The following is a 288,358-nucleotide window of genomic DNA, read 5'->3' on the forward strand; positions in this document are numbered from 1 at the left end:
TCACAGAGACAGCTTAAGGTCAAGGAATGAAGGTACTTAGGGGGGTTCTAGAGGCTAATTCCATTACTTTCAATGAAAGGCAGGCACTAAATACCTTTAAAAATACAAATGTAGGTCTATTTGGAGTGTGTACTTTAAAACAAGAAACGGACGTATGATTGTGAATGGGACTAGGGCATAAAGCAGGGATTAAGATATATTTTCTTTGGTCTCATTGCATAGAAAAAATATCTAAGAAATATGTCAGTGGCAATTTTGGCTGGTTAAGATCACCTTCTAAATAAAGCTGAGCATTGCTTATAGTATTAAAAATGCCCAAGAGAATGCAGTAAGTTTAAAAAATGAGCATAACCTGTAGCTAGGATAGAAGGCTGCCTCTGCCACTGACTTATCCTGTAACACAAAGCCAGATTGTCCATGCCTCAGTTTTGTTCCTCTGCCAGGCTGTCCTACCTAAATGCTAGCTATAAAGCGTAATTAGGAAGGGCATTACTTATGGCACCACCATGGCCCCTAAAGGCTTAATTGCCTAAATTCAGGGCATAGTTCCTAATTCAGGCCAGACACATGATAAGGAAAACTCCAAATGTACAACTGTGTAGAGTGACCCCTTTCTCCTTTGCACCAAAACCACTGTAATCAGAACAAGAATGGCAGAGCAATTTGCCCACAGCCTGGGGGAAGCACTGGGTGTGCAGGATTCATCTTCTGCCACTGCTGACAGGAGCATGGAAAACAAGCTGGTGCCATTCTCTGTACAGAGGAGAACAGTGGCAGTGGTTCACTGCTGAGTGAAAAAAAAGTGTTAGAAAATGGCTTTCTGAAGAGGAAAAAAATGGAATACAGCTGCATATGAACAGCTTCAGGGCCTGGTGATGTTTCAGTAGACAGTAACTGTACTCCTTTACATCCTTCTGCAGGGTTAATTAAAAAAAATGCATCCTCTGGGATTTTCAGCTTCTTTGGATCATTAGCATCCAGTAAATGAAAACAGAGATTATTTAATGCTATCATTACTTACTTTCCCAACTAACAAGCTATTTCTCTGGTGGCTTCCCAGCATAGCAAACATACAGTATTATGTGAAATGTGCTGATGCCAACAACCCTATAAAGCCTGTCAGGGTCAGAGTTGCTGTGGAGGTTGAACCCAATATTTCACCAGCCAGAGGCTTGTTGTGAGGATAAAATGAAATTGGAGTGATGACAGTTGTTTGGGGATTTTTTGGCCAGTGGATTTCAGCTTACATAGCCATAATGCATCTGTAGCATGAAGTTTTTATGCAGAGGAAAAAGTCATCGCCCCAGTGGAACTGGGCAGTTTCCCCAGGCTTGTGGGAGAATCATGAGGCAGATCCCCGTGCTACTAATTACACCTCTCCCCACTTTTCTAAATTCTTGGTGTCAAAGCCATTTAGGTTAGACACATAACTCATGAGAAGTGCTCCTGTATCTTTTCTGCTCAGTGATCCAAGCAAGATTACACATCCAAAATCTGTTTTCTCTTACCATTGAATCTGCTGTTTGAGGAATTTCTGAACCAGCAAGCTTCCTCAAATATTTACTGTGCATGGCAAGGACCACAGACAAAAGATGTAACGTGAAAAGCATCTCCCACGTGATGCTCTTTTTACAAGTTCTGCCCTCAGCTTTCATTCGGAAGACCATAAAAGTTCAATGTCCCTATCAAAACTCCTGCAATGGCTGTTTCCCAGCAAAGCAGGGCTGCTGAACCATGAAACAAGAGTTACCACAAGCAGCAGCTTACCCAGGGCAGCAAATCAAGAGTTAGCAATAAGCTGATCTGAATGCCAAACCTCTTTAGCTCTTTCAAAAAGCACTTGAACAATCCCTCATTCCAGCTCTAATGAGGTGCTGTGCTGGGCAGCATGGTTATCTCCCACTGAGCACTGCAACAGTCTCCACTGGAGCAGTGGCCGAGGGCGGTTGTTCCCCAAAGGTGGGTGACCAATTGCTCTGCGGGCTCCTGTGACTGCCAGACACAATGAGATGAGAAGGAGCCAAGTACACTGATGCACCTTGGCCTTGGGCATAACCCTCCTTGTCGAAGCACTTTGAAGAAGACCCTGAAACTGTGAGATCCTGAGCCCATGCAGGGGTTTGCAGAGCACCTCCTGCAGAGGGCTCCTCACCCTGAGGAGCCTCTGGGTGCTAATGCTGTATGAACATAAATTAACTGACAGCAGTAGTGCTGTGGGGGCTAGCACTAGAAAAAGCACGCAACAATCTGCATGCTTGCAGAAGAGAAGCTGCTGCTTCTCTTCTGAGAGCAGGTCTTCATGGCACTTAGGATTTCTGCCACGAAGGACTCTAGGAAAGGCTCTAGATGCCCAACACTCAACGCTTAGGTACAGAAGCAGTTACAATCAGCACCTTGACCTAGTATATCCTCAAATTAAGCCCAACCAGTGACCTATGTATTGAAATGTTATGGAAGCTGTTTGTCAGCTCACACCAGTTTCTTGTAAAAGCATCTTTCTTAGAAATATCGGGCTCATCTCCCTCGGTACCTTCTTCTCAGCTGCCTTGGGGAAACAGGTCTCCCACCCAATACTGCTGTGTGGAGCCACCTCAGAGGGCTACTAAAACACATTCTCTGCCAGTAGTTTTCTCCTGGTAGGGCCCTGCATACTGTTCCACACGTCTTTCATAAAAGCACAAACCAACTCCAAGCACTCTGACTGTACAGCAGGTTCCCACAAACAGCTGCATAAATCCAAGACAATGCCAAGTGAGCATCCTAAGGGCTCTGTCCTGTTTCTGTGTAATCGTCAGGCATGGAAATTCTCAGTGATCTGAAGCAACTTCATTCACCTGCAACATGGCATCCAAGTTTTGTATTGAAATTTTTCATTTTGAGTAACAAGCATTGGGAGTACAAGGTACAGGGCTGACATGCAAAAGCAGGAGCATATCCTCTAACAAGAGCAGTTTAATTGTCCATTTTATTACTCTTACAGCTATTCCACTAGAGTCCCAGTGCTGTTCTTAGTGCTGTATGAACCTTGAATACAACAGTTCCCACTGCTCAGATTTTATTCCCTGGTCTTTGCAGTATTTAAGCACCTCTGTCTTGTTCAGGGCTTAAGTCCACCATTCAAGCATCACTGAAGTATTTAAAGCCTCCATTCACCTAACCAACAATGTATCACCTAACTCCACAGGCATTTAAATCCCTGGAGCACCCAAGTGTCCAAGGGCTGATGGCTGCTAAACACAGAGGCTGTCTTGCACCTGACCTGCTGCTCAGAGCCCCACACCGTGGTGCACAGAGGGCCCAGTGCAGGATCTTCAGTCAAGGTGGACAAATACCTATTTTCCAATACCCACCAGCTGGCAGCATCTACCTTGGGTGAGCTGGAGGCCGCTAAGAGGTAAAGGAGTAATTGGCTCTCTGTGCAACAAACTACAATGCTTACAGGGAGGGAAACAAAGAGAGCGGCCAGATTACAAACACACAACACAGTAGAGCTGGCTGATGAAATCTTGCGATTGTTTGGCTCACTGACCTGACAGAAAACACCACGCTTCCCAACTGCCATCACTTCCAATGTCCAAAAGTAAACAAAGCCGAAGAACAGCATGAAAAGTGGAAGACTGCAGAGGCAGGGCTAGCTCTGCTGCCGATTCATTGCCTGGCCTGCAGAGAAACAGAAATATAAATCTTAAGGCCAGAAAAAAGTTAGAAGCATATAAATGTGACCTCTGCAGGCCACAGATTTTGAATGTCAACTTCAGTTTCTTACAGGTCAATATCTCCAAATGAAAAATGCAAATGTTGCTTGGAAGCTTTGCAAAGCTCTCAAAGGCCCTGGGGTAATGGATATTACGCAAATATGAGCTGTTACCACTGTCATTACAACAGCAGTCCCTGCAGCAGAGCCCCAGCTTGCTAAATTGTTAGGGATGAGGGAGCGTGGGTATCACCAGGAAGAAAGGGAATGAAAAAAAGTGAAGCAAAGACATTCTCTCTGGAGAGGGAAAGAGAAACAGAGGGAGAAAGTAAGCAGCAAACTCGTCTGAAAATGAGAAGAGTCCCTGTATCTCAGCCTTCAGAGAGTTCAGTTTCTCTTCCCTCTGCTGCTGTGGCAGGCTGGCATCTCCACACCCCAAAAGGAATTCAAGATGCATTAGACTGTGGATCTTCCTTCCCTCCTCATCCTTCTATATCTTTCCGAGATCCAATTTACAGAGATTCCTACTTTTAATAATAAACCCCTTCAAAAACAGAGGCTAACCTGGAGGCAAGCTTGTTCGTCAGAGCTATATTGCTTTGGGACTAGGCATTTACGTATCAGAGAGTCAGTGAGCTCACTGAAGTTCACTTCTGCTCTCTTTGCTTGGAGCAAAATTATTTCACTTGTTTCCCACATGCTTTGGAGTGAGGTAACAAAGTTAAACTTAGTAAAACACAGCAATTTAAACCATTGGCAAGACCAGACTACTTTACCATCTGTAGGGATGAACCAGCACCCCCAGGAGTCATATAACACTGACCTAAACCTCAGCAGGGGCCAATTCAGAAAGTCAGTTTGAGTTTGACCTTCCTTGATTCTACCTGGAAAATAACAGTGTCAGCCCAGGAAGGACCAATGGTGCAGTTTTTTCTTTTTGGCCCCAGTCAGAGCAATGGGAGTTTGAGCAGGAGCTGAGTTGCATCTTGCCCATTTGCCCACACACAGCAACAAAGGGAGCCCCAGGAGCCTGAGGGCAGCACCTGAGCCAAGGTGGGAGCTCTCACTCTGCCTCCCATGGTGGGGCAGAGGCCAGGCTGTCACTTTTCTTATGAGGACCTTCCCTACCTACAAACCACCCCGTCTGCTTTGCAGTTCCTGACTGTCCTCTCCCCTCTCCCCTCCTTCCATATGCTACCCCAAGCATTGCTCTTCTTCCACATTTCCCAGGACCATATATCTGAAATGACACCCGAACTCCAGCACACAGCTGGAATCACCCAGCAGTTTCCCTTGCTTGGCTTTAAGACTTTTCAAAACAACTTTTTGAAAAGAGAAAGATAAAAGGAAGAATCATCAAATCTTTCTCCCAGATGTCATAACCTGCTGGGAGAGATGCTTGCACCAAGCAACCTCCACCTGGGCACAGTAAAAGCAACCCCTCTACCTAGCTCCTGCCAGACCCCACCGGAGCACCACCTTGCTGAGAAAGCAACAGCGCACGAGACAGGGCTACCCACCAACCTCCTTCACAAACACGTGTGTCCTTCACTTTGGAAATCTAGCTCCATGTTGTTAAGCTTGTAATCTCCCAGGAGCTGTAAAGCCCTGCTGTGGGTTGCCTCCCACAAGGGAACGAGGATTTCTTCTGCTCCAGACCCTGTGTTTCCAAAACTGGAAGCAGGGACGGCCATTTGTCAAGCTGGACGCTTTCTCCAAGAGGACAGCAGGCTCCCCCTTCCAGGTGTACGAGCTCAGCAGGCAAACAGTGTCACATACCAGGAATAAACAAGGCTGCATAGCAACCACTTCTCTGAAGAAATCTTGAGCATGAGATGCAAGGAATATCTTTCGCCTGCTGGGCTGGCAGGCAGCTCCGCAGGTGCTGCAGCCACGAGCACCTGAGGGACCTCAGCAGCCCTCCAGCCTTCAGGCAGGGACACATTCTGAACTGCAACATGCTCCCAGTCCCTCCCTGCCTGCTCACAACCGCTGAGTGAGAATCACCCCTAAAGCTGTGCACAACATGCAAGAAAGCAGCAAAATATGCATCTGCTGGAACCTGATAAAAGGGAGGGGAATGTTTCCACCCCATTTGCTGCAGGGTTTGATGACACCTCTGCATCGTAAATTGCTTAGCTAGGCAGCAGGAGCTTGGACCCCCTCCTGGTTAGATTGGTGTATTCCATACCAGCCCCACAGAAAGCACCGTATTCACTCAAGATTAGGAAAAGAGGAGAGCTAATTCCTTCAGCCTGGCCCTCTCCAACATGGCATGGCCATAGTCACTACACTCTCCACTAAAAGCTGCCAAACTGGAACTCTCCACCACCCCCATTACAAATATTTTATCACTCTCCCCTGTGCTGTGGATAATTATGCAATATGCAACACAAAGCAGAAATTTAGCTTTGCTACTGCATGTGTTTTGTTGTTGTTATGCTCACTCAAAAGCTACTTTCAAATGTAAAAATAACTCTTTTTTTCATCATTTCCATTTCTAGTTTGGAAATCTTCCATAACAAGGTCACTGCTGGCTGTTTTTATAAACACTCATGTACACAAAGAGAAATTTTGTGCAGCAGTGCAAGGGCTCACATGAGGTTCTCTGTTAACCATGAGGAACAGCAGCTCAACCTGTCTTTACAATGATGTGGATGGAGAGTGTCCACATGAGTACTATAAGAAAAGAAATTCAGACACTAAGCAGTGAGTCCTGGGCCACTGTACCCAACCTGCAAGCCAACAGATAAGTGGAAAGGGGCTCTTTAGCTGTAAAAAATGTGCAAAAATTCAGCTCCTACAGGGGAGGAAAAAAAAAAAAATCTGCAGGAGTTAGCAAACCTTCTCCAACTATCAAAGGCAGCACACTCACCCTGTTGTGATTTGGGAAGGTAACTGTCACCTCACTTGGTAAAAGCAGCAGCAAAGCCAAAGGGAAACATCATCTTGTCACTGTTAAGCCACCCCATTGGTACTGGTGCTGTGGGATTACAGGATTCAGCCTTACAATGAGTCATCTTAAACCACAATTCTCTCAGATTCTCCAAGGCTGAGTAATCAGATATGTGAGAAAATAACAACCCTATATATTGCAGAATGGCAGAAATTAGCTGACTGCAGCAAATGGGTCTCCAAATGGGACACCTCCTGCAAGAAACAGGAGAATTCTCCTAAAAGGCCTCTCCTTTTTGCTACAAAAAAAGAGGCAGAGGACTGCCCTCAGACTCCAGCACTGCTTTAGACCTTAGGAGACACAAGGAAAATTCTGCCTCAGCCATGTGTAGACTTCAGGCAAGACTTAATCTGCTCCAGCTCCTGCCTGCAAAGCAAGCTTAGCAGAAATGCTGCTTGTTCACCTTTCTCCCTATTTTCTTTTAAGGCAATAAACCCTTTAAGATAGTGAATTGTCTCTTCCTACACGTGTGTGCAGCGCTGGTCAAGCTGTCAGCTAGGGATGTTACCATAAAATAGTGGTGGCAGTAACTCTTCAAAGGACTTTCCCCAATACAGTGTTTGGTTGTTCCCTTTAATTAAGGGGCCAGCAATGAGCTACCAGCTCAGCTCTAGTGAAAAAGTTAAGCTCTTAGGAGTCTCAAAATGAGCAGTTCCACAGGGAAACAGCAGCTCTGAAAACTGTGATCCTCGTTTAATCACCAAAAGTGACAAAAGTAGAGCAAAGATGATCAGCTGGTCAGGCTAAGACCACCCAGAAGCGTCTAATGTCCAGTCTCTCCCCCAAGCACCTGGTTACACTCTCTTTTCTTTTGGCTTAATAATACTGAAGCTGATGGGACAGATTCAACCAAAGAGAAAGCTGAAAGCCTACACGCTTAGCCTTAAAAACAGCAAGCCAAAGTTTCTTCCTTTCTAAAAGGAAGAAAGAAAATTGCAGCTGTAATCGGGGAAGAGAGTACATTCCCTCCTGACCCTAACTTGTGTCAGACCAGCTTCATCTCCAGCAGCATCACCCACATGGCCATGCTGTTATGTCACCTACACACCCTGTAATGATGTATTACATCATTATATGGGGAAGGGGCAGTGTCCATGTGCTCACATGCATCCTGGAAATGAACCTGGTGATAGCTATCATGCTGTTCCTTGAGACAACCACTGGAAAAACCTTGCCACAAGGTGAAACCCTCTCTCTCGTCCATAGCACCCCAAGCACCCCACCAGCCCCCCCTGACAGAACAGTCCAATCACCCCTTGTAAGTTAACAAATTAAATTGCCTTGAAATCATCCCCTTTCTCTAGACATGAAGCATGGCCTCTCTATTTCAAAACCTCCACACTCTGCTTTGAAGCCACAGGGCACCGCAGGCAGAGGCACAGGGCTGAACAGGGCTTTTCTCCCTATCCACAGCAGGGACGGAAATCATGTCACCTTACATGCTTGTATGCAGAAACCTGATCAGCTGTTGCTCTCAGCACTTTTTCTTTCACACGGCACGCTTGCTGACCAGCACAGCCCTTTGCGGCAGCCTCCTGGCACACAGGCAGCTTCTTTTTTGTTCGCAGGAACCTCTGCCAGATTGCGAGCCCTTGGGCTTTCCCCATGGCTACTTCAACATGCATTAGGCAAGGGCAATCGATACCATGTGGTATCTGAGCCTGCGAGGGAAATGGCCCAAGCACACAGAGTAAATGTTAATTAGAGCCCAGCAGACAGCTCTGAGGCCAGTGAGCTTATACAGACCTTTTTAAAGTGTTCATTTTTATCAATCCTGAATTCACAGTGATAGGAAAAGGGAGAAAAAAAGCTGGACAGACAACAGGAGTTGATCTGTGAAGAGTACAGATACTGCTGTATCTGCCTTTCTCCACCTGCCTCAGTTTTGCCCAGCCCTGGGGTGCATCAGGACCTTCCTGGCTTTTCCTTATTCATTAGACACTGTCCCCTAATCAGCAGCATTCTGAGGGCCTTGAGAGGGATACCACCTTCCACAACCCTTCTTCCACCAAGTGCTGTCATGAAGAATACAGCAAATTATCCAATGAGTGACAAGAGAAGCGTGCAGGGCATGCACCTCAATGCCATGAAAAGAAAGCAAAGAGAAGCTGTTAAGATACAAAAACATGCAAGGTAGAAAAACCTGCAGCTTCAGCATCTACATTTTCAGAAATCTCTGTTGCAGTGGAATACTTCTGCACCACTGCGTGCTGAGGTGAGCCTGAAATAAAAAACTATGAAAAACAGGGCTTCTGTTTCCTTAAAGGAGATGTGTTTTGTGAACAAAGCTCATGAAAGAAAATGGGAAAAGAAATTACAACTTTAAACTTTAAGGCATAAACACAGAGACTTAGAAACTAAACACTAATGTCAAGGAAAATTACGACAGTAATACTTTGGACTCATAATTATATTGCAACTTCTTCCCTCTGATGAGCCCAGAGAAGTTTGCATCCCCACAGGTGGCACTTAGCACCCTTCATGAGGTGACTCAAGCAGTGTTAAAATACACTGGGAACCGAGGGAGGCAAAAGCTTCTCTTGATCTAGCGACAACTCTCTCTGGCAGGGTAACAATTGGGATTGGGTCAGCTGGAGGAGAAAATGCTGAGGTGTTTCAAAAAGAAGTCTAAAACAACAGAGGGTTTAAGGGCACAGTTCTCATTTACAGAGGTACTTTATTAAGAGTTGCTAGCTAAGCATTATTAGAGCTTTACATGTGGGGATCAGGGGTTTTCAGACTGATGGAGAGAGTATCTTGACTATGGCTTGCCAAATTTTTTTGATGGAGAACACAGTGATTCCACAAAATTGATGTGATCTGTGAAAATGTGCTTGTTTCAACTATTTCTGTGAAAAAATAAGCTTTAGACCTGAACATTTTATATTTCTTTCCTTAAATTCTTCCATGAAATTATAAAGTTATCTCCATTCTGAGTAACCCTAATTCTATGCAGTGAAAGCCTACTTACCACCTATCCCAAACATATTTCCAGATCAGACTTTGGTGAGACAAAAGCGTATTTCCAGTGCTTTCTCCATATAGCAGTGGAGCAGAAATTACTGTATGTCTGGGAAGTCATAGAGAATATTTCAACTTCTGTAAGGGTTGAAAAAAGGACCTTAGGATGCATCTTGGACACTCGTGATACAAAGGGATGTGGGCAAATAAACTCCAAGCTGCAAGTGTGCCCTAGAGGACAAACACAAGGTGTCCCAGATAGAATCATAGAATGTCCTCAGTTGGAAGGATCGAGTCCAACTCAAGCACATCACGGTGCCAATCCCCAAAGAGGACCCACAAACTAGAACAGAGACCTCCATGAGGCAGCAGAAAAATAGCCCACCCTCTGGTGATCCAGGGCACTACACACACACCGTGCTTTCCTACCCAATTCATTCAGGATCACGTGGTCCTAAACTAAGGCCACTTGGTTCCCCATGTTGCTAATCTAGTTAACTGCATATTGGCTAATTGCAGGCTTTAACTCTCTGCCAAGTGCAGCATCTCACCGTCTGTTTGCTCTGGCTACCTGAAGAGTCAGTAGCCACATGAAGCCACACCTCATCTGGGGACACAGAGAAACCAGCTGCTAGCACCTGCTGTCCAGCGCAAGTCTGCATTTCATTTGCTTTGCCATAAAACTATTATATAATGTGGTAGGGGGGAGAAACAAAACAAAAAACCAATCGTCGCCTCAGTACATCCTTCACAAACACAAAGTCTGGGGGAAAAAAGAAAAAGACCCTGGTTCTTACATAGGCATGTCAAAAGCAGGGCCAGCAAGCCAGTTTGCTAATCCAGTGTATGCAAATATACCTCTCATATTCCTGAGGGTCAGATATGACTCAAAAGGCCAAAGCCTTCTCCCCACGTTTACCAGAATTTAGCCCAGATAATTTGGAAGACTGAACCCAGCTGCTATGGTTTTTACCGAATGCCCAGTCTCCTGAAGGGCAGCATGGGTACCTGCCTATTGGAGGCAGACCTGGGCTGGGGCATCTCTAAGGGTGTGGGCAAAGTCTATCAGCTCCACCGACACTGCACCATGGACCACTATTACAGAACAACATGCTGTGCTAACTGCTACACCTGCTCTGTTGCCTTCAAGTGCAACTACAGTGGTTACAGGCCCTGATGACTCGCTTTTAAGTGCTTCAGCAAGCTACTGTACAAAGCGAGGCAGCTGCACAAAAAATAAAACACTTTCCCACAACAGCACATTAAAGCCAAGGCAAGAACCATGAATTGAGCCCAGTGATGCAGAATTCAGTCCTCAGACTTTAAAATCCCTCTGCTTCTGCAGAAAGATTAGTTGTACTTGTCCCAAGAGCCCCATTTTTCCCCTCAATACCATTCATCTGGTGAGCAAAAAAATCTGTGGACACAGTTTGGGATGCAGGGCTGAGGCTTCAGGACTGCATTTCTGATTTGAAGGGCTCATGAAGTTTACAAGCAGAGAACACACAACCTCAAAACCTGTAAAGCAACAGGTATGTTCATGCTAACAGAGACAGACCACGATGGAGATGAAGGATGAAAGCGCAGGGTAGGCATGTTTAGAAACCCACATTTTCCCAAGTGTTTGACCAGGTGGCAGCCACCAAACCATGTTTGGGATGCTGGAACTGCTAAGTCCCCTCAGTACCTACCATAGCACAGCACAGGTCAGACAGCTGCCAGCCCTGAATCCACTGGGGGAAAAGTGACACAGAGAAGCAGAGCTGTTTCTTTATTTTAAGTCTTACAAACAGCTGGAAAAAGATCTTGTTTCATTCATTTCTGAAAGAGAAAAAAGTGTGATCATTCAGACGGAAAAATAAAAGTGTTAGGACATTAAAGAATTTATTCAGGCTATTGAACATCCATATAACGAAGGTGATGGAGACTTGGATTAGTGATAGAGACAAGAGAAATTAGGCCTGCAACTCATTTTACCTGCCATCAACTTTGAAGAGGTCCTGAAAAACACTTTCATCTTCCATCAATCCCTGGTTAGAGCTTGGCAAAGCACATACCACGAGCTGAAGGATACCCAGACTCACAAGCAGGTAACAGCCTGTCTCAAACAGGCAGTGATGTAACAACTTCTTCCTCATTCTCCTGTACTGGACAACATCATGACAAAATAAACATGGAGACAAGACATGATGAGGAAGGACCCCATTTGCTTGTTAACTGCTTTCCATTCAAATCCTCTATGGCTCCAGAAATCAGTTGCCTGAGCACTACAGAAAGGAAAAATAGGCACAGGCTGGTGGATTTTTCTCAAAATAAATAAATAAATCTGAGTATTTACAGATCACAATAAATTCATGGAGAAGACTGCAGCAGTATATGGGTATATTCCCCTTCTCACCTTCACTATATTAAAGAAAATTCTGCATCTATGGTAGAAAAAAAGATTCGTATGGCTACCTTGAATGTGAAAGGGGCGGTGGTTTGAGGTTTTTTTTGTTTATATAGCTGGCTTTTGTTTATATAGCTGCTTTTGAAATAAAATTATATAGGATTAAATTCCGCCCCCTTTTCCCTCCATTGAATCTCCTGGGGGCAAGGGAGGATGCCAGACCAAGTCTGACACCACTGAAATCAAACTGCCACCATGCCCAGCCTGAGGACATTTTGAGAAACGGCTCCTCTTCTGAATCGCATTATCCCTGTCAGTCTTAGATAGAGAATTATTTCCAGTCACTAGCCCACAGCAGACGATAATAACAAATGAAAAATAGCCAAGCTATTGTTTATACTAGATGCCAGAAATGAAGTATGGGGGAATTCTGCAGGCACAGCACATCAGTGGGAGAACCAAGGAGGAACAGCATCACCCCTGCCCGCTCCATGGTGGTGGCAGCGCAGTGGGAACAGCTCATATAGCAGACAGCTCTTTTTCATCAAGCTGGTAGCTGTGTGCTGAGCCTTTTGTACACAGTGGAGTTTGCTCACGAAAAGAGGCAAACAAGAAGTGTATTGAAATGCCACAAATCCTGTGTTTGAAGCAATTTGAGCCTCCATGCAAAATTAGGCCTCATGACTGCACTTAGATGCAGGCAGGTAATTGAAACATCAGTACATCTAAAAGAGACCATTTGAGTGCCAAAAAAAGGTAGAATTTGGGGACAGGGACTAAAACTTCAAGTGGAACTAGTGCCTGGGTAGAGGTTACTGATAACCAGTTTGTGGATCCCAAGCCAGCTGCTCCTCAAGGCCCTGCAAAGTAGATCACACACGGCCTCACCAAGAACAAGGGTCAGCTGTTCAATGGGGTGTTCCATTTTGCAGTGCATATCTACCTTCTCATATCCTCTCTGTACTCCGGCTGCAACAGTGTGTTCGTCCCCGTATCTTGTTGACGGTCTTGCCCAGCTACACTGCAAGATTGCTCAGGCTGGAGATCCTTTCTGCAGTGTTTTCCTCAGGAATAAGGGAAGTTCAGCAGCATGCACTTTGCCTCCACCATGCATTCTTCTGCAAGAAATTCTAGGCATTCAGCCACAGATAATAATGCGTTTTGGTAAACTAGGTAAAAGGTTACCCTTTCTTTGCAGATGGGGAAACTGAGGCACAGAACTTGGACACAGAAGTTTTCAGCCTTGATAGTTGCTCAGTCCTGAGCTACTTTGGATACCACTGTGATAGCTTCAGCTGCTGAGGAAACAAGTCTCCTTCCATACACCCTACTCACGCTGCATTATTCAATTCCTCATCTGCGTGAGTGCGATTGTGTTGGTGGTTTCACCATTATCTTAAAGCAAAGCCAGGACTTCACCACCTATCTTGAACATAAAATTCCACCACCTAGTTAAAAACATTTTTCTGAGAATTTGGTAAGGCTTCTTTACAAGGCATGCTGCCCCTCAAGAAATGAGAGGACTAAAAGGTGAGCTTCCCACAGGCAATATCTTTGTGCTCTGCTGTTGGGCATCAAGGGCTGCTCCGTACCAATGTGGGCATGCCTTAATGCTGAATTTGATTGTTTTTGAGCAGTTACTGAAAGACAGTGGAGGTTTGCATTATCTGTACCTAGGAGTAGGTAAAAGCCTGAACAAAGAAGTATCCTTGAAAGTTGGTGCTAATGGCAAGGTTAATATTGTGACAGGTTCTGCTGGAGTCTTACGAAGGGTCATTTCCCACTCTACAGCTGCCAAAGACCTCTGGGTCTGTGGAGCACACATTGACCATGAAATTTTAATAAACCCTAGGGCTGTGGTTGATTTTGGTTGCTCAAGCTTTTTGGTTTTGCATTTGTTTTGGTTCACGGATTTTTGATTCGGTTGGGGTTTTTTTAGTTGGTTGGTTTGGGGGGTTTTGGGGTTATTTGAGGGCAGGGTTGTTGTTGGTTTTGGTTGGTTGGTTTTTTTAAACCATAGAAGCCACAGGAAACCATGAGGAGAGATGACAGTTTAGGTCTTATCTCATTTCCATCGATAGTAACAGCAAACCTGTAATTGATTTTAAATGTCAGGGAAAAACTTTCAACACACAGACTAAAGGATGGAATAAAGCTTCTTTATGTAGCCTGCTGCCTGTGCTTTTTTTAAAAGATTCAATAAAAGACTTCACTAGAAATATATTCTTCAATAAAAATACAAATTTTCCCCAAACACATAGTTTGGTTGTGAGCTTTTATTTTCTACAGAACAGGTAAAAAAGACCAAAACAATTTTCAGCTAAACAGTAGTTGAGATGGTTGGACACATTTGACAAAGCTGTGCAAACATCTGAAACAGCAAAAACTCTCATTTTTATGTCAAATTCTTGCCTTGTTAAGTTTCCCCTAAAAGACATATAGAGAGAGATATATGAGATATATATATAGGCTAATATGCCTAGTGCTTTTGTAGGAAGCCTAAAGTTTTAGAAATTTCCCAGAGAAGCTACAGCTTCTGAGAGGAAGTTCTTTGCCAATTTTTTTCCTAAAACAAAGGAGTTGCCCACTAGGATCTCACTGGTCCCATTGGTCCCCAAAGAAGCCCTAAGGAGAGCCCCAGAGGAGCTGTGGAAGGGACACAGTGCACACAAACTTTCACATGCTCATGCAATCCAGATCAGCACAGCATTCAACAACAGAGCCTTACCTGAGATAGATCAAAATATGCCACCAGTTCAGCCAGCAAAGGAGTACACAGGGAGGCTGGCTGCAGAGCTCTGAAGCCTATTACAGTGGGCATTTAAGGCAAGCCTAACTGTGTGTGATGAAGGAAAACCACAGACCTGTTTCTCTGAGCTCTAATGAAGTCTGCTTGGACTGAACATCTGCTAAGGCTCACCCCAAAAGTTCTGATGGACCCTTGCATGGATGGATCCAGGCACCCTCCTCATACTGGCCAAAAGGCCAACTGCAGTCATTTCAGCATCTGAGTGGCCTTCCCAGTGTGAAGAGACATGCAGTACACTGTTTCTTTGAGGATCAGTGCCACTGGCTACAGGCTTCTTTTTCAGGAGTATCAGAATTTTGTGTACCAGCCCTAACACATAAAAAATATCTGCTACAGAGCCGTTGGTGCATCACCACAAGAGACAGAAGGAGCTAGCATGCACTGAATCTGGTTTTCACATGCATTTTTCTAGGAATAACAAAGGGTATTGTAATCCTGCATTGCAACTGATCCTTTAAAAAAATAATCTTTGAAATTATGACTCAGATGCTAATAAGTAAAATATACTCCCATGCAACTAGCCAAGGAGTTCAAGTTCCTTTGCAAAGGGCATTAACCACAAAGCAAATAACACGTTTGCTGCAAGAATGACAAGAAGGGAAACCTACCTTCAACTCTGGTTTTTGTTTACATGCTTCCATTAGTACCCAGGGAAGTTTAGCTCTGGGCTGGGGGACATGGCATAGTCAAGTCCTCAGGTTTCAGATCTCCTCTGGCCATCCATCACCCTGCAACTTCTCCTCAGCAATTCAGTCCCGAGGCATTAAGCTGTCACAGCTCACTAAGAAATTAGGCCTGATGACACCTAAGCAGATTCATTAATGCATTAAGCAAATGCAATCCAATTGGTTCCTTTTTTTAGGCATTTGGCAAGCAGCGTGCAAACAAACCCGGAGGATGAGGCTCTCAGGCGAGGGCAGGCAGCTTGCCAGCATTCTTGCTTCAACGGAGGGAAGGAAAGTACCAGCTCCACAAAGCCGCACTAGAAGAATTTACAACCTACTTCTTCCTTCAAGACAGTAAAAGACAGAAGGCGGCATCAGTTGCTTCTGCCTTCTGGAGAGGCGATGCAGTTTCCATAAGTGTCATAGCACACAGGGCATTTTAACTGTAAAGGCAATGTGGCACTAATCATCACCAAAACAAATCCTAAGAGACTAACCATCCCTTGCACGTGGACTGAATGACACAAAACACCTCTAGATTAATCTTCAGAACCATACAGGGAATATTCATTCTCATCATCCATAACCACATGGCTGCTGGCTATGCAGCTGCACTGACTTACAACCTTTATTGTTCGCTGCTCTTCCATCCTAATAACACAGCCTAAGCAACAAGGCCACCCAACCAAAGCAGTCCAAAGGGAGGCAGTTGCTGGTGTCAGGCACATATCTTCACTGTTAATTCTGTCACATCCCATAACACCCACCAGCTGGCACCAGTGGTGAGACTCACCCATCTCTCCTCCCCAGAGACTCACGTTTCATTATTGATAAATATAGGCATTGGTCCTGTAATTCAGTACAGCTACAGTTTTGCGTGACACTTGAGTACATTATGATTGGCATATGTTTGACTTGTGCAGACAGCGTCCTCATAGTACTTTCACCTTGGGCTATGATCTCATCAGACCTCACAAATTAAGCAGGACCAGGCAGGAAAGATACTTTGAGGAGCATCCTTAAGTGCAAAAGGACACAGGACATGCAATTCCTTAAGAAACACACTTCTAGGAGATTCTACTATATGAACATTTTGGTAAGACATTTTGTGCGTTTTCTGCAAAATATGCTGCCTTCGGTGGAAGAAGAAATCAGTGAAATCCATACCAGTATGGTCTATACATTGAGTATACCTATACTTAAGTATAGGAATATTATCTATGTGATCTGATCAAATAGGATGTAGCTACTTGTATTCTGCTCATCTAAACTTCCCCCAAGGCAGCCACCACATGCATTGCCATTCTTCACTGCAAGGTGACTGTAAAGCATCTACACAGCAGAGGATAACACAGCAGTTCCCTGCATGGTGCAAGAGTGGCCATACGCTGGGTCAGACTGAGGGTCTGCCTTGCCCACAGCTGTCCTCTGCAGTGGGCTGCAACAGACACCAGATAAAAAGTAAGAACAGGCAGGCACATAGTAGTGCTTAACCTCCTCTCCAGGTTACTTGAATTTACTAGGCTAATGCTCTCCATTATTTTCTATAATAAACACAAATGCCAGCCTCGTGGTTCTGGAGAACCTAGCAAGAACAAAATAACACACATGCAGCTCAGTGCTTATTCTTTCCTCCAATATCCAAGGACTGCACACAGCCTGACACTGCAACTGTCTCACTGTAATAGAGCAATTCTCATTTTTCATCTAGGCTTTGCACTTACGGAAAGTCCTCATGTGCCACTTTTCCAGAAAAAAGCTACCTAGATTGCCACCAAAGGAAGTGAGGTAACCAGCCTTCAGAACCCCTACTGATAATTTCCTCGTTTTGTTTTAAAAATCTTTTGTTCTCTCAACACCTATTTAATTCAACTGCTGAATATTTAAAGAGATAAGATGCTTTGCTCAAGTTTTAACTTAGTTGCTGCTTCAGGTAATGGCTGATAAAGCTCTTGAGTTTTAAGGCAAAACAGTGTCTATTGACACAGATACTTTCGCTGTTTAGAAAAACAAGCTTTGGTTGAAATGCTTGTGAATAAATCAGCTGACAAATATAGCTCATTTTGCTATCTACAAACCAATACTGACTTCTATGCAGAAACTGATTATTAGCAAATATTTTCCAAATAGCTCACAGAAGCAACATTCAGCTGAGTAATTATTCTTGGAACAATTCACCACACGGCTGCCTCTGCACTCATGGTACATGTGCAAGTGGGTGCCCAAGCCATATGGCATTGTTTCTGCTTCCTAAAAAATTGAAGCAGGCAAAAAACAGAAACAAAATGAACCCTAAATTACAGCTGCTTTTCAGTTTGAATTTTGAGCAAGCAATAATATGCACCAAAATTCTCAAATCTTTGTGATTTCTGAATATTTCACTGAACAAACCAGTAGCTAGGCAAAATACCCTCCTGCAATAGCAATCACAATAAAGCTTTTCCTAGAAGATATCACAACATGATCATACATTTTATTCACAAAAATATAGACCAACCTTTCTTTGACATATTCATCCTGCTCTATTAGTTTTTCATCATAGGACTCTTAGTAAGTCTGAAGTTCTGGACAAAGCAGTCATTTGCTAAAAAAAAAAAGTATAATTGTGTCAAAGTATAAGTTTTTGTGAGTGTGTCCTACTAGACAGATATTCAGGGGCTCTGCAAGTGCTTGGCTAACACTGGAGAAAGCCTTTCTATGCCCCCAGTGGCTGGAAGGACACAAGACCACACAGTTCCACATCCCCAGACCCCCACGAGCTTCCCTGGCACCCAGCCCACCCCCTGATACCTCCACAGGGAAACCCTTCTGCTCATAGCCAGGTCAGGGCACACAAGCCCCAAACAGCTGTGTATCTCAGCAGTAGAGCAGTAAGCCAATGTAAATCAATGCCTGTCCATTAGTCTTTATTTCACCCAACAGAAGCATGGCACTTGCCTCTCCTGAAGGACAGCTGTATGAGCGCAAGATGTATGGAGCTGGAAAGCAGCAGTAACAACTTTCAGCCCATCATTGCACTATTTGGGTTTTGCTTTGACACATCAGGAGGGTTAAATGAAGATAGACCAGATCTTGAATAGAAGGCAGCATCACCGTATGACTGATCCTTTAGGTTTTGGGGAAGGAAGTGGGAGAAGAGGAAGAACCATCAGCATGCAGTGTGGTTTGCCAGCTCATCACAAAACCTTTCCAACACATCTGACATATCAGCAGTCTCCTGACCAGCAACTGCAAAACCTCCAGACTCCTGCATGGCACATAAGCAGTTAAATATATTTCAGTGTGAACGCCCCTACCTCCTCTTTACAAGTAGGAGTCAGTGTCTTACCCTGTTTCACATCTGGCCATCACCTCATTTTTTTAAGCTGTGTAATTAAGAGCTTATATAAAGTTGATTTAAAGAGAGTCTGCACTCTGGATGACTCCACTGAGAGCAACGTAAAAGAGCCTTGACAGGTCAGGGTTGGGTTCATTTGCTTTGTTTCCTTGAATAACTGAAGTTTCAAGGAGGGGTCCTAGGGAGTGCAAAGGATCCAAACAGAGGTGTGACTGGAAACCAGATCCCTTGGGGATCTTTAGTTCTTGTCTAATTCATAAATTTCCCAACAGCTCACATAAAGCACTCTGAAGCAGAGATCAGGGCTGGGTTTATGCCCTCCATTAGGATGAAATATTGTATCTGCCCATGGCAGAGCTCTCATGCCTTGCTCTAAAATACCGAGCCTGGGACTGCCAGAGACAGGATTCTGAACAAGACAGGTGACCTAAGCCCCTTCCCACCTCTCAATTCACACATTCATGATTAAGCACACCTTGTCTCTCACCTTTGTGAAACAGGCCAGTTAACTGCAGCTTTATTCCTCTTGCAAACCTCTGCCTAATTTTCAACTAGCTGATTTCACAGCCCTTTGCAGCCACATAATCAATAGCTTATTTATAAATACCTTCTCAAGCTTCATACACAGTGCCAGCAGGTGATTGTCACAGTTCCAAAATCAGGTGCACCCTCCAAAGCCAGATCTGGATGGATACACCTTCATGTCTGTGCCATCATTAGCAAAGCAAATTCAATAATACATAGCCAGGGTGTTTCAGAGTGCTTGGCAAAGCTTTTTGGGTTCGTATGCAATGTTGAGCACCCTGCAGAGGCTATTTGAGGGCTAATTGGGAAGGGAGGAGTGAGAAGAAAACCACAGAGCAAGGTAATGGGTGAGGACCACTGACAAGGAGGCAGTTTCTTATTTTCAGTCAGATCATCAACTCTCAGTTCCAGATGCATCCCCTTTTCTCCTAATACTTTACTCACTATCTGAGAGCAGTTTGGTGCCCACCAGAAAAAGGGAGGTTCTTCATCTCAGTCAGCCTGTTACCTAGGGCAGGCATCTACACCCCAAACCGGCTGTGGGAATCAGCCCTCTGAAACAAGGCTGGAAACAAACTGAAGAGAGATACGAAATAAAACTGAGGCAGTTCCTGAATTTTCCCAAGTCAATAGCACCTGTTTAGCACATACTCTTTGGAGAGGTATTAGGTGCCCGTGGGGAGGCGCTGGGGGTCTCTGTGAGGAGAGGCCAGGGCTGCCCCGCGCCGGTCAGGGCCGGTTGTGGCCGGTCCCGCAGCAGCCCTGCCGCAGGGCACAGCCCGGCCTCTCGGCTGCCATGGTGGTACCCTGGGGAAAATGTGCACAAGGAAGGGCAAAATGCCACAGAGACAGAGAGGTATGAGGAGAAAAGTGAGAGAAACGGCCCTGTGAGCACAGAGGTCAGAGAAGGAAGGAAGGAGCTACTGCAGGCATCGGAGTAGGGATTGCCCTGCAGCCCCCAGAGAGGAGACCATGGCAGAGCAGGAATCCACGCTCGGCCTGTGGAGGACCCCACACCAGGGGAGGTAGATATGTCCTGAAGAAAGCTGTGGCCTGAGGAGGACCTGTTCATCCTGAAAGACTGCAGCCATGGAAAGTACCCTTGCTGGAGCCGGGGAAAAGCATGAGGATGAAGGAGCAGCAGGGAAGAGCTGTTATAGACTGACCGCAGCCCCCATCCCCCTGTGACAGGGGAGGTGGAGGTGTTGGGAATGACGGGGTGAAGTTCAGTCTGGGACAGAGGGGAGCTGTTTTACTTTTGCCTTTGTTTCTCACCGTCCAAATCTCTTTTAACTGGCAATAAATTCATTTTCCCCAAGTCGGGTCTGTTTTGCCCATGATGGTAGTTGGTATGGAATCTCCCTGCCTTTATCTCAGCCCGTGAGCTTTTTTCCCTCCTATTTCTCCCCTGCTGTCCCATTGAGGAGGGAACAGCTAGGTGGGCAGCTGGCAGCTGGCCAAGGTCAACCCACCACAGGTGACATTGCTGCACTGGCACTGTGTGACAAGAGGAGATGAAAAACATAAGGTCTCCATGTAAGCTCCAAGAGAAACATGGGGTGACTGGTCTCCACAAAGCCCACTCTAATTGCTACAAGATGGCTCAGATACAAAGGCAAGAGGTACCAATATAAAACACTATGATAACTCCTAGAGGCCCCCTTTGGCAAGGTCTGGAAAGCAAGGGAAGATATCTGCAGCTGTTTTAAGACTTCTTGTCGCTTGCAGCTGTATTCATATTTCTAAAAGAAAATTACAGGGTGGCACTCAAGTTCTTCCCTTGAGGCACGCATCAGAGGTGAACTTGCACAGTCACTCATTTTTGTTCCCCCCCTGCCTCTAATGAACAAGGATTTCTTGCACACACATACACCTCCCGTTTGCTCCATCAGCCTTTCCTCTCTTCACATACTAAGCCAGAATTGTTCCCCATGAAATCATACCTTAAACGGTTTTAGAGTACAGAGATGTAGAATGCTACAGTTCAGATAGCTGAAGCAGGTGAGGCACCCCTAAGCCTCCCCTCTGTTCAAGCTATTACAGTACTATTATACAAAACAGTGTTAAATGATGTTTTTGAAATGACACTGTTTATTTGGCTCTGGCAAGCACGACGCATTAACCAAAGGAAGGACTGACAAATGGAGGAGTGCCGAGAGGAACAAGAACAGGCACTCTTAGGAGATGCTAATCCAGCAACTGGAAGCATCAAGCTGACCAGGGAGGTTAATGGAAGGAAGATTTGTACAGGAGAATCTACTCTAATCTAATCCTTCAACAGACATATTGTGATGGCACTTGAAGCCCCACTCAGCAAGCCCTATTTTTGACACTCAGGGCATTTCTTAGCAGATACAATTAAGACTCTAATCTTAAATCCTTGGGAGAAAATAAATCTTGGGCCTCAAAGTTAGAGGCCTTGTCTAATCATCCACTCCTAGTGTGGCATCGGCTCCTGCACATGGCCTCAATGTGGTATGCTAAACTCACTCCAGCAGTTTGCTAGCTCCCAACAGCCTCAGCAGATGGCACCTATGACTCTCCTGGGGCTCCGGGACCTTGGCTACTCTCCCCACCAGTTTCTTCTCCCAACACATCAGTGACATCTCAGTATCAGATCCTCTCAGATCAGGCTCTGCAATGTATTTAACCACATACTTCAGTCTAGTGCAGAAGTTTCAACTGTGGCAAATGCCACACTCCAACCATCACTGCCTTCAACAGATCTGTGGAGAGATCAAGGCGGAAATATGGCCTTTACAGAGGAACTAATGGAGGCATTGATTGAGAATAGCTTTTTTGCAGTCACACCTGAGGAACCTAACTGCCCAGAAATACGGCTATGCCTGCCCTAACTCAGCATTTCGGTCTGATCCCCTCCCCTTTCCACACAGGCCTCTACCAGCAGGGAAAGGGCTAAGTGTGGGCAACAAAGCCGCACCACAAGGTTTTAGGACTGGCATGCCAGCCAGCAAAGAATAGGACCTTCCTGTTTCAGACCACCTGTGTATTCAGCCTGTTTACCAATAAATGGTTCTCTTGGGAGGGGCTTTTTGAAGCCATGGGAACTAAAAGTATACTTACAAAAAAAATCGATGAAAGCTGAGATTCTGCGCATACTAGCAAAGATTCATGCACCCAAGAAACACACCGTGCAAATTAATTTGGACACATAGACCATGCTTATTTAACTCCCTTTTCTACAGATATCTTCTCACAAGGACTGGATTGGCATCCTTTATGGTCCCTGAGTGCACTTAAGTTCTGCGTATTTCCAAAAGTGCTATTACTCTTTACTTATAAAGTGATCAAGTTCGTTCTTTTTTTCTGGCATTCCAACATTTTAAGAACATTGCAACAGCCTTCCCCACAGAGAAGACAGACTGATGCAACACAAGACAAAGAGCCAAAAGTCACATGCAAAGGGACACACACTGAGGCTTGCCTGCATGATGGACCACATGGGCCTGGGGACAGATCCCAGGCAGCGCAGAGGGAGGCAGGAGTACTGCAATGGTTTTGTGTTAGCTGCATTTTCCCCACCATTTTGCAAAGCAATCAACAGTTTGGAACTGCAGACTGAAAGACAAGAAGAAAAACCTGCCTCAATGGTTATTTTGTCTCTTCCAATCCCCAAAAATTATATTCCCCCCTCTGAGTGTATTTTAGGCATTTCACTGCCTGGCCCAGCACAGAAGCAATCTGAAATTTGATCCCCTTTCCAAAATAGTTTGGATTACAGCACTGTTATCAACACATCCAGTTTTAAATGCTGGACTGTAACTAGTTCCAGGACCACCACTACTTCCCAGGGAAGTTCTGAAAAAAAAGAACTGAGAGCTTCGTGTCTGGTGAGCAGCTCCGGAATAGGATTTCACTTGCACTGCTGCCCTCTACACCACCCCTCAGCAGCTCTCCTTGCCAGGACTGAGTGGGAAGCAAAATATTCAGGCTGAAACCTGAATTTAAGATGGATAAATTCAATGAACTTGAATTTAAGAACAAAACAAAACAAAAAAAACCACCACCAACAACCAAACAAACCACCAAAAACCTGAAAACTGGCATAATTGGGCATTGTTTTCTTCATACCTAAAGGAGATGAAATGAAAACATTAAAGTCACTTTAATAACAATCAATTCCAAATAAAATGTCAGCAGTTCTGTTAGAATACTACAATAAAATGCTTCAGCCTCTCCCCAGTAAAAACAGCCAAAAAACTTCACATTTCCTCCTCAATTTTTCCCTCCGTCATTCACTTCATCCTCTCCCTTTTTTGTGCATCAAACTATTTGTCTGCTCAAAATTCATTTTTTCTTCTGCAAATGTACCATTTCCAAGTTGAATTGAAATCTCGTTTCAAACTTCAAGCTTCCAGAAAAGCAAAAGTATTCAAGACACCACTTCTGAACTAAAAACAGTCTTGCATCCATTACAACGTACACTTCTCCCAAAAGACAATCAAACTAAAAGGAGATCATCCATGAAGAGCAGTGAGGACCACAGTTCGGGCCCATGGTGTGGCAACAAGGGTGGCCTTGCCCAGGACACAGGAGGTGGATGTTAATCAGCCCACCAGCATGTGCAGCGTGGTTTCCTACTTGCTTTGGAAGCACCAAAAAGGACCTGGATGCCATCTAGTGCTCTTCCACTCAGGCTTTAATTGTATAGAAATGCAAATGCTAATTTTTCCCATCTTTTACAGGCTTAGCACATCTACATCAGGCTGGCTTTTCACGAACGCAGCAGGGCACCTTTGGAAGGTCCAGGGATGTACAGCCAAAGCGTCCGCACACTCACGAGCACGCTGGGTGCCAAGCAGGTGGTTGCATTTCTTCTGCTTGCAGTTTCTGGCCGTGGTCATCATGGCACTAATACATGTTAGAAAAAATAATCTAGAATAAGAAAAGATTGGCAAGCTAAGTTAGACTTTATGGAACTTGGCAGGGGGAGTCAACTCCTGGAAGCACCAACCAAGCTCCAGAATTGTTATCACACCCCTTCACGAAGCAGCAGCAAGCGGAGGTTTAAGTGCCTTGCAAAGGGAATCTTCTGTGGCATTACCTTATAGAGAAATGTATTTATAGATTGACAGAAAAAACCTTCCTATAAACATGAAAATATTTTGCTGGAAATGAGGAGACAGTAGAAAAGGAATTGTCATTTTTGAAACACCCTTTATTTAAAGGTAAAGCTATTCAGTTCGAAGAAACCACCAGAGTTCATATTTTCCAGAACAGCCTTTCCTTCACCCTGTTAGTTTCCTTCACTAAATGTACCCCTTTTCCAAATCTTTCATTGTTTCTACAAACTCCATTTCAGCTATATGCCTTGCTTTGAGGAGCCCAAATGCATGACAAAGGTTCAGAGAACTGCAGGTTTGGAGAAGACCCAAGCTCCTTCCAACCTACAAGTGCTGGAAGCCAGTCAGATGAAACAGCGACTACAAATACCTCTGTTCCTACGTTCCCTGAGGTCACACCATGAGATTTTTTGCATTAGAGATATCACAGCACAACTCCAGCAAAAGCAGATTCTACCAACCTTCGCTGTCAATCCTCCTTCCCAGAAAACCCAGGTTCAGTTGGGGGCAGAAAACATTTCTTTGATCTGATTACAGGAAATTCCAACTCGAAGCAGCTGTTAGGGTCATTGGTTCTGGTACCAGACAGTCTGTGTGATATCATTTCAGTCTGACTTACCTCTACACCACCTTTTTGGGAAGCGTCACAAACGGTCTCACCCAATTCAGAGTGGGAAGGTTTTTAATACTTTAAATGATGTGGACATGAAAAAGATTCTTGTTGGTGCCAGTTTCCCACAGCAACCGTTGCCGTGGTTATAAATCATTTATTGCCCCCCGTTGGCCAATAGCTGAATATAAAGAAAGAGTTTACTATGTGCCGGAGAGCATGACAAACACAAGCCCACTCCTTCTGAAACGTGCCATCAGGCACCGAAACACTGTTGACTGTTTTATTGCAACAGCTTTGGGAAGTCACTAAAATAACCAACAGAAAAGTGCTCTCTAATGTTGATGAAAGCAAACAGTCCTCCAATTCATGGATGCAGAGATCAAGGGGGTCCTATACTTATGTGTGCAGTAGCCATTACAGGACGAACCTAGAGACAACTCCCTCCCCTCCAATCTCCCATGGAGCTTAATGGAAATATTTGCTTCCCAAGGACAAAGTGCACCACTAATTCCTGAAGTTACTCCTAAATAACTTACAGTGCTCATTACTGAGCCAAGATATTTGAAATAACCTAGTTAACCCCATCTCCTTGATTAGAAGAGCTTTGGATAGGCTTCAGGTCTGAGCATGACTTCACTTCCCCTCCTAGATAACATGATATTCACTCACACAAATCTTCATCTCTCATAGCTCCTTGCTGAGCAATTTTGTATCTTCCTGTCGAAACTGAAGCAGAGATGAAGACCCGTAGACAAAGTTTTCCTCATGCAGAGGCCCAGGCTCCTGTCCAAGCACGATTTTCTTTATGATCTTCTTGATTTTGCAAGGGCTGGGTATAAGGTCATTTTGGAGAAAAGACCCAAAAAAGAGACTATGTTTTAGGCAGCAGTTGAGTCAAAACAATGATGCTGGCAACAACCAAACACATTTTGGCAAGTTATTTTCTCTGCTTGAGTTGCAGTGGCTTCCCACACGCTATTTCTGCAAGCCTAACAGGAAGCAACTCTCTCTCTCCTGTTCAAAATAAACCCTTAGAGATGTTTAAATGAACTAAAAACAACCACAGCTGTCACAACATAAGAGCTGAGGCACCCAACACCATAACTTAATATTAATCACTACCTGCTTTAGAATATCATCTCCAAACCACAGCTCCAGCAGCCCTCCAGGTGACTCCAGATGCTGTGCACACCCAGTTAGAGAGCTTAGGGACCTACAGCTGGGAGAAGATGACAAGACTGATCCCAAACTGGCCTCCTGGCAACCAGCCAAAGTAGCAGTCACACATTTTTAGCAGACTGGAAATGTAGGAATAATTTTTCCTTCCAGAGTCAACCATTGCTTTCTAAAGCAAAACTGAAGTTTTAAGCCACCCACCATAACCAAACTCACAAAATATCTGCTTCCCTACAAACCAGGGAAATGGAGAGTTTCCTGGATGGTTCATCAAGGTCCCACAGCTGTAAGTTTGGATACACCTGCAAGGAAACAGAATGGCTGCTACAGTCATCCCTCTCCAACCCCCTCCTTCCAGGGAGCAGAGAACCAACATCCCAAAGGCCACAGATGAGTTTCTAGGAGACTTAATCTTGGTTAACCTCATGCACAGGTTAAAGGGGCAAAGGGCAAAACTGTGCACAGATTGAGTTTTCCTTACCACCAAACAGTTCCCTCCCACCCAAAAATGGTGACTATAGTACCAAGCCCTTGTGCCATCACAAGACAGCCTAAACTGCAACTTGGCTGATGAGCTATATGCCACCTCCTTAATTTTCATGTGCTGTTTTCAAATGTCTGCATACTGATGTTCCCAGTAATCAGGTATTTTCTAAGAAGTAGTTGTGCATCCTAAATTTTTCCTTCTTTTCTCCCCTTCCCCATCCTCCTCCTCTACTCTGTCTCCATAAGGCTGTTTTGCTTTTGTTTGCTTCTTCTTAACTAATGACATTGAGATAGTTGTTTTGGGACCGAGAAGCCATTAGCAAAAGTAATTTAAAGGATAAACAACAAAAAAACCCCTTTCATTTTTAAAAAACCATTTAACTGACTTCCCACAGCATGCAGGGAGACCCAAAGCAGAACATGCATACTCCATGTCCTTACGCAGCATAACCTTTAACAAACACAGGTGCATGTCTCACACGGGGAGCTCTTATTCCCCTACCAAACTTCCAAGAACCAGATGAAACACAAAAATGCTAAACAAGAGAGGCAACAAGCACCTCTTGCACCCAGTCCTGGTGCAGTACTAAGTCCCGTTGGAAGTAGGACCATAGCAAGAGGCATGAACGTGAGCCACACCGCCTAACAGCAGGATGCATTTAGCCACAGTGCGATTATGCCACCCTCAAAGGCACAAGTCACAGGTTGCTCCTGCTACCCGGTAATCCAGGGAATTTTTGTGGAGCTGGTGTGACACCTCCTGGCTATCTCTGGTATTGTACCTTACTACAGCCAAAGTTTGTTTACTTCTGGAACCTGGCAATAAGGCCTCCATCATATAGAAAAACAGCAAACAAAAATGCATTGTGCTGTGCAGTGTGGTGCCTGGACAAACGTTAACTACACACAGTACTAGTTAGGCAAATAAAACCAAAAGTGTGCTTCAGAGTTTCCACCCAGTTGATTTTTTGACTGCTCAGCCACAGAGCCTTGCCCTGGACACACCTTGGACTCTCTACACAAACCCTCACCCAGCCTTTGCAGCTCTAAATGAGCAGCTAGTCTGTCCTCCTTACTCTCTTTGCTACTCCAAAACTAGCAGGATTAGAGGTGCAAGGGAGAGCCTACCCCATTTCCAGCCTCTTTCTCTGGAGAAGGCTGTATCTTTGAAAGATGAAGACACAAACAGCTTAGTCATCAACCAAGTCATGAGACCTTGGTTTTGCAGATAAATAGTCGTACCTATTAGAAAATGCACAGAACTGTCAGTTATAAGCTCTAAGGTGATGGAAAGTTTTGGAACTACCGGCGCAATTGCTTGCAGCTCCATACCCAGTTTCACACAGAACTGCTGCTTGAACATGGTGCAGGCGGAGGGCTCAGAGGACAGCGTGACCTGGCTGTCATACCAGAGCAGGAGACCAGAACTCATATCCCTGCTACCAGCTTGTTGTCTGATACCTAAACAGATTAGCACAATCTTAATGGCCGTGAAACTGAAGAATGAGCAAGACATTCTTGAAATCCCCCTCCTCTTCCCACTGCCAAGTTCTCCCACGGCTCCTCTCCTGCCACAGGTTCCTGGTGCACTGACAGGACAGACACAGGTAATGCCTACCTTACAGGTGCAGTTTCCAGTGCCACCACTCCCCATACCCAAACAGTGCCAACAAGATACTCAGCCTGCTCTGACCCCCACCCAGCACTTCTGCTTTGTCTTCTGGAAAGGCTGGGATACAGATACACGTAAGACCTTGCACAACCAAAACACAGCTGCTCCTTGTGTTACTCCACACCCCAAAAGCTCAGCAGAACAGCACTCACAAGAGATGCAACAAACCCTCACTCACATCCCTCTCTTTTGCCCGATTTGAAGCCTGCCTCCGTGTAGTAACATCAGTACTGGTTAAAAACTTACACATCAGCTCAGCCTAATGTGGTGGCTTGTGCAAGCACAGACAGCGCACAAGTTGGCATTTATTTTCACAGCATCTCAGAAATTAAGTAAAAAAACCCAGCTTTAAAAATTATTAAGACACTAATTTACCGCCAGTTAAAACTCTCCAAAGACTGGAAGCCTTCAACTGCTGCCCTTCAACCTCCAGCTCCCCAAAGACAGAACACATCCCTTCCAGCTTTGTCAGTGACATAATCCCCCACGCCTCCAGGCAGCACTGTGACCCCAACACAATCCCCAAGCAGTGGGCAAACCAACAGAGAGGACTGAAACTTATGGAGCTGAGCAACTGCTAACAATAGATGCTTTGCAGAGCACTGCAACTTTTTATGTTGGCTCCCTCCTCCACTAGAAATCTGCTATCTGCAAACAGCATTTCATCCTTCACCACCACCCTTAGCTACCTAAGGTCTCTCTCGACAAACACCACACGACAGGTATTTGGTAAAGGAGATGTATATTTATTCACTTTACAAAGAGGGTGGTATTTAGTTGCAACAGCTGCATTTATAGACAAATATATTATTGTACATTATAGTGGTGAATGGCTCAAACCTTTACCTTGTTTTGTTCTTAAAAATGTTTGCACCACTTCAGCTTCCATTAGCTGAGCAAATAGCTGTCCTTGTTCCGCCACTGAGAGATTAAAAATCTGTAATAAAGGTATAGCTGTGCGCTACGTATTCACAAGCATTCACCTTCTCATTTCCCTGTGTTACTCCCCTCTCCCCACCCAATTCAACAGTCTATCCCTCTGGGTTAGCATTATACTTATATACAGCCTCCATTAAAACAAAATTAGGAGCCAGTGATAGTTCTAACGTCCTTCTGAAGCACAAGAAAAGTCATTGATTTATACATAGAAAAATCTCGAGTTCAAATTTGTTAAAAAAGAAAAAGCCATTTTTAAGTCAGGTTGGCATTTAGATATTGCCAAGGTATGGCTAATCCAATGGGGGGGTGGGCGAAGAAGAAAAGAAATTCAGTAGAGAATTTAAATATTACAAAAATATCTTTTTTTGTCTTTTTCTGGTTTGTGGTTTTTGTTGTTTTCTTTTTTAAAAAAAATTCAGCAGGATGCCCACTTGCTATTGCTAACTGAAGCATGGAAAGAAGGTATAGACCGGTTGTCCTTGATCCTTGAATATTTGAAACAAATTCAATATAAAGCTGAACCAAGTTTACCACACAAACGGCGGTGGCAGATTTATTTCACTTGAGATACAAATGCATGCCCACATGACAGGCATAATCTGACCATGAGGTGGAAGAAATGTTTCTATAAGTAAGCACAGGGAAATAGGGCGAGAGAAGGCTGGCGTGGTTAAACATTCTGGATTCGGAAATGCACAGTGTCCCACATGTGCCCCTGCACACAGGCCGTGCATGAGTCTGCACTCCCTATATGCAAATATGGCATCTTTCAGCAAGATGATCCAGAATTCGAGTCTGGTGGCCCACATGTTTTAACTGTTATTCTTTCGTGCTGTTATTCTTCTTCGCTTTCGTTTTCTGGTTCCAAATCAGAATCACCGTTGATTTCCTTTTCAACAGTCATTTCTTGTTCATCAGATTGCTCCTCTTTTTCTTCATCTTCATCCCAGTTTTCCTGGGGAAAAAAATAAACACGAATGTTTGAACCTTTGACAGCCGTGTGATTTCTGTTACAAGCAATGGGAGAAGATCCGATCCAATTCCACTTACATCAGAGTCTTTATCTGCAATCATCTCATCATCTGAGCCTTCCTCCTCTGAGGATTCTGCAAAGAGAAAACAATTCCTCAGTCTGGAAAACAGACTTTAAAATGTCATTGTGCAAACAAAGCCCAACCCCACATGCAGCTAAGTCTCCAAACTCTGCTATTTCAATTCCAAAACTAATTCTATCTGAAGATTAGGTTGATCAACATGAATTAGGAACAAGTCACTTCCATTACGATTATACACTATGAAGTTGCAGTAGATAAAAAAGGCCAGATTGGAAGCGTGCAGGCACACACACTGACACCCGCTACCTTCACAACCTGCAGACTTAAACATAAAAGTGCCCTGACTGTACCTACCTCAGCAGAAGGGCAGGTAGTGCTAGGAATTTGAGGTTGCCAGTTAAGCAGCATACTGAACTTCCAAGTAACAGATTTTTAATTTGTGAATCAGAGTTGAGAGGGAATGAAAGGAAATAAAAGGATGGGAGGGAAGGACAGAAGGAAGGACAGACAGAAGGACGCATGGACAAACTACAAGATGCCCACATCATTAACCACTGACTTTCCTGCCATGGGCTTCCCACAAAAACCCTCTACCTGCAGACTGTACACTAACGGATAAGCAGAGGAACATGATGAACAGCCACCAAGTATCTGCAGTCACGTGAATTCAGGAGCCGAGCTACACCTAGCATATGACACCTACCATCCTCATATACCAGCTTTGCAGTCTGATTAACCTCAGGTACATCCTGAACTGATTCCGATGCTGCAACCTGAATGGAATTTGCAGATTAGCCTTAGATGCATCATATATTCCAACCTTAAATGTCAACAAAACTTGTAACAACATAAATGAGGTCCACATCAAGTTTAACACAGATTAGTTAATTTATAGCAGTGGTTTAACAGCCAAACAAGTACAAAGGACAAAGTCAAATTTTAGAATCATGTGCTCTGAAGTGGCCCAGTACCTCCCCTTTATTCCCCTTTAAAACTCTATAGGTCAGTAGACACATTTGGCAGGAAAAAGTGCGTAACATTTCCCATGAGCACAGACCAACTAGAGAGCCAATTAAGTGTGCTGACTTGAATGTTATCAGCATAGCTGTGCAGCAGCTGTATTAAGTTCCCGATGACAGGTCCCATCAGATGTAACCACAACAGGAAATTATGTCTGCAAACACTACTACTTCTACACATCCCATGTTATTTAGTTGGAACTCACCTGGGTGACAAGAATGAAGAGTCTTCCATGCAGACGGGAAAGCTTTTGCAAAGTTTTTACTCTGCTCTCCATTAACTGGTATAGCATCCCCAGCTGAGGAATAAGGTCTGGCAACTGAGACAAGGATGAAGAAAAAGGAAGCTATTGACCAACACATCCTAAATGTTTTTTTTTTAAACTACTTTTGTATGTTTGGGGCAAGCAATCCTTGCTCACATTATTCTCGATAGAAGGGAGAGCTGAGGGTTCACAGAAACCACCTGCAGCCTGATCAATTAACATTTAGCCATGTTTAGAAACATATCTACTTTCAAGACACGGCAATTCTTGTACTACTTTTCCTTTCCACAGTCACAGCCGTAAGCAGGTGTCAAAGCACTGCTTGGAAAGCTGTGTAAATGGGACCTGAATATACACAAGTGTACGAACGCAGCCTCAGCAATGCATGTAAGTTCTGACACGCAGCAATCCTATAATAAATGGGAGAAAGGACTAAGTGCCAGAATGCTTTTTTAACTGAGCAAGAGCGCTTTATCCATCACTTGTAAGGCAAGGCCAGACTTCATCCCAGAAGCTACTACTTTACTTACTAGCCTGACAACTTTGGCATACCCTTACCGTATAAATCTAGCCATGCCCAAGATAGTCTCAAGATGAGCATTACAACAGCAAAGCAAATTTAGTTCTGTAAGATTTAGCGACACAGGCTAGATTACTCTTTGACAGCGGTTTTGTTCCCTAACTCTCACAGGTGTGACATAACTTATCTTGGTTTGACTTTGGGATGACTATAATTATGTCATGAATGCCTAAGACCAACAATTTATAACCAAGGTGCAGCAATATGGCAAAAGTGCCACAAGTACAGCCCCTGTACACTATTTGGGCACTGCCATAGGTGGAGAGCAGAAGGCAGATCCCTGAAGGGAGAACATACATCAGCTTAAGCATTTAAATCTCGTTTCAGTTACACGCATTATCATTAATGCAAGATACTTACTGTGGAAAGGTAGGATGCATGCAGAGTAAAAACTGACTTCAGCCATCGAACCATTAGTGAGGCACTGGAAAATAAAAATAAATTCTGTCAGATATACTGGATGAGAAACACCCATTTCACATCCTAGATGCTAAGCAGATCCACAGGAAGTGCTCCTATTTCTTTACATAATCACATAAATTCAGATGGAAATATTACAGTTTGGATATCCAGATGAGATACCTATGTGAGTTATTTGTTAGGAAAAGAACAGACATTTAAGTGAGGGATTAAAACTAGACATATTATGGGGTCTCTGTTTCTGACGTCTTTTATGAGAGATTTCTGTGAGTAAAAGACCAAAGTATGCTACTTCTTTCTCCACCTACAATGACAGATTTTGTATTTCAAACAAACATACACATACCACAATTAAGGACACCTAGTCTTAGCAAAGCTATCGTTAAAGCAATATAACAAGATGGGCGGAGGGGGGGGGTAGCACAGGGGCAGGAAGAGCTGGTTTTGTTATTTAACGCAACACCAGATGCCTAAATATATTTTATAATTAAACCAAACAAGCTATACATCTGATAGTTATTTTATTTTACATATTCATCAGGTCCACAGCGCCGATATTCTGGGACTTCGTACACTTTCTCAGGGTTTTATGCTTATCTCAGGTATGCTTTTCCCTTTTTTAATTTCACCTCAGCCATCCTGACAAAGCTCTGTCTTCATAAAAGTTGCTCTTTGCACCCACAGTCAGGTAAGAATTTTTACCACAAGATGCTGCAGTTTAATCACAGTTACTATGGAAATCAATCCCACAGGCGGAGGGAGGGACCATATCACACACCCCATAAAATTTTCAGGTAAATTAAACTGTAGCTGAGTTTTCTCTTACCTGTATGGGTTGCCCTGCAATCTCTTCGTAAGCTAAAAGAACAAAAATAGACAGCAATAAGTAACAAACACATAATGAGTTTAAAAACCCAACATTACATCCATGTGACAGCTCTAATATGGGGGCAGAAAGACCTCCAGGCATTTGAAGCATTGCCAGGCTCCAGAATATTACATTGCTGGCTCTACCATCCTATACACAGGCTGGTAACATGCAAAAGCTGCATTTCATTGTTACAATAAAACTGGAACTCTTAACAGGCAATATATCCAGTGAAACTTAAAGCTGGCAGGAATAATTACAAGGAAATCCCTTTGTTTATATGTCTCTGTGTATCTGCTTAGTAGAGCAGCTGTTACAAGGTGGACAAGTTGGAAGAATAAGGTAATAGGATGTAAAGGCTATTTTACAGAACAGATCTCAAGCTCTGGAGAAGAGTTACATGAAGGTCTGTCCATCCATGAAGATTATATAGCCAAACACTTGCACGTAGATTCTCTGACTAAGGTTTGAGAGAAGAAATGCTGCACCTCATTAACCTAAGTCTAAGGAGGTGTCACAACACATGCTTAAAAGTCTAAACATTAAATACCAGGCCATCTACATCGTTCAGTTAAGATTAGCACAACTAAAAATTAAATCTTACTGTGGCCAGCACATTAGAATTCAAGAGATATCTAACCATGAAGTTGTGTTATAGAATGTCAGTCACATAGGAATAGCAACTAATCAACGTTCAGTTTAAACAAAGTAATGTCTAGATAAGGCTAATCATTAAAATATTTCTGTCCAAATACAGATTTTATTTAGTACCACTGAAGAAGCAGTTCAGAAGCCAGATCCCTTTTAAAATTATTACTAAGTGATGTCACAAAGCTTAAACATAGCAACTGGGCTTCTGGGTTATCTTCAAGAGGAAAGAAATTGCCCCTCAATTTCCAAATACTATCTGAACTCACCACTCTAAGTATGTATTCTATTTTTCTTTCTCTCACATGAGTATCTAGCATATTTATGCTCACATAACTTGCTCTGGCTAGCACTGCTATTTTCATATTTCAAATTATCATCCATTTTAATAGTTTAAAAGAAGATGTAATGGTAATTGGATTAAACAAGCTTTAGCTTAACCTCTTCCTTCTCTTTTTCCCACATAATCATTTAAGATAATACTACATGATCTAATGCTCTTCCTAGCTTTGACAGTGGCACTTTGTTCTTTGGTTAAGCCTCAGCCAGAGAAGATAAGAACAATTTCTGTCCTGTAAAACTACCAAACCAATTTCACTGGTACAAAGAGAGAAACATATTCTGGATTCTCCCCAGCTAGAACGCAGACCAAACGTGGCTTGTATGACAGTACAAGGAATGCAGTCTCTCCTACCTCATGCAGCAGTGGAATGACAGCATGTACAGGCATTCTGGCTACTGTGTTCTTTATTACATTTTCCTTTCTTGTGTTAAGCACTCTCTGTTAAAATGGAAAAATATGATCAGAGAGTCATTCAGTTAACATGTGTATGAGCAATGTGCACAATCAAAAATTCCCTGGCTTTAAATCTTTCTACTGCATTACCTTTGTATGCTAAGATGAGGATAATGAGTAAAAGAAGATTTACTATGAAAAGGAGTTCCATTTTTCAAGTCTACCACAATTAACGAAACAAGACACTTGATTAACCCATCTAAAACTAGCCCGCCCACCCCACATTAGAAACACAGCACCACAGGCACATTAAAGTCTCCCTTGCTGTTTTCTGTGCTTCACTTCTGTAAATAAATGCCTTTCACCAGTATCTGCGACAAGTGAGTTCTATTCAGTATTGAATTCTTAAGATTTCTTTTCCCTGCCCCAGAACTATTGTTTCCTCCTAGTCCAAGTGCAACAGTAAGCTTTTTCAAGTGAAACTGTTGTCATCAATGCATTTTTCAAACAGTGTCTACTTGGAAGCCATATACTCAGGAGACTAAGTACAGATCATGCTCCAGCTCAAGCTAAAGGGAAGATGGCTGCATTAGTAACAATGCCTGTAAAACAACTGAACTGTGACATAACAAATTTATCATAAACAGAAGCGCCTCAAAATTCATGGACTGACTCAGAAAGCAAGGTAGATAATAAAAAAAGCAATAATGCTACTATCATTTGTAATACCACTGCCTGGAGCAGCCAAATCAGCAAAAAGCAGCTGGGAGAAACAACGGGTTCTTGACTGTTCAGCCTCCCCAGCTTTCAAGAAGGCTCCCCACAAGTCTCAGTGAATAGACTGAACAGCATACAACAATCTTGTAACACTTACATTTAAGATTTCTGCATCGTTGCTTTCCAAGCCCTGAACCAAAAGTACTGCGAAGCTATCTGTTTGCGGAAGGCCACCTGGAGTTTTTACTTTGCTCACATCGATATCCAATGCCCCTAGGCGCTCTTCAATGCTTTCCTGCAGACGGTAAACAAGGGCAGTGCTGTTTTAGTGCAGTTTTTCAGAAGTATCAGCTGAAAGCAAAGTACCTAACCTACAGCACTCCTTCTGATTCTGCTGGAAAATAACACAAATTTTGCATATTCTTTTAAATGTACTGACAGAGAATAGCCTGAGAAAAGAAGATGAAGTTTCAACTGAAAAGCAGTAATATACCTTAGCACAGAGAGACAGACACAAGCATGTGACAAAGTTCTGCAGGAACATGGTGAAACTACAGGCAAGGCACACAGGACCTGAATGAGGGAAAGGTTCTGAACAGAGGGAAGTCTTCATACAAAAAGATGATATCCTTAACCTTGCTTCCACACCAAACAAAGCAAGTTCAAGTTCACCTGAAGAAGTTATAACAATGGTTTATGATTCTAGTTTCTCCATTATGGCTGCGTTTAGAAGAAGCAGCACTTTACCTCTGTGTCTCCCGGTTTCCTCTTGTTTTTCTTTTTCTGCTTTCCCGAGGATGGAGCTTTGACAGCTGTACTATGTCCTGGAATGCCAGGCACTAGAACTTTGGTGTCCGAGTTCACAACAGGAGTCTTTACCTAGTAGACAGAGATAACCACATTTCCATAAATTGTTAGTATCTTGACCTTCCTTCCAATTTACAACACTGATTTTATTCCGAGACTCTCCCGTACATGGTAAAACCAGCCTGCCACAACCCATTTTCTTGACATACATATTAGGAAGACCAATTAATAACCTCAAGCAACAGTTAGTTTTTACAATTAACTAAAGCAACAGTCTCTCTGGAATCACCTGTGAATGATTTTTCTTACAAGCTCATTCGATAACACTCATCGAACTAAGTGTTTCCATACAACAACAAGTATTTGGATGTTTGCTAGCAATAGGTATCACGTGTACCAACAGTCAGGCCCATAAACCACATGCAGATTAATTCAGCTTCCACTGGAAGGTAAGAACTGATCATGAACAGCAGCACAGTGTAACAGTACAAGGTAGTTGCTATTCACTTCAATCCCACCAATTTTCTTCCAGGGATTCCTCAGGAGCAGAACTCAGTGCTCTGAATTAGGCTATGATCAGGATGACAAACAGAGCAACCTTAGGTTATACCAAACAAGCTATGGTACCCATCTTCAAACAACACAAAGGAGATCGAATTTTAAAGGCTATATATTTAATAACCAGGTGCTCCCCTGACCCGCAGAGGCTGTAAGGGAGTACGCCGCTTCCAGAATATCAAGAATGCTAGCTGCTACTTCCAGAACACTTCTTTAACCACAGTGCTTCTGTGCAGGCCTCTTTTTGAAGGCCTGCCCAAACCCTGCTGGGTGCCCACTGAAGTGGTGCAAATATCATATACTACGGTGAGCAAAGCAACTTACATACATTGTGTGTAAAAGTCAAAGAATTTGATTTTGTGGCTCAAGAATTTCACTGTCGAACAGCAATGGTGTTAAAATACTACCCCCTTTGCTCACCATACTAATCACTGACCTTCTCCCCACAAGGCATGCTCAGACAGCCAAGAGAAATGCGTCTTCACTGGAATTCAGCGAAATGCGAAACCAAGAAGGGTATCATCACCGCATGCCATGGAGTTCCTACACCTCTCACTGCATTTCAGCTCTGCTAGGTACCGGTTACAGGACTAAGGAATCAGCACAAACTCCTGCCTGGCTGATGGAGCACCAGATCCAGCAGCTAACTTGAGGGTTAGAAAAACAGCGCTGTCTGCTCACTGCACTGATGCTGCAAGCATTACAAATTTTTAAGGCCTTGAGTATGCACACTAAGAACTTCACAGCCTGTCTCTAAACCCCCAGGGGATCCTGCATGAAAGAAAAGAGTTTCAAGTGGCCTCAGTGGAGACTATTGCCATCTAAGTGTCAGGCTCACACTCCCAGATGCCACATCCCTGCGAGCAGGCGGAACATGTGAAGGCCAGCTTGAGAAACAGCCAAAAGGACATGCCCTTTAAGGCTCCATTACATTTTATTTAGACTCTAAAACAAAGCCGCCCCAACTTCACCTCAAACCATCGGGCCAAAGAGGCTGTACAAACTGACAGACTCCTAGGGGAAGGCCTGACCTCAGGCAGAAAAGAAACCATCAGCCAGTCCTGTCTGTCAGGCAGACCCACTGAGAACAGGACTTCCTCTGAGCTACAGGAGGGTAACTGTGTGCAAGGGCAAACTAGGACACACAGCAGCCACAAAGCACACTTTACTCACACCTGCTTGAGTGCTATGGACATCTGTAGCTACCAGTTCTGAGCAGGTCCCTCCAGAAATCCAACCTCATTTTAAAAGACAGTGAATTCTACTATTTCCAGAATAAAACAAGAGGCACAACAAAATTGCATTTCACACAAAGCTCACCTTTGTTACAGCAACATCTGTTTTAAGTGACAACACTTTCTGGATATCCCTTATCAAACATATGTGGGATTCAGCGGTGTTCAAAGACTAGAAGGACAGGAACAAAACCAGTTAATATATTTGAGATTCAGCCCTGCGATTCATTACGCTACTGAAAGACGAGAACAAATTACACAGGCATAAAATAGAATTAACTTCTTTTTCCACTCTAGAACAGCAGCTGCTTCGCACATCTGCTTTTTGTTACCAGATCTCTATGCTCTCCAAAGAACCTTACACAGGTAAACTGCAACAGTATTAAAAACAGTTTCAGTGGCCTAACTCAGTAACAGCTGAAATGGCAAGAAACAGCCAGCGATAACATCAAGTTGTATTTTAATTCAAAGAATGGAAGAATAAATATAGCCTTTGGAAACAGCTCGGGGGCAACAGTCATAGCTTCCCCAGAAGGGGGAAGGAGTAAGTTTTGTCTCATCATACAATTTCAAAGAAGTAAAACATAAAAAACACCACCCCACACTCCACACCAACACCTCCAACTGAGAGCAGTATGCAGTCCATGTTACAAAATTCAAAAGCTCTTCAGTAAGCTTTACATACCACTTTCTCCATGATGGGTTGTAAGGTGTTTCCATACACAAGCAGCAGAGACTGTTTGTCTGCACAAAACGCAGCTGCTAGAATAGGGACTGGTGTTGGTGTGGAGTCCCCATCATTTCCAGGCGTTGCTATCTGGATAGTACAGTTTGATGTTAAGGGTTTTTTGCAGTAACTGAAAAAAATGGAATGAAAAAATTCCAAAAGGTTTAGCTTGAACATTTCAATATCTTGCACATCTACGCACCTTTCATTAGAATGCCCTCAGCAAACTCAGCCAGTTTACACCTTTTACAGATGGCTAAGATGACGTACAGACACACAAAATATTGGCTAAAGCAACACTTAATACCAAAGTGCAGCACAGCCCACAGCAAGTAAGTTCTCCAAAAACGTGTCCAGTAACCCAAGACAAAGAGCCACCTGGAACCTGGTTGGCAAACAGACACAAGAGCTTAAAGGAGAGCTTAAAGGCAGCAGCAGGACGAGACTGAACTTGGCCTTACAGTAATGCCAGACCTTTCCCAAAGACACCCTCAAGATGAATACTAACTTACCCATTTAAGATATGTTCAAATAAATGCAACTGCCCATCTCTGCACACAACTGCTAACTTTACAGGCTGAAAGAAGGCACAGAAAGATTTCAATTAGCTCAAAGGACAAACCTCCCGTAACTACAGGACATCAAGAAACAGCTGAATGGTTATGATTTGACTTTTTTCAGTAGCTAAACACATTAAAGATATAACTAAATCCATAAGGGAGATCAAAGACACTCAAGAATATTTAGTGCAACTATTAGGAGACAAAAAGATAACTCCTAACTGTACTTTACTGTATCACTACTAATATATCCAAATTTGAACAGTTTGGACAGTAGTAGACATATGTGATTGTAGCAGCCATGTTCCAAAAATATGGTACCAACATGTCTAGAGGCATAGGTCTACAAAGGCACTGACATTGTAAATACACTTGGAGGCAAGAAATTGAGATGAGTGCTCTGAGCAATTAAACAACAGGTGTACATTACAGAATACTCTTATCCCCAATACATGCAGTAAGAGGGCACAATTTGAAACATTAGAAAATTCAGCATGAAATACTGTTCTTAGAAAGGAATCTAAAAGCAGCAGGAGAAAATTGTTTTAAATAATTACTAAAACAGTTTGTGAACATGTTTCACATGCAGATGCAGACATTTTTCATAAGACAACTACTTTGAAAGACTTGTACTTTCTGAAACTGAGAGACTTGGAGAATGATGCTGCTACTTTAACTCATTAACGGCTAGTTAATTCCAAATGCAGCTACACCGCCAAAGCCACCTGAGATCAGAAAAAACAGAAACATACCCAAACTGCGTTTTTAGAAATTTTTTGTGGTTTTTTTTTTAATGCCAAGTTCTAACAACCATTTTGAGTACTAATTTGTTCTAAATAGGAAACAACTGACATTTCTGCCATCACAAGCAAAATTTCTGAAGAAAACGCTGAATTTGCACTTAACAGCTTTGAAGATTATTATTTCAAATCATCAGCTTTATAAACGCACCTGTAATACATATCCTTACACCCGTGAACTGGCATTCAGATCTCAATTCTGCATAACAGAAGCCAAATACAAGTTTCTTTCTTTACACCTTTAAAAGGAAACTGGTATGACAACTGAAAATTCTTGTGCATATTTGGTTACAAACTATTGGTCCTACCTCTTCTTTGACTTCTGATACAGTCAGGTCAATAAAAGTTGGTTCATCTGTTACTGTGAAAGACATCACGGCATTCTTTTCTTTCCTATCTGATCTGATCTGCCTGGAACACACAAACAGTACACTATACCATAGCACAAACAGCACCCTTGGCACATGAAAAGCATTATAAAGCCCATAAATCATCAGCAACCGTGGTAGTGTCTACCCCACCCAAAAATACTCATGCTCTAATTTCACCTTTCAGCTTAGAAATTCCAAGTACAAAGTAACTCCCAATTTGTCAAAAAATTTGAGCATAAACATGCAAGTACCAAGAACAAGGAAGCCTGTTACACAGTATGTTCTTGGCATACATTAGCGATTCAAACGGCAACTGGAAGTATGCTCAGACACAGCCAAGGAAATTCACATCTTCATTCAATAATCAGTGAGTTGAAAGCACCATTTAAGAGATCATCACTGCATTTCTCCAGTGCCCCCCTCTGCTTAACCTTCTGTTTAATCACAGAAGTTCAGAACATACTCCTTGAGTCTATCCTCAATACTGATCATAATCAAAGTCACAAATTATGTAAGACTTACATACCATACACTCAGTAATCGGTCATGTATAGCTCCAGACAAGAAATAAAGCCCTGTAATTCCATCAAAGGGCTTATTTTCATTCATAGGTTTCACTGTAGTAAACATTAATGATGACACTGATGTAGCATGGCCTGTGAAATGCTAAAAGAAAAAATACAAATCTTTCAACAATTGCCATAAGCAGTCGTATGGCAAAAATTAAAACATTACTTCACAAAGAACATTAGGAAAGATTCAAGTGTTACTAAACAAACAAGGACATTTCAGTGATTATTTTTTTTAACCAGTGATCAGCTTCCTTGCATTCCTGTATTTCAATAAAATTTTTTCTGAGCCTCCAGATATTTATCAGAATTTTAAAAGTTAAATGGGGAATCAAAGACAAACTCACTGGGACTAAGTCCATGCAAAATAAACCACCTTCACCTGTACTGCTGTTACTGTCAGAAAGCGTATTTTTGGGGTTTTTTCCCCACACACAATTTTAAACATCGACTTTTACAATAAAACTAGATTCCTAGTTTCATTCTCAACTGTAAGAGGAATGCACAGGTCTGCTGACACACTAAGGCTGCTCAACCCCACCTCCCCAGAAAAAAAATTAAAAAAAAACCCCGAAACACCAAAACAGTACTTCAATCTACTTCCATAAATAGCAGTTTTGGTCATCATAGGATGCAGACATACATGGTAGGAGCACGTGCCAGCAAGTCCACAGTAACAGCACATGTGTACACACTTACCTGACAGCAAGTACCAGGAGGTTCAGAGACTAGCTGCATCCTATCTGTTAACATGCAAGAGCACATGACTGCATTTACAGAAGAGCTAAAACATGGTAATTTGCTCATGTCTGAGCCCTGCTCAGGGAACAATGAGGGTTTTGCCCCTATGCCTTCCAACTGTTTCAGCAACAAAACCAGTAATGCCACCAGTTACACAAAGTTTAGCAAAGAAACCTGAAACTTTAAGGAGGGACTCATGAAAAAAGTCAGGGAGCTCACGCACAAAGCCATGCCAGCAGTAACTAACACCATGGTGAACTGAGCTCTCCTGCTAGAAGGGTATCAGAAAGGGACTCACTGAAAAAGAACAGCATCCATCTTCTGCTACAGGCTTGAGAGAGGGTGCTGGTAGCATGCTCAGACACAGCCAAGGAATTTAATGTCCTCATTCAACTCTCAGCAAGTTGAAACCACAGTTGCGTGTATCATCATGGCAACAGCTTCCAGCAATCCCAAAACTGCCAACTGTCTCCTCACACCCAATAAATTTTTCAGATGTCCTATCAGGAAACACTAGATACATAATGTCACCAATCAAGGACTTTTTTTTTCACGTCGTTTAGCGAAGTTACTTACTTTGTAGACTTCTTTGGTCTCCAGGTCCCACAGTTTTATAGTTCTACCGGCTGACAGCAGCATTTTCCCATCTGGACTGATGCATAGAGAGGTGACACTGCTATTGTCACCTTTCCACTTGCTAGAATTTGGAAGAAGGGTTTTTGTACAAAGGGAGAAAGATGAAGGTAGAAAAAACAATATTAATTAGCATAATCTCAAAATCTACATCATGGCAAATTTACAGCAAAATTTAAAAACAATTTAAGTAGCCAAAGATGAGGTCAAAGCTCTTCTGTTTCTGCTCCTCTCCTTCAAACTAGTTTACACAAAATACAGCAACTCAAAAATGTAAAGCTATTTAATACTGAATAACTGTTGACACTTCTTTAATACTTCCCTATTCTATTATGAATACCTCTCTCAAAGTTCTCTATTACTCCAAACAGGGTAAGAGGAATCATACCAAGACTTCTCTTTGCACCATAATCCAAAAACCTTACACCAACCCATTCAGCCTTCTGGAGACTAAAATTTGGAGTTTCAATGCCCATTCAGTTCCTGGCCTTCCTCCCAAGTCTGTCAATGACACTGACAATAATAAACTTCGCCTTAAAGGTCTATGGTTCAAAGCACTATTTAATAAATTTTAAAAAGTGCTGTCACAAGAAGCTTGTATCTGCTTTGAAGGAGTCTGATTACTACAGGTTTCTCACAGGACAAAATTGCAAGGAGAGCATTAACACAAACCCTTTACAGATAGGAAGTACCCTGCAACCCACCACATTCTGACTGTAAACAACTGCTCTGGCAATGCCTCCAAATAACTTTCACGTGCCCAAGGAGCACTTCTGTCTTCCAACAGAGCTCATTTACTGTATCAGTTTTCCTATTTCATAGAAGCTGAAAGTTTTACTGCCTACAAACTCGACAAACAACATTACACCTTACGGAGAGTATGACAAGATTCTGTGTTCTCTTCCAAAGAGAAGGTCAGGACTAAGAATTTCAAACTCTTTAAAAATACTTTTTTGGGTCTACATTACTAAATGTACTAAAGAGACTAGCCTAAACTAGACTGCAGAATATAAATCCAGCAAAAACCCATTAGTTTTTACTTTGGATACTCTTCACAGGAAAGAATTTTAAACAGGATATCATGAAGCAAGAAGCTGCCTAAGATGTACAGAACACCTCTAAGTATTCAGAGTATTTAAGATATGAAAAAGCTACAACCAGAGAAACAAGAAGTCATCCAGAATGTTTCATACTACCTCTCTCCAATACCTTGTCTTGCCTCTTCAGAAACTTTCTTCCCCAACTGCTTGTCCCTCTGCCAGAGGTTTCAATGTGTGCTGCACAGACTTCCTGAAGTGGTTCTATGGACTACTTCTACAGTAATTAAGAAAGTGAAGCCTAAACCCATGTGGTTTCAATTCCCTATCTAGCAGTCCATACTTCTATGGGAAAATTCCTAGAAGCCTGCAAATCAGAAGTAGTACTTCTCTACCCCAGGAGCAACCATCCTAAATTCTCTCTGGGATACGCAAGGATTTATTTCCAGGTCCTGATAAGTGTTAAAGAATGCAGGCAATCTCACATGTACATTGGGCATGAGCAATTATTTTAGATAATTTGTTGCTTCTAATCTATTCAATTTAGGTAAAATTTTAGGGAATTCATTTATCCTACTCTTTCCAATGTCATTTATCTTAGGTATGACTCATAATATCACCAGAGAAAATTTTCAACTAAAAAGCATGATATTATATTGCTGGTGTAATGTATACACTTCAGGAGTGATTTTTTTCTTGTTCAAAATTAAACAATACAATGCATCTAATTACCTTTTATAATCACAGCCCCCCAAAAAGTGGTGGTATGGGATGGAGCAGAGGGAACACCCAAGAAAAAGCACAACAAGAAAAATTCTCACATTTCCCAAGAAAGCAGCATGAGTGGGACCCACCTCAAGTACCTGTACATGAACACACACGCTATCACAGAGAAAAAGTGGGATAGTTCGCAGGACAGGAGCGCTGCAATAAATGCACCTTTAGGAAGACACTTCAGCAAGGACACACCAGGAAGGCAAAAAGGAGAGAGGTTTCTCCACATAAAAGGGCAGCATGAATGCACGGAGCTTTCCTCTGAAACAGGCAAAGGGCCAGTAGAAACCTTACAGGTAAGTTATGAGGAGAGACCAACAAGGGTGGTATGGTAGGCATCTGCTACAGATCGTCCAATTTAAAAAGAAATAGATAAATCCTGCTAATCTCATGCCCTGGTTCTTCTAAGGGACTTTAACCACCCCAGCGACTGCTGGAAGGGCAGCATTAGAGGGCTCAAGTAGACCCAGAGATTGCTGGCAAGTGCTGATGACCTTTTCTTCCTGCAAGTGATTTACAAGCAGATTACAAAAGATGCTTTACTGCACCAGCTACTGCAAGAAAAAGAAAAAAAAAAGAACTGGTAAGGGACGTGATGGTTGATAACAACCTCGAACTATAGCAGCCACAAGACAATGAATTTAAAGACCCTAGGAAAAATGAGCAAGATAAACAGCAGAATGACAACCCTGGACTTCAGAAGCACAGACTGCAACTTATTCAAAGAAACTGATTGACAGGATCCCACTGGAGGCTGTCCTGAAGGGCAAAGGGGCCCAGGAAAGCTGGTTGCTCTTCCAAGAGAACCTCCTCAAAGCAAAAGAATGGTCCATTCCAATGAGCAGAAAATCACCAGGTCCTGCAGAAGGCTGACTTAGCCAAGTGGGTAACTTCTGACTCAACTCAAAAACACAAAAAAGAAGTATAGAGGAGGTGAAAGTAGGACAGGCTACAGAAAGGAATATAAAAATATTGTCCAGGCATGCAGGGACAGAATTAGGCAAAGCTCAGCTGCTGTTCAAACCAGCAAGAAATACAAAGGCCAACGAAAGGACACGTACAGACAGCACATCAGCAACAGTCAGAGGATGACTGAGGAAAGTGTGTGGGCCTGCTGCAGAATGGTGTAGGGACCCATTCAGTACATAGAAAAGGGCAAAGCACTGAAGATCGAAGTCCCTCAGGCCTCCCATGTTCCCAAACTTAGAGGCAGAGTCAGAAGGAGCAAAGCACTCCCCATAGTAAAGGGAGATCGAATTAGGAATTACAACAGCAAATACAACACATGCAACTCCTTAAGACTGAATGGGATGCATCCAGAAGGGCTGAGGTCAGTGTAATTGTAAGACCACACTACCATTTTGAATGGCCATGCAGCTCAGGATGAATTTCCCATAAGGTGGGGGGGGGGAGGGGGGGAGGGGGGGAGGGGGGGAAAGAGAGAGACACACACACACACAAGAGAGAGGCACAAGAAGGAGAATCCAGGGAACAAAAGGGAAGGTTATACAACAAATCTACCTGGAAGCCATTTCCAGGCACACAAAGGTCAAAAATGTGACTGGGAACAGCCAGCATAGATTTACAAATGGCAATTCGCACCTAACCAACCTGACTGCCTTCTTAATGGGTCAACTGTCTTGGTGGATGAAAGGAGAGCCATACATGCCGTTTAACCTGACTTTAGCAATGCTTTTGACAACGTCACACATTAAGTATCCTTGCAGACAAACTGATGTAGACTGAATGGATGGACTCTAAGAAGGGGTAAGAACTGGCTGGATCACTGAGCTCCAACAGTTGTGATCACTGGTATGAAGTCCAGCTGGCAGCCAGTTACAGGTGTCGCTCCATATCCCTACTGAGATAAGGATATCTCAATACTATTTAACATCTTCAGTAATTGCCCAGGCCTTCATTAATGACCTCAAAACTGGACAGAATGCAAGAATGTAACAAGTTCACATCCAGTACCAAATTAGGGAGAAGAGTCGATACGCTGGAAGGCAAGGCCGCTATTCAGGGACATCTCAACAGGCTTGAGAAACAGGCTGTCAGAATCTCAAAGCTCAAACAAAAACATGAAGTCCTGCAAGTGGGACAGAAAAATCCCAGTACATGCTGGGGCAAGTGGCTAGAAAACAGCTTTACAGAAAAGGAGCTTGCAGTCCTCATAGCTAAGTTGAATAAGACTGAGTCCTTGTGGCAACGAGGTCAACTGCATACTGATTTGCCTTAGCCAGACTGTGGCCAAGAGGGCAAGGAAAGTGATTCCTCTCCTGTGTGCAATACTTTTGAAACTGCATCTGAGCACTAGGTCCTGTTTGGGACAGGACAAGAAAGTCACTGACACAGTGGAATAAATCCAGTGGAGGGCCACGAAGAAGGCTTAGGGACTAGAGCACAATATAAGAAGAAAAGGTGAGAAGGGAACTGGGCGTGTTCAATACTAAGAAGAGAAGGCTAAAGGGAGATTCTACGGCCATCTTCTGCTACTTTACGTCAGGGTCTCAACACAACGTAGAGGATGCATCTCCTTTCTAGGGAAAACAAAGAGGTTACTGATGATGGGCTGTCTAGAGCGCCCACTCCATCTTTAACAAAACTGGTAGAGCTGCAGTAAGAATGACACGGTGGTGGGAAATGCTACAAAAAAGAAACAACAGCATAAAAGAAGGGTCAAAGTGCTGTCATTCACTAGTCTTTTACTGAAGTAAGATAACCAGGATCGTTAACAGAAATCTTGGTTTCTTCTTTTAAGTTTAAAAACAGTTTGGCTTTATTACAAAAGAAACTAAATGCTTATACTAGACATCTTGTTACCCTGCACTAAGCTGTGTTTTGCTCAATGGTACTTTAAATGGCAGCAGCCTGCTCAGACAGCCAAGTGGAACTGTCCACACCACACATCAGTAGTGAGCGAAACCAACTGGGTATCATCACAGCAAGGCCCGCTGAGCAAAGCCAGGTGCATGTAACAAATTTAACTGGGGTGAGGCGTTCCAATATCTGCTCCCCCATATTTCCAAGGATATCTTCTGGAATTCAGATTTTTCGGCATCACAAATGTGACTAGAAGCCCATGTCCCACTAAAAGTTAGCATGGAGGGACCCAAATCCCTCTCAGCAGTTACTCATTTCATCTAGTCTTTCCAATATATACAGAGGAAGAAACACAGCTGTGAGAGTTACTCTTTCACCCCTTAATAAAACCACTTCCAATATCAGAAAAGTAACAGCCAATTTTGTATGGTGGGCATGAAGCCTGGAGAGCAGAGTGCATCATTTCCAACAGGCCCTCACTAAAACCTGTGAAGGAGGAAATACACAAATGCAAGTGTGAACAAATCTGACCAAAAACCAGCATCACTTACCACTTTACTTTGCAGGTCTGTGCGTTCCATTCCACAATGTGTTTGTCCTCTGAACAGCTATACAAGCAGGAGTTGTCCTGATGCCATCTCACGCAGTTTACTCTACTGTCATGACCACCGTCCTGCAAAAGGTAAAAGAGGGTCAACTCATTAATAAATGAGGAAATTTTGACTACTGAGACTTCCCCACACCAATAATGTGAACAAGTGGCTCTTTCAAGAACTAAATTCAAATCACTGGCAACTTGAAGAGAGGGTGTGGTTTTAAAGACCGATATACATATACAGTTATACACGTTAAAGATATTTCATGTTTTGGTATATACACATAAGTATTTGAATTAATTCTTGTTCTAGCACCTCTGGGTTAACAAAAAAATTGTCCTGCCCACTATTTTTATACACACTGCCAAACAAGGCTGTCTAATAGAATGGAATTTGCTCAAAAGAAAAGCTAGCACAGATATCCGGCCGATAGTCATCTAAGTGCCTGCCTGCTTAAGTACATCCAGAGACGAGTATCCTTCCCTTTGTACTCAGCATACAAGAGTAAGCTATCATCAGATCAGAAGACCCTACAAAGGGTCATCATTCACCTCCCTGAACCACCAAAATCTCTCCAGCCTATACACACACTTCAATAATTTTTGAAAATACTTCTGAAGTTTATAAAATTTCACTACTTGAATTGGCACCAGCTCAGACTACTCCCAAAAGTGTCACTGCAGTGTCACTGCAAATCAGCTTTCAGCAAGACAAAATACATTACAGCAAGATATTCTGTTTAGTAAGAACAGCTAAAAGTTATGGCTTTTATTCTAGCAGGAATAATCTTTTAATTGAACCTATCTGTTAAAAAAAAAAAGTACTCACCAAGTAACATCTGCTATCCTGCTCCTATAGAAGAGCAACCGGTGTTTTTCAAACTGACTGAAACTGTAAAGTTTAACCTGAAGTTCTTTCATTTTGTTCATAGTTTTCAGGCAGAAATACAGCTTTTCCATAAAACAGAGTTTATATTTGTTAGCTAGTGACACATGATTTTAAGAAGTCATTGCTTGTTCTTCATTTGTGAACACTGATCACCTACACACAACTAAGTTTAGAAGCAAAAGCATGCCCAAGTGTCTCAAAGTGTTGCATAGAGTCATTCACAGATTTATTTTGCTTGTTACGCAACCCAAGACTAAACCCAAGGTACTCAGCAGTAACAGGGAAGGTATCAATAAGATGGGCAAACTTTGAAAATCAGCTTTATCTCAGTTGAGAAAGATCACGTACTGAGAGGGCTCAAAAGCTGCCACAAGGGAGGTAAATTTGCATCTGTACAGAAACGTCCATCAACAGGACACCTTCCCAAGAGTCAATGAGTCCTTCAATCCTGCCCTCCTCTCCCACAGTACTGTGCAGGAACTGAGGGTACAACACCCCCATGGAGGACCCAACTCCCCAGTTAGGCATTTCATTATTACTGTTATTTTAAATGCAAAGTAACAAATCCATGCACAATGCTAAGATACTGAATTAACATTGAAACATACAGTGTACATACTGCCAATGACAGAAAAAGCACCACTTGAAGATTCCTAAGCACCTGAATTACTGTACCTCTATTCATATATGCAGCTACTAAGGAAAAAAAAGAAAGTATCTGAATAATTAGTTTATTCCATTTTTGAGTAGCAGAAAGAACAGCATAAACCGACTGAAACCATCAGTATTTGGTAGGATGTGATGGATGTGATGAAGGGTATATTACTTACTAGCTTGCTCTGTAATTCTCCTTTTACTGTGCTGTACAACAAAATGCTACCAACTGCTGTACCAATAGCCAGGATATCTAACTGCTTGTCCACTTCTGCAACTTCAGACTTCCGTTTTTTCCTCTGCGGGCCATCCTGGAAAAATCAAAAAGAGAAAACTTGAAATTAATTAGTCTGACCAGCTACTCTAAGTGTTAATGGAGAGGGGAAAAAGACTTCTAGAAGTTTCAAGACCCAGTCAGCCAGCACAAACTCTGCTAAGACACAAAATGAAGACACTGAAGTGCACAGCAACCTAGAGACTCATCTTGTACATGGAGGTACAAGGTAACAAAGTTGCTATGAGTCACTTGGAAACATGGTAGAGGCCATTTTGCTAGCCTAGCAACCACATCCATGAGGGAAAAACACCACATTTAAGTTTTTCACAGAGTTTGTGTTCCAGAGGCAGAGGTAAAGATTAACACCATCAGAATGCTTCATCCACAAAATGGAAACGTTTGATCAAGAATGACCAGTTTATTTTTTCTCAAAAGCTATTCAGAAGTCTTGCAAATATTAAGTATTCGCAATGCCTCTTAAGAAAGTGCTACCCCACTCAGCAGAGGGAAGCAACCAGGACTCAAAGTTAGTGTTCTGCCCAAGTCCTGGCATCGGTACCCGAGGACCTCCTATGATCAGGCAATTTTTAAGTCTTCACCCTCTTGCTTTGCAAGTGCTACCAACCACTTCAAGGAGAGATTTCACTTCATCTTTCTTAACCAAACACAGGTGAACACAGCACATCACTGGGAAGGGGAAAAGGATAAAACAGGCTCTTGAGCATATGAAACTAAAATAAAGAAGGCAGAAACTACTCCTTTTATTCTCACTGGGTTAATCCTACATAACTACTCACACACACACAAAAAGAAAAAAACTGTTCAAGGATTTCAGAATTAAAAAAACATCCCTAATGCTACTGTTTAGTTTTTTAATTGAACTTTGGTAAGTCTCCTTACACTCATTATGTCACAGCAAAGCATTCTCTCCCATTTAAAAAAAAAATTATACACAAGCTAATGCTTCCTCTACACAACAGATATATTTGCACTGATGAACAGCCAGAAGAAGCCAAAGGAGACTGAGAGAATGTGAACAATCAGCTCTGTGCAAGACCCACGTCGTATAGCTAATCTGTCATACAACAGATATCGCACAACGAACATGTAATTTTTACTCGGGCCCAGAGATACAATGACAGTCAGGATTTGGGAGCTTTCACCACAACTGAGATTTAAAAGTTTAACAGAGCAGGATAAATGCTTCGGTTCTTCGAAGCAGGACTTTCTTTTCCTCTGTATTTAACACAGACAACACCTCATGCAAGGAAAAGTGTTTTGGTTTAGGCCAATAAATACCAAAGTGTTATACAGATACTTTTACATCAAAAGCAGTCTCTTGAGAAAAGAGATTACATTGGGGTTTTTTGCAAGCATTTGTTTAGGCTTCGTCTTTCCTGGGAAAGAAAATCATTTATAAAATATTATGAAAACATAGGTGCTGAGAAACCACCACAGTCACAAAGCACAACCAAGCATACCAATCAGGTTTTAAGACAATATATGAAAAAAGACTCAAATAAGTTTTTAGCAGCAATACCAAGAATGCCATCTTGAAACTGCTGCCTGACGTGCCAAGACAAGGGCAACGTAGCCTGTGGAGACACAAGTACAGTTTATGTGTTTTCTGGTACTTGTAGATCTCTAGGTAGTTTTACTAATTACCAAAAAAAAAAACCCACTCCAAAGCAAAACCACAAATAAGAACAGCTTTTATTCTCTTCCCTTGCATAAATCTTTTAACTGAAATTTGTCCACCCTCCATTGCAGTTTGTTATGACCAATTTCCCTCTGAACAACCCAAAGGTACAACAAAATTCCCACTAAAGTCTACAGTTATTTTCCAGTGTCAAGAATAAAACTAGAGGCAGTGAAGGTTTTTCCAATTATTTTTTTCCTCAGGTATTTCTTTACTGACCACCCTTTATCAGCATTATTAGTGGGGCATTCTGTCAGAAATTTTTGCATGAAAGAAATGCCAGCGGAAAATTAAGACACCTATTAATGTTGGAGATAATATTTGACAAAAAACACTCTGAGAAATAAAAAAAGTTGAAAATTTTTTTAAAAATCAAACTGCTCTACCCTGCATTAGCTTCATACATAGACAGACTGCCAGCTGCAGTAGAGATCCATGTGGGGTCAGGGTCTTAAATATAAGAGGACCCCATTTTCCTGGATGGGGTAGGATAGGACATGGCACCTGAACTACACCAAGTATCAGTTTCCTTCTGATTTTTTTTTCAGACTCAAGCTTATTTAGAAATCATTCAACTTCGCCTGAAAAGGCACAGTGTTTTAATTAGTAGACATGGTTAAAGTTATTTGTAAAGGGACTGTGTGCATATTTTTCCATAATGTTCTTACTTGAGTAGGTCAGCCACTGAGACCTTTTTTTTTAAACTAGAAATCCGATCTCTGCTGCTCACATGTGAAGTAAAGCACTTAAAACACCAAAATGGGGGGAAGCCTAAAGAGTTTTAAGAGTTGAAGATGACAAAGCAGTTGGAGCTTATTAGGAAGAAAGTAGAAGAAGGTATTTTGAAAGTGAGTGGTCCACATACTCTTGCAGAAGGCACCACTTCATGGAGCAGACGATGGCAGTAGGCATCGGCAACGCAAAAGCACATGTGCAGGGAACATCCCAACAAGCCACCGCTGCATCAGCAATTCCAGGGCCTGCAGTTCAAAACTGAATTTCTAATATTCCCCTGTAACACGTGGCCTTTGTTAACATGGCAGCAGCCCAAAACATACTTAGTTTAGGTGTGACTTGGACAAACACCATTTATAGATATCTACTGGCACAGTTTTACTCCTGAACACCAGATACTGGTACTACCCAGACAGATGTCAATTCTCCAGAAAAAAAAAAAAGGAGAAAAAAGACTAAACGTGAGAAAAAACACATTCAATAAAATATATTTGGCAGAACCATCACAGCTTTAGTTCTTCAGTTCAGGCTAGCGACAAACCAATGAATTATAGACGTTCATGGCATAATTATGCTAAGAAACGGTATGTTTTCCAGCTCCACTTGAAAACGTACCAACTTTCAAGCAGCGGACAGCGTTCAAACTACTGGAATAATTAGACAGCACTGAAAGTTAGCCAAATGCCATCTGATTAAGCCCATATTCTGTACAACCCTAAAACAGGTTAAACTGGAGCATCTGTGGGGTTTAGGGGCAGGTCTCTAGAAAAGGGCTAGTTTTTAAAAGCCACTCAGAAACCTCCTGTGCGTGACTTATGGCACCACAGCAGTGCACTGTTAGTTTAAGTTTTATTTCACACAGGATAGATTAACCCCATTTTCACATACAAGTTGAAGAGTGAAGAAGAACCTACACAGCCCTGCAATTAATGCATGTATCCTTTTTTCTTCAAAGTTATGTGACAAATGAACAGGTTAAGGTCAATCTAAAAGTAACCCTTTCTACTGCATTCTCCAAATATTCTGAGAGTTTTCAAAGTTCAGAGACTAAGTTGCTCAACTGAGAAAAATAAGACAATACCATCTTCCTTTATATTGGCAACCTGTGTGTTAAGCATTTTGAAATACGTCTTACAGTATTTCAAATAAACTGTTAATATATCAAAAGGAATTCTAAAAAGCCCTCCCTAATTCTTATCATAAAGGGGGTGGATTTCACACACTTCATCCAAGAGATACTTTTTTTTTTTTTCCAGAAAACGGCATGTTGTAGCTAAAAAAACCAGGATTACTTCAACAAAAAGAGGATGAAAAAGTACCTTACTGTACATACTCCAGTTATTTTCAGGCCGAATGCACACCTGAGATGAAGTTAAATAAAACAAATTCAAGGTGGAGAACATCCGAGCCCTCTGATGCGTGCTCTGAATGAAGTTAGCGAATACCTTCTCGTAGGATTCCTGAGCTCGGGAAGATGCATCACGGACAGCATAGCAGCTTGCATGGAAATACTTCCAAGGGTAAGGAAGCGTGGAGAGATACTGCCTTTACTGGAAAGTGAACTGTACGTAAGCTAAGTGGACACGCAGCAGCCGACCTGCTCTGTGGCATCACCTTTTCGATTGAGGTGGGATGTGCCATGAAGTAACATACCTTGCTCCTTCAAGGAAGGCTTCTTCCACGCAGATGATACGAAAGACAAATTATTTTACACAGTCAGTGCTTCTGCTGATAACCCCATTTTTTGTTTTAAAAAAAAAAAAAATTAAAAGTCTCCACTGTTGCTTCCCCCACCAACACGTGAAATTTGCCTCATAAAAAGCAATCCTGCGATCCTCCTCTGACGGGAGAAGATTCCCCCCACACTCCCACCCCGTGGAACTTCACGCGTGGACATGCCCCAAGCACGGCGGGGGGGGTGGGGAGGGGGGGGTGCAACGCCGTAGCGGAACCCCGCGGAGCTCCGTTCCCCCCCGGGGCACCCTCAGCCCGCTCCCCTCTCCGGCACGAGCGCATCCGCTCCCCCGAGCCCGCCCGGACACGCCGACCCCCGCCACATGGCGCCGGGAGGGCGGGGTGAAGGCGAGCGGGCCTCGGCCACGCGTCGGGGCTGCTTGGGTCGCCGCCGTCCCCATCCCACCGCTTCCTTCTCCCCGCGGTGTCCGTCCCCCCCTCACACCGCCCCGCTCCCTCCCCTCACACGCTGCCCGTACCTTGCTGGGGGGCGGGCGTCCCCCCGGCGGGGCCCAGGCCAGGCAGGTACAGGCAGCGCTGAGGTGGGCGGAGGGCACGTACTCCTGCTGCAAACGGCTGTTCGTCGTCTCCCACACCCGCAGCCGCCCATCCGAACCGGAGATGGCGAAGAAACGACGGTCTCGGGGTGAGAAAGCGCAAACGGCCCGCGCCGCCGCCGCCGTCTCCTCCCCGCCACACGCTGCCGCCGCCATGACGCTCCTCGCCCGACCCTCACAGCGCCGGCGCAGCCGACAGCCTCGTGCTCGCCCCGCGCGCACGGCGCCGCGCGCGCCCCGATGACGCTGTCTTGGCGTCATCGGGGCGCGCGCGGCGCCGTGCGCGCGGGGCCGGCCGTTGAGTGTCGCTTCCTACTTTGTCTCTTCATGAGGGCTTGGCGTGAGCTGCGGCGGTCCGTGTCCTCCGCCCTCTCCTCCGGCGATGGGTCAGGCCCCGGCGGGAGGCCTCGGAGGCGGGCGTGGGAGGTGTCGTTGTCGCCGCTGGAGCGGGTGAGGCGGCTACTGCCGCCGGAGAGAGCGGCGGCGGTAGGGCGGTGCGCGGCCGCCCCTCCGGCTCCCCCTGAGGAGGAGGAGGAGGAGGAGGAGGAGGTGGCGGCCACCGCCCCTCAGGCGCCTTCTGAGGCGTCGGGAGCGTGTCCCGGCCCTTTCCGCGCCGGGGAGTTTGCTCTGGCGGAGATGAAGAGGAAGCACAACACGGTGCTGAGACTGTTGTGCCGGTTGGCGGCGGGTTCGGTGCTGGCCAGCCCCGGCGGCCTTCTGCCCCACGGCAACATCATTGGGCAGCTGCCCGGGCAGGTGCTGCGCACGGCGGCCGGGGCGCGGCTGCTGCTGAGGCGGCCCTCGCTGGAGGACTACGTGCTGCTGATGCCGCGGGGACCCGCTATCGCCTACCCCAAGGTACTGACTGCCCACCGAGCTGGTGGCTGCTGACCTGGGAGGTCACGGGCCCAACCTGACTCTCGGTTTCCAAGACTAGTAACGTGCCGTGTTTTTTTCCCCCGCAGGATGTAAGTGCGATGTTAATGATGATGGACGTCCACCCGGGAGACACCGTTCTGGAAACTGGCAGCGGGTCTGGTGCTATGAGCTTGTTTCTGTCAAGAGCAGGTGAGAACCTGGTTTTAGAAAACATAGAAGCAGCTGCAGTTCCCTTATCATACGTTACTCTTTTTTTGACCAAATACCTATGGTCAGTTCTTACAAAGTTTTGCTGCACTTCACACGTTCATATATAGTTTGTTGTCTTAAAGGAAGATTATATCTGTGCCAGAGCCAGTGCAGTGACCACAAACCATTTTCAGTGTATTTTGAAGGTCATAGTACAAAGGGTTACTGAAGGCCCTGCAGAAAGCTGAGTTTCAGCCATCATTATTGCTGGCTTTGGCTTAATCGTACTAGACTCTTTCACTAATCTCTTGCTTTTCTCAGCTTCCTTTTCCTCATTTCAACAGACCATGTGAATAATCAGATTTCTGGGTACTAGTGAAACTGCTTATGGGGACACACACTATTATTTTTTCATGTTCTAGCTAGCCTGGTTTGATCTAGATCTCAGTGCTCTAAAAGATTGAGAACGGTTGCACTCAGCAATGTGAGTGAGGGGGAAACCTCACCCTTAAACTTCATCTCATCTGTAGGTATCCTGTTAGTGGACCATATTTCAGAGTAATTTGATTTATGGGCTCCTGATAGAACTTCCTGAAGGAAAGAAAAAGCCCAAACCAAAACAAAAATCCCACAATTGTTTGCTGTAACTGCTTTTGCACACTCTTGAAAAATAAAGTACCGTTTGAATTTGGTTTTCAAATTGTTGTGTTTTTTTTAATGTATTTCTGCTATTGCAGAATATGGCCCTTCTCTGCAATATTAAAGGACTTTTGTGGGTAAAGATGGGAACCTCATCATGGATCATCTTGAACTGAGAGCAGAAAAGCAGCAGCTGCATATCCTGACAGCTGATGTGCAAAGACAGGGTTTGTGGGCAGCCCACCACTGGAGCAGCTGAACACCTGAGGGTGCCTGTGGTGGTCGCTGAACCTGAGAAGCACCCCATACCCTCAGCTGCTGTAAAACCTCAGCACTAATTTTGCTCCTTTACTCTTTTCCAGTGTGTGCTATAAAACTTAGTTATAGACCAATGCATATTTGTAAAATGTTTACAGTTTGGGCTGCTTTTGTGGTTGTACACTGTATCGTTCAACATAGATGTTTCAGTACTCCCACTTACAGCCAGCCAGGCATCTGTGGGAGGTGATGCTTCTTCTTACACTCTTTTAAGGGAGATGAACTGAACAAATTGGCTGCTCCTTTTGTTCCAACCCATGAAATAACCTTAGAACTGTAGAGCAGCCAATTAGTTTTCTCTTAGTTTCCCATGTAGCAGTGCTGTATATCTGCTGTCCCTTGGCATGTGCCACAGGATAACAGTACAGGGCTTTTCTGAAGCATGAGTTTTTTCTGAGGAAGTTTAGTATTCAGGAAGTACAATACCAGTGGCATCAATCCACCCCTGCTCTGGGATGCCAGGTCATACTGCTGAGGGTCATGTGAGGAATTGGGAATGTCACACATGGGCCATGGTACAAACTAGAGTGCTGAGATCCATCAGGAGCCTAAAATTGGTGAGGGCACATAAGCAGCAGCAAAGGGGATCTGGGGAGTCCCCTACTGAGATGAACAGAGCAGGTTTTTTTAGTCCTTTGTTTTGGCTGCAGTAATCTCCACCCGGCCTACTAATTCAGTTCAAAATGCTTATTTTAATGATCAGCCATTAAATGCTGCCCAGAGCTCACTAAGCTGCAGGTGGTCTTGATACACATTGGGCCCGGGTTTTGAGGTCAGCAGTTGCACCTCTGCTCCCTCTTCCTCTTTCTGCCTCCTGCTGCTATTCCTTAGTTCCTTCCAATCATCTCTCTGCAATAAACTAGGTTTTTTGTAGTTCCACGATGGGATTTTGAAGGTAGTATGGGACCATCCTCAAAGCAAGCATTGCTGCCATGGGAGCTGGAAGCTGACAAAACATGACAGAAGTCAGCACTTCTGTTTCCAGTGATGCATTTGGAGAGAGGGAAAGTAAGAGTTGTTAGCCCGTCCCACCTTCCCCTACATGTAGACCCTAAATCCAAAGAGAGAGATGGAATACCTGATATCAGCAAAGGCAAAAGTTAGCTTTTGCTAAATATAGCCAATAATTTTCTGCTTTGCGTATGCAGTCCTCTGTGGCCATTTCATACAAACACAGCTGGACTTACTGATCATTCCTCTCCTTTTTCAGTCTTCTGACCACCCAATTTAGCTGTAACTGTGCCAAGTCAGCAAAACCCTTGGCGTCACCAGGCTGTTGACCTGATCCACAGGAAGAGAGCCGTCCTTGTGCCTCAGTTCAGTTCTCTTGAGGAGAGGGAAACTGGTATGGGATTATACTGATATTTTCAAAATTTTTTAATCTAAATCAGCACCAAATACAGACAGTGTTAGTCACAGCTTAACACAATTTGGTGCTGACCCAGAAATAAATAGATTTGACTTGCACTTTCCTAATAGTGGCTAATTCTGCCACCACTTAATACAGTGATACCCAACAAGAAAAATAGCTGCTACACAGGTAGATGCCAGAATTTAAGTCTAGTGGACACATTACCAAGGTCTGTGGAGGTATTTATTTTCTCAAATTCTCATTGATTTAACAGATTTCGCTCATCTCCTCTCTTTGTGTTACTCTGTTTGTTTTATTTTCTGCTCCCTCTTTAATCTTTCCCATAAACTACTGACATGCAACAGGACCAAGTTAAGACTGTGGCATTTGCCATGACTTTAAGGTCTTTGAGAACTGGAAAATATGATATATGCAAACTTGGCATACTGCAGCTTCACAATAATGAAGAGTTTTGACTGGCTATTTTAACTAGTTGTCCTTATTTTTCCAGGAGTCAGTTTCAAAATGTAGGAAGTTTTTGAAATGAGCAGAGGAGGGAGTAAGACTGACCCCAATGAGAAAAATTTTCTTCTTCCAGCATTTCCACACTGTTAATCTTGAGTAATGAGGAGCTGGTGCTGTGATTCTACAGAAGCTTAAGGTGATCAGAGGTAACACTGCTGCAGCCCTCCCTCCTTATGTGCTGGCTTTGGCCTCTGTCTGGCCCAGGCTGAGCTAGGTCCAGGAGAGACTGCCAGGAAACCCACCCTGCTGCTGTTCAGTCTTCTGAACAGATTCACAGTGGGATCATGTAAGTGAGGGAAGGAGCTTGGTGACTCTAACCTAAAATGGCTTAAAAAGTCATGGAACCATGCTGCTGATGGATGAAAGCTGTCTTTGCCCGCTAAGAAGTAGTAAGGAGAAAAGGGAGGTAATGGTGTGATAGGTCTGAGAAATTAGCGTAATACAAGGATAGAAAAGTACAGCAATGCCCATGCTGCTGTCTGTGCCTGGGTGTCCTTGTAACACTTCCTGTGTGAAGCACATTGTGTGTTGGACTCGTACGGTAAATTTCAGGATAGTAAATTTATACTTAAGTAATAAATTATTTTATTACTTGTTACAGACAATATCAGGAAAATAACACAAGCCTGTGTAAATCAAAGAGTACACTTGAAAACTTGTCTCTGGGGCTGAGATAAGTGAGCAGGTGTGGGGGTTTTCTTAGCCCTTCCCGAACCCTACGAAGGGCCAGGTAGAGAAAAACCTAACAAGAAAAACAGCAAACCTTTGGAAAAATGAGGACTGTCAATTTTAAACCAGCAGTTTCAAATCTCACTAACAGAAGCAGCCACAGTCTGTTGGCTTTATAGCATCTGTGAGGAGTGACCCATGCTGCAGTGCTCTTGGCGGGTACCTCTGGTAGCTGCAGGAGGAGAATCACAGATTGATGGGGCCAGAGGTGCTCAGGTCACCTTGTTGCAGGAATTACTTCAGGAGGACATCTTAGGAACAGTTCGTACTGCTATAACTGTGCTTTATTCAGTCTGTTGATTGATGGATTTCAGTCTGTGAAGGAACTAACCCAGCACTTGATCTGCATATATTTGACTTAAATTTAAAGAAAAAAAAAATGGTAATTTCATATGTGATTATTTCCTAAAGTGAAGTTGAGGTTTAAAGGTGTGCTGCTGGCACCTGCTATACTACTTCTTTCTAAATTCTTTATTACGGGGTGGGGGGTGGGGGAAGTAGTAAGTCTAGTATCTTCTGTTTGCTTTCAGTTGGGCCCAAAGGACGTGTTATAAGTTACGAAATCAGAGATGATCATCATAATTTAGCTAAGAAGAATTACAGGCACTGGCGTGCTGCATGGGAAATCGGGCATACGGAAGAGTGGCCGGATAATGTGGATTTCATTCTTAAAGACATTTCAACAGCTGCTGCGGATATGAAATCTATAACACTTGATGCAGTAAGTCCAGAAAAATCCCCCCATTTGACATTTATGTTTTCTGCATAAATTAAAACCTCCAGTGCTCACATTCACAATGGGATTCCTATATCTAGTTTAACAGTAAAAAAAAAAAATCAGATACTCATTAATGAAAGAAACATTGTGATTTTTTTTGTCAGATTACAAGCATTTTCAAGGTTTCAGATGGTTTCCCAAATGAAAAAGCGATATGGCTGTAGCACAGAAATAGCACAATTAATCACCGCTGTCCTGTAAGCAAAGACAAACTTACTTTCTTGCATTTTGGAGAAATTGATATTTTTGTGTCTGACTAAGGCATATATTTCAAACATTAAGAAAAATACATAAGCTTATTGAAAACATAAATATGTAAACATTTTTCTATCAGCTATACAGAACGCACAGTGTAACTGAGGCCTAAGTCAGAGCAAGGAGTGCTCTTGCTTGCTCTCCTGTCCTGCTTTTTATATCCAGATTTTATAAAGGGAGCTGGGGAAAACAGCTAGATGTCAACCACCCTCCCATGTAAAGCAGACAAACTGCTTCCATTAACACTTTAAACAAACGACAATTGTGTTAAACAGTTTGAGCAAAGAAATAAAATATATAGCATAAAAATATAACTTTAAAAACTTTAAATCCACAGTAACAGTCCACAGGAAGGATCAGACATTGCATATCCCATTGTTTTACAGTGTGAATAGTTTTCTAGCAGTGTGAATAGTTTTCTAGGAGGAGGTGGATAAATTGCCAAAGACAGAAGTTTTCTAAATCTCAAAACAAACAGCAAGTTCCACATTGAGACTGTAGTGTGATCTTTTCGTGAGAAAGATGCCCTTGAACATTTGTTTGGTTTCTTTGTTTCAGTTGAAAGCTAGATATCAAAAGGTGTTCATAAATGTAGCCCTCTAGAAGTTTTTCTTAATGTCAGTATTATGGAATTTAATTAGCAGGAGGTTTAACGTTAACACAGGGCTGCTGCGTTAGTGAAACGCTACTTGCTGTTTTAATGGAAATCCATTTGGAAGCAGCGAGGACTTTGTTTTGTAAACATGGGGTCCTCATGTTTCTTTAAGGTTTCGAGGCAGTAATAAAGCTGGTTTGTGATAACATACTGCTGCTGTGTGCATTTGTTTTCTATAGATAAATATTGGTTTTTCAAGCATTGTTATAGAAAAGATTGATACATATGTTTTCCCAGAAAATATTAATATATATCTTTCTCTCGCAGGTAGTTCTGGATATGCTTAACCCACAGTCCGCTCTTTCTGTTGTACACCCAAGTCTGAAACTGGGTGGTGCGTGCGCTGTGTATTTAGCAAAGTAAGTATTTACTTCTGGCATTTATTCAGGTATCCCCTAACATTGTTACAAAGCCAAACATCTTTTAAAATAGACATCCAGCATTAACGAAATATTTTTTCCCCACAAATTTTTTTTTAGGGAGTTGCACAAGTTGTGTTACACTTCTAACACAAGTCACACTTAACTACACCCTTTGGCCTTTACCTTGGGAATGTTCTTGTTATGGTCAGTGGAAGTTTTCACTTAATGACATCTTCAAAATAACCATACTAGTTTTTTTCCACTTCAATAGTCAGGTTGCTAGCTCTACCCTAAAACTAAAGGACTCGTTTAACCTCAAAGGTAAAGAATGTGACAGATGAACTGAGACTAACGGTGTATGATTTGAGTTTTCAAAATACTACTTTATCCTTTGCGTTTCTTCAAAAGCATCACACAGGTTATTGACCTTTTAGACAGAATACGGACCTGCAAGCTCCCGTTTTTGTGTGAGAGGATTATTGAGGTAACTTACAGGAATTGGTTGGTACACCCTGCTAAAATCAAGAACTGCAAATCAAGCCAAATGGTGGAAACTCAAGAAAATATCAAAGAACCATCTCCAAAAGAATACGGAGAAATCCACATTCAGGATCAAGTAGTTCTTAACGGAAGTGAATACAACGGTAAGCACATTATCGCTGATGAGATATCCTGTTACTGCAATTTGATAATCCAAGGATATAATGAAGGCTAAGTTTGTAGGAAGAGGCAGTATTTTTTTCTTAGTTCAGCTGAGATTACTGTGAAGAACAGGCAAGCTTCTGGGCAGCCCAGACCTTGTCAGGTTTGAAAAAGGATATATGAACAGTTATTTAACTTTAAATATCTTATTAAAAATCTAGACTAGGTAGAAAATACATTGCAATCTGCAAATAAAGAATTACTGCCCTTCTACTACTGACTTCAAAATTATTTAAAAATAAAATCTAGTCCCATATACTCATCCCATAGCTTCTTTAGAGGACCCTGATGGGCTTAAGGATGCCATAGAAGAAACGTCACCAGTGTGCTCTGTTTTGTCATCATGCTGTTCTGGCAAATCCAAAAAAGATGCCTCATACCAGCATAGACTTGCAAAACCCATATCAGAGCAGAGGTCTGAATGTCCTGATAGGTGACAGCAAAGTGCTATAATAGAAGCAAAAAGAAAGCATTGGCAACTCTGGTCTGCATGGATGTTCTAAACTTGTTGGGAAGAATTAAAAAAAAATTTACTTCTCACAGAATCACTTCCTGACGATGCTGAAACATATCGCTCGGTGCCTTATGTGGCTAGACCATCTTATTGGCAGGATGGTCATTCAGGTGAGACATTGGGAAATACTTTTTTTTTATCTTAAACATTTAGTGGTATTTTATTTTCAAAAATACTTTTTTTTTTGTACTAGCATTTGACGTGTTACTATATCATGAAATCATAAAACTTACTGTAATAAACTAATCATTGTATATTGAAATACTGAAGTAGTAACTTTTGTTTTTTAATTAGCATTCCTTACCAAGCTGAGAAAGTTCCGGCCACGGCTTTCTTGACCCTGCGGAGATGTTAGCTGCTAATTTGAGTATTGTATCAGAATAAAATAAAATGTTACACAGTAGCTGCTACATTTTGCAAGTTGTGTAACTTTTAAGTAATGACTGCTTTGATTTACACTGCCTATAAAGTTTGAAATCCCACCTACTATTTAAAGAGAAAAGCTTTAACAGAATCATCAGGCTTGGTGTTGCTATGCAACATGAATTTTTCTGCAAAGCAACGCATCTGTTTCCATCTCATTCTTCATTGCTTGTAAACCAGTCCATGGATTTGTCTTGGTTGAAGGTGCTACCTCGTCTCCTTTTGCTGGACAGGCTCTGACAGTCTACCAGAAACAAGGAGAAAAACATGTAGTAAGAAAATAAGGGATCAAAGCCTGCCCTTTGAAATGTAAGCGAAACAGCTTCTGACTGCACTGCCTACTGTCTGGTAGCTATCAGTTTCTTTAAGAACGATGTTCTTAAAGCGCAACTGTAAGAGAAATGGAAATTCACTGAACTTTTTCTCTTGATAAAGCTGTGCCTGTTCAAGAAAAGACCAGTTGTGACATACAGAGTTTCGGTTCACATCCACCAGCCATGCTGAAGGTTGGCTGCCTATTTCTGAGCTTTATACAAAGCATTTTCAAATCGTCAAAATAAACACAATTTGTTCTGACCTTTGTCAGATATGAAAAGCAAGATCTCTCAACTAAAAATAGATTTTAATTGTCTTTTAGAGTCTCACATAAGCACGTGGTGATGTTTAACATGTTACATTTATTAAATGAGGTGTTGTAGCCGCCTGACTTATTCTGTATCTAAAGGAAGATTCAAATGACAAATTTTCAAAGTTGAAGGATCACTTGAGAATCACAGTTGTACTGAAGCTGTCAAAAGCAATTACACAATCCTACTATAATAGTGGAAATTTGGGTATTAGTGAGAACACATGCAAATAAAATATAGAGCTATAAATAACTGTAACCCTGTCATAAATAAGTATACTAAGAACTCTGAAGTGGTTAAGCACATGAAAGTATCTTTGCAGAACTGAGGCCTTGTACAGTCTACCCAGGAGGTTGATGTCTCAAGTGCCTTCCGCTCATATTAAGTAAAACAATGAGCATTTGCCCCATAACTGCTGTATGTCATAGAGGCTTCTCACACAAAGGCTCGGGACCCTGTTTGAAGTAGCTTAATGTGCAAAGACTCAATTACATAAAACAGTTTTCACAATAAACTCTTGTATTGTTTTCTACTCGTACCCCAATCTTAAAAGGAAATCTTGTATAAACTCTGTCAACAACTAAGATACACTTAAAGGAAAATGTGAATTGTGATTTAATGTATGCCCAAACTGATGGCAGCAACTGAGCAGCCTGCCCTTTCTAAAAACAGCTCTCCACAAAAGCACTTTAACTCACACATGCTCTTTTAACTCACATGACCCACACCGGTACTTCTACTGTTTCTTCCAGCCAATCCTACGTGTTTAAAACAGGATTCTCTAATTTATAATGCAAGAATAGTAATAAATGCCTAATAGACTGGAACGCAACCCAGAATCTGACATATTGGATGAAGGTAATTTGAAGAGTCTCAGAATATAAAGCAGTTGGTACCTCCAGGAAGTTATAGAGCCACAGAATGGTTGGAAGGGACCTTAAAGATCATCTAGTTCCAGCCCCCCTGCCATGGGCAGGGACACTTTCCATTAGACCAGACCGCTCAAAGCCCCATCCAGCCTGGCCTTGAATGTTTCCAGGGATGGGGCATCCACAACATCTCTGGGCCACCTGTTCCAGTGCCTCATCACCCTCATAGTGAAGAATTTCTTCCTTAAATCTAATCAACCCTCTTTCAGTTTAAAGCCATTACCCCTTGCCCTGTCACTATATAGTCTTGTAAAAAGTCCCTCTCCGGCTTTCCTGGAGGTCCCCTTGAGGTACTGGAAGGATGCTGTAAGGTCTCCCACAGCCTTCTCTTCTCCAGGCTGAACAACCCCAACTCTCTCAGCCTGTCTTCATAGGAGTGGTGCTCCAGTCCTCAGATCATCTCTGTGGCCCTTCTCTGGACTCACTCCAACAGGTCCATGTCCTTCTTATGTTGGGGGCCCCAGAGCTGGACACAGTACTCCAGGTGGGGTCTCACCAGAGCAAAGTAGACAGGGAGAATCACCTCCCTCAACCTGCTGGCCACGCTTCTTTTGATGCAGCCCAGGATGCAGTTGGCTTTCTGGGCTGCAAGGGTACATTGCTGGGTTATGTTGAGCTTCTCATCAACCAACACCAAGTCCTTCTCCACAGGGCTGCTCTCAATCCATTCTCTGCTCAGCCCGTGTTGGTTCTTGGGATTGCCCTGACCCATGTGCAGGACCTTGCACTTGGACTGGTTGAATTCAGTGAGGTTCGCTCAGGCCCACCCTTCAAGCCTGTTAAGGTCCCTCTGGATGGCATCCCTTCCCTGCAGTGTGTCAACTGCACCACACAGCTTAGTGTGGTCAGCAAACTTACTGAGAGTGCACTGAATTCCACTGTCTGTGTCACTGACAAAGATGTTAAACAGTACCGGTCCCAATACTGACCCCTGAGGAACACCACTCGTCACTGGTCTCCACTTGGACGTTGAGCCATTGACTGCAACTCTGAATGTGACCATCCAGCCAATTCTTTATCCACTGAGTGGTCCATCAAATCCATGTATCTCCAATTTAGAGACAGGGATGTCATGTGGGACAGTGTCAAATGCTTCGCACAAGTCCAGGTAGGTGACATCAGTTGCTTTTCCTTTATCCAGCAACGCTGTAACCGTGTCGTAGAAAGCCACCAAATTTGTCAGGCACAACCTGCCCTTAGTGAAGCCATGTTGGCTGTCACCAACAACCTCCTTATTTTCCATATGCCTTAGCATAGTTTCCAGGAGGATCTGCTCCATGATCTTGCTAGGCACAGAGGTAAGACTGACTGGCCTGTAGTTCCCCAGGTCCTCCTTTTTCCCCTTTTTAAAAATGGGGGTTGTTTCCCCTTTTCCAGTCAGTGGGAACTTCACCAGACTGCCATGACTTCATTGTCCACCGACAAATATGATGGATAGTGGCTTAGCAACTTCATCCACCAGTTCCCTCAGGACTCACCAATGCACCTCATCAGGTCCCATGGACTTGTGCACCTTTAGGTTCCATAGGTGGTCTCAAACCTGATCTCCTACAGTGGGTGATTCTTCATTCTCCCAGCCCCTGCCTTTACCCTCTACGACTTGGGTGGTGTGGCTTGAGCACCTGCCAGTGAAGACTGAAGCAAAAAAATCACTGAGTACCTCAGCCTTCTCCATATCCCAGGAACCAGGCCTCTTGTTTCCTCCAGGAGAGGGCCCAGACTTTCCCTACTCTTCCTTTTATCACCAACATACCTATATAAGCTTTTCTGGTTGCCCTTGACATCCCTGGACAGATTTAATTCTACCAGCCTGATCCCTGGCTGCTTGGACAATTCCTCTGTATTCCTCCCAGGCTCCCTGTCCTTGCTTCTACCCTCTGTAGGCTTCCTTTTTGTGTTTGAGTTTGTCCAGGAGCTCCTTGTATATCCAAAACATCCAAAATGCCTCCTGGTGTTTTTGCCTGACTTCCTTTTTTGCTCCTGAGCTTGGAGGAGGTGATCCTTGAATATTAACCAGCTTCCCAGGGCCCCTCTTCCCTCCAGGGCTTTATCTCATGGTACTCTGCCAACTCTGAGGACAGGGCTTGTGAACGTGAGGCAGCTCTTCTCTGTCTATACAGGGCCTCGTCCACTCAGTCTTCCTGGCTGGGTGGCCTGTAGCAGACCCCCACTATAATGTCACCTGTCCCTGCCCTCCCTTTAATCCTGACCCATAGGCTCTCGGTTGGCTCCTCATCCATGCCCAGGCAGAGCTCCGAGGACTCCAGCTGGTCACTGTCTTAGAGTCAAGGGACAAGATGTGAAAACAAAAATGAAACTATGGCAGTAAAAGCACAGTTCTGAGCTGCATTTGTAACAGGGATTTCTGCTAACACATAGACATCACGTCTTGTCACACCAAGAAGGACACAGTAGTCCCTATGGCAGTCTGAAGGGCAAATATGGCCTTAATTGGCTAAATTAATTCAAAATTATTTGCAATATTAAATCATACCTTGGCCATAATAAAAAGGAGAGTCAATGAGCATTTTTTCAGTTGGAAAGGTGTCCATTGAATTCTGAGATGAATGTAATTCCATCATCTCCAAAGAGCCAGTAGATGAGGAGGAAGATGATGACAATCCTAGTCGTACAATTCTTCCCTTCTTACCACAAAGCAAGCAGTCAGTAGGAGTAGCACTAGGTCCTCGGGGCAGCTGTATGTCATCATCGTTGTAGTTTCTCACGGCTCCGCTGTGGTGCATAGACCGTTCTCGCTGCCATACATAATGTGTTGGAGCAATAGCCATCACCTATCAGAACAGCCATTACATCAGAAACCAGGAAAATAACGGGAAAACATACAGCTGAAAATGAGGGATCCAGTTCACATATGGCAGAGAATGAGTACTACATAGCTGAAATGGGTATCATTTATTACCTCTCTGCTCCTGCCTCGCCAGGAAGTTTGCAACCTTAGGCACAAGTAAGTGAAGTAGTTATCAATCAGATGTGGAAACACAACAGCTTACAGCCTTGTATATTCATGTGAATCATCACAAATGCCAGTTTATGCTTTGTATGTTGGACTGAAGATGGTGTCTTTTAGTAACTACTAAACATCAACTAAATGGACCTTCTGGTTCACAACATCACTGAACCAATGACCTTTGGAAGCTGGGAGAGTATGCTGGGAAAAGCGTTCCCCACTTGCCTTGTCCTCTTGTACTTCCATGAGCACCCAATCCCATCCCCAGAGATGGGATTCCAGAGTAAATGATATTTTCTTTTCCCCGAGCTGTAGCAAACATTATGTTCTTAGAACATGACGGGACTTTGCCAGACAGGTACATTCCACCTGAAAAGTGAGGAGTGACTTTTTTTCCCTCTTAATATGTTCGAAAAATGTAGGTTTTAACACTGCATTAATAGTAGAGAATGTTAAAAGTGTGTCCTTCTGAGTTGTTTTTAAATGCAGTGAAAAACCCTTACCTTAAACAGTCAACTGAAGTTACATTATGAAGGGATTAAAATTTCACCTGAGGTGCTGGGATTTTTATTTGAAGGTTTTACTTGTGTACAAAACTTATAATTTGTAAAGCAAACACACAGACACACATACAAAATTATTTCTAAAGGGAATTAAGTGAAACAACTGATGATAAATTTTAAATAAAAATATTCTGCATAAAGCAGAAATATTCTAGTCAATAAAAACTTCACTTTTAACAGTAGTGCAATGTAAAATATTCTAGTTTACCTTGAAAGCACATTTCAAAGAATGTATTTTAAATGCAGAAGGAAAAAAAAATCATGGAGGGTAAATGGACCATTACATTTCAGCTGCATCTTTTCTTTCCCATGGCTCGTCTATGCACTTTAGGGAAGAATTAACTTGTATAGAGCTAAATTGTCAGCTGGTATTAATTGCTGTAGTTTCAGCACCCACAATATTAAAGCCCTCCCTACCTCTTCACAGCAGCGTCTGCTTACAATAGCCCTGTAGTCAATTCTACTCCATAGCTGATCTCTTAACTTCAAGAAATCAGGGAAGAGCTTTCTCCAGGCTTTTCCCAAAGCCCATGGGAAAATGTCATACTTCGATTCTTCATCATCTTCTTCAACTGTATTTGCCAGATACCTTCAAACATATATATATTTGCATCTGTAAATGTGGTTCAATCTTAAATCACTGTATTAGTATGATTTCTAACATTAAAAGACATCACATTGAAGTAGTTCTTTCTCCTAATGTTGTGAGAAAAACTTCTAACAAAATACAGCCTTCTCTCAGGAGTACAGTATGCTCTTGATCAAAAAGTTCCATGTGTATCCTTTGGGTAAATAAAAACTTCAGCTATTATAAAAATTACTTTACCCTTCAGTCTCCTAAATAACTAGGTATGCAAGAACTAACATATCCTGACAGCTTTCTCCAACCTGGTAAGATATCCTTGCACTAAAATGAAGAGTTTCTGGCTGATTCTCTAAGTAAAGCTTAAAACTATCTTACAAAATTTTAAACTTTACAGTTTTGACTGTTTTTCGACTGGATTTTAGCTATTCTTGAAAAATTATGTCACATTAAATTAGCAGCAAACCAATAAATACAGTTCTATCTTCATGTATAAATGAAAACTTTAAATGACTCTAACATCTATATTTCTCCCTTCCCTCACTATGTGCTACTTTTGGTTCTGGGTCATCTTCTCAGACAACAGGAAAACACCTACTTCCTCTGGATCCCCCTGATACTAAACTCCTGCAAATCATACCTGAAAAAATGATGACTTTTAGTATCCTCCCCAATTTTCTTACTTGCTCCAAAACCCTATATTCCCTCTAGTCCCAGTCTCACCAGACCCTTTGTCCCTTCCTAATCCTCTTGCTCTTCTGACCTGGCTTTTCTCCCTCCAGTGGAGTCAGGCGCCTTCCTCCTCCATGCTCAGTGGATGCTACCCAGATACCATTTACAGTAGAAGAAACAGCCATCTTTCTCCCCCCACCTGTGTGCAAATCAGAGCATCTGAGAAGCCCTATTACGGAAAAAGATGACCTGAGCACCATAACATTATGAAAGAAAATGCTGAATCACTCTGTAGGCAGCCAAATATGGACAGATTATATAGGTTTGGTAAAGAGAGATTATTGATTGCACTCCTGTTTCCAAGTATAAAAAATTTAGACTGTTCAAAAAAGTTCTCAGAAGTTCTCTAGCAACATTTTTACAGTTGACTTAAATCACGCTGACAGAAACTTTAACAAAAACTTATTCCCAAAGTGCTTATCATGATGAAACATTTCAGTACAAATGACTTAAAGGCTGGCAAAGATATAAAATAGGGTCTTACAACAGGACATGTGAGCCACATATACATTGCCACGTGTTGTCCTGTGTGTATTTCTTGTAATGCTTAAAAAGGTTCACAGTCTTAAAGTTTGGTAAGCAGAATGCCACACTATGTATCACAACACCAACGCAAACATTCCCTCACTGCTCAAGCTTGTTCCACACAGGTGGTCATCAGAGGAAGAATGCTCAATTTGCACTATTTATGTATGGTATGTAGATTATGTTTCTATCCTTCATATAGAAACCAAACAATTACACACTCATTAAAGAAGTCTCGCTGTATATCACAAGTATCAGTGGCATAAACAAAGAAATAAAATAAAGCAAAGTTTATCCTCATAAAACCAGATAATTTCAAAGTACTTACAGAGCGACAAAGAAATTGATTCTGGTATGCTCGTTTATGGTGAAGTTAGCCCTCTTGAAATAAACGAAAGTCATTGCCAAGAGATACTGTTTTAAAATGTAAAATGTTACATTCATTATTAAGTATCAATATATTATTTCAGTACATCATTTCCTAAAATGCTTCGCACATTTATTTCACACGAAGATACTCTGGTCATTTTTATCAATGAGGAAAGCATAAATTGTGTTTCTTAAAGCTTCCACACAAACACATCAGAAAAAAAACTTATGATCTGTATTTGCATCACAGACCAAGTGATTAAGAGCAGATTTTTCACTCAATGTATGTTCTGTTAACTAAGAGGGACATACACTTACCTTGTCTGCAATTCTACAGCAACAGTCCATCCAAAGGAAGTCTTGGATTAGATCATCATCTGCAACAAAAGAAAGTTGTAGCATTTCAAACACGAAAATAGTTTTTGTTAGAAAGTATTTGTAAACCAATAACAGATGGTCCTTCTGTTAAACTAAATAAAAAGGAAGAAGCTAGACTCAGCAGTAGAGAACCGAGAAACTGAGGGGAGAAAGAGATGAGGTATGAAAAAACTTAAGTGACAAAAGAAGAAAAACTACCAGAAAGGCAAGGTGGAACAAGGTGGACTATTAACTGCATTTCATTCATTCCCAGTAACAGCAAGTGAAGGTGAAAAATCACTAGTATTTTTTCTATTTATGTAGCTTCTTCCTGTGTTAGGTGGTTCCATCTAATGGCATACCATTACTTCTGATGAACCATACAGCATTGAGATCTCTGCACCTTGATTACCTGACAGCCTCTATAAGGCAATACTTGCTTGATTACTTGTGGTCAGTGCATCACTATCTGTGAACATGTACTATAGGAAGATTACTGCAAACTCTCACTGATTCACTCCTGTATTCAAGGCTCAAATACAAACCAAGTGTAATCTTCCATTATTACTTAATCTCTTCACTAAATTAAATAAATACAAAACTTTATATGAAAGAGACATAAATGCAAAAGAGATGCTACAACTCCTCCAATCTTCTTCCCATTCCACCTCTCCTCCTAAATGTTTATTCCCACAATAAATAACGTGTTTATAAGACTGGGAGTCCAGCCTTTTGTAAGTCTTGTGTAAAACAAGATGTACATTATTTAACATTTATTTGTTGAAATATAAGAGAAAATAGAAAGGAAAGGGAAATTATAATAAAAGGAAGTATCATACCACTTTGGTTTCAATCATAATTTAAGAAGATACTTTTCATCAGTTTGGTAGCATGTTTTGTATTTTTAACTTAAGCATTAAATACTTATTCGCTAAAATATAACAAAATATGTTTTGACAAAGACATAGCCATTGGTATCTATATAAAAAGCACTCCCAAATTACTGAGTTTAGAAAACATACTTGCTTAATAGGTTTCTATTGTTCAGTCAATACATTGATATCTATTATTATTAACTTACCAAATAATTTAAAGAAAGCTGTCATTTCCTGACGCTGAATAACTAGACATGGTCCCTTTGGACACTTGTATTTATGACTAGGAACCTTTTTTTCACTATTTTCTTCATGGTCTTTAAAAGTAGGTTGCTTTAGTCTAATGAGTTTTTTTTGCTGATGTGATCTGGATGCACTTGATTTTACATGAACAGTGACAGTGGGAGGTGTCTGACACACCAGATTGTGTCTCATTTTGGTAAGTGAAGGTTCCTGTTAAAAAAGAAGAAGAAATTAACTACAAAAGTAGTCTGCTTGAGCAATAGTTCTCTGTATGTCTTTTGCTCAGATGAAGCGTTTCAGTAGAGCTTTTGTGCTGGGTGATACAAAAATGTACCAGCACTAATTGTCTAAGTCTTGCACCCTAAGCCAACCATGTAAATTAATTTAGGTCTAATATGATAAAGCTCTTTTTCAGTGGAAAGGGCTTTTCAATCTTTCTTTTTCCATTCAATATTTTGAAAAATGGAAAAAAATCCTTTCCAGAAAAAGTTGCTGTCTGATCCTCATAGCCCTACACACTTAGATCAACCAAAAAATAATCTCCATTCCTCCCCTCTAATTTGTGATTGCATATTTTAAAGAAAAAATAGAATTAATGCAATAGAACCATAATTAAGCCATGTAAGATTAGAATTAAAGTCTTGAGCTCTTAACTTTTATAACATTTGATTATAGGCACTGGGAATAAAAACTTATCCCTCAGGTAGGACATACCCTGAAGGCATAACCAAGGAAACAAAGCTGAGGTGTTTGTAACTGTAAAAATCAAGAAGATAGCAAAAGGAGCATAGGAAAGGTATTTTTAGACAGGAGCAAATGCATTCACTCCTTCAGCAGGTCCCTCCACAGAGCACAGGTCTTTCTGAGGCCAGCTTGCAACAGCCTACCCAGCTCACCAGCTCCTAGTTAGCTGCCACACTATTAAAAAAAAAAAAAAAGAAAAAAGAAAAAAAAAAGAAGAAGAAACCCACCACACACAACCAATACCCAACAGAACCAAAACCCAAGAACCCCTCACGTGTAGACGCGAACGGGGCTCTTCGGGCTCCAGCCAAGACTACCTGCTCACCAGCCCCGCCCCGCTCCCCCTCAGCGCCTTGCCCTCGAGCCGTCGGCTCCCGCCGCACAGCTGCAAATGGCGCCTCTCGCAGCCAATCGGAGCGCGCTCCGCACTCGCCTCAGCCAATCGGATGGCAGGAGCACTCTTACCTCCCGCACCCCCTCCTGCCGCCTGGGGGCGCTGGTGTGCGCGAGGCCCGCCCCGGACCCGCCAGCCAATCAGAGAAGGGCACGGCAGTTGCTAGGTGGGCGGGCGCCGGGTCCCGGGGCTGGCGGGCGGGAGTGGCGGTCACTCTCCTGCCTTTCGCGCCCTTCGGGGTTACCCGGAAAAGCGCGCCCCAAGGCGCGCAAAGCGTGGCACGCTGACTTCGTGCTAACGTAGCTACGCGATGATGCGGCCCTCGTCAGGTGACGTCTCACTGCATCACCTTCCCACGCAAGACGAGGTGAGCCCCGAAACCGGCGCGTGCGGTCGCTCTGGGTGCGCCCACACCGGGACACGCCTCTTTTCCACGGTGCCGCTTCGCCCTCGCGTCCTGAGGGCGCGTTTGGTGTGAGCGGGCGCGCTGCCGCGGCCGCGATGTAGCGTGACGTAAGGGCAAAAGGGAATGTGCTGGACGAGGTGGCTGCCCGCGGCCGGGCGTCCCCCTTCTGCAGGGTTGCGGTTGTGACCGGTGGTCTTTCCTCTGCCATAAACTATTCTGAAAGTTGGCTTTCATCTCTCAGCTGCCCAACAGCACCATAAAAGCTTTCTGAGGACATCTCCCTGAGATGACACAGGACGTGAGGGAGAAGGTGTGCATAACTTTAAAGATGACTGAAAATACAGGTGCAATATACCCTGCTGGTACTTTTCCACAGAAGCACTTAACGCATGTAGCAGTATGCAATTAGTCTAAGGCAGTCTATTGAAATGTAATAACAAGAATTAAAAACTCCATTCTCTAGTAAGATTCAGTGTGAAATTTTATTGTTGTCTTTTGTTATAAGAGCTAAAGATTTATTCTAGGAAGATGGCAAGAAATACCTCCAGTTTCATTCTTTCCCCTTTACAGGCCAATTAAAGTGTAATGGGTCTCATTTGTTATGGTAATGAGAAGAGAGGTCTTTCTACTCCTTCCTCATCTCTTATTAATAATTTGCTAGATAACTTCATTTAGGTGCCCTGAGTTAGCAAGTATATTCAGGGACAGGTCATATCAAGTTTCTGATCATGTACTCTGGAGAGAGAAAAAACATATCAAGTGGTAAATGTATGAACTAACATCATCTCTGTATGGAATGGGCTGAAATTGGGAAACTTGGCAGTGAAGAAAATACCAAATCCATGAGTTGGGCAAAAGACTGAGGTTGTCTCTTAATAAACCTGTATTCAGGTTGCGTCACCCTGCATTAAATTGTTCTTTACCTTTGCATAATACTTTTCATCTAAGGAACTCAAAGCGCTCTTCAATTCATTACCATTCATTTGGTACCTGTGGAAAACAAAGAAAGGCAAAGGTACAGAAACTTCCATATAACCATCTAAACCATTCACACTAGGAAACAAGCTTCTGTCATTTTTTTTCACCTTGCTGCAAAACATAAAACTGCAATGATAATTGTTAAGTGTTTGCATTCTTATTCTTTACATTTTCACATTTGTATTCCTTGGCTTATCAAGACAAAGTGGTTTACAACGTAGGTCTTCATCCACACAGAGCTTTCCAGGGTTTGTATGGGATTTTTCCTGTATTTTTTTGAGCTGGTGGTTATGCAACTAAATATTAAAAGGTTTTTTTTTTTCCTTTTCACTCTCAAAGATCTGATACTGTCAAGTTATTCAACAGGCATTGTGACTCTAACCCCTACCATACTGTCCCCTACCTCCTGGGACCCAGGGCTCTGCTCTGATCCTCACCAGCCGCATAATCTCAGCTCAGACTCTGAGGAAACCAAAGCTGTGAGGAAAAACCTGTGAGAAAGTTTGCAACTTTACCTTTCTTTCCTTGCAGGACTCTACAGACTGAGGTAGGACTGTTGAGATGGGGATGACTCAAGGATTCAACTTGGAAACATCATCAAAAAACATCAATGTGAAATGGTTGATGCCTGAACACAGGGACAATAAGGAAACAGAACTTTACCAGACTCTAAATCCTCTCCATGATAAAGTGGATTTAACTGGTTCTCAACTTTGCATATTATTAACTACAGTTTTTAGAAGGTTGAACAATTCATTCAAGAATATCTGGAAGGATGTAGTTTCCTGATTTCCAGGCAGCTCGGTGGACATCAGGGGGCACTGTTTCACCGCTAGGAATTTAAACGGAGACAATGTGGCATTTGTCCCGGCAAGTACACTGGAGTTAATGTTGTACTTAGTTCCTAATCCTGCCTATAGGTGGACATTAAATCAATTTAGCTACTCTTCATCTTTATGTGTTATCACAGTGTTAACTGATTTATACATATATATAAAAATATATATAAAGTGAATAAGACCTGGGTTTGAAAGACCTGGGATTTTTACAAAATCTTATTCTTGGGGAAAAAAAAAATATTTCTATAAGTGCACTGGAACTCAATTATATGAGATATATAGTTATATAGGTACCCAGTAGCTGGTCCAATAACACAGCTGCAGAGCAGTTTGCTTCCTTTAAATGAAAAGAAGGACCTAACACTTTTCAGTGATTGAGTTGTTTAGAGATAGATTACAAAGCATCACTGAAGAAAAACACAGGGCTGGTATTTTAATAAGTATATACTTCTTAAATCTTTTAATATTTATGAGGTAGGAAAACAAATGCCTTTGGCCTCTGATATCCTTTCCAGTGAACTCTTTTTTTGTTGTTTAAGAAAGATAAAGTACCGTGGGAAGAACACCTGGTATTTATTTTCAAACAAAGTCATTAAGAAGAACCATTGGTTCTCCTAAATACAGATCATTTTTCATAATAAAATACATGTTTTTCAATTATAGACTTTTCCTACTTATTGCAAAGTGTGAAATAGAAGAAAAGAAGTCTCTCTTCCCTGTAGAGATGACTCCTGACCTTCTTGAGGGGAACCCAGCTTCCCAATCAAATATGCTCTAGATGAAATGCACGCAGGCTGAGGGCTCAATTCCTAAAGACCACAACAAAACTGAAACTTTCATCTAAAAACCAAAGTCTGGGCATGCAGTTAACTCTTTCAGCATAGGGTGTAGCAAGTCACACAAGTTTCTGTAAATTAAAAAGGAACAGGTAAACCACCTGAACCCACATCTATCGCCAGAAACCTGTTTTTCACGTGGGAAGTAAGGATTTATATGAGTTGTGTGAAACATTGTTATGGCATCATGGTGTCTGGGCTAGGACTAAGACTGAACATGGCTTACCTGTTTGCTACTTGAGGTAGCAAGTAAGGCCGCTGGAAAGGTGCCTTAGTCAAATCCTTGCTTTTGACAAATGTTGCAGTATGATTAGAACTACAAATGGTCCTGTGCCACCGAAGTATGTGTCATCAATGGATGAATGGACAGGAAAATTGTTTTCAGCTTTGTTTACGTGAAAAGAACTTCTAAGCATACAGCAGGGTTTTCTAATACTTAAGTCCAAGAACAGCTGTAGTTATTCTCAGGTACTGAGAAGTTCAGGCACTAGAAGAAACAAATTATTTTGAAATCATGTAGTGAACAAGAAGTGTACTGACTAGACTCATACAGGAAATGGTAAAAGAATGTGAAGGCTGCCAGCAAACAGTGCATGTTAAAACCTGCTGCTTGTGCATAGTTCGGAACAGCCAAGTGCTCTGCAGCAGAAAGTCTACATAAAGTACTGGGGACATACGTTTGACCTTGCTGTTTGTTTCTACTGTAAGTAGACTGATACATCCTGTATGAACATAACTAATTCAAAGCAGTCAGTGGAAGCCTTTAAGTTTTATTTTTAAGGATTGGCACTTCTGTGCTAGTTGTAAATGAAATTAAGAAGTCTTAGCTGAAGAGTTCCAATTACTTTGTCAAAATAAATAGACGAGATAGACTACGTTAGGTCTTCACCATCATGTCACAAAATGGCAAGCGATGAAAGATGTATCTGTCAACATCAGTAACTCAAAAACTCTGAGTGCATATTTTACTTTAAAGGGAAAGGAGATGAGCTCTACGGTATTCTTTTAAGTGTTTGGGTTTTTTACTTTTGAACCTTCTGACGTCACCCACCATATTCCACCTTTTTAAAGTCACTGGAGACTGTATTTTGTGATGGCGAGTATTTAATAACCATGGTTATTTGTTACCCAGTTATGCCCATTCTGTTTCTTCATACTACATTGTGCAAAGAGCACTAATAAGCAGGACTCCTCTCTACCACCAAGACCCTGGAGCCATTTGTTTCAGCTGCCAAGAGGCAAGGCTTCCTGAGACACAGGTGCAGGAGCAAGGAGCAGGTGTGCATAGGCTGTGCCCGAGGCTGCGTGTGGGCAGAGGGACTGGATTGCCTACATTTGCATTGAAAAATGCAAACTCTTCAGCTTGTATTTTTCTCTTTTTCCCTCTCAGAAACAACTAGCAAACCCTAGGCTTCAAAAATCTTTGCGATGAAAATGTAGCTGAGCCAATAAAACCAATTTTACTTAAAACTTTACTTAAAAATGTGATTTTTTATAAAATCACATTAGCTGAAAGTATTCCATTCACATCTAGTGAATAACACACATGCATAGTCTCATTGATGTAATGTGTCTGTACAGATTAGTAGACAAAACCACAAAAGATCTAAGCAACTTATGCTGGAAATATATCTACATTTTTATCCAGGGAGATGAGAAGTAGAAAAATTTTGGTGCTTTCAAAATAATGTCCTAATTTGTTTCCTGAAGGCAATCGCAGCATTTCTTAAACAATACCTGTTCGAGTGGATAAATAATAGGTGGGAGCCTTCAAACTCTTAGCTAGCTGGTTTCTGATTCTATAACTGAGCAAAACATGTAAATTGCATCAAATCTTTCTCATCTCATTTTCCAATTCCAAAGTTTAGATTTACCTCTCAGTTTACTGGTCACAGAATTCAGATCACAAACTCTTTTGAATACAGGGTATCTATTTACTCTCTGTTTTTACACTGTTGAACACAATTGAATCTTTGTCCACGACCACAGCCCCTGTAATAGGAAACAATAGTGGTAATTAAGACAGGACAATTCCTCTATTGTCAAGAGCCTTACTTTGATGGGATGGTATTCAGAAGACACCCCCCATGAAAGGATTAATCAAGAGTAATGTAGCTATAATTTCTGAAGTAAGGGAAAATTATTTTCATAAGCAAATAGTTTGGCTCCAGTCCCCTCATACTGTTAAGAGGACAGCATCAAGTTCAGTAGTGGGAAGGCAGAACTTCAAAGACAGCCCTCTGGAAACTAAAACCAGACAAGTTAAAATGTGAGCTGGAAAGTGTGGAATTTTTTGTTTCACTCCCATCCGATGGTCCGTGCTCCACACAGTTAAATTAGAGTTGCCAGAGTTTGTTAAACATTGAACGCCTCTCCCAAGAAGCAATGGGCTCCATAATTATTGCATGGCAGGGAAAAAAGGTTTCTTGTTTTTCTGAGTTCAGTAGTCACAAGCTGTAAAAGTTCTCTCAGTCAGAGATTGAAGCAATAAAATGACTAGTACAAGGGCTGTAAATTAAAGTGCAAAGAGAAACAGATGAACTTTGGCAACAGCTATTGCTAACTGAAAAAACTAAGGGGAAGTCATGAACTAGGAAAGTAGTTACAACACAAAAGCAGTTTATTTCACTGAGGTAAAAAGGCATTCTGTGAGCTATGGAACACCTAGCTCTCTTAACCCTACTCTTTGCTGCCTGTTGTGTTACACTTAACTGGTGGTTGTGGGATGTGATTTCTCTGCTCAGCTCATGGCTGTATTCATTCACCTTTGTTTGCAGTATGACTACACAAACAAGTTACGAGTGAGGCAAGAGTGGGTGGGGATTTGCAGCATGTTAGCCGCTCCGTGGAAACTGCCTGTGTGCATGCCATGACCCTGTTTACATTCTGGAATAAATGTCTCTGCTTACTGCTGGGTACAGCTGTGTCCATAGGTTGTTACTGTGGATTACCTGGCATACTGTAAATCCACACCCTAGCTTGCCTTGTAGCAACCTGTATATATAGACGAGTCTGATATGAGCAAATTTAATGGCAGACACCTTCAGGTTGTGAGAAAAGTACTTAATGTGCCTCCTGATATCACCATACTGAGAGACAGGACAACTATCTGTATAACCATCTGCTTTGCTTCTGCCTACAGTGCAGAGACGTTGTCATGCGATAAAACACGTTAAAAACTATTTAGGACTCTCTCAAACAGCAAGTGTTTTGACAAAGTTCCATCTGTATCTTCTTTCACAGAGAATGGCTAAAAGGGCAAAAAAAAAATACCTTAGATACCAGAATTGAAACAATTTTAGTGTAAACAGAGCTTCTCTTACTACAACTTGCAATCTTACGTTTTCCTCCCAGCCCTTTCCAAACCATACTAAACCAGTGAGTGTTCTGAGGGATTGGGCACAGTAAGAAATTAATATGCTTGCCTCTCTGCTATGAAGTAGCGTGGATGAAGAGTTACTAAGTTTTTTACATCTAATGCTGCACATTTTGACAACAGATGTTCTGAAAGAACGCTGTAGCTGTAAGAGCCAAAGAGATGCATTTGCAGGTAAGTACAAAGATGACAAGCCTGTTACTGACTCCACCTGCCACAGCTAAGACTAAGCCCTGGCAGAGAGGTGAAGGATGCACAGTGTATCAGACAGGTTGGTTTCTATAATCCTCAAAGTTGCAAATAGAATCGACATTAATTGCATGAGCATTTCCCTCCTGTGGCTACACCCTGACTAGTTTTATGAACCTCTGAACCAACAGCCCTTTACCTCTTAGTAGATACTCTTACTTTCAGTCAAAGGTCTCCAGCCTGACAGAGAACGAAGCTGTGGGCTTCTGAAGCTGAATACAGCTCTATGAGCGTTTGCCACTGCCTCTGAACTCGTTTCTATCTCCAGCATGCAGGACAATTTCAGCAAAATACACAAACATAGTTATGTTTATAAACTGTGTTATTATTCAAGGGAAAAAAAGTCATGATCTGGAAACAGGCCAAAAATAAACAAAACGTGTAAACTAGCTTTTTTACAGTGTTCAGAAGTAGTTAGGAACTCAGTCTAGCAGAAAGACACAATTGCTCATTTATTTTCTTATTGGCTCCATACTTGACCAGCTCCATATGGCTGAAACATGTAAGCTCTCCATGATTCCAAATGTTCTCATTATTCAAACCAAGATAATACTACTTACCTGCTATGTAGTGTCTTTCGAACCCGCAGGAAAAATAAAATAGAAGCACCAGTTTTCATTGCAATTCTTTGAGCAGCAGCATACATTGGTTTGTGAAGGCATGGAATCTTCAGAAACATATAATGGACAAGATACTCTACATAATTTTTCAATATTGTCCTCTTCCTACAGTCTCCATTCTAGGCTTCATTCTATGGAGATGGTATAGTCTACAAAAGAAGTTGAACACAAACATACTAAAACTGTACTAATAAAAAGTTCCTAAGCAAGTCTAAGATATAGATAATATACAGCAAAGTCTACTGTCCAAAAAAAATGTTGGCACTTTCGAGCATAAGACTGTTTCTGGTTGTTTCTAACTTTGTCAGCCTTAACCAGTTAAAAGTCATCATGAATTTTCAAAAGTCATTACTTTTGTTGGGAAAACACTAGTAAGACTATGTTTTGCAACTTGGTATCATGCATGGCCTATTTTCTAGGGACGAGACTGGTTATCTTGAGAAGGGTACACCCAAAACCCATCAGGTCTGCAGCCTCTGAAGAATCTTGGGTAGAGCTGGATTGCCAAATACTCCAGTGGTACTGATCATGCTCTCTCCACTCATCTCTCTGATCTGCTGACCACAGTGTGTGTCAGAGCCACACCTTGCATCGTTTCCTGATACTTCAGGAGTGACTCATACATCCTTGCAACTTTCCCTGAAAGCTGATTTTGTCCTTTTTCTGTGCCTGGGGAGTATCACAAGCCCACTTACCCAATTTCTAGGGAAGACCTGGAAATGACCTCATAAAGAGCTAGGCCAGATCCTAGTATCGCACTAATTCTTACTGACTTGAGAAAGAGCTGGATTTATCTCCTCAGATCTGATCCACAGTTCACTGAAGTCAACTGAAAATCTCCCACTGGCGTCAGTGGCTCTTGAATAGTTTAGTGAACTGAACTTTATTCTCCAAATAGATCTGGAGCAGATGTAAATTACCGAGCAAAAGTCAAAAAATGCATGAATTTTCCAAATGTAAGGTTACATATTCTCTAGGGCCTGGTGACCAAACTTTTTTTCTTTTTGCTATGCGATAGAGCCAGTAATGTGCTCGTAGCTTTTAATTTGCCTGAGCTGTAATTATGTTTTAATAAGTGTAAACCACAACTAGCCTACACTGCAGTGCCTAATCAGCAGTCACCTATTTGATAAGAGGTATCTCCAACAGATGATAAAATTATCCTGTTTACAACCAATAAGCAAGGCCTTTCTTTTTGAGCTGTATGCTGAGGAAAGTTAATATAGAATAGCCATTGAATAAAGTCACGTATTCCAGCACAAAGTGTTACATATTGCCACAAAAGGTACAAAAAAGACAAACGGGTACAAAGCCTTCTAATCCCCTAGACACCAAAGTATCTGTGTAATGAAGCTACTTTGGTATTTGGGCCCTTTTATCTTTTTAACCATATGCCTGCTCCACCAGCTTTGATTCTACAGAGAGGCTTCCCTCAAAATAACCTGGAAAGAGGGTAAGATAAATGCTATTGTGAATGGTCCTTCGTTTCCATTGCTTTGCTGGAGAATGACATTTTGTAGAGCAACTCTCTCTGCTTCTAAAATACTGAGCAACATTTAAACAAGAATTTCTTCAGATCTGCAAACCTGGGGAGATTCTAGATAACGAGTTCTTTATTAGTTCCTGCAAATTGGAGCCAAATTAAATGCTATGCTACAAAAAGCAACATGATGCACTTATCTTTGCACCATAGTTATGGTATGGCTTTCTATAGGTGATAACCAACAGTTCAGGGAAAACATCATGTATCACAGTAAAAACCCAAAACACACTGTAACAGGCTTCTTTAGTCCACACAAATACCCTAAGACCATTCAACCCTTAGGCACTAAAGGCTCTGGCTATTTTATGTATACTGACAGCAAAGACCTGTCTGGTATCTGGAGGTGATCGAAGAGACAGTGCTACTTTCAGCAGTAGCCACTGCCAGGTTTCAAGACTGTGGACTAAGGTTTGGATTTTAAAAACTAGACACAGAGGTTTACCTTCTCAGAACAAGGGCCAGGAGAACAAAGAGGATTAGTATGTACTCAGCTTCTTCTTTTCTGTTCTTCTATATTTGCATATTTAAAAAAAAAAAAAAAAACGCAAAAGCCAATCATAAAATTTACTGTTCCTTATTATCAAGGCTTACGTAGTTCAGCTTGGCGATTTGATAATGACAGGGTAACTCATCTCAAACAAACAAGTACATTTATGCAGATAATGAGCTTTACAATAAGGCAGGCATTTCTGAGCCTATAGATCCTGCTCATCTTTCTAAAGAACGCCATCATTTGACAGCAGCAATGTGCGAAGTCCATATCTGAGACTTCAAAGTCTTCCCAAGTTCTCACATTGTTAAGATCATGCTCTTATTTTCTGTCTTCAACAAGCATATCAGAGGAGTATTAAGACGCTACACAGAAGCTCAAGAAGAATCAAGATAAATGCTGAAAACACTTAATTCAGGCTGTACCAGGAGCAGGCCCAAAAAACAGTCATTTAACTCGGACCCATCAGAAACAGCACCTACCTGGTATCAGCAAGGCACTGTAGGCAACAGTAAACACAAAACCAAAGATACAACACGCACACAGCTGTGCACAGAGACAAAACCACAAAGATAGATAACCTGCACTTACATTACAGAACATGCAAACGTCTCAAATGCTTTCATTAACTGAGGTCTGCAAATACAGGAGCGGCAACAAGTTTTTATTGTATAGTAAACGTTACCACCGGTGAGGAAATTTAAGTTCTTTGGGAACACTGTTAGTTTCTCATAAATGCAGGAACAGACCTAAAAGGATGTCAGTCTGGTTTTCTAGTCTACTAAAATAACTTGTTTTTCTAGGACACTAATATATCTTTCGGAAATATCTATGCATATTTTAACTGAATAAAACTCAAAAAAAGCTTCAGAAAATATTTTCAATGTACCATACCTATCTTTTGTCTTCCATTTTGGCATCGCTTTTAAGCTTTGGAAAGCCATTTTAAGATGTACAGCAGGCTTCCCTGTGTTTCCTCCTCGTCAACCTTGCAGGGCTGTGTCACTACCTACCATTTTGTAGGTTCCCACAAAGCTCTGCTGCTCAGAGACAAAGCACTGAAGACTACAGTTTTCTGAACAAGGAAGCACAGATACAGCAGCACCAGAAGCAACTCTCTTCAGAGCAGTCCTATGGTAAAGTGACCCTAGTGTGTATTAAATAAACAACCAACAGCAGAAAGATCCTTAAGAAACAGTTTATTCTATACAGAGAGGTGTTGGTTTTGCCCTTAGGTTAACTGCAGGATTGTCAAGATTTATTTTAAACACAAAGTCCTCATGGAATAGCTCAGAAGGCACCACTGTATGTGAACAAAACTAACTATAAAGCGTGAGTATTTATTACTGGCTTGCCGAGGGTGAACTGTGGGAGCTACCCGTGGCCGCACACCCGCCGAGGGGGCAGCCTGCCTCCTGAGGGAAATGTAGCACTGGAGGCACTGGGCCAAGGACCACAAGGCCGGGGCAGGGACCGCGGGGCCAGCTGCCCACGGGGCCGCCGGCGGGGTAGGCCTTCCGCCGCTCCCGGCTCTCCGACAGACACCGGCGTCAGCGGGAAGCCCCGAAGCGGGAGAGAAGCCTCATTCTCTCCCCCGGCCCGTGTGTCACCTCCCCACCCCGCAAAGCAAACACGCCCGGGAGCTTCCCCCGATGACTAAGTCGACGGCGGGGGCAGCCGCCCCTCGGCTCCCCGACAGCGTCCCCGTCCCGCTGCCCCTCCAGCGCGGGCGCGGCGGTTTTACAGACCCTTTACCGGGACCGACCGCACCTTGGGACACCCCTCGCCGCGGCTCCCGCTCCCCAGCCCCAGCCTTGCGGAAGGGGCTGTGTTCAGGCCGGGCCCAAAGACCCGCCCTGCTCCATCCAGTTTCGCTCAGGTGGGGGGGAGGGAGCGGCGGCTTAACTGCGCGCCCGGCCGGCCCGGGAAGGAGGAGTTGTTGCCGCCGCCCCTTCCCTCCCTCCTCGCATCCCAGGTGTAACCCGAGCCAGGAGGGCGCGGCACAGCCACCACCACCTGTGGAACCTGTCGGGCGGCTCACATCGTTTCGCCGCCGCGCACGCACCGCTCCGTCTCCGCGCCTCAAAGGACTTTTCCCCGGCTTCCCCGCGCCCCGCCGCCGGTCCGAGCCATGAAGCCGCTCTGTGGGGCTGCGCTCCTGCTGCTCCTCTCCGCGGTCTCCTACGCCCTGGCGAGCTGTGAGTGCCCGCACCCCTCTGTCTTCCCCGCCACCCCACAACCGGCCTTCCCCCGCCCCATAGCCGGGCGGCCCCGTCCTGCGGCCCCTCTCGCCCTCCGCCGCCCGCGGAGCCGCCCCACTGGGCGCTTCGCCCCGCACTTCGCTCCGCGCGGTGCCACAAAATGGCGCCCCCTCCCCGCTGGGGCCGTCCCGCGAGCGGGAAGGGAGGGGGTAGGGGGCGCCGGGTCTCCGTGTCCCTTTGTTCCCGGCTGGAGGGGCCCGGCAGCTCACGGGAGGGACCCTCGGGGAGCCCGGGCGTCGTGAAGGAGGTTCTCGCCCTTCTCTAGGGAAGGGCGGGTGGTGAGGTGAGAAGCGGGCGGGTGCGAGTACGCTGCCCCCGGCCGGCTCCGGCCGGCGTGGGGCGGCTTTGTCTCGCCTCCCCGAGGAGGAGCGAGTGGCGGTGCCCGGCTACGTGCCCCGGAGTGTCGGCGCTCACAGCCGCCCTTCTCTTCTAGCCTGTATCTGCGAGAAGAACAAACGTGTCACCAACTGCACCCTGGTCGGGGACGTCTGCTGGTGCGACTCGATTGGGTCCCGCGTGTCTGTGAACTGCGGCACTTGTGAGTAAAACACGCGTGTCGGCTGCCGTGTGCTCCCTGGTATGGGGTGGCAAGGAAGAGTGCCAGCTAATCTCATGGGAATATGTGAAAAATTACCATTGAGTTCTTGGCAAGTAATGGTTATAAGGAAGGAAAGCTTCTTCCTGGTCTTCCGGATCAACTAGCAATGGAAGATTAGCGCTTAGGATTTCGCTTGTGTAACTTGTGTGGATATGAGTACGCGTATACTGATGCAGGCTCCCCCATCCTACTTAATATTCTCTCATGGCAAGGGTTTCTCGAAGATTAAATTTTAGCTTCCTTCTGAGCATGTAGCATGACTTTTCCTACAAATCTAGAGGTGAAGGAGCCTTGTCTCAGGACCTTACTCTTGGTTCAAGCTCAGCTAAGCTGTAAATGATCCTCTGGTTGAACGAAAATGAAAGTGGCTGGACTTCTCAGGCATTTGGTTTCAGAAGCCGATGTGTTGCAATTGTGTTGACTTTCTGTACCACCTATGTGTGGGGCACCTGCTCTTCCTTGTGATGGCTTCAAATCTAGTTGCTTCTGATGTAACCTTGCGTTTTTACAGACTAAGGGCTCTGTTTTGAACATGCTGCATAACGTGACTTTCTGGTTACTTTTAGTGACTTCAAAATGCCTGTTGATGAAAGCAGAAATGACAAGCTCGAAATCGGGTCGTCGTGAGAAACCAAAAGATGCATTTGAAGATACTGATGGCCTTTACGATCCCGAGTGTGAAAATACTGGTGTTTTCAAAGCAAAGCAGTGCAATGGAACCACCTGTTGGTGTGTGAATACAGCTGGTGTTAGAAGAACTGACAAACATAATGCAGACTTGAAGTGTAGTCGATTAGTCAGAACGACGTAAGTCTTTCCACAGGGTGTGCTGCAACATGAAAACATTCCTGTATTAGGCTCTGTATTGTAGAGGGTTTATCTCTACTAATGATGCGCTGGGGATGAATGAAGGTGGAGCAATAAATGCTTGATTACTGTTGTGTGGGGTTTTTTTTTGTTGTTGTTCAGAGACAATGAGACATTGAAGGGTTTTGGAGGGGTCATTCTTTTGGTTTTCTCTCACTGCTCTATTTTTTTCCCCAGGGTTAGATTTTTAGTATGTGGTGTTACATGCATGTGCTTTAAGAATATTCATTATATTTACCTATTACTTCAGGTGGATCATCATTGAAATGAAACATGCTGAGAGAAATGCTCCTCTGAATGCTGACTCTTTAGAGAAGTAAGTGACAATAGTAAGATGTCATGGCAATCTCTGCATGCGCTACTAGTTACCTAGTGTGTTTCTAAAAAATTATTTGGAAACATTTTAAAACAACTTTTTAGAAATTTTGTCAAATGTGCCAACTCACTTCTAAGACATCTTAGAAGTGACCTACAGATCCTTCATAGAATTGCTTTAATTTTTATTGGAAATAAATTAACTGCTAATGAGATTTACTTCCATTTAAAATTGGTCTCTACTTTTTTTTTATCAAGTCAATATACTGAAGGAAATGGAAGGTAATAAGGTGAAACTGCCCAAAAAGTAAATTGACAGAGATGATGGAGGGACTGTATAGAAACAGCAGGAAAAAACCAAGAGTTTAGCCATTTTTTGGCTAAAATAAAATCCTACTTTCCTCTGTCAAGAGCCATACAGCAAGAAATAGCTACTAAATCTGCCTCGCCTCCGTATAAAAGCTGCTACTCTTCTGCTCTTCTGAACTCTCAAAACTGTTCAGGCTTTTATCTCTTAACGCTGCAGTAATGCATGTGTTTATTTTTCAGTAAGTGTGCATTCATGGTTAGAAATTGACAGAGCTCTAGTATAATTTAATAATGAGAGTGTACTGGGTTTGGTTGGAATGGTGTTAATTTTCTTGGTAGCAGTCGATATGGTGCTGTGTTTTAGACTGGTGACCAAAACAGTGTCAATAAGTCAGCAGTGTTTTAGCTGTTGCTGAACAGTGAGTGGTTACATAGTGTCCATGCCTTCTCAGACTCTCGCACTGCTGCCCCAGTGAGCAGGCTGCAGGTGGGGAAGAGATTGGGAAGGGGACACAGCAGAGACAGCTGACCTGAATTGACCGAAGAGATATCCCATATTGTATAATGTTATGCCCAGCAATAAATCTGGGGGAAGTTTTTTACACGTAGCCATTTCTTGGAGATTGGCTGGGTGTCGGTCTGCTAGCGGTGAGTGATGGCTTTTACATCACTTGGGGTTTTTTATTTCCCCCACCCAACCCTTTCAGTTATTAGACTGTCTTTATCTTGACCCATGAGGGGTTTTTCTTGCCTTTTTTCCCTTCTGAGTCTCTTCTCAATCCTGCTAGGGGAAAGTGAGTGAGAGACCAGGTGAGGGTTTAGCTGCCAGCTGGGGTTAACCCACCATGGAGAGACTGCAGGAAAAAAAGAAAATTATACTAGTCTTCCTTTATTCTGGAAATAGATGTGTAAGAGAGTACTGTTTTTAACAGCTATGTCTTTAATATTCTTACAGGTTCTTCAGGAAAACAATTACCAGTCGTTATATGCTGGATGGACGCTATATAAGTGGTGTTCTGGTAAGAGGCACATCATTTAGTAAAGTATAAGAATTTTACTTTGTTGTGAATAACTCTGAAAACTTGCCTGACTAATGCAGTACAGCATGAGTCTTATTAGCAGCTCACAAAATCGTGACACTTATTGAGCAGCTAGGAAATAGCTGTACCTGAACTGAAATACTGAGAATTTAATATATTGCTTTCCTCAGTCAGTAGATGAATCCTTACTTTGCCTCACTAAAAAAAGTGGAATTTATATCATGCTGTAAACAATTGTGACATGAGAACAAGTACCATAAACTTGATTCAGGATGTGAGTTCACAGGTTGGATCGTAATATCTTGCTGTGGAGTTGGATTTAAACAAGCTCCTTAATACCATACTATATTTTTTTTGCAGTATGAAAAACCTTACATTACTATCGATTTGAAGCAAAATGTCTCAGATAAATCTTCTGGAGGTGTGGATATAGCTGATGTGGCCTACTACTTTGAAAAAGATGTAAGTGTGTTATGGGTAAAGTCTGCCAAAGACTTAGATGACTTTGCATTTGCTTTCAGCAGTTTTATTGTGTACTGGCTAAAGCAAGATGAATTATTGCAGTGCTTAGATGAATGCCTGTTACAATGCGAAGCAGCAAATCTCTTCTTTCCCTTCTATTCCTAGGTAAAAGGTGACTCCATCTTTTATAATAACAGACTAAACACCAGCATTGATAATGAAGTGCTGCGTTTTGAGAAGACAGTCATCTACTATGTTGATGAAATTGCACCAGAGTTTTCCATGAAGTCTCTGACTCCTGGCCTCATTGCTGTCATTGTAGTAGTAGTAATAGCAATAGTTGCTGGAATTGTTGTTCTGGTAAGTTATAACAAAGCTGCCAAGCAGAAGGGATAGCAGTGTAATTTGGGAAATAGCAACATACCAGGGTAATTGGACACTGATAGAAACAGTCCTTTTCTGTAAACTGGCTTCTGTTTTGAGGCTTGGGAGGTAGAAAAGCAGTGATGGATGTACCATCACTGTTACAGGTTACAAATTAAGGGTGTTGGCGGGGAAGATGAAAGTATTGGGAAAAACTCATTGAGGTGAAGAAAGTACCTATCTTGCCTCCTGGTTTAAAGTAATTGAGACTGCCAGACAGCCTATCGTGTACCTCGCTTGGGAAGGACAAGGAAGGGACAGCTTCAAGTTTGGAGTTTTAAAGTCACAATCAGATAAAGTCACATGTCAGTCCAGACTTAAAGGAAACTTCACAATTTCTCTGTCCTCTTACAGGTCCTCACAAGGAGGAGGAAAGGGAAGTACGTGAAAGCAGAGGTAATTAATTTCTGTTTACGGTGTATGTGCAGGGAGGAGGTTGGTCAGAATCCAGAAACTCCTGTTTGCTGCAGGTTAAAAGCTTGCTTTGGGTGCTTCAGATGTGTTCAAGGAGACTGAAAGAACTCAAATCCTGTAACTAGTTTTCATCCCTGTATAGTTCACCATGTTCTTCAAAGGTGACTGGTGATTTGCTTCATTTCCCAGGGGTGGGGGCAGTGCTGACAGCAAGTACTAATTTTACATATTCATAACAAGGGGTGCACAATCCACAGGAAATACTGTTAGTCTTGTTCTGTCATGAAGACCTTTACTTGAGGTATTTACATAGAGCTTGCAGCTTATATTGAAGAGCTAATTGCCAATGGAATAGTAACAAATGGTACTAGTGTGTGGTGCTTCACCCCAAGTAAGGTGGTATAGCTAAACAGTAAAGTCTGCTCCCTGCACACACCCCAAAGAGTGCTGTGGGGTTTTTTTTGTTGTTTAAATAATACGAAGCTGAAGTGTTGCAGCAGTCTTGGCATGTTTGATTCTGTTAGTGTTACATCAAATCCCTTTGATAATGAAAACCTGTGTTGTTAACTCCTATTGACTTCTTGGGTCTCATGTTGAGAAGTAGCACAAATGTTGTTCTCCCTCTACCTCCTCTCCAGGTAAAGGAAATGAATGAAATGCACAGAGCGCTGAATGGATAATTAAATCAGCTGAAGACAGAGTAAGATTCAAACAAGAAGACAACAGAAACATTGGAGGCATGGATGTTAACTCCTCAAAGATTCCTCCTGAAAGGGAGGCCGTTGTGCTCACTTAATGATTTTTAAAACTTTTTAACAGCCAAGACTGGTAGCCATGATACTACTTTCACTGTTTGAGAGTTAAATCTTAAATGCCCCATCTTACTCAAGTCAAACCTAACTATTCCTCCCTGATTTTTTTTTGTATGATGATGAAATGAGTTGACAACTGCTGTTACTAGGGTTTTGGAGCATACATGCTTAAATGTTATTTTACCCTTGTGGGAGGTTTATTGAAAATAACAATTTTTGTAGCCATGTTGTAATGAGGCTGTCTCCTGTATAACGGAACATGATGTTTTTATGGCTGTTTGTACATATTTTAAGTTGCTGTGACTTTTTTATGAACTGAATTAATAAAACTTTGAAACGGGCTGCTTCTTCTATGTCAAAACGATGATCTGCCAAGTTACTGTGCTTACAAATTCAGCAGCATATTATTTCCTTAAAGCAAGCAACCTCAGCAGAGGTGAAGATATTCTAGAACTCAATTAACAAAGTCTGTATTGGCCATTTAATACCTCAATAGTGTGCTATTTTTTCTTAAAGCTGTGAAAAGTATGCTTTATCCTATTTTCTACTCTTAAAATGGTAAAATATGGATTGTTTGCCGCAATAATAAACATGCTGTGAATGTAGCAATTTCAGGAATGCATAGGCTGCTCCTTCAAATGCTATGTAAGTATTTATAATAAAACAAGCCTCTAATCTAGAACATCTCTGGTGTAGGGCTGGGGGTGGGTAGCCCTGGTAGGCTGAGTGTGGAGCTGGGACAGAGTTATTGCACCATCACTTGCATAGCCATCTGTTGTGAAGTTGCACAGCTAGGATCTGTTCCTGCTGTTATTACTGGTCACTTTTCACTGAGGCTGACCAGGCTTACACAGGCTGGCTGTTGCCTCCCAGAGCTTGGGATAAAGGAGCTTGCTTTGGCAGTCAGTCATCTGTTACATGTATTGGCTAGCAACTCAACAGGTATAGTCCCTCCAGCATAGCTAATTTATAAAGGAAAAGCTGTAACCCCTGTTGCCAGAGAAATTATGAGATACAAGATAAGGAACTGACTGACAAATCTTATTACTAATGTGTTTGTTTTGACCCCCCCCCACAACAGGAAAAGTAGGATAAACTGAGAGGACATTCTACATACTGTGCTCATAAAATTAAATCTGAAATGTATGCCATTAGCTGGTGCACTTCTAACTACAATGTGGCTGTTACTGGACTGCCTTGAATGTACCTCTGGTGTCACAGGTCACCAGTGTACCTTCCATCTCTGAAAAAGGTGGTAGCTGACATGCATATGTTACTGTGTTGAATGTTGAAACATAGGCAGCAACCTTTCCCTTGGGTCTTCCAACATCTGGTGTGAAGAACTCAGGTGCACGTGCTGAGCTGCTGCAGCCCCTAGGTTTTGAAGTAGGGAATTTACCGGAGTGCTTTGCAGCCTTTTAAGGCTCTTTTTCAGTGACTCCATCTGCCAATATATGCTACTCCCTTCCTCCCCAGGTATGCAGGTGGTTTGCTGAGGTATGATGAATTTCATAAAATTCTGTAAGCTGTTAAATGAAGTATAGTTTTCAGTAAGCTTGCCTTTTGCTCACTCATGTCTATTGTTGTCTTCCCCAAATTTTCACTATCTCCATATCCTATGCTTTCTTAAATACCTACAATACAGTATCGTTGCCACTCCTTTCTTCTCCCCACGATAATAATGCTATTGTTTCCTCTCCTCCTCCTCTTCCTGCCCTCCCCATTTCATACGTTATTTTTGGCCTGTGGACTGGAAAGAGATGTCATGTGCTGTGGCTGGGCTGGAGCTACTCATGCGCTGACTTGACTGGCTGGTACGTACTGGCTGAGTGGCCTAGGCCTTGTCCCAGTCGCTTTCTCCCTGCTTTACCCACAATAGAGGAAGACGGATCCTTTTCAAATGTTTTGCCTAATGGAGCTTTTCATATTAGATAATTGTGCAAGCTTTTTGTCTCTAATATGATCTGCTCCCGTGCCAAATTTGACTGGTAGTAGCTAAGGGGTCAGACAACTACAAAGTTCACAGAAATTTGTTAAAAAATAAAAGACAGTTTAACTAAACCCACAATTGAAGAGATTGTACTACATCTGTTTCTAAAGTCAGATACTATGGTACAAACATGATGCTGCTCAGCTCACAAAACGGTGGTCAATAAAAGATTTCTTTCCCAGTTTCTTTTTCTAAATAGTTTTATTGACCTTTATATTGGGTTTTGTTTTGTTCTGTTATCTTTACTAAACACTGCACTTGTGCGAAAGTCCAGCTGCATAGAAGTGTATATATATATGTGGAACTGGAAAAGGATGAAGGGGACAAGAGTTGAGAAACTAGTACATCAGCATCCTGCAGCTTTATTGTGTTTTATAGTTTTTTATAGCTAGAGGAGACTAATGTGCTGAAATTAAAAAAAAAAGCCATTATCAGATAGTGTCAACTCTCCCACATATGCATGTGATGATTCTCCTCATATATAGAGCAGTTTTGAACTGCTGGCAAAAACGATTGCTACTGAAAAATAATACAGTATTAAATAACAAAATACTAAGTGTTCTCTATTTTAATACTTTGAAAGCACTCAGTAAAGTTAAAATGCAAGTTTCCTGTAAAAGAAACAAACCAATAGAACTTAATAAAGGAGTATTAGTCACTGCATCAATTTCTGACAAGGTAAACATTTTGATGCTTCCATTTGCCTAGTTGCCTTCTGTAAAGGAGCACGTTTTTTAAATCTGAAGTTCTGCACAAAGTTGTGATACCATGTTCCCTCTCTTTTAATGTAATGTCGGTTGTGATAGACGATATGAAGGGGTGACTGAAGATTTATTAAATAATTTGAAACTCAATTAGATTGTTACGGGGGGGTGGGCACAAACTGCACAAGAGACCCTAGTAATAATATTTATCTTGGCGCCTGTGTACAACATAGGAAAATAGCGTTTGTATAGGCAAATGCAAATTTGTTACTTCCTTATGAATTATCACACTAGCATATAAATATTAGTTATTATTACTGCTGAGCAAAAATTAAATAAATGCTTACGCAAAGACAATGAGAGACTTTTTAGAAGAGGCCTTCCAAAGACATAAGTAATCCCAAAGCATAGTTTCCACAACTACAAAATGAAAGGTCAGTGGTGCATATGTGGGGCCTGTTGACAGTAGCATGCTCATTACCCTCCTGGACAATCATAGGAAGTTTAGTAAGAGAAATAACATTGTGAACCATGTTTATTCATATCCTCACTTGCTGGACTTTGAGTCCTATAATATACAGTGACTTTGGCTTATAGACTGCTTGAAATAGCCAAAAAAATATTCTAGGAAACTAAAAACGCCAGCAGCTCTGCTGCCCCAACTTTACAACTGCTAGTTACTGGATTCTAGCAACTCCCGGGAAAGGCTGCTGTCTGGTATTACAAAGGTCTGTCACCAGGCCTACAGGCAGTCAGCACTGTAGGGGTGCCTCGTATGCTGGAGGTAGCTGGGCCTATCCTCGCCGAGTTTTATGAACTTTGCTAAAATCTTTGTCCTCCTTCTCTTAGCAGTGACATGCAATGGCAGACATATGCAAGGGAGAGGTTGATAGATAAAAAGGAGGTGCTTATAGCATGTAAAAACTTCACACATGTAAGAAGTAGTTTTTTTCTCTACTAACCCCTAAATGCACCGTGGAATTGTTACACATTCAGGCGCCTGCAAAGTAGTGACATCCCCACCAACTTGAAAGCATTAGAGCTGCCACTGATCACACCTGTATGCTAATTAACCTTTGGTGAAAAATGATTTTTTTTCTTTTTTTTTCTTTTCGGTAGAATGGTTAAAGAACATCCATTTTCCTAACTGAAAAGCTATTGCAACTTTTCTGTATATGCTAGTTATGCATAAGGAGGCAACAAAATAATGTCTAGATTAGCAGCCATTTTCTGTCTGCCATGTGTGTAACAATTACAGCCGTCTCTCTCATTCCGTCCCTCCTGGTAGGCAAGGGAGAAAGCAGGAAGCACTCTGTTACCAACAGCACGGTGAAGTAACCAAGCCTGGCAACAGGGAGATGGTCCCCATTCAGAGTTAGACCTGTGCTGGGATCAGCCCATGTGCTGAGCTGCCCTGTCTTCTTCCAGGGCAAAGAAAACGGCAGAAGCTCAGAGGAAAAGTGGTCACTCCGGTGATGTTTGTGCAAGAGATGTCACAACATAAATGTTTTTCACAGATTGTGAATGCTAAGAGCGTTAGCGGCCAGTTTGGGTGGTGGCTTTCTGTAAATGGGAGCCTGCAGCTCAGCAGAGCTGCCTTGGGCAATCTGCTGAATGAAGAGGTGTAACCAGCCCAGAGCAGAGAGAAGGAAGCACTGCAACATGGAGCAATTACAGCTTAGCAGGCATCATTTTATCTCTTTTGAAGGTCGTAATGAGGTCCACTGAGACCACCTCCTCTTCAGCTGTTTGTACAGGACACTTTTTTCCTTCTTGTCCTATCTTCTGCCTCATCTGTAGTCATCAGTATGTACAAAGACAAGCACTCCCAGCTATTCATAATGTATATTTTGGGATGACCAGGTATTATCACCTCTTGGCAAGGTTGCCTGACATTATGAGTGCTTTCAGAAGGTTATGTATTTGCTAAATAACAATTATTTAGGCTGAATTTCCCTACTTGAGTACTGCTGCAAGCAAACACTTTTGGTGGAGGGAAGTATCAGACCAGATAGTTCAGCCACTTCTGAAAATAAGGTTAGGAAAAGTACACTTATTCATGCTGAAAATAAATCCAACTGCCCTGCCAGAGCGATGTCATTTTTACAGCTGCTATGGAGATAAGAGGATGATTTTGGGCAACCACAAAACCGTCAAAGCTCTAGTGACCTTATGCTTTGCTTCTTCCTTCACAAGTCAAATGAAGGCAGATCAGGCTTTCTCTTCTCCACAAGAACTGCCTGTGGTCCTTCAGCAGGTGCATTTGCAAAAGGGCTTTGAAGGCTTTTTCTGGAAAAGCCGTGTTACTGCAGGGGTACAAGACTGGGGTATGGGTGGGGAAGGATGAGGTGGGGACAGGCAGCCCAAGGTGACACCAGGGAGAAACAGGACAGAGGTGGTGACACCAAAGCGCTCCCTGTGGAGGGACAGCCAGCACATGGCTACACCTTTAGGTGTCAGGATGGCCCCAATGGTAAAAGGATAGGTTAGTGTGAAAACCTGAAGTAGTCCTTATATGGACCTCTGAGCGTCTTTAGGAAAGGACCTATTGAGACCAAGAAATATTAAAGATGAGCACACTGATTCACCAAGTGGAGAGAAGAGAGAAGACAGGTGAGAAATCTAGGGAAAGACATCCCAAAATTGTTCCACAGCTGGGACCAGGGGCCGGCCAGGAGGAAGAAGGGAAAAGTAGCAGATGAGTTTGGAGAAGCTGAGGCAACATAGAAAGGAGAGAGAAAGCAATGGGACACAGGCAAGGGGATGTTCTGAAGCAGCAAGGCAGGGATAGAAGGAAGAAGGGATAAGCACTTAGGCAAGAAATGCTAAGGCATGTAAAATCTCAGATAATCACCTCAGGCTCTAGGTGATAGAGTACTGGCGGCTGAATTGGGGTATGAGAATCATGATTTAGAACTGAATGTAAAAAGGAAAAGTGGTGTGAGACAAAAGGAATTTCGAAGAAGATGTGATTTAGCTGATGAAACCTGGGATTTCCCATTATCTTTAAACCATAATCACTAAATGAAAGATTGTCAGCTATACTGTTTCTATTACTTTGTGTCTTTGCAGCAGAAGAAAAAAGAAAAAATGAAAAATGCTTAGGGCAGTACAAGGAAAAGATAACAAAAAAAAAAACCCCTGAAGCACTCCGGGTGTGAGGACCACCCTGTAGCCAGGGCTCAAGATGCCTCTGAGCAGTGCGGGGGAGTCAATGCCCTTTCTGTCACTTAGCCGGGTGACCCCAGTGTGTAAATGGCGCCGAGTGAGGCCTGCGTGCTTCGGATCTGCGGTGACGTCGCACACAAGCACAGGACTCCCGCCATCGCGCGCGTCTCTGCACTGGGATCAGGGGAGCGCCGAGAACCGGCACTCCGCCCCCGCCCCCCACCGCCCTCCCCGCCCTCCCGTTACCGTGGCAGCGTAGGGCGCGCGGGAACACCCTCTCCTCCCCGCCACTGTGCGCCCGGTGACGTCACGGGGCGGGCGCGCCGCGCCGCGCTAAGCTCCGCAGCGATTGGGTTCCGCCGCTGGCGGTCGTATGCAGGGAGGGGGCGGTGCGAAGCGGTGGGTGCGCGCGCGCGGCGGCCGTTGGCGGGAGGCGGCAGCATGGCGGTGGAGCCGCCGCGGGAGGCGGTGTGGCCGGAAGGCGTGGGGGCCGATGTCGGCTTTGTGCGGGCCGTGCTCTCGCTGCCCGAGAAGCCCCGCACCACCGTGCGCTTCTTCGAACGCGGCGATTACTACACGGTGCACGGCGTGGACTCGCAGCTGGCCGCCCAAGTGGTCTTCCGCACGCGCTCCGTCATCCGCCAGCTGGCGGGGGCACCGGGTAGGTCCGGCGGGGGGCAGGGCGCGGGGGCTTGAGGGGCAGCGGGGCGGGGGCGAGCGGCGCCGGACCCCGGGAGGGAGCGGGAGGTCGCTGGCAGGCGGTGCAGCGGTGGCGCGTTCTCAAGGGCAAGGCCTCCGCGTGTCTCTCGGGTCGGGGCGCTGCGTGTTTCGGCGTTCAGTCGCGGTATTTCGTGGCTGCTTTGGGTTTAAGTTCTCTGTGGCATCATTTTTCCAAGATAGGGACCTTGTCAGGGCGAGGTGCTGCTGCTCTCTCCCCGCTCGAGGTCAGTGTTAGCTGCCGGCTGCTGAAGGTTGCTGAGGGTGAAGGCGGGGATACCTGCTGCTGGTGCTCTCGGCGTTGATGGACGTGGGAAGGGAGATGCTAAGGCCTGTGGGTTTTAATGTCCGCTCTGATTCACTGCGGCCTGGAAGCAAGCGTAGCTGAATGCGAGTCTGTCTGCTTCAGCCTCTCGCAGCTTTGGCATGATAATTAGTAGCTATTCTGAGTAGGATGCGTGTGACAGATGTGGGTGTACGAACGTAGGAAGGTATCAGCAGCAGAAAGCGCGGTTCTGAGTATGTACTTTTCATGACATAAGCTCATGCAACAGGACCGTCAGATGCGGATGGTTAGTTGAGCACGGCATATTGCATACGCTAACAGCAGTTAATAACAGTCTTCCGGCGCATTGTTAGATTTCCATTTGTGAAGACGCTTGCGTGATACTTTCTGTGATAACTGAGGAGGGGGCTCATACAGTTCTATAGTGCAGGTAAAGAGCGGTAACGTCATGCTTGACTGACGATGGCCTGCAGAAGTAAATAACATCTAATTACGTACTGCAGAAGACTTTCTCTTCTGTCCACCCCCCGTTGCTTTTTATTTACCTCTTGGAATAAGACGGCGGATCTTGCAGATGTCAGATATAAGACCATCGAGGCAAACCTTAGTATTATCCTTAATCTCGAGGAACATAGTGTTACAAGGTTATTGGTTGCTACTTCACAAAATAAACCTGTTTGTTATGAATGAATTCTTTTGTGTCTTTGCAATGGCATTAAAGAGTGACATTCTCATATGTTTTTCACTTTCTACTACAAGTGATGAGCTAATATGTAAAAAACAAACAAACAAACCCCACCCCCTCCCCAAAACCACAAAAAAAGCTCACAAAAAACAACTTGTGGAGAAGTTCTACAGAGTAGAATTTGTATGTCTTCAGACTAGAAACATATGTATCAGTATTATTTTCGTGTTCCATTTAAAAATGATCATTTCACAGATGTAAGCCTGTGACTGTCAGGTCCAGTTTGAAAACCTTTGAAGCCTTATCTAGCATATCCAACTAAAAGTCAGCATAAAACTACATTTTTTGCTTTCAGGATGATCTCAAAGCTCACATCAGCTTCAGCTGCCCCCCTCCCCCTGCTAGTGTATTACATAGTATCAGCTGAAAAAAAAGAAAAACTGTGTTTTTGTTGGACGGTTCTGCACTGGGAAAGAGAACCTAATTTTATGTGGAATTATTTTTTTACCTGCTTCTAGAAAAAGTTTTGCTAGAGATTTGAGGAAAGAAAATGAAAAAAAAGCTATTTAAAATAAACCCGTAAGTTCTTATGGGTGCGGGAATCTTATGTTTAACATCTTTCACATAAAGGGAGGAAGAGCCTCAATCGTGATGAAGGCATGCTACTGAAAAGAGGGATGTAATAATCCCTATCTGTTGCTTGTGCTTATTTTATATGTCAGCTAGCTCTCATGTATCTGATACCAGTCTGAGTTAATTCCACTTGAGGATCTGGCAAAAAAATTATTATACCCACCCAAAGCCCCAGTTTGTTTAGTAGTGGAATTATCTTACTCTGTGAGTAGGCTGGTGCCACAGGAGGTGGAGCGGTGGAATGGTATTGCCCCTCTTCACAGCTGTACGGAATTAAATTTGTTCCACTGTATCATCTGCCTGCACTCTTATTGGAACAGAAGCAAGAAGTTTGTCAATTAGGCACTTTCTAAGTTAGGTTTTAATGTAAGCTTTTAAACTTTTTTGAAGAATATGTTATTTTTACAGTATGTACTTTGATAAAAGGGAAGTGTCTTGGCATGTGTGTCTTGCCATCTTCTGAGCGCGACTAGGGTGGCAGTCTGGTCTGTCAACAGAAGTGGCTTATCCAGGAAGGAAAAGATGTAATCCAGAAGGAAAACCTGTAGCAGGCTTCCACAACGCATTAGATTAAAATGTGTGAAATATTAATTAGAAAATAAAATCAAGAATATTGTAAGGAGAAGGGAAGGGTGAGAGGAACAGACCTCTTTCTGTATATGTGTGTATAGATTTTAGTGACATTTGGAAATGAATGTTGTTTTTACTTGGATATGCTTTCTTCATTCTTAATATCAGCCAGTTAAAACCACAACATTCATGTTGTTTCATGGGTTTTACATGTTTATTTCTTCAATATTAGAATAGTGTCCTTCCAGAGGCTGTTCTTGGGGATTTTGATTATAGAAGATAAACTTTATGGACAAATTCAGGTATCTCATAATTTTTTTTCCTGTTTTTGTAGGAACTGAGAAGCTTGAGAGCGTTGTGCTTAGTAAAACGAACTTTGAATCTTTTGTGAGACATCTGCTTCTGGTTCGTCATTACAGAGTTGAAGTTTACAAGAACAAAGCAGGGAGTAAATGTGCCAAAGAAAATGAATGGTATTTAGCATACAAGGTATGATTTTTTTCAAATTTTCTTTACAAGCCCCTCAGCTTGGAGTTTTGGGATTTTCAGGGACTGACATTGGTGGTATGATGGTAAATCAAGTGGTCTGTTATATATCCCTGTATTTTCTACTGCTCTAAGGCTGGAAGAGCTTGTTCCGTACCTTTGCCGTAGCTGCAGTAGTTCACTTTGTGTAGGTGATATGTAAAATTGTAATGGTTAAAAAAATAGAACAGCTGTATGTTTTGTATTAATGGACTGTGCGGTACTTAGTTTTGTCAGTTGTTGTCCTTTTTAAAGAAAAAATATGCATGTATGTACACACTCTTTAAAAGTATTTTTCTTCTCTAAATAGGGTTCTCCAGGAAATCTTGCCCAGTTTGAGGAAGTTCTCTTTGCCAGCAATGATATGTCAACAGCCATTGGGGTGGTGGGGGTTAAGCTGTCTACTGCTGATGGAGAAAGAGTTGTAGGAGTGGGGTATGTCGACACTACGCTGAGAAAATTGAGTGTCTGTGAGTTTCCGGATAATGATCAGTTCTCAAACCTTGAAGCTCTACTGATTCAGCTAGGACCGAAGGAGTGTGTGCTACCAGGAGGAGAGACTGCAGGAGAGATGAGAAAACTACGACAAGTAAGGGAACCTTTGTGGCTTACAGTTAGACAAAACACTATCTAAAAAGCTGTATTCTAGCTTATTAGCTAGGCTCTATGATTTATGGAAAAATGAAGGAGCAATATGTTAACTCAAAGTTATGATTTACACATCCAAAAATGTATTATTTGTCTGTTGACTCATTTGCATTTTAATCAGCAAAAGTTGTTCTAAGGGTAGAATGTTGTCTGTCATTCTTCTCTGTGCAACCTAGCAGTGAATAAATATCTCTTCAGGGTTTGCTTCTATGTGATGAACATCTGTCCCCTGAATATTGGAAGTAATTGATAACTCTGTGTGTTTATGGACAACAGGTCGTTCAGAGGGGAGGAATCCTGGCTACAGACAGGAAGAAGGCGGATTTCACAACGAAAGATATTGTTCAGGATCTCAATCGCTTGTTAAAATCAAAAAAAGAAGAACAAATTAATAGTGCGGCATTGCCGGAGATGGAAAAGCGGGTGAGCACAGAGCAATGTTTAACATGCTCCTGTTTTTCAGAAGCAGAGTGGTGCGTGCACCTGTTGTGAGCAGATCTCCTCTGTCCTCACTGGTCTTGTTTTAGGCTGGATTCCCATACTTCTGGGAAAGTATATTGTACAACCCATGGTATATTAAGCTACATTTTTGCTGACGTGATTAGCATTTCTGCTTAGATTGAGTCTGTGTTAAAGCTAGATTCCAGCGGTCCTGGAAAAATATGAGAAAACCCTTATCTCTTCAAAGTAGTAAACTCTAGTAAGCAGACAGGCTGTGCAAGAGATGCTTCCTATTCATAATCTGTCTAGCCTAAGTACTGAAATACAATACTTCGATTATTTTGCATGACAGGAAAATTGGTATTTGAAAACAAAGTAATGTTTATTACAATATTTTTGTGTTATATCATCTTACGGCTCAAGCATACAATTTAGTGCCTGCAGGTGAACTGAACATGTTTGTTCTTAGCTGCAAACTTGCTTGAGATAAACATGTTTTAAAATGCCCTTCACTGCTGATGCTCACTGCAGGTGTAAGGTACAGAGTTATTCTCCTTTAATGTGTGATTTTTATAACAGGTTAAAATTGTTTGAAGTGTGTTGCAGCTGAAGTTAGTCATGCTGCTGCCTCTCTTTTGTGCTGGCACTAGTGTTTGTAACACCACGCAGTGAGTCAAATCAGGTCCTTGTTTTGGCTGAAAACTAACCCTGAAACCGTGTCCTGAGATGCTTCATGATATCTCATTTATCTGCAATAACTTGTTTGTGTTCCTGAGCCAGAAACATCCTGATAACAGCTTTGGAAAGCTGGCGAGGTGTGCACTTCACATTTTGTTTATCAGATTATGCAAACGTCTGGCTCGTTGTTCTTGCACCTACCTAGAAAGATGCTGTGGTGCCATAGAATGTCCCTATGAAAATGAAGCCTTGTCAAACAGGATGAGTCTCTTGTAGCCCTGCTGGAATTGACATGGCTTAAAGTCTTCCCTGACTGTAATTTTCTAGGGGAATTTATCAAATACTGGTGATTCAGGAGTATTTCTAACTAGAATGTGGTGTGTTTTGTTTTGTTTTGGGTTTTGTTTTTTTTTTTAAACTTCAGGTTGCTGTTTCATCTTTGTCAGCCATCATCAAATTTTTAGAGTTGCTGTCAGATGAGTCTAATTTTGGACAATTTGAACTGACTACTTTTGATCTTAGTCAATATATGGTTCTAGATAACGCAGCTGTTCAAGCCCTCAATCTTTTTCAGGTAAGAATGGTGTTTGCAATATACTTGTTTAGCTGTTTGAGTAGCTTCATGGCCCAATTGTAACTCCCCAGATCCTGATTAATGGCAACTTCTACATTCTAGCTTTGTTTTCAGCTACTCCTGTACAGTGTGTGTTTTAAACACTGTTACCCCCTGTTACCACCTTTCTTCCACTGTTTTTTGTTAGCTTCGAATGTAGAAGAGAAGATTATCAAGGAGGCAGGAAGTGGCCACAAACGAGGGTCTATGTAGAATGCAGATATGGGAAGAACTGTAGAAGTACCTCATGCTTGTAGCTGGCGAGGAGTCTGGCTAAAGGCAGTGAGGGGGATGCTTTGTCTTTCCTTGGCTTTAGTCAGAGGAGTTCACATCTCCAGTGGCAGGAGCAGACTAGAGGTGTGGGAGGGGAGGAGAGTTCTGTAGTTTTGTGGTATGATAAGGAACTCCAAAGCAGGGTTGCTTTATACATTAGTGTTGTTTTTGGGAAAGAGAAGAGAAGCCTGAATTTAGGCAGTATTAAGGGGAACAGGCAGCACATGGCAGGAACACTACTGTTAATAATGGAAAGGGAGGGCTGACTGCAGCAGGCAGGGCAATGAACAGGATGGTACTTGTCCTGAACAAGAACAATCTCCTGAACAATGAACAATTTCAGAACATTCTGAAAGCACTTAGGCATGCCAAATGGCCCGTGCCAGTTTTACTTTTTACACACATTCTCTACAAATCCAAGCAGGTTACCAGTCTCTTCCATACCCCCCACCACGTCTGTTTTTCTGCTTTGCCTCTTTTTATAGTTGTAGGAAAATGTGGACTCAGAGTGGTGTCTTGTATCGGCTTTTCTCTTTTTGTTTTCATGGTAGTAAATCTTGCTTAGTCATCTTTGCTTGGAGCTAATCTGCCTGAGTTTCAAATTTATAGGAAGAAATCACAGATACGGTCCTCTGTTTACCGTAGAGGGATTTCTGGAGGGGAAAAAACCCCACATATTCATCATCTGAGCTGGTTAACCCTGGAGAGAGATGTTCTGACTTTTTAAATTTATTTTTTGATTCTGTGCCACTCTCTAGGGAATGAAGACAAAATTATCTCTTCTCAAGCTTTATGGAGGTGTTTTGGGAAGTTCAACACTGTCTTAGCTACATCCCTTTATAAGTCCTTGCAGGTGATACACATTTTGTGACAGGAAATATATTGCCATGGCCGTCTTAGGGGCTCTTGTGAGATTTGGAACAAGGGGGTTGCCATGTAGCAGGAAGCTGTGTTGTTGCGTGTGTGGCAGACTGTCTGTGGGGAGGTTTTTGGGTAGGCACTGAAGCAAAACATTTTGTAATTTGAGTTGCTTTGAGATATGTAAGTGAAGTTCTCATGGTGCAGCAGATGCAGTTGATCATATGAAATAGTAGCCTTCCAAATTGGATGTGCTGAAGTAGGTTATTTGTTTATATGTGCTCTTCCACTTTATTGGATTCAGAAGTTTTTCATATGTAATACTGTCGAGAACACTGAAAACAGGCACATCCACTTTAGAGATTAGGTTTTCCAGGGTTTAAATGTGTCAGTATACCTTCTCACTGTTGTGATGATGCTAGTTCTACATCCTAGCTGTTCACAGGCATCCAGACCTGCTCCTGGCTGAATGCTTGGCTGCTGTTTTAATTGCAGGTTTTCTTGGGTAGAGAGGGCTGAGATTTTGATCTCCAAGTTATGAGTTGAAATGAGCTTGTTTGCTGTTTTTCAATGTTGAACGAAATTTTTGCTTCCGAGCTGTTTCTGCAGAAAACAAACAAAACCACAGGAAAAACGCCAAAAGGCTGTCGTGAGTCCAGTTTAATATTAAACTTAAATTACAGTAAACTCTAATTTGAACAGAGTAAGTTTAGAGATGCTATAGTACTCCAAAGATGATCTGGGGAAGCTTGAGAGAATTTGGATAACTGTGTCTCTCCCATTGTCTCATTCTGTTGTGTCCCTGGCACCCCTCAGAGATCTCCAGCCAAAACCCTTGAACCCAAGTCTTATTTCTTGCCACTTTTTTTTGACCTTACAAAGGGCAAACTAGCAAATATTGAGGTACATTTCTACTTTTCCTATTAAAAGGGCAGACCACCCAGTGACTAGGTACACTTCTAACTTTCCTGTTCAGTCCACTAGTTTCAAAATGGACAAACCTATTCCTTGTAAACCATGTTCCAGGGACCAGAGAGCAAGTGCTTTAATGTGATGCTGTTTCGTTTGCCTTTTTTGATGGGTGCCAGGTTGAATACAGAAAAATCACTGATCTATTCCTAGGGAGTAGACGGAGTGTCATTCAGTGGGTGTCCCTAAATTTCACTAACTAATTTTTTTTTTTCCCCAGAGTTCTGTGGAAAATGCTAACACTGCACAGTCTCTAGCTGCTCTGCTAAATAAATGCAGAACCCCTCAAGGACAAAGACTAGTTAATCAGTGGATCAAACAACCACTTATGGACAAGAATAGAATTGAAGAAAGGTAACAATTTTACGTGTTTGATAGACTTACACAAGTTAGTAACTATTTTACAGAAGGCACAAGATACTATGACAAAGAAATGATGGTGATTGAAGGTTTTTGTGTGCTATCTTATAACACACTGCAGTTGAACAGAGCAGAAAACACTTTGCTCTGCGATGCAAATTGACAGGCTACTCTTAGTTAAAATGTCGAATTGTAAAAAGCTAAAAGAGGAGGTATGATATATTTAGGTGGTCAAATGATTATGCTACAGGCTAAAGCAGTGTAGTAGCCACTTCCTAACTATTATTCATGCTGCAAATGCTCAGCCTGTGTAATAATATTTTGATGTCACTTCCAGTTTACCAATTAAAAAACAACATCAACAAAATACCCAAACAATTAAGCAGTAGTGACCTCTTCCTATTTCCAGTGAAAAGCTACCGTTGGTTGCGGTGGGGCACTCTTAACATATCTTGCCTAGATATTGTGGTCTGAAAATGAGTGGTCTTTCTCTTCCTTGCTCTTTTATACTGTTGCCTGTCACCATGCTTCTGCCCTGTCGGTAGATAGCAGTATCAGTTGATACAAAGCCTTAGAGAATCTGGCAAATATCTGCTGAGAATGTACAGATTACTCTCAGTCCTTCAGAACGGAAAACTACAATGGCCATATTCCTACAGAGTGTGTGTGTATATGTTTATCTCTTATTATGTTCACCATGCAAACAAAAGTTACGCTTTTTTAAGAATATAGCTATATTTAGCATGAGTTTATAATCTAAAACCAAACTTCATGCAATTCAAGTGAACAGCAGGTTAATGCATTGCAAAATGTATGTTAATGTGTATCTCGACAAAGCAGAAGCCAAAAAACTAAACTTAACTTAGATACCTTCTCTAAGGCTCATGCTTCAGATAAGGTGTGACGAATATGTCTGTATATGCTGTTGGGCTTTAGCACAGATCACTACTACCAAAAAAGAAATTTTGGCTTGGTCACCATTAATGTTTAAAGAAGTTATGTAAGGAGTAGTTTTCTCTCTAGATTTGTGGAGGCTGAGTTACTCTGCTTGTCTTCAACAAATTTTTCTACTTTCTCCAATCATTTGCAGAATGGTACCTAGTAACTTGATCAGAGCACACCTAGAAATGTTATTTATGTGACTCTGAAATAGTGGTCCCCAGGTTTATCGAATACTGTATCTTATTTGTAGGTGTGATACAAGAGCTTTCATCATTACTTCTTGATTATGTGCCCAGGATCATCTGTTTCTGTCAGTTTTGGATCCCAAGTTCTAAGCCAACTTTAATTTTATGGTTGTGTTCATTTTAAGGATTTGAAAGTTATTACTCCCATTTGTAGTGTTCCTAAGTCAAAGTAAACACTGGAGATTTTACCTTTTGTATCAAACTGGTTTGCTTGTTACTGTAATATCAGAAGTCCTGCAAGTTTGGAAGAGAGACGGTATTTTCTTTATAAAGCTGGGGTTAAATTAGGGGCAGAAAATGTAACTTGACCTGTTTTGTAGAGGTTATGATCATCTCCACATTTTGTGTTGCGATTCTGTATGGCTAATGTTGACTGCATTTAGGAAAAGCTGTATTTAAAGGAGGAGGGGAGTAATTCAATGGAGTTAAGGGTTAGTGTATCCAAGTGTTACGAGGCTGAAAGAAGTTCATTGATAACCTTCCTTATCTTGCCCAGCCACAGAATCATTGGGGCTGCAATTCGTTAGAAGTAGTTTGTTTTACTCTGTCCTTATGGACACTGAAATACTATATTATGACTACAGTCATGCTTTTCAGTTTATTCTGCATAGCTAAGCCTCTCTAATGCATCTTGCTTTCAAGTACAACTTTGGTGAATGTAATTCTTTGGCTTTGGGATAAAAGCAATGTATTTGAGTTGTAAACTGCTTGTGTGCCATCTTCCCAATCTTAATGGTGCTCAAAGCGTGTAGGATTGTTCTTTTTTTAATCCAAAGGAACAAGCATAATAAGAAAAGCTGTTAGTGGGACTAATGAGATGTACTGACAGATTCAAATATCTTTGGAAAGATTGGCAGTCGTCAAGTTGTTTTCTACAGATTATAGTTTAGAGCATATTGATAGTTTGAGAAGGAAATATCTGGACTTCTGTTCCTTTACTGTTTACAGAAAAGCAGTGCTTCCTTTGTTTGCAAGATGAGTTACTGATTATTCCTTAGCTTGAAGTGTGCAACATTACAGCACCCCATTTGATGCTAACCAGTGCAAACCTCTCATCAAACTAGGCTAAACTACCTAGGTTGGACTGATGTTACATGATACTGTTTTGGAATAAGCGTGTTTGCTTACTCAGGAGGTATTTTGACTTAATTTTTACTCCAGTAGTGTAGAATGGATGCCTAACTGTAAAGGTAAAAAACTTGTTAGACTCTTGCAACCCTCTTCGAAGACCTGTAGGTGGTGCAAGTCAGCTTTTGGAGCTAAATGGATCATCTTTCAGTAGTTTGCAACCTCCAATGTGGCGTTAACATTTTGTTCTATTTGTCCATAAATGTTATGTCACTAGTCTATTAACTATAGATACAGTGACAACACAAATTACTGTATATGCTTCAGGTATAATAATGTTTATCTACTGGAACAGCTCCTAATGACAACTAAAAAACCAGGGGTTCCTGGTACTTGTCTGTCTTGAAAGACAGGGGGTTCTGCCCATGTCTGGCTGGTTTTCCATGATTAAAAAAATAATTATCAGTCATAAGCATACAAGATACAGCCCTACTTCTCCCACATGGTGTTTTCAGAAGGCAAGTATGTGTGGTTCTTTCTCCTTGCCTTATAGTCAGCATATTTCTGAAATGTAGTTGCAGGGACAGGAAGTGCCAATAGATCTCTTAATTGTGTAACATGATTGACTGTAATACAGTGAGCAACTTCAGTATGTAATGTTTGTTTTTCAGATACTGGAAAGTCTGAAAAATGTGGCAGAATGTAAAATAGTGCTTGTTATGCCCTGAGAAGGGAACTCCTGCTGAATATATATTTTTTCTGTTTTATTGGGGGGCAACTCCATCGGACGTTTGTACACAACACAGATGTGAAATTCCAGCTGACTTCTTTAGTTCTTTATGCATACTGTGACCAAACCTCTTATACATCTATGTCCTCTAGTAGAAAAGGTGCGAGGATCTCAGTTCCAGAGGAGTTACAGGCTGTGCTCTAGTATCACTTGTTCTGATTCAAGCCTATTCTGAGCTTTTCTCTTGCATTCCGAAATACTATGCTGCATGGGGACCAAATTGTAGAAACCAGTTCTATCTCTAGCAGAGTCGGAAAGTAATAGATTTAGGAAGCTTGAGGTGAATCAACAGCTAGCAGGGTAAAATTTCCAAGTTTGTAGAACATTCTCATGAATCAGTCTTGAAAGACAATTAAAGTAGCAGCTTGTTTAAAAACGGGGGAGGGCGGAAGCAACTCGCTGCTAGCTCTTGTAGGCAGGCTTGAATGCCTTCACAGGGCTTTATTTAGTAATAAGTTAACCTAACACATGCTTTCTCTAGCAGATTAATGGAGGGACAGAGTGGGGTAGTGCATATGGGATAACTCAGAAGCTGTGTGACTGGAGGCTCATCTCAGGTGCACACAAATACACAGCATGAATGAGAAATGGCAAGATAAAATGATAAGTCTGCATGCGTTGCAGGCCTGTGATCTTCCTTGGATCTCAGAAATGTGATCAAGCAACTGGAGAGCTGTAGTTCATGCTCTTTATGAAGGCTGGGCAGGGAAGATGGAGGGGTTGCGTTTCTGCAGGGGTATGGCCTGAATGCGTGGAGCTCTGCTGTGGGGGGCAGTGGGCCTAGCAAGAGTTTATGGGTCAGGATTACAGGACAGTAAGGGGGGGGGGGCATTACAGTTAGCATCTGCAGCATACCTGCCTTGTCAAGACAAACGAAGGTGGACAAAGCCACCTTGAGACAACAGGAAGAAACACGATAGTAGGCCCTGGCTCTCTTGGAGGACTTGAGCCACCCCAGCACTTGCTGGAGTGAAGCGTGATACTTTCATCTTTGCACATGGTGGCAGACAAGTCAGCAGTGTGCCCTTGCAGCAGTGAAGGGTGACCGTGCACTGGGCTCCACTAGTAAGAGCAGGTTGAGGAACGCAGTTCACATCTGCTTGGTAGCTGTGAGACAGTACTCTAGATGCAGCATCCAGGGTGGGGTTTTGCAGTACAGGTAGATGGACAAACAAGAGCTGGTCCAGCAGAAAGGCACTGAGCCAGGATTGTGGGCTGCAGCACATGGTGTATAGGGAGAAGCTGAGGGAGCTGGGTTTGTAGCCTGGAGAAGAGAAGACTAAGGGGCAGACCAAACTGAAGGTTTTGGTGGGAGTCATAGAGAAGGTGAAGCCAGATGCTTCTTGCAAGGGCAAAACCACAAGACAAAACAGACACCAACTTCATCAAAGGGACCTCCAGCTGGATTTAAAGAAGAAAATATTCTCTACGAGGATATCTGGAGTGTGTGCTCAGGGAGATGGAGGGATCTCTGTTCTTGTTCAGTGTTCAACTGAAATTAGTCACCTTTAGAGCAAGGGCAGGAATTAGAGGCCTTGGGTTCCCCTTCAATGTAAATTGTTCTGAAATAAGTTTTCAGTACTTTTGTGTTCTTTTCTAAGCTTCTGTCATTGTGGTTAGCAGCTCTGGAAACACCTTCAGTACTTTACTGAGTACAGGTCGTTACTTCTCCACAGCAGCAGACTGATTTCAGGCAGTTAAATTAGTAGGTGGTGTCCTGCGTCCTCAGTAAGGGAGGGGAGAATGTGACCAACTTGGAGGTTTGTCTAAATGGCTTAATTAAAATGCACTTTAAATGCTGGGAGTGTCACTAATACTTGTAAAGAAGCTTCTGAAATACAGGTGTAATCTGAGCTAGTTGGAAGACAAATGTGATATGTTATTGTCATGCAGATTATGATGCAACAAATATTTTGCATGAAAGATGTCATCGCAGTTCCATGAAAACGGTGTTGGCTTTCCAGTAAGGCTGCAGAAATGTTAGAAAAGTGTCACCTTTGTCATTCCAAAAGTTATAATCTCTAAGGCCCCTAGGGAAATGTTTGGAGCTGAAGCTCTCAATGCATCTTTTTTAATCCTCTCCCCTGCCTTCACCTATGTTTACTGTTTCCAAAACTATTAGATAATCTCTATTTTCTTTTGGGTTTGCTTGTAAAACTGAGGTTGACAGGGAGTGCTGTCTAGAAACATAGTCAAGCACATGTCAGACAGGCCACGTCTTTAGGAAGGAATTTCCATCAAAATCCCAGGCACTTGAAGCCTATTAAAAAGCTTAGATTCTTGTGTTGCAAGATGCTTATTTTTAGTTCTCTTGTCTGAGGAGGAAACAGGGTGATGTAAATAAAAGCCGAAAAAAATACTCTTTTCGTGACACCTTCAGGTGTGGGAAAGGCAGTAGTGCTGTTTGAGCTGGAGGAGTACCTAAAAGCTGTTTGTATTCTGCATGTTATCAAAATCATTTGTCTTCTAGGTCAAGGATCAGCAATCAGCATCGCAAATCTGTAAATTATAGGTGGCATTCAGTGGTGCAGGATTGGAGAAGGTAGTCAGAGTATCTCCTAGTTGATACTTCCAGCTCACCCACTTGGAGCAAAATAAATACAAGGATAAAGCATTTAGTCAGTTTCTTTTGCATCTGAATTTGGAGGTTCAAGGGAAATAAAAATTAAACTAAAATTTGCTTGAAACCTCAAATTGGTTTTCAGATTTTTAAGAAGTAATCAAATTACTATTTATTTAGGGATATGTGAATCTGTAGATGCCATAATGTTCTTTTGCTCTCAGTGTGCCAAAAAGAGGTGGATGGTAATTACTGTGGTAGTTATATTTTACTTAGAATCTGTGTTTAATTACTCAGGATTTTTTTTTTATCACAGCTGTAAGTTAATTAAGTTTCCAGTTAAAAAGTGTGAATGTACGTGTGCAAAACTCCCTGGTTTGTCACGGTATCCTTGGTGATCACTAATTTGAACACTGTATACAGGAATATGGTATATTCTCCATGAAAGAAGAATGAACATATTATTGTTCTGCTCTGTTTAATTTATATCCACAAACATTAGAAAGGTGGCATGTTAGCAAACTGCAACAGAAGCTCTTGGCAAGGTAATTTTGTCTTGACTTGTAATTTAATTTGATTTATCATGTATAAGGATTGTAAAAGTCTTTAATGTTCTATTTACATACCAGTTTGAGTTTCTTCTCTGTACAGAATACATGCAAATGAAGAAATATGTTTTTTACAGCAAAGAAATAGAACTTGTTCAGTATGCACTTAGTCTGCATTTGTTTAAGGAATTGTGCAGGTTAGCAATTTAAGAGTATTGGTGTTGGAGCGTAATAAACTTAACCTCTTAATTTTAATAATGTGTGGAAGCTTGAAAGAAATAAAATACTTACAGAAAATAATAATGGAAATACCTTTCCTCAGCTGTCTCTAGTCTTTGAAGACCGTGCAGTAATATCATATTATCACTGGATTCCAAAATGCTATATTTAATTAAAAAGGAAGACTGGCACAAAACCTCCGCAGTGTGAAGCATTATGCTGAGAAGCTGCCTTAGCTGCTTTCCATCTTTGGTTTCTCTGGGAGGTTTTGGGTGGGGTAGTTTCACTATACAGAGTTTGCGAACTTGCCCATGACTGTACAGTAGTTGATGAGTTCTTGTTCTTCCGGCTCTGTTGTTCTTTGTTATCCTATAAGAAATGGAGGTTTATTAGTAATTCTTAAAAGATGGTAACTTGTTTTCCAGAAACCTGAATACTATGTTGGTGGAATGGCAATGTTTTAAAAAAAAAAAAAAGTCTTGTGAAAAGTTCTTGTCTGTATTTGAATTAGGGTATTTTTGCCTTCATGTCCTTGACACTTGCTCATGCTAGCTGTTCTGTATGTAAGATTTCCTTGGTCTTCAGTGGGCAGAATTCAGTGTGAAGGCTTTTTATTTGTTTTTGACTTTTACACATTGTGCAGCAACCTGTGTCACTAAGTTGTTCCATAGCTGGCTGACACTGCCTGTAAATCAAAAAGTGTAGTCATGCTTCCCTGGCAGTAGATTGTCACCAGTTCCCTTGTTACTGGCACTGGCACAAGTGTTCATGTAGCTGTTTGGCTCATCTTTTGATGAGGAACTTAGCATGCTAAAATAATCAAGGGTGTTATGTCGTATAGCATCTAATCCAGTAAAACTAGGCAGTTGCCAAAAGGGGGGAATCTCAGTTCCCCTTTCTGGCCTTCAGCTCCTGCTACTCCCTTTTTTTTGGTCTCGTAGCTGCAGAATAATTTGGTTGGGCATGTTCACCTGATGGAAACCAGTCCATGAAGAAGTTTCCTTTTGCTCCTCTGCAGCTGGTCCATGACCTGCTATCATCGTAAACATGAGAAGATTAACATCACCTTAAAGGCAGATCAAGCAATGCCAAAAGCCTATTCTTCAGATTTATGACTTCAGATTTCAGACTTGTAAGTGTTTGCTTTCTCTTGGTATCTTGACTTCTTTTAGAGCTTACGCTAATCAATTTATACTATGATTTGGGTTACCAAACTTGTTACAGGAGGATAAATTGGATATCTGCCTATCCTCAAATTGGAAAAGTCTGAATCTGTGGAATGGAGCTGTTGACTACCGTTGCTCAATAAACCTGCTGCCATTCTGACATATGCACTATGAAGACGCTACTTGAGTATTTTTTAGCTCCTACAGAAGACAGACTGGAAATTTTATGAAAAATAATGTATGCGTGGAAATTAATAAATCAAGTCTCTTGTAACATTGTGAAGACAGAAAACTTCTCTGCCAAAGTGTTCAGGAGATACTTAAAGAATCTTGTTTTATGAAATAGTCTCTAACCACTTCTGTCTGTAAAGCTCCTTGAGGGTAAGAGACTGTTTAGTCCAGGAAGATTGTGCTGGGCTTTTGAGGTGGGAAAGGATTTGCTGTGTAAAACATCTCATAGTCAAAATTCACCTTTGCTGATGGATCTTCTGTATTTTTTTGCTTCAATAAGCATGCATGTTTAAAAGTTGGGAACAGTGTTAGTCATTCTGTGAAGTAGCAGGTTGCTATAAGGTGAGAATTTTCCCTTTTTATCCCAGCTTCTCTTCTGTGAAGCTGTTTAATTCTTTAAGGGTAATAATTCTGTTATTTTTTAACTGAGAATGAGAAGGAGCGGTGAATCAAATCTAAGTGGTGCTGTTACATAAAACTCTAGTCTGAATGGCAGTTCTCAGTAATAATTAAAAAATAAACTTTACTCTTATTTGGGAAACATAACTTTTGAGAAACATAAGTGAAGGTTTATTTTCCTTTTTCAGTAACTTGGGTAGCTGACTGCTACTGTAAGTAATATAACCAGGCTGTGGAATGGAAAATAAAAGACAGTTTTGGTTTTAACTGTGATTGGGGTGATCATGTAGGTTGGTTGCACAGGTGTATGAAAGTTTCTTTAGAACATAGACAGGAACAATACTTTTTACTTCAAATGTTTTAACATTTTCAGGACCACAGTCTCATAGAGCAGGGCTGGTCTGCCATGGGAGCATGGAGGAGTCCCAACCGCAGAGTGAACCATCAGCGAGAGATGGTGAGAGGGAGGTGCTGGTAGGCCTCTTTGGGTCCCTGCTGCAGGGCATTGGTGGCCTTCTGCCTGATGTGGAGAGAAACAGTGGGGCTCTTGACAAGCTGTGGTTATCACCTGTCTGTAGAAATGTAGAAACACTTCTGAAGATCCCTCTGCTTATTGCTCTGAAACACAGCTTGCAGCCTGGGGCTCTTGGTCATGTGAAGAGATAGTTGTGTGATAGGACTATCAGGAGTGCTGCCAGCCTTGTCTTATAAATGCAGAAAAAAATGTTTCCTTTCTGCTTATCGTACTTTTTGTTGTAGGGAATTTGTGTGCTTGCCTCAGAGCCCTGCAGTTCTTTGCTTTGACATGCTTTCTGGCTAGAGGAGGTAAAGCGAGCTCTGTTTGTGTGCTGCTGCTTTATTTGTGTATGCTTCAGAATGATGCCAGGCATTCCCTTCCCTCCAGGTCTAAAAATATTGCTGTTGCAGCAGTCTCCTTCAGCAGCAAGATTTTAATTGCATCAAGTGGTACCTTGCTGGCAAGGATAAGACCCAAGATTTTATTTTTCTGCTGAAGAATTGTTTTCTTCCTTACCTTGCCAAATCTGCTGGGGTCAGAAACTGTTCAAATGCTTCTGCAAAAATAGCGACTTATTGGTAACCTATTTCAGAATAAATAAGACTGCAATAAGTATCTTTGGGGAAGAAAGCATTATATTGGAGTTAATGATTATTCTTCTGAGAGTTCTGGGTTTTCTTTGTTTTGGGGTTGTTGGTTTTTTGTTTTTTTTTTTTATTCTGAGCTTATCAGCTTGCAACCTTGCAGTCAATATATAAGTTTCCAAAGCTTTGCTTGATTGGATCGGGGTACCAGGCACAAAACAACTATTTTCTGTAACAATCTCAGGGCTTTAATTTACTACCTCTATGCTTTGTAATACACATGGTGTATGCAGGAATTCACGTGGGGTAGGAAAGAATCTGTTGGTTTCCTGATAGGTATTAATTTTATGTTTTGTAAATGTAACTGATGTAGAGGAGTGAACTGTGATTGTTTGGAAGAATGAATGCATTTATTGAATTAAAGTTATCTGTAAGTGGACCATTCTGAGGTTGCAAATATCCAGTATTGTTTTCATGGTAGGATGGTTTGGGAACTAATTAACAAAATTAGGAAAGGCAGGAGACTGATGTTTGGATGTGGCTTTCTCTTACGTTGCTTAATCTTTCAGGTTAAACAGCAGGGAGCCTGATGTGGAGCACTTCTGTCCAGCTGCTCAGTAGCACAGTTTGTGTACCCAGTGCTCTGGAAGTGTGTGCAATATGATTTCTGTGGCCCCTCTAGGGTCTAAAGCTGCCCTTCAAACCTTGGACTCTACATTATCAGGGACTACTTCAATAGAGCTGCAAGAAATAGCCAGCATATTCATGATTGCTTCAAGTGATACATTTGAGAGTAAAAGACAGTAGTAGTGAGGTCAATCCAAAGACCTACCCTGTAATAGTGGAATGAATGGCAATTTCTAGTACTAAACACATCCTGAGGGCATCAGATACTTGCCTGGAGATCCCTTGATTGAGTTCACTTCTGACTTGATTGAGAAAGTATGGCAGGGTGGAGAAGAGCAGCAGGTAGCAGTACTACCTCACACTTTGTGGTGGCAGTGCTGGTTTCTGTCAGCTTATAAATGTTTGTGGGACTGTAACTTGAGGGTATAATTTCCTAGCCAGCTTAAGCGAGCATCAAGATACAATGGGGCCTGTCTACAGTTGGCAGAGCCACCCCAGACCAAGCTGGTTCAGGGGAGCCTCACTGGTGGAAAGCCAACACAGCCACAGCAAATGGAAGATGTATGTTTAAGGAGGGAGCTGCTACTGGGAGCATTACCTTTAGTGTCAGCCTGGGGTGTCTTGCAGCTGCCTTTACCAGACTACCAGTTTTTCTTCTCCCATGCTATGTGGCTTGCCAGTGTAAGGAGCAAGACAGCTTTCAAACTGTACTGCTAAGCCAGGTTATGCTTCGTCTCTGACTTTCTTGTTTCTGCAGAGAAGTTTTGAAATGCTCTGGGTCTAGGATGGGGAATCACTGCAAAATCTTTTAAAAAGCTGGGAAGGTCATCAGAGTACAAGGATCGCTATAATTTTACTGGGTTGATGGCATTGTCTTTAAGAACGCAAACCTTACAGGTAAATTTTAAGATGTATCACTGTTTACTCCAGGACTGTTTACTCCTGGTTTGTCGTTTCTGTTAATCTACCCTATTATACAATATCCCTTCATTGCTAGAAGCCTGTAATTTCACATGCCGCCTATAAAACAGTAATGTACTTTAAATTCTGAATTGAGGATGTGTATACACTGTTGTACTCCTCGAGTGTTGTCTTGAAAGTTTTGCTTTTTAGGCAAGCTGTATCTTTTAGTTCAGCTCTTTTTTTTTTTTTGGGTTGTAACAGTGGTTTTGACAGGGGGTAAGCTGTGAAGTCATTTGATATTTCAGAAGCATTTACTGAGGAAACAAAACCAACTTTGTGCTAGCATGCTAAGAAGAAATGATAACAGGTCACACTGGGCAAGAACAGGTGGGAAACAGGAGAACTTGAGCTGTTTAGCGTGGAGGGGAATGCATGTGAAGGTGCAGGCTGCTTTTTTGGCAGACAGAGTAGGAAGAAGCCTTGCTTACCTGGGCACAAGCCTGTTGGAATTGGCTGTGTTGTTTGTTTCTGAACTACAGGCCTTTGTATGTGTATGCATATTTGGGAGAGCTGAAAGAGAGCTTACTCAGATGAACAACTTAGACTCTCACTCAAACATAAGATTTTGGACCCTAATGATATTGAAGGGCCAAAACATACCAATTTCATTAAAATAACAGTAAGATTTTGACCTTTTGCTTGAGATATTCTCTCTCATGTGTAAGAGGTGCTGGAGGGGTATGCATACAACTCTGAGTTGTTGATGAAACAAAAACCTGGATTCCAATCTTGTGTTTTCAAAGTGCAGGAGGAACTGGTGCTTATGGTGAATCCTCTGCAAGGCTGCTCCTGCTGCCTGGGTAAATATTGCCACCAGCTGGAGGCTTGCTGCCAGAAATCAGGGCAACTTCTGTCTGTGTACAGTCTCCAGAAATCGTTTGGTGTGAGCTGAGTGTGCAAGCTGAGTGGGGGATTGAGAATATCAGTGACACTCAGCCCGTGGTGTATGAGTAAAATAAAATGGCTTTTGATGGTGTTAGTCTCTCTAAAGCTGCTGGTTGCTTATTCCTCAGGTTTTGTGGTATTTTTATTTCAATTTGTTTACAAATATTGCTCCAGTTTCATAACAAAGTCTTTTGTGCATAACTAAGCACTTGCAAAAGTGTGTGTGGTTTGTCTAGATCTTTTGTTATTTCTTTGTGCTTGTCTGAGAAATTTTGAATGTTATTTTTATAAAGGCATGTAACAACTCTGTACTCAGCAAAATGCCCTGGGATGGTCAATGTGTGTGTTATGCTGTGAAGATGTGTGCTGCAGTAAAGTCATTCTCAATATCAGGCTCCAGATCATCTGATTTAGGTGGCTCGGTGCCCATCTTAGGTTTCTGTCTTAATAGTTCAAAGGCTGTAAAGCATACTGGGGTTCTTTGTCATGAAAAGAGCGTTGCAAGTTCAAGGTGGTATTTCCTGCTTTACCCCAGGTGGTGACAACTGGATTTTGGCTGATTTTTTTGAGAGATGTTTGTCTAAGGAACGGGTCACCAGGAGAAATTTATAAAGGGAACTAAGGACAGTGCCTTGCTATTTTCTGGCTGGAAAACACAAATGCTGGTATTAATCAACTACAGCAATGTGCTCTAGTGCGGACTTCCTCCAGGGTGTTAAAATCCCAAGTGCTTTGTGTGGAAAAGAAAACCCAATTAGAACAGGTAAGATGGTGGCTTGGCTTTGCTCTGCCCTCCTATTGAAGGTGCAGTACCTGAGACTGTAGTTTGAAATTACCAAAATAAAATAACAATAGGATTAGAAAAGAAGAATTTATCAGTTTTATGAGTCTGGGTTAAGTGTGTGCAGGGAGGGTTTACATCAGCTATATTGGATTAAGAAGAGATCTGAGTTTGAAAGACACCTGAGGAAAACCAAAATAATGGTACATTAAGTGTTTTCACTTTCCTTTGTGTAAAGGAAATAGGAAATCAAACTGGTATAACTGCATATTCTGAAACTTGTGTGGCAAGATGAAAGTCTTAGTGTATCTTAACGCAGTCCTTAATATGCTGCTTTTGTAAGTGGTGTTTCTCTGTTAAGTTCTCTATAATCAAGTTGGACAGAAAGCTGATCTTATTCTGCAGCCATAGAAAACCATTAGCAGGCAGAGAATACAAATATATGCTCTTCAGAAGTCTTGGCTGTTGTATAGCTGGTGGAATTACAAACTTTAAGATCTTCCTAAAAGTCAGCCAGCTTCTCCTGTAAAAGAGTGCATTCTTAATTTTATTTCAGTTTTAACACTTTTTTCCTTGTGTCATGTGGAATCGTTAAGAGTTTTCCCCATGAAAACAGCAGAAGTTAGGATTTTAAGGTACTACTCTGTAGTAGTACTAGTAATTAAATATATATATTACTCATTATTAAATATATTTATTACTGATTATATATGGATCCAAGTTTCATAATATGATAAAGAACCAGAGTGTCCTTTATCTGAGCAGAAGTGCTTGAAGGAAGCATTCTCCTTCCTGCATGCATAGAGAGGGGTGGAACTGCCCAGGGTTTTGCAGGTGGTTGGTGGAAGCAAGATTAAAACCTAGGTGCTTTATTACTCAGCTGGTTGTACAGCTTGCTGGTTTGTTAGGGGTTTTTTTTGTGCTGGCTGATCCTGTTTAGGCATTAAAAAAATTCATTCTAACTCTGGTCTTTTATTTTAATCTGTTGCTTTAGTTATAATTGCTACAGACGGAATTATTTTCATCCTTCTATGAAACCTGTAAACAAATCAGGCTTGACTGATGTTTTCCTGTTAACTTTTATATTTAGCTCTGTAAAAGCCTAGAAATATCATTAAACCCTCCTGACAACCTCTGTGTTGTGGCAGTATTGAGTGCAATAACCTTAAAATTGTGATGAAAAACGCTGCATAGATGTATCAAAGGAAGAAGCCATCTTTACTGATGTCAAATGAGATGTAAACCTCAGTGGAACAGAAGCATTGTGATGAGACTTGGGAAAGTGTGTGCCATTTATTAGATTGAAAACAGGTTTTTGTTGTCGTCTTTTGGTGTGGAGTGTTTAAGAGGTGTCACTTGGACCTGCTATTATCAACAATAAAACACAGGAAGGGGTGAAGTGCTTTCAGTTGGATTCCAGAATATCCAACAGGAACTTGGAGAAACTCTCTTGAAGAGCACATTAAGCCTAATGTTACTTTTTACTGCACTCCAAAGCTGATAAATAGCCATGGTTTTGAAAGCAGGGGTTATAATTTCCAAGTTCAAGAAAAGTACTTGTGTTAGTTTTCAGTTATATTAGCTGAAACTTTCATTGCTGTTTTTTGGTTTAATTTGCAGATTTAATTAACCGTCTTGAAACAAAGATTTCATTTCTGTTCCAGTGTGTTTTCAATAGTTGTAATTGTTACCTTGACCGTGCTGCCTTAATGTGTGGTGGACAGTTTTGCCTTATTTTCATTTCCCTTTCAGCTGTGAAGCAGAAACAAGTTATCCAATGTTGTCAGCTGTTGATTGATTACACTTTCTTGGATTTTTTTATTTGTTTCTTTTTGTATTTTCTATTTTTCTTTCCTCAGTCAAGCTTTATATTAAAAACAACCTGTCATTTGATTTCATTATTACTTGTGAGCATTAGGCATGGTTTATAGTTGCATTGTCTTAATATAGCCCTTTCTATTCAGCTACCTTGTATGTGTTCTTACCATAGAGGAAATTGTTATGCAAAATGTGGCATGAACACAAACCAGTCAGCCTTATATTTGTGGTTGGCAAATATAGTGGGGGGGAAGATAGAACAATACTAGGAAGGTCAAGAGATGTCAGTCTAATTAGCATAGCTGTGGCAGAAGAAAATTGTATCACGCTGATCTGAGAACTCTTTGAACTTGTCCTTCTTGTGGACTAAGGAGGGGAGAAAAAAATTAGGGCTTTCAAAAGGCCTTTGACAAGTTCTTATTCAAGAGGCTGTTGAACAAGCTGAGGGAGTCGTGGGGTGAAAGTGATGGGTTTGTCTGTGTAAAAGGCACACGCAAAAAAAGTTTTAATCTTGGCAAAGGTAAGCTCAAGAGACTAGAAGCTGCGCTTAAGATATTCTCTAATGATCAGGATAGTAGCTGGCTAGTAAGGTACTAACTTTTTTATAGGTGACACAAATAAGGACCAAACTTTCAATGAAAACCAAAACAGCCTGACTGATTGGACAGAACAGGGATGGTTTGCATTTTAATGAGAATAACTATAAAGCAATGTGTATAGAAAGAAAGAAAGAATGTAATCTGCTCTGTGTCTTACAGAGCTTTACATGGAGCCAGAAAGGGTACTGGGCATCTGTGTGTCACACTGAAGGCAAGTCTCTGTGGGGTTGGGCTTTAAAGGTACTGTGGCGTTACAGAATCTGTTGCTGCTGGTCTTCCCCAAAAGCAAAATTTAGTAAGTTACAAGAAGTGATTCAATGCATATATGACTGCCAGGATTATTGATTGTTTAAGGACCTCTTGGAAGAGCAACTAAATGGTCTGGCTTGAAACATAAGCTATCGGAGGGTGAGACGGGATGTAATATAGAAGACAGACTTGAATTTTACATGTTCTTACATGTCTGAGATTGGTCATCAAAATCACAGAAAATAGTTTTTATACTGGAAATTTTAATGTGGAAATCATGGAGTAGTCTGTAGCTTAACCAGGTTGGATGAAACCACCAAACCGTGGTTTCCTACCCCAGGCAAGACTAGTATTGTTCTAGATTAAGATTCACTTTTATAATTAAACCCTCCAAATGTGTTTTGCTTTCTTCCTAGTACTCTTATGAAGTGAAGAAAGGGTATTTTAAATAGAACTTCATGCAGTGTTGTAGGTAAGAAAATATGAAGTATTTGTGACTAATGCCTATTCATGGATTGATGTGTGGTGTGGTGATATTTAGATAATTGAGAAGTATTAAATAGGTTTACAAATCCTGCATATCACCTGGGAAGTGGGAGGATGTAACATCAGAGTAGCGCAACCTTTTGTTTGTGTTTGCCGTGACCATAACTTCTAAAGACCAAGCAGAGTAAAAGTAAGAACATATGGCTATGCTTTACTGTAAGTTTTCAGTGAATCCTGTCTTTTTTTTTTTTTTTGCCAAAGGAATTGTTTCCAGATTACAGGACTGAAAATGACCAAGTTGCTTGCTGTTATGAAGAGGAAAAATTTGGCAGATACTGCCCCTAGTTTCAGTAAGCTCTAACAGGGCTTAGGGAAAGCTCTGCAGGTGGGGTTTGTTCCTTCTGTAATCCCCTCGGGAAAGTTGGCAGGCGTTTGGTTAGTAGGCTTATATTTAGGCTGTTAAGCAGTTATATCGGGTGTCTTTGGGTTGTTTTGGGTTTTGTTCGTTTGTGTGTTTTTTTTTCTTTAAATTAAAAAAAATCTGGTCTTTACAAAGTATGTTTGGTCACCAGCTACTGCTGGTGCTTCTGAGAAAAGCTTGTGATGTGAATCTTAAGTCAGGTCTGCTAGGTAAATTGTGGGGATTTTTAATAAAGATAGCAATGTGTCTGCTATGGTGATATATCTACAGAATCATGTAATTCTTATTATTCCTCCAAAGCATTTGACAGAAGCCTGAAAGCTAGAAATTGTGCGCAGAAACGCCAACGGGGATCAGAATTAGAAATTATTTAGCTATTATGATGTTATTTATACAAATCTTGTTCTGCATTCTTGCAGTAGGTATCTTAAGTATATTCCTGTCTACTTCTCACAAGCTCTGTATACATGCTGAAACTTTAATGCATCTTTCAGAGATTCCCATGTTTCCTATCCTTTTTGGAAATAAAGCACCATTATGGGGCAGCAATGTCACTCTTATTTATTAAGGCAATAGTTGAATGGATAAATGTAGGGGTAGGATTCTTCTCGTCTTCTTCATTGATTTTGTTTGGTATAATACAGAAGGTTCACTGGAGTGGCATGGGTAGAACACTTTGTGCAGCAGCATGGTGTTCATCTTTATATGCGGAAATATACTTCTGCCTGTCCAGGGGTCTCTATCTTGTGTTTATTTAGACAAAGCCTTTGTTTCTTGAGTGACTGTCTTTACTAATTAGCTGAGGCAGCATACCATGTTAACCTCTCTGTACTATTTCAAGTGCCTAGCTGTCCCAGCAGAACACTGCATGGTGTAATGCAGAGATTACTGCTTTCAAAATGACAAAAAAAACCCCAACCAATTATCATTCTCAATACTGTTTGCAAATGCAAACGTTCCTCTTATTTACACTGATGCGTTTTCCTGTCAGTAAGCAAAACAGTAGAAATAATGTGGTGAAAGCTGTCCTTTCTCTGCTTGCATGTCTCTAAATGGAATTAACTTCCCTGCTGAAGCCAAGATGTTGACCAGAAATCAACACAGTGTATCATGTGCGGAGGTCTCTGAAGGGCAGAGTCCTTCCTTCATATTCCTAAAGTGTAACCAAAACGCTGAAGCCTCTGGCATTCCAAAATGAATAATATCTGACTTTCTTTGTTTAACTGCAAAGGCAAAGTAATGCAAAATATGTAAAGATGACAATGTTAACTGGTGCAAAAAAGAACGCAAGAAATTTCTCTTACATTCTAGTGGGGAAAATATAATTTAATGTTCTGTCACTTCTCATTGAGATTTGTGCTTGCTTTCAGCACTTAAAGAATATTTATTTCACTTTAAAACCAAACCAAACAAACAAAAACCCACCAAACAAACAAACAACAAAAAACCCAAACCCAGAATGTCAGGGAGCAGCAGCAAGGGCAGGCTGAATGGAAGGCAAGCTGGGAGTCAATGGTAGAGATAGTACCCTCATTGATAAGGACGCAGTCCTCCAATACCTGCATGAGGCCAACGGTATATCTGGTGACAGTAACCAGGTTTAGTCACAGTCTGGGTCTCCAGACAAGTCAATAGTGATGATCTGAGGTGAAGCAAGGAAGTCCAGTCAGTGGGTGGTCATTGGGATCAGTGGGGTGCATGGCCAGGCACAGGCAAGGCTGCAGCATAGCTCAGGTGAGAACCAAGGACAAGTGCCTTAGTTTGAATGCAGCTCTTGAGTGAAGGAGAGGAGGCCCCAGACAAGGCTCCTCAGACCTGTTTCGTGCACAACTCTTCACAATGGTCTTTACTGGTAAGATTTGCCTTCAGGAATCCCAAGCACCTGAAACCAGTGGCGCAGTCTGGAGCAAAGACACAACCTCATTAGAGGAGGAGCAAAGACAGACACAACCTCATTAGAGGAGGAGCAAAGACAGACACAACCTCATTAGAGGAGGAGCAAAGACAGACACAACCTCATTAGAGGAGGATCAGTTTAGCAAACATTTAAACAAATTGGACACATGGGACCCAAGGAATACAACCACAAATGCTGAGGTAGCTGGTCAAAGTCATTGTGGGATCAGTCTTGATTTTCTCAGAAAGGTCATGATGGTTGGAGGAGGCTTCTGAAGACGAGTGACGTTTGCTTTCTTCCAGTCAACAAGAAGGGCAAAAAGGATTATCCAGGGAATTACAGGTTGGTCTGTAATCATCTTCATCCTTGGGAAGGTGATTGAGCAAAAAATCCTGTTAAGCATTGCTAAATGTACTAAGGGCAGGATGGTGATTAGAAGCATTTGGCATGGATTTACTAAGGGAAGAATCAAGCCTGACCAACCTGATAGCCTTCTACAACAAATTGACTAGGTTGTTGGATAAGGGAAGAACAGTGAATATTGTTTATCTTGACTTCAGCAGGCTTTTGTTACTGTCTTCTATTATGTCTGATGAAGTATGGACTAGGTAAGTAGGCAGCGTGGTGGACCAAAAAGTAGCTGAACTGCCAGGCTCAAAAGACTGTGATAAGGGGGATGAAGACGAGCCTGGGGGCCAGTCACACACTAGTGGTGTATCCCAGGGGTTGATACTGTGGCTATCTTTGGAGATACCCGGTATGTGGCTGGACACAGTCCTGGACAGCTGGTTCTAGCTGACCCTACTTTGAGCAAAGGGGTTGGAGTGGTCAATGTCTAGAGGTGCCTTCCAACCATGAGGATTGTGATTCTGTGATCCAGGGTGCACAGCTGCATGGTGTCAATGTTGGCCTTGACCACAGGCAGCTAAACTCAGCCAAGAGTGGGTTTTTCCTACACTGTGGGTTTTTCCTGCTTAACCTCTGTCCTTTCGTAGACTACTGGATGACTTTTTTATGGTACAGGGAAAGGATTTATCTCAAAGTAGATTTTGAGCTTTGACATACTTGCAGAACAGATGCTGGCATTTGTGGCTGAAACAGGTTCACTCCAATGCTGCTAGATTAGGTGACTCAACGGTTAACAACTACAGAAGTATACTTGCTTTCTCAGCTCACGCGTTGTCCTAGTTTAATTAGTTCTTTGATTAGGAAAGTTGACCTATGGGTACAGCCATAGAGAAAGGACAGATAGAAACTGCCAGATAAATATTTTCATTCTAATTAGTGACATAAAAGAATTATAGACAATGCCATGCTAATCATTGTTATGAACTTCCTATTCAGGTTGAATTTGGTTGAAGCTTTTGTGGTGGATCCAGAACTACGTCAGTGCCTTCAAGAAGATCTCCTACGTCGCTTCCCAGATCTTAACCGTCTGGCAAAGAAATTTCAGAGACAAGTAGCAAACTTACAGGACTGTTACCGGATGTACCAGGCTATTAATCAACTGCCTAATGCTGTACAGGCACTAGAAAAATATGATGGTAATGCTACCCCCATCTATTTTCAATGCTTTATAATACACTGATGATGCAAAGAAATAGTGTGTAGATTTGCAAAGGTTACTTTTTTTCCTGTGTACTTTTGCTGCAGGAATAAAGCTTAAAGACATTTGAATATGAAATGAGCTGAAATTCTGAAATGCAAATCAGATACTTAAAAACAAACATATCCAAATCTTTATATCAAAAAGCGTTCCAACTAGCATGTAGCTGAAATACTTGAACTGTTGGGTGATGGTCCAGTAATCTTTGATATTGACTTGTCTCTAAGAATTCTTGAACAATTTTGTGTGTATTATGATCTTACAAACACGATACCATTCATACAATATTGTTATGTCCCTTTTGAAGACACTTTGCACTTTGGGTTGTAATTAAACACAAAAAAAACCCCCCACAGTTTAAGCGTTATCAGTATAATTTAAGTGGCGCTTTTTAAAATCGTAATGCTGCTGTATTTGATAAGAGTAACATGACAGGGTTTCTTCTGATCTTCGTTAGCAGGAAGCTCAATGCTATGACAAGCAAGTCTAGAAAATGTAAAGGTTGCTATTTCTTTTCCTTTTCTATGCGTTACCAAGAAAATGTAGAATAAGATAGTGTCAGCATAACAGGGAGGTGATTCAGTACAGCAATAGCAGTCTTAGCCTGTCAGAAAGCATATTTTTGTAGAAGCCCATTAATTTGTTTGAAAATATCTTTGCATAAAGCAAGCACCAAAGCCTTAAAGAGAAATAATTTTTGAAATGGTACGGTTACAAAACTTTCTTTCCTGTATTTGAGTATACAGTGATATTTCCCAGTATTTTATACTTTTCTGTACTACATTTTTATGACTTCCAAGTAATGAAATTTATCTTCTAAAATACTAATATTAAAATAAATTAACTTTTGGTTGCTGGCTGTGCTATTTCCAAAAGCAGTTAAGATCTAAAACTGGGAAGAAACTTTCATCTTAAACTGAGGTATTTATTCAAAATGCTCGCTTCTCGTCTTTATTTCTTTTTCTATTAGTTGACATTTGGATCAACAGAGTTTCTCTGTCATAACTTTGGGGTAGGTAAACAATGCCATTTTTAGAAGTTTTGAGGAGCAGGCTGTGTAAGGCAAACTTAAGTTCACCGTATGGGAAAAATTTCTGTTTTACACGTGAATCAGTTGGCCTTAGTAGGACAATCATCATCAGTATATAATTTAAGATAGGTAAAATGTATTTTTATTTTTCTTTGTACTTGTATGCCCTTGCTTAGAGTACAAGAATGGTCTGGTAATTTTGAATGTATGTGACTGATTCAGACTGGATGTGATTGTTGTTTAAGACTGTACAAAATCTTTTAACTCATCAAGAGATGGATAGTCAGAAAGATTTTTGGCAGTTCTGAGTATCTGCCAGTTTAAAAACTTGTTTTCTCATGAATGGCTATGGGAGATAGAGCAACTACACCATGAAGTGATCAGCAGTGATTGCCTTTTCCTTACTATGAAGAATTGCTTTGTTGAGATGCTTGTTCTTATGGATGGTGAAAGCTGAGGTGGGGGTAAAGAGTGAAGATGACTTTTTATTTTTGAGACATAAGAAACCTGCATAAGATGGGAAAGGACTCTGAGTCATCAAATCATTTTGCTATTGCTGGCAAAAGGGAGCAGTTGTTCATTACTCAAATTGCTGGGGCATAAAATCTAGGTACTTACAAGATCTCTGTCTTCATGAAGCTGCTGAAGCATCCTCCTTCCCAACTCAGACTGACACTATTTTAATCCTGTAGATATGCAGGATACAGGAACTGTATGCTGGGTTCCAGGTATATTTTGCCATATTGGATGCAGTGGCTTGAATACCCCCTTACTGCTTTTGAAAATACCTCTTAATGCATGTTCCAGTACTGGTCTTTCCATGACTGCTGCACTGGTGTGTTATAACCATGTTGTGATCGAACTTGGCCTGTTTCCCGCCAATTATTCCCCTACTCAGAGTGGAAATTCGTTTATCTATCAATATGTCATCTTACTCACTATTAAATCTTACTTAATTTCTGTTAGCCCAGATTTCAAGGTCAATTAGTTAAGCTCCTGATTTATATGTTTCAATTTCATCTACTGATATCTTCCACATTGTATATATTAGTGAATTTTATAGGCAGCCTTCTTTTGTGCATTAATATTAATTCACACATCTTAAAAAGATAAATGCTTGTATGAGCCCTGGAGGAACTGTATTGCTGATGTCCCTCCAGCTCATTCATCTTTTGTAAGGCGGTGATGCCCTCTTTATCTGCCTTCTGATCATTGTATCAATCATGAATCTTGCTTCTTCACATCCTATGTGACACTGTATTGAATGTTTTAGAAGAGCCCAGATCAGGTCTACAAATTTCTCTTTGTCTTAGGCAGTCAGTTATCTCAGACATTGCGCTATACAGGTATGATCCGTCTCTAGGAAACCCATACTGTATTTTGTCCCAATTTCCATTTTGCTCTTGCTCTTTCCAAGACTCTTTGTACCATGAAAATTACTGGGTTAAGTGCATTTAGATGTTGAGATTTGTCTGTTTTCCTGTGATAGAATAGTGTCAGTTATCATACTTATGTTTGCTGCCGAACTAACTGTATAAATGTTTCAAGTTTGAAGATTAGTGCTTGATTTTAATGTCTATACAACATTTTAAAACATAATAATAATAAAGCCTTTAATGCATTGTAAGAAACACTTATCTGTGCTTCAGTAAGTTAATTATGGTTTAAATTAAAAACTACCTGGGAGCAGATAGGCTTTGTGATCAGTATGCATCTCTGCTTTTGACAGTACAAAAGTCTATTCTTTCTCTCAATGGTTAGCTTACCTGCTAATCATGTTGAGTAGATGCAAAAGTGTTGTTTTTTTACTGTGCATCATGAGTTTATGAATGCAGGTGCAAGACAGGTTGGAGCTTAATTTAGAATTTTTCAATGGTGTTTCTTTCTCATAGTCTCTTAATAACAAGTGTTATGCCTTTAAGAAAAGCCTATACATACAGCTTTTATAAATTCTCAGTGTTCACTGACTCCACTATTTTACTTCCTTCAAATGTTGGATCCTGAATATGAAGTTGGACTGAAAGTGTAAATTAATTTTGCAGTGTGTTTGAACCATATCATAAACATATGTAAATATGTTAGTATTTTATTTACTTAATTTATTAATGTTTTCTGCTTTTTGAATGTGACATCTTTCTATGGTGTCTGAAGATACACTCTTCAAACTTAAATAATGAAATGGTATTATGAAACTTTCCTACTTACTCATTTCAAGAAAAGAAATTTTAATTGCTACTTTAAGTCCAAGCGCAATAATTTTTCATTAGTTCAAGAACAGTGAAGATCATTGTGTGTGCCGTGCACTCTGTCAGCTGGTGCACTGGAAACTGCTGAGTCCATTCTGAAAAAAAGAGACATGAAACTTTTCTGTTCTTCAGTCTCTTCCTTCTTTTCTGTCTCCTTTTATTTTCTAGGTTGGTTTAAGTGTGTCTTCTTACAGAAGGGGGGGGAAAAATAGATGTGACGGAGAGCAAGAAAGAGATTTGGAATAAAAAACAATCTGTACTATATTTCAGATCTCTCTGTTTTGAATGCTTTTAGTCAGCAGAAGACTCAAGTTATACAAGTTCAAGAATCTCTCAACAACATGTAATTCTTTAGTAGCTACTGATCAGTTAAGAACTTGAAAAGCTTGGGGGAGTGGGGAAGCAAAAAGGCACAGGAGGAAAAGGAAACAAACCAACCTTTTTCTTTCTACTTGAGTTAGAGCTGGGATAGAAGAGACATTCCCTTGGGTAAACATGTCCTAACTGTGTGACTTTTATAAATTTGTATGGAAATTTTTCTTAGGAAAGATTAGGACTTTCTCCTTAGTCTGTTAAGAAACTGGGAGGCTTTGCAATAGCCAGAGCTTGAATCTGCTTTTCCCTGTTAATGTGCAAAGCCTTGCCTGTAAACATTGGAGGCAGATATAATCATTCTGTACATAATTGAACAACTACAAGCTCATACTATTGGGGTCTCTTTGAGGCATTTTGTGTAAATCATATAGTTAATGTGCAAAGCCTTGCCTGTAAACATCGGAGGCAGATATAATCATTCTGTACATAATTGAACAGCTACAAGCTCGTACTATTGGGGTCTCTTTGAGGCATTTTGTGTAAATCATATAGTCAGTAATGTTAATCTTACTGTGATAAATCATAACTTGAAGTGGCTACAAAAATGCCAACTTTTATTACCGACAGAGCGTTTTCACAGATGGCTGCTGGATAGGTGCTTATTTGTAGGCCTGAAGAAAATACTTGTTTCACAAAATTAGTAATATCTGTGCATGCTGAGTTAACTGTGAACAGCATTTTGCATTCAATGCTTACAGTGTTCTGTGGACTTCCAAACAATCTGTGCACTATGCAGTTATACTTGGTGCTACAGAATATCTGTGCTAACAAAATATGTTGGAAAAGACTAATTTAGTTTTGATGACTTCCTGTTTAGTGGAAAGATCAGTGACTATAAAGATCTGGTTACAGTAGATGGTCTTTTTTTAAGGAAAACAAAACCAAACCCCATACATCTCAATTTCTATTTATGTCCGTATTGTAACCTACCAAATATTACCAATTTCTGGTAATTTCTAATTAAGAAAAAATGAACTCCGAGTGTGGATGATGAGACTTCCACTTTATATCTGCAAAATTGGTTGCTGTAGAATACAGTTTTTACTAAAGCCATTTCAACTTTTTATATGCAGAATAGGTAATGTTCAGACAGCAGGTTTGCTTTCAAATTGTTGTTTGTCTGTAGTTTTACTCATAGTAGAAGGGAATTAATACCACCAGATATTAACAAAAATGATAGGTACAAGCTTAATCAGAATAAATTGGATAATGCAAATTTTAGGAAAAGATATGCATGTGTCAATAAAATTATCATAACCAATCTTAATAAAAATTAACCAGCTATATAGTTGTGCTGTTTATCTTGGGTGAATCAATTCTGGTAAAGTTGTGGGGTTTTGTGAATGATAATTTTTCTTGTTTGCTCTTAACAGGAGCTCACCAGATGTTGTTGTTGGCAGTGTTTATAACACCTCTTAATGATATCTACTATGACTTCTCAAAGTTTGTGGAGATGATAGAAACAACATTGGACATGGATAAGGTATGGGCTGGTGTGTGGGAGGGGGTTTACTTAGCAATTAAAGTTTCTTATTGAACTTTGCAATCTGCTCTACACTGACTAAATTTAATTGATCATCTATATTAAGTAGTTAGTGATAGTTTAGCTGTGGAATATACAAAGACTGTTATTAGTATAGCAGTTGAATATCAAGAGGATATTCACCCACTGTCTGAAATTATCTAGCCAATGGAAAACTGCTTTGGGTACATGGATGCTGCAGATGTGAAACTTTTTTGGTTGTTTTTATCTATATTTTATGTATCTATGATATATAAAATACATATACCATCAATATACTATTTATTAATATTTTATATGTATTATATTATTACATATATAATTACGCATTATTACAACCATATATTAGATATATATAAAATGTGTACCTACTTCTATTTCTAAAAACTAAACTTTTTTAAGACCTCATCAGTATTAAGAGTGGGGAGGTTATTTTGTCACTTTTCTGCTTCTTTGTATTTTCAAAGTTACTGTGATATGTCTGAAATCTAGAATGTAGCCAGAATGTTTATTAAATATTTCTCTGCTTCTATGAAGTTCATTAGACTTGGTTCTGTTTGGTGGGATTAAGTCTTCATAACTAAGAGTTTGCCCCTCTGAAAAATGATTGACCTAGGTATAAAGAATGACTTTACTTTCCAGTGTGAGGACATTTCTTACTAGAGAGAAAGCTATTATCTTAGCCTTGCATCTACACTTGCTTATAAAATATTACTGATGATAGGACTATGCTTGCAAGGGACAACAGGCACTTTTTTCAGAGGCAAAATTGGCCAAAAAAAGTGGAAAGGAACATTGCTGTTTCTTAAATATGTAGCTGAAAGGAGGAGGGATGAGTATAAATGACTGATTTATCGTTGTTTAACATCAAACATTTAGGTCATAGGCAAAAACATGAACTGTTGCTTTACTAGGTGAAACAATGCAAAGTTTTTAGTGAGTTTTGTACATCATATTTTCTAATTGTATTTGTTAGAGACTTGGTGAGGTGCATTTTGAAATGTACATGCACAGTTAGAACTGTATTTAATGTTCCTTTTTCAATAAGATGTTTCAGTCATTTTGGAAAACTTGGGAGGCTTTTAGGATTGTTGTAAGTGTCAATCTCAGCTGACTGTAGAAGTTACATCTACCTAACCATGTGCCAGGCATGGTAGTAAGGCCAAGGTGTTGAACTTCTGAAAACTGCAGTGGCTTTAAAATTTTGAATATGCATATTTTTCTCCAAAGGCAGAAGCACAGCTTTTTCTTTGTATTGTGCATGCATTCATCAACTGCCTTTTACTGTTTAAGGAAAGACTGTTTGATTGACATGTTGCTGTAATTTGTGATATATGCTAATGAAGAAATTTATAGCTTTATACTAGTTACAGACCATCTGTTGATGCAGTTTGTATGCCCTGGGACTCTGGTTTCTTTAAAACTAACAGCTGTTCTAAGCCTTCACCCTTCATAGTCCAGCTCTTCCAATTTCTTTTCAGCTTCTACTTTAAAAATGTTTTGTTGTCCTTCTAAACAGATTAACAAGTCAGTTATTTTTAATCAAGTCACATAGAATCTGGTGTGTTGGATTTAGGGTTCCCCCCCCCCCCCCCCCCCCTTCAAGGCACTGAAAAATGGCTATAGATAAGCCAACACTGGTTTTACTAGAAGACTAAACCTTGTCCGTGTGAATGGTAAAACTTGAACTTCGACTTGAAATTCCTCTTAAGTTATTAGGGAGTTCAAACAAAATACCCAGCTCTGTTTTGAGTGTGATTGAAGGGCAGGTTGTCATAGCAACTAAATTATGTCAATAATCCATTCTAATATAAAAAGAAACATCTAAGTTCAAAAAGTGTGGGATGTGGTTATTCATTTACCTAGCTGCAATAAAAGTTGAGACACTGTCACTTCCATTTCTGTCTTTCACAGAACCATAAGGAGCCTTTGAAAAACTATCTACTCCAACCTCCTCCTCAAGTCAGGGCAACTTCAATGTTTGTTAGCGCTTGTGGTATATAGTGTTTTGGCTTGAGTATTAAGACCACAGCCCTTTACAGAAGGGCTTGTTTTTCAGATTAGCTAGCTAGCTCAACGTAGTCCCAGAGTCTGCAAATTATTTGCTGTCACCTCATTCATTTGAGCATCCCTTGGAAATGTGACTCGCTGGGGTCTTACTTCACTCAAGTAAGCGTATGCAGGTATGAAGGTGTTGTCAATGCTGTGATGTTAGCCTGCTACTTACCACCTTAAATATTTTATACTTCGAACATTCATTTCAGAGGAGCTCTGAGCAAAAACTTACACTAAAAAATGCAGTGTGTTTAGCTGAGCAAAAGGAAATGTCTAGCTGCTTCTTATCCCTATTGCGATAAGGGATTTGCTTTCATTATAACCCTTTACGTGACTCTTGCCAGTAAAAGGTTATATATAGAGTGAAGGTGCCAGCAAGAGTGTTCAGACCAATCTGTTGCATGTCTGTTATATTTCTTAATCTCTGAAGCAAATTTAATGTTTGTATTTAATGCAGTACTGAGTTGTAATTTAGACTTAAGTGCATTTCAGTGATGAATACATTGGTGAAATGTCACAATGATGTTGAGTATTTTTATTCTTCTTTTGGGGAGATGAGAGGGGAGTGAATTGGGTTCACCGATATTTCATTTCATTTTTCTGGTGAGGTGTAGCCTTACTGTACCATAACTGATGGTAGATTCACAAAGCACCAAGACCTGAAATACTACATTCCTGTTAATATGTGTCCTGTCAGGTTATTGGCCATGTTCACACTGCAGGCTGTAGAAGAGAAAAGCCAGAAGCTTGCTTTAAGTAACTTACATAATTATATCTGAGATACTGCTGAAGGAGGAGCACAGCTTGAGAAGAACATTAGAGGGTAATGTAGTTGTGGGTGCCTGGTGTTTTTATATATGAATTAGTAGCACCAGTTTTCAATATTCTTAGTAAACTATAATAATTTTATTTCCTTAGTAGTTTAGCTGAACTTCTGATTTAATTTTGAAGTTCTCTGTTTGTTCGATAGCTCTTGGCTTTCACTTGGATAGAGTGGTCAGATGGAGCAGTTCTGTTTGTCATCTGCTAAGGGTTACTTCGTGAGGCCTGAATGAGTAATGAGCTGCCCTACAATAGTTGGGGTGGGTCATGCAATATATTAGAAGCTGTCTTCAAACCTGGATCTTAACACATTTTAAAAATCAGATTTTTGGGCTGAGGTAATGGGATATAAGCTGCTAGATGTAAGACTTGATATCTACACCTGGAAAAGCCACTGGGAACTTACATGGGGCTGGAGTGCCTGGTCAGCTGTGAACTGGTTCTGGAACTGTTGCAGTCCCTAACCCAGACTATTAACGTAGACAGAACCCTGAAGTAATTTTACTTTAATGCTCCTGTCCCAAAACTTCACAGCAGTTTAGGATTTACTTCTTGAACACTAGTAGCCTCTGGGTTCATTTGTCATCACAGGTCTGTTGGAGCTGTAATGGAGTTAGCAACAAGCACATGAAAACTACCTCCACTCCCATGACTGTTGGACTGAGCAATGGGTGAGGCAGTAACATAGCTTTTTTGCGCATTTTGAGCTCTAGGCACATACAGATCTTTGCAGTGGAATGAAAGCTTGCCTGCAGCGAGGAGGCCCCCAAGGGTGGAAGTGCAGGGCACGGCTCCAGTTTGGCTCAGCCTCTCTGACATGGCAGCCTGGGTGAAGGCTGGAACCAGTAACCAGACTGGGTGCCCTGCTGGAGCGTTATGGGTCCTTGAGGATGTTACCTTCCTTCTCCTGAGATCACGGGATTTCTGCAGTTTGTTCCAGGCTTCAAATAATTGCTTGAATCTCTGAAACAAAATTACTTTTCACTTGGCTGTTGGCCTTGTGTGTCTGATGAAGCCAGCTGTGACAAGGGCTGGCATGTGTGGCTCTTACATACCAGGCTTTTCCAGTTTCTGTTTCAGATCCAGGATCTGACCTACAAAACCAGGAATGGTCTTTTCTCCTGTATGCTCTGTCATAAATGTTCATTGCTGTTCTTTTAGCAGAATTATTAAGGGAATGGGAGGAACAGGCCTATCAACAGGGAATAAATTTGTTCATACCCCTTTCTTAACGCCTCCAAGTTTTGAGATGGTTCTCTAAAATCTTGTAATACATTATTCTGTGGAGTGCACATCTCTGGTTAAGCAACTGGAGAACTTTGCCACTGCAGTGTCTTTGCATACAACACAACTGGAACCAAAATGGCAGGCTGAGTGTAATGCCTGGTAGTGCTTGCTGGTAATTGTACAGAGGAAATAAGCACCAACAGTTCAGTCTTCCATGATGCAACTTCTGTGGAAGATCACATTATCTGCTGGGAGAAGATAATTCTCCGAATAAAGTAGCAATCCTTTGAATATACAGTATGCTATGTATTTCATATGATAATTTACTTGTCCCCCCATTCCAAATTCAAAATGTGTGAGCCCTGTGGCTTTCATGTCCAGGTTGTATTCCCAGGTTCCAAGTTGCTAGAAAACCTCAGAGTCACCAGTCTAATGCTTTTACAATTGTTTTGTTGCGCTGCAGATCTGAAGTGCTTTTTGTGCTTAGAAGAACCAGATGTATGTGGTGGTTCTTGCACTTACAGTTCTTGTTGCTCACTGCTCTCTGGAGTGGAACTTTTATTGTCTGGGAAGGAGTAAAGGAATTGTGAACCTCCCTTTGATCTTCTCCTTCCTCCTTTTACTAACATATACTTGTGAGTAAAAGTGAAATTGTACGTAAACCACCATCTTGTGTCAGTGTGTTTTGCAAAATATTTGCACCTGCTTTATGTACAGCTTTGCAGATAATTCCCAGCTACCAGAAGCTTCATGGAATTGTAGTTTTCATTTGTTTGGTTTTTTAAACTTAATTAGATAAAATCTATTACTAACAGGAAAGCCAGTTTCTGTGTTGGACAACAGTGCCAACATTTTGTTGACTGTAAAAGTTTGTATATTAAAAATTGAGCTTCTTTTATTTAGCAGTTACATGTTGTGCTTGTAAATTAAACTGGAGGCTTGTAAGCTCATCAGAAAAACACACCTGACAGTGGAAGCATGGGTAAGAGAGAGGAAAAAGATGAAATACAGCTTATTTTGTCTGTGCTCCTGAAAATATTTAGCTTGGAAGGAAATGCGCAGGCTTTTCAACTCAAAATGACAGGGTTGAAATTGGGTAGGATTTTTGGTGATATTATGTAGGCTCCTTCCGTAACCTCTTGAGTGTGTTTTGGGCAGGAGTTACTGTTTCAGAAATTTCTATTTCCAAGGACGACTTCTGAAACACCCCATCCTTTTGCAGTCTGTCTTGATTAGTTGCGTAAGTCCAGGCTAGCATATAGATTACATACATAACAATTTCATTTCCTCTGACTTCCCTTTTTTCCTGCCTAATGCTCAGTTATTTGTATGCAAATAAACATGCAGGTGACTTTAGAAGTAAAGGAGTCTGTTAAATTGGTGTATTTTGCTTGTATAAAGCAGGTTATTTGAGAAAATAAGTGAGGTGTATTTGTTTTGTAGTTGAGTTGGACACCAATTATCACAAACAGCATTGCATTACAAAATTATATATATATATTTAAATAATTTGTAGAGATGATTAAGTAAACTCACTATGTATGACCAGGAAGGTGATTTTTTTTTTAATTGCCTATTTTCATAGTAATTTTTTCTTGGCCCCCCCCCCCCCCCCCCCCCCCAGGTGGAGAATCACGAATTTCTTGTCAAGGCTTCTTTTGATCCTAATTTGGCAGAATTGAGAGAAAAGATGAACAAACTGGAAGAAAAAATGCTGTCCTTGCTAAACAGTGCAGCCAACGAACTAGGTAGGATACGAAACTGCCTTTGATTCTTACCTCCTTTGTAAAATGTTTTGAAATCAAGTGATGAAAACTGGTATAGAGGAGTTAAGGGATGTTTGTAGTATTTTATAATTAGTTTGGCGTGACTTTAGTTGTCACAATGCAATCTGTTGAAAACTGAGTGATTTTTGGTTTATAATTTGGCCCTTTTTTAAAGGGTGGCATTCCCGAGTATTTCAGACATTATCATGTATGTTGCAAGATAGCATAGAATTCATTTGGTAGAACTGTAACTCATCTAACTTGTAGCTAAGCCTAGTTCTATTTTACATCCTTTGAGGACATGCGCTGAAACTTTCTTTTCCCCCTCTGCATTCTCCTTAGCGTCCGTTCAGGATATGCTAGTTTTCTTCTGAAGTTCTTTGCAAAATGTAGTGTATAAGCAAATGAGACATTTAAAGAATTGATTATCCTATGCAAAAAAATCCACACGCAGCTGATGAATTGGGCATTCAAAGAGCAACCTTTAAAAAATCCATTTTTAATGCAAATATGGCAAGGCAGACTGGCAACCATAGTTATTTTAGGTTACGCCTCTAAGGGCTTGCATATTTTTTTAGTCTTTTTTTTTTGCTGTAAACAAGATACCTGGATGAAAAGGAAGAAAGACCAAGATTGTGTAGGGATGGAATAAGAAGTCTCATCAGCAGAAGTATATGTTAATAAAAGGATCACAGGACTACAGGTGCTGTGCTTATAGCAGCAATATAGAATGTCCTTGCAGTGTGCTATGAACATTTTTCATATTTCTGGAAGTTATGTAGTAATACAATAATTGTGAACTTGATTTGAATATGCCGTTTGAGAGCTTATTAAAGTAAGAGCAGAGAATGAATCAGTAAATTTCTGTTAGGTCTGCGTATTTCTCATACCTGTACAGAACCAAATCAAGTATACTGAATAGTGTATCTTGTGAAGCTACGTTGTACAAACTAGGGATTAGTGTGCAGAAATAACACAGGCTGCAGGATTTTGATAATACAGTTGTTTTCTTTTTTCTTTTTCTTTTCACCTAAAAGGTCTGGAAGCTGGCAAAAGTATCAAACTGGAGACAAACTCACAGTTTGGACATCACTTTCGAATAACTTGCAAGGAGGAAAAAGTTCTCCGTAACAATTCAGAATATGGAATAGTTGATACACAGAAGAATGGTGTGAAATTCACGAACAGGTATGAGATCATTTTGGCAATTTTTCAAGCCTGTTGTGAAAGATACAAAATAGATCCTTTCTTTATGCCTATAAACTGATTTCCCCTACATCTTGAATGGCTGAATTTTCACCTTTTTAATTGGCTCACAGATTGAGATATTGAGTAATACTGGCATGAGGGAGGAGTAGTCATGCAGTTTCTGTTAAAAGCTGCATTCCCCATTTACTTTGCCAACTGTTAGCTATTTTTGGTCCTTTGACTTGGGCTAATTTCTGTGTTTTAGCTGCAGCTAGTAGCATAACTGCATTCACCGTGAGTGTTTATACAGACACTTTCACAAGCTGCAATGGGAAAAGAGCTATTTATATTTATCGCCAAATATGACATGCAGCAGTTTTGTTGGTGACTTCTTTTTTTTCCTGTTCCAAACCACGCTGTATTCTCTGTTGGTCCTATGTATTGGATTTCAATTCTGTGGCTCTACAGATTAAGCTATTTAAAAATGTCAGTCTTCAGGCTAATTGTGTTGATGCTGTTTCAGTGTCTCCTTGTCTGGACGGCAGTTCTGTCACAGATCAGCCAAGCAAAAAGTCTATACTTTTTGTTGAATTTTTAGCTCTTCTAGAGCATTTTAGAAGGAGCAAGGGCTACCTTGGTCATCAGATACATCTCTTTCTGTACATCATTATTTTTACACAGAGCAAACAAAGTAGAAAGTTGCTTATGCAGAATGAGGTAGTAACTTAGGCTGAAGGCAATCTCTTGAGGTTAACTGGTCTAACCCCTCAGCCAAAGCAGAGCCACCTTGGAAGTTAGATCCTATCTCAAAGTTGGATAACGTTGCTGAAGGCCTTGTCCAGGTGCCCATCCTCCACAACCTGGTGGGGCACAAGTTCCAGTGCTGAATCACTCTTTGAAAACCTCCTTAATCAGATCTAATGAGAATTTTCCTTGCAGAAGCTTGGGTTTTTAGTATCCTATTCTTTTGCTGTGTACTTCCAAGAAGAGTCTGGTGCTTCTCCTTTCCAGGCTGACTTCAGATTATCTCAGCCTGGGCAGCCATCTCTCTCAGCCTGTCCTTGATGCCATGTGCCCCAGCTTCAAGTCTTTGCGGTGGCCATCTGCTCCAGGTTCGGTGTCTCTCTACACTGGGAAGAAAGACAAAACCTGAAACAGCACTGCAGGTGTGGTCTCACAAAGTACTGAATAGGGGGGAAGAATCACTTCCTTTGACATGCTGGCTACACTCTTGCTAGTGCAGCCAGTATGGACTTGGCCTTCTCTGCCTCAGGGGCGTACTGCTGGCTTGTGTTCAGCTTATTGTCCACAGGGTCCCCTAACTCTTTTATGAATAGCTGTTTTATAGCCATTTAGACCTCAGTCTGTACTGTTGCATGGAGTTATTTCATCCCAGGTGCAGGACTTTCATTTGCCTGTGTTGAAATTTTTGTCCACCCGTTTCTCTAGTCTGGAGATATCCCAATGAATGGCTGCCCTGTCCACCAGCACACTGGCAGCTCCCCTTAATGTGGTATTGTTCACAACCTTGCCGAGAGTGCATTCAGTCCCATCATTCGGGTTGTTAATCAAGGCATAAGTAGTGTCAGCCCCAGTATCAATCCTAAGGAATGCTGTTAATAATCAGTCACCAATTGGACTTCAACCTCCTGACAAGTTCCTTCTTGTCTGTCAGTGGCAGGTCTGGGAGAAAACTAGTCTTTAAGTCTCCTGCATGTGTTACATACGGAAGGGTAAAAATAGCAGAGATTAATACATCATACAGTCTGTTGCAGACAAACTATGCTGCTATCTCTTTATGTATAACAGTTCCTGCTGGAGTTAGCATCAGAGAAGTGAGTTTATTGAGAGAGATCTTGATTGACAAATATGTTTGATGAGCACTGCCTAAGAGCAAGGTTATTTTCAAGCCAGTGCTATTACTAATAGTGACTGTTTCTGTTAATCACTCACTTTCAAAGTAAGAAATCCTTTGTTTTGAAAAGGAGGGCAAACTTATTGGTTCACACTAACCAATATGTTGGTGTATTTCGCACCAATTTACTTAAATGAACAAAGTATAAACCTTAATTGCGTTTTGTTTTAACATTTACTCAGAGGATATTTTAATTTTTTTATTTAAAACAGCTTTTTTGGTTCTAAATATGTTATGAATCTAAATGTAATGGTGAAGTTAGGCTCTTTCTGTAACTGAGAAGATGGTACCTAGAACATCTACTGTAAGTGTCATCTGTTACTTTCCCTTAGGGAAGAAACCCATGGATCACTAATAAAACTTAACTAAGCACAGAGAAATCTGTTATAGTTGCTTCTGTAGATGGTACAAGAAGCGTAAGGCTGACTTCTGCTTATAGTGTGGGTGTACTACTTAGGTGTGTTTCATACTCAGTCCTGCAGACTCTGCTCCATGTTCAGAGATGAGCTTGAAAAAGAATAAACACTTCTTTAAATTCTCTCTTGGTTTCAACTCACCTTATTTTGAAGACTAGAACCTGTTCTTAGTGACAGTAGTTCACTGAGGTCTTTAGACAATGAAAGAAGTCAATGCCTTCAGCTCTGATAAGCCTGTTGTAGGACTCTGGACTAATTAGACAGTTGCTTAGCAGCAGTTCTCCTCTGCCAGTTCTATAAAGTGCCACATCTTGTTGCAGAATGGCCAGAAATTCAGCTTTAAGAGCAATTCCTTATCACATAGCATGTCTATAACAAATAGCTACGGTAAGATTTTTAAGAATGCTGTATTCAGAGATGCTAGAATTGCTGGTTGGGCCCTTGTGGGTGATCTTCAACTTGGAATTAATCTCACTGATGTCCTGGTGTGTATGAATCACAGATTAGTTGCTTTGTGGTCCTTGTGCTGAACCTTGCTGTTAAAACAGGTAGGGACAACTGGTATTGACTCAATAGATGAGACCAGAAGTTTGGCATTGTTGCAGTGAAGACAGGACATCAGTTTCTAAATGTTGTGGTTTTGTTCACAGCCAACTGAGTTCTGTCAATGACGAATATATAAGGACCAGAGAAGAGTATGAAGAGGCTCAGGATGCAATTGTCAAGGAAATCGTTAACATTGCTTCAGGTGAATATGTCAATGTTGATGTGTATCACGTCCTCCCAGCATTGCAGACTTTCCACTTACTTTGTAGGCCCTTCTGTACAGAACCACCATAACACTTCCCAAAGAATTAGTGTGAAGAATTAGGTTTGGCTTTTAGACAGTTATTGAAAGTTTGAAATACATTGTCTTCTCTGGTCATACCCTTTCCTGGCATTGCAACAAACGTGCAGTGATGGGGTGTGTGCAAATGCTAATCCCATAAAAGGAACAAAAATATGCCCATAAATGCCACGTCTATCTTCCACCGACCTCCCTGATTCTGGTCATCACCACCCAAACAGCAGACTAAGTAGAAGGCAGAAGAGGTAAAGGACAACAGAAAACTGAGGGGGTGGGACCTGAGCTCTGTGAAGGATGGTGAAGAAGGAATGTTGGTGTGCAATATAAGATCAAGCTAGTCACTGCTTATATGATACAATAAAAATTGTTTTCCTAATTAATTTCTGTGTATTTTGCTCCAAGACTGCCAACTTAAAGGGCATTCTTTACTATCCTTCACCAAAAGGAGAAGAGATTTTGGGTAATTTGAGCTGGAGGATTCTGTAAATACTGCCTCTCCCAGAGGCACTGGTTCCAGCCGAACAAGTCTTAATTCTTTGAAAGAGAAATGAAAAGTGAAAGGACTAATGAATATTAAGCTAAGGGTAAACGTATTAAAGATAAAACCCCACTTTTTAAGCTGATGTATTAATATATTTGAGTGTGTATTAAGTTACAGTGAAAATCTTCATCAGTTTTGACCTGTTGTCTTATAAGGAATTTGCCAGTATATTGCAAAATCAATAGCTTGTTAGATTTTTTTTTTGTACTTCAGTAATTTGCAAATGGTCTTTTTTTTGTGTGTAGCACATTAAGTTTTGTATATTTATGTGGAAAGCTACTTGGGTGTTATATAGTGGGATTAGCTTCAATAGATAATCTATAAATACCTAGTACATTTAATAGCCTTTTGCTCCTGCTTAAAGCTTCTGTAGTGTGTAGTCATAGACATAGAAGTGTATATGTGTATTTAAAAAGTATTTTTCTTCCCAAGTGGAGGCAGTTTGTTGAAAAAGACTGGATTATGTGTGTAATTCTTGAATGAGAGTGACTTGAAGTCCTCTTAATAATCTATACCTAGCCAGTTCAAGAGACAATGTCAGAACAGCAAAAGTACTTTGTACAGGTAGGACTCATTCTGCAGGTTACCCCTCACCTCTTCTGATGCATGCATCCCATTTGCAGGTGTTAGATGGTTTACTTCTGCAGACTCCTGTCCCTCATCCCTTTCACTAAAAAAAAAACAAACACCAAAACTTAAAACTGGTACTGGGGATGCTGGGCCGTCTAGTCTAGTTGCCTGGTATCACAGGCACCGTATCTTATAGACTTCTCTGTACCATCATTCACATAAACATAAATGGTTGCTCTAACTGAATTTTCAGTTCTGTGTCTCTATTGTCTTTGCTTGCATGAGCATCAAAATGCAGTGTATTACTGAGGAAGGAAACTTACTTGATTTCCAGCCATCTTGCCATTGTGAGCATTTGCCTTCCTGTACTAAGATAAGGTGTTTCTTGTTGGCTAGTGTTAAGGCTAAAACAATAAACATGGTGTCACTTCTTCCTTTTCATAGTCTGAAGAAGTCCCCTTTGTAGACAAAGCATGGAAACTTTAGGATCACATCTTAGATTCTCACAGAAGGTGATTGCTGTTTTGAACAAAATTGACTTAATGCAGATAAATTAATTTTATGGGCTCAATATAGGCTTTAAGATACCTTTCCAGCAAGAATAAAAAATTTCTGAACTTGTTTAACATGTATATCTCTCTAATAAAAAACAGGTTATGCAGAACCAATACAGACAATGAATGATGTGATAGCTCAATTAGATGCAGTTGTCAGTTTTGCTCATGTGTCAAACGGAGCACCAGTGCCGTATGTCCGTCCTGTCATCCTGGAAAAGGGACAAGGAAGGATTGTGCTGAAAGGTGCCAGGCATCCTTGCATCGAAGTACAAGATGAGGTGGTCTTCATCCCCAATGACATTATTTTTGAGAAGGGCAAGCAGATGTTCCACATTGTTACTGGTAAATGTTTCTGTTCTCTTGTTCATTTGTTATTTATGTTTTAAATGTCTGGAGTATTTCCAATAATAATGTCTTTGAAAAAAACAAACCAACAACAAGCAAACAAACCAACAACCCAGTAAAACTCTGTCATGTTCTCTAATCAACAAAGGGTGAACAGCTAGCAAGTTACTCATCTTTCTGTATGTGGGATAAGATTTAGCTCTGGAAAAGAAGGGAGGATATTTATAAGCTATTGTTGTTTATTATATTAAAAAAAAGTTCCCACAATGTTCTTGTGAAATGTTTCCTTTGATAGTAGGTATTCTACATGTTTATGCACATACAGACATTTCTCATCATCCAAACTAATAGTCATGGAATTAGTTGTTATGATTATAGTTATAGTGCACTGTTTGGAGAAGGTGATCACTAATTTAGAAATTGTCATGTGAGAAGAAGAGAGAGGCTGCTAGGACAGTAGAAAATAAGAAATTACTCCTTCCTTAATATACGTATTCTTTGCCTTAGTGAATGTAACTCCTACAAGCCAGGCAACCTCAGGAGCTGGAGAACCTGAACCTGCTTAAGTGATTTGGAAAATTCCACTAGGCATCAACTGTTCAGTAGCCACGTAGGCACCTTCTGTAGGCAAGATTTTAACCAGCCTCTTTGTTAATGTTTTCTTCGTTTAGTATTAAAGTCGATCTTAAATGCAAAACATGTTTCAATGACTGTACCCTTCCCTTCCCCCACCCCCCCCAACCCCCCCAATTCTCTGGTGTAATTAAGATAATTTTACTACACAGGAAAACATGTTTAGTGTTTATACATTTAACTGAATTTTAATTTCCATCCAGATGTCCTTGACATACATTCTGAATAGCAAAGATTTAAAATTGGAGAATGATTAATGAACACTTCTAACATAATCAGAAAGAAAAACTAAAGTCTGAATAAATGCATGGTAACAGGCTTGTTTTTCTGGTTAGCAAAACCATAAAATTAGTTTTAATGATCAGTTTTCTGGAAAATACTTTTTATTTCATTTGTGCTTCAGTTAAAATTAAGTTACTAATATCTCCTTCTGCTGATTCAGAATCCCTTTAGATTGTAATTAGTCACCTTTTAGCTTGTACCCAGTCTGTAACTAAGCTATTTCATTTGTACAGACAAATTGTAATTGTTGCTTGAGGTGAAAACAAATTATTTTCATTCTTAAGCAGCAGTACAGATTACTTTTAATTTAAAGCTTATTAGTTTTAGGTATGGACATGTGTTTTAGATAAATGCTTATACTCCTGACAAGTCCCAAAACTTAAAAAGGTCCCTAATACTCTCCAATCACTTTTCTTTTGAAAAAGCAGCATTCAGTGAGATGTACAAGCAAGCGTTAGTAATAGTGGAACTACTTGTTGCACCTGTTAGACAAGTCTGCTACTCTTTTCTGGCAAGAGAGTAGTAAGTTTAAATGTTCTTTGTCTTGATTTGGAGCCTGATCTCCTTTAAAAGAACTGCTGAATTGTAGAAGATGATGTCTTTTTAATTCATCTGCAAAATTTCTTCTTTAGGCCCTAACATGGGAGGAAAATCAACCTATATCCGACAGACAGGGGTGATTGTTCTTATGGCCCAAATTGGGTGTTTTGTACCATGTGAATCTGCAGAAGTAACCATTGTGGATTGTATCCTGGCTCGGGTGGGAGCTGGAGACAGTCAGCTGAAAGGTGTGTCTACTTTCATGTCTGAAATGGTAGAAACTGCTGCAATCCTTAGGTAAGTCCTATGCTTATTTGGTTTTGTTGGTTGGGGTTGATGGGAAAGGAGGTGCTCTAAGAAAGGTGCATTTAAGATTTCCTTTTACATAGGATCTCAGTGGAGGATCTCAAGTCCTTTTTAGCAGGCTTGTAAGTCCTTGAAGTAGTCTTCTGTTTATTTCAGTGGTCACATAGAGCTGCTATCAGGATGCCAAAGTCTAAATGGGACAAAAACTAATTTGGAATAATCCGTGTGACACACTGTGTGCACTTTATTCATATGTTGCTATGGAACTAGGGAAGGTCTTCTGCCTCTTTTATTCAATGCCTTTACAACGTAACGTAATATCCAGAGTTCATGATGTTCTCAAATGTTGTAAAATGCTCTTGTGTTTTTAGGACTGCATCTGAAAACTCTCTGATAATCATTGATGAGCTGGGAAGAGGAACTTCTACCTTCGATGGCTTTGGCTTAGCATGGGCTATTTCAGAATACATTGCTACCAAAATCTGTGCTTTCTGTATGTTTGCTACACATTTTCATGAACTGACAACCCTTGCTGGCCAAGTGTCAACAGTAGATAACCTACATGTTACTGCTCTGACCAGTGATGGCACACTGACGATGCTTTATCGTGTCAAGGAAGGTAAGACTGTATAAATGATGAAAAGAGAAAACTTTATTTCGCCCTGAGAGAGGAAGAAATCTTAAAGAAAAAAAACAACAACAAAAAAACCATAAACCATCTCATGTCGTACTCCAGGCTTAGGGTTTATAATAGACATGTTCATCTCTATCCGTAGAGAGTGTGTATGGCAGGAGCTCTGTCCATGTGTGAACACAGTTGATGGTGATGTTAATGATTATTTGTTAAGACTTTTATGTTATTTCTGCCACTCAAGTTGATGCTTTTGAGGTCGGTCCCTTTTTTTTTTAAAGAGCAGAGAGAAGGGATCCAACAGGTTATTTTCTGTTTTTCTAAATCAGCCATTTTAACCTGCTGGTAGAAAAGATTTCTGTTCCTTAAACTGCTCTTTTAAAAGAAATGAGTGCAACTTTTATGTGCTGAGAGTGTTGGTTTTTTTAATAATTCCTATTTCATTGTAATAAGACTTGGTCATTGAAGAAAGATGTTGCCAAATTTATGCAGTAGTTTGATACAGGAAAAAAATCATACATTTAGTTTTTAGCAAATGGCATCATAGTAAAACATCAAGTAGCCTATTTTGTTAGTATAAGTCAGATATATTTAATTAAAATCCTTTAGTGGATCCAGTTATTCCTTTTGGTATTAAATTAGGCAATTTTCAATTGGGCATAAATTTAATCTGTTAACCGCAATAAGTGGTTTCTCCTGCTTCTCTGTATCCCCAATCATATGTTCTTGCTCCCTTCAGCAGGAGGGTCTGTAATAAAGCAGGGCTGTGTAACTATGGCTTGCAAGGTGTGGTCATTTATGACATTCTAATTTAGTTGTAAACTCTACAGGGATTCTGTTGTTCCCATGAGAGCATTTCAGTCAGGTTGCCAGCCTCTGGACTGAGATTTTGATTTAAAATGTGGACAGAGTACTGCTACACTGTGTTTTCACTTTAAAATACCTCTTAATTTTCCTTTTCTGAGTTCCACAATGAAGGAATGAGTTAAATGACACTCAGATGGATAGAACATGGTTACTACTGGATCTGATCAACAGCTTACCTTGTGGAGTGGTTTTGTCTCAAATAAGGAATAACTATTTGAGGAGTTAGGCTATTATCTTTACTAAAACAATTACAAAGTATCACCCATCCGTGTTAAGACGAAGGAGCTAGTCCTTATCTCGTATCTCAAGTCCTGGAGACTGATGTTTACTTATATCTTTTTAGTTTAGGATTTAATCTTACAAGCACAATTGCTGAACTTCATTACTCATTTTAAGAGCTGTTTTGTCATGTTGACACAATACCAAATACTTGCTTTCCCTTGCCTAGTTCATCCTAATAACTCTGCTTTTCATGATCAGTGCATGTTCAGTATGTGTTATCCTAGAACATTTCTTTGCCTTTGATTACTTGTATAACCACTTCTGATTTTTGCATTTCCTTATGGTTATAGTCTTGCAATTAGGTTTCAGGTACTTTCTGTAAAGCTAGGAGACTACTCTGAACAAGCAGAATCGAAGCATGACCAGAAGTACTGCTCTCCTCTAGCTTTACTGAGAGTCTGTTTAAAGCTGGTTTGAATATCTCTGGCTGCCAGTGTCTTTTTTTGTTTTAACTCTGTGTCCTTGTCTTTTGAGATCTGTATTTCTTAGAAATGGCCTCTGTTCTGCCCTCTGTTCCATGCACTTTTTTCCTAGGCAATGCCTAGGCTTTGCTTCTGAGTATTAGTCCAAAGTGCTGTGGCCTGTTCCAGCGGAGAGGCAGTATGTGGTTCTTTCGTAATTTGCCGTTTCCTGTCTTCTCAGGACATGTTGAGCTCCTTCCAGCAAGTGAGGGTTTAGAGCCCTCTGAATGCCTCGCTCAAATCAATGCTTAAAATATGACTTAGTGTGGCATGGGAACTGAAGAGAAATATAGTAATAAATTGCTGCAAGCATGCATTGAAACTGTTTTCAGTGCAGCGAGAGCAGTTGATGTACAGTATATTCAAACAAGCCATCTTTATTTAGATGCCTTATTTCAAGTACTTAGGTTGGGGAGGGAAGTAGTATACACTAAATCTAAACCTTCTACCTTCTAAATCCTTTGGAATAGCAACTCTTACAATAAAACTGCCTAATATTCCCCAGTTGGGTGAATTTTCTTTCTTCAACACCTGCCCCAACCCCTTTTCTTTAACCTTTATTAATTCACCCATTCTGGCCCTGGTGAGAACTCTAGAAGCCTGTTTTCTTATTTTTATTCAGTCAGTTTTGCCATTTTTAGTCATATTCGTCTTTTCTTTGCACATGCAGTGTCTTTTAATTTCATCCATTTTCTTAAGAGTGGTGTTGAGCATAGAGGCACGATAGTTTGTTTCTATCTGCTTAAAATTCTGTCAGATGAGATACAAAAATATGAAATCTTCGTCTTAAAGTACCTGGTCTCAAATTGAAGATCTTCTACATAAGATTTTGCATTTAGTGTTGTGCAGTTCCCCTTTTGGAAGAGTTACGTTGTTCAGGCAAGGGTGTGAGTATAGGCCGCTTGGATACAGTTGTGTTTTGAAACAAACAGGTTCATGTCATTTGAAATGTATAACTAGATCTGAAATGCATGACAAGGAACTTTCATATATGCAGGATTTTCATCCCTGTCTTCATGCTTCAAAAGTGTGACAGAATGGCTGAAGACAGAACACAGAAAGTACTGTTCTCCAGACAGCTAGCTTTGTGTCTGGGGAGATGTGTGTTTTTAATATAAAATCAGAAAGACTAATTTCTGCTTTAAAACATTAATTTCCTTTAAGAAACCTGAGAGATTACAAGGTTAATAAAACAGGAAAAAATCTAAATGCTAAGCTCTCCTTTACCTATTCTTCAGTTACTCAGGATTTAATAGATAATTTGTTAAGCATCATTTTACATGTGTAATTGATTTATTTATAACTCCTTGTTAGAGACCAGAATTAAATGGATATAGTAATATTTGAGGGTGGCCAATTGGAATTATGGTAATGTAAACAAATGGAGTTGACAGGTTGTACCAGAGGGCTTTTGATACTGAAGTGAAAATTATTTTATGTAAGCATGTATAATTGACATATTTTGAGCCATTATCACAATTTTTCTTTCACAACCAAATGTTATAAACAGTGTATTAAATGAAGTAAGTAAAGGTAGTCAAAAGGTTTTGATATAATTAAAGTTGACTCCTGGAGACTGAAGAGTTATATGGTACTGATATGGAGGAAGAGGATTGAGAATGCAATGTTTTTAATGTTGTGGGGTGGTTTTTTATATATATATGTTTGTATTCATATAAATATAGAAAAATGTTAGAGATATATAATAAAAAATGATGCAAATTACTACATTCTACAGACTGTGCTGAAATACTTTAATAAAAACCATTATTCAGTTTCATTCAAATACTAGAGGGAAATTCTTTCTGCCTGAAGAGCTTTCATTTTCTTTCTGAAGTACTTCTGGAGCTCTGCAATTACTGCTTTATGAGGGCTTAATTAAATAACAGCATATTCTTTAGTCTGTGTTACTGTGTGTAGTCTAAAAGGTAAATCAGAAAATGTTGGAGAATTAAATGATGTCATGCATACTTAATTATTCAGAACAGAGAACTATTACAAGTTTGTTCATGTAATCTCTGTGTAGCCATATGATCTTGTGAGAATTCTTTACTGTTTTTTTTTAATTCTCTCTGTATCCAGGTGTTTGTGACCAGAGTTTTGGAATACATGTAGCGGAGTTGGCTGCTTTCCCAGAACATGTGATAGAAAGTGCAAGAGAGAAAGCATTGGAGCTGGAGGAGTTTCAAAACATGGGCAAGTCCAAGGAATCCAAAGGAGAGCCACCAGCCAAGAAATGCTACAGTGAAAGACAGGTTTCCTATCAGGAATGCTTTTTATAATTTGTTTAGCTGGAATAGCCCAAGCAAAATAGATTAAGGATTCAGATTCCTCCAAAGCTTGAGGATAACTAACTATAATCTCATTTTTCCATAAGAAAATGTTTTAGCTATGAAGTTCATTGGGAGTTGGAGATGTTCAAGGATAGTGGGTTTTGATTTAGATTAATTTCAAGTTAACGTAGGCAAGAATTTTATCTAGGACATAGTCATGAGAATGAAACTAATTTTTTTTCTTAAAGATTAATGATCAGCAGTTAGTATGATTGGCATACAACATACAAGGGATGTACAAGTCATACAAGGGACCATGTCTCTGGCTGCCTGTGGGCTTTTCTTTATGCCATGAACCAAGCCAGAATTTTGTGTTCATCGCTTTTGTTGGCTGCTTAGTTTGGTTGCAGTGTTTCTTAGGACTTAAGTTGTAGCTTCTGTTTAATTATTGTTCAGTTTATTCTTGGCTCTGCAGGTGGGTTGCACCTACCTAGTTTTGTTCCCCCTGATTTGAGGGCTCAGTAGTACTGATTTTTTCGAAGCTTAACATTAACATATTCAGATCAGAGAAAAGCTGAGTACATAGCTTTCTTCTTTGTGCCTTTCCCTGTCCCATCAGTACAAACACGTCTCACAAGCTGATCATATTGAAGGATATGGCAATTTGGACCTGGAATGTCTGATTTACAGATGTCAAAGTTCTTTGCATTTCACATGCGAGAATTTTAGCTCCCTCCTCAAGTGAGAAGTAAAATGCTGTTGCCTTTGCACAGGCTTCAAGCTTCAAGCACGAGTTGAGGAAATGCACATCCTGGCATAGATCTGATCATGTCTATCTTGCATAATACACTTGTGTAAAGCCATTTGAGTGAACTGTATTTTTTCTCTTCTCCCTTCACTTTCTCTTAAAAGAAACTTTATTAGCAGGTAGCGTAAAGGAAAACAATAGCTTGCAGGAAGCTTTTCCAGAATAGCCTGTGTGGTCTTGTTGCTGGATTAAGAGTCCTTACAGCAATAACTGTTGCAGCTTCCTAGGAAATCCACATGCTGCCTTACTTGCATTGTTTTTTGCCAGTAGTCGGGTCCTCCTTGCTGCATGCATATAAATCTGCTTACAGATCTTAGTTCTGTGTCCCAGAAGTTGGCCTGAAACTTTACAGCCATGTAACTCATTTATCTCCTCCTAAACATCAGTGGTAATCTTGGCAATACTCCAGCATATGGAAGCGTTGAAGTGTTAGTCCATATCCAGAGCACTTTCTACATTCAAAAAGCCTTTGCTGTGGACAGAGGCTGTTACTTGTTATTTTATTTTCAGTTTCAGTGGTCTACTGCATTTGTTTCTGGCTCAGTAGGTAGATCTGATGTTGTGGATGAATGATCTCTGGTTTGTCCTACCTTTTAGTGCCAGGATGTTCCCCCTCCAACTGCCACAGTTGTTCCACTATTACCTTTCCTTTGGCAGCTTGGTAGGTATCGTGGTGAGGTATTTTCCAGATCAGTTGAATGTGGCTATGCAGTGTTAAGTTGGTGTAAATTAAACTGATGTAGCAAACACTTCTAACAAATACAGCATCATGTTTTATTCTTGGATAATTCAGCAATACATAATATTTCGTAAAATCTCTAGGCAGTAGAATGTTATAGCTTTAGATGTCTCGCCCAGGCAATTTGTTTGCCTTTGTTTACATCATGTTTAGAGGGTAAAGCATGTTTTACATTTCCAAGTCTTTTGGGGGCTTCAGCACTGAGAGCACACTGCATTAGTCCTAAAGAATAAAACAAAGCTAAGAAAACTTTGTGGTAGAGTTCTAAAATGCAGAGCACTAGACAAAATTCTGTATTCTGGGCAAATTGTTTCTAATACAGGGATCCTGAATACTGTTCATTGAAATGTTTGTTCGTCCTATTCAATTCAGATTGTTTAGAAGTTCTACTTTGCCTGTTTGTGTAAAAGCATATGCATAAAGCTTAATTATCATCTGTTCTCCTTGGTGACGGCCACTCTCCAGTTGCTTGGTTACAATTTGTTCTTCCCTTTTGCATATTGAAACATTAGTTTTGATTTGCAATTCCTCCAAAAAGTAACTAGTTTGGGTAATATAGCCACTCTGAACCTGCTATTGCTAGAAATCCTCACCTAATGTGGTTGCACACTGGAATTAAATGTGGAACACATCTAGGAGCAATTAGTGTTAAATACTGTATTTCTGCTGACCAACTGATGCTTTTTGCTCATGGATTGAAAGGGTAAAGAACTCCTGATACCAGTATAACTAGATTGTTCTGGTGTTGAGAACACAATAGCAAGTGCAAAAATAATGGTGATTTTTGCCTGCAAAAAGTTTCTTGTGCTGAATAATATTTTGTATCTTTGGCAGATTTTGGAAATATCCTGCTTGCAATCTAAACTTTCTGTTTTCTCTTTCTTCTCCTCCCTCCATTTCAGGAAGGTGAAAGGATAATTCAGGATTTTCTTTGTCAAGTGAAAGCATTGCCCCTGACAGATATGTCAGAAGATGACATCAAAATCAAGCTGAAACAGCTGAGAAATGATCTGTTGGCAAAGAACAACAGTTTTGTGAATGATATAATTTTCCAAACGGAAGTTACATCATGAAAGGTGTGAGAATAGGATACAGCACTTGAAGTGTGTTTCACAGTGCAAGAACTACCATTTTCTTGTCTTGTAGCTTTTATACTTTATGATACTTATACTGATTTATGTAAGCTTTTTTCTTTGCATTGTAATGATTTTGTAAAAGATTCTGAGCTCATTTCATGCCAGATTCCCACTTTTTTTGTGATCATTGTGTCCTTTTAGAAGTTTTCAATAAAATACTTTTTCAGTAGTAAAAGGATTATTGGCTGTATAGACAAAATGCGTAATGTTGTACCAGAAGTGTGCTAGAAAGTACAGTATACAACTACCACAGCCTTGAAAAGCAACAGCGTGTACACAAAATTGTTGTCCTATACCATGATTCTTTTTTATATGATGCAGCTACATTAATTTATTCAGTGAAGTTTTAGGAACACTATGTTAGTGCTCTGTTAGAAAAAGCATCTAATCTAAGTGATTTTTCATAAAATTTTTGCTTGTGTACCTGGATGGACGGGGGTGGGTGGGATTCATTTTGCTGTTGTTTGGTTTTGTTTGCTGTGTTGGATGGTAATGCTTGGTCAAATATATTACAGGCCTGTTCTTCATGCCTGAGTGGTGTTTACTCTTGCATTTTTTGGTGGTTTCGTAATGTAAGCAGAGGCTGGGTGAAGTTAGAGTTTAACTGGAACTTCTGAGTTCATGGTGGTCATGATTTGTGAGGTCTGTCTACAAAGCAAGAATACATTGATTTTTTTTTTTCTAATATACTTCTTGCACTGAGACATTTTGAAATCATGCAGACAGAGGTTTATGTTCTCCTTGAAACTTAGCATTTTAAATTGTAGCTCTACAACACTTCACCTATATTTAAAACTGTCAGTGTTTAAAGATTAATGGGAAAAGGTGTTTATTGCATGGGATTATAGGAATAAAATAACACTGAAGATGCCATGCAAACTCTTGCTGTGTTCAGAGATTGCATCAGTGAGTGTGTGCTGGGGACAGCAGTGCTGCTGTTAAAGTGACACTGTAGCTCTGCATCAGGGATTAATGTGTTGCAGTCTGCATTTAAGTGTTCCAACAATAGTCATAAAAGAGGATATTCAGCTTGCTGTTGGATAACGTTTGTTTGCAGCTAGATTAGAACTTAGATATACTAGATATACTTCCCAACAGAAGAAAATAAAGGCTTGTTTGAGAGGTTTGGGTTCTGCATAGCACCTTTTTGGTTTTTAAATTAGAATGCATTCTACTTATAAAGACAAAAATAGACTTGCATTTACAAACAGTGCAGTCGATATATGAGTTCAGTAGCTGTGTCTGGAAAAGTGTTTGGAAAAATCTGTTACATAAAGTCATGAAAAATATAGCTGTTTCTGCAAATTCAGTTGGTTCAAGCACACGCTATCAAAAATACAGAATTATATGTAAAACAGACAATGAGAATCAATTTAGAGAATCTGCAATACTGCAGTGACACACAATTTTTTTTATTGGATCAAACTGCTTTAACTGTTGCTGGAAACAGGCAGTTCTTTTAAAGGGCTAAAGTGGCTGGTACTTACAGCCTCTTCCTACATGCTGGTATCTGTGGTGTGGTCAAAGATGCACCTCGGTCTCCTGCCCCTAACTGCTTGCATAGGCATAAAACCATCAGTGGTCTTCTCTTCCAGGAATGTCTGTTTTCCCCTTGACCCTATGTGACCTTTCAGTGTCTACAGCGGGTTCCTCACCAAGCTGCCACCGGCAAGTAGGACCTCTTCTTTTCCTTTGAACCTGATTCCTAGTTTCATTCGGTGCCTTTTGTTTTTGTTATTTAAGCGTCCACTTGTTCCACTCTGGATGTTTTGTGTCAGTACAGCATGTCTGCAGTATACTGAGCAAAGGCTGCTCTTGTTCTTGTGTTGCAGTTGGACGCTGATAGAGCTGCTCCTGTGTAACCAGATTTGCCTCTCCCTGAGGGTGAAAGCAGTACTCATGTGTATTAACTGGGGAATAATGGGGTACCCTGACTGGACCAGCTCGGGGCAGCTTCTTCTCCTCTATGCCTCAGAGTTCTGCATCTGCAACAAAAAGGATTCAGTTTTTCTCATGCTCTTCAACTCTCACAAAAAAGAAAGGTGCAAGTTAATGGGGTTTTAAGACGCCTCTTTTTTCTTCTACACTGCACTTGCCCCCCCACCAAGTGTACTGCTGCTGCCTGATATAGGCAAGAGAGGATCAGGCAGAGTTTAGTCTCCATATGTCGGTGCTGCTTGCAAACTGGGTTACAGGTAGTGTGATTTCATCTGAGCCAGAGGGTGGCTATTTTTGCTAGTTCCAATTTTGCTTTTCGTTCAGAAATGTACCTATGAGACAGGAGCAATTCCAGAACCTGCCTGGTTATTACAGAGCTGTGCCAAGGATGCAAAGATTGTCAAAGCTTCAGAACAAAATAATGTAGCTATGGAGGAGCAGTGAGGCCACTTACTATCACCTTGAATAAAGATGCAAAGTTTCTCTTTGCTTGCTCACTTGAGAAAGCTTGGCACTGAACGCTTACTGCAGGTGTGGTCATTTTAGTCTGTGCTGTTAGTGTTCATCTAGAACAATCTTAATGCACTTTTCTTCATAAAGTGGAGTAAAAGAGAAGAGTGGACATGATCAAACACTGAAGAAATTATTTTCCTGTGATCACTTCACCATCCACCTCTTAGTGATCAGGAGTTCAAGCAACCTATTTGTGTGCAGAGGCACCTGGTAGCCAGCCTGATGAGATAATGCGGGGTGGTCAAAAGCATGTGAGGGGCTTGTAGGTCAACAGGCTCCAATTAGGGTTGGAGGATTCAGGGATCAAGTTCACAAACCCAGGGAAAGCAGCCTGCCAGCTCTGGGACTTGGCTCTGTCAATTCCTATTTGCAGCTGTGCAAGTTCATATCAAATAGATAGAGCCACATAACTGCATTATTCTTTACTCCACTGGAGCTGAGGTAGTTTTTGGAATCAGAAATGCAAGGAACACGAAGGACATGCACTGAGGCTGGCTTGAGGAGTGTTTCAAGCCTCTGAGGGACCTTCAGATACCTGCTCATGACAAGCAGGCCTGTTACTGGGCTGGGCTTTATTGAACATAATGACTTTGCTCTAGTCTTAGTGGATGTAGCAGTGGTTGATAACCACTCTGTAAGTGACTGGGAGAGCTAGTGGTCTAATTTTTCCAGGTTTAGAGAAGCCTGTGTGAGAGCTTATTGCTCTGCTGGAGGAGATCCTGCTCTTGTAGCTTAGCTGAGGTCTAGGATTGTATGAGTAGTTTGGTGGTGCAAGATAAAGAGGACAGTTCAAACTGGCTTGCAGCCAAAGTCATGTGAGGTCATGCATCGAATGCTTTGTGCTAAGGCCTGAAGCCTTAAAAGACAGTGTGAGAGGTGCTGTCATCTCTGTGAGATGGCTGTGACCCTTGCAGGTGAAATTTGGCTCTTGATGCTGCCTGTTTGCTTGAAAGGCCTTGTCTGCAGTTGTATCTCAGGTGTCCTTGTTTCTCTCCCAGTCTTGCGGCCACCTTTGCCAGCCAGCTGTCTGGCTGTTCCTATTCTCGGGGAGCACCTTGCTTTGATACATTTTATGTATGTGTGTGTCTCTTAGCTATCAGCAATGCTTTTTATCCTTTGCATGGGGTGGGATGGGTAGATATATTCCTGCATGTGTATTCCCTCCTAAATCCAGTTCTGGTTATAACCAAGGCTTAAGGCAAAAAGGAGCCTCCTCCTTAAAAGTCAGTCTAGCTCAGTTTGGCAGGGAGCCATTAATGGCATGTCCTGCTTTGCCAGTCAAGTTGAGAAGGAGCGACTTCTGCTGTTGAAGAGGGAAGTGACAATTTCTAATTGTTCTCAGTGGCAGCTGGGACTTACCCTCCTGATGTGGTGTCCCCTGCTGCCTGGACCAGCAGTGGTGGCTGTAGCTAAAGGAAACGATACTGCAAAGTAGATGGCAGTTTGTGTTGGCTCCAGCAGCTGGAGTGAGTAGCACTTCTCTAGAGGTGAGAAAATGTATTTATTTTTTTGCTATTGTGGTAAAAGGTGCCTTGGCACCTGGGTTGAGCCGCTGGATGCTCATGGCAGTTTCCCTAAGGATGTAATCGTTCTGTCCTTGTAGGGATGGTTGGAAACCTGAAAACAGCTGTGCTAAACAACTTGAGCTGAGGGAAAGCCTGAGACTAAATAGCCCATGCTTATCAGAACAGTTCCCCTGCAGATCCACCTGGTTCTGCTGCATACTGCAAAGCCATTGCTTGTCAGCGCAGGGCACTTGCACAGGGGGCTTCTGCAATTTGCTCCTTCCCACCCCCCCAAAAAAAAAAAACAAACCAACCCAAAAAAAACCCAGCTGTTCCTGTGTTGGGTCAGTGTGGACTTTGGCAGTGAGCCTCACTGTGCCATGGCTAATGGCAGACCTTTAGCCTGAGCAGGCAGGGCTATAGCAGATCACACTGGCAGTCTGGTCCCATCTCCAGCCTGCCACTGGACTGCGCAGTGAGGGAGGCAAGAACCTTGGCAGTGGTGGCTAGCTAGGCAGCCTGCTCCTAAAGAGCACCTATGCCTGCTTGAAGTGGCTGGTTTATGCCCTGAGGGGACATGGATTTTCACACTGAGATTTTGAAATAATATCTTTTCTTCTGTCCTGCATCTTTCTATTTGTGCATAGAAATGGTATAAAACTTCAGGAAAATATACACCACCATGGGCTTTAGACCAGAGATTGTTGGTCTTTTCAGCATGCCTGCTGGTTCCCCTTGCATGGCTGTTCCCATGCCGCTGCAATGCCTTTGACAGCACAAAGCCCAAGCCAGTAAATTTCTCTACACCAACCAGAACCCATCCAGAACTGCCTGGGGGCCTGCAGTTCCAATGCAGGTGGCACCCAGGCTGGTGCTGCAGGGAGCTAGAGCAAGTCCAGCAAATCTGGCCATGTGCTGTGTACCTCCTCCCCCAGGCCTGTGGTTTCAACAACAAACTCTCTCCAAGGCGTTAAAAATGTAGCTGTGGTCACAACGTGGTTCTAAGCCTTCCAAGGAATAGCAAGGTGTGTTACCATAGTACAAGCCTTGCAGATTTTAGGTGATCTATAGAAATGCCCTTTAGAAGCAATTCTCTTCTCCCTGGGTATTTTCAGTAACTTTTCCTCATGTCTTTCTACTGTAGGTTGTTGCTGACTTAAATGTCCCTTACTTGCTTTTCAGGGTCCCAGCATAATGGTGAGTCGTTTCCTTACACTTTGTGCTAATGAAGAAGGTAAAAATAAAAATCAAGCTTCATATCAATGTTCAATCCCAAAACTATCAGCAAGATGATTCTGATACTGCTTTTAGTGCAGATGCTCTGGCTGTACCAAATCTTTTTTTTTTTTTGCCAAGATCTGGGAAGGTAGTGTAGGAGTTTTGGTTTCTATAACCACTGATTGCTCCTCTTTTCACCTTGGGCAGTAACAGATTTTTAAAGCTCATGTTCTCTTTCAGCTTGCAGTAGGTCATCTATCGTATCTTCATTCTGCTGTGGCATTTCTCATTCAATTCCAGGGACACTGGGATGCCGTGTAACAATTCACTCACACATTAATAGAAATCAATGACATGGAAAAAAAAAAAAAGCCTGCCTGCTTTGTACCTGTGTGCTCTATAAAAGGATGTATATTAAAGTGCAAAAGGCTAGTGATCTAGGTCTGGGAACACAAGGAGGTGTATGCAAGCTGTGCAAGATGCTCCCTCTTTCTGTGGATATACATCTACACTGAAACTCAAACTTCCGGGTTTAAAAACAAAACGGAACCAACTTCCTAGCCCCCCAGCTGTGTGCGAACCTGCTGAAGATACTATTTTCACACAGGTCCTAACCTTGGTGGCTTTGCAGGTCTCCCAGGATGGTAGTCGTTACGCACATCACTGAGGGTACGAGAGGGTTTGGGAGGGGAGTTGCAGTAGGTATCCGTTATTCTACCTCTAACTAGGAACCAAAGCACTTTGTTCCACCTCTCTCCATGCAGTAAGCATGCGAGATGCCAGCATTGTTACTTGATTTTAATGTTGATTGCTGTGACGGTACCCTGAGCCCTGCAAAACCAAACAACTGGAACAAATTATATAGCAGGGCTTGGCTGTCAGGCATCTCTGTTCTTCTCTGGTCTGGTATGAAAGCCTGAGCATGCAAGAGTGGCCGCAGCAGCTGGGAGCCGCTACCTGGGGGTAACGCCAGTAGCTCTGACTCCGTGGTGTTGCCTCTTTCAATCCAGTTTGGGGGCACCCCAGTTGCCATAGAGCCCCAGTCCCCAGCACAGGTTCTTTCTCTGCAAGGGCTCTTGAAAATGATATTTCAGTAGTCCTTTGGCCACTTATTTTGTTCTAGTTATTACCTTTAATTTAAATGAAGTCATCTGAGACCAAAAACAACTGTTTGAGGTTTTCCCAGAAAACGGGTAACACTAAGCATGCTGTGGATGACTGGCATTATAAAACACTTGCATGGCTGAGTAGCTTGCTTAAGATACTGGGTCTTCTGAGGGGGAAGTGTGCCCTCCCCAAAATACTGCTGATACTGAAGGTGCTGAGCAGATGGTGCTCTGCAGTGCCTGTGGGACCCCAGCTTGGACCTACCTGCCCTGGTACAGAGAAGCTGACTTGCAGTTCAGCAAAGCAGCAGCTAGAGCAGAGCTAAACTGGCTCTGGCAGACCCAAGTCTCATTCCTAGTCATCTGATGTACATTTTCACCTCTAATAGCGTTTTAATGGCTTCCCACCCCTGGAAGAAAAACAGTTTGCAAAAGGGAAATCTTGCAGAAGCCCCTCTTTCTGTGCTGCAGGGGCTGGATTTCAAGCACAATATATGTATGACTGTGGTCATAACCATAACATATGGTTATGAGAAAACCCCAGCGCTGCCAGTGCTGCTTGTCTTTCTGCTGTAGAGAGGCGCAGGATTAGCTCTCTGTAATCTCTCTTGTAAGAGATGTGCTCATGCGGTGTGAATCAGAGGAGCTGCATGAAGTAAATTTTTTCTCCTGAGATTAGACTGGCTGTTGATTTGGCCCATAGATCCATGCTAATGCTATTGTGTTCTTAGTAGTTCTCAGTGGTTTAATAACTCTCTCTCTTGAGCATAGTTTTTATGTAGATAAAAGTGTAATTTTCTTACAGGAAAACCTTGGAAGCTGATGAACATCTTACCCATTAGTATTGCAAATTTCAGTTTTACTGGTTTTTATTTTTTTAAGAGGTTCCAGCCATGTAGTGAGAACTGGCCTCCTCCAGTGGCTAGGTGCTCATTTATTCTGTGCGTGAGAGAAAATAAAACCATCCAAGACTCCGCTGCACCTCCCACGCATCCTGAGGGGTACACTTAGGATCTTTCTTTTCCTATTTTCCCTGTCAAAGGACCTCAGGTAAGGTGTCAGGCTGCTTGAAGATGTTTTATGTGAACAAGTACAGTAACCGGTGCAGTAATCTGATATTTGCAGATAATGCCTAAAAACTTGCTCTTTGGCCCTTCCAGGAGGATAACGTGGCATGTGAGGGGTGCCTGGTACAAGCCCTAGAGCTGCTGTGCTTGCCCTGGGAGCTGTAGGCATGGTACCCAGCTGGTCTCCCTCCAGGGAGGATTTTTGCCACCAATAAATGGCAAAGTGGCTGCTGGGCTGCCTGAAGCTGGCCTCTTGGCAGGGATGGTGAGCTGTGGTAGTGAATGCGGGCACTTGGTGCATCACAGGGATGGAGCAAACCCACCCACCCAGTAAACTGAAGGAAACCAGGAGTAACTGGTGCAGCTGCTGCTTTAGGGAACAGTAGGGTCTCTTGCTTTTATTCTTTTAAATTCAGAGCTCAAAAGCTACGTAGTACTGTCTTTGGAGTAAGCCTGCTATTGACTTGGCACACAGCTGATCTGCAACCCAAGAGATATTTGGGCAGGTCTTTTAGTTCAGGTGTGTTGGGGGGCTGTAGATCTGGGACGTAACATATGGGTGCTCTGGGGTGTGTGCGGAAGTAACTTAATTTCAGCCTTCAAAGTCGTCATCCCGCAACGTCAAACTGCTGCGAGTACACAGGAGTTACTCCTAGTTTCCTGGCTGTGGTTTGGAGGACCCTTAATGGGAACTTCTGTTTGCTCTTGCCTCGTTTTTGCTCAGTCCATTAGACAAGACCTAACTGAGAAGAAAGAAGGAAAGCAGTAATTAAGTGAACATATGAAGCATGCATAGCCACGGGCCTCCTGGCTACTTAAAAAAATCTGCATTGCAATATACTGTAAATGCAGCGATACGACCAAACGGGGTAGAGAGCAGGAGGGAGCTCCTGGTGTGGCACTTGCAAGCAGATGTACATGGAGAGCAGGTCTCTCAGCAGCTCCTGATGGAGGCAATGCTGGCACAGAGAACCCTAACCATCTATCTTAATTAAATTGCATATTGATCTCCTATTAGAATATAACAAATTCCACTGCTTCAGAGCTGTAAGCCAGAAGCGAACACCACAGCAGTGGTTCTGACAAATGTACAGATGATCTGTTGCCTGTCCCTGCTGCTCTTCCCAGAGTCGGAGGAGGTGACATGTAGCAGTCATAAAACTGAATGCCTGGTTACATGGAAATGAATAACCCTGTGTGTCCTAGAGCTGTGGTGCTTCATCTAGATGTGTTGTGCAAGTGGAACAGACCAGCTACGTATGCTGCGTGATGCAAAGAAAGCCCCTCCTTTTGCATTTGTTTCCCCTGGCCTGTAAGAGCTGGTTTTCACCCATCTACCACCTGTGGTGGGCTGTATTGCTGGTGGGGGATGATGGGCATGGTTTTCTTCTGCCCAGGCTCTGCTCTTCATTCTGTACACAGGAGACTCCGCTGCAGTAGAGCTCACAGGCCAAGGGGTTTGCCAGTGCTGGCCCTGTTTTCTGCTGACCAGTTTCACTGCTTTCCAGCTTGGCCTCATCTGCTGGCACAGGGTTGCTGCGCTGGGGCTGAGCTGCCTGGAGGAAAGTGAGATTTTTGCAGCTGTAGTTCACTGACGATACCAAGCTGGGAGGATTGGTTGATACACCAGAAGGCTGTGCTGCCAGAAGGCTGTGAGACCTGGACAGGGTGGAGAGCTGGGCTGAGGGGAACCTAATGAAATTCAGCAAAAGCAAGTGTAAGGTCCTGCACCTGGGGAGAAACAACCCCATGCACCAGTACAGGGTGGGGGTTGACCCACTGGAAAGCAGCTCTGCTGAGAAGGACCTGGGAGTGCTGGTGGACATCAGGCTGACCCTGAGCCAGCAATGGGCCCTTGTGGCCAAGAAGGCCAAGGGTATCCTGGGCTGCATTAAAAGGGTTGTGGCCAGCAGGTCGAGGGAGGTTATCCTTCCCCTCTACTCAACCCTAGTGAGACCACATTTGGAGAACTGTGTCCAGTTTTGGGTCCCCCAGTTTAAGAAGAACAGGGAACTGCCTGAGCAAGTCTAGTGGAGAGCTACCAAGCTGATCAGGGGACTGGAGCATCTCCCTTATGAGGAAAGGCTGAGAGACCTGGGTTTGTTTAGCCTGGAGAAGAGAAGACTGAGGGGGGATCTTATCAATGTTTATAAATATCTGAAGGGTGGGTGTCAGGATGATGGGACCAGACTCTTTTCAGTGGTGCGCAATGACAGGCCAAGGGGCAATGGGCACAAGTTGGAACACAGGAAGTTCCACCTGAATATGAGGAAAAACTTCTTTACTTTGATGGTGACAGAGCAGTGGAACAGGCTGCCCAGAGAGGCTGTGGAGTCTCCTTCCCTGGAGACATTCAAAACCTGCCTGGACGCGTTCCTGTGCCCCCTGCTCTAGGTGTACCTGCTGAAGCAGGGGGCTTGGACAAGATTATCTCCAGAGGCCCTTCCAACCCCTACCATTCTGTGAGATTCTAGCTGCCAGTCCAGCTTGGGTCCCTAGGCTCAGTGCAGCCGTGGCCTGAGCCAGGGAAGGCACCTCCTCACACCCCTTCAAACTAGACCTGGATGCTCAGAAAGGCATATTTTCTTACCTCTGAACATCCATGTCCCTACCACCAAACCAAGGATAATTATAATCCCTGTTTCCAGTCACTGAGCTGCTGATCAAGGCCTAGAGCACTGCAAAAATAGATAAATAGTGCTAAGAATAATTATTGTTCTCTACAAAGCAGAGCTTGGCTCTAGGACAGCTGTTTACCTGCATGATTTCAGGATGGCTGACAGCAAACAGCTGGGGCTCACTCTGCTGAGACAGTATAAATAGAAATCAGCTGCTTGTGGCTCTGACTGCAGAGTGATACAGACTTGTTAGTGCAGGAGATTGCTGCTAGTCTCTTAAAAGAGTTGTGAAAATTATTTACTGGTCTCAAGGGCTTGTGTGTTCCTGCTTGATGTTCAGTTTGTCAGCTGGGTTGGCTCTATCTGTGGTTCATTATCCCTGACCTCTCCTAAAAGACAACAATCTCCTGTTATGAGGTCTGCCTAAGTATGGTCTCTGTCCAAATGGGGAAATTTAATCTGGAAAATGGATTGCAACACATCTGGTCTATAAGGAACAGGGGACCATTAATGCAGTTGACGGAGAACTAAAAGAAGCCTCCATAACCATCAGTCAGGGCAGTTTTGGGAAACCTTCCCATGTCTGTAGGGGTCAAGTGCCTTGTCTGCCTTTGAGATGGTACTTGGCACCTCTTGTTGCTGAAGCAAGGGATGCTGTTCTCTGCTTTTCCTGCAGTTAAGTGTATCCCCAAACACAATGTGCTGCTTTGTACTGTATCGAGTACATATGCAAATGGACAACCTAAATTCCTCTGGTTTTAGCACAGTGGGACTGGATAGAGAAACGGAGGAGAGGATGAGCTCATCTGAGAGGAGCATGTGCTTAAACTGCAATGGTACAAATGGAGGATTGCAGGGATTTCACTTCATATACCACAGTCTGCTCAATTTTGCTGTTCTGGGAGTTAGTGGCAAAACTGGCATCAATTTGAATAGAGCAGGACGAGGTCACTGCACACTCATGTGATGTTTTAATTCTCATTTCCTTGTGTAGTGAAAATACAAGCCCTGAAGCCTTTGAGGCTAAGTGGGGTGCTAAACCCAAAACACTGAGGTGTGGGGCTGCAGCACCCCTGCCCAGGTTCTTGCTGCAGGGGTCTGGCAGCTGGTCGGCGCAGGGCCCACCACTGAAAGCATCTCAATTAGACATCAATCTTTAGGTGCAAGGAGAGCCCCTGTATACCAGACCCATTTATATCCACTGCACTCTCATCTCTATCTTTCTCCCTGGCTTCGTGGCTATCGCCTGTCTTCTCCATCTCATTGTTATCTGTCTCTCCTTATCTTCCCTTCCTCTGTGTGGCAATAGCCTAGGTGTTGGTCAGGGATGGAGGCCAGTGACAAGGGAAGTGCATACCGCAGCTGAGCAGAGGGTGAATCCTCCATGGGGAGGTGGGAAAGGGACAGGCTGTGATTTTTGGATGCCTTTCACATGCTGCTCAAAAAAGGCCAAACAAACAAAAAAGGCTGTTTGTACTCGGCAATAGTCCAATTTCTGCTTTTAAAAAAATGTCTACACTAGCAAAGTCTTTCAATTCTAGCTAACGAGGAAAGTGGCTGCAAAGATCAATGCTCCTGAACGTGTGCAGGCAGAACATCTTCGGCATTTGGATGGCAGAAAGCTTGAGACAATCAGGTTGTGTTTTGCCTGCTGAAAAAGTCACCTTTCTAGAAATCCCATCAGGGGAAATTTAGGCTTGATTTAATGTTTGGAATAGGCGACCTGAAGGCTGTGTTGATACAGAGAGGTTAGACCGTTCCTCAGATGCCTTCACATTCCCTCAGTGGGTGGGTTAGAAAGGAAAGCTGGCAGGAAACCTTTGGTGTTTTAGGAGACTTGCGTGGCTTGTTAAAATCACTTATAATCACCTGTTAAGGTGTAATAGTAATATAACCATGGCAGTATGTTGGGTGCTTATATAAGCTTAGTATAAATGCCTCCCCATATTTAGCTTATGTTGTCACTCTTGACGATTTAAATATATATTTAAAATATATAATAATTAATATATAGATTAAAACTATATTAAATTCATGTTTCAGGGAAGCTTTCTGAAAATAATCTTTTTTTTCCCACTGTTCTGTGCCCTCCTGTCAGGACATGTTAAAAATGTACCTGGGAGCAGACAAGCTGTGATGAACAAGCATGAGCCACTATGGCAGAGCATGAGCTGGGCTGGGGTAAACCTGGCTCCTCTTGAGCAGTTTCAGAGACACCAGCCAGAAACCAGCCTAACAGAAGTACAGTCTCAGCTTCGGTCTACCCTGAAAGCCAGCGGTTCCCATTTTAGAATGGACTGAGTGGCCAAAAATAGTTGCTGGAATAACTATGTTGGCCTTTATCCTACATAGAAGAAAAGTATATACATTTGAACAGGTATCTTTGATTTTTAAATGCTGTGGATGGTCCTGAAAGGAGACGGGCTCTTCGCTTCCCCCCAAAGCAGGGCTGGTCCCTGCTTGGGTGACAGTACCTTAAATAAAACCATTTGGGTGTCACCCTTGCTCCCTCACTCAGCCCTGCTCTGGGAGAGCAGCAGTTTTTCTAATCTGTGTTTTTAGTAGCTTGCAACTCTATGCACTCTCCAGATAGAAGTACCTATCATTAATATATTAGGATTTGAATGACTAAATTTGTTGGGCAGCAGAGGAAGAAAATCCATGTGGGGACCTGTCAGTTTGCTCTCCCTGGGGCAGCTCTGTGGACTGTGCTGTTTAACTGCAGCAGAGAAAACCTTTGTGCTTTTAATTAAACACCGCACCACTCAAAAGGTGCAACGTTGCATACTCAGAGTCTCTCCTCACGTTCACAACACCTGCCTTGCAGGCACTTTAATAACATTCACAACAAATTTTCTTACCACACAAGAAAGCATTGAACCAAGTAGGGACAAGCCCTCCAAAGAATGATGCTGAGTGGTAGCTCCCAGATTCCCAGAGTTGAAGACATGGCGTATTAAACATTAATGGGGTACTAGAAAGATACCAGAGGGTATAGAGCTGATGCTAATAATGCCCAGCTGCATTTTCTGGAGTCTTAAAAGATTTTAGAGCAAAGATTATTGACAGAGCTGAATGATACAGTGGATGCATATTCTCCTGACTACGTGGGGTGCTACCGGTGCTGCCTTGGATGTATCAAAATTGGCTCCAGAACTGGGAAACTTTCCCACAACCCCGGGCATCTGTGGGTACCAGCAGTAGCTTGGAATGGTTTGCTTTGTGGAGGCTGTTTCCCTCCTGGCAGGTTGTGGAGACCCTCTATGTCATGGCACTAGATTTTTACCAACAGTGGGAGATGGGGGGATGGTGCCTGCTGCTGAGCTGAAGGGCTGATGGGCAAAGAGCTGCTGTGAGCAGCAGTGTCACCCTGAACACCAGGGTCCTGCCAAAGCACCAGCCCTCCTCACCCATTATTGGGCAAAGACAATTTCTTTAAAACCCTTTAATCAAATTATGTTCTTATAAAAATGGCTCCCGAGTCTCCCCTGCCGGAGTTGTTATGTATTTGTTTGAAGGGCATCCAGGAATGCTTCTTTGGGCACCAGTGCCAAATTGTCTTCTGCTTGTAAATGGACTGGATGCTGGTGGTGCTCCAGGTGCTGCCCCAGTGCTGCTAATGGAGCTTCAATGGAGCTGAGCGGTGCTGCGCTGGTCTGCAAAGCCCCAAGAGCTATGCTCAGGGCCCTGGACGTTCCCCTGCTCCGGGTTTGGGGCCCGAGGCAGCATGCAGGTCTGATCAAAGTGAGGGGCAGGAAGGGGAGAGATGACTAAAACATGCCAGACTGCCACGGTGCTCCTGCCCCCCTCTGCTGGGTCTCTGCTGGAGCAGTCCTGGGAGAAGGCACTGCTGAGGGGGACCCTGCAGAGTGCCCAGATCCAGCCCAAATCCTCCCTGAGGCACCGAGGTCTCCCCAGGTTTGTCATGAGGGGATCTAAATAGCAGCAGCTGTACTGGTATGTGTGTGTGATGTTCGTAGTTGCTTTGGGCATCTACCCCCTGTTCAATGCAATGCACCGTGAGCGTGTGTTATCAGGTCCCACAGCTGCATTAGCCATTACCTCTGCCTGTGTTAAGGCGTATTTTCTGCTGTGGGAGTGCAGGAGTGCGCCTGAGCCCTCTCTGACTGTATTTGCTGACTGTACCAGCCTCCAGCATCTCTGTAGAAAAGCAAGCAAAAGCACCTGTGACATGAGACAGAAGTTTGCACTGGTGATTTTTCCACTTGCTTTGGAAAATAAACTGATGTGCTTTAGTAGGAAAGTGGTTATGATATTTCTGGGGACTTCCAGCAGTGTCTGTCCCTGGCCCCAGATTTCCCTTCATCTGTGCTCTTTTGTAGGTGAAACTAGCCAAAAGAGAGTGAACAGTCCCTCGCAGTTGTTTTCACGTGCACTTTTGAAGTAATATTTTTACAGCAAAGCAGTGCAGATCAAAATGCATTCAGGTTAGGATGTGACACCATAAAAAACCTTCTAAAAAGTTAGCTCATCGACTTTTCAGTGCTTAGGTACAAAGCAAAAATAAAGTAATTCTTAGGATAGCTTTTAAAATTGCAAAGAGATGCAGCTGTCTTTCCGCTGGCAGTTTCAAAATGTAGAGCTATATTTTTTTAAGACTACTTTGATAAATGGATGTTTTGTTAAAATCCCACTGAGCTGAGCTGCTTTTTGATTCCTGCTTTCTAATTCTGATACCTGCATGATGGGAGGATTCATCCCTGTCATCTTTATACGTGTCAATATCTGCTTTTAGCTCTCGCATTTGCCTTTAATGATATTCTCAAGTTTTCAGTGCTGTGGCCTGATGTCCACTTTTACCAGCTTTGGTGCACAAGGCAGCCATTTTGGCAAAAAAATTTGGAAAATGCCAAATACTCTCTGTCAGAGCCAAGATGCTCAAGACTGGTAGGGTTGGGAGTCTCATCCTCATCATCTTCAGGAGAAACCACATAGAAAAATGTGCTGCCTACAACATTGCTCTGGGGGTCAAGGATCTGCTGTAAATTTCCACGCAGATCTCCTGTGTTATGATGGATAAGTCCTCGACTCTCTGGTGTCTGAGTTTCTGCATATAGACTCTCAGAATCATTTAGGCTGGGAAAGACCCTTAAGATCATTGAATAACGTATATGAAATAAGGATGCCAAAGGCTTCTCGTTCAGAGGCTTAAGGATAAGCTTACAGCTGGTCATGAGGCACTTGAAAATCACAGGCAATAGAAGTACCAGTGACAGAAGGGAGCAAAGATGGAGTATCTAATTCATCTACAGGTTCCTCATTATTGATAATGCTCTGAGGAGTTAGAAAGAAGGCGATTGCACTTCAGATGGAAACAGCCACTAAAAAATTATTCTTGATGGCTCATTTTTTTTCTCTAAAGGGCTGTGGATAGAGCCTGTAACTGCCTATAAACCATTTTTAATATAAGTTCTGCTTCAATGATCTTGCAGATCTCAAGGATATGTTAACATTTACCACCACCTATTAGCTCTATATAGGACTATTTCATTTCTTCTGTAATAACACAGCTGATGCTCATGAGAGGTTGCTTAATTATACCTACATTTTGGAAGATGAAATGTAAAAATAAATACTGGTACAAATCAAGATTATACTTGCAGTCATGAAGAGCAGAGAGCAGATTCAGCATCATTGTGTGGGTATGAAAAATCTCATCCAATATTGGCTTGTTCCTTTCTAATTGCTGATGGATTTTACCTGATTTGCAGAGATTTCTGCTGTGAGTTTCTCTCCCTGTATAATTCAGATGAGTTCATTTGATTTTGCACCGCCAATCCAGTTGATTTAATGAGACACGGACTGTTGTAGCTCCTGGCCTGGGCACATCTCTGGCCAGGGATGCAGGAGAAGACTTCAGACCCTGCCTGACCAGGGTGGAAGTGAGCTGGGGAGAGCCCAAAGCACGTAGATAGAGCAAAGTCACCCCTTCGTGTTACCCCAGAGGAGTCCCCTGGGTTTGCTGCCTCCACTAATTTGATCACTTATTTTGTCATGTCATTAAGCTGCTGTAGGGTGTTAGGCTAAACGGTTTTCCTTTCCTGGACATCACAGGTTAGTGGAAACCCCTCGTTTGAAAGACACTTACTATCAAATACCCACATATTTCCTACTGAAAAAGCAGAGACCTGGAGTCACTTGTCCCACACAGTTTTCACAGGAAGGGGTAGGGGTGGCCACCGGTCCGCAGCTCAGCAAGGATGGAGGGTTTGTCTCTGGTAGCCGAGAGAAGATCTGAGGAACAGCACAGAACCAGTGTGCGGGAGGGACTGGCACACTTTTACTAGTCTATCAGTATGTAAGTGCCTCTAGCACACATGTCTGCCCTCGATGTAATACGTGATAGGTGATCAAACCACACTGAAAGTAAAGAGGTGCAATTAGATGGCTGCTCTTATCGAAGCAAACCCAAGCACATCAGTTGCAGATGCATTACATCCACTGCACTGGGTATTTTGTTATTCCACTCTGTAGTTTACCAGGAGCATAAGAAGGTCAGAATAATTTCCTTGGCCAAGAGAGCCTTACATGTGGTATTTTGCCAACTGATGGACATTTAGGTGATGATGGACATATGGACATAAATCTTTGCACAACACGCATCCATTTGCAGTACCTGTAGCTATCGGAGTGAGGGAAGGGGGCTGCCTCTCCTATTTCTGCAATGTGCCCAAACAGAACCTATCCCCAGTCATTTGCCATTACTCCTGGGCTGAATCACTCAGGAAGCCATCTCTCTTGGTGTCAACATGATGTGTTGTGTTAGAGGCAATCAGAAATTTTCACGTGGAGGATAGCATAGGAAATAAGATTCCCCTGCAAGCACGTCTCTCCTGGGGCACGCAAATGTGTTGCTTCAGGTTCTGCTCACTTAGTTTTCAATTAAAACAGAATAACACTATGAAGGAAAGCAGTCTGTAACTGTGGGGAGGTGAGACTTCTGGCCAACTCTTCTCAATTTTGATGGCACCTAACATCTTTTTTTATAGGGTCTCTCTCACATGTTCACTGGCTATTTGGGGACACAGCAGACGATGGCTCTCCTGGAAAGGGACCTTATGTCTGTACAAGATCTCGTGGACTGCAGGAGGATTGGCAGCCTCCAAGTCAATGCAGCAGTATAGCTGTGATTATAGACACTCAAATGTCAATAAATTCCAAAATAAAGGACTTCATCACAGCATTAAAAACTTCCTGCATGAACCATTAATTCTGAATGACTGGAGGGTGGCAATCTAAATATAAATCTAACTTTTTTTAAAAAACTGATTTCAGGCGCATATGTACAGCTTCAGCTTACTTTCGAAAGGAGTCTGTGGGAACATCTGACAGCAAAATTAAGTTATATGTTTCTTGTGGGAGTGAGTTTGCTACAAAAACTGTAAACGCCTTGTTTCCCTGACACTCAGATTTTTCAACCTGTAATCCTAATGGACTATGAATTGTTTTTAGTTAACCCCATAGACAGTATTTCATCCTTTGAGGGAATTGTTTGGGAAGAGAAGGGAAATGGGGAGGTTTAGTGCAAACCCGAGGGTGTGATTTATTTTTAGAGCTGGTGTGGTGATCAGCTCAGCCGCAGAGGTTTTGTCACTGATTTCAGTGGGTCACAAGTTCACACACCACTTTTGAATTAGTTTGGGAGAACAAAGCAGTGAGAAGGAAATAGGGGACCTGGAAGCAGGCAGAGGAATAAATGGGGTAAGAGACCAATTAAGCTGGATAAAAGCAAAGAGACAAACAGGGAGCATGGTGAGGGCTTTAATGACTTCTACAGCACATTTCAAGGGTATTTCAGGTGAAGCCTTTTTTGGCTCAATAGCCTCATTTCTACCAAAATAACTGGTTACATGACTAGGGTGAGTCGGATTTTAACCTTTATGTAATCTTCCTATATAAATGTAATAGTTGCACAAAATGTACTTTCCGGATAGGGTATAGACTTGTGAGAGAGATGATGGCGTGTTTCTCAGTTTGTGATCAGATGCCCACCGGGGGTGGATGGAGAAGGGAATTGAGACCCAGGAAAATGCAAGAGCGGTCATCTTAATCCAATGAAGTTTGCAGCTCTGTGGCTGGAACCACTGAAAAACGTAATACGTCCTTAAACCCCAGATCACACTGTGCAAGGCCTAATGAATCATCTGTAATTGCCTCATCTTGTAAGTATCAGCCCTTGTTCAGTGTTTTATCCAGCACGCTTGCTTCTCTTGAAATTAAGGTCACATCTTCTGCTGTGTCTCAGTGAGCTGGGAGCAGGATGGGGGTGTCAAAAATGCATGTGTGCTTGTTGCAGGGGATGCTGGAAAGGAGGGACGCCAGCATGGCACAGAGGTGACATGCCAGCGGACAGCCCAAACACCGAGCTGGTATCAGTATGCATGTGCAGTAAGGTCCCAGCAACATATTTGGCAGCTTGAGGCAGCCCCATCATCCCTGTAATGTAAATGCCTTGTAGTGTAGCATAATGGAAATGTAAATATAAATGCAGCCCTTACATTAGGGTTGGATCCTGCTGCAATAAATGGGATTAAGGGCTGTTTTTACACTCCTGCCTCTGTAAAGGGTTTGGGGGCTGGGGGCAGATGCATGCCCCAGCTGCGTACTGCCAGCCCTGTGTCTGCTTCTAGAGGGGTCACCGATGCTCTGAGCAAGCCAGAGGGCAGCACGGATAATCTTTCCACCAGCAGCAGAAACAAGGGAAATCAGCTCCCAGCAAGCCAGTTGTCTTCTCCCACCTCATGACACACACCAAGGACCGATACTTTTGCAGTGACCTTTCGCCTAAGCCAGGTAGAATCACTTGAGAGATCTCGGGAGAAGTTGTGGGAGCTGATGATGCTGCCAGTCTAGGTGAGCTTTTGTTCCTCTCATTTGCTTTGCTGCCTTCTTGGAGAGCATAGCTCAGTACCTTTTCTTTTTCCCATTGGCAAATGCACTGAGGTAGCTGATGGATCCCCAGGAAGGGATATATTTACAAACCAGGCAGGTACCAGAACAGTAACATCACAAAGGTGTAGTGTAGAAAGTATAATTATTATTTAAAAGAAAAAAACACAAGTATTTTTTGTAAATATGAATATCTACTGGATTAGTAGGGTTTTGCCCCTATACTCTGTGATGGAGAAATTTATGGTTGGAAATTTGAAGAAACTAAAATATTCTGAAAATCTTAACTTCTTTGAAGCATGGGAGACCCCAAATAAATCTCAGGGAATTGGTACTCCCAACATCAGCATCTTTGAGGACACCCAGCATCAGTGGAGTAAGTGCTAAACAGCCAACAGCTTGCCTTTCCCCTTCGCTGCCTGGCCCAGCGTAAATTCTGGTGGCTGCCACTCATCAGCCCTTAGCCTTTCTGCCAGGAAAATAATTTGTGTGTGTTTTGGCAAGCAGGGGCTGCCAAACCAGTGCTCACAGGTTGTGTGTCTGTCTGGGACACTGCAGCAGTGGGTGCCATCCAGAGCATGCGCCCAGCACCAGCTCTCGCTGGGGCTTCTTTTAATTAGCTGAGGAGATGAGAACAGCAATATGGGTTTTAGCTGGGTTTATAAACCAGAAATGTTTGCACTTTGGGTCCATGTTATCCAGCAAGATTAGCAAGCCTCCATGTTTGGTGCAGTGACATTTCTCTGTTTGTGGTGTGATCGATTTTTTAAGTGCCTTTCTAGTCAATACCAAAATTTCCAGGATTTATCTTAATACCTTGGGCAGATGGATCCTATTGATTTGAATGGAAGCTGGGGAGAGGGGATATATAGGTCCTTCCTTATAACTGTTTACAGAGCAAACAGTTTCCATCTGCCCTCTATTTTACTGTAAAGCAAAGGATCAGTCAGCTACAACCTTTAATAGATAACCATTGTGTACATTAGAAGCATGTCAAGCTAGCTACTATCCTCCCCAGCTCTGCCTGACCATACTCAGTTTAGTCAGCACCTGGGGGGACTGTGGCGTCTCCCCTTACAGCTCTGTGGTCCCCAAGCCACAGGTTTCAGAGAGGGTCTCTTGGCTGGGAGGTGCTTCTGCCTTGCCTCCTGCTTCCCTTGCTCAGAAAAGAAGGGTACTTGCATACATATCCCAGGCAACAGTTTTTCTCCTGTTTATTTCAAAAGTCTTTGTAATAGCTTAATAGCAACAATCCAAATGTCACCTGGAATTTTACATCCTTCCAGATGTACAGAATTCATATTCGGTCATGTATCACAGCATTATAAAAACACACAGGAATTTTCCCCAAACACCATCAGTGGGTTCTTCCATGGTCTCATTAACTACCAGGTCTACACATCCTCCGCCAGCACCTCGGCACTGCTTTGCAATGCAGCTGCACATCAGCTGTCTCTGCCTCCTAGGTCCATAACCATGCCTCTGTGAATGAAGGGGTTGCCAAGCCCAAGATATAAATTTTTGTTTGCAAACTGTATATAACGTACCAGTAGAAATGTGATCTGTATTTAATTGGCTTACTATATGGCTTTTAGTCCTCTTCATTCAAAGATCTTACGGTGGAAAAATCCCGAGCTGACATCAAAAATGGGACTGTTTTGTTAAAAGTACTCACAATTGTGGTATGTGTTGGAAGCAAAGTTTCTGTCAACCCAGAATCAAAGCATTTTTTAAAATGCCACTTGTTTAAATAAATTTCAGTCTTGAAATTTATTCTAGTTTAATTTTTGCTAGGAAGCAAGAGCTGAAGGAGAGTAAATATCTATGCTTTCTAATCAATGATTTGCAGGAATTTATGCTGCTTCGTTTCACCTCAACTCAGTGAACACAATTAAAATTGTGCTGGAAAAATATATGCAGTTCCTTTTTACTTCTAGCACGCATTTAAAGGTCATTACATCTACTTAGTTGGGCTATTTACTACCTGCAATTCAACCAAGCTACTCCAGATTCAGGAAAGAGCAGCATTTGCTTCCTAGAATCTACCAGCCCTTTCAGCTTATTTAAGTAATTCCCGTATCATTCAACTCTTTGGGAGTACACTGAGTGATGCCAGGCACCAGGACCTGCCGCGACAGTTTCTGGCCAGAAAAATGTCATTTTTTCTGACCAATGCTCAGCTGAAATTCCTCTTGGGTGTAACAGTAGTGCCTAGCTAATACTCATATTCACCAGTGACAGTAAAAAGCTTGTGTAAGACTTGCTGCTGTCCCCTGATTTCAGTACCGATGATGACAAATTTGTCTACCAGTGTAGAAACAGCTGCAGAAACTTATTCAGAAAGTGCCATTTTTGGTGCTGCAGCTGTTTGCAGGGCAATGTCCAGCATCCAAAACATCCAGCTGATGCTCCTCTGAACCCAAACTCCTGCTGCCAGGGAAGCAGCTGGCTGCTATGGACAGAGGCAGCTTTGCTCACAACTTTTGCATGTGAGCTCATTACTGTCTCACTTAGGATTATTTTGTTTTTCTGATACGCTGATATCAGGTGGTTTTCTTTTGTTTCTCTTTGTTTTTGTTTTTTTAAACCATGACCACTTGAAGGTCAGCTGTCAAATGGATTGAATGATCAGTGCAGGAAAACTGAAAATCGTGACATCTTGTGTGTAGGCTGTGAATAATGGGCAACACCCTTCTGAGCATTAAAATAGAAAATGCTCTTTATATTTTCTGTTGGGATTAGCCCATTAAGAAGGCAGGGATATGACCGCATTGCTGATGATTTGCACCACTTTTCTGGCAGTACATTTGCTGGCTGCGGATCAGGGGCTGGTGGTGGGATAGATCCCATGCTGGGGGAAACTTGGCTGGAGGAGGCAGCTGCAGGTAGGTTGCCACAACATTCACCCCTCAGAAAAACCCATGGACACCCTGAGGCAGCTCCACTTTCTGCTGGGGACTGGACCAGTATTCACGGTCTCTGGACCATGGGCGTGCTTAAATCTGGGGAGGGAGGCAACACCACCCACAAGTTCTATTCAGACCAAGACATGTCCTCAAATACTTTTTGCTTTTTTCATACACATGATGAAAATATAAGCCTTGACTACTCCAATGCCATCAGAAACCAAGGCTTTCCCTTGAGCTGCAGGTGCATTGAGCATTAGAAATGAATGCTGTGGTAATTTCGTGCTGTGTGCCTGAGCTTCGGGACCCAATTGTATATTTTAGCACCTTCCTTTCTGTTCAGAGCACCACTTTTGTTGCTTCACTGTACTTACAGGATGGTAAGACAGTTTTTCCCTTTTTTACTGCTAAAGACCTCTTAGTAAATATAGCCAGACTTGGTAATTGATTCATCTTGTAATATTTATGTATGCTATCATCATACAGAAAGCCTAAACAAATCTCTCTGTGTTTTATGAGGAAAGTAGGATCACAGCATTACTGCTTTTCCAGTGCAGAGGCTGAACGTAGAATGAGTTAACTGCACCTGGCTCCCAAACGCTCCGGTTTCGGGAACAAGCCAGGGTTCAAAGGTGACCAGAAACAGTCTAGCGCTGGCTACAGCACTTTGCTGTGCTTCTCAAGAGTGGCTCAATATAATGTCAGTCTTTTTTTTTTTTTCTTTTGCCTTTCTAATTTTTTGGCAATTCAAATAGCACTGTTGCTAGCCCCAGTTCAAGGGCAAGGGGAGGCGTGTACAATGCCTGAAGACAAGGACTGTGCTTAGGAGCCACAGCTGGCTGGGGCGACGGCAAACCGTGTCTGGAGACACAGCGAAGGCAATTGCCCATTATCACCCAGCCAAGCTGCTTTAACAACCCTGGCGTAAACTCCCAGCAACTGAACCAACCTACAAAATAACATCTTTGTGCATCAAGAGCCAATAAATTATCCTTGATTCTGTAGCTGTGTACAGGTGGTCTTTCTGATGAAAGTGATCAGTAGCGAGTTCCACTATTTATGTTTCTTTGCCTGAATTAGAATCACGTTACCATGCCCTTAGTTTGCAATTGCCCAACAAGTAAAACTATTCAAGTTTTGAAGATTTATATGTATAATTGTGTTTGCAGCAATATAGTAGTCTTAGTTTCAATCCCTCTAGAAGTTCTATTCATAGGACTGAAGGTACAAGGTACGGCATTTTCCAAACGGGATTTACATCCTTCCAACTTTCTTCTAAAAAGTTTAAACTAATTAGATAAAACAAGCAAATAAAATAGGAAGGACTTGTTACATAAAACTGTATCTTTAGCATCTTTCACTGAGTTCATGTAAAGGATTTCTGTTGGTAGGAAAGACATTCAGTCTGCTAATTCCAACCATGACAAGTAATTTATGCTCGTAATTTAGCTTTTACAAAACAATTTTTAAAAGAAAAGTGTCTAATTTTGTTTTTTCTGGGAACATTCGCTGGTTAATTTGCTGGTGTTAATATTTTAGCTGTTTGCAGTCAATGCAAATGGGAAAGTGGTACCAACCAGAAACCAGCAGAGAACCGGTCATTTCTTTTGTAATTCACACTTGGTGAAATACAGAAGTAAGCAAATACCAAAGGCAGTGAAATTAACTGCAGAAGTAAAATTCTTGATGTTTGCAATAGGAGATAATAATGCCAACTCCATTAAAGATATTTACCAAGCTGTGCCCCTTTAATAAGCAATACAAATTAAACAGGAACACCTTTGAGAAGATCTATTATCATCAAAGTCTTTTTAAGTTGGCTTGAAGTTTAGAACTAATATTTTTGTAGACAGTATACAACAAGGCAGTATTCTAGTGAGCTAAAAATTTGCATCTGTATATGTGAAGGGATGGCATTTTTTAGTTATGTAAATAAACAATGTCTACACACACACACACAAAAAAAAACCAAACAAAAAACCAAACCAAAACATTTTTCAGATGTTGTGCTTTCAGATACTACGGTTTTACAATAAAATTGGAACTGAATTCTTGCACTGCCTGTACAGCCCATGGACGTTACTATAAGCAAAAATTTTTTGACATATTTTATTTGCAGGGAATAAAACTGATTCACTGATACAAAAACCAGGAAATTATAGCCACTGAGAAAACACTTGGTGTTTGAATTGCATTGTCAGAAATATCAGTAATTTTTTCCAAGTTGTTTATTGTGTATTGTTATAAAAGCATTAATTTAGCATTGACTCGCTGGCTTTAAAAAGTGATCTTTTGTGTACTTCACAGTCTGTGAAGTACAAAGGGATTATGGGAGCATCTTTGTATTTCTTAGCCGGTCTGATAAAGCATCACCTGCTGGGGGGCCTAATCCTGAAAACAGTTCAGGCAATGATGTTACACAATTTCAAATCCACCTACATCCTCATGCCCGGTGCTTCCTCATGCTGAGTCCAGGCTTGGGAGCTGGCTGGCACACACCTGGGTGTGACATGGCCTGGGGACTGGGGGGACCAGAGGCGTGGGAATCTGCACCTATAGAATACCCATCACCGTAAGGGATTGATCAGAATGGCTGCTTTTCCAGTAGTCAGCTGGGTGATCATTTTTCCAAAATCAGCCCTTGACAGTGTTCACCTCCTCAGTGAAGAGCAGATGGTGAGTGTAAGCATGCGGTCCCTCTCTCTTCCCTCTGTGTCTCACAAAACACTTCTCTCTATGTTCCAGACAAGGTAGCTGACCCTGTGATGCAACGAGAGCATCTCCTACATCGACGGTATCTTGAGATCAGCATCTCCTACATCGCTGTATTTTGAGAAAAGCTTATATTTCTTTTCCCTTGCTAAACTGCCGGACTACTGGGTGCTCTGCTATAAACGGTGTCTGTATTTACTGGCTCTTTCCTTTCCCAAGGAAGGACTAAACACAACAGTTAGGAAGGCTGCAGGTTTGCAGATCCACTTCAACGCAAAACTACACCATTTCAGTTCCCAAGAGTTGAAAGTTTGAATTTGATCCCAGACCTCTTTTTGGCTATGCAATACTGAGGCCAATTGAATTGTTCTTTTTTCCCTTGGTTTAAAGGTATATCCTAATTAAAGGGTGGCAGTTATCCATTTAATAAAGAGAAAGAGTAAGAACAAAGGCATGCGTCTTTATTGGTAGCTGCATTCGGACTGTGGCCATGTAAAGTGAAGTAGTCCTTCCTCTGTGCCACTGCTATACAACATATTTATAATGCATAATGAACCGCTTACTGCGCATACGTTAATGTGCTTATCCTACAAGTCAAGTATCAGTGGAATTGGCCATACCTTCATGCATTTTCCACAGACAATGTAATTAGATGACCTTTAAAGGTCCCTTCCAACCCAAACTACTCTGTGATTCTGTTGTTATGTTCCTGTTTTCCTGGCATGAGTATTCATGAAAGCAGAATATGAGCGCAAATATGGAAGTCTTCACAAAAAAGAAATTGCATATTGGTTGTACAATGTGCAATGCACACTTCATTAGTTATTTTGTGTGAGTCAAGTATTAGTATGCCCTAATTGAATTTATTATGTAACATAACATTTATTGTATTATCTAAATATAACATTGAAAATGTGTGTTGGTTTGGAAAGGCACATTAGTAATCCAATGAGAGCAGAAGCCATATCCATAGATGGGCTAGCAATCAGCAAACTATGATTTTGTTTAGATTAGCTCTGAACATTCATTGTAATAATTAGACACTGAATATTTTTCAAGTTAAAGGTTAGAAAACCACAAAAAAGTGAGAAAGGTCTCATTGCTACAGCTACAAGCCTGCATGCCTGGCTACATGGCCTCCACTGCTGCTCAAGTCCTCCTTGCAGTAACAAGTCAAGACATGACTGAAGTACAGGTAAATGGTTGTGGTATACCCAAATATTCACCCGCAGAAAGCTGGGGGCAAGAAGAGATGGAGGGCCAGGGCTGAAGCCATGGTGGGACACCAGCACTACACCAACAAGCAACATTGCAGCACATCTCTGGGTAACCCGAGCATGGCATTGGGTGGTCACCGAGAGCTTTTAACGTGATTCTTATGCCTCTCCAGTCTTCCATTGGGTATTTTTGCTGCAATTAGAGCTGGCAACTGCGTTATCAAATAGCAAGTACATGTCAAAGAGGCACAAATATCCTTTATAACAGACCTTCTTTCCATTTTTAATTGTGCCTACTGCTGCAAAGCCCCAGCCACTGCCTAAAGTACCTTTGCTAGCAGTAATGGGAGTTACTTGTGCAATGCTTCTGCAGGGAGACAAACTACAGCCTTGGCCTTCAGAAACGTCTGTGACTGAGGTCAATGAGATTACTTCTCTGAATATTTATATAATCTGAAGGACATCCTTTGCATTGCAAGTAAATAAAAAGCAATCTGAATTTTTTTGCACAAAATGAGAAGTTTGTTTGCAGATGGGAAGAAACTAATAGAATCAGGTGACATCTCAGCATGACTCCAAACTTCGTCTGAGACACACAAAGACAAACCCTAAGAAGTAAATGTAGCGACTGTCGAACACCCCAGGTTTCACAGGGAACTGTTCATTGTAACTGCTCCGCCCTGAGCTCCAGAGGAAAGAGAAGACGTCGCTTGAATTTGGCCATTGTCCCTTATTAATTTTCACTTAAATTTAAATTCTTATCTGCAAGGTATTAGCACATGGGCCAGGTGAACATAGTATCTACTCCAGCACAAAGCTGGAGGTCTGAGCAGCTCATGCCTATGCATCGCTGCTCTTACTAAGGACTGTCCCACAGAGAAGTCCCAAGTCCTGTAGCTTTCTTCTGCTCCTGAATGCTCTTCTCAGGCTCAGACAGCAAGAGACCAATTTGGGTCATGGGATCTGAGCTCCTGCCTGTGCAACTGGGATGTCTGGGTCTGTGCCAGCTAGGAATCACTGCTGCTGTTTTGCAAGGTGGTGCAGAGAGGGTTGTATCAAGCTAAACTTTTAAATCCTAAGTTAATAGCATTCTTTCAAGGCTGTCCAAAAATAAAACCTGGGGAAAAAACCCCAAACATTTCACGAATGTAATACAACTCCCAAGTTACCTGAAAAGAAAGTGCAATCTAGTGCAGTGTGCTTTTACTCTCCTACCCCGTTCCTTCAATTTCCTTCTGACTTCTTGTGCTTCAGCCTGTGTCCAGATATTGCAGGTATCTGCTTTGTCTGTAAAAATGAAGTACCAGGAGGAATTGCACTTGGTGCAACTGGTTCATGTTTAGTGTTCAGTTCACAAAAGGAGCAGGCTGCCCTGGGAAATCCTGAGTTGGACCATGCACAATAAAAGAGAGGAGTTAGGTGCCCAAGTCTGGCAAGTTTAAAGAGAAATTGTCATTAAAAAAAAATAGAAAGAACAGGAAGGACTAGGAAAGGCTGATCTCACATCTCCTCTGTCCTCTAGGATCATGCACACGGGAGATGGGTGCCCAGGTAGTGCTAGCAGGCAGAGAAGTAGAGATTTTGAGCTTGGTTTTCATGTGTCCTTGAAAAATATTTCAGCTACTGAGTACAAGGGAACTGTAAGGCCACTCCTTGTGAGACCCAGTTCAGTAATCATGCTCTGAACCCTCTCATAAACTGGCCTTGCTGAGCCAAATAGGGATGGGGATTTTTATGGGGCTTAGATACAAACTGGGGGGTCCCTGTGGTTGAGTTGTGTCAGCTTCTATGCATATGTGTGCTGCAAGAAATAGGGCACTGCTGGAAAACTCGGCATGCACTTTATATGCCTCTGAGGCTAAGGAGAAGCAGAATGGAGTTTGTCAAGGATCTTGGGAATAAAGAAACATCAGACCTAAGTGCATAGAGTAGCAATCAGATGCCCAAATCCCTTGGGGAACCCAGTCCTGGGAGCCAATCCTAGTCCCCCTGAAGTCAATGGGAACTGCAAAGCGTCCTGCAATGGCACCACTGTGACCAATGGCTCCAAAAAGACTCAGAAACATTTAAATCAGATTACAACAGACTGTGTGTCTGCCTTTGATTGGACTCAGAAAAAGTACAGAAATAGCAGAGGAGGTATGTAAAATTTCATATTACTTCACTGTATTTCCCAGGCAGGAACAGGTAGTTTGAAAACAATTTACAAACATTTAAACCGGTCCCTAATCATAGTTGTAATATTTATCCTTTAAAAACAACTTACTGAAAAAAACCCTTAATTTGCAAAGTTGTTATCATAAAAATGTAATTTTTGAGCTCACAGACTGTTAATGCATTTGAACATGTTTTTTTATGAGTAAAATGATAAATGTAAGTAATTCTGCTGTGGCTTGGGATCCTATCTATTCAAACTCTTAAAGACTTTTGGGACAGAGCCCATCTGCCTCAATTTATGCAGCACTTCACACAGCAGGGTCCATTCTAATGAGTAATAGTCCCCATGATGGCAAATGTACCAAGATACAACCCTAAGAGAGGTCTAGCTGCAAAAAAGAGAGCAGTGCCCCACACACATTCTTAATAAACAAACACATAACTCATCATAGTCAAAGTGATTTACCCCTGGGCATAATTCCGAATTCTTATTCTTTTGGTTCCCTGCCTCTGCTGCTTCCAAAAATGGTCCCTGAAACTCTGGAAGTCACCTTCCTGAACTGGGTCTTTGCAGTCAGTCTTTGAGTCCTTCCCAGACCGCAACCTGCCCCTACACACCCTGCTTAAATTTATCCTTCAGTGGACTTCAAATTAGTATCACCAAACACTTTTGATCTCTGTATGCTTCTTCAAAGGGCCACTCAAACGTAGCATCTGAGATGGAGTGCACAGGGACAGGTACATGAATAATGAACCTTAGAGGGTCTCTTTGACACCAGGGAAGCTCCTGCCAGATGAATGCCTTTTGAATGCAGTCTCTGCCATACCACGTGCTCTTAAGTATGAGTCTGTATCAGGTAGATACAGAACACAATCATTGAGTGTTTCTGGCCAAACGCATCTTAATAAAAGCTGTGATCAAGTTTATAGTATGATGCAGATCTGTTAGTGATGGTTTATCTGCTGCTCTGGTTCCTTCTCCTTCAGGCAAAAGACACAATCACTGTCATACGTCAGCTGGCAGGCTCAGGTGTGCAAAACCTCAAATTAAAAGTTAGTTTTCTGAGGTTAAATTAAAAAATATTTTGCACTACTACAAATTCAAAGGAGATCAAACCGATGGATACCCCAATCCCATGCAAAACAAAGTAAAGTAAATAAACAATAGAGTAAAATATCTTTATGGAATATTTTGAAACATTTCTAATATTCCTAGTTTGTTTTCATCAGCTTTTTCAATTTATTCTGCAATCAACCTAGTACTCATGATCTTGCCTATAATTACCTAAGTTGTTTTCAAGAGCTGACCACTATGTCTTCTAAGACTTCAAGCTTAAGTTGTATTTCTTGCTGGAAACAACAGAAGCCTTTTTATTATCTTTACAGCATTAAAGGAGTGGCATAGTATAGAGAATTTAGAGAAATGATCCAGGTCTTTGCACATGTTTCTGAAAGAGATTTGCAGAAATACCTATGCACCCATTTGTCATGCTAAACTAGACACTTAGACCAGGTTTGCTTGAAGATGCTTCAGGATCTTCAGCGGTTTTGGCTAGCACAGGTTAAATATGACTTAAGACAGTAGCAACAGCCTTAGGCCAATTTATGACTTAGTACCAACATTTTCGGGGAAGCCAGCTACTGGGGGGGCTCCAAAGCAATGCTCTTCTGTATAACCTTCACTTGTGGGAAACAAGTACAGGATTGTCCCCCCCTAAAAAAAGTGCGAAGAAATCATTTCCATGAATCTCTGCAACAATACTGCAGAAGTAAAAGATGCAAATTTAGGACAATGGAGAGCCTACATTCATTTTAGCTACTTATTTTCATGTAAAAGTAATGAATTAAGCATTTCAGTGGCGACCCAAACATTTGACACCAGAGGTGTGTACTGGCTTCTCTTGCATTAAATTAAGTCAGTACCAAAGTTGACAATTGCCCGTTTTCAGTAATGCAGCAGGTAGGAATAGCTTTGCACATTTTAACACAGTTCTTGATATTCCCCTGACTTCTAGTTATGTGGCAGGTAGCGTTTCAGACAAGACTGGCTAAAAACCAACATTTAGACTCAGGGGAATGAAGCTCATTTGATCCTCTACCATTGAAGTCAGTAGGATTATTCAAGTGAAGCACAGTCACCCTAAACCTGGTACAACTGCAGCCACCTACGTGTATGCTATATACAGGCCTGTTATGAGGAATTGCTGAAGACCATCAAGTACAAAGTTCAGGGCCAGATCCAGACTTCAACAAATGGTGAGATATTGGTTTAGCCAAACCTTATCAACTCCAAGTTTGAATCTGGAGCCGAACTTGCCCATTTTATGCATTTTTAACCCAGAGTTTGGGTGCAGGATATGTTCTGAAGAACATGTTCATTTTGATACCATCATAACCATGCACACCATTTTTCTACAAATGCATCTGATCCTGCATCGAAGACATCCAAGTCTCTTCCAAAAAACTCTTTGGGGAAAAATATAACATTACAGTGAAGATGTTATATTAGAGAAGAATTATAAAACCCCCAGAAATGAAAATGTTGAACGCCCAATGAATACCAGGGCCATCTCTGAATTTAAAACTTTCCAGTAGTTTCCAGTGATAATTCCACCCTAATCACCATTTTATTTTTATTAAAGAAACAAAAGGAATTTCAAAAACTCTACCTAGAATCACTTGTTTCTGCCAAGCGGTTGTTCATGATGGCTAGAGCACCCACCCCTGCAGAGAAACCGTTTTGTCTCGTGTTGATACAAACGTTCCTCGGGTAGCCGTTGGCTGTCTCAGACAACTGCTTTTGCAAAATGGCCAGAGAGACTTTATTCGATGCCGTGAGCTCCCTCATGGAGATCATCTCCCCAGAGAGCCTCCTCCCCTCGGTGTCGCTGTCGTACTGTCCATCAGCGTCCATTGAGATGTTATGTCGACGTAGGCGGGCTCCTGGGGTGATGGCGTTGCGACGTCCGAGGCGGGCACTTGATTTATGGCACTTTGGGCAACATCTGCATTTGAATTTTTTCAACACCCAGTTCAAAACTTGCTTGATTACAATTGAGATGACATTAAAAAGAGAGTATATGCAACATACCCCCATTAATATAAATATGAAGTTTCCGAACCTGTATAATCCCTGATTTTGGTACGCAGCATTTTGGCTGCTTACCAAATCTCCAAAGCCGATGGTGCTGAAGGTGACAAAGCAATAGTACAAGGAGTCAATGTAGTTCCACCCTTCCACCGCTGTGTACATTGCGGAGGCACAGCAGGAAAGGGTAATAGCAAAAATTCCCAGAATCAGCATCACGTGGTAAACAGATGGCTTCCACCCCACGAGGCTGCCCACCCCCGACATAGCTGGCCCCCTTCGGAAGTTGGGAGGTAGGAGACCACTTCTTCGCAGCTGTCTTTCGTGGCATGCCTTCATGATAAATGCCAGGAGAGAGATAATGCGCTCCAAGAAGAGGTTGAAGAAAAGGATAGTCCCAGCACACCCAAAAAGGCCATAAATGATGAGGAATACTTTTCCAGCCACAGTTGCTGGTGTGGTCATCCCAAATCCTAAGGTGTGGAGATAAATGAGAAACATTAATGACATGGTTTTTCATGCATAAGTTCAGGTTGTATGTGACTTAACAAAGGTCCCATCTCACTGGACAAAAGGAGGAGCGCTACCTCTAAGTCAGCTTAGGCCAATAGGAAACTGAGTTTTGTGAAGACTGAAGAAGGCACCAGAAAGCTCAACGAGGTGACCAAAACTCAAGAGAGAGCAAAACATCCTTGCAGAGCTGCAAGATGATATTAAAAGAGGAACACCACTCTGTAAATGCAGGTGGAAGCATTCCTGAGCCCAAACCACCTCGAGATGAGACAAGGTGAAAAGGCCATTTCCCTGCTCCCATGTGTGTGAGCAAGCGACCTCTCCATTGACAAGATGTAGCTCGGCGTATTTCTTTTGTTACTGAGGGCTGATAGTATCTCTCCCACTGAGAAGGTGGAAGGTTTCAGATTGGAGAACAGAACCCCCCACCTTCCAAAGATTGAATATTGTTTTAAAAATAACAGCACTTTAAAGTCTTAACCAAACCCCAACTGCAACTAGCCCACCTGATACAATCACAGAAGGAAGGAAAAGCCATGGCCCTGTTTAAAGTCATCGGTGAGATGCCCCTGCTGCAGAGGCGCCTGGCAGACTGGGAGCACTAGGATGTTGCAGACTGATAATTACAGCAGGGAAAAAAACTGCCACACAGTTAAACAGAACAATCAGAGTATACAAACTCTGGAAGGATCCAGCAGCAATATTAATTCACCTCCTCTTTACAAGAATTGTCTTTTGACATTACTCATACACATAATTTCATATATAAGCAGTAATGCCTTGTAGCTATAGATGCTTAAATAACAGCAAAAGTTCTCTTAAATTTGCATGCAAATAAATAGTGTTTGCTCCATGTTGTTTGCTGACACCAGTTATTTTATGAAAAAGAATTACATATATTTCACATACTATCTCAGCAAGATTCTTCTGAAACTCAGTTCTGTCGGTATTGCCCTTGTTCTGCTATTTTTCCCTGTAAAAATGCTTGGTGGTTCAGTCAAAAAGTGTACTGATGGGATTGAGGTGACTGCTCATGTCCCATAAATAAATAACCACATCTAATCTAAATTAATGGCTTGTGAAAAATCCACATACTGAAATTTCTTTACCTTATTGTTCCACAAAAATGCTGAGCAAGTAACATATTCAAGGAGGTATAAATATCAACATCAGACCACATCAATGAAAGTTTGTGAAGAAAAAGAAGCTACTTTTAGCACAGAGCATAATGAAATAATTAAATCCAGTTTATTTTAATGATGCACCTTTAAACAAGCGTAGGACAATATTCCCTATGTATAATGAGTTGAGATTGCTGTTTGAAATCTATTGGTTATTTTTGTAATGGCTGGGTAATTTATTTGTGCTGCCTTCGTACTTCACTGATACATCATTTTGCATTTGTTGATAAAAGATTGTATATGCTTGTGACAAGTAAACTTGGAACTATCTTTTCAATGACATGAAGGTGCACAAGGAAAGAGATTCACAACAGATTTGGCATGCTTGGAAGCAGCTGTGTGACAGCAATTCAGACTGTACTGCATCATCAATATCTTCACAGCAGAAACAGTCTTTTCTGTAAAAGGCAGTAAAAACTTGCACAGTATTACCAGAAAATAAATATTACCAAAGGGGTCATTAGATTCTGTTTTCTGGACCCACAGTCTCTCACTTTTATCGTGCTAAAACACGACTGTTGAGCAGATTCCACAAAGCCTGCCTTGGGGTCCCAGGCTTAACATGGGGCAATGGAAAGCTCTTCTTGGTTCCTCCTCCTCTGTGGGGTGGAGCTGTTGTCTGGGTCAGGCTGGCTGTTCACGGGAGCCTCCTCATATCAAGATGAATATCCACTAGTGCCTGGTCCCCAGAAGAAGCCAGGAAGCCTGCTGCAGTTGCCAGCCAGGGATACCCGGCCAGCTCATTATGGAGAAGGCATCTGTTCGCCCATGCCTTGTCAGCACAGCATTTTAAACATGTGCTTCACAGCAAGCATGTGAACATCACCATCAAAATAAATGGGTTTATTGTCACACTTATGGCTAGACACATTTATTAATTAAATAAAAAGAGATAGTGACAGTTTGGATCAAATTGTAAATGCACTGAAGCTTTTTAATATTTTCGGGTTATCACTCATGAGAGGTGGTGAAGTTTTATATTTTTGATGCAGTTTGTTTAAGCAAGATTTTCCAAAGCATAATGTTACCAAAATTCAGTATGTAGCTATGCAAGGTGAAAGGACACAGCATGCTAAGACTTACATAGAACAGGCAAAAAGTAAGGCCAAGCAGACACAGTAACTTCAAGTAAACAGCTAGCAGAAAGCAGCATGCTCATGTACTGTTCATACAGGGTCTTCCTTCGCCGTGTTTGTCCCTTTGGCACCACTTGGCCTGCGAGGGGTTAGTCCTGGTGTGTTCTGTACAACATGTCTGAGCTCAGCCCCTGCTCAAGGCTAAGTACATCATGACACCTGGGTGAAATTAATTCATCCAGAACTGCCTGTGCTTCTGAGACAGTACAAGGAAAGAAGCACAATGGTGCTTTGCACTCTTTATGGCCCTGACATATATTGTACAGGTACCTTGGGGTTGATTTTGTGTGGCTCAGACAATATTTCAACCTCTCTCATGCTAATTCTGCCCCACTCTGACCCACCACTTCAGGTACAAGCTCTATGGCAGTATTAATTTCAGCTGTTTGATACTTCTTCTCCCCAAACAAACAGAATTAGTAGAGCTAAGTTAATAAAAACACTCAGATAACACTTACCCTTCAGCAGGCTTTCATGGGTAAGCATTGGCAATTAATAAGTCCCTCGTCCTGACTTGCATAATAGGTTTTATGGTTGCTATTCTGCTCATCTGGACTTTTAATTAAGCTGGTGATGGATTCAAGAGGTAGTGCAGCTGAACAAACTTGTGAAAACTTATGTGCCTTGTGATATGCTTCCTGTTGCTTTTCTGTTCTTTTCTTTTACCCATTTTCTTATGGGTAAAAGAAATGGTTGGTGCCAGAAAACAAGACTTGTGAGCTCTTCCCTCAGGCCAGTCAGTTTGACAATTACCTTGTCTTACTATATTTTGAGATTAAAGAGGTTCACAGTTTTCCAGTAAAGATATATTTAACCAGAGATGGAGGAAAGTTTTGGTCACCTTGAAAACTGAAGACACGAAAATCTTCCAGCCTTTACCACGGCATTGTGTATCCCTGCTTCTTTCAGCCAAGCCCTCAGCTCTTCTTGTAGAGGCATCCTGCCATGGGACTTGGCTCATACAGCAAGTCAGCACAACTGAGCAATCATTTTAAATCCCAGAGTGTAGATCATGAGTGTAGCATCACATCTATCACCTCTTAATAATGCAGTTATATTTAAATGAATCAAAAGAAACTAAAATTGTTGAATGTAACTTTTTAAACAATCGAATTCTCAGAAATAAACAAAAAACCTATAACCAGAATGCTGCTTTCCAGAGGGAAAGTTCTTGCAACATAAAGACTAAGCTCTTAGAGGGCTGGTCCCCAAGAGATGTGGGTTGTAGAACACAGGCAGATAGAATAAGAGTGACCAATTTTGGTTCATATCTGTTCCACACTTGCTATAGTTCATGGCTTTCCATAGTCTTGGTTGGTCTTTATTAAATAACGTACACTGCACCAAGGAATTCTGAATTTTGAAACTAAAATTCCACATTTGGATTCTGTTGCTCACTTCAACCCCATATCCACTTGTTAGCATTTCATCATTATTGGCCCTGATAGAGCCATATCTGTATATCTCACAACTACCTTTCATTTATTCTGTAGCTCCACCACCTAACACCCAGAATCAGTTGCCTTGGATACAGGGTCACAGCTCAGAGCTGACAAAACCACCGCAGATGGAAACATTCTGCTGCATCCACCGCTTTTACCCAAGGGGTGAGAATACTATGAGGCATTTCTTACACCTGGCTTTGCATTTTCAGACTACAAATGAAAAACTTACTTTCCCTTTAACATCTCTGTCAGCCCCCTTTATTAAAATATCCCTCTTTGGGCTCAAACAGTCAATTTCCACTGCCAGAGTCTTTAATATCGAAGTTGCTGTGCAATCACATTTGATCTTATTTAGATTACTATCTAGAAACAGAGTTCCTGAATGGTAGTGGTCTGTCCTGCACTGTGTACATTAAGGCATTTTAAGTTATACCCATGCTATGTCTGAAGGCATGAGATACCACTGCGGTTTTTAGGGCCGGTCTAACCTGTATCATACACAAGCTGGCAGTTCTTGTACTGGATCAGACATCCCAAGGAGAAAATACTGAGTGACTATGCAACTAAGGACTGACTCGCATAATGTGTCTATCTACCTACCTACCCACCCATCTCTCCTTGGTAATATCTATACCATTTCAAGTTCAATAAGCAGGCTGTTTCTGGCATGTCCTAACTTTTTTGTAATTTTAATAACATTCTTTTAACATGGACTTGTTCTCCCAGATAGATGGCCAGAAGTCCTGTAAATTTGCTTTGTCAACCAGGGTGGGCTAAACCAGGTCTTTTTTTCCCTGACTCCTATGACTGTTCAGTACATAAAAATGTGCTTACATGCACCCAATCCACCAGAGACTGTGGGAAAAGATGCCCAGTCTATTCTGTGACCTGAAAGAGCACCATGATAAACTCGACGAACATAGTTAAAAAACATCCAGGTCACTGCTGTGGCTCCTTGTTACATCTCGACTGGTGAAATATTAGTCAGGTGCTTGAGGCAACTGCTATTCAAAAGGAGCCATGCTGGCAGAACAGTGGCAGGAGATGATTAATTGAACATTAGGGAGCTTCAAGGAGCTGTAGGCAATTATTAAAGGCTTTCCAGAGTGCCTATTTTATTCTGTTTATACACAACTGTGATCAGGTTATTGGTTATGCTGCTACACATAACATCAGTGAACACCAGAATCAATCACCCTCAGTGTTTCTCTGCTGGCTGTGATTTAAACAGCAGCCTGAAAGGTCATGGCCACATTTTCATTCCTCTTTAAAGTACATTGGTTTTTAAAAGAGTTAATAGAATTGTCAGCCTAAAATAACCTAAGCTTCCTTGACAAAAAAAAAGTTATCAAATTGGCAACCATGACAATAAATAACTAAAAGATAAAGCTGATCAATAGTTGTTAGTTTCCAGATGCATGTGAAGGGTATAAAAAGAGACTGAGAGGTACAAATATTTTTCTGTAGAGGTGAATGACAAAGACAAACCTACCATTATGCCAAAAAATGAACTGGGTGAGGATGAGAGACAGGGCTGGGCAGCAGCACCTTATGCCCAGGGCTGGGAGGCAGCAGGACAGCTCCATCAGGCCAGGGATGCCGGGACTCCCCAGCTCCTCTGGCATCCTGTGATTTCTGCTCAGGGGCAAGGGGCTTGTCCTCCCACAGGTATTCCTGGAGAGCAGTGGGATGCCATGAGGGCCTGCCCCATGAGGACAAGGCAGGAGGCACCTGCAGCAGGGAACAGTGTGATAGAGAGGGCTGTGGAGGTAACCAGAGGCTCTGGTGGCTGTGATCCTCAGGTTGAAGGGGGGACTTGGGTGCTCTAGAGAGGAAATTTTGGAGGTGAGAAGGTAGTGAAGAATCTCCTCTGGTAGGAAGGAGACAGGACAGCCAGTTGGGGACTAAGAAGCTGCAAGGAAACCTCTGTCTCGTGAACTCCCCTGAAGATAGGAATATGAAGCCTGACCGCACATGCAGGGTATTTGCACATGGAGGTGCTGCCGTGTGTGGCTGATACCCAGCCACGTCAGCAGACAGGTGAGGAGGGGACCCCATGTCCTACAGAGAAGGTGTCCTGTGTGACAGAGCTGGAATGATGTATTTAGAGTGAAGGATATGCCAGACCTAAGAGAGGCAAGGGTGAGATTTCTTCTCAGAAACCTCAAGTCTTACCACCTTGACAGGGGTCTAAGGCATTAGGGGTACCACCCTAAGATCCCCAGGAAAGGGGAGAGGAATAACCACACATAAACCTGGCTGCTGGTGTACGTTTACCTTCTCCTTGCAGCAGGTTTCCCAAGTGTGTTTTTCTACGCCGACACCTTCTATTTGAGCTTTCCAAGAAAGATCTTCAATTTCTAGTGAGTACTCAGCAGGCACATTTATCAGCTTGAGTGGCCTAACTTTTGTAAATTTGAGTGATAAATGACCCTTAAAAAGAGAAACACTGGGGCTTCAGCTTCAGCAGCAGCAGCAGCAGCACTCTTGCTCTATTCATTTACCAGAAGTAAGCAAGCTTTTTTTCTGAGTTGTACTGCATGCTGCCCTTTCTGCGTACAGTGTGAGAAAAAAAAGTGCATACCAATGGCTAACCAAAAAAACCCCACCCTTGCTCACTACTAAATGTCATTATTGTAAACACATAGCCCAATATACAGGAAGCTGATCATCTGGTCTGGCCAAGCTGCTTTGGCACAGAACCAAGACGAGGAAGAAGCAGAAGTGTCTCTAAATCAGTTTCACAGTTCCCTGGCTGGGACTGGCTGCTCCTTTATGCACCTTGTACAAGCAAACGGGGACCGAGTTGTGCCAAGACACCAGTATCGCCAGCTAAGCAGTATCTCTGGCCTGAGGTCTTGCTAAGCAGCCCCCTGAAGAGGGAACAGATGGGGAGGGTCAAAGGCTTGAGACTGGAAATCTTTGGCAAGCTTATGTTTTGATTTTCTGGTTAATCTTATTGTATCAGCACAGTTTCTAATGAGGGACAGAGGCCCTCTCCTAAAAGGAGACGATGGAGAATGAAGTTCAGAGAAATATGAACATCAGAGGAGTATGAATTGAAACTGCACACAGAAAAATAAAGTCAGAACCTACAAGCTGGCATTATTCTTGCTGACTCTCAACTGTTAAAGGGATGGAGGTGTCCTGTGGTGTGACAGTCTTCCTTAACTTCTCCATTAACATATTGTTCATAGATAAACTGTCTTCCAGTGCTTCAGGTTTTATTGCTCTTACAAACAGAGTTGTCTTCTCTGCTAAACTCTTGGGCCCAGACTCTGGCTTGCAGTCATAAAAATCAAGACCGAAACAATTTTCTTCATTTTATGCTACCTTTCTTGGAAAAACCTTAAGCAAGATGATACTAAACTCCGTTTTGTTTTGTCAGTTACTCTGCCCCTTGGCACAGCTGGGATGCTCTAATAGCTTGTTAAAAGAGAGAGAATATCAGTTAGTGTTGGCTAAATTAGTGCTACACCACCTCACAAAGGAAAAGTTCCAGAAAAAGGGGATGAAAGCAGGATGCAGCCTATCTCCTTGACCTAAGCTAGTCCAAAGCTGCTTCTCATGGCTGTCTCCACACCTGATGATCAGAGAATCCTATCTTTGGATTGTTTTCTCTCCTTATCCTAACAGCTGGCTGAAAACCATTTTGCTATCATCTTTTCTGAAATGGTGGTGGTGTTAATAATGGAAAAACATATCCCACAAGCTCCTTGATTGTTTAAGTTATATTACTGTGAAAAAACACTACCCTGCACTAGAGGTTAATGGACTTTAAAATCCTGCCTTAACAGCCATCAGGGCTGTATCAAACCCTTGCTCACAGTTGAGGTTGTGTGCAGAAGCATCTGCCTTGGCAGATCTTGCCAAACCTCAGCTAAACCACTGAGGTTTCTGAGACACTATCAGACAGAGGAAACTTCTCTGAATTTACAGTACTATTTTTTAAAATCTGCAGAAAACAAAAGCATGATAACCAAGAAATACACAAAGTCTGTCTCAGTTACCAGCGATATACATGAAGGCATAGCTCATGGACCCCAAGTGTGGCCAATTCCTTGTCTCTCTTGAGATGTGTCCAGTATGTGAAGCCATACACCACCACCTTCTCTGACCCTCCTACAGTCTTCATCTAGCTGATGATATGATTCCAGGTGGACATTGTTTCAAAAATTGGTTTCTCTTGCAATCTTAATTTTTCATCCTTTAAAGCTGCTTCCACTCTTACTTTCCTCTGTTTCTGAGAATGTTTTTTGTATGGATAATTGTGTAACTAAGCAACATCCTAACAAGAAAAAGCTTATGCCCTGTCATTTCCAATGGAGTTTCAAACATTAGCATTCACACCTGCTTTTGTTGTTTACTGGAACTTCCAGTGGCATTTCAGATGCCAGAGTAGACCCAAGGTTGTGCAAAAACTTTTTTCTGATCTGCAAGGAAAAAAGAATAATGACATCCAAATTTTGTTATATTCTTGGGACATGATGGGCTTCGAAAGAATATTTGCATGTGTACTGCCACTCCAGTGCCAGTACATCTCATCATACTTCTCCTTTCAGGTTAAGAAATAACATTATCTAAATTTTTCAAGTGATCTTGGGTGTGTGTTATATTTCCCCACATGAGAAGTTTGATAAAACAAGATGTCGCTCCTGAGCTTTCTAAGCCTTACAGATGGGAAAGGCTGCCAAATGGTTAAATCACTGGCTTATTTTTTTACTGGATAAAACAATAGACCTGCAGCATTTTTTTCTGCCATTGCTGTTTGTGCAGGAATTCAGAGAACATCTATTTCTTGATAGCTGTCTCAGCACTTCTGCTGTACAGAGAATCAGCCTACAAAGATGGACCTGTAGGACAAAAAGGACTTAAAAATACAGGGCAAAATCTTTTACACTGTTTGACCGTTTTTCCCCTGTACTTTTGTGCAAATGTCTACAGTTGTGATTTAATAAAAAAACCCTGATCAATCTACCTCAACTTTTTAACAGTTCAAATATGCCTTCCTGAGTCCCTTATTTCAAAAAGTTCCAGCTGAAAGAAGCAAATTCCTAAGTATCTTTTAGCTCAGGCAGCTCTTCTAATTCATTCAGGAAGGCACAAAGACCTAATTTTAAGTAACTGTAATAGAAATATAGGGTGACAGAACTGCTGACTAACCAGCTATTTCTCATTTTCTCTTTCTGCATTTAACTCTTCCTTCCTTAATATGCATTTCCCTTGACTACTTTTAAATTTAATGATACTGAACAACTTCACCACTTTATCAAAATAATTTTGAGCTTTTGATTTCATCTGAGATTTTCCTGGTCCCGCAGCTCTGCCAGTAGCAGTTTTTGTAAATGGACAAACAAAATCACACAAGTTTTTTTCCCCACTTCCCATTAAAATCTCCATTTGGACTGAAGTTCTTTATACTGCAGTCATTTCCATCACCAAAGGCTTAAAGTAGACTCGGCTCCATGTATGTTGAGCACAAGTGGCACTGTGTTTTTTATTTATCCTCATGAGATAAATATATTGCTTGCACAGTACTCAGCCTGAGCAAAGAGATGACAGAATATTCAATAATGAATAACCAGAAGGATTCTATCCAGTTTTCTTTTAATTGAAATTTACTGAGTTGGTTTCTCATCCAGTTCTCACATGGGCAAATTTCTCCTAATTGCTGTTTCTGCCTTGATCAAATTTCCTGCCTAAGACTTGAGAATGAATGCGAACATTTGGCCCATCATGTCTAAAGGGGAAGAAGCTGCAGTGATACAAGCTCAGAAAGTTTAAAGTTCATTAAGGAATCACTGTGAGGCTATATTGTTATCAAGGTATTTTAACTTTTTTCATCAGTGAGTAAGGACCACTTACTATGGATTTTTAAACATGAGCAATAGCAGTGCCTCACCCATATAAGTTATCCCACACGTTAACATTAAGCTGTTCAATTTCTTATCTTATTGCACTCCAAAGCTTTAATTACTTGAAAAGGCTGCTAATGCTTTGCCTCATCTCATGCAATTAGATTTAATTTTCATTCTGCTTCTCTTGGTTTGATTCAAGAGAGATTGCATTGAAACCTTCATCTATAGCTAGGCGTGCCACCCATTGCCACCAACAGACACACCAAGCTCAGCGATGTATTACTTACAGCAATGTCATGCACCAGTAAGCGCTGGCAACATCAGACATACATTTGTTTTATAAACCTAGCCTGCCAATACAATCAGCAAGATGGGATTTCCTAAAGCACTGTGGACTGGTCTACTATCGACTTCAGCAGAAGCAGGCTATCAAAGAGATACAAAATTAAACATATTTGATTCGGCTGGACTGCTATGCAATTGCCCCTTATGTTATAATTCTGTTTGTTACTTAAGTGTTTCTATTCACAAATGGTTTTATTATAACTTCTAAGATTTATTGCGCTCAGCAGGACTTTCATGTTTCAAATGTTCACCAGCATGAACCCTAACCTTTGTCCTTACCTACCTTCTCCCAAAATGCACTCAGATAATGCACTTGGTGCTGCCACACTATGAAAACTGTCTATTTTGATAAAGGTAAGCAAGACTTATATGGTTTATGGGTATAGGCTGTGAGTCCAGTAATATCAGGCTGTCTTCATACTAAAATTTGCAGATGAAATGTTCCATGTTGGTTTTCTATTGCTCTAAGCCTGATGCTACTATGGCAATAAATAAAATTTGCATTGACTTCAATAGCTGCAAAAATAAGATAATACTGTGTTCATTAAAATAAAGAAATGACATTGTATTTTCCAGCACACCACCAGGAGTGGATATTGTTACATGAAGTTAATCGTCAGCAAATCTATCCTGTAATTGTTTTCCTCTTCTCTCCGTGATGAAGAGCAATTAAAGTTCACAGAAAAGCAAGACAGTGTGCTTGCAAAGATGGCCCATCAGTAAAAGTGAGAAAAAATTATGAAGTGTATGTGATCTGTGCCAAACTGAAGACAATGGGAGAAGGGAGAAAGATTTAGACTGAAAAAAGAAATGAGGGTCAATAGCAGGATTGACACTAGAGAAGAGACACAGGTGTGATAAGGAGCAGAAAGAAACTGTAAAGCTTTGCTTTTGTCTTGTTTGGTAGTTACTAACTTGAAAGACTGCAAAGACATTAAATAAATATTAAAAAATTAATCAAGTAAAGAAATCATCAGTAGAAGAGGGCATGCTAATTGGGAGGGAGGCAGCAGAAATTAAGGCTGCCTGGGAAAGGCAGGTGACGGGGGACCGTTAGATAAGCTGTAAGAGAAGGAAAGGGGGAATATTCCCAAGAAAGCAAAGTGGGGTGGCAGAGGCTGGGGAGTGGCCAGGCTCCACGGGAACACAGCCCATAGGGTTTCAGGCAGGATTTGGAATGACGAGCTCACAGCAAACAGGGCAGCTAATAAACCCAGTAATTTTGATCCCTCACTGCTATTACAGGCGCAGTAACTGGTTTACGGGGAGGTTGCTTAGTAATACAGATGGACCGGCTAGAGCCACACGTGTCACCTCCGTGGATGGACAGCTGTCAAAGTGGTATTTTGGCCCACCAGTGTTTGGTTTGCAATGGCATCTCCAGGCTCTCGTAAATGCATAGGGAACCGAAATACAGGTATTCGCTGCCCAGCAGGAATATCACTGAAGACCAAACTGAATGTCATGGTAAGTGGGAGGTACGAACCCACTAAGTAGACGTTACTCCTTCAATTACCTGAGCTAGAGGGACCCTGAAGGCTGCCAAAATGGAGAATCCTTCATTACAAACTCCAGTTTGTCTTTGTTTGAAACCTGAACCAGCACACAGTAAGTCACTACAAAACCTCATGACTTCTGAGATGTGGGACCATATCTCATGTGATGCCAGGCAAATTCTTTATTCCCTGATGTTATAGATGGGCTTTGCTTTATGGATGACTTCTCTGAGATGCTGTGGTGCTTGACATTCAGTTTGGAGACCCCAGACTTCAGGGCTCCAGCTGAGCACCCCAAAGTCCAGACCCACACTGAAAAGAAGTGCCATTTGGTCATTCCCTGGCTTAACATCTCCAGCCATAAAACAACAAACAAATCTCCATTGTACTGATGTTAATGTTTTGAAACATAGGGTTTCATAGATAGGGTTTAATATCTAAGAAACCTCTGAAACTCTTAAATTAAGTAATCTGAGCTTATGCTCTCTGTAGAAATAACTCAGTTTAGGTGACCGAAGCACAGTCATAACTTCACTTTCTGGGTCTTGCAACCCTACAGGGCAGACAAACCCTAAGCAGTGCGGAGACTGATTCAAATAATATTTTCAATAAACTTTTCTTCTTTTAAAATGGGCTTTATTTAAAGCACTGGGGTTCCCCCCTCCAGCCTTCCAGAATAAAAACCCAACAAATTTAGGATCAAAATTAACTTCATCGTGACCCTTCAGTGGGGACATCTCAAATTCCCTGGATGTACTCCAAGTAAAGCTTCCTGGTTTTGCTCTCAACTACAGGAAGGCAAGCTGTGATTTAGATTACTTTCCTGCTCAGAGCACGAACCTATGCCCACACATAGGAATTCCCATCAGTGGTACCCAAAGAAGTTAATACTCCCATGAAGCTACAGCAAGCAGAAAACATTGCTACAGTACCAGGTCTTCATCTGAGGAAAATCTCTATAGGATCACTTCTCTCCACAGAAGAAAGCTGACCATTGGCTTGTGTCGTGGTTTAGCGGCAGCCAAAACCAGCACAGCTTGCTGACCTCTGAGCTTTCTTCGTTTTTTTAATCAAGACTATCAGGGTGAGAAAATAACTTTTCAGATATCCATCGGCACATTGATCAAAACACCACACGCACCTAAGGAATCAGATCTGGCCGCAGCAGACCAAGCTGAAACACACTTTCACGCTGGCTGCAGACCGCATAGAGACTGGCAAAGACAAATAACCTGACACTGCAGCTTAGTAATACTGCTTGCTCTCCCAGCTGCTTTCTCGTTTGGTTTTTGTTTGGGTTTTTTTCACTTCAAGCTCAACTGTGGAAGCAACTGCCCCCTAATTTGAATCCTCTGCAAAAGCTGCCAGTACAAGCCTCAGAGAATTGCAGAGCCCTGAGAAAACAGCGCTGATGTGGATGAGGTGCACACTCTGGTTTGACTGTTGCCTTTGGTTTGCACTGGCCATATAGACAGTGAAATCGCATTCACAGAGAGCAGGGAGCCAGGACCTTCCCCAGCTGCAGCTCAAATTCATATCCTGAAATATATCAATGAAGAAGACAAAGCAAATATGTTTTCCCTTTAAAGCATTCAGACCAACTCCATTATTTGTGGAATTTCTTGCCAAATTACCATGTGAAGTGCCTGCTCTTGGGCAGGCTCACTCCGACTCCTAGCAGTGCAGTCCAACATCTGACCATGCACTTGCTGAGCTGTCTGACTGCCTTTTGCACATCACTTCCATTGAATTACTGCCTTCAGCACACCTGGACCTCCAGATTGTCTCAGAAGACTATGACACCGAGCCAGAGGAGATTTTAGAAGCGAGTGGTTGTGGTGCCTAGGTTGTGGAGCACAAGCAGATATGATGTGCTGGGTATGCTGGGTCTCTACAGAGGACCCGGAGAGAAGCGGGTTTAATCCATCCGACATCCTAAGCAAGGAGCGTGCAGCTGCCAGGAGCTAGTTAGCTGGTAGAAAATACCAAGCATCACATCCCTCATTATGTGGCCTCTCTTCATGTGGGTTCAAAGCCCGTCTCCCCTCAGGGCTGTGCCTTATCTCTCTGAGATAAAAGCAGACAAGAGCATGCCCCATCCCTTTGGGTGGAGCTGCCAGTCCACACCTATATTGAGTCATTTAACAGGATACCTCAGGGAAAAGGAAATGATGAACAGTCCCGCTGGCACCTATACACCTAAGGTGCCCCAAACACCTGTAACCCTCACACAGCTGTACAGAGGGAAGATTTTTGCAGAATTTCTTCCGTTCTTAAAGCACCTATAACCCACATGTGCTCCATCCCAAAACAATTCATCCACAGTAAGGGTGCCTTTTAAAAATATTACACTAAAAAAACACTTTTATGTATTGGACTACTTCTTTTGACCTCATTTTTAGTGTCTGGTATGGACTTCTATAAAGCGATTTTATCACTTCATTTTCCAAAGGATTCTGAAACGTGTAATTACACATAAGAAGCTTAAAATCCAAACTTAGTAATAAGTCTAAGTGTCAATATGTTTTAATATGTAGGTAATAAGAGAGGAAAAAATATCTGAATAGCGTCTAGACCTTTTCTGACAAGATTTCTGACTGAGTCAGAAATCCAGAGCATCAGACATCCCAGAGCTGCCTTATGTGCTAGGCAGAATGTGCTACTAGAATATCGGGAAAGCTATGATTGATGACGCTGTACTCTGCAACATTTCACCAGGAAGAAAACTGGTCTGAGTTATGCTTTGCTTTCAGTCTTTAACAAAGTGCTGGGAACTACTAATGATTTGTATTTGGGGAAGGAAAAAACTCAGCTGAAGAACAAAGTCTACTGCCAGTTAGACCAATGAATCAAAAATAAATTTCACTTAGCTACTCCTCAAAGAAATCAGTACAAAAATAATAATAAATGCCATTTGAGAAAATACTTTTGTAGTGCAAAATAACGACTGAATAAATGGTGTAGACTGACAGCAAGCAATCAGAAATTAGACTGAAGATTTTTCCTCTGAAAATTGAGATGTGTCTAATGACAAATAGACTCAATATTTCATTATTCAACCACAAACAACACAATAATAAAAAAATTAATTCCCTGAGTGCTATCAAGAGGGTGTTTTACGGAGAGTAAGCCACTCGCTTTGTGGGCTATTCAGAAAATGCTTTACGATTAGACTTAACATTTCATTTTAACTCTCTCTTCCGTTTCTTAAAGACCCCACTAACGTGCTCCTCACCCTGAGGGTCGGATTGCTTCCCTGTGTAATTAGGAAGATGCAGAACTGCAGCCATGGAAGTACGGGAGACAAAGCACCTATGGAAGGGGAGGTGCTCTGTGCTGCAAAGGCCCTGCTCAAGGAAGGTGGATGGAGCAGTTTGCTCCAAGCCTGGCTGTGCCTAATCCTTCTGTTTAGTTTACACAAACCCCAGGAAAACTTGCAGCCCTGTCCCTGGCTGACTGTATTTTGATGCCTAGATATGAAGGAATTAGTAGTTTTATTAAAACCAGTGAGAACAGAGCTAGGATTTGTAAAGACCCAGAGAGTGTTCTGTAAGTCGGAATCCTCTACAGGCTGAGTAACCTGTGGGTGATTTACCCTTCACAGACACGGCATCTACTTTCTGTTTTTTAAGCAGCTAGTAAGAAAGCTTTCTGATGTGTCGCTAGGAGTGTGCTTAGCTGGAGTAATAAAGTTCCTTTGACACACGTAACCAATGAAGTTGTTGAGGAAGGCAAGCTGTTTTGACTCTAGATGTCTGGTAGCTCTTGGTGAGATTGAGTAAAGACAGCATTCTCCTTGTCAATGAACTGTGACACAAAAGCAAGTGAAATTGCCCTGAACTAGGACAATATGGTGTTTGAGCTGATAGTGGAATCAAAGGTACTCCCAGTAGGTAGGTACAGAAATGAGCTGGCTGGGACGGAACAAGGGGACCACGAAAGAATGGCTCTGGAACTGCTCCCCCAAGTGACATTTTGATGTCTACCATTTAGCTTCTCCCATGCTGCAACTGAGAGCGAGAACACCTTGTGCACATTTCATCATGAGTACAGTTTTGGGATCTTAGCAGGACAAGTAGTTAATTAACTGGGTTTTTTTGTTTTCGCTGGGCAAACTCAGCTGCCAGTAATAACTGAATACAACTGTGCGGTGGAAGAAACCTTGCCCATGGAGAAGCTGCAGAGCTCATGGAGCACTTTGCTGCAGCAGCAGCAGCTTGAAGAGGCAAGTGAGAAACGCTGAGGTGAGGGCAGCAGTTCCTCTTCTTCTGCAGGAGCTGTGCATGCAGCTGGTAAAAGCTCTGGAAGGATTGGGTGCAACAGCCCTGAGACACTGGTACTCCAGGAGACGCTGGACGCAGCTCAGCACCCCCAGCACAGCAGCTCTGCCATGGCCTTCGCTGTGCCCAAAGGCACAACTCAGCTTTGCTTTGAGCCAAGCTTTGAGCTGCATCTCCTCAGCCAGAGCAAAACCTTGCTCTACAGCAAGCTCGCTGAACTCACCCTGAGTACCCTAAGTAATCCAGAAGTACTAGCAGGCAGTAGGCCAAGAGAAGGTACTACTCCAGTGGACGTTTGGCAGAATCTGGCCTTTGTTGTAGCTTGGGAAAAACAACCTTCAGCCTCCATCTATCTCACATGTGAGAGGTGTAGACATTATTCTTATTATAGAGAGCAGTGCCCTAGGCTGCACTACAGGAATACGATAAACACAGTTCTTGGTTCAGCCATTTACACCTGTCACAGCTGCCAAAAATCCCTGCTGAGTTTCTTATCCCTCTGCCCAGGTACAAATGACTGCAGACAGGGTGATGAAGTGGAGATGCAAACAAATGCTTGCTAATGAAGAGGAAACATTTTACATTTCAACAACCCCAGAAAGAAGAAGTCAGGGTTGAGGGAGAAGTGAATGGATCTGCATTTACACATCTCCCGAAGATTTCTCTGTTTGCTAGAGCAGGTGTAAGGAAAGAGCGGGTTTGTTAATATATTGACTTTTTTCCCCATCCATTCAGGTCAGGCATAATGATCTCTTAAGAATATATGTTCTTGTGATGAAGAAGGCCTAACGTTTAATTAAAGTGGTGTTTTAATGACTGGACTATTGAATGTACTTGAAAAGGAAAAGTTAACTGAATTACTCAATGCAAAAAGTAACAATACTTGACAACATTGCTGTAGTCACCATCACGACTCTATTATACAGATTAGTCACTATTGATAAAACACTTTCCAAACCTAATGAATGCAAGTGCAATAGGGAGCTGTGTGTTTCTTCCGCTCTAATCAAGGGCAAGCATGACATTTACGCTCAGAAGCCCCAAGACAATTGGCTTGTTACAAAACTTAAAAACTGGCAGAGAGAAAAAATCGGTAAGGTCTTGTGTCCACAGGGACGCAATACTCCGAGAGCAGCTTGATGGCCACGGCTTTACTTCAAGTAAATCTCCCACAAGACAGTTCTTAATGGTACTTTCAGAGTAAAAATTTTTTGGAGTGAAAAGCGGTAATTTTAGAGCAAAAGAAAAAAAATCCCTCCCCCCCAAAAACTGACATTTGCTCCTAAAGTGCTGCTCTCCCTGAACACCCATCGGATACGATTAACCGTGGTCAGCTGTAGCCAGCCACCTACTGAGAACGTATATTATGGCACAGCGAGAAGACACACGGCTTCGTGTAGCTTATGTCTTCGTAGGCATCTTAACTTTGCCAGCAGTTAAAACTAGTACGCAGTTCAGCGGTCAGGCACCGCGAAAGCATGGCTATCGCTCAGCATCTTCAGCAGCCCGCCGCCTGTACCGACCCCCCGCGCCGCCCCTCCCGGTAACGAGCCGTTCGACCACCAGGCGCACCCCGTCGGGGGCAGGGAGCGGGCAGGGAGCGGGGCGGGCAGAGAGCGGGCAGGGGAGCTCGGAGGGCGATCAGCCCCGCTCGCTCCTTCGGGCCGGCTGAAGCCCAACCGAGCCACCGCGCAGCCGGCAGCAAAAGTTTGCTGGGGAGGGACGGGTGGGGGCTCCCGCCGCCGCCGGCCCGGGGCACCGGCTGCCGCCACGGCCGGTCCTCCGGCCCCGGGCTGCGGAGCGAAGCCCAGCGCCGGTCCCCGGCTCCGTGCCCCGGGGAGGGCAGGCGAGCGGTGTGACCGCGGCCGCCCGGGGTGGGGGGCGAGGAGGGGGGGACGGAGACACCCGGACACCCCCCGTCTGCCAGGCCCCCGGTTGCCACAGCAACGCGGCGGCGCCTCTCCCCAAACTTTGGTCGCTATAACGACCGGCCCGGGGCCGCGGCCGCAGCATCCCCCCGGGCGGGCGCCGCCGCCGCAGCGGGGCCGTCGGGGCGGCGCTCACCGATGGTGGAGACGACGGTGCCCACGAAGTAGAAGGCGCCGGGGAAGTCCCAGCGGGGCCGCAGGGCGTCGACGCGGATGCCCGCGGCCATGGCCGCCTCGTAGCTCCGCAGGAAGGCGCGCAGCTCCGGCAGGCTGATGTTGAAGATGCGGCTGAAGTTGTGGAGGGTCCGATTCCAGCGGAGCTGCGCCGCCGCCTCCGACGGACTCTCGAGGGCCGAGAAGACGGTGGCGCCGGCGCTGAGGTACGCCGCGATGAGGGCGGCCAGCAGCAGGAACCGCCCGTTGTCCTCGTTGAGGGGCGCCAGGCGCCGCCGGCGGCAGGAGCCCGCCGCCCCCCGCGGGGGCATCATCCGGTGCGCGGCGCGGCGGGCGCGGCGGGCGGCGGGCGGCCCCCGGCGGGGGGCGCGGGCATGGGGCGGCGCGGCGCGGAGCCCGGCGCGGCGGCGGCGGCTTCGCTGCAGGGGCTGCGGCTCTGAGTCATCCCCCGCCGGGGCTGCCCGCCCGGCTGGCGGCGGCGGCGCCCCGGGGCCGCTGGCCTCGCCCGCCCGCCCTCAGCCCGACGCCCCGCGCCCCCGGGGCCGTGGGCTGCTGCGGCGCGGCCTCGCCGGCGCCCCACGGCCATGCGGGGCGGTGGCGGCCCCGCCACGGGGGAGACCGCCGCGGGGAGGCGGAGGCTGAGGCTCCGCGCGGCGCCCGGTCGACGGCGGGCGGAGGGCGGGAGCGTGCGGCGCGGCCCCCGGGGAGCCGCATCCCCGGCGGGAAGGCTCCCCCGGCCCCGCCGCTGCTGCTGCCGCCGCCCGCCCGCCCGGGCCGGGGCGCCGCCGCCGGCGGTGCCGCGCCCCCGGGGTGCCGCCGCGCCCGAGCCGGGGGAGGGACGGGGAGGAGCGACCCTGTCCTGCCCTGCCCAGCCCTGCCCGCGGCTCCCCGGGTCTCCGCTCCCCACCGCCCCAGCGGGCGGCCGCCGCCCCCCCGGGCATGCCCGGGCCGGGGGCACACGGCAACCGCGGCTGCCCCCCTCGTTCTGTGTGCGATGCGCCTTGCCCTTGCGGGGGGTTTTTTAGCTTTAAAACCTTTTCTCTATGCCCGGTGCCTAGAGAGGTGGTTTTGCAGGAGCTGGTGGTGCTCGGTGGAGCACTAATTAATTAATTTCAGCCATTTCTAGGTGCACAAACTGTTGTTTCTGATCCGACTCCAGTTTCTAGGCTTCACAAAGTTAGACCCAAGAAAATGATAAATTTTGGGTTCGGTGCCAAATTGCCCGTTCAGTCTTAGCTAGTGTCTGAAAGGTGATTTTTTTCCCTAAGCCGGTGGATTCTTTCTTCACTGTTTGGCTTGGAACAAACACCATAGCCTTTCTTATCCGTTAGGCTGCAGTAAGAACTGCAGTCCTTTCCTGAGAGTCTTGTAGTAAATAACAACATTTGTGTTGTTTTTTGTGGTTGGTTTTTTTTTTTTTAAAAAACAAAGATAATTCACACAGATAAACTATTGCAAGAGGATGGGAGCAATGCCAGTCCTGCAAACGTGTGTGCAGGGGATGATAACGTGTAGGAAAGATCTGGGCTTGGAAGAGCAAATACGCCCCACAAATTGCAGCTGCCAATGTGTCTCACCCGGGTGGGAATTTGTTCCCTGGTTTGTTTTTTTTTTTTAACCTAGGTTTTATATTTTTTATACAGGAAAATCCTTGCTGCCTCTAGGTAGCTGCTCGATGCCTTTTAGCAAATGGATATTTACTGTCGCTAGGACTTCTCCATAGCTGCTCTTCACACATTTATTTCTTATTTTGGATCTGAGAAATTTTGCTCTGCCCTGCGATTTCATGTTACTGGCAGTTATTTGCTGGCCACATCCAAAATGGGGGAGTTTCCTCCCTTCCTAACAGTCACCAGGTGAAGAAAATGGCTTGGGTTTGCACCTATGCTTCCTAGGAAATAACCACAGATAAACTGCAACAACTTAGTTTACAAAGTACTTGAATATCGTGTTTTGATAGCCACTGACATGTTTAAACTTTGCTTTTTGCCATTATTGCTTTTCTGCTAAACCATTTTGTTCAGCAGAGGTGGAAGGAAAGTGTCCAGAAGTATCAAAGAATATTTCCAATCTCCTTTTGTGCTCATGGCGACCAATATCACGTGCAACCCTTAAGAAAAAAAGTGGTTCCTATTTCAAAGCGTCATTTGTGTCCCATTATAAATAGTAAAACCAAATAAAAATAAAATAATTAAACCAATAAGTCACAAACCCAATAGCTGTGGGAGGTAGTAGCAGATCTCAAGGACAAAAGAAGCAGAAAAAAAATGGGAAAGTATATCAGACCTGATCAAAAGCCCATCGAAACGAGTGCGAAGTCTCCCGTGATTAGCCAAGGGCTTAATGTAATAGGTCAGATATGGACCATTTAGTGCCAATGGCCACAGTGAGAAATAATTTCCACTCCAGTAACCTGGGAGCGATTACATGTAAGCCACTGTGTCAGATGCTGTAATCTAAGCTGATTTACCCCAATACACAGGAATTATGTTGCTGCAGCTGGATATTGGGATTTGGATTCCTGGTGTTTTGTGTTTGCAGGGAAAATAAGACTGTTCTTTTTTTTTTCCACTTCTGTTGAAAACATTAAAAAATGGGGGTCCAGTTCTTCTGGAGTGCTCAGCAATTTCACATACCATGAAAGACCAATGACATTTTTAGTGGGAAGACCGTTAGAGAAGTTTGTGTAACTCATATTCTCGCCATGCCACTCGTTGTCCCCTCGTGTGTGATGGTTGGGCTGTAGATAGAAATAGAAAAATTGGCTATTTCCTTGGGTGCCAGGACTGAATCTTTTCCACGCGGTAGAAGCTGACTAACTCTGGAGTCTGCGGTGACCTTTCTGGAGATGTCCTGCCTATGAAAGGATGATGCTGGTGGGATGCCAATAGCTTGAAGGATCACGTAATTGATATGAAAACATAGCGGTAACTTTCCACGAAGAAAAAAAGCTAAGCTGAAGCAGGAAGGAACATGGTTTAGCTACTTCAGCATGGACAAGACAATATTTCAAGCATCACCAAATCATGGTTTCTAAGAATTAGAGCTGTTGACAGATTTTCAAAATGTTTTGACAACTCATTTCACTAAGATTTTTTTACTTAGAGTCTTGAAAATTTGTCACCGTTTTGCAAAAATACTCTTATTTTCTTGGTTATAAAGCTGGGGGGGTAAGGGAGGAGAAATGTCCATCTATTTTTTTCATTAAAGTCTTGCTGAAACTGTATGGTCCTTTCCAAAGTAACTAACTCCTGGAAAAACCCCATTAGCTGGATACAAATCCTCCACAGCCTCAGGACTTTGGCTTAAAGAAAGGTCACGGGTTTGGTTAATCTGATCTGGATGTCAGAGGTTTTTTGAGGAAACGTCCTGAAGCTTCTGCAGCATCTCTGCATGGGGAGGACTCCTAAAGGCAGTCATTTGGTTAAATGAATGATGTTTTTATAAATTTGCTTGATTAATTGAATCAAATCTCCAGGCATTTGGTGTAAATATCACTATCTTTAAATCCGTTTGCCTAGGATGTTTTTTTAAAAGCTGGTGGTCAACTGTAAACTGGGTTTTATGCTAATATTGGACCCCTGCACTGTGGGCACATTGTATGCACGGTGCCAGCCATTTTGTTTGCCAGGAGGCCAGTGTTTGTGAAAGCAATTATTTTAATAATCAGGCAATCATGTTTACATTATTAGCTTGGTTGTTTAGAGTGAAGCTCATGCAAAGAAATGAGATGCATTCATTAAATGTTTAATTAAACCATTGTCTGAAAATAAGCCGTAACACTGAACATCATGTCTCATTATTAAAGAATAAAGTTTAATATGGTATTTTAAAACTTAAACAGCCCAGTTACCATTATTCCTTTCATGGGAGCGGTTCTTTTTTTTCTTTTGTGGGTAAATCCTTAAATTCTCAACCATGGTTTGACCACGCAACTTACAAGCAAGTTAGCAGGACCACTTCTTTTGACTTTCAGGGATACCAAGACCTCCACATTTGGATTCTTGGTTTCAATACAGGCTTCACTCATCCATGTCCCCACTGACTTTGCAGCGAATATCTGCTGAGCAAAAAAAATTAAGTACATAATTTAGGAGCTTTTTACCACTATATTGGCATGGAAATGTCTCAAGTAATTACTTGGAAGTGTCTCACACAATTTGAATGTAAACGTGCCATACAGTCCCTGACTTGAAATATACAGCGGGTTTGGAGTAGCTGGACAGATTTTCTACCTTGACAGTGACTGAAAACAAATGGATTTGTTACTGTTACTGCAGCTGGGATTAATGTGCGGATGTTTTTGTGTGCTCTTTATACAGCCCAATAAGGCTTAGTTTTTGATCTGTAATGCGTGCCAAGGAAATTATTTTTCAATGAGTGGCCTTATGGTTAGTCTGGATGCTCAACAAACTGCACAGGCAATGAGATGGTCCTCTTCTTCACTTGGACCTCCTACTGGATTTAAGGGGACAGTCTGTGCTTTGGTATTACATTGTAAATAAAAGAAATGAATGAGGTAATTGACAGTCTATGCAATCAGAGCATTAGTAGCATTGTAAACAAGGGCTTCAGTCATAATACATAATGTAAGCGAATATGCCAGTTTTCTAAGTTAGAAGTCTGGATACTTTGGGATGGAGGACGAGGTATTCCTGGTACCCTATTAATACAATGATAGATTGAGACAGTGAAAAGTCTACTAACTACAAAGTATTAGGGGAAAAATATGTGTCTCCATGGAGCCTTAGGTGTTACTGACGTCTCCTCATCCTTTCAGAATACTTTTGTGGGTTTTGTAGCAAAAGACCAGCCCAAAATGGCCCAAATGGCCATTTATACTCTTGTCTCCTGTCTGTATCAGGGTGACCTTTTGGGGAGGGGAGAGGGAAAACAGGCAGGCTTGTAGCTGGCCTTGAAGCCATGAGTTGCCTACTGCAGCCAGCTAGGCTGAAAACCAAGTTGTTTTATGGTTTGGCTTGCAGATGATCTGTCTTGAGTCTTGGGCTGGAACTATTATCAGGTAGATGGGCTAATAAGCCTTAGTTACTCTGTCAGTAGCACTCTGGCTTTCGTGAGAGCAGAGATGAAGAAGCTGATGAGATAAACTTGGGAATCCTTTGGGAACCCTTTCTTGTACTCCCAAACTCAAAATCAAGTCAGGGTGAGAGAGAGGAGTCAGCTGTGTGCAAGTTTAGACTTGCTAGGTCTAACTGCTAGGGGATGCTAAACTGTATTGAAACAGCAGTACTCTTAACTAAAGAGGTTGTTTTGCTAGGAGAATATTTCCACAGGTTTAAGAAAAACAGAAGACAATTGCTGTTTAAATCAAGAGATTCCTGCATTCTTCCTGATAATTTATGAATAGTTATGCAACAGTCTTCTTTTTTTTTCTTTTTGTTTTTCTGAGGCCTGGTGATAATCTAACTACGCTTTCTCACTTTCACTGTTCTTGCTGAGAGAGAGAATAATCTAATTAGCTATTCAGCCCTGACAATTACATTCAATTTAAATGTGATGAATAGCCAATTTCAAAAGGCCTGATCCTGTATAGTGCTCTGAGCATCCTGAGCACATTATTGTGTTCTCACTTGTTGGTAATGTCAATGGAAGCTGAAGGCACACAACATCTTGTGGAGTTTATTCTGTATTCAGATGACTTATTTTCATCCCAGTCTTTGGCAGTATGAAACTTCACATTTTATGGGCAAACCTTCTACTCTGGTGGGTTACGTTCTTCCTGCATTAGTTTTGCTAATTTGTTTTCTATGATTGCTTTGCGCAGGGAAATCTCAGTGTCTTGGCAGGCAAAGGATTTTTAATACCTTTTAATAATGGAACTATAGTATTCTGCAACTCAGGGAGAAGCAGCTCTGAAATATTTCTGAGACCCTACAAAGGATAATTTTTGAATACACAACCTACTGCACGTAGACTATTAGTCAACAAACCAGTCACCTCCTTGGTTTGTTTATTTTTTTGGATCTCACTTTGTTCAGCACAACCATGGCCAGGCATTTCAGAAGAGATCAGCATCCTTCAGCTCTCCAAGTGAAAGGCTGAATTTCTGAAAGGACTGAACAGCCAATTAGGCAGCAAAAGTGTTCTGCAGCCTGCCATTTCTCCTGACAATAATTTGGAGGAAAGAGGGAAAGCTCTTTGGGAATCTCTCTATTAAGGTGAGAGGGGTGGCCCCTGTATTCAGAGAGGGGTTGAGGTTACAAGTGCTGCCAAGGGGAGGGACAGATGGACAGATGCACAGATGGATGGGTGCAGGAACCAGCAGAATGGGATTGGTGCAGCTCCTGAGAAACCTGCATCCTCCAAATCCATGCTTGCCTGTGTACTGAAGAGCTGCAGGGAGCTTGCCAGGAAGGGAAGTAATTTTAGAGTGTGATTTGGAAAATGATTCAGTTTAAAAATTGCTATTTTTGAAGGGCTACTTTCAGCTGGGCTCCAGTCCCCGGTATGTTCCCAGAAGAACTCGCCTTACTGCAGCAGAGCGTGGTGCGGGGGGAGGAGAAAAGTCTGGGAGCTGGGAGCCCTGAACCCCACGCTGCCACCAAAAAAACAATTCATGGGAAAGGGAACTTCTACTGTCTCACATCCCATCCTGAATTTGGCAGGTGAGTAGCTAGCTTGATGGACATAACAAAGGCAACTCTGCCCACCCTTCCTAGGGGTTCACCGCCCTCAAGGGAAGGAGCAGATGGGTGTATCTGGAAATGGGGCTGCTGGGCAGACAAGGTTTTGAGACAGGAAAGACTGCTTTGCCCTGTTTACATAAAAGCCAAGGACAGCTTGAGGAATTTATCAAGCAAAGTTATGAAATGGCAAACAAACACCTTTTTCATGCCATCTGAAGATGTACTGTAGTATATATTTTACAGACCCTGAGGCGGCATCTCTCACAAATCTCTCCAGCTGGTGGCATTGAAACAAAACCTGCTAAGTTGACACTCCATCAGGCTGAGGCTTTACAGAAGTGCAGGACAGGCAGCATTTGGTCACAGCTCTGAAGAAAATGTTGGCAACCCCTTTGGCTTGGCACATTTGCTTTCTAGGGTAAGAAGCTGTGGATAGTGATCCTGTGCTGATTACACCTGTCAGTTGTCAACAAACAGGTTAAAATATCCCTTCCACTCTGGATTTGTCCCTCTTGTTTCATTCAGGTAGGTGCTGGGTGCTGGTCCTCTGAGGCTGTTTACTCTGCTAAGCTTTTCATAAACAGGTTCCACTTGTGACTAAGCAACTTCATACAATTTGGTTTGTTCTTGAGGACATGTGGAGTTGAAGTGTATGGCTGAAAACTATGCTCCAGTTCCCATGCAGGTATCAGGTCTGCTTGCTGGTGATGGTTTTTGGAAGCACTCGTGTTTATAACAGCAGTGCCTGACCCAAGGCTCCTGGGAGTGACAGACTGGTGGGTTTCCAAGGCAGTGGACCAAGCCCAGCTGAGACATTTGTGTGTGTGTCCGTCCACATAGATACAAACCAAAGTAATAATTTCCCCTGAATGAAAGAAAAAACCTGAGCCCTCAGTTGGTTGATTGTCAATGTGTCCATCCAATGTACGGCAGTGACCAACTTTACACAAGTTAAGTGACCAACTTTACGCAAAGGTCTTATTTTCATCCCTGCCTCTCACCTTTGTCAAACGTTGCTAAGAAGCGGAAGCGTGGATCATTTTTCAAGTTACTTTCCTGCTTCTGTTCACCTTCTGACATTCAGCAGATAAGTAGCCCAGCATCAAGCTGTGTGGGAAGGCTCTGAGCTCTAGCAAGCAGGTCCCCAAGGCAGCAAACGGAGGCGAGTCCCTCACCGGCTCGCCTTGCATCTAGCAGAGAGAGTACTGACTCTTCCTCTGTGTTAGCCAAGCCTCACGCAGACGCTGCCCATTGAGACCATGATTCACTGTGAAATATGGGAAGAAATGGTGGGAAAAGGGGGCATATTGTTGTGCTGCTTAGTTACTATTTATTTTCTTTTTGAATATTTGTATGTGAAGACACATTATGGTAGATTCTATATCTGGGAGGATGAGGAACATCTAAGGAAAGCAATATATAATCCCTTTAACAAATGCTAAACAACTTCTAGTAAGCAGAAGGTAAAGAATGAATGTGAGGAGGGTTCCCTTTTACAGCTATCCATTACTTCTTCAAACATGGTGAGTAAATGGGGGGAATGTATCAAGCTTTTTTTAAAAAAAATCCAGTTTTCTATGTAGAGGGTTTTAAAGGACTTTTCTTTCCAGATTAATATTTTCCATTATTTATAGCCACATAAAAGACGTTTCATGTGTAATTCCAATTCAGTCTTTGTGCATATAATGAAAGAAAGACAACCGCTATGGTCTTCCTTAGCCTGGAAATGAACTTCAGCCTTTCTAGTTTTCCTGTTCTTAGAGTTGGCCACTGTCCATATTCACCTGGGCACTACTGGAAAATTGAATGAAGCTGTTTGGCAGCATTTTGCAGTCATTTTACAAATTAGCAGTCAAAGCAGTAGAAAGGGAAAGTGATTAAACTTCTTACAGTGGATTTAATCCGTTGTAGGTGTACTATGACCAATGCTGTCACTTTGGTTTTAGAGCGCTGGGGTATGATTTAGCCTATAGCAAGCACTTATCTGGTGAAAATTCATCAATGGAAACATAAAGAAATAAAAACATACAATGAAGAATATACAGTATTAAATCTAGATACACAGTGTGCTTCAGGTAACAAAGACCTTGGGTAAGAAATGAGGTGAATGTAAAAGAATAGCGGGACAAAAGATGCCTAAAGCTGGACACTTCAGAAGTGGAGTAAGTAATGGTAACTCAGGGCCTGCTGTGCCTCTCAGATCACGTCTGTAGCTCTGCATCTCTGTGAAGTGAAGGAGAGAGGGATGGAGAATATAAAGGAGAACAAACTTTCTTAAAAGGTTTCGGAAAGCTCCATCAGCCTTACTGTCCTCTCTAAAGATTTTCCCCTAGCTGTACAGTCTCCACACTAGCCCTTCAGGTTGGTTAACTTCCAGTTAAATTAGATAATCAGCATGGCCTGCTGCAGAGGTTGGAAAGCTTTCAAGCATTGCTCGCCACACGGCATTTTTCTTTTCTAAATCAGAGGTTCAGTGGCCTAATAGACAACATTTTGGAGAATCAAAATCTGTCCCTCACGAAAGCAAGCTGCCACTGATCAGCTGAGTTATCATGCCCCCCCGGCAGGCAGTCCCTTGGACTCTCAGCTGCATCTCAAGACACAACTGTTGCCATTTTGCTGTGCCTCTGTGTCAGGCTCAGTCCATGTGCCATCCACTGCCACCGTGCTGCCAGCTACTGACTCCTGGTCTAACAGCCAGCTCGTCTGATTCAGGCTTAGAAAATGTGGGTTATTTCACCGGCTCTGCGCTGATATATTACACCACCTTGATCCAATAATTTATCTTCCATTTGCCTTACTTACCCTTCTGACCTTGGCCCTGTTTCTCTCCTTAGGTTAAGAAACATTCCAGAATACAGTTAATTTTATTTTACTGCATTATCATAGCTCCACTGGAGATGCAATGAAATCATGGCTGGGATTATGGCAAGCTTCCCACCATCCACAAAGGAAATAAAGAGCATCCTGCTGGTGTGAGAACTATTGTACTGGGGAGACCTTGTCATGGTGATAATGATACAAGGATGTAAAACTCTGCTATGAAAGAGACGTGTGCTCTAGCAAGCAGGCTTCATTTCTGTCCAAATGCCAGCATGGCTTATTATTTTTTAATGAAATGAAATATATTTGTGCTCTCTGAAGTAGACTGTGTTGATTTAATTTGTGTTTTATGATCAAGATTCTAAATTTCGTATCTTTTATGGTTTATAAGTAGTGAGTAGGGATTTAGCTGCTTGAGACCCATTAATATCAATACAGCTAACTCCCCATGCCCTTCTTTAAAGACTGCCTTGTACATAACAACATGAAATTTCACGTCTCCATATTTCTCTCAGTCTCTGCAGGAAAAAACAGTGATAGCTAATCTGAAGGCAAGCACACATTTTATTATTGCTCTCAAAGCAATACACATTTTTAGTTCTCTGAATTTTTCCTGCTGACAAACAACAGGCAGTGTATAACAGAAATTAAATAGCTGCTTTTTTGTGGGCCGGGTTGGGGAAAGTAACAGAACAATCTCAGGCAAGAAATCACAGATTATTGTTTATTTGATGTAATTTCAGTGTGCTGCCTTTTGAGTTTTTTGCTTTAGAGAACTGGTATGCACTAAGTTAGGGAGGTATTTCGCCAGTGTGGAATATTATTAGAAAAGGAACGTTCACTTTTCTAGGTGAAAATTTCTGGGTTTACTTCCTTGCTCACATATGAATAAAAATGATCCAACTACTGTTGAGAATAGGGAAAAAAAATACATGTTTTCTAAGCAAAACAACTCAACCATTAAATTTGTCTCTCTGTGCTTTCCACTACTAAAAGAAAAAATTCACATCTTAAACACTTGTTCATCTTGTCACTATCCAGGAGAATCGAACAATCTGAGGATGGAACAATCCTGGATGATTTTGAGTGTTTTCCAGCAGAAGGAAAGACCTATCAACATCATCTGAGGACTGTCAGTGGGTCTTGGACATAACAAGATACGCTGTTTGGGCTTAGCTTGGTAAGAACTGTTGCCAGAACAGGGTCTGTGCTGCAGGATGAAACAGCTGGCTGAACCTTCAGCACACTATGCACTTTGTAGGACGTATCTGTGGGATCACACGTGTAGTGTGCTTACCCTCAAGTAAGAAAGTGTAACGTTTGTCAAAGTTAGTCTTCCTAACATTTCACTTTCCTGATTCAACCCATGAATCAGGTAGATAAACAAAATGCAGTTTATTCTGATGGCATTTCACAAGGGTTGGACTCATGGTGTCCCAGTCACAATTTTCCCTCATTTTGGGTTACAAAATATTCTTTTTGCTCTGAATTGAAATTGGTGAATACTTCCCATTTGGCAAGCATCGAGCAGCTGTGCATTTCTGGTCATGAAGAAGATGGAGATCTACACCAGCCATTGATACTGTGTGTATTAATCCCATGAAGCAAACTCTTCCACCTGTGATCAAGTGCTGAAGTTTAAGGGAGCCAATGCAATACAATGGAACAGAAATCATCCCCGTAACTGCAGTTTGTGGAAACTTGTGTCATGGCCTTCAGCCTAATAGCAAAACAAATCTATAAATAGAGAGGTAATCAGCTGGAAATAAATGGCTGAGGAGACATGTGTTTTGATTTTATCAGTTGAGTATTAATAATTACGAGCTGCCAGTGTGGGTGCCCAGGTCTCACACACACTCTGGAAGTGTGTATGGAAGTCAGGAGTGTGTTACTCAGTCGGCGAGGAGCACAGTGGTGGCAGTGGTAAGTTCCGCAGCTGGCACATGTTGATGATGAAAGGGGGGGTTCACAGGGAGAGGGAAACCCGCAGGGGTGCAGAGGGACCCGGTGGGAGCCAGCAGATCTCGTAAATGGGGCTGATGCCACAGTGGGGGGCTGTGGAACATGATCAGGAACAATTGTGGGAAATCTAAAGGGTCACTAAGGAACACGAGTGGCCAGGATGAGCAGCCAGGGTGTGGCATGGCAGTTTGCATAGGCAGGACATTCAGGGAGGGCCCTGCCACTTCAAATGGAGGCTGCAACCCACCTGCAATGAACTGAGAACAGCAGGAACCATGGTACCCACCTGGCAAAAAGCTGTGCCCTCAGCATCCCTTGTGGCCTTTCCAGCTGCAAGAACTGATGCAGCAACCCAAATAGCTTTCAAGGGAACATGCAGCCATCCACATCCCGGGCAGCAGGGTGTGCCTGAGCTTCAGGTCAGTATCTGATGGCAGCAGTGAACTCACCTGCTCAAGTAAAGGAGCTGCTCCATCTGGTGACAGAGCTTCGGGAGGAGGTGTCCAGGCTGAGGAGTATCAGGGAGTCAGAGAAGAAGGTTGACTGGTGGAATGGTACTCTACCATCCCTGAGACAGATGCACCAGCCAACCATGGAACAAGAGACAAAGGACCCCCTACTCTACTCCCTCGCCACCAGGAAGAAGGAGGAGACCCAAGAGATGGGACAGAATGGAAGCAGGTTACTACTCGGGGTGGCAGATGAATCTACTCTCAGCCTGCCTCACCTTCGCAGGTGCCTGTACACAACAGGTATGAGGCCCTGCAACTGGATGGGCAGACAGCTGATGATGTGGACGAAGGCCCTTCTGGGATGAAGGTGTTGTCTAGGCAGCCTACCCCCCACATCACAACCACTCATGTTAAGAAAAAAAGAAGGGTAGTTGTCATAGCTGACTCCCTTCTGAGGGGAATGGAGGGCCTGATATGCCAACCAGACCCAACTCACAGGGAAGTCTGCTGCCTCCCTGGGATCAGGGTAAGAGATGGTGCTAGGAAACTCCCTAGTCTGCTAAGGTCCTCAGACTATTACCCACTATTTTTTCTTCATGACAGCAGAGAAGAGTTAGCAGGGAAAAGTCCAAAGGGAAACAAAATGGATTTCAGAGCCTTGGGGTGGTTGGTTGAAGGATCAGATGCTCAGGTAGTGTTTTCTTTGATCCTTTCAGTAGCGGGGAAGAATATTGAATGGGACAGGCAGACCCAGCTGATCAACACGTGGCTCCGAGGCTGGTGTCATCAGTGGAACTTTGGGTTTTTTGATCATGGGATGGTCTATTTATCACCAGGTCTACTGACATCTGATGGGATGCACCTTTCTCAGAAGGGGAAAAAGTTTTTTTCTTAGGAGCTAGCAGGGGTGGTTGATAAAGCTTTAAATTAGATGGGAAGGGGGAAAGGGACAATACCAGACTAGTCAGTGATGGGCAATGGAATGGCACGCCATAGTACAAGGAGCTGCATGCTAGTGAGATTCTTCAGACTTCTCCACGTGGCAATGGACACAATGAACTGCACTTGAAGTATTTCTACACAAACGCATGCAACATGAGGAACAAGCAAGAGAAGATAGAAGCCTTGGCCCAGTCCCAGAGATATGACATCACTGGCATAAGTGAAAACTGGTGGGATAAGTCCTGTGACTGGTGTGCCATGATGGCTGGTTACAGGCTCTACAGGAGGGATAGGCAGGGCAGATGAGGCAGTGGGACAAAAAGTCCAGCATACAGCTGGATGAACACATAATGCAGTGGGTGAGAAATTGGGTGATGGGTCAGGCTCAAAGAGTCATAGTAAATGGGGTTACACCAGGCTTGCAGCTAGTCACTAGCGGGGTTCCACAGGGATCCATCTTGGGGCCTGTACTCTTTAATGGCTTCATAAATGACTTGAATGCAGGGCTTGAAGGAATAGTTATTAAGTTTGCTGATGACACAAAACTGGGAGGAGCTGTTGACACTCTTGAGGGCAAAGAGATCTAGACAAATTAGAGAGCTGGGCAATTACCAAGCCTATGAAGTTGAACAAGGGAAAGTGCCAGATTTTGCACCTGGGGCATGGCAACCCTGGATGTACGTGCAGACTGGGGAATGAGAGTCTGGAGAGCGGCTCTGTGGAGAGGGACCTGGGGGTTCTGGTCGATGGCGAGTTGAACATGAGCCAACAGTGTGCCCTGGCAGCCAAGAGGGCCAACTATGTCCTGGGGTGCTTGATGCACTGCATTGCAGCTGGTCAAAGTGGGTGATTGTCCCACTCTACTCTGTGCTGGTGCACTTGAGCACTGCGTGCAGTTTTGGGCACCACGTTATATTAAGGATACAAAGCTACTAGAGAGTGTCCAGAGGAGGGCTGCGAAGTTGGTGAAGGGTTTAGAGGGGAAACCATAAGAGGAGAGGCTGAAGTCATTGGTTTGTTCAGCCTGCAGAAGAGCAGACTAAGGGGAGACCTCATAGTGATCTATAGCTTCCTCACAAGGGGAGGAGGAGGGGCAGGGCTTATCTCTTCTTTCTGGTCACCAATGATAGGACCTGAGGGAATGGCAGGAGGATGCTCCAGGGCAGGTTTAGGTTGGATGTTAGGAAAAGGCTCTTCACCCAGAGGATGGTGGAGCACTGGAACAGGCTCCCCAGAGACGTAGTCATGGCACCAAGCCTGGCAATATTCCAGAAGCACTTGGACAGCGTCCTCAGAGACGTGGCGTGAATTTGAGGTTGTCCTGTACAGGGACAGGAGTTGGACTTGATGATCCTTGTGGGTCCCTTCCAACTCAGGACATTCTATGATTATATGATTATTTGACAGCTATGGGAGTTATGAATCCCAGGAACTGCCTGACCTTAGGATGCTACTTCTAGGCTGCATCATGTTTAAGTAAGTGAGACTGTATTCCTTAGGACTGGTGTCTATACGTGTATCAGAAGGATGAAGATCAGAGAAAGAAAAGCTACATTTAAGCTAAAGGGTAGTGTTGGCCCAAGAGCAAATGAGTTTATATTGCCTCTGAATATACTGAAAATGAATATTTGAAAAGGATCCTAGGTATTAAAGTAATCAACTTGGGAACAGTCTTCTGGTAGGAAGAATGAGAACAAAAAGCTGGACTGTCTGTAATGTGGAGTCCAAAGTGTTTTATATAAACTCTTTGTCTGCAACAGCAGAAAACTGAATTTAATGGCTAAAATGCTCCTAAACATCATCAGATATTTTAAGGTGGCAGACCTCAGTCATATATGGTATTTATTCCTGATCATTGCTAAAATGGGTGTCCCATTTCTACACTCTTTTCACTGCAATAAATGATGACTTTTGGAAGTCCGATAACTATTGTAGGCTGGCTGGGGAATGCATTTAGAAAGAAAGGCTTAGCACGATTTTGCTAGAGGATCCTTATCAGTGTGAAACAAAAAGAAAAAGTAAATGTGTCTCTCATATTTTACCAACACAAAGGCTTCTCAAGGTCTCTGCCATTCAGGACCCAGCAGGAATTTTCCAACAGAGGAAGGGAAAGAGAAATTTTTACTAAAAGACAGATTGCAAACATCAAGCTACCTGTTCTTTAATTGATCTTTTACACTGGGAACATTGAAGAGATCTATACTCGTGGTTAGGCTGTTTATTTGGAAAGCCAGTAAAATATGTTCTGCTGAGAACTGCTTCATATTAAGCCTGCAACTTGGGAATTTTTTAAAACACAGCAATTGTCTTCAATATTCATTTCAAGGCAGACACTGCTCTGTACATTTAAAGCAATGATTTGTCTTTCAGACCCACTGTTTGTTTTTTTTTTCTGCTTGATTAAGAAGCATAAGAAATAACACAAAGGAGAAAAAATTAGTATTAGGTAGGTTTTTGTTAAATGCAACACTAGCTCTTTCCTGAACAAGAAAGACAAAATCCCAGGGGAGGGCCTAGTCAAACCCTAATTCTAAACATCAGATGATCCTAAATTTTTGCAGGCTTGATTCTGCTCCTCCTTGCATCAGCAGTATTTTACGCAGCTGCACTAACATCCAAATTTCACCAGAATATATGCAATTAGAGTCATGACCCAGCTTTCTACAATAGGCCAGGTCCTGCACCTATACACTTGGAAGTCTGGAAGGTAAGTGCAAACGTTCTCAAGTGGGGAAGCTGCCAAATTCAGTCCATGGGGCTGCACCTAGTTCGGTGAAATATGATGGGAAAGTCCAGAAATGGGGGGATGATGGTCACATGAAATAGCTGTTCACTGAACAATCATATTGTCAGTTTTACGAGAGGCACTTTTATACTTAGTCATATTGACCTTTAGTTTCTTATTGCTGCAGATTAATCTCCTCTTTTGTGCTCTTTTCCCAGCCCCTTCAATGAGTATCATCTTGATGAGAAGGTGACTCGTAATTACAATATTAAGTTCTGCTTAAGAAGTTTGAGTCTTTATCAGTTACCCTTTGAATTGCTGCTGCTAGGAGATCCAGACACAGAAAACAGATTTAATGTTTACTGCTATGCTTCTTATCTGGTAACATGAAACTACGTTCATATTGCCTAGGTTCCTATCTAGTACTCATGTACAAACATGTCATCTTCTATGTAGCAGCAAAGCTTTGGTAGAAAAGCAAAGAGGATGAACAACCCTGTGGTGTCTCAGTCCTTCCTCCAGCACTTGCAGTACCATGCTGCATTCAGCCTGTTCCATCACTTCTATGTCTCGAATCCTCTGCTATAAAGCACCTTTCACTGTAATTTCCCAACAGAGATGTGATAGCTTTGTCAGTCGCCAAGGGGAGCTGCTCCAGTGCTGGCCTGATCTGCAGCGGATGAGCAGATCTTAGTGCACAGGGAGGTTTCCTGAGGCAGGGAACGCCACAGCAGTGCAGAGACCTGCCAGGAGCCGACAGCTCTCTAGGGAGATGAGGAGGAGGTCTGGGTGTTGCCAGAGCAACTGTGGCTTGTTGTGATAGGACAAGGGATAGTGGCTCTAAACTAAAAGAGGGTAGATTCAGACTAGATACGAGGAAGAAATTTTTTATGATGAAGGCGGTAAAACACCAGAACAGGCTGCCCAGAGAGGTGGTAGATTACTCATCCCTGGTCAGGATGGATGTGGCTCTGAGCAACCTGATCTGGTTGAAGATGTCCCTGCTCACTGCAGGGAGGTTGATCTAGATGACCTTTAAGGCTCCCTTCCAACCCAAACTATTCTATGATGCTATGGTTCTGTCTCCTTGTCTCTGATATTAAACTCCCTGGTATTAATGGATTATGGCCTTCAGCATCATCAATATTATTAAGAGCAATATTGTTACATTGGAAACTCAGTCAACTCTCACCTTTTACATTAATTGTTAAAGGGTTTTTCTCTTGTCAACCCCAAAGGAAGCAAATATCCTGGCTCCATGAAAACTTTTCAGACAAAAAAGACACAAAGTAATGATTGTTTTCCCTCAAAGGAAAAGAGATAATTAGAAAATAATAGAAATAAAGGCAGTTGTGCAAAAAAATGGAATATATATGGTGTCATAGGTCCTTCATAAGAAATTCTGCCTGCTTGTGTCTGCATGCTGCGCTAGCAGTTCAGCTATTTCTCAATGGCAAGTGGGTTGCTTTCACCTCAAGTTTTCATGCGTTTTTGGTGGACTTAGGGGTAAGGATTGTCTAGTTGTGATTTGTATTTCTGCTTCCCAATGCATTTCTGCCTGTTTCCACACATGCAGTGAAAACTCCTGTACTCGCTTTTGCTTTTGAGCACAGCTGGTAAAGGCAACATCCCCAGGGAATTCTAAAGCAAAATCTTGTTCCTGTTTTATGATGACAGTTAACTTGAATTAAAAACAAACAAGCAAACAAAAAGATTCTAATTAAACTCAGAATGGAACTGACTTTTTGGACTAAAATTTCAGAGCTGAATAATCAGAACTTTGATATCTTCCTGCATGTGTTTATGAAGAAATATTGTCCCAAATGGCTAATGATGCAGTGCATTCTCAGTCCTGCTGAATGTAGGAATAAATCTATTTTAAGATAATTCCCAGTCAAAGAGTTTGAAAAGATACTCTTGCTATTGGCATTGTTTATTTGCAACAGCAGAAGTCTGCTGAATTTCAGTCTTCATCCTGAAAATACCAAGAATGTGGTCCCTTACCCAGCAAAGCCCTTCATCATGGGGCTTAATTTTGAAACACATGAACAGTTCCTTCTGACAAAGTAATCTTCAACAGCTTCAGTTAGGCACATACATCCTCCCAGACCAGAGGGAATTTTTTTCTATGTTGTTCAAAGCACAACCCTTTAAAAAAAAAGTCTATGTTGTTCAGACCACAACACTTCAAAAAAATGTCTGTCAATAGAGGGTAACTGTGGAGCTGTTGACTGTGGTGCTTTGTATAGGCAAGCAGGGCAGGGGAGGGGGAACAATCTCCAGTGGGCAATGGCATTTGGGAGGGACAGAAGGCTTGCCTTCATGCCTTTTCTATTCTTGTTCATCCCAAAGGTTTGGTTTCACAACATCAGGCTCCCACAGGCCCTGGGGGTTTCTACTTGGTTTTAGAGAGATGTGGGTCTACTGCATACCTCTGCACGGTGGGTGAAATGCTACGGACGTGGAAGATGAAATGGCACAGCATTGCTCAACCCTCAGAGGTGTAAATGGGTTCTGGCGAAGGAGGCTCCTGTGCTGCAGACTAAAACCTGGCCCAGACATCACTCTACTGCACTGTGTGCTTTTAATCTGATGGAGCCTTCTTTATTCAAATGGCATGGCTCTTGACTGACATCAGGAGTGAAAATCGATCCTCTTGAATAGAAATGTTTCAGTCTTTAATTATAACTGGGTTTTAGTAACTTCCCCTCACTACTGCTTTGGCCATGCAAAGTTTTCTTTCATTTCTATGCCTGTTTGGGAAGAAAGCCTGGTAGATCGTCACCTGTAGGCATTGATTCTTCTGTAGAAAGGGAGAGTTTATGAGGGCAGGTGCACAGGGGATAAATGAATGGTATGTCCTTGTGTTGACAGGAACTGTTACTGGTGTGGAAACAGTTTCATTTTAATACCACTATAAAACATGAAGCCAATAGATTTGTGGATAGCTAAGCACATACAGAACACACTCATCTGATCCTTACTAACATGAAATGGACTCTGATGTAGATGGGTTGAAGGCATGTCACGCTGAAACCATCTTGCTTGCAGCAAACAAAGCAGTGACTGACAGTGTATAGGTAGGTGCATAGATTACTTCAGGCTAGTGAATGTGGTGGCATGCGCAAGATGTCCTCTGGCTGTAGGAATACAATAAGGGACTGTAGGGTGGAAACCAGCTTGAGCAGCTGAAAGCCTTAATGTTCAGGACCTCAGAATTTGGCTCATCAGGAATGTTCTGTGATAATGTAAAATACAGTGGGATTTTTGCTTTGTTTTGTTTTGGTTTATGAGAGTTTACTGCTACTTTTAGTGGCCTTTCCAGAGATGGGCTTTCAGCTAATGTGGAGTGCATTTACAGTACCGTTAGTATGAAGTGCTCTCCGATGGAGCAGACTTTCTGCAGTTTCAGTTTCTGCATTTGTCTTGATTTAAACAAATGGGAAGGAAATAGTTAATGATTAAACTTAACAGATAACACTGTTTACAACACTGAACACATTAAAGAGGCTTTTCTGTGTGCAGCACTTTTATGCCTCTGAGGATTCTGCTTGTATACAGAAACAACAGTCATTTTGCTCCCAGCTACAAGTAGTAACACAGGAGTCTGATGTTTGTTCAAACTCCTGCTCTGAAATCTTACTTCTGTTCTCTCTTGGCATTGTTGTTCCAACCCGGTCATTCAGACTGAAAAGATATCTCCTGGATATCTCCTGGAAGAACAATACAGCAGCTTGCATGTCATCTACCAAGTTCCTGGAATGTATAGAGGACTGTTTCTTGCTACAAATGATAGACGTGCCAACCAGGAAGGAGGCGCTGCTGGACTTGCTACTCGCAAACCGAGAAGGCCTGCTTTGTAATATCTCGGTTAGTGATAGCCTTGGCTGCAGTGACCACAATATTGTGGAGTTCGGGATCCTGCTGGGTGTGCTGAAGGTCACCTCTAAGACAAGGATTCTGGATTTTAGAAGAACAAACTTCAGCGCACTCAGGGCTCAACTGGGAGGGATTTGATGGCAAGCTTCCATGGAAGACAAAGAAGCTAGTGAGTGCTGGGAACTCTTCAAGAACTTTCTATTGGAAACACAAAGCCAATTTATCCCCTACAAAGGAAAGGGAAGTAAGCAGAGCAAGAGGCCCCCATGGCTCAACCATGACCTCCTGGGTCTACTCAAATCCAAAAGGGAAGCACACCAGAAATGGAGAAGTGGAGGGTTATCCACCGAGAACTACAAGGGCATAGCCAGAGAGTACAGAGACGCAGTTAGAAAAGCAAAAGCCCAATTTGAATTGAAACTGGCTGTAGGCATAAAAAATAACAAGAAAGAGTTCTTCAGACATGTCAACCATAAGGAGAAAAAGAAGGAAAACATAGGCCCACTGTTAAACAGAAAATGAGAATCAGTCACCAATGATGCAGAAAAGGCAGAGGTCCTCAACACCTTCTTCACCTCTGTCTTTAAAAGCTGTAGGGTCCCAGGCTTTGGGAACAAAATTGCTGATTGAATCAAACACTGACCCACCATCAGTGAAGGAAGAGTTAGTATATGAATTACTACAGGAGCTTGACCCCCACAAATCAATGGGCCCTGATGACATCCACCCGAGGGCGTTGAGAGAGCTGGCTGACATCATTGCAAGGCCACTCTCCATAATCTTTGAGAAGTCATGGAGAACGGGGGACGTCCCAGAGGACTGGAGAAAGGCAAATGTTAACCCTATCTACAAGAAGGGCTCGAGGGACGATCCGGGTAACTATAGGCCCATCAGCCTTACTTCAATCCCTGGTAAAGTTATGGAGCGAATCCTCCTGGGGGCCATCACAAGTCAAATGAAGCACGTGATTGGGAAAAGCCAACATGGCTTCACTAAAGGCAGATCGTGCTTGACAAACCTGGTGGTCTTCTATGACAAAGTGACTTGCCTGGTTGACATGGGGCGGGCAGTGGACATTGTCTGCCTGGACTTCTCCAAGGCCTTTGATACGGTCCCCCACAGTCTCCTCCTGGAGAAATTGCTGCGTTATGGCCTAGACAAGTGGTCTGTGCAGTGGGTGGGGAACTGGCTGACAGGCCACACCCAAAGGGTGGTGGTAAATAGCTCCTTTTCCAAGTGGCAACCTGTCACAAGTGGAGTCCCCCAGGGACTGATATGGGGCCCAATGTTATTCAATATCTTTATAAGTGATCTGGATAATGGGATCAAGTGTAGCCTGATGAAGTTTGCTGATGACACCAAACTGAGTGGGGAAGCAGACACTCCAGAAGGGAGAGCTGCTTTGCAGGGAGACCTGGATAGACTGGAAGAAGGGGCCAGCAAGAACCTTATGAAGTTCAACAAGGAGAAGTGTAAGATCATGCACCTGGGAAGACATAATCCAAGAGTGCAGCACAGACTGGGATCCACCTGGCTGGAGAGCAGCTCCGTGGAAAGGGACCTGGGGGTCCTGGTGGACAGAAAGCTCAACATGAGTGAACAGTGTGCTGCTGCGGCCAAGAAGGCCAACAGGATGCTGGTTTGCATCAGAAAGGGCATCACCAGCAGAGATAAAGAGGTCATTATCCCACTCTGCTCAGCGCTTGTCAGGCCACACCTGGAGTACTGTGTACAGTTCTGGTCCCCGCTATACAAAAAGGATGTGGACAGCCTGGAAGGGGTCCAGAGAAGGGCCACCAAGATGATCAATAGACTGGGAAGCCTGCCATATGAGGATAGGCTGGGAGAGCTGGGTTTGTTCAGCCTTGAGAAAAGGAGGCTCAGAGGGGATCTCATCACCATGTACCAGTACTTAGGGGGCAGCTACAAAGAAGATGGAGACTCCCTTTTTACATGGAATCGCATGGAGAGGACAAGGGGGAATGGACACAAGTTACTCTTGGGGAGATTCCAATTGGACATGAGAGGGAAGTTTGTCACATTGAGGCCAGTCAACCATTAGAATAATCTCCCCAGGGAAGTGGTTGACTCGGCCACATTGGACACCTTTAAGAGTCGGCTGGACAGGCTGCTGGGCCATCTTGTCTAGACTGTGCTCTTCCCAGAAAGGTTGGACTAGATGATCCCTGAGGTCCCTTCCAACCTGTGATTCTGTGATTCTGTGAGTTCTATTGTTCTTTGCCACTACATGGCAATCTCAGCTCCTGAATTTTTAGTCTGTAATTAAATGCAAACTAGAGTGTCATGGTTAAGGAACCATGCCCCATAATACATCTTTAAATTGAGGTTTTAACGTGTATAACTTAGAGCAGTTTTAATCAGTGCACTATATATTTTTATTACTATGAAAGAGCTCTAGAGACATTATTTATGAGGAATCAAGTGAGATTTTATGGTGGGAACCCTAAAGAGCCTCCTTTCGCCTAATTAACTGAAAGCAACTCCTCCAAAATCAATGAAATGATGTGACAGTGAGCAGGATCAGAGCTTTCTCCTCCATCTTTACTGAGCACATCTGACTTCCTGGACATCCTTTAGATAATCTGGTAGATAACAGAAGACTTTAATGGCTGCTCAGTGTTTGCCTGTTGCACCAATTCCTAAAATATAATCAGGTTTTTATGCTTAACAGAAACCCCAAGATTTTGCAATACCTGAGAACACAACATGGTATCGCATCACTATTATTTTTTTCGGAAAGAATAACAGACATTCTTATCTGCCTTGTAGATATCTGGTTATCTAAGGATCTCCCCTAGTTTGGGGAATATTTTAAGGACGAAAGACACGTGTTGACCTTTCAGAAGCAGGATAAATAAGTTCTGCTTTAAAAGAAAGAATTTCTTGATAAACATTGATAGTGGAACTAAGCAACTAGATTGGCTTCAGCTGAGTTGTAAACTGACCTGCTTGTACAGAACATGGGAAATAAAACTATGGGAATTTCATTCCACTTAGTTGTAGAGCGGACCAAGAAAACTGTCATTACACTGCCTTTTGTGCAGTGTAAAGTAGAATAAGCCCCAGTTTAAGACCATAAAAATGTCATGAAATGCAAAGAAAAAGCCTATGTCAGCGATTCCACAAAAATGTTTTGAGCAACTACAGATTTTTGCTAGGCAATGATTGCAGATTGAACTGGAAACAATTTTCTTGATGATCAATGTGCAATATAAAAGTCCCATGATTTTCTCTCATCCCAAAGGACTGAAAGTTCAGAATCTCAGTCAAAACTTTTTTTTCTGATTTATAGCAGCACTTCTGGCTTTGAGGAAGACTGATATTCAAATGTAGTTTGGGCAACCTTGTGAAAGAAAAGCCTCTGAAGTTTTAAAATGGAATCAAAATGGTTTTCCCAATCTTATTCTTGGAAATACCTGAAGTGATGTGAAATGGAGGGTTGTAAGGCTGTTCTTACTGGTTTCCTTAAGTGCTCAGTGTGATGGGCTTTGTGAATTTCACCTTAGACCCAGCTCCCTGCCTACAATGCAAAACCGAGGTGGCATGCTCAGTGCAGTAGCACAGAGGCAGCCCTGGGGTGTCCATCTCTAAGCTGGTGCTGGGAGCTCCGCTCCAGGTAGCTGCTCCCCCTGGGGGTGTTGTTTTGGATCAAGGTGGCTACATGTCCTCTGGGTCTCAGCCTGTACCACTTTCAGTGCTGCACTGTGAAGGGTGGATGCGGTCAGTTGGGTTGGGGCTTAGAGGGCACCTCTGCAGCACAATCCTTGGTGGGGAGGCATATCCCTTGTCCACGGCTCTGAGGAGCTGCTAGTAGGAGCTATTCCTGCTTCCTTGTGGGACATAATGTGTTCAGAGGGCAGTGACTGGCTTTTCATGCTTCAAGGAAACATCTCAAGCACTGAGACAGACCAGAAATTTGCTGATAGCACTTCTCAGTCCTGCAGCTTTTTGCCAAGGTTAAAAAATAATTTGGAAATCAAACTTGGAACCAATTTATTTCAGCCCCTCCTTTTTTCTCCTCTCCTTTTTCCTTCTGTCACATCTTCCCTGCAGAAAAAAACCACCATGCACCTTAAGGAGAACAGTCCTGCAGAAGGATCTGGGAATTAGTCTTGCTGCTGAAATGAATAGAAAAGTTCTTCAAAACTTTGCCATCTATTTATAAAATGCAATATTTATGATTGATTTGGTTTCCCTTTCTTATTAATCTTTGCCATTGTCAGACATTCAGGAAATGTAAGTCAGCCCCACTCCCTCAGATTCATTAAGGAGAATAAAAAAGTTTCCTTTCTCTACTTGCTTGTTCTGAGCATCATGGGATCACGTTATACTGATGTTTCTCTGCAACATATAAAAATAGAAACATACTTAAAAAACAAAATAGGGCCTTAAAAGGATCATCAACTCTCACAGGGCCTTAAAAGGAGTATCAGCTCTTACTAGATTTGTGATAAAACTGTGTGATTTAGCTTCTAGGTATAGTGTAAGAAAAAGGAAACACATGTGTATTTAATGGATGTGTCCTTCAGGAGTAAAGAGCCTTTGGTAACACTGGCTATGAACATGCTCACAGCAGTCATCTCCTTGGCCTGCTGGCATACACCTGTGCCTAATGGACATATCAGGACATAGGGTCTCACAGCATTGCAATGGTACATGTGTAACTCCAGGATTTGTTGAAGTACTCTTTACCCATCACTCCAATGTCACTGACTGCATGCCTCTCCCAGCCTTTCTCCATTATTGACAGAAAGAGGGAAAGATGACAGAGTAGGAAAAAAACAGCTTGGATGCCATCAGTTGATGGTGAAAACCTACTTACATTATTTCTTCCAGCACAAATCAAGATTAAAAATCTTGTTTCTGCTCAGGAAGCCTGTGGCTAAGATATGGACAGCTAGGATTAAAATGTGCTGGGAGAGCCAGGTATGTTTTGGAGCCTAAGATGGGGAAATTGCACATCAGCAGTTGTACTGACAGGGGAAAAGCTTCCCAGGCTCCCAACAGCATGCCTGGATTGTAGATGGCTAGGTATAAATTTCTTCCTCCCTTTAAGCATCAATTGGAAAAAACAAATTTTATGGCTTTATTAAATAGGCCCGATTGTGAATATGGGTGCTATATATTTGTATACTACAAATAATATAAATGTAGATGAGCTACAGTAAATTTCTAATGCATTTTCCTTTCATTTTCTTGTATTCTTTTTCAGGTGTGGTGAGAATCTCAGGTATTTCTATTTATTGCACAGTGATGATAAATCACGTTTAGACGGGATGATGGATCATTAGCTCTTTCAGGTGCATTGCCCTTCAGGGCAGTGCTGTCTTTTGTGGCTATGAGGAGTATGATGGGCCACCAAGCTCTTGCCAAGGACCTGAGGAGACCTGAACCTGTGGTTGCCTCGGGAGCTGCACACACTTAATAAAAGGCTCAGTGCTGTCAGGAGTCTGAGTGAAAGCTATTTGAATTTGTTGTAGTGAAAGACTGCCTCTCCAGCTGGACAGAAAATAAAAATTTAAAAAATTAATTTAAGACATTAAAAATGGACTGTTTAGTGCAACTAAAGCTATGCTTACGCAGGCAGTAGGGATCAACTATAACCCTGCATTTTCAGCCTCAGAGCTGTGACCCTCTGCAGCTCCACTCCCAGCAGATACCTTACTCCATCTGCAAATGGTGTTGGATGGTAGGGCTTGAAATTGCTCTGTATCTGCTCATTTCCATATATTCAAAACTGAGTAAGGCCTCAGACCTGGGTATTTCATTGTCAAGAAATCTTCCCAATAGTCAAAGATTTCCTTTCTAAATTTGATCCATTTGTCTCTAATTTTTACCTTCTTTCCTTTCCTACCCAAAGCTACCCTGAATCATTCTGTGTTTTTAAAATTTACATCTTAGACTATTTAGAATTATTTGTAAGCAGTAATCATGTTCCCTTTTACATTGCTATTAATGTGCCAAACTGATGTGTGTACCGTCCTGTGTGGAAAATTTGTGGGCAGGATTGCTTCTTCCCTATACTTGAAGCTACTTTTGATATAGCTTTCTGTAATTTCTATTTCAATGAATTTAGGACACCCCCACCTTCCCAACAGATTTCAGTCTTTACTCGTTTTTGGCATTTTCTTGCTGATCTTTAGCTCATTAGCAGAGATGACAGGAAGTGGGCCACATAAACCTTTTAATGCAGCTATTTTTACAAATCTGCGTACTGTAGGTAACTAATACTAGCTACGTATCAGCCTCAAGGTGAAGGTAATAAATCTTGCTTGTCCTTGGGACACTTCACCAAGTGACTCATTAAAGGAGATCTTAATGTAAATCATTCTTCAACTGGCCCAGAAAAACAGAAGCATATTGCCCTTTTTCTTAGCTACTCTGATACCTTTAATAGAAGAAAACTGTCAGTCCTCTGAGAAGACTTGAATATCCTGTTTTTAAACTTTTAGTATTACTCTTCACTCCTGGCCACTATACTCTGCAAGTATTCAGTTCTACTGAACACCTGGGCTGCAGAAGAAGACTGAGAATTAATTTTACTTTTCTCTCAATGCGATTAGACTGCAGGTCTCTGTCAGCAGACAGTGCTTCTGGAGGAGGCATGTCCTGCCCCAGGAGCAAAAGCTGGAGCAAGGAACAAGGCTGCCAGCAAAAGTGCTTTGTGGAGACGGATGGCTGATTGGCAGTGCTGGGGGGGCAAAGGGGCATTTGGGGGGGAAAGAAACTAAGTTTAACTGCAAAATCAAGATGGGAACGAGGGAGATAAGATACTGCTTAAAAATCAGGAGATTTTTAAAGGACATTATTTTGCTGTCAAGTGAATTATAGAGGAGAAAGGGAGACTATTCATTAGATGCATCATAGAGACAGGACATAAAGGATTAGAAATGCTGTTTGAGCCATAAAACTTTCACCAGGCAGGGAAAGAGTAATGATCTTGTTTTTATTGTGCTGTCTGCACACTGACAAAGTTCTAATTGTCCCAAAAATAAAGTTATGAGCCAAATATAAAGGGCTCTTAAATTGTGTGTGTTTGCTTCTGTGATAGCATTGACTGTGCATAAGACAGTTTGATAACTATCTGTCAGAGATGTAGAGAAACCTTGTGCTTTATGGGAGCCCAAATAATCCTCATAAGAAATGCAGATTAAATTTCTTCCTATTGATTAGTTTTCTGGCTGGTTTTATTTGCTACTGCAGCATGCTCTGTAGTGTAGGGCAAAACCCAGTGACTTGCAAGAAATGGCAGTCTGACCATAGCTTCTTACGGGAGGTGGGCTACGTTTGCTGTGTCCTGCATCTGGGTCCTTCAGGCCGGAGTCGTGAAATGCTGCTCAGAAAGAGTCTTATCTGCTTCTCACCTCCACTCTTTTGAGTCACAAGTGTACAAAATCATCCAGCTTCCATCAGCTGTGCTCTAGGGGAACATGCTGCTGCCACCTCTTGTGGCTGCTGCTAGTCCAGCATCACTGATCCCATCCAGCCGAAAGCAGCTATCTTGCCTTTCACACAAACTGCCAAATCCAGGAAACACAGATGAAGGACCTGTATCAAGCTGGAGAATTGATCTGGCAGAAGGATACCAGGCCCTTCAGTTCTATTACTTCATATTTCTTATGACTTGAACAGCCCCTTGACTGGCTGTGGGAGCAGCTTTAAAAATAATTCCCAGTGCGTTTTTGTTACCAGAACACCAAGTACTGCTTTTTTACAACACTCTGAACAAGAAATGTAATAAATAGGTTCAAATCCCTTCTGTAAGCAAAATTCAAAACTCAGAGGAATGCTCTTAACCCTCAAAGCTCACAGCAACCAAAAGCATTTTACATTCAGAGCTCATAGGAAGCCAATATTACAATGCGGTGCCCTGCACTTTTTTGAGCCATTCACTCTTTTGAATCACTCTCATGTGATTCACATAGGCTGAGTGAAAATGCAGATCTGATCTGCTGGCTACTTTTTTCTTTCTTTTATGTTTTTTTCCCCCTTTTCCCATTTTTCTCTCCCTTCAGCTGCTTAACAGCATATTTACCTCAATTTCCAAATTGAAGTTCACAAAGTGAAGGATTATTAAGTACCCAACCATCTATAAAGGTTGTGACACATGAATGAAGCACTAAAAAGATAATAAAATATAAAGAAGTTATGCTGACTTATAAGTCTTGGAGAGTCACATTTTCATGCATTCTAAGCAATTTGAATGCTAGAAATGTACTTAAAAAAAAAACTTCATAAAGGTAGTTTATGCTTGCTCATTGATCCTGTCATAATATTCATGTCTTTCTTTTTTTCATGAGTTCCAGCAGATGATAACTTTAATTAAAGCAGAAAATTTTGTCAGAATTTCCTAAATGTATTAGCCTATTGTTTGGGCTGTGCTGTACAATTAAGCTAATTTCTTATACCATATTTCTCAAAATTATCTGTTTCTTCCTGTAGCATATTCTGATTCTTGTCAGGCACTGAAGCAATTTCTTCCTCACCAGCATTTTTTTTTTGGAGCCACAGTATTGCATAATATCAAAATATGAAATAAATATTTCTAAGCTTGAGCCCTAAGAAACTTCAGCAGATCTCCATCCTGAAAGTTTCTCTTCAGCCCAGTCTGTTAACATTTACTCTTTAAGTTGGTCCCCTCTCTAATAACTACTGTCATTCTGAGCCTCCTCTACCTTAATTAAATATATTTTCATGAAACTCTTCAGCAAACACAAAAAGATGAGGTGTTGTGCATCATGTTTCAGAAAAAAAACCCCAACCCCAATCTCTTCTCTAGGAAAAAGAAGTTTATCTTTAGTCATTTTATTTTATACTTCATCCTTCTTTCCTATGCGTCTAAATATGTGCTTATTCTTGCATTCCAGCTTTGTTCTCAAGTTGCATATTGTTAAAGTCCAATTAATTAAATGCCGTTCTCAGTCACTTCTTCCCAATACTATAAATGTGGGTAATCGGGAAAAGGTCATTAGCTGCGAAGGGGTCTTCAGCTGCTCTTTTAAACCGGAATGGAGCTAACTGTAAAACGAGGCCCAGATAATAAGATCAAACCAAACCTGAAAGTACTGAGGCGAAAAGCAAGATTGTTTGGCTGTGCTTAACATTTGCCTAACAGAACTACAAAAGTGCTTAATTTAGCCCTGAAAACAAAACTGAAAGCACTGTTGGCAAGGGCTTGAAGAAAGAAAAGACTGTTGGTAGTAATGATCGTACTTGGCCCTTTTCTTTTTCTCCAGAAAATGCCTTACAAACATTAACTAAATAACCAAAACACAGTGTATTTCACACCCTGTGGATCTCTTCTAGTATAGTTTTTAAGCTTTGCTGCTTCTCTGATAGCCAACCAAAGAATAACCATCATTAACGCCCTGTGTTTAGTAAAGCTTGTTCTGGTGGAGAAATGGACTAGTCTAGTGACTAGTCTTACTGTATGCTAATGTCCACTTTATCGAACAGCAGTTAACAGTTCTTAATGGAGGTGCATTTGTTCCTGTTTATTGGGCATTAAATAGGGGTAAACCACCATATTCTAAGCTTTTTTTTTTTTTTTTTTTTTTTTTGGCAGATGAAGCAAATGCAACCGTTAAAAAGTATGAAGTAGACCATGAATTGTGTTGTTCTTCTCTGCCTGAGGCAAAGGGCATATACAGGAGTAATAATAATTTAACGAAGAACAGAAGCAAGAACACCTTGGAGCATCCTGATTTGTAAAATTGCTTATAATAGAAGAAGCTAAGTAGCTTTATGGGTGGGGATGTGCTTTTGCAAAATGAAAGCCTTGGGTCATCGTTGGGTGGAAGGGCTGGGGAGAAGGTGAGGTGCTGGCCACACACTGCCAGGCCAGGGCAGTTCACACCATCCTGGCCAGGAAGGCTGCACAGGCTGTAGGTTGAAGATGATAATGTGCACTTTGCTTGTGTTTTTTTTCATAAAATCTCTCTGGGGGCTGTCCCTTACTGCATATCCATAGTGGGGTCTAGAGGACCCATCTAAGGTCCAGCCACTGTGGCAAATCACAACAAGGACTAGGAGGAGTGTTACTGTCTCTGCAGTCTTCCCTTCTGTTACGGTTTCTGCAGTGGTGAGATGGGCCTACAGAACAGTTATGTACAATTTCAGTTATTAATAGTGAACACTAATAATCAAATAATTGTTACCTTTACCTCCAGTGGAACCTGGTGTGCATCTCTAAAAGCAGAGAGAATCTCAGTTTTAGTTTCTGTCTCCATCTCTCATACTCACTATTAAACAGCAGCTGTTTAACGTAAGAAACAGTAGCCAGTCCTTCTTTATGATGGATAAAACATGAAGCCTCACAGGATTCAAAATACTTGGTAGCACACAGACTGTGCTCATCATGCTCTCATGCATCAGGGATGACTATATTTTTCCACTTTGATCACTGGGGTCTGTCTTGCAGTCTCCAGCTTTTCTCTTTGCCATTCCCAGAGATTTGAAATGACAAGAGGGACGTATTTATAAGTGGCAACATCAATTTCCTTTGCACTGATAAGTAAAATCGACCCTTCTTTTTAGCAAGAAGAGAATTGCTCTGCCATCTGTATGTTATTGGCCTGTCTTTTATAAAATGTTATGCCATTCAAAACTCCGTCAATCTGCTACAAATACAGTTCTAGCGCAGTACATTTTACAAACAGCATGTCATGACAGAAATAAACCCAGCCCTAGCATTACAGAGAAGAATAATTTGGCACTGATTAGCCATTTACATCTGTGCAAGCTGACTGCGAAATGCAGTGGGAGAGGTCATGAGCCAACACTCTTCACCTTGTGTGTTTCATATTAGTGTCTCCACAGAGCACAGCGCTGCAAGGTTCGAGCCATGTGTCTCAAAGAGCTGAGGGAAGGAGGGTCTCCAAAACCTTAGCGGGGTCTCAGCAGCTACTGCTGCCTCCTTTCCAGTGGGACGGCACTGGGGTGGTCTGGCAACCCCACCGCAGCACAGTCTTGCCCGGCTGAGGTGCCGGGAACAGCCTCAGCAGTGGTACTGCCCTGGTGCCATAGCAAGAGCCACAGCTTCTTGGGTCTTCAAGCACTGGACACCTCAAAAGCCTCCAAAGTCTTGTGTTTTTAATGCAGACTGTGAGATGAAGAAAGAAGGAAAGACTTTTATCTGGTGCCAGTCTTCTCCATGGCTATTGCAACTAATTCCTGTTTACTGCATCTTCAGGGGGCTCAGACAAGGGTCATGTTTCAGTGTCTGCAGCTGAGCCTGGTTTGACAGCCCCGCATCATCCCTGCAAAGCAAAAAAAGCAGGAGCAAGGTGTGGAACCTCTGGAGATTTGTGAGACAAAGCCAGGTGGACTGGTGCCACCGAGGAAAGGGGAAGGAAGAAGAACCTGATCCTGTTTTGGGCAGAGGTCTACCCAACTTCTAGCTGCAGCCCAGGTTAGTGCAATTGTTTTCCAGGTTCTAATAAACCTCAGCTGTAAGCAAAGAGAACATGAAGTCACTGCCAAACTCCCAACTACCCTGCCACTAAATTGTGAGTGATTTGGTGAACCAGATGCCTAACCATGATTTTTGGGCAGAGAGGGAGCCTGCAGAAATTGCATCTCAGAGGTCCTGCCTCTGCTGGTCTGAAGGCAGTGTGGGAATCCAACCACAAAACACCAGATGCAGCCGATATTGTGCCTCGGCTGTCACAACCCATTCATTTTCAAGCAACTTTTCCTTAGTATAGTTTATTAGAAGCAGAAGGTGATTAACTCCAGATGGTGCTACTCAGTTTTAAATGACCTTTCAAAGGGAAAGGCTGTTTCCCGATGCATGATTTTGCGTGTCCCACTTCAACTTAAAATATTGTCAGTAGCATAATGATAAAGCTAGAAAAGATACAGAGAAGAGCAGCTGAATGATTGAAGATATGTAACAGCACCCCAGCAAGGAGCGATTAAACAGGCTATGGCTCCTCATCATCAGGAGGAGAGGGCCACAGCAGAACGAGGCAGAGGTCAGTAAGATGAGGAAGGTTTATTTGCTGATCCTTGTAGAGCAGTGTTATGAAATACCCCACGACACTGCTGGGTGGCAGGTTTAAAATGAGAATAATGAAGTATTACTTCATATGGTTTGTAATTCAGTTGCAGAACTCATTGCTGCCAGCCACTGGAGAGACATCATTCAAATGCTTCAAGAGGAAATTAGCTCATTCAGGGGAAAGAGGTCTGCCAGGGCCTGTTAGCGCACAGAGGTGTTCACACACAGACATGTTTGGGAGCCATAGCGTTGGCGTTTTGGTGGAAGCATTGCTGTATGTGCTTCTGGTTCTTATTCTGTCCCCTAAAGCACTTGCCACAAAATGATACCAGAGGGATCTTTGGTCTGAGCCAGTGCAGCTATTACTATGTAAGAAGTCCTCAGCTGGAGTCAGGAAGGTGACACTAAACACTACATATCCCTGTACAAATAATCAGTTTACAGTACGTGCACGGAAGACCGCTGGGTGTTGCAAGAATACAGAAACTGGGATAAAGCACTTATTGAACCTGCCCAAAACTCCCTATCAGCAAAAGAGGGGGTTAGACCTAAAGGCTTCCCTTGTCTCAGTCTTGTGACTCAGATGGTGGCAAAAGGCTTTTTAAATAACAAGGAGGATACAGCCTTTCATTAAAGATGGAAGCTAAAACTGTCTGGTATTTTCACGATGAGTTGTAGATGCCTCAGGTGCACATCCTGGGGACAATGAGGTGACATTCTGACATAAGCGTTGTGATGGATGACCAGTTGTTTTCAGATGAGAAGACAGATGACTTTCCAAGTGATCTCATAGGTTTAGAGACGCCATGGGACACTTTATTTTGTAATGGACAAAAGTTTTTTAGGACCCATCACAACCACAGCTTTGAAACTAAACAGAAGAACAAGGTTGCTAGGGGGTTTCCAGAACCATCGTGACTCCCGTATTTTGCAATCCCGCATCCTCATTTCAGAAAGCAGGATTGCTTGGTGGGAATTTCCTGAGTAAAATCTTTTGCACCTTTCCTCCCTGCAAGAGGCATTTGCATCATTACCATGGAAATAATATTATTAAGCTTCTCTGAGCACCATAGTAAGAGCAGGAGCAGGACTTCTCCATTTAAAAGGAAGGAATGTTAATTTTCTTCTGCTGAGTACATGAGGGATGTAAAGTAGCAGATTAGGAGCCTGATTTTTCTAGCCTTACACATTGCACCATGTTGTCACTCACAGAGTTGGTGCAAAGTACCCGTGAGATGCTAGAACAGGAAAATCAATTTTATAATATTTACGAATGACAGAGAAAAAAAGAAATATATTCAGTATTTCTAATAATCCCTGTAATCTGAATAGGACCTGATTTTTGTATTTTGGAAGAGAGGGAGTGATCAGAGATGCTTCCAAGCAGCTGCAGACAATGTTATTTTGTGGCCGATCATCCATAATTCAGGACAGTGAATTCTGCCTTCCTTTTCACTTTTGCACACTCCATTTGTTTTCAAACTACTTAGGTTTTCAACAGTATTTAAAATGGTAGAAATAATGCCAAAAGGTAATGTCTCTGCAGTCTTACCCAGGTGTATGTTTGGTAGCATCAGTGTCTGCCCCAGGGTACCAGAGTAGCGGTGAGAGCTCCAGCCTAAGACCTGGGAGAGCAGGGTTCAGCTGGCTCCTCTGCTTGCTGCTGAGGTATAGTTCATTTTTGTTGTTAAACTGTCTCTTGTGTGCAGGAAAAGCAATCCTTGCTTATTATGCAGTGGGGAAAATACCAGCTGAAGAGTGTGTGTAGTCCTGTGGTTTTGGGGTTTGTGCTTGGGTCCCCCTGAGAATACTGCAGTCTTTGGGTTTAAAAAATAAATTGGTGGCCCCACTGCATTTTTTTGTCATGGCAGACCCCTGGGCTATGTAATTTACATGTGATTTACAATTTATATGGCTAAGGATACACATAGACTAATCTACTGAGATTCTTCTCCATGTCCTGGGTGTGGCTGGTAACTAGACCAGTGCTAGTCATAGTCAAGATGACCTGCGGTTTCTCTTTACCTCTGCAGGAAAAGTTTTTTAATGATGCCCAAGTCCTGCTGACTCAGCATCTGATTTTTAAGCTTTTTTTTTTTTTTTTTTTTCAGAATAAATAATAGCTTTTTTTCCAACCAGTTGGCCTCATCCTCCCTCTTGGCCTTGAAAAATCTGTGAATCTGAAACACAGAAGCTGGAGAAAGAGTTCTGATTGTGTCAGGGAGAAACCCTTCTGTTTTGCAATATTATTTTTCCCAATTTAGATTTACTGCTTTCCAAGCCAGGGGGTTTAAAAAGCAAGTGGAACTGCTACTATGAACCCTCCTCCCACATATTTGGGGACAGCTGAAATTAGGGGTTAACAAGCACCTATTTATAGCTTTTCATTTGCACTTGGAGGAAGAATCATAAATATTCCTCACTGCAGCAGGAGAAAAAGATCCAGCAGAATAAAAAAGAGCCTCAGTTCATAGGAATGGCATTGGATTCGCGCTGTGTTGTTTATGCTGTTCAGTTAAGATTTACCTATTTTAAGTTTTTGAGACTGGTGCAGTCTTATCTTGATTTAAAGGCAGCACAGCCCCACAAAGTCAGTAGTTAAGCCTTATATCATTAACAGAATGGTGTGCAATAAATGTTCCGTGAAAACAACTTCATTTCTTGGCTTTATGCTCCTGCGAGGAGATACTCTAAAGTAACTGGAAGAGACCAGCACCTAAAAATCACTGAAGTAGAAATTTGCAATGTATTATTAGTCCTTTGGGGGACATGATAATCACCTGTGTTCCCACACCTTTTAACAAGTCATCTGCGATGAGTAAAGAGGGAGAGAGGTACAATTGTTCTCTGCCTTCATTTAAAGACTCTTTCAATATGCACCTGATAATATACAATACCTCATGGTCATGTGTAATTTTACGGTGTTAAAAAATAATTACCAGAATGCACCTTTCAAGAGCATCTTACAGTTTTTTAGTTTAACTTACCTGGGTAGGACCTTCATATGTGGCTTATTGACGTAGTGTTTGTGATGGCTCTGAGAGGGATGTGAAAATGCTCTTCCCTGTTCAGAATTTTAAATCCATTTATTAGTACAGTATATATATTACTGGTATTTCTATTACATGCAGTTCCAGTGGAAATAAATAGTCTTCATTCCAGCCAACTGAAATCCAAACAGTATTTTGAATTAGATATAGTTACTAATTTTTAAGTGGTTGTTTGTGTCGTTTTTATTAGCGCTGTTAATTTCCTTAAACATCTCTCATGTTAACGGGAGGTCACTAACATGAAGAACCATATAACTCAAACAGCCAGAACCGGGGATAATAGTGGAAGGGAGACATCTGCCAGATGTGGCTCCTTGGTCCCCTACGTAGCTCTTAGGCTGTGTGTAACCCCAGACCAGAGTTGTATCTAGGCCTGCAGCTTGGTTCTTGCTACTGCAGAGGTATATCCAGTCCTCTGTGGATCTTCTCATCAACTCTAAATATTTGCTTTTGCATTAGTTGTTTTCTGCATTGATACACACCAGCTCTACTGCTTTTTATAGACTTCTACCCTGAGCTACACTGACTGCAAAGTGCTTTGAGATCCCAAACACACACCCCATCCGATTCTCCCAAGCCCTGTACCGCTGGGCACAGTTAACCCCTTGTAAATGCTAAGCAGTGGCAGGTCAGGGTGGGAAGCCTTGCAGGTATAAATAAGACTCAAGGCAGCTGAACAGTTTTTTTTTTTTTTTAATTGCAAATAGTCATAGCGATTATCATATTAATATCAATGTTGTGAACTGTCAGTTATAACTACAGCAACTCTGCTCTGCCAGGAACTTTCTCCTCTTTACCACACAAACCTCCTGAAACTGCAAGGGAACAAACATTTCTAACCAAGCCTGAGAGCCTTCTGCTCTTAATCTGAATATATTTGGTTTTCTCACTGAATCTGCCAACATTCATTAGAGTCACCATTAAGGGGCCATGACGGGATTTGAACTAATCCTTACAATTTACAAAATCTTTATGAGCACAAAAACTTTCAGGAGCAGCTGAGTGGTGAACGCATACTCAGGGGACAAGAAGAGTTCCCCTAGCCAACTTGCTGGCAGTGGAAGAGGAGGAAGGCAGTTTGAAAGAGGAGCAATGAGTCTAGCTCATGCCCTGATTAGTAAGAAAAAAACATTTTGGTCTGCAATAAATGAAGGAGCAGCCTGAGGTGTTTTGAACTTTCTCAACAAGCAGGAGGGGCAGAGGAAGGCATAAGGGAAGACAGTCAGCCAGGGATCAGCCCAGCACCCAGAATGGCTTTAATTACTAAGGGGACAGAAGAACTGGGAAAACAGTTCCCTGGTGCAAAGTCAGAGCATGTCAGATTTACCCCTCTTTCCATTTCTCTCTCTAAGTGCCACCACACACTAAGTTATGCTTTGAACATTCACATGCCCACTGATGATTTAGAGTTCATACATATGCAATGAAGGGATTTAAAGTAGGGTTCTTTTGTGGCTTCACACACAAACTTACCACTCCCTTACCGACAGCATCCATCAGCATTGTGTCTTTTTGCTGCTGTAGGATCACCATACCCCCAGACCAGCTGTAGTGTGCAATATTAATTTGGTATTTTAGTGATGGCCAGGAGCCCCGTTTCAGCTGTCCATGTGCCTCACATTATTCTGTTCGTACTTTTTAAGCTGGGAGAGTCAACCCTTGAGACAGGAGGCTATGAAAGAGCTTCTTGGCAGGCCAGCCAGCCTGCCCAAGTGCAGGGCTGTCAGAGGAGTTTCTGGAGCTGGTGCAGCTGCAAGTGGACCTCTTGCCAAATCCCAGCCCAGGTTTAAAGGACACACCAGCTACCCAGGTCTCTCAAGTTTGTATTCGATTGGCTTTTGAATCGCAAATGAGTATCTAATTTTGACCAAGCCTGACTTTTGTGGGTTGTTTTTTTTTTCATCACATTTCTAGGTATGTGAAGAACTGGGAAATATATCCTTGAGTTTTTGGTTAAACCAGACTGATCTTTTATTGGGAATAAATTGGAGTGCCACTTGATGCTTTTTTTAGGGACCTGCTGAAATTAGAAACAGCTGCAAAATAATGTATGCACCCTACACATTATTTTGCAATTTTTCTTATTTGGAAGACTTATACAGCAAACCACCAAATCTGTATTGAAGAGAAGTGTAAAGAATATAAACCCAATGAGAATAAGTGAGTCACCAGGTTGTGTATTGTTGAGCAGTATGTGCTTGGAAGAGGTGAAGCGCTTACTTGCCTTGGAAACTTGGAGCTGGTACAGTGGCTACAGTAGAAATCTTTGTGCTAAAATTAGAAAATTACAAGTAGCTTTCTGTCATTTGCTCTTTGCCCCAGAGCAAAACTGAGTCTTTCAAGGAATTATAGCTTGGAGGGCTACTCATGAGGCACAGATATGGCTAGAGATGTTCTTAGGGCAATGCTGCAGTATTTAATGGAAAGAAAAAAAAAGAGATCTCATTCTGGCACATCATGGGCTCAGCTATCCAAATGTTCAGTGCTAATCACATGATCCAGTTTTACAGTTAGATATACTGGTGACTTTGACACTATTTTTCAGCTTGACAGTGTAATAGCTCAACTGCTGTTTACCAGATACCACTGTATAACATAGATCACTGCCACAGGCATTTTTAGTGGTTTTACTCAAGACAGTTTGAAAGGTTTTGACCCTTTTCAAGGTGAGGTTTGGACATATGGGTTGCAGTACAAAAGCAAGTCAGACAGTAAGGAGGACAGGATGTCAAGGTTTTTCTGCCCATCACTGGTCCGCTAAAAACTGGGTTTGGATTGCAGTATGGTGTTGAGGATAGCCTTAACAAGGAAAAATTTCCTAGCTTGCTCTCTCAATGTGATCTTGCCAGCTTTCATGCCACTTCCCCTAAGGATGCTATAAAAGGTATAGCTGTGCATGGAAAGCAAATACGCACTGAAAAGAGGATCATTTAAAAGCCTTTTGGAAAGCATTGCTCCTTCTACACAGATCAACCAGAGAACTGGTAATAAATGAATGTCCCACACTAAGCTGGGACAAACCCATACAGGTACGTGATGGATCTGCATTACCCATGCAGGTTCCAGCCAGTAAATGGTGCTGTAAATGCTGAGGATGGGAAAAGGACAGACTTTGAAACCTTACCCCACACCTCTAATGAGAGAGATGGCTTTGAGGGAACCTCTGGCCTTTTCATGCTGGAAACTTCTCATTCCGCACATGGGGAGGTCTGATGGGGTCTCCAGCTGTTTGGAAATTATCTGTATCTCGCTGCTTCCTAGCTTCAAATCCCACGGTGTCCTGTCAGGGATGGTGTGCCTTGGAAGGATCCAGCTGCTTCCTGTCCCTTTGGCACCATGTCTGCTGGATGCTGTTCTGAGACCTGGGGCACAGCAGGGGCAACCATCCTATGGGTCAGTGGTGCCTGCTATGGAGGAAGGACAGCTTGACCTAGGGAAAATGAGTGTCAGGCTTAAGTTCCACTTTGGGTGATAAGATTCAGATGAAGACCCAAGGAGGCAATGTCCTGAGAGCTGTCTCTGGAGGAAGGAACAGACAGCCTTGAGCTGACAGCAGAGCATCAAGAAATAGGGTCAAATAGGCTGACACAGTTGTTAATAATGAGTGATTCTTCTATCAAAAGCAGGGAGAAGTTTTATCTCTACTGCTTAGGAAGAAAGTGGAGGGAGAGAAAGAGAGATGATGTGAAACCTCCCCTAACTGTAAAATAATTCAGAGAAGAACCTCAAAGCAGTCCTCACATATAATGTGCAAAAGTGACTTGGTGTCACTAGTAGTGGGCTCTCCTGGGAGCAGGGCTGGGCCATGTACTTGTGCATCACTCTGGATGTAAGAGCAGAAGGGGAAAACAAGTAATCTGAGTTTCACTCAGCTGAAGCAATTTCTTATTTGAAGTTGCCCATCCATGATATTAGCTCAGAAAGCATGTGTGCCTGACATGGAGGAACCACAGAGTGAAAGCAGAAAAGGGAATAAGGACAGAAGGTAACAAGCCAGAAGGTCATTGGTTTCACATCCCATTTAAAAAGAGAGAGAGACCAGGGTTTTGTGTCAGCAATGGGACTAGCTCATGCAGAGACACAACAAAGTCCATGAGAGCTGATGAAGAAACTTGCTCCTGAAGTCAGGCCGCACAGCATGCTGAGATCAGTGGCAATGGAACACCTCCTGCCCATTGGAGGGCTCACACGGACGGTGATGTGGCATGGAGCTGTTTTAGAGTAACACAGGGTTATGCAGAAGGAGACAGAGTAGCCCTTTGCTTGTAATTCAAAGTGAACTCAGTTTCCCTGTGATGCTGCAGTCAGACCCTGAGTCAGGCAGGAGAAAATACTTGTCAGGGTGCTAAACATTTTATGCTCAGCCACCTGTACTGTGTCAACACCATTCAGCAGACTGTTCTTCAGATGAGTTGCCAATCACCTACATTGCTTTAGTGCAGGAGATCCAGTCCTGCAGTCTTTACCTGTGGTAATAATCTTTACTCAGGAGAAGCCAGTCTTGGAGGATCGCCCTCACTGCAGCCAGAGCCTCTTAAGGCTGGGGTGTTCCTCAAGCAAGGGTGGAAAACCAGGGACACAGGTCTGGAGACACAGTCCTACCAAGGGCTCGCGTTGCTTCTCTGCTTCAAGTCATATGAGGGCTAAAACATTGGTTTCTCTGTAACAGCCTGAGCTAATTCAGCAGTATTCTGTATTAAAGAAGTAAGGGGTAGAAGGAAGCTCTTTTCTATCATAATTTGAGGCCTTTCCTTTGAGGTGCCAAAAGAAAAGAGAAACAGTCATGGAAAGGTAAATAAGAGATGGTCCTTTTTTTAAGAAAGTGGTGAAATGTGAGGCACAGAAGTATTCTTTATTAAAAGAAATAATTCAATTCCTTGAGCACCTATGAATCAACACGAACCTGCCTACAAGCTCTTGTTTGGTATGTGTTTTAAGACAAGAAAAGTTCTATTTTTGATAATCTTTGTTTGCCAAGGCTTATAGTCACACAGACAAATCCATTTCTTGTCACCTCACCAGGATTTATAGCTGCAGTCAGTCTTTCAGGGGAATAGCCATCAAAATCTCCAGCAGGTGTGCAGTGACTGGGAATTGATACTGCATAAAATCCAAGGAGAAGAGGTGACATGATGTTTCTCCTGGGATCCTCGTAAAAAAGACAGGGAAAAGACAGAAACGTTTGCAGATTTCATTGTGGATGCTGCAGAAAATGTAGCAGCCAAACCAAGAAATAATCTTGGAAATTACAAACCCTCACTGAAGGTTAATGCTTACAGAGATGTGGGAACCAGCCCCAGTGGTACGCTATTAGTCAGGCTGTAATAAATGTGTTTTCCATGAGCTCATGTGCCAAAGGCTAGACCAGCAGTGTGGCAATTCTGAACTGTAGGTATACGGTGTCCTGAGCTGTACCGAAACTGAAGGAGCCAACAGCTGTAGATACCTGATGGAGGGAGGAGCTGATCCATGGCTGTTAGCTGTGGATCATACCTGTAAGCCAGCTCAACCCTTCCACTGCACTGATCCATCCTCGGTCCTGATGCGCAGAATTAGGTCAAGAAGTAGGAGAGGGAAAAATTGTACCAATTAAAAACTTGTCCGGTGGTGGACTCCAGCTCTCAGTGTTAAATTCTCAAAAAAAAAAAAAAGATGCAACAAATAAAAGCCATTCAACTGTCTGGGCTGAACATATATGTTTTCTGGTTTCCTAATGTGCCATTGGCAATTGCCAGAATCATCTACTTTTTGAGCTATGTGCCTAAATTGCATGTTCCAGATGCACAAATACATATTTTCTCTATTAAAATGTGTTGTTAACTGGTTGGATGCTACTAAAAGTGGTCTAGAAATATATGCTCACCTGAGCCAGCTGATAGTTTGGGTGGTTTCTCTGAACTGGATGCTGTAGGTGGCACTAGTGATGTAGCTGACATTGAATTCAAGCTGCATTTATCCCCTCTTGGCTGAAATGATAGCTTTTTGATTGAGGTAGAGGTGCTTGCAGTTATCTGTAGGGGTGTCAAATGTTAAGTTGTTCCGGTTTTATTTGTTTTAACTTCATGGATACTCTGTTGCTACCAGATTGCCCTCAAAAAGCTTTTTCCTAAGCTACCGGAAAGCTGTGATTGACACATCTCTTACATCCATGCAAAATGCAAAGGTATATTTCATGTATAGTGTAACCAGGGTGATGGAATTAACCAACCATGGATGTTGCTATATTCCTTGTACAGCCCTATGCAACTGGACATTAAGTCTGGGGACATGGAGTATACAAATCAGCGTATTCGTTGATCTGTATTTTAGTCCCTAGGTAATCATTAGTGTGAACAAAACAATAGACAATGTGCTTCTGTCAGAAGAGGATGACAAAATGTGGTTTCATGTAGTAGACTGAGAAAAGTGGCCAGGACTGCCAAGATTAAGAGCCAAGTAGGTGAAAGGTAATTCTGGCAGGGGGAGATCGCGACCACCGACTCATGGACCACCGACTCAAGTAATACCACCTACTCAAAAGACAACAATGGGAAAGGCCAACTGAGCCTGCACAATAATTTACATGTGAAGTGAGCAAGTTTGTACTCACCAAAAGAATAATACTGAATATGTATGGATTGAATTAATATGTATATTTTTGGTCTATATAAATCACATGGGAAGGGTGTGTAAGTCATGCACATTAGGAGGAGCGATCCCCCGTGCATCTGGCGCTGTGAATAAAGAATGCCTGCCTTTTAACACTACATCGGTGTTACGAGGTTTAGTCCCGATTTCGGTGACAATAAGAGCCATGTTCTGCACATTCTGTGTCAACAAAATAGAGCCAAACTATTTGCTTGAGCCGTACAAATGTCTCACTAAAATAATGAGTTTCAATGTGAACAAGAGTTGAAGATTACTTTGTAATCTGCTGCTAGTGTCACTCAGTAGCATTACAATTAAAAAGGTTTGCTGAGATGAATAACATTTTGAATTTACTATTGTGATGTTACCTGCCTGACTCCTTGGCTGCTGTAAATCAACACACCACACATGATGCTACTGGAAGTATATGAATTAATGCTAGCTGGAGATCTGGTCCATTATCAGACTATAAAATTCTCTTTCCAAAACTATTTTACTGGGCAAGGTGGCCAAATCTATAAATGAGTTATGAGACTCTTAATTAAAACATATGGCAAGAGGCCCTGATTTTTAGTGATACATGATGGATACAGGTAACAAGGACACATTGCTCAACATTGTTTGTGGTGAATCACAGGAACCTTAAAGGAAGCTTGGAGAAATGTGCTATCATATAAAACCAACCAGATGGACTCACAGCTTCATGGCTTTAATAGTTAGTATCTGATCTTCTTTTCACACACCTTTGTTTCTATTCCTACATTTGCTGCTCCAGCACCAAGTTCAATATGGTGGCAGCATTTCAGAGCAGGTAAACATATGTACAGTGTACCTTAAATTAGTAAGTTTGATGAAGGATACCTGTCATGCAGCAAGAGAGAGGAAATCTGCCATGAAATCCAGAGGAATTGAGCTTGAGTTGCTACAAGTAGATTGAGCATGTTTATGTCTCAGATCCATTTATTTCCTAGTTCCTTGGCTAATTGAAGATTGCCGAAGTTGGTAAATGTTTAATATGACTTCGGCTGTATTTCCCAGCGCTGGGGACACAAGCGATCAGTTTGCAGAAGCACTCTCTTTGCACATTGTAATCAGTTTGCTAGATGAAATATTAATACTCCTGAACATACCCAAGGCACACATGTAGGATTTCTTTTTGCTTCTGAATTTTAATGTGTTTAATTTTCAGTACTCAAGTGGCACAACAAACTAGCAGGCTACGAAGGTCTCATCTTAAGTCGATGTCTGGAGCTGGTGTGGCTCCAGTCTGAGCTTTGCCACACCACCACTGTAGCACAGCTTTTCCCTGGCACATAAGGAGATGTGGTTGCAGAAGACTCGTTTCTCCCAGCTATGTTGTTCCTCATGCTCTGCTGCTCGGGTCGGTGTCATATGTGCAAGGGTTTTAGGAGCAGCAATGAACTGAGATTGCTCCCTACATTTCTCAAGGGCTAAATGTAAGGTGGTAGCACCATTTTGGTGATGGCAAACATCCCCTGAGAAACTACACCTGCATCTCCTGTCCTGTCAGCCAATCTGCCGCTGATTGACAGTGTTTCATAAAAAGACCACGTGACATATCTTTTTATTTTATCCTTTTTAAGTGGTAAGTTCAGTGTGTGGTTGTATGAACTACTGAATTCTGGACAGTGAAGCAAGCAGCAGTAAAGTGATTGATTTTGACATCGTAAAGAGAGTTTTTTTGATTTTTTGTGGGTTTATTTTTTTGTTACTCTAATCTTTTTCTGCTGAAAAGCAATTTCTCTTTCTCCTTTTTTCTCTTCTTCTTTTTTTTTTTTGTGTGTTAGCTTGCTGTTCTTACTAACACCACATACAGCTTTTCTTATGCAACCCTTGATGGAAGGGAGGAAGAGCTCTGAAACCTTGAACATGATCTCGGGTTCTCTAGGATTGTGTGCTGTCACAGTGTGACGCCCTTCAGCAAAAGCATGCCTCTTTTCTGTATTCCTTCCAGTTGCAGTTGGCATGCATTGGGATCCCAGTTTCTACACCTAACAGAAATTCAGACCGAGTTTGGCTGCCCTCCAGCAGACCTTGTTCAGTGCAACTGAAAGCAGAGTCTAAATGGCTCCAGTTTTTCTGGAGCCAACAGCAAAGAAAAGACAGAATTTTATTTCCTGGCTCAATATGATGCAATCAAGTTAGTGAATTCCTGTCAAAATAAGATGCATGTTGACACCTATGAGCACACATCATCAGCTTTCCACAGTGTCTGATAGCTCATGAAGAAATAGCATGTATTTTTGATGAAGCATAATTACCTTAATTATTTTTCAGAATTCAGACAGTATGTCATGTCTTCCTTCTTCCCATTTCTTTCTCCTCATTACTTCTGCTGATGGCTTGCCGCCTAGTCGGTTAACTTTTTAACAGCTAGCTTTGAAAAAACATGTTTGAACTGGTGCTTGATTGCCCTCTCCTTTGTGCGTGTCGGAGGTGAAGACAGGATTCATGCCTCTCACCTTGGGAAGTTTCTGGGGAAAAAGGAAAATATTGCTGCTGTGAAAATGTTGTATTTACTGGCTTCTGAAATGGCAGTAAGGCCATTTTTGTATCAGTACAAAGTGCAGCCATTAATGGGATTATCCCAGAGGAAGGTATTTGCTCTCCTAAGGATGCTGGGATGGGAGTTGGAAGGAGCAGGGACCGCAGCTTGCTTGTGGTGGTGACCCATCTTGTGTGAGCGTTTTCTCAAGCCACCTCATCCACTGACCCCATCCCTTGCCTGTAGCCTTATAATGAGATTTGAAACTCTCCAGAGTGGTGGCCACTTTGTTATTACCTGCATCCATCAGGCTTCAGGAGACCCTGCACTGTGGGAACTGCAGCAGTGCTGAACTAGAAGCGACACTGGCGATTAGTGAGCCAGTTTACCTAACTCTTTGGAGTAACTTCAACTTGAGCCCACTGGATTAAATTCTGTTTCATTTAAACCAATGATATATGATTGAAGTAAACAGCCCATGGGGCTTTTATAGAGAGAAGAGAGATGGTCCCTTGTTGGAACGCTACAGCCAAGAGAGACAAGGATGCTTGAGATGTTGTCTTAATGAAAAGATATTTCATAATTATAATTAAAGATAATATATGCTATTATAGCTACATAGCTTATATAAGGAGAGAAGAACATTCTGTATGTTATTTATTAATACGCCATGAGTGCAAAAAACGCTGACAAGAACCTCAGCAGCAATTCAAAGAAGAGCAATGTATTTGTCCTAGTAAAAACAGCAAAGCAACAGCGTGGGCAGTGGGAAGGGACATTTAGCTCTATTTTCAGTTCCGATGCTGCAATAGCATTCAGTGACACTAAATATTATCATACTTCTGGCTGTCTTCAGCTACGGTTGTGCCGTGCAGCTGCTTTGCTGGGTGCAGAGCACTCTGTTCAGCCCAGACACTTCCAGTGGGGCAAAGTCTCATGCTGGCTTCCTTTCTTTTGGAGCCAGGACAGCTCGCTGTACACCTTGGGCTCTGCAGGCACGCGCAAGGGTTTTGGGTCCATAAGGTAAGAGAAATTAATCTTCACTCAGGCAGTAAAATATAACTTAGTCTTTCAATCAGGTGTTGAAAGTAGTGCCAGAAGCCAAATTCAGGACATCTCAGGATTCCTTTAAAAGTAAAAATTTGCCTCAAGTTCTATCATTTTCTTGCCCCGACAAACTTTAGCATTTAACAGTGTCTCTTTTGTGCAGGTGTCTGCTGGTGTCTCTCCTTATCAGCTGAGGAAAGAAAAAAAGAGATAAACAAGTACTTTCTGAAAAAGTATGACTTGGGTCTGAAGCCCTGTTGCACACCCAGTCCAGCCTCTGACATTTTGGGAGGAAACTGGGGCAAAGCAGTATGTGGATGCTAATACAGCAGGAGGTAGGAACAAGCTGTTGGCTCTCCTGTTCGCTCCCAGGGAAAGCCTGGGAGTTTTTCCTCCTGCAGGACTGATATCTGTGAGTTTGAGGTTGCGACAGACTTTCTGTGTATTGTGTAATAAATGGGGCTCTGAAGAGATAGACGCACACTTGCAAAAATATTTTAATATATTTTTTTCTCTAGTTTATCCATTCTTGAGAATTTCTAAGAACTCATATTTTGTTCATATCCTTTGTTTGTGAAGATTACTCTAATGTGAAAAATACTGTGAGACTTTTGTGATCAAGCCAAGTGAAGCGACACAGCACAAATTTTGAACACTGAATATTAAGTTTGCAGAGTAATTCTGTCACCAGCAGCAAACACACACAGACCAATGTATCCAACAGACCAGTTTAGGAGGCTGACATCTGAATGGTGGCATAATGCTAATGAAAATAAGGAAAAAATACCCCAGCGAAATCCATTCTTTTCCATGATCTCTTTGCTTCTAATAATGTTAAATATTATTCTGATGTGAAAAATTTCATGTCCGACAGCTTAGGGGTATTATTCAGTTACATTGCTGCTTCTGGCTCATGCATATGTAAGAACCTGGAAATAAAAAGGGGCTCACCTGTCGCAGATGCTTTCATGGCGTGATTAGAGAGTAAAGCAGCACTGTTGGGAAGCGGGTCCAACTTCCATCAAGTTTCTCTATGCTAAGGAAACCCAGAAAGAGTCTGGGTGTGTGATGGACAAGTATTTTTAAAAACTAGTCAGTGCAATTTGTTCTCCCGGTCCAGTGCAACTTGAATGGCTAATGGTAATCTGAGAGGGTTTAGCCATCGGCTATCTCGGTGCGCTAGCTACTGCTGATGGATTAGCCAAGCCCTGTTTGCAAAAGTGACACTTCGGTGATATTCAAATCTGTCTTATGCTATTTACATGCCAAAGAGCTTTTGTAAAATATGGAAGCTAATATGCTTCCATATTTATGGAGGGTTTCTCCACTGAGATTGTGAGTCTGCATAGCCTTCTGCAGGTGGACAGAAGCACCCCACGTGTGCGGGAGGTTTAGCTAAAAACTCAGTGCCTTCCCAGAACCCGTGCTGAGAGGTAAGGGATGCAGGCATAGGCCTGGTGTTGCACTAATATGGCTGCATGGTTTCTGATCCATTCAGACTGCAGGAAAAATGCACTTGGGTGCACACAGCTGGGCATGTTCACCCTCTCTGGATTCCTTTGAGTAATGGGATAGATATTCTTAGCCCTGTTTTAGCACTTTTGCAAACCTATTTGCAAAGTCCTCCTTGGTCTACTTTCGGCATTCTCTTCATCTGCTGGCAAAATTGATGACTGGCACCAGAACAGGTTCAGAGATGATCTGCTAAGATGATGAAGGGAAGTGAAAATATATCACAGAAGAAAAGGTTAAAAACATGGTTTGCTTAGTCTAGCAGAACAGGGATGAGAGGAGACGTGATTGCTGTCTATAGACAAACCAGGTAAACAAACATCTCAGAGAGGGCAGAGCTCTTCAGTTTAAAGCAAGTCCAGGCAGAGGTGAGAGCAGAACTTGTGTCTCCAGCTGTGTTTCAGCCCTCCTGTGTCACACAACCCACCTTTTCCAGCCACACGATCTGTAGTCACTGTTTTTCCAGCCAAGTCAAGACAATAACAGGCTGGTTCCAGAAAACGTGAAGTGTAAGCTTAATGCAGAATCCAAACAAAGCTCTGCGATTTTTTCAGGACATTTGTATTATTTGCAGTCATTCTCCACCTCAGACATTTCTGCATCTCTGTGAAATGAAAGGGTGTTATTTTTAAATCACATCATCATTCAGAAGAAAGTAATTCCAAGAGTATGTTGCAGAGATATCATGGAGAAAGTTGAGAGGGCATAAACCCCTTCCAGTAAGTGTAATTTTTTTTTTCTACTCCCTGAAGAGCAGATGGGGGAAAAAAAGTTTACCAGTCAGTTGGACAAGCCCCAGAACTTTATCGCTCTTGGCTGCAGATTTTATCTCTTGGTGTATTTTATCACTAGAGGTTTGATGCCACTAAGATGAGTGGGACTAAGTGCAGCAGCTAACTCAACACGCACCATTTCCTTTTACAGGGACAAGTCCTGGAGCTCTTTCAGTCTTCATGACTGCATCAGGATTTTCTGCATTCCTGCCATGTTCCTGCTGGGAAGCATTTGTCATGTGGAATCCCACCACCTCCCGTGCAAAGACAAGTGCCAAACCCTTCTGGGAGTGAAGTCTGACCGGCAGGCATCACGCTGCTGGCATCACGCTGCTCTGCATCTTTCCAACGCAGACTGCAGCTTCTGGATGCCCATGGGAGGGACCAGGAAGTTCTCAGTCCTTGTGTGCCTGTCCTAAATATGTGCAATTAGGTAAAGTTAGGTAAGAGTGGGAAGGGTTATCGCCAGCAAAGTTGCTGTGTGGGTGGAATAGGAATGGACCATGAGCTGGCACTGCTGAAACGTCTCAGCTAAAATGGCAACCAGCGATTTGCTGTGTTGCTTATCTGGTTGATATGTTTGTATGAAGGGAAAATAACATTCCCCAGTAAAACTACTGGGTTTGTAGCCTGACAGGGTGCAGCACCCTACACTGACAGACATATCCAAGGGCTTTTTCTGTCAGCTGAGTTAGGATGAACTCTGCAATGCCATGTGCTACACACACACTGCTGAATAAATTTCTACCGCAGAAACATGAGGCAATTTCCAGGTAACACTAAGTGTGAATTATGATGGAAGAAGAATGGAATACCTTATCTTTCACTACCACTTGGAAACCTGAAATATTCACTGAAATCAAGCCTTTTCCTAAGAATTCTGCAGCTAAGCCTTGCTCAGAAGGCTTTTAAGGGGTATGTTTGTGTGTTTTAAAATTAACTCCATGACAATAAAGGTGCCTATGAAAGACATCCTAAGTGATTCCTTGAGAAACATTAAAACTACAACAGGAATAAAGCTCAGGATTAATCAGAAAAGTTGTAGGACCCTGCAACAATGAGCAAAAGTATTCTGCTTTTAACCCTTTCCTTTACCTCCCCCTGCCAAAATAAAATTAATCTAAGACCGTGGTCTTTGTTCCTGGTAGGTAACCAGAAAAGAAAGAGTCAATGTATGAACTGAAGCAGGTCTGTTGAATCAGATAGCACTGCCTAGCACTTACAAGGTATCTAGGATATTCTTGAATTAAGTGCAGTAGTGCTGTGACCATATTCCGGCTGATTCAATGTAGGAGTGTCTAAAATCACCTCCCCTTCTCTCCTGGAACCACCTCCCAGTCCCTCCCAAAAGCAGCTGATGTAGTAACATAAATATTAAATGACACCTGACAGTAGTATTACAATAATAATAAGAAGAATGCGGTATTAATGCAGATACTTCCGCATCAATTTGACAGGGATGCTTTGCCTAACTGTTAATCACCTAAGGATGACTGGCAAAAACTTATGACTCAAGACAAATTAGCCAAGTTATGGAGGAGAAATTAATGTGTGATACCTGGTCCTGACAAAATGGTCTGGTTGCCATGTTGTTTGGCTAGAAACTGATGTTACTACATCAGCTGCTTTGGGAGGGACTGGGAGGTGGCTCCAGGAGAGAAGGGGAGGTGATTTTAAAGACTCCTACATTGTAGGTTTCAAATTTGCTCTGGTAATTCTGTTGTTTGCCAAGAAGATGATAAAGCATTTTGGTCACATGCTTAGTTTTCTAAAGCTGCTAAGGTGAGTGGACCTGCTGCCCTGCCATTCAGTGGCTAATCTACTAGAAAATTAGAGTGCTACACCTAGGAGTAAGTGGTGCTTGGAGTGAAACTGTAGTTGTATGAGAGACAGTTCTGGACCTTCTAGGTCACACAGCATGGAGGAAACCTCACACATAGCTGGGGGTGTGTGGACAATATTGACCTTGTGTTAAGATGATTCAAGGTGATTTTGAACTAAATTGCTGCTATATAAGGTTTGGCAACTTTTTAGGGTGCCATTCTTCTCAGTCTGTCTAAAGGATGAGGTATGTAAGGGTAAAATATGGAAAGTTAAAACACAGCTTGATAAGAAACAACAAGATTGCTGGGGTGCTCTAGCTGTGTCTCAAGCAAGAGTCAGGTCTACAAGGTGGACATTTCCTAGTTCAGTTCCTGGGCAGAGAGTCCACTACCCTTTCAATATCTACAGCACATCTATTCACTTCACTTTGTTATCTCCCCCCAGGGTATACCACAGTAAAAGCATTTTGCAGTATTATCCAAATTAACTCCTAATTCAGAGTCAAGGCAGACCAGGATTGGAAATTCTGTGAGATATTACACAAAGGTACCTGCCTGCATGAAGGAAATGGCAGCAGGAGATACTAGCAATGCATTTGTTTCTTTCAGACTTTGTTGACACTGACAATTTTATTACACTAATGAATAAATCACCTCTTTTATAGTTAATAAACTTTAGGATGTAACTGTTTATCTCTTTGCTATATGACTCCAAGAATGAAATGGGTCAGCAAATGTGTATGACAATCTGTTGCTATTTATTCTTTATATAGAAATTGGATTGATCAATGTATCTTTCTAAAAAAATTAATGCACATACGCATGTGAATGTAAATAATAAGCTTGTTCTAAGATGTGGGAAATTGGTGGGTATTGACTATTAAGAAGCTCTGAACAGATGTTATGGCTATTCTGGAAATATTAGCTGTTTATAACCTTTTAAAATTCTTTCTAATCTACTGAATTTGTAGTTCTTGGACTTAACTATTGTCTAAAGATACAACTTTTTCCTTTTTACCTATTCATACAAGCCAGGCATGCTCTTCCCAGTGTCACAGCCTGCAAATGGAACATTCGTTTGGTGCTACATCATTTCTTTGCTGACTGAAGCTTTCGTCCAATTTTGATCTTACACCCTTGTGGCTATAACCCCATATCTTTGTTTAGCATCACTTTTGCTGACAGCAGACACCCAGTGGAAATGTTTCTCTTCATTCTGTAATTTTTCTGCCCTTGATGATCTCTATCTATGGAGGAAATTGGACTTTTATTTCTGTGTTTCTGTGGGAGCTGAGGTGAAGACTAGTTTCAGCAAATCATCCTAACAGCTTATTATTTTTATTCCTCCTACATGATATCTCTTCTTATATAACTTTATAAAGGATGTATTTTGAACTAGCACAGTCAGTGTTCCCAACAGAGCCACTTTTCTCCCTCGCCTCGATGGGATTGAGGTGGGGTTGAGCCCACCACGGGCTTTGCTGGTCCCACGGGGCCCACCATCACAAACAGGAAGTGGGTGGGGAAAAGGACAAGTGGCTGCCAAGGAAAGTGGGTGGGACCCGCAGCAGAAGCATGGCAGGACCAGCCTGTTAACCAGAAATGGAGTTTAAATTAGCCATGAGACCACAGGATTAGAGCCAAGATACCATCATGAGTATTGATGTTCAATGAATCATCTAATTTTTTCATTTTCCCTTTCCCCCAAATGTTCAAAATTACAGGACACAGCACAAACTAATATTTGATTCTAATATTTCTTCATTTTCTTTCCTAACGTTTCCAAAAGATCTTCAATATTGTTCCCATGAAGCTGTGAATGCATTCATAGATACTTGATAATACAGATATTGACCTCTGTGCCTCTGTCTTGGCACTAGCACCACTTTACCATTGTGAATTGACCTCAGCAAGGTCTAACTGCAAGTACAGCCACAAGGAATAACATAGAGGTGAGAAATGATCAGACAAGCTGTAAAACAGGTGAATATACCCAATGGTGATATCACCAATCACTTCAGCTTCTCAACCTTGGTGTTTGCAAAGGCTCCATCCGAAACATTTGGAGTATTTGTAGCCTTGTAATTCACTGGTATCTTTACTGCATACGGGTTTTTAGGTGTAAAAATGTAGACTGATCAAAACCAGTGTGTTTTTCTCTCAGCAGCATTCTCAGTTCTTAGCTGGCAGGACTATTTGTTGTGTGTTGGCATTGTTTACCCTCATTGTTTTCAGAACATGAATCTACAGTCAGTAAGGTTGCCCCTCACTGTTAAACATGTGTCTCATCTCGAAGTTGCTTCAGTAGAGTCCTCTCACCTCTATTGAATTCTGCACCATGCTTCTGAAAGAGCAGTGTTCACATTTCGTCCCCTCTACCTGCATTTAGCTTTCATTTCAGTGTCATGTAGCCAAATCAGAACTGGAGCTCATATCTGATATTTGCATTAGACATGGACACAGACTTAGTATGTACTAAAGAGTCCATTTCATCAAAGCATACACCTTCCTAGGAAGGAAGTAACCAATTTATACTTCAGGTGCAAAACTCTGTCAAGGGATCAGTTGATAAGCTGTTAATGAAATTCCAAGTCAGCAAACACAGCCACTGAATAAACCTTGAGAAAGTGGTGGTTTATTTTAGGAATCTGAAATAGTGTATTGCTCAGAGGAAGATGAATTAGATAATCTCATCAGAAAAAAACATAGGAACCTGCACTGAAGAATCAATAGCAAGAATGGAATTTTTAACCTTATTTTAAATTAATCATGTGAATCTTGGAGGGAAAAAAAACCCAAACCAACATTTTAGCTCCCCTCGAGTTGGGCTTCATTCATAGAAAGTCTTTCAAAGAATGACTAAGAAAGAAAGAAAGTTGAAAATTAAACCAGCCAGTTGATTAGGCTCAATCCACACGTCATGTGTCAGAATGCTAAGAGTGTCCTGAAATGATGCAACAAGACGTAACCTTGACAAACCAACATGCTAAACAGGTCTATATCACTAAGATATATAATGACAAAATAAAAAATCACTTAAATTATCTTGGGTAATCAAACATCAGGAGTGAATAAAAGAGCTTGGTAAATGGTCAGCTTGAATAAGCAAAGGCAATGTCCTGAGGAAAAAAGTTCACTCTTTAAGAGTTCCCTCCCACGTTTGAAACAGTTTTGGTTAATAGAGGGTTTTGCAATTCAAGGGTAAGGCATTTTGAGTAACTTCATCAAAAATGAGTAAGGCTTCTTTTGCAATAACTTGAAAATGCCAAGACTGCCAGTGCTTTTCAAGGGGAAAGTGGAGTCAGTAAAGCCTGGACTTCTTTCTTCTCCTGCCAGGAGCTGTTATTAAATGCCTTCAGCAGAGATAACAGCACCAGCCACTGATAGTAGATGTACTGAAGCAGTGATGGTATCTTGTAGAATATCACTGCTGTGTTAAACATGATAGTCGATAGATATGAATGACACGCTTTCCAGCAGTATCTTTCATTTGAACAATTGAGTCAAAGGAGAAAACCCTGTTAAACACTGCCTTGGTGGAACATTTATAACGAATCACTGATGTGCAGCTGTTAGCCCAATCCTGGCAGCACTGCCATGAAGAATTTGGCAGCTGTGCCAAGGTGTACTCAAACTACATAGTATCACCCCAGCAACGTTTAATTCTTTTCCACCTTGTCCTACCTTTTTCCAAATCCTCTGCTTTCACAAAAAAAGGGCATAGTGTCCCCCCTTTTGCTGCCCCTGCTGCAGTCCGAATATTTCCTTCCCAGGTGCAGGAAGGAGGAGTGTATGTGGCAGCTCTTCCAAGTACATGCAGAAGATGTGGGAAGGAAATGCCCTAGCATTTCTTCAAATCCATAGGAGAAAGCTAAACAGAGAGGGGAAAGATATTAAAGAGCTGCAAAGAAACAGGGAGAGAGAAGCTATAGGAATGTTTTTCTCATTGTAGCAGATTTCTTGGTAAAAAGAAAGTATTTATATGCGGTGATGGATTTTCTACCAGCAGTGAAACAAAGGCTGAAAATACCAGCTGAAATAAAATGTATTGAACAAAAATATGCCAATGCTATGTAACATATCACATGACAATTCTTCTTGGTCTCTATAGTAATGTCAAAACATCCCCAAAGATCTATAATATGTTATTGCCAAAATATCCTGCTCTAAAAAAAGCAAACTGATTTATCATCCCTCACTTAAAATGTGTTTTTGAATGCAGGAAAGCTTTAGGGTCAGACAAATTCAGTTCACCTTGCTGATCAGCCAGTTGTCCTTGTTCATTCCCTTGGTTCAGCTCATGTCTACAAAATACAGTATCAGGTAGGACACTTGACCCACACCTGCAGATATGACCTGTGCACCTCTGTTTAGTAAAAGTTCAGTCAATGCCTCTCCAGAAAGAAACTGCCAGAGTTCCAGTCAGAGGAAAAAACTTTCCTTTCTCTGTTAAGCAAAACTCAGTGAAGTCACCAGTGGTGACTCCATATCAAATTATTCATTCCTCAGCAATTTTATAGAAAAACCAAAAGCTGCTCCCCTGCTCACCTACAGAACTGCACCATCGGGACCGGTACTGGCTGAACACCGGCAGGGACAGGGGCTGGCACCTGTGGCTAACACACTACCAGAGGGAAGGCAGCGGTTTTCGTTCTCCTGACCTCTTTTCAGAACTGCTCCCTGTTGTGATACAGTCGGGAGGTGTCCTTGAGCAGCAAGTGCTTCCTAAAGAGACACTCACAAACATCCCTGGAAAGGGACCTCTCCAGGCAGGTCTTTCGCCAGCAGAATCCAGCAAGAACCAGCTCTTTCTCAGAGGGTACCCCATACTTATCCAACCATGAGGACTATTTGCATTCACCCCAAAAGCCTGAAGACGACAGGCAGCTGGGATGAGTTTGCACAATACCTTGCTCTAATGCCTCCTACCATCCCTCTCGCCACTCTACCAAAAGCAATGAGCAGGTGATGAATAGCCGATCTAAGGAAGAAAGGGCAGTCATTTACCTCATAGAGTTGCAGCTACCTTTGGTGGAAGATGCTCAGCTAAAGTAGTCAATCTGGTCTGCAGTTTATAAATATGGGATTCCTTATTTATAGCAAGCTGCCTGGTTGTGATGTCTGCAGCAGCATCTCCTACCTCTTTCTTGCGGGGTAGGAGATCGGCTCCCATGCTGATAGGCAGCAACTTGTCTGTCATTCATAATACCTAACAAAACTAGTATTTCTTTGTGCTTCTGGTAACAGCTCTGTTAACAGATGAAGGCATTTGGAAAAATTTATATTCAGCCCTGGCAGCCAATGTCTTAAATAATCTGGTCTGCTTCCATTCCTTTAAATAAACTTGCATTATTCATAGATATAACACCAATCCCATGACTTAAGTGCTATCATATACTGGAATTAAATCATAATAATTCAGTTCTGGGGGCTTGTGGTTTAGCTGAGACCAAGGACTTGGTAACGCTTGCCTTTGTCACCTCCCAGCAGCACCAAAATACATCTGGGCATGGAGCCACGGGAGTTAAGAAAATAGCAACTAGCACAGAATTTCGCTGTGTAAGCTACTATGAGTTCCTTATTAAGCTGTCTACCACAGAATATTTTAGATTATCTTCCATACCTTTGAAAACAACAGTGATCCAGCTCTAAAGACCTAAAACATCACCACCTGAAGGATGATCATTGTGCTTGACCACTTCATTCCTCAGGCACAGCAGATCGCGTTTCAGCAAGCTCAAAACTCACTGCTACAGAATCGAGCATTTCCTTGGAGACTGATCCATGGCTGCAGAACAGATTTGTGCAAAAACTAAGTGCCATGTGAAATTCAGTACACCTTACTCAGAAAGCAAGGTGTTCTTCAAGGTGATTTTTTTTTCTAATAGAAACATACATCAAAGCAAAAAATAAATCTATGCAGTATATCGCCAAGGAAAACACTGTGTGTTCATTTTTGAGGAAGGAAATAACTAAAAGTGACAATACAGTATTGAAGGGTTTAGTTATCGGTAATTATTATCAGTGGCATAATAACCCAAAGCAAAACAGAATGGGTGACACCCAAACTTTTCAAGTCTGTTCTTGTTTTACTCCTCAGGACTCATCTGTTGTGTAGATGTAGGAAGGGGAATCACTCTGATGCTTCTCTCGTTTATTCTGTGAATTAGACACACCGTATTTAGTACATACATGTTTCACCTTTTACATTTTTTTTCCCCCAGCTGTGGATGTTGTGGACACTCGGCATGCAGCCAGAGAAATGGGACCTGGACTAAGCAAGCTGGTACTTCAGGAGAGACTCCTGGGTTGTTGGAGTGCTACACAAAACCTAGCTCATGCAGAACTTCATTTTTCTACACAAAACTTAGCTCATGGTAGTACTGGTGTATGCAGTTGCTTGGGGAAGAATAAGAAAGCATTTCTTCTATCTTACAGGCCTGCCTAGTGATAATTTTGCAACAGCTTTTGCAGTTTTATAGGAACAGTGAACGTTTTAAAGTACTTTCACAGCAATAGTCAGTGTACTTCTATTGCTGTCATAATTCTGATATACTTCTATAACATTTCAAGATAAGAAACTTTTTCCCTCTGAATTCATGATTGCTTTCGATGGAAAAGTGCCTTGGCGTTATTTAATTTCTCAGCTTTTAAGGATGTTTCTCCCAGAGCTGCACTGCACTTCTCCTCCATTAAAAATAAAAAATGGAATGGGAAGAGACACAGCTTTCAGGGCTCGCTCTGACATTAGCAGTCAAAGCAGCAGGCAGATATCTGACATTCCTCTTCAGAAAGGGAGAGTTACCATGTTTTTGTAGGCATAACAAGAGAGATACGAATGGGGACCACAGTTTTAATTGCTCTGCTTTGTAAACCAGACTTTGATGTATGCTCAGCCTGTGTCATGGTTGGAAGATTTTTTTTGTGGGATGGCAAGTTACAAGTGCAAGGAAAAAAGCAGAAAAATTGTATTTGAAAAGGAGCGTGTGTGTTTTACTATATTAGCTTTGGAGACATGGTTTCATCTTACCTCTTAGCTAATTAAAACTTAGGCTGTGATAATTGTAATTATTCTTTGTTAGCTAATATCTCACTTAACCAACTATTTTATACTCACATTAATATTCTTCTGCCTTCTTCTTATCAGCCCACTTTGTTTTAAACAGGAAACATTTCATATGGTGAGGTACTAAAATAATTCCAGAGTGTGAAGATCCTTAACGATTTGGTTGCGTGGCATGAAATGGAAAAAGCATAACATTTACCTCAGAGTGATTTTCACAGAAAAAAAATGGTGATTTGATGAAACCTAAGTATTTGGGGCAAACACATTCAATGCAGCCAGAGCTTTCTGCTCTGAGAGCTTTCTGAGTGTGAAAACATTTTCTCCTTGGGTTTCCCAACTGCTCTGCTGCTACAGAAAAAGGCTTGTGGCCGCCCTGGTTTCCTGCAAAGCCCCTGATTGCCTTTGAATAATTTGGTTATTGAAAGCAGCCCCGTTTCCTTAGAAATCATGCAGGGCATGTTACTTTTCCTTGTATTGCACCATTGCAGTAAATATGGATATTTATTCCATCTTAGAGAGACTTTTTTTATTATTTCTGGTGCTCTTGTCAATATAAGTAATGCATTAGGCTAAACTATACATGCAGAAGTGAGCTAACAAACAGTATATAATATCTCTGTTAGCCAGGGACATTATTCTTTGTTCATGTCAGCATCAACAGAACTGCTTCCTTGGAGCGAGCATGTCAGGGAGCTGATGACAAATCTCTGTGGATATGCCTACCCTCAGAATTAAGTTTCCCTTCTGAGGGATATTTAAAAAAAGCACAAACAAATACAGCTATTTAGGAAGACTCCCAAAGGTATGGGAGACAATCAGGTTAGGAAAGTGTATAATATCTGCCAAGGTATTTCAGCAGGAAAAGCTACTTCACAAACAACTTTAGAAATGGCTCAGGAATTTAGATAAGAACAACATGCACTTTTTGTGTAAAAAATTGGCTTCAAAATTCCAAAGCGTATAAGCACAGGGCTAACTTCAAAGAAATCAATGCTCTCATGAAACTGAAGCCTAAAACAAGTCATGCAATTTGGCTGTGTTTGTTGCTTTGCTTTTGGATGTGACACCTACCAATGCAAGACACCGAAATAAAATACTCCACTGCATTAAGAGGGTTTTCATTCTTGGGAATCCCTCTGAAACAAAATGGATGTAACAGTGGAGAATGACACCCAGCACATTAGTGTATAAAATCTTGTTTCCATAAAAACCAGCTGTACCTTTGATGTTAATATCAGTAGGGTAAAGATCTTGCCTTCTTTCAAACTGTGACCCCAACCAGACAGACTGGGATTCTCCTTCCTTGAAGGTGAATTATGCCCTGACTGGCCATTGTGCAAACCAATTCCCCTTTAACATCAAGATCTCACTTCACCTTAATCAGTTTTTCTCAGCAAGTCCAGTGTTGACCTTTCCCACACTTTATTTAATTTTTCTTTAAATCACTTAACTAATTTATTTACGATGTAAGGTTTCCCAAAGGCTAAATTTCCTGATGCTAATTTTGGCAAGTGTGTGTATGCGTGACTGGAAACCTCTCGCTTTGTTGTACTTAGGTGCTTGGGACACCCAGGTCACCAAGTACTGTGTTTTCTTTCTTTGTGGATTTATTGGATATATTCTGTGTGAAGGTGGTGATTTATGCATTAATAGGAAAAGCCACCACAATAATCTACATGGTTCTATAACTGACTGTGTCAACTCTGTAATGTGAAGGAGCCCAAGGTTTTGTTATCCATTTTGAATGCATAATAGTTTTTGTGTGGTAGGTTTTTTTTTTAAATTGTTGCTATAAAAGCAAAGGGCGCCGAATGAGGGCTGAATTTTCTTGTGTTATAACATGGCTGCCTCAGGACACTTTCAAACCCACAGTTGGATCACTCTGCAGCTGTGGTTTCCATACTGGCTTTAAAGAAAAAGAAGGAAATAGCAAGTTGGGCAGAAATTACAGATACCCTTGTAAGAAGGGTAGAAAAATATAAAGAGAGTCAAGATCAAGTTTAGTGGATATTTTAGCTTCAGAGAGTCAAAAGAAGACACACTTGCCAATACCTAAGCAATTTTGAAAAGATCAGCCCTGTAGATGGTATTAGGTGTTATCCCAGTATCCTAAACAAGCCCCTGCATCTGTAGCTATTTTGTCATTGGCTCTTTCAGAAATATTGAGTAGAAGATTAAGTTATTTTAAAGTTTCATGATTACTAGAATAAGGAAAATGGAAGAGCATATTAAAGATATGGAAGAGGCATTCCGAAAAGAGACTTTGGGGTTTTGGATACATCTATTTATGCTGGTTAGAGGGAACTTAAGGCAGAATAGAAAGCCTTATATCACATTTTAAAGATGGATGAAGCCAATTTGGCCTTTGGACAGAGTAGGACTTCATTATTTTACAGGCAATTTGGAGGAAGAACCACATGACTTCTCAGTAGGTTAGCAAATAAGGATTGGCTTGCTTTGAAAAATGACACTGTCAGCTGTATTTCAGTGAATTTGTGCTCTGAAGTAACAGGTTGTGTAATGACGCTTACTTACAGGAGTGTTAGAAAGCAAGGCACAAGTCTCTGCGAGGCTGTTTAGAGTAACACTGTGTGAATACCATGATGAGAGCTCTGAGTAAAGCAAAGATGGACTTTACAGACATATTCCTTGGATTCTGAAAGAGAACATATAGGCTGTGACTTGACTTTAGTCTTAGATGTATATGTGCACCAAAGCCTTTCAAGAGTGCAGGGGTATGGATAGCAGGTCTATTTTTTAAAAAAATAGCTAAGGGCATCTTAATTACTGTAATTACATTGAAAAATGGGAGGTGGAATTTTTCTATCTTTGGCTCAAAGTCTTTAGAGAAAACAACTGGTAAAGGGGTTACCTTTATGTCCTCCCATTGACCATAGCAATGGTACAGTAGAGGCCTTATTCTGCTACTATGCAGAGAAAAATGTCCACGCTTTCTGCTGCTTCTAAGCTGCTGTATCATTCTTGCTCCATTTAGTGTGTCCCATGAACATCAGCTGGGTTCAGCACTGCAAGAAAAGAGGCAGGATTTCTGCCCTTACCTTTGTATTCCACAAGACATAATTTTTTCCCTCTGCTGCCAGTAGGCCTTTTTTAACAGACCTTGCTTGTTTCTGTGTGAGCAAAGAGCAAACATCTTCTCCATCTTAATGGGCTTTATTTCAGATGAGGCAACACTGAAATAAAGGACAAAAGTCCATGCAATAAAGCAGAGTAGTTGAATGTTACTTCTGAGAGACTGTGAGGAAAAGTGTTGTGTCCTTCTCCAGATTATTTTTAAGAGGCAATAGGCAGGAATATTCAGCCAGTTGGCACAGACTGGATATGCCAAAAATTCCTGCACTGTTATGTCAGACATCGGTCATGCACACCCACATGTCCCTGCATGCTGGGTGCTCGTTTGCGGGAGCCAGCAGGAAGCCCTTCTTGCTCTCCCCCTGCTCTCCCGGGCAGGTTTCACGTGTTAGTGAAATGTGGACCATGCCAGGCAGCTGCACCTGCCCCCAGCAGTGGAGGCCACAACCTGGCTGATACTTTGCAGACCTCAGTCTGGGGTTGGTTCAGCTGCTGGAGGAGCTTCCTTATCTCTTCAAATATCTCCTTTGGATTCCTATATCAAAGTCTCCCTCCTCCTCTCCTGGGTGGCTTCGTACCTCTGTTATCACAAGGGAACAGAGAGGAGGATCCTTTGAGCTGGGGAGTTGAAGACAACTAACTCAAGCTAAAACTTGTCCATCTTGCTCTTGTCTGACAAGTGGGCACAGCTGGTCTCTCACAGCTCAATAAACCTCAGGAATGTGAATTGGCAGGTTTGGGGAATTGAAGGCTTTTATTTGTGCTGTGACAGGTGGCCGTTGCACAGAAATGTGAGAAGAAACCATCCAAAAGCAGTTACTGGTTGCTAACAGTCTTGCAAATGGTTTCAAGGGAAGCAGGACAAGGTGGTGGCAGAGGACACAAGCCAAGCCACAATGCTCTGCCAGCAGGAGAGCAAGGAGAGCAACCCCATGTGCCGTAAGTCAAGCAGATGGGGGAGAAGACCAGCTTGGCTGAATAGTGAGCTTTGGGTAGAACTCAAGAAAAAAAGGAGAGCTTACCACTTTTGGAAGAAGGGGCAGGTGACTCAGGAGGACTACAAGGATGTTGTGAGGTTATGCCGGGAAAAGATTAGAAAGGTGCAGGCCCAGTTGGAGCTTAAACTGGCTGCCACCATTAAAGATAACGAAAAATGTTTTTATAAATATATCAGTGACAAAAGGAGGGCCAGGGACAATCTCCCTCCTTTGTTGGATGCGGAAGGTAACCTTGCCAGGAAAGATGAGAAGAAGGCTGAGGTATTTAATGCTTTCCTTGCCTCAGCCTTTAATAGTCAGGCTAGTCATCCTGGGGGTTGTCAGGCCTCTGTGCTGGGAGACGGAGATAGTATGCAGAATGAAGTCCCAGTTGTTGAAGAGGTGGCAGTCACTGACCTCCTTCACCTGGATGTTCACAAGTCCATGGGGCCAGATTGGATGCACCTGAGGATACTGAGGGAACTGGCAGAGGAGCTCACCAAGCCACTCTCCATCATTTATCAGCAGTCCTGGTCAAGTGGGGAGGTCCCAGATGACTGGAAGCTAGTGAATGTGACACCCCCTACAAGAAGGGTTGGAAGGAGGATCCGCAGAACTACAGGCCTGTCAGCCTGACCTCGGTGCCGGGAAAGGTCATGGAGCAGATCATCTTGAATGACATTATGCAGCACGTGCAGGACAACCAGGGGATCAGGCTCAGCCAGCATGGGTTTATGAAAGGGAGGTCCTGCCTCACTAACCTAGTCTCCTTCTATGACAAGGTGACCCGCTTAGTGGATGAGGGGAAGGCTGTGGACGTTGTCTACTTGGACTTTAGTAAGGCCTTTGACACTGTTTCCCATAGCGTTCTCCTGGAGAAGCTGGCTGCTCACGGCTTGGACAAGTGCACTCTGCGCTGGGTTAAAAACTGGCTGGACGGCCGAGCCCAGAGAGTGGTGGTGAATGGAGTCAAATTCAGTTGGTGGCTGGTCACAAGTGGTGTTCCCCAGGGCTCAGTGTTGGGTTCAATACCTTCACCGATGATCTGGAGGAGGAGATTGAGTGCACCCTCAGTAAGTTTGCAGATGGCACCAAGGTGGGTGGAAATGTCAATCTGCTGGAGGGCAGGAAGGCCCTACAGAGGGACCTGGACAGGCTGGATCGTTGGGCCGGAGCCAACAGTATGAGATTCAACAAGACTAAGTGCCCGAGTCCTGCACTTTGGTCACAACAACCCCATGCAATGCTACAGGCTTGGAGAAGAGTGGCTGGAAGGCTCTCCGGCAGAGAAGGACCTGGGGGTGTTGGTTGACAGCCGCCTGAACATGAGCCAGCAGTGTGCCCCGGTGGCTATGAAGGCCAATGGCATCCTGGCTTGTATCAGGAATAGTGTGGCCAGCAGGAGGAGGGCAGTGATCCTGCCCCTGTGCTCAGCACTGGTGAGGCTGCACCTCGAGTACTGTGTTCAGCTTTGGGCCCCTCACTACAAGAAGGACATCGAGGTGCTGGAGCATGTCCAAAGAAGGGCAACGAAGTTGGTGAAGGGTCTAGAGAACAAGCCTTACGAGGAGCGGCTGAGGGAGCTGGGGTTGTTTAGCCTGGAGAAGAGGAGGCCGAGGGGAGACCTTATTGCTCTCTACAACTACCTGAAAGGAGGTTGTAGTGAGGTGGGGGTTGGACTCTTCTCCCTAGTAACAAGTGATAGGACGAGAGGAAATGGCCTCAAGCTGTGCCGGGGAAGTTTAGGTTGGACATTAGAAAAAATGTCTTCACTGAAAGGGTTGACAAGCATTGGGACAGGCTGCCCAGGGAATTGGTTGAGTCTCCATCCCTGGAGGTATTTAAAAGAAGGGTAGACGTGGTGCTTGAGGATATGGTTTAGTGGTGGACTTGGCAGCGATAGGTTAGTGGTTGGACTCGATGATCTTAAGGGTCTTTTCTAACCTTAACGATTCTATGATTCTATGATTCAACCTGTTCCTGGAGCTAGCGGGGCTATGCCTTTTAGTGATGTTGTTTTCCTTCCTTTTCCATCCTACTTGCAGTCACTATTTACTGTGACTGTGCTATAAATAATGCTGGGAAGCAAAAGCTGTTTTCAGTTCAAGGTACAAATCCAGGAAAGCTCATCAAATTCAGATGTGTTTCTTAAGCTGAATGATCTTCCCACCAGAGGGCAAACACATAAAGATGACTCTCATCTTTTGAGCTTGCAGCAAAATGGGCAGTTATAAATATATTAACCTTGCTTCTGATTTCATTGACAATGTATGCATCACGTATTACAGTGGGTATTATAGAGGTAATCTCACTGTCGTGCTCTTCAATGGGCAATGTCTGCTTCCTGTTGAACAGACAAAGCCTGGAGTTTTCTGGAAGGTGTTTCTCAGTGCTTTCTAGAAGGAGGAAATGTCTGCACCCATAAAACTGAGGGGGGTTATGCAGACACAGAGCACAGCTTTAGTCCTTTGATGTATCTCCATCTTAAAACTTCATCTTTAAACAACCCCAGAAAACTCTCTCCTCATTGCTGGCACATGAGAACTGTACAAAATGAAGCAAAGAAGAAAGCCTGTTTATTGCAGCATCTACATACATATATACAAGGCCGAGGTCTGAATATATCTGAAAGTCTTTTCTACCCCTGTGTTCTGCGTGGCTCCCTTTCAGTGTGTGCCTGACATGAGTTTGTGCGCGAGTCACAAACTGATTTTAGAAATCAGAAGACTTAGGGACTCTATATGTATTTTCGGGCCAAGGTTGTCTAGCCTTAGGGAAATGTGTGTGGTCATTTTGGCCTGTTGTCTTAAGGTTCATCTTCCAGGACATAAAATTCACCCGGGAAGAATGCAGTTTAGGGTTAACTTCTGTAGGTCTGAAACTTTGGAGTCACCTTATTGTTTTGTTCTGCAAAAGCCACAGAGTTAGGAAGGGTCTTGCATTCACCTGCGTACCCAACTCTTCCTTTTTCCATGGGGTTGGACCTGTCTTGAAGTCAATTTTAGGGCAAATCAGGTCATACACACACACACACACACACACACACACATATATAAAGAATCAGCATCTCTGTACATTTTGCATATCCATAAACTTTCTCAGAATAGGGGAACTGCTAGTATCAGTTTGAGCCAGTGACTGCTGACAGTGCTCACCTGTGCAGAATTCGGTTTAAGGTTACTAATAGGGATTGGATATTCATAGTTTTAATCCTGTTTGTTAATAATGCTTTGTTTTTAATGCATGTCCATTAATAAGTCATTTTTAATAAAGGCCACTCTGAAGACCTAGTTTCAAAAATCAGTGGAAACTATAAGAAGAGGGACTCATTTCAATACTGGAATATGTCCACAGTCCCCCCTGAACATCCAGCCCCAGAAATGCACTGGTGGCCAGGCTGATATTTAAGACTATATTGGAGAAAGCTTTACCTGTGACGTGGCATGGGTGCTCAGAGCAGTGAGATGGGTACGTAGCCCATTATAACAGATCAACCATCTCTCTGTGGACTATCTCCTAAGGCTTTCCAGACATCCAATGGAACTGTGCTTGCCTCCTCCTAATTTTTGACACAGATGCTTTCACTGGGTATCACTGACCCAGTGGGGAGGACGCAAAGGATGCTTTTCTGGGGCATAGGCAGGCACCATTAGGACGTGAGGTGTCAGCCTTACTCTGGAAGAGACAGTGGGAACAACCAGAGGTAGTAGAGGTTTCCAATGAGAGGGGGAGGAAGGAAAATAGCACTGATGCAGGAACAGGAAAGCACCCATGCTGCAAGTAATGGCACAGGAGAGAGGAGAGTGCATGGCCAAGCAGCAAGAAGCAAAAAGTGATGCTCCTGCATGATTTGTTCTGATTTCCTCTGTTCCTCTTACTCTTTAGCTGTCTGCCTGCTTCTTCCTGCAGAGAGGAACAGAATGTGCCATGGTGAGTGATGAAAGGAGGAAAACATCTCAGGAGTAAGTAAATTCAAAGGGAGCTCTTTCCTTTGCATTGCTAATCTTGGTGACATATACAGCTTCTGAATATAAAATCCATTTAAAGAAACTTGTGGAGTACATGCAACTGCCTTTTTTAATGTGGTCAGATGTCTCAGAGCATCTTTTTAATTTATTCAGTCCATTTCCCACAAGCTTTCTAAATGTATTCCTTAAATAGCCATTTAAGAAGTTATTTTTCCTTTCTTATCAGCTCTTAGATAGGTGGCCCTAGTTATCCTGAATTTGCTAAGGAAGTTGCTGGAGGACTATTACAAAATGAACTTTCTGGTTAATAGAAGCATTCTGTGTTGGTTACTTGTATTAGTCACCAGTCATAGCCTGAACTGACATCGCCTGAGCATACATTAACCTTCTCACTCCTCTTGATGGGGTATTAGGAAGTTACAACTATGTATCTCAAAACAACCGTAAAAGGCTTATGCCTTCTGAAGAAACATGAATTACATTACAGTAATCAGCATTTTCTGGAGAGTGTTTTTTATCCATGAATGTCATTTCATGAAGCTTGAAGACTAATAAGAAGTGTTTGGAGAACAAAGCACTCTCAGTAAGAAAAACTGTGCCATTTTTGGAGTTCACTTATGTTACAGGCTGGTTTTGCACAGAAGGATAGAGAGTTGACCTTAAGACAGCTTATTCCTGAAGTTCTCCTTCTCCTAAACAAAGCATAATCACATTTTCATTTATTAGCTTCACCTGTTTGTCTTTCTAAAGCACAATTGTCTTACAAATTCCTATTTTCTAGAGATAAATACCATACCCCTGTAAGGCTGTGCATCTTTCAGATGGAGGACGTGTCCTGTTGTCTGAGAAGCTGCTTTCGTTAAGTATTTAAATGTTTGTCCAGAAATGGTTCTAGCATTACAATTTCCCATTAGTGGCATATTTACAGCTTGTAAGTAAACATTAAATAAACTACATTAAGGCACAAATCCCTACAGAGAAAGGCAGGCTTCTCAGCTTATCCACCACAGTCCCATGCACGGCATCTCTCATCACTGCTACCTAATGAGCACCTTACGGTGAGGCCATGGTGATCTTCTGCTCCTCAGAGTTTCAGTGCTGGGACCAAATGGTGGCTCCTAGGTGTGAGGTACAGCCTGCATACGGGATGTGTCCTACTGCAATTTGAGACCTCTTGCGGTAACCCCATGCATCTATTTTCCAAATTACAGCATAAAAGAAAGATTTAAAGCAAGATGCGTTAGAGCCTGTATAAAAACATTTGAGGGCTCAGTGACTGAATGTATTCTCTTTTATGATGTGAAGTGTTTTCATAGAAGAGAAGAAGCCCCCCTCCCCCAGAATTACTGTAATTATAATGATACATGCATATGTTTCTGAATGGTTTATCGTTGTTAAAGGAGATATTCAGGCTGCTCTCCAGACATCATATGCATGAAATAAAACCAAATGGTTTTGTAAAGACATAAGTACATTTGTACCACCCTAATTTTAATGGAATATATTTTATGGTTTATTAGTTATATTTTTTCTCGCTAGTATTTAGAATTCTTCTGCAGTTTTTGTAAAATATTTTTTGTAAAATATGGAACCTTACCAGTCCAGTTAAAAGATATTGCTTTTATTTTTGTATGGTTTTAGGTATAATTCTCCACTATGAGTTGCAATGGCACAGAAAGCTGCAACTTGTGCCCTTTTTCTTCACTTTTTTCTGGATTTTTGGAGGGAAATGCTAGAACCCCCATTCCTAACCCATAAGAAATACAATTTTCTGATGCAGTCTAAGCTGTTGATTTGCTGCCACTTTGCTATAATGCACGCTAAACCACAATTAGTAACCCCAGGACATTTACAATTTAAGTACTTATGAGAGACAAAATGTGAAAGACAAAAGGCACATTCAGAGAGAAAAATTACTTTCTTCATATCACAAGGGAGATGTAGAAACAAAGCTGGACCTAGAAAATCTGTAGGGCCACATCCTACAATCCAGTGACTTTCTTGGCTGTAGTATACTGCACAGTTTTCAGGGGGTTTGCTTATGTTTTCTACTGCTATTTCATTCTGTTACCTGCTATCACACAGAAACAGTCTTTATTTTTCTTAGCATGCCTTATTTTCAATAAAAATCCAAGTGGAACATACAGCTTTCTATTAAGAAACATGGATTTTTTTAAATAAGCTTTGACACAGCACAGTATTTTTCCCATGCAGCAGGCAATTGCTCAGTAATAAAATAGTTCCTCCAACATAGTAATGGGTAGTAAAGGTAAATATACACGTAGCATGACATCCTGTGTCTCGAGAGACATCATTAGTTTTTAAATTCAGTGTTCAAATGGACACACGGTCTTTCATACAGGTTGCCACAGTGATACCACATCAAAACCTGAACAGGTGTTGACTGCATACAAGTGAATTACAGAAGAAAATTATAGCAGCAACTGCGAGGGTGATGGGGTGTTTGAAACACCCTAGAAAACTGGTCGATGTACTGCTGAGAGATATCAATGTTGAAAACAAGTCTTTAACCTCTTCTAAATATGAGATGCTGGGCTGAATTCTCCCTTCCTTTAGACTGTGCTGCATCCTACAGAGAGGATGGTAGGAAGCCTGATGGTGCTTCACCATTTTCATGATGCTGTATGCTGGGCTGACTCAGCCTTTGGAAGGACTTGGGATAACAGAAAGGTACCAGCTGGGTAAGGGCCATTGCGCAGGTGAGGAGAGCTGGAGGGCAGCAACCCTACAAGCACTGCTGTGCAGCGATGCCTTGCAAAGGGTGGTGTGACGGCAAAGTCCAGGAGTGTGTCAGAAGCTGAGGACCCAACCAAAAAAGTTCTTTGGCACCTGGTTTGTGTCCTGGCCGCTCTACCACTCTGCCTGCGCTGCTCACGCCCTCAAAAATGTTGCAGCTTTAGTCACGCTTCTGAAAAAAAACCAAGAAAATCTCAATTAAATAAGCTTTCTATAACAAATGACAGTTTTGTGGCAATTTCATTCAGTGCTGTTCAGCATATAATTGGCATGTATTTCTGTAGGCAAAAGGGAAAAAACAAGAATGTAAATTACAGCTCTCACTCAGCATGGAGATCGTGTTTTCCCTATGTTGTAGTGTAGCAAAATGAAGTCCTGATCGTGCTATAAGCAGAGAGTACAAGTCCCCTACACAAATAACACAAACCCTGTGAGAGACTAAACTCATCTACAGTGTCACTCAGTGTAGCTAGGAAGCTCTCTGGAGACGAACTTGACTACATAACCAGTACCAAAATCTTCATACAGTGACAGTCTGAAAAATAAGTATACTGACATTAAGTTCCTGAGTCATCTTATCCTAATGATTTCCTGTCTGTGTTTGCTTTGCTCACAAGAGAATGGGGAAATTTTAAATGATAACAGCCTGGGGTCAGTCTGTTTTCCTTTTGACCCCGAATTCTGCATTTTTTTTTGCTGAGAGCGCTTGTAGCAGAATATAATTAATTAGTTTGTCTGTGCAGGTCTAGATTTCATCGTGCAAAAAGCAGCACAATCAACAATATTTAATCATCTAACTTCCAAGTCAGAGCTGGAACGAGTTCTGCAGAAACTCCTTCTTGCCATTAAAATGAGGGGTAACGGGAGAACTGCTGTGTATAGTCCTACCAGAAACGGACTGTAAAAGATTTCCAATTCTAATGTACAGCGAGATTTTTAGATATTAAATACAAAGTTAATTTGACAGTAAAGAGAGGAGCTGGTTGACCCCAAAGTGCTGCCCAGGCTGGAGAGACATGCAGAATCTTAATGGAGAAACAGCTCCCTTCAATGTTACACCATTTGGCCAGTAAGTCACTGATCCAGAATACTTACTTTAGTAATTTATTATGGGTGACACAGGCCTTTCAAGATAATCCCTCCTATCTGAGGTTTAATATTCCATCCATTTCAAATGGGATAAGGTTAAGACATTGTTCATGAGATCTCAGCTTAGGCAGAATGTAATTCAAAATGTCGAAAATCACTTAAGCCTGTATTTCTTACCTACAGATTTATAGAAAGTTTCTTATTGGGTCTGAATCTCTTTTTTTTTTTTCTCCTAATGTGAAGCAAATACAGTTTAATTTAAAAATAATTGAAAGTTTGCATAGAATAGCAAATTTTTATTTTCACAAATGACACTGACTTGAATCTAAGTCAGCCTGGGTGTATAGCACAGTAGATGTTTCCCTAGTGTTTATTTTTACATGTATTTATGTGAATATATGAATATATGCGAATATGTGAATATATGGCTATACAAACATAGCAAACCCTGAAAGCGCCTTGTGGACAATCAAAATGTGCAGTTTAAGAAGGGTAAATTGTTAATCAGAATTATAACAGAAAAATATAAAGTGTTGGTTAACTTGCCTACAGCCTTCAAATGAAAAAGACGACATGGCACGTGGCACTTTGGGTAGCTGATAAAAAATCATTTAACTGGAGGCAATATGCTGATTTTCAGCTTTCCTACACTACCAGTATCCTTACCTGTCTCTCCTACTAGCCCACTGTGGATCAAAGCAAGTGCACATGTGACATGTGCCCCGATCAGTGAGGTCCAAAGCGCTTCATCTCCACCTGCCACTTGAGATCTGTATATTTGCTCTGTTAAACCTCCCATATCATCATGCTCTTGGTGACCATGCTATGCTGTCCCCCTCTGTGCACCAGGGGCTTGATCCCCATGAGCTGCACGGGCACAGCTTTCCCTCCATGGGAAAAAAAAACATGTAGGTTGTCCCTTGAGGGCAGGGGTGTAGATGCCAAGGGCTTAAGCGTTTTCTCCCCATAGCACATCCTGGCTCCCCAGCTGAGATCTGGCCCCGGTGCTAGGAGCTGCCTGATGGCTTTTTTGTTCTTTATTGCCTACAGTGGAATGAGCAAATGGTCCCTTGTGCTGGCCATTCACTTTCACATCTCTGCACATTTTCCGCAAACTCCCACTGCCCACGCTTCCCGTGTGCTTTGTGACTCAGGCGCCTCCCTTGTCAAAGATCTGGAGTATCTGAGCAGCACGGTGCTGTTTTTCTTTTGACTTCACAAAAACCTGTGCTGTGCAGGAAGTAATGGAGAATTACAAGAAATACATCAGAAAGTGAATGCAAATCACATTTCCAAATTGTGCTTATGCTAACAAATACCCTAGTATCCAGTTTTAAAATGAAGCCATATATTAGCTTTGGCTGTACAAAATAGAAGATATCTTAGTACTAGCTTCAATGTTTTGTGCTATCTGATTTGAAAAAAAGCCCTCTATTTGCATCTGTATTTTAAAATATTCCCACTCTGGAACTTTTTTTATGTTTTGCTTCATAGCCATGGGGGATAGTTAGGGATGTTATGGAAGCATTATTAAAAATGAAAATATAACTTTGAATGTAGGAATTGAGATAACTTAGCCTTCAAAATTTACATGTGTTACTGGAAATTGCTAACTCAGTGCCACCTGAAGTGCTTGTTTGCTAACTCAGCAAATGAGGAGTTAGTTGTACCTATTACCAGAACGATGCCTACACGTGGAGATTTGCCTATCGAAAATCACTGGAGGGCATAAGAAAAATGAAGGAAGTTAGGACTAATTGAAATGAACTGCCACACTGGAGTTTTATTTCCCGGCCCAAGGGAGGCTGGAGAAACAGATGTAAAAAAAAATGTGCAATGCAAAGAAGAGCAGTTTATTCTTGCATATCAATGGCAATCAAATCTGTGCTCTTTCAACAAGTAGTATGGCTGAGTGGGGATAGTGTCAGTCACTCGGACACAAACATGTGGTTTTTGGAGGGTAAAGCCAGAAACTTGACTTCCTCCCAAAAAGGAGCAGAAGCTGATGGAGCTTGCTTGGGCACAGTGCTGGCTGCCAGGTCCCCGTGTGAACAGCTCCAGGGCCAATACTGTGCTGGGCACAGCACATCATAGTAAAATCTTACCTGGGATCCCAGACCTGACTGTAGGTCACCTTGCTGGGATGGTGGGGGCACCTGTTGCCAGCAGCAGCCCTGCCCCACCTGAGTGCTGCAGGGTGGTGCCCAGGGGGTGAGGGCACTGCCCCATGCCGTGGTCTCCTCAGCTCCCCACTCATCCCGCCACTCCCCAACACCTTTATATGATTCCCATTCAGAGCTTCAGCTTCCTCGTCCTAACATAGGGTTGTTGAGAAGTCAAGCATTGGGTTGTTGGTTTTGTTTTAGTTTGGGATTTTTACTTGAATATTCAACACCAGGGAGATTTGAACTGAGGGTGCTCTTCGACCTACTTACCACCCATGCCCCAGAATACTTAGAGAACACCCCAAAGATTAAATGTCAGCTTTCGTACTGACAGATGAATTGGTACATACTGCATGGTGGTGCGAAGTAGAAGTGGGGGTATAGAGAAGACAGAGCCAGACTCTTCTTGGAGGTGGACAATGAAAGGACAAGAGGCAATGGACACAAGCTGCAGTGAGGATATCCCCACTGGAAATAAGAAACCTTTTCTTGAGCAGGTGCAGCACTGGATGCCCTGGATCTCCTTCCTGACTATTTTCAAGACACTGCTGGACGGTGCTGGCAGGCAGACCTGCCTGGAGCAGGGAGCAGGAGATGAGATCTCCACAGCCACATCCAGCCTGATGGACCCTCAGGGCACCCAGGAGATTACATGTTCCTTCACCCCTCTCTGAGTTCATCTGATGAATGAAGGGTGCTCACCTCTTACAGGCTCAAGATCCCAGTAGTCATGACATGAAAAAATAATATAGCATTTTTTATAAAATCTGCAAATCAGGCAGTGATGGTGTGCATGATTCTTGTCTGATATCTCAGCATCTTTTCCTCTTTTCTCCCTCCCCAAATGGCATGCCAAGAGCAAACACTGCCTTCATCCAGACAGCAGGGTGCTGGGGTTGCTGTGGCAGTGACTTAAAGCTGCAGCTGTTCCCTTCTGCTGCTGTTGATCTGCTCACACCGTAGATGCACAGTTTCCAGCCATACTTGCTGTTCCACAACAGCTTTTAGTGCTCTTCTGGGGACACTGCTGGGTGGGATAACGGGTAACAAGCTCAGCCTCCCGACACAATTTTCCATGTTCTTGAAGTTCAGTGGAGATTTGTTTCTATATACTCCTCTTTCCCCACTCGAGTCGCTCTTCCTCCCGCCCACTTGGTTTATAATCAACTTGGCACCATCAGGGCTTGTGTGTCCAGTCACTTCCAAAGGCGTCGAGGGACAGACATTAGCACTGCAGTGGTCCTGCCCTGGTAGGAATGCAGGGCTAACGTGTATGAGATCATTCGAGTCCCCCATGCTGGGATTTAACCACCATCCCTCCCTGTTTTCTGGTGTTGTGTCAGCTCAGGATGAAAGCAGAAACCGAAGCTGTAGCTGCAGTGCCTTCGGTGTGAATGTGCAACCTTAATTAAAATCTCCATCAAATCACAGACCTGCCTGTGCTCAGACTATTACAGTATTATCCATTCCCTGTGCTTCTGCTACAGTTCCTTATGGTATTTCAGTTTTCTCATTAAATCCAGACCAAATAGCCCCATTTTTTCACATAAATTTTTCCAGGTTAGAGGTCTGCTAGTTTCCTTGCCAGCAACATGTTTGACATGTCTGTCTTACTTTCCAATTATAGGATCCAATTTACTCTAGTATCTTAGAGCTTGTTATTAATTTCATTTTAATGCAAGGAAACTGAATGGAGCTTAAAGGACATATACTTTTACTCCCCAGGAACAGACCATATAATGATTTGCCTGTCTTGGTCAGTACTAAATACAGGCTGAATTTTCCACTGCTCTGCCCCTTCTATGGCAATATCAAAGTCAGTTTCTTCAAAGGCAGAATAATCCATTCCATGCACCAATTTATATTATCCAGGGAGTGCTGCTTGCAACACTGTGGACCTCTGGTCTGCCCTTGAATCAGGATGGGAGAGGGTTTCTTTTTCCCTCAGAACAGAGTTCTGTCCTGAGCATGCACATTAAACTTGTATGCAGGATGCGTGGGGTCAGGCTGTGTTCATCCTTGCTCATCTGGACACATCTGTAGGTGTAATTTAGGGCCACTGGACAGCGTGAAACATCAGATTGCAAAGGGCTGGTTATGAAGTCAAAACCCATGTATATGTCTTTTCCCATTTGATCCAAACAATAAAGTCAGGGTCAACATTTTGTTTGTTAGAAAGATCCCCTAAAGGTTTGTACTCTGGTTCACTTCATTATCTAGCAAAGAGAAAAACTTGTTAAATTAAACTGTACTATTAAAGCACTAAAAGTCATTGCCAAACAGAAAGTTTATGTTCATGGTCTCTTGCCTGGTTGTGGAAGCTATAGTGCATTAAAAAAAAAACACACCACGTGTCACACCCATGCAAAATCCAGACATTCTGAATAAAAACTGGGTATTTGCTGGTTTCCCCTACTCAGACCCTGGGGAAAGTCCTGTATGTGCTGATTGTCTGGAAATACTGAGAATTTACAGGTCTCTGGAGTTAACAACCACAGCAGCTCCCCAGCACCTAAATATTCCTGTTGCGGATTCTCCTTGAATTCACTTTAAAAAAATGTTTTTACATTCTTTTATTACTACATGCTCTAGTGACGACAAATACCACCGTGAAGGGACTGTTTTGCTCCTACAAACGGGAAGAAACAGAGAAAGAAGTTACTACTGCCTTTTCACTGTTCTGGCATTAGTCCTACACACTCCGTGCAGGACCTCTATTGATGAATCTTCTGGCACTTTTGCAGAACAAGGGGCTTACTCAGGAGGTGACTCAGCCCAGCCCAAGGTGGTTACAACACTCTCTGGTTTGTCTCTGGAATTGCTGAGGTTTTCTGTTTCACAGTGTCTATTCCCCACCTCTGCCCTCCCCACACTTTTCTGCAGTCTTTTGACCTTTGATTATGTTATAATTCGGTGGATTGCAGCTAATTAATTATAAATGATCTCATTATTTAATGAACTAGTACACAGACCAGATGAAGCTTAACTGTGGCAAAGTCAGCTTAGAGCTTCATGCAGCTGCACCTGGACTTCTGCCACCATCCTGGCTAACTCTTGCTTGCAAGTAGCTCAGGGCTGTCCACACTTCACTGCAATCTCTAGTACAGATACACCTTCTAGTAGGAATGACTTATTTTTAGACAAGAGAGAAAGTAGTCAGGAAAGCACAAAGTCTACAAAAGCTTACTAAAGATCATATGTTGTATGTGCCAAATTGCTCTAGTGCTGAATATGAAAGGTGGGGGTTTAGTTAGTGCTCAACATTAATCCAACACCATTCCTACCAAATTGATAATTGGCTCAAAGGGCAAAATGTTGGTCAGTGTTGAGCGTATCTGGAAATCCCACAAAAATGGACTGAGTTTCTAGAAATCTGAAGGGGCAGCGCAGGGAGATGAAAGGCGTGGACTCCCTAAGAAAAATAGTATCATAGGTCTAACACACTATGAAACTGAGTTCAGAATAAAACTGAGGTAAAAAGAGCTGCAGGAAAAATTTAAATCAGTGCTGAGCATTTCTCTGTGAAAGATCTTTGCTTGGAAAAAAAACCAGTGATAATTATCATATTATCATTTTTCCCATATTCATATAAATGCTAAGTAGAATTCCCCTGGAGTACATTATTCAGATTAGCACTTCTCACTGCAAGGGGACACAATGTTAATTCAGTCTCTGTTCTGTCTTTATAATAAATTGCTAAGCCACCATCAGACGAAAACAGCTTTGTTTTGGAAAATGACAGTTTTTTTCACATAACTTTAATGTCTATATTTTAAATTGCTCTTTATTTAAAGGCCACTTATTATGAAGGCATTTGTACTGCTTAAATATTTTTTGTGAAACAGAAATATTTGCTTTAATTTTATTCAGGACAAGTGGATGTGCTTAGTGCAGCGTAATGAGGAAAAGTGTCATACCTATATGAAGTCATGCATCTTCCTCCACTTAGGAGCCTTCACGATTCTGAACAGACACAATAGTTTCCAAAGACCCTTCTTTCCTGGGGATAAATTATGCACAATTTCCTTTAGAAGTAACAAAACACTATTAAAATTAATTCGGTTATGTTTCTTCATTCTTATTCCTATGATTATCACTTTTTTGGTGCTTTCATATGTGCAAATGGGGCTTTGTTTCCCCTGCCATTTAAGGCACGGCTGCTAGTAAGAGCCATATTCTCATGTAACGGGGTGCTTGGCATGACTGCCATCATTTGCCTCCCTCCACTCACCGGTCACTTGTCCCCAGATTCTGGTCAGAAGTGTCATATGGTGGCTGTTCCTCGCAGCAATGGGTTACAGGCACCCACCAGTCCATGGTTCAGAGATTCTGCCAGGGGTTTATGCCGGGTGGGGAAAGAGGGGAAATGGGATGCTAATGTAGGGAATATCATCTGATGGCCGCCGGGCTGGATGCATGGTGAAAGGAACAGGTTTGATGCCAGTTTTTGGTGCTTGATCCCAGTGGGGAGGTTTAATCACCTAAAAAAACCTTCAAGATGTGGCCTACATTTACCTAATCTTTTGTTTGCCAGCAGCTCTCATTTTGAATGGCTCCATTTTAAGACTTGCCCTGCCTCTCAGGTGCTCATGCCCAGATGTCTGAATTAAAGGGATCAGATAATTCATAGGTTGTGGGCTAGATATTTTGCGGAGCGGCCATTTCCCCAGTTAACCTGTCCTTTTATTTGAACCCTTTATTTGAACATTTTTGAACAGGTGCAATAGATCTAGAAATGAGCGCTCTGCTGCTGAACAGGATGAAAGCAGGCCTGCTACTGAGCAAATATCCTGAGAAATCCTCGCAAACCCAATAAAACCTAATGCATCTGTGTGGTGGTATTGGTACACACACGTCTCCACACCAGTCTCTGAGGACAAACTTTGCTAATTAGAATTTGAATTAGAATTTTTGATTAGAACTTTTCTTTTGTTCTTTTGCAGTGTATTTCTTCATAAAGTATTCGCCAGACATTGAGAATGACAAACAATTTAATAGACACTAATAGATGCCATGAGCATGTTATGGGCATGATCAGTGTATGATACTTTAAACGTATTTTAAACAAACTGGGAGGTAATACAGATTACTATAAATCAGAATCAGAAGTCACCTGCTTGATTTTTTACATTATGCAGTGATTGGCCACCATTTATTAAAATATGTACTGAATATCCTTACCCTTGTAAACTGCTGGAAATGAGTTTATAATACTAAGTAACTAAAATGCAAAATTAAAGTGATTTGAGTACACTTTTTCCTGTTACATCTTATTACCTTCTGATCATATTTTACTTCTGTCAAGATCACTTTCTCACTCTGTATTTACTCAGCTGCAGTTCCTCCCACCTTGATGTCACCTGAAAACTCAAGCAGCCAATGCTTTTTCTCTCATACTGGTTATTAGTGAAAATATTAAATAAAGCCAGGCACTATGCAATCAATTACTTCACTTACAGATATTAAATGCTTTTAATAAAGTATTGATAAATGAAGTAAACATTTTCCTGGGTGTTTCATCAGTTAATCTGTAATTTAGGATACTGTTATCAGAAATTTTCAACCATGGTATATGAAAAGATCTGTCAGTGTAAAATTCTTGCTGTGCTCAGTGCGCAAGGAGCGGATGAAGTGCTTGTGCAAAGGGCTGGGTGCTGAGTCTTCCCTTTAGCCCCACCAGGCCCAGTGCATGTGAGCATTACTGTGGCTCCATCGCCTGCACCAGGGAGAAAGGTAATTAGGGACTCATTACAGATCCGTTCCGGGATGGAGCTGAGGGTGGCAAATTGATGCAATCTCACCTGGATCCTCAGATGTAGGTGACTTGCAAAGGTGCTACAAAGCGACTTCAGCTGCCACATTGCCCCACAGAAAGGGGAGATAAGGTAGTAGCCTGGATCTGGGGCAGTGGTTAATGCTTTCGGAGCAGTGCTGATGTCCACCTGGACAGCTTAGCAGTTCCCAAGGAAGACAGATCGGAGGAGAAGGGCACAGTCATAATCACAAATGGAAAACTACTTAGAAATACAGTTTGTTCCCCTGCCCTTTTGGATGTAACCCCCACTGAAGTTTGACCAAAGAATGAATCGTGGGTTATGAATGATTTGGAATCACTTATGATTAATTTACAGCCTATCTTTAGTAACTGTATTTTCACATGTATGTACACATATCTATGGCATATACATACAATTTTTTCCCTCCCCTTTTCAATGGCTTCCAATTCTCTTACATTCCGAATTTCCTGAACTGAAATTCTTGTCTCTGGTTTGTTCTGTACCCTTCACATGATGAATTATGCCATTTTCAGAGCACAATTCATGAAACGCAAACTGTTAAGCAAAGCAGTAAAACAATTTTTTTCTCTGCAAGCATTTGCTGCTGGAATTTAAACAAAAATCCTTTGGGTTCCACTGTGCTGAGAGACTTAATATCCTGTCACACTTTTTCTTATATTTAAAAATTAATGACTTGTATTTGCAGTCAGTCTTGCATCAGAACATTATTGCTTGCAATTAATTCCTTGTAGCCTCTCTCAGTGATGCTCTTTGCCCTTATTTCTGATGATGATCCAATTCTCAGACTCCACCGAGACTTCAAGTAATCGAGAATGAGGAGGTTCTTTCATTTTTTACAAGTTGATATATTCACTCCTACTAAGCATTTGTTCCAGTTGGTATCTCCCGTTATCTGATATAAGTATAAAAATATACATATAAATACAGTTCTATCTAGCTGTATATATGGGCATATACATGTATGCTGTTAATTAAATGTTGCAATATGGGATGACCTTCACAGCAAGCTGTTTGATTACTGGGGTTCATTCCATCAGACTGAAAGGAATCCAGACCAAGGAAAAAGGTGCATACTTCACTTTGGGTAGGGTTATTTTGGCAGCTTCTTTGGAAAGCCTGTTTGTTTCCTCCCCAGTGCTGGCTTCGAAGTAAGGACATATCAATAAGGCAAGAAAATAAAAGTCACTTGGTCAAACTGTAAAGACGTCTAGTGTTGGGGCAAAGAAAATGATACGTCTTGCCTTGACTGAAGCCTAGTCATGCTGTGTAAATTATGATTTCCCAACTCCCTTAATTTATTTCCAATTTTAGCCCACTGAGCTAGATTTCCCGCTGGCTCTTCTGACGCAGCAGACATAAACACTGTTGTTCAAACTCAGGAGCGTCCTGCTTTGCCCGTACTGCAATAACTTTCCAAGATGCAAAGCTCAAAATGTTTTTCTAAACATGCTTTATACCAGTGGGTAACTGCAGTCAAGAAGATATGCCAGCATGTGCCTAATTTAAGTAATGCAAATCATTAACATAAACATAGTAAATGTTTAACTACCTTCATTAATAGGTTCCTTAGTAAAGAGGCAGTTGGAGGTTTTGTAGCAATGCAAGAACCAGGGGGTTGAAAGGCTGCTTGCAAAAAATAGATAAGCCTTGTATCTCATGGCCAGTAATACTAAAGGAGAAACAAAGATTTCTTTATACAGCATGAGAAAAAGCTGTGTTTTACAGCAGGATTTAAGATGATTATTAGCAGACAGTAACTTTAAAAAGAAAATTAAAAAGACATTACCTCGAAAAGCCAGAGAACAGCAACATGAATACAGAGAAGGAATGTGTCTGCACCTTCTGTAGCCAGGGCTAAGCAAACTGTAGGGAATAAAACAAACCCAGCTTCCCAGAATCAAGCTCCAGGCTGTCTACATTTCCTTGAACTATGAATCAGATTCCCAGATGCAATCTGCTGCAATGCCAGTGCAGCCAGTGGTGCCACGAATGGAGTCTCCCACCTTTAAGTATGTGTACAAGGTCAACCAGTTAGAAACCCCCTGAGGAATATCCTTCCCATGGAAAATAGCACCACAACAAATTGTTCTGCAGAAACAGGAGGATACCAGCAGAATTTCAGGGCAAACTCTACCATGCCTGTTTTTACCGACTTAACCTCTCCTTCAGAAACCTGTGAGGTATGTTGCATCAGGAGACTGGAAGCCCTAAGGATCAAGTCCCTCAGCATTGTGAGCTCCCTCTTGCAAGGTCACCAGCTCTAGAGCAGTCCTGATGATGCAGGTGCTTAGGAGACAAGGTACCCCACATTGCCCAGCTGCCAGCCTGCTCATCTGTTCAGGGTCTCAGGCTCACCAAGGCTACAGACTTCTCCGACCAGCTCCTCCAGTCTGCACAGGAATTTGACCTCTCATTATCACCCACGGGTTTCTTGCTTTACTCAACAATTATCTGCACTTGGAGGAGCTCATTCGTTGCCAGCACTGGTACTTCTCAAATTAATTTATTCTATTTTGGCAGGAAATTCTACAAGCTCAATTGGATTTCCTTTGTGAAAATTTCATTTTTCAGCTCTCTCTCTCACTCTGTAGGCTTCTTTACAGTGTGTTTGGTCTGAAAATGAGCTGGACTTCCTTGTGCCACTGAACTGGTGTCACTTGCAACCCATAGTTTGCCTTTCACTTGCCTGGGGTCCTTCCAGTTATGTTGATCCTATACCAGCAGAGATGAACTGGAACTGACACGGCATCCCACGTCTTTGCCCTGTGTCCTATGGCCCCATCTAGCATGACGAAGGTCCTTTCTAGTGACGAAGTCAGTGCCACTTGTCACACCCATAACAACTGGAGGGACAGGGTTCAAGGTAGTTTTACTGCCAGTTAGCCAACACGCATGAAATATGCACACCTACACCAACTCTGTCAATATTTTTTAGGGTGTGCTGAGGAAGGATGAGTACCAAGCCCACAAACACATAAATATAAATGTATAGAGTGTAATCAGCGCAAACTTTAAGAAAAGTGCTGTGTTTATCTTATTTTTCTGCTTCCGAGACTAGAATTTTAAGGGACTAATTTGGCTAATAAACTTGTAAGGAAATTGGATATGCTGGAAAACTACTTCTGAAAGGTTAATCTTTAAAGAACCATTTTGGTTATTTGAACACTGGTGGGAACATAAAAGAGGAGAAGTTAGTCACATCGGCACCATTTTCTAACTCACCATTTCCTTGGGAATCTTTTTATCTCCAGATCATAAAGTGATTTGAAACATCCCAGGCTGCCTAGCTTGGCCCTGCAAGAGTAATTCTTTCTTGGGGAGCAGAGACGGACTTCACTATCAATGGATTTGGGACAGCATGGGGCATTTAATTTTTTTTTTTTTTTCCTTTGTAGCAGTATAACAAAAGACTGAAACCCTCAACTGAACATTTCTTTAAATACTGCCATTTTCAGGGAGCTTTTGGCCTTCACTTTTGTTTTACCTGAGTGATAAAACACTGGCACATGTACAAAGCATAAATATAAAAGCTTGGCCAGTGTTTGTTCTGAGTAGCGATGGTCAGAAAAATCTTTTGCAAGGTATTTACAAATTCAAAATCTATATTAAGTAAAAAGCTGTACATGATACCTTCTTGATACATTAGAAAAGTTGTTTTTTTTCTTTCATAAACATAGCCTCTTACAGAGACAACAAATACATCTGTAACTGTCTTCTGGCATGGACTACAAATAAACTGTCCCATCCCTTGTTACTGTCAGCTGCCATATATCCTCTCATTCTTTATCTGGATTTACTTTTTCCAGGCATAAGAAATAGCACTTTAGGGACACTCAGTTTTGAAATTTCAGTTCTGATTTATGATGAGTTGTTCAAACCTGATGCTGGAACAGCTACAAAGCAGTTTGCAGACAGACCTATTAGTTCCTTGGCTGCAGGTAAGTAAATGATTAGTAATAGCTGGCAGGAAAGGCCAGAGTCCAGCAGTTCTGCTAATTGCTTCAGAGAGGTGCTTTATCAGTAGCAGTCTTGAAAGCAGGAGTTGAAACCCCAAGAGGGGATGGGTAAGCCAAGTAGGAAGCACCCAATTTCCCTTGGTGCCGCAAAGGTTTTCTAATGCCTGTGCTCTTAGTCCATCGGGCTGGCAACGTGAAGCACAGCACATGCTGCTGTGGTGCCCTTAACAGAACCCTCAGATGGGGTATAAGCATCAGATGGAGCATGAATTGCCCTGTGAATGCTGCTGTCGGGAGAGAGACTCTCTGCAGCCCTTCGCTGTCTGGTGAACGGGGTGGTTAGTACCTAGTACTAAGTCCATTAAGTGAGGAAGCAGCCTGAGAGAAAATAATGTTTTTAAGTAATACGACAAGCCAATGAAACAGTGGTAATCAAAATCAGGAAACACAAGCTCCTGGTTCAGGAATGCAGAGGACCCATTTCTACATCTGGGGCACGGCATTAGGAACATGGGAATGGGGTTGCAGGAGGCCAGAGGTGTAAGAAATTCAGACTAGTTGATTGCCCTTGCAGCTGATGGAGAAATTTCTCTCTGGTGTAAACTGGCAAGCGGGAAGATGCAGACCACAGCTCTGTGGATGAGTACAGAAAAAAGCAGCTGGAAGAGATCCCTGAGGAGCAAAAGCATCTGGAGAATAGTGCTGGAGCAATTTGTAGTACAGCTCTGCCCAAATGTCCCTCTCTGCACTGTGTTTCATCTTTCAATCAGTGTACCAGCAAGTTCATGGCCCTTCCATGCACGGGCTAGTATTGCCTATGGCGAATGAGAAGGTCAGACTTGTAGTATATTTCTTAGGGGACCATACACCTGAAGCTGGTTTTGATCTTAGCAGGATAAGACAGCTTAATAAGGCTTTTCCTAACTTTAATACATGCTGAAAAATGCAGTTGACCTTGTGGGTGCCATTGAATAGGCTTACTACATCTTGAAGCTAACTTTCTGGAACATTTAAATATGGAAAAGCTGATACTGAGACAGCTTCATTGCAAGGCTGGCTATATTTAATCCTAAAGACTCAGGAAAATGTCAAAGATGGAACTGCAGTAGGAAATCCTGCTTTTCTCAGGAACTGTATGTGGCCTAAGCAGACATATTGTTTTCTTCTGGAACACCAGATGTTGTGGAAAATGTCATTTTAGAAGGTAGACCTTGCAGTCTGATAATTCAGTATTTATATAGATTCATAAGCCTGTAAAATGGATCATTACTTGCACAAAAATCCATACCACCTTCCTGGCTTAATATAGTAGTGAAAGAAATATTTCTAAGATCTCACCGGAAGAACAGATTGGAGCTCATGACAAAGAATGAGCATGTAGGGTAATTTATAGCTTGCCTGAATTAGACTTCTCATGTCTGATTTGCAGTTAAAACTGGATATAGTAGGCTTGAGTTGGCTTCGACAGCTAATGAAGAACTTATATCAGGATAGTAGCTGTTCATTTAGCCTGGCTGTGTTCTGCAATCCAGTCTCTGCAGCTGTTTCCTGATCTTGATGTGTTTAAAGAACACACATTTGGTACTCCATGCTTCTGGAGGTGGCATATCTTCACACTTCCTGCGAAGACTTAGCAGTATACTTTACAGAGTAGTAGAAACAAAAGCCCATAACATAAACAATCAAAATTCTTTGGGGAGAGGGATCCTATTTCAAAGCAGAGGCGTGAAGTTCAGCCCCCCGAAAAGGCTCATGGCTAGTTCTGCCGTAGCTCAAAACTAAGATCCAAAGCACGCATGCCGGATCTTGCTCTACATTAAGCTAGTTTGTCAGAGTAAATATTTACATATTTTGAAATATAAAGTAGGTACCAAAGCCAAACTTCTGCCATAGTAATAGACAAAAAAATCCAACACGTAACATTTACTTGAAAGATTTACTTGAAAGATTTACAAAGGGATGTGGAAGTTTGTGTAGGAGACCAAGACACACCCACACACTATCATAAGCAGTAATAATAAGCTATTGGATATTTGACTTGAACGATAGATTAACACCTTATATATTTATATATAACCTGTTTGTTAAATGAACACATGCTATAAAAGAGGGACCACCTAATTTTCTGTTAGAAATACTGTCTCCCTTCTTTCCCAGATCCAATCCCCTTTTACTTCCTGGCCTATTGGAAAGCTAAAAATAACAATAAGGGGAGGTGTACACATTTTTCAGGCAGCTGTTTTGTTCTTGTTCAAAGCAGCTGCTGCCTCTCCTTGTTGACTGTGGCACTGAAATCATGAGGCATCCTCACCCTCGTAGTTGCAGCCAGTGTAAGATGAGGTACTATTTGGAGATGCCGTTGCTCTCACATGGGGGCAAAGCCTATCAACCCCCAGGGAAAGGTGGTACCTCTGTGTCTGGATGGGAACTGAAATGCAGCATTGTAGAGCAGGCAGATACATCTGAGCTGCTTTAACTAGAGGGCGATGGCAGCCTCATGGTGGTTACTGTAAGCTGCAAGCCTTTGAGAACCCCTGAAGGATACTTCGGTTCTAGACAATCTTGTGCCCCATGCCACTACAGCTGAAGGGCTATGGGTGCCCGAAGCAGCCTGAATATGCCTCTGCAGGCTGCAACTGCACCGCTGGGTTTGAGTGCAATTAATGCTCAGGGTGATGAGTGACAGGGAGACAGGGGACACATGAGTGTGTGGGCAACAACAACAGGCACCAGGGAGGTGCTGAGTGAACGGAATGGCCACGGAGCTGCAAGGAGCCCCCCCCAAAAAAAAGGGAACTGCAAAAATCCAGACTGGAAAGATGTGTGAGGACATATGGCACGGCAGAAATATAGTATACAACAGGAGGGTAGTGCAAAGGAAGCAAGTGGAGTATGGAGGCAGATGGGGAACAGGAGTGTGTGTATAGAAAGCATGGAGGGGGATATGACTAGGGCAGCAACTTCTCCCATCTCAAGTGAAAGTTACGGGGAAGGAGGGAGCACTGGAGCAGCACTTGCCCACGTTATCTCTGAAAGACAATGGCAACAGTAGATGAAAAAACAATGTTGAATTTGCAATAAAGAAAAAAGGCAATTCAGGAATCCTGAGTTGAAATTACTTAAACTTATAGGATTAATAAAGCTGTAACACAGTTGCAGTGGTCTTGCGTATGGAGAGAAAAACTCAGCTCTGAACAGAAGGTGTCTCTGATGTGGGTGCAGCCGGTCTGTACCGAGTACAGTTCAACACCTGATAAGAAGTGTTGAAAGGATAAATAGCAGGGTAAGGTTTCATTTTCTAGAGATGTGAGGTGGAAAAAAACTCTTTCTCTGAGCAAGATTGCTTCCACTTAGCACTGACCTTCAGATTCCCAGCATTAAATCAGTATTTAAAATACATTGGCACCCCTCTTGTTCTGCTTATAGAAGTGGTACTTTTAAGGTTTCTATTTGTAAAAATAATTTTCTATCGTATCAGTGCAGGGGGAGGATGTGCAAAGAACCTAAATTAAAGGGCTCACTAAGATGAAATATTTCACTTAAAATGTTACCGTTGAAAGAGTTTTTTTTCAAACTCTATTACCATCACGTTGCTTAACTTGCTTTATTATTGACCAATTACACCAAAAGGGAAAAGCTACTTTTTTTGTTTTGGGTGTATGCTACACCTGTTTTTTCTGTGAAATCCATAGCCTTCAGGTTCTCTAGAAACTCTTAGGACTTCTGGATACCCATGCAAGCAGGAATTAAATATTTTCCATCTGAAACTGATTTAAAATGGTGCCATAAAAATTCGCATCACAGATTATTACCATAATTATAATCTGGAAAGAAAGCTGCACTTGCTAACCTAACAAATGCCCTTGTGCTATAGCAATATAGCTTGTTCTCAAGTTGCCTTCCTACTCTCTCTTTTGTTAGGATATTGTCACATGGACATGTTGGCACAGTTCCACAAAAAGAGATGTATTTATCCATCATGAGTTTCTTTTTCTATAGCAAAAGTGTGAGATACAAGAGCACCCAGTGTGTTGCATGCAAGCCTTTATCTTCATTCTATACATATACTTGCCCATAGAGAGAGCAGTTTGTAACTATGGTGACTCATTCAAAATTTTTTTTAACCTAACCGTAGCTTCCTTTAACAGAGTATTCAGAAATTATTTCTACAATTGTGTATTGAGGACCATGCAGAAACAGTTAAGCACAAAATGTAATGAGCACAAAGGTACAATGGAGAGAACATTTGTGTCTGTTCACACCAGACAATAATATACACACCACACTTCTCTACCTCTATAGGTGTCTCTCAGATGCAGAGACGGAATGACATCGGCCCTAACGGGAATGAGAAATAGGAATTGCTCAGCTAAACTTGCATATTAGCCCCCTTGTTTCTGTTTTTCCTGTGCTTTGAACACAATAAACCCTGGAGAAGCATGGGATTCATGCTCAGGACAAAATTTCTTCATAACCACACTGCGGCTAAAGAGGTTCAGTTAGCATCTGCCGCTGGAGTCCAAAGGTTAACAAGAAGCATGGAGAACAAGAAGTTAATAATGCCTTGCAGCTGCCATAAAACATTGCCTGTCTGTTACAGAAATAACAACTGATGGGCAGCCAACACCTTTCAGAGGCCCAAGTGCTTATAAGACATAAAGTTTCAAATAATCTGGTAAAATACTAGTAATGCTGTGGTGCTGTGAAAATAAACCTGCTAACTGGGGAAGGTTTGTCTGTGTATGAAAATTATGTCAAAAAAAAGAAGCCAGTTGAAGTGTCTGTCAGGTAAGGGAATAATTTATGTCTGGTATATGACATGAAGAAATATAGATTTGGAAAACTTGTCCACCAGGATTCAGTTTGCTGGGGATCTAGTCAGCAAAAATTCTTCCAATACAAGGGAAACCTGATGAGATTAGCCAGAGAGAAGATAAATTGCTATGATGTCAGAGAAACAATATCATCAATGTGTGGGATTGCTGGAGTGCTCATCACTGAAAGACTAAACGTGGTATTATAGCAAGGCTGTCAGAAAAACAACAAAAAAAAATCTGCGTAATTTTGGTCCAAAATGGACAGCCATGGATCTTGTTCTCCCACAGCTTTAAGATTACCAGCATTGCAAATTTAATTTTCCTGACCAAAAGATCCTACTTTTTACCATGCTCATTAAAGACTCTCTTCCCCTGCTTCTGTGAAGAATGCAGGAAATTGGTTGGTGACCTTTCCACACTGGTGCTGCCAGTGCGTGACGTTTCCATGACGCAGGCCAACACGGAGACATCTGCTAGGGAAACAAGATGTCTTCACGTGAGATTTGATTTGAAAATCTGTTTTGTGAGCAAATCTGGGGGGGTTCACAGTCTGCGTCAATGAAGGGAAAAAATTATCTTTCGTAAGGCTTTCAGAAAGCTCTGTCTAGTTGATAGTGCAGCAGCCATTGCTTAACAACGCAGGTCTCCAAGTCAGCACCGTCAACAAGCCACAGAAATTCCCTCTGTAGAGCTACTCTCCCTGAGTAGAGTTGAGATCAGCATTTGCCTTCACGTGTTAACCCTAGTTTTTCAACTTTCTGGAAGGTACTGCACTTTTGTGGCCATGGCTCCCTGGGAAAATTAACTTCTACTAAAGTAACGAAACTGTCTATCCAGGGGAGGGAGCAAAAGTGCAGGGGACAGAACTGTCCTAGGGAATAAATTTGGATTATAGCACTTATTTTACAATATATCAAAGTGGCCCCAGTTCTCACCATGCTCAAACCTTCTTTGAATTAGCTTTTCCTTAAAAATGCATCATGATATACAGCCTTATACACTGACATAACTCTCTACGAGGCGCTGAAGCAGTTTCTTCCCTACAGGTTGGGGGAAGCGGGATAGGAGATTCTCAGTGACTTGACTATCTTTAGCTACTTAAAGCGGCCTAATCTTACAACTCCAAAGCCACACAGAAACTCTTAGTTTCTTAGGCTGCATAGTTTCATGTGGTCTTATTACACGAAGATAAATTGCTTTGCTCCCATCCTAAATTGCCTGTTCTATGGAGCCTTGCCTGTAAATTAATAACAAATGTAAGAGAATTGGTAGAATTGTATTTCTGCAAGAGAAATTGATCTGTTAACATTTAAATTCTTTGCCACAGGCTTTAGTAAATCTTTTAGTTGAAGGTAAGATTAACTTCTTCCCTATGGTTCCAACATCTTGGCTTGGACTGTTTTTAAAGATGCATGAAGGAAACATACCCTTGCCTTTCAGCTTTTTGATCAGATCAGTTTAATTTGGCCAGATGGTATCACGGCCATAAATTTCAAAGCTAAAAATAGACCTGATTTTTTTTCCTTATCCCTTAATTCTCTCAAATAGATAATGATTCAGTGCTACCTTGTGACCTTTCAAGTCTAGCTCACTGCATGTTAAGTGAACATACTGATTTGGAGAGCAGAAGTCTTATAGTTTAAGATTTTTGAAAAAGGAGTTAGAATTTCCTCTTTTATTAAAAGCAGTAGGTAAGAGCAAGGTGACTTTATTCCTTTACCGCAGGACATAAACGTGCCAACTCTGGAGCCTAAAAGCCTGATTTTATTTTTGCACTTCAAATAATTCAATCACAAAATCTTCACTTTTTACAAGACTGCTTCATAATATGTAAACCCACTAAAACATTGGATCCTGCTTTCACTTGTACTACCATATTGTTTGATTAATAAAACCATATAAAAACCATTTTTAATGATTAATTACTTGAGTAATTGGAACAGGCCACACAGAGAGGTGGTGGAGTCACAATCCCTGGAGGTATTTAAAAGATGTATAGACATGGCACTTCAGGGCATAGTTTAGGAGACGTGGTAGTGTTGGGTTGATGGTTGGACCTGATGATCCTAGAGGTCTTTTCCAACCTTAATGATTCTATGATTCTATAATTCTATGAGACTTGACCCCTGATTTGTGTCCTCATACAAAAGAGCAAAGAACGTTCATCAGCTCTTATCTATATGACTGCAATATTAATTGCTACAAAGGGGCTTTGTTAGCATCTTCATCTAAAACAAATGTTATGGCAGGAATGTCTTTTATTAAAGAATAAACTGAGCAGAATATTTCTGTTTAGATATTTAAGATGAAGTCCAGTAGCACGGCATCAAACCTTGAAAGATCAAGCAAGACATTAATTCATCAGGAGTTCAATCTTTGTGGAGGATGCCCCTCAACACCAGATTTTCTGCCAGTTTCTCTAGCATGTCCTTGTGGGGTAATTCCCAAAACCTCTTGGCAGCCTCAGACAGCCAGTATTCCAACCACTGACATGATGCAGTTATCCAGAAGGTGCTTTTAGGAAGCTAGGGAATTCAAGACTCTAACTCTGTTTTGCTGTTTTATTTTTTCTTTATGTGCAAGAACAAAAAATTTGGTTCTGGTCAAGGGCTTCGCATAAATCCTACGCTAGATGAAATGGGAGCACATGGAAGCTTTGCACTGATGGAAATTCATGCTCTGAATTTGCTTCTTGGCAGTGGAAAGGGTATCACTACAGCTGTGTAAGCATGATGCAATTCGTGACTGCTTTGACTGTGGTCTAAATTGTTTTAGTTAAGGATGTCAACAAGGAAAGGAGTGTGCTGGGTGTATTTTGTTGATTGTTTTATGTGTGAGCACTCTTTCCGGTGATACTGGTTGTGCAAAAGTTAAGAGTTTGAGCCTTCTTTAAACTAACTCTAGCACTGATATCACTGCCCCATGGTCTATCTGTAGTGTTTAGGCTGGGCAGGACATCCAAAATGGCAAAATCCTTGATTGCAGCATGGCTCTCCTACCTTCCTCAGACATTGAATTAACCCACTGTTAATAGAAGGGCAACTCTATTCCTATGACTTCACAGGAGTTTTATGAAGGAATATTGACTCCTTATAAAGCATTGGAAACATTTACGATAAATACTATGAGGACACCAAGAGGAAATTATTAATCTGAAAATCAAGCACTGAGTATGAACAAAATACTGACACTAAACCGAGCACTGAATAAAGTTGGGGTCTGGGGGTGAGGAGAGATGGAGAGGGAATGAGTTTTTGAGAAGGCGGCTATCGCAGTGAGGATGGACACAAAGGAACTGGACCGAACTCAGTACATTGAACTCTGATTTACCTTACTTCTGTGATAGGGTTTTACTGTTTAAAATGTCTCTTCCCCCACTCATGCCCATAAACCAAGGAAGAATAAAACCAAAGAAAACATAAAAACTAGTTTCTATCACATGGGATGCTTGATGCTTTCAGGATATGCCACCAACAGGAGTTGGACTGGAACAGATGATTTGTATGCCATTTGTTACATCTGGCAAATGTAGGAGCAGATAGTAATGGTCTTCTGGGGGAGCTGTCAGTCATTCCCAGCCGGCAGCACTACTAATCTCCATAATTCCACAAGCCATCATGATGTAATACACACTCGAATAATTTTGCATCTTCTGTTTTCTGTATCATCCACCTCCTTTGCCTTTAAACTCTTTATGGCAAGAAGCATCTCAGAATTTGTAGTTTGCTAGAGCACATGGATGCTTCTTTCTTTGTTCTTTATGGTTAATGCATCAACTTTGCTTTTTAAATAGTGGAAGTTACAACTAAAGTATGACATCAAAACAAGTAGAGTGTCTGGAAATTCTAGGTCAGTTCACTGATACACACAATTCAGAAAAATCAATGAAGTCTTGCCAGCATTGGTTTTGTTTAGTTGACTATCAGTTGATACGGTAAATGTAGTCCTGCTAAAACTCTTGTGTTCTCCATATCTTAGCAAAACTTCAAAAGCATCTCTTTCTGAATCTCAGTTAATTCATAATGTTTTGTGTATGGTAGAAACTGCCTCAAAATAACATCTAAGCATCTCAGAGATTAACAGTCTTGGCAACACCTGTAGGGAACGTCAGTACCCTTTTCCTTTTAAGTATGAAACAGTCTGTTTTCTTTACCACATTACACAGAAAGCCTGTTAAAAAACAAAATCATGAACGCACATTGCAAAACCGTTTGTTCTCAGAAGAAGAGTTCAGTAAATGCCAAATTCATAAGCAAGCCTAAAAAAATAAACAAAGGAGCCCAATTTTGTTACCATTCCTGGTGGGACCTGGGGCTGTATATATCCATTTGATTTTGGTCCTAAAATTAAACTACCAGCCTCTTCGGTGTACTGTTTGCTGATTAGTGTATTGCAGTTGAAGCAGTCACTACAATGTGCGTACTGGATGAAAATAACTCATTTGCACAACAGCTGCATTTGTCTCAGTTGCCTGCCTTGTGTCTGCCTGCCACCTTTTAGCTGCATGAGAGTTACAGTCAATGATGTAACTGCTACAGTACAGAAAAACACAGTTACGAGAGCCATTTCTAACAGGTTGGATACAGCTGTGTGCCATTCACTGTTCTTTATGGTGAGGGTGACAGAGCAGTGGAACAGGCTGCCTAGAGAAGTTTTGGAGTCTCCTTCTCTGGAGACATTCAAAACCTGCCTGGACGTGGTCCTCTGCACCCTGGTGTAGGTGCACCTGCTCAAGCAGGGGGGTTGGACGAGAGGATCTCCAGAGGTCCCTTCCAACCCCTACCATTCTGTGATTCTGTGATTCTGTGAACGCAGTCAAGCAAAGAAACAAAGAAACCAAACCAAAAATGTTTGAAATATCATGTGTGTCTTTTCAGAGCTCCGTGTTTCTTATGTCAGTGCCATTTTCCCTGGAGTGATGTACCTGACTCTCAACTTGGCCCAAAGGAATTTAGGAGATCCTAAAGACAAAGTCAAAGTGAAAAAGTAGGAGCTTCTTCAGAGGCAGGCACAAATT

The 288,358-nt window shown here is 42.1% G+C and overlaps 6 protein-coding genes, 1 long non-coding RNA gene and 4 other non-coding genes across 11 annotated transcripts; 4 read left to right on the forward strand and 7 right to left on the reverse strand.

Moving 5' to 3' along the window:
* Positions 1–29,828: 29,828 nt before the first annotated feature.
* On the reverse strand, positions 29,829–54,594 carry WDR43 (WD repeat domain 43). The gene is made up of 18 exons (XM_064446431.1): positions 54,313–54,594; positions 49,565–49,699; positions 47,802–47,923; positions 42,560–42,680; positions 41,200–41,339; positions 40,611–40,713; positions 39,455–39,519; positions 38,901–39,072; positions 38,301–38,387; positions 36,363–36,494; positions 35,773–35,910; positions 34,857–34,943; positions 33,473–33,504; positions 32,587–32,650; positions 31,587–31,700; positions 31,065–31,134; positions 30,357–30,412; positions 29,829–30,261 (listed from the first exon to the last, which is right to left on the reverse strand). Exons 1-18 carry the CDS (start codon positions 54,544–54,546, stop codon positions 30,142–30,144), a joined length of 1,992 nt encoding a protein of 663 aa, XP_064302501.1. The 5' UTR covers positions 54,547–54,594; the 3' UTR covers positions 29,829–30,141.
* LOC135312932 (small nucleolar RNA SNORD53/SNORD92) lies at positions 37,433–37,511 on the reverse strand. Its single transcript, XR_010372547.1, has one exon. It is a non-coding gene; the product is annotated as a small nucleolar RNA SNORD53/SNORD92 (small nucleolar RNA).
* Positions 40,995–41,078, reverse strand: LOC135312935 (small nucleolar RNA SNORD53/SNORD92). Its single transcript, XR_010372550.1, has one exon. It is a non-coding gene; the product is annotated as a small nucleolar RNA SNORD53/SNORD92 (small nucleolar RNA).
* Positions 42,337–42,420, reverse strand: LOC135312934 (small nucleolar RNA SNORD53/SNORD92). Its single transcript, XR_010372549.1, has one exon. It is a non-coding gene; the product is annotated as a small nucleolar RNA SNORD53/SNORD92 (small nucleolar RNA).
* On the reverse strand, positions 47,299–47,375 carry LOC135312933 (small nucleolar RNA SNORD53/SNORD92). The gene has a single exon (XR_010372548.1). It is a non-coding gene; the product is annotated as a small nucleolar RNA SNORD53/SNORD92 (small nucleolar RNA).
* A 60-nt stretch (positions 54,595–54,654) lies between the features above and the next one.
* Positions 54,655–62,696, forward strand: TRMT61B (tRNA methyltransferase 61B). Its single transcript, XM_064446433.1, has 7 exons — positions 54,655–55,248; positions 55,356–55,458; positions 59,551–59,741; positions 60,976–61,067; positions 61,479–61,714; positions 62,316–62,396; positions 62,581–62,696. Exons 1-7 carry the CDS (start codon positions 54,718–54,720, stop codon positions 62,622–62,624), a joined length of 1,278 nt encoding a protein of 425 aa, XP_064302503.1. The 5' UTR covers positions 54,655–54,717; the 3' UTR covers positions 62,625–62,696.
* A 168-nt stretch (positions 62,697–62,864) lies between these two features.
* SPDYA (speedy/RINGO cell cycle regulator family member A) lies at positions 62,865–74,589 on the reverse strand. The gene is made up of 8 exons (XM_064446434.1): positions 74,517–74,589; positions 73,947–74,013; positions 71,443–71,689; positions 70,323–70,381; positions 69,964–70,049; positions 68,213–68,384; positions 66,759–67,056; positions 62,865–62,953 (listed from the first exon to the last, which is right to left on the reverse strand). The coding sequence occupies exons 2-8, from the start codon at positions 74,004–74,006 to the stop codon at positions 62,865–62,867; spliced, it is 1,011 nt and encodes a 336-aa protein (XP_064302504.1). The 5' UTR covers positions 74,007–74,013; positions 74,517–74,589.
* On the forward strand, positions 72,552–75,500 carry LOC135312505 (uncharacterized). Its single transcript, XR_010372069.1, has 2 exons — positions 72,552–72,984; positions 74,533–75,500. It is a non-coding gene; the product is annotated as an uncharacterized LOC135312505 (long non-coding RNA).
* Positions 75,501–83,714: 8,214 nt separating this feature from the next.
* On the forward strand, positions 83,715–89,796 carry EPCAM (epithelial cell adhesion molecule). Its single transcript, XM_064446435.1, has 9 exons — positions 83,715–84,152; positions 84,649–84,753; positions 85,380–85,620; positions 85,931–85,996; positions 87,260–87,323; positions 87,705–87,806; positions 87,972–88,166; positions 88,584–88,625; positions 89,282–89,796. Exons 1-9 carry the CDS (start codon positions 84,086–84,088, stop codon positions 89,321–89,323), a joined length of 924 nt encoding a protein of 307 aa, XP_064302505.1. The 5' UTR covers positions 83,715–84,085; the 3' UTR covers positions 89,324–89,796.
* Positions 89,797–95,705: 5,909 nt separating this feature from the next.
* On the forward strand, positions 95,706–150,680 carry MSH2 (mutS homolog 2). Its single transcript, XM_064446436.1, has 16 exons — positions 95,706–95,978; positions 98,543–98,697; positions 99,044–99,322; positions 99,658–99,804; positions 100,925–101,074; positions 103,434–103,567; positions 122,913–123,112; positions 128,199–128,308; positions 134,076–134,199; positions 135,255–135,405; positions 138,387–138,484; positions 140,348–140,593; positions 142,144–142,348; positions 142,729–142,976; positions 146,681–146,853; positions 149,321–150,680. The coding sequence occupies exons 1-16, from the start codon at positions 95,759–95,761 to the stop codon at positions 149,489–149,491; spliced, it is 2,811 nt and encodes a 936-aa protein (XP_064302506.1). The 5' UTR covers positions 95,706–95,758; the 3' UTR covers positions 149,492–150,680.
* A 22,873-nt stretch (positions 150,681–173,553) lies between these two features.
* KCNK12 (potassium two pore domain channel subfamily K member 12) lies at positions 173,554–199,196 on the reverse strand. Its single transcript, XM_064446437.1, has 2 exons — positions 198,828–199,196; positions 173,554–180,982 (listed from the first exon to the last, which is right to left on the reverse strand). The coding sequence occupies exons 1-2, from the start codon at positions 199,177–199,179 to the stop codon at positions 180,087–180,089; spliced, it is 1,248 nt and encodes a 415-aa protein (XP_064302507.1). The 5' UTR covers positions 199,180–199,196; the 3' UTR covers positions 173,554–180,086.
* Positions 199,197–288,358: the final 89,162 nt, after the last annotated feature.

This window comes from Phalacrocorax carbo, chromosome 3, assembly GCF_963921805.1.
Source record: "Phalacrocorax carbo chromosome 3, bPhaCar2.1, whole genome shotgun sequence".
Taxonomy (NCBI): Eukaryota; Metazoa; Chordata; class Aves; order Suliformes; family Phalacrocoracidae; genus Phalacrocorax; species Phalacrocorax carbo.

Excerpts from the sequence above, each read along its gene's own strand:
- KCNK12 (XM_064446437.1), bottom strand. The coding sequence starts at position 199,179 with ATGATGCCCCCGCGGGGGGCGGCGGGCTCCTGCCGCCGGCGGCGCCTG. Across the intron at positions 180,983-198,827 it reads CACCGTCGTCTCCACCATCG|GATTTGGGATGACCACACCA; the intron begins GTGAGCGCCGCC and ends TCCACACCTTAG.
- EPCAM (XM_064446435.1), top strand. The coding sequence starts at position 84,086 with ATGAAGCCGCTCTGTGGGGCTGCGCTCCTGCTGCTCCTCTCCGCGGTC. Across the intron at positions 85,997-87,259 it reads AATGCTGACTCTTTAGAGAA|GTTCTTCAGGAAAACAATTA; the intron begins GTAAGTGACAAT and ends ATATTCTTACAG. Across the intron at positions 87,807-87,971 it reads CCTACTACTTTGAAAAAGAT|GTAAAAGGTGACTCCATCTT; the intron begins GTAAGTGTGTTA and ends TTCTATTCCTAG.
- SPDYA (XM_064446434.1), bottom strand. The coding sequence starts at position 74,006 with ATGAATGGTAATGAATTGAAGAGCGCTTTGAGTTCCTTAGATGAAAAG. Across the intron at positions 68,385-69,963 it reads ATCAATTTCTTTGTCGCTCT|GTATCTGGCAAATACAGTTG; the intron begins GTAAGTACTTTG and ends ATATGTTTGAAG. Across the intron at positions 67,057-68,212 it reads GCAGACGCTGCTGTGAAGAG|GTGATGGCTATTGCTCCAAC; the intron begins GTAGGGAGGGCT and ends CTGTTCTGATAG.
- TRMT61B (XM_064446433.1), top strand. The coding sequence starts at position 54,718 with ATGAGGGCTTGGCGTGAGCTGCGGCGGTCCGTGTCCTCCGCCCTCTCC. Across the intron at positions 55,459-59,550 it reads CTTGTTTCTGTCAAGAGCAG|TTGGGCCCAAAGGACGTGTT; the intron begins GTGAGAACCTGG and ends GTTTGCTTTCAG. Across the intron at positions 59,742-60,975 it reads AATCTATAACACTTGATGCA|GTAGTTCTGGATATGCTTAA; the intron begins GTAAGTCCAGAA and ends TTTCTCTCGCAG.
- MSH2 (XM_064446436.1), top strand. The coding sequence starts at position 95,759 with ATGGCGGTGGAGCCGCCGCGGGAGGCGGTGTGGCCGGAAGGCGTGGGG. Across the intron at positions 140,594-142,143 it reads GATGTTCCACATTGTTACTG|GCCCTAACATGGGAGGAAAA; the intron begins GTAAATGTTTCT and ends TTTCTTCTTTAG. Across the intron at positions 142,977-146,680 it reads GCTTTATCGTGTCAAGGAAG|GTGTTTGTGACCAGAGTTTT; the intron begins GTAAGACTGTAT and ends CTCTGTATCCAG.
- WDR43 (XM_064446431.1), bottom strand. The coding sequence starts at position 54,546 with ATGGCGGCGGCAGCGTGTGGCGGGGAGGAGACGGCGGCGGCGGCGCGG. Across the intron at positions 36,495-38,300 it reads CAGATGTTGCTGTAACAAAG|GTAAAGACTCCTGTTGTGAA; the intron begins GTGAGCTTTGTG and ends TCTGTCTACTAG. Across the intron at positions 35,911-36,362 it reads GGAAACCGGGAGACACAGAG|GAAAGCATTGAAGAGCGCCT; the intron begins GTAAAGTGCTGC and ends TACCGTCTGCAG.